The sequence below is a fragment of the Eptesicus fuscus genome, chromosome 2, assembly GCF_027574615.1.
Source record: "Eptesicus fuscus isolate TK198812 chromosome 2, DD_ASM_mEF_20220401, whole genome shotgun sequence".
Taxonomy (NCBI): Eukaryota; Metazoa; Chordata; class Mammalia; order Chiroptera; family Vespertilionidae; genus Eptesicus; species Eptesicus fuscus.
In genome coordinates this window covers 50,503,276-50,724,944 of record NC_072474.1, presented here as the reverse complement: position 1 = coordinate 50,724,944, position 221,669 = coordinate 50,503,276, and the positions used below count along the sequence as shown (strand labels likewise).

The 221,669-nt window shown below is 46.9% G+C and overlaps 1 protein-coding gene and 1 long non-coding RNA gene across 2 annotated transcripts; both read right to left on the bottom strand.

Annotated features, from left to right (window-relative positions):
• Positions 1-18,947: 18,947 nt before the first annotated feature.
• On the bottom strand, positions 18,948-184,624 carry TSPAN5 (tetraspanin 5). The gene is made up of 8 exons (XM_008143522.3): positions 184,173-184,624; positions 47,846-47,896; positions 31,293-31,439; positions 26,656-26,826; positions 24,239-24,364; positions 22,090-22,137; positions 21,877-21,993; positions 18,948-19,217 (listed from the first exon to the last, which is right to left on the bottom strand). The coding sequence occupies exons 1-8, from the start codon at positions 184,251-184,253 to the stop codon at positions 19,152-19,154; spliced, it is 807 nt and encodes a 268-aa protein (XP_008141744.1). The 5' UTR covers positions 184,254-184,624; the 3' UTR covers positions 18,948-19,151.
• On the bottom strand, positions 164,823-171,994 carry LOC129151646 (uncharacterized). The gene is made up of 3 exons (XR_008558302.1): positions 171,974-171,994; positions 167,204-167,351; positions 164,823-164,859 (listed from the first exon to the last, which is right to left on the bottom strand). It is a non-coding gene; the product is annotated as an uncharacterized LOC129151646 (long non-coding RNA).
• Positions 184,625-221,669: the final 37,045 nt, after the last annotated feature.

Here is a 221,669-nt window from a genome sequence, read left to right as displayed (position 1 = left end):
GCCTCCCAACTGCCCTCTCCTGCTGGCCATCTTGTGGTGGACATCCTGAGTCCACATGGGGGCAGGATCTTTGACCACATGGGGGCAGCTATATTGTGTGTTGCAGTGATGATCAATCTGCATAGTACTCTTTTATTAGATAGGATAGAGGCCTAGTGCACGAGTGGGGGCCAGCTGGTTTGCCCTGAAGGGTGTCCCGGATCAGGTGGGGGATCCCTTGGGGCATGGGGCGGCCTGAGCGAGGGGCCTATAGTGGTTTGCAGGCTGGCCATGCCCCCTGGAAACTCATGCGGAGGCCCTGGTATCTGGAATTTATTTTCCTTCTACAATTGAAACTTTGTAGCCTGGAGCGGAGCCAAGCCTGGGGCTCCCTCCGAGGCTGGCAGCCATTTCTGTTGGGGTTATAATTGAAACTTTGTTGCCTTAAGCGGGTGGGCCCGGCCAGGGTGTGCGGAAAGCTTTGCTTCCCCTGTTGCTGGTGGCAACCCTGGCCTGCTCTCTCAAGCTCCATTCTGCCGCCATTTGTTTGAATTTGTTTACCTTCTATAATTGAAACTTTGTAGCTTGAGTGGAGGCTTAGGCCTGGCAAGGGCAGGTGGAAAGCTTGGCTTCCTCTGTTACCTAGGAAACCTTGCTCTCTGTAGCTGTAGCCATCTTGGTTTGGGTTAATTTGCATGCTCGCTCTGATCAGATGGTGGGTGTGGCTTGTGGGCGTGGCTTGTGGGTGTGTCAGAGGTATGGTCAATTTGCATATTTATCTATTAGGTAGGATACCTTTTTATATACATACCTGTTCATGTATATGTCTTTTTCTTAAATATAAATGGCATGTGTTTTGCATGAAGGCAGATGGTAGTGAATCCACTTGTGACGGCCTACTTGTCATTATGGTTCTTGACTAGACAGGCGAGATCCCTTTGATGTTGGAGGTTCCCACGGGTAACTGCTCTTTATATGCCATGAATGGCCAGCTACAGTTATTTGAAGGGGGAAAAAATGAGTCTTGAATAGAATTTATGCTTTTTTCTAAATTTAACTAATTTTTTAAATTATTTCCTTCTTAGTTGACTTTTAAAAGTTTGTTATTTCCTTATCCACACTTTGTTTCTGCCTAGAAAACAAATAAAAACATTTTACCAAAACTTTTTAGCTATGGCTACAGAGATTCTAATCTAATGGCATGTCAAAAATGGACCTTATACTCCTATTTATAACACTAGATAGGATCTTAGTATAATGACAATTCACTCATTATAATTAGACCAGACTTGGACCATGTAAGGTATTGATACCCACAATTCTCCTGATGTCCCCTCAGTCCCTTGCTTTCCTGCTGCCTGGTGTCACATTTGTCCAGTAAAAAGTGTAGAGTCTCCCACTTCCCAAAGCATCCAGAGGATTCGAGTGATGCATGAGCAACCCTGTTCTCACAGCGACTTCCCTGGTTTCTCTGGTCCTCAGCCTCATCGATGCAGCCTTCAAGGAATCAAAATGGAGCAAGTTGGGGGGTTAAGGCACGGAAATAGGGACTCAGGTGAGAAGTGATTTATCCCAGACCTCAGAACACATTTTTAGAATTTGTCCATGCTCAGAGGTCCGTGGTTTTTCTGGTAGGCATGTGTGCAGTGTTAATCTGCTTAGCCATAGAGTTAAAGCCATGTTCAGTGGCGTGTAGCACTTCATAATATCCAATTGCTTTTGGTCACTTATATAGAGAATTTTCCATTTCAGGATTAGGTTGTAAGAAAATTAGCTAGATTTTTTTATCCTCAACAAAGTATAAAGCCTAACTTGGTCATACTTCGAAGTATCTTACTTTGGAGTTTGGGGTTTTTAAAAAAAATCTTTATTGTTGAAAGTATTACATATGTCTCCTTTTTCCCTCATTGATCTCTTCTAGCCCATCCTCCCCTCTCACCCCAGGCCGTCACCACACTGTTGTCTGTGTCCATGGGTTATGCATACATGCATTCAAATTCTTTGGTTTATCTCTTCCATCCACCCATCCTCCCCTGCCTTCCCTCTGAGGTTTGACAGTCTGTTCCATGCTTCTGTGTCTCTGAATCTATTTTGTTCATCAGCTTATTTTTTTCATTAGATTCCACATATGGTGATTTTTTTAATTAAATAACTTTAAAGATATTTATTATACTTCTGTTATCTTAAGATAAAAATTTTTAAAGCTTTAACCAGACTTCCAGTATATAAACTTTAAATGTAACAATAGATCTCTTAAATACATATATATATATAATCTATTTTCAAGTAAAATTGAGAGACAGCACTTACTCTTGTAGTAGTTACTTTGTCACTTCCTGACTCCCAGGAATCCTGAAGAATTCTGAGGGGGGGAAATTCTGGGTGTACCCTCAGATTACTGTAAAAAATATATCCTTCTATGAGTGCTCACTTTGAATTTTATAACCATACCTCCTTTAAAAATAGGCCTCCCTTCTAGTCAGATGGTGTTTTTGTTTATTGATTTGTTTTTAAGTACTGCCATTTACAGAACAGAGCCACGCCTGCTGCTATGTCCCTGCCCTCGTGGTGGCCACGCACTCAGATGCAAACCCCTTCTCCCAAGGCTAGCATTGCCCCGCTAGGACCAGAGCAGGTTGGCCACCGTCTTCTGACCTTGTCCTCCATCCTTCTCTGTTCGGCTCAGCCTCACCGTGCTCAGCCCTGCCATGTCCAGCACGGGCACATCAGACGAGTACCTATAATTAGAACTTGTGAAGGAGTGAAGGTTGAATTGTACTTTGAGATACATAAAGCCATGTAGATTGCAACTCAACCCAAGAATACCAAGAGCCGGCCTAATCAAGGTAAACAATGGGGAGGGAATATTAACCTGAGTAACTGATTTCAGACCCATCTCTGCAGGAATCCAAAATTATCCCTGATTTCAATGGAGCCAACTATCACTAGACGATTCCTTCACCTCGCACTCCCTTTTTTAAGGTTCTAGAATGCAACCTATTCCCCACCATGCTTCTCCTACAATGACTTTCTTCTTCGTGCAGGTAAGAAAAGTAGAGGAGGAGTTATTAATGACTCACATTCCACTCTTCTCATCCACCCTTTCCACCTCCTGGTGCCCAGCAGAAGTTAGGGGAAGTGACACAGCGGAGTGACCATTGAGCTTCAAAATATCACAGTCTAGTACCTGATAACCCCTGCTACCCTCGCCTACACCTTGCCCTCGCCTCCCCCACCAGGATAACCGAGGCAGTGCCTTCCCTGAGCCACAGGGGTCAGCAGGACATGCAGCAACCAGAAGCGCAGCTGCTGACAGGGCACAGTTACCTGAACAAATGGGTGCTCGTAACCCGATCTGACAGTCCCTTCCACTGTGAAGCGCAGGCCTGGTAAGCCTGGGGGTGACGTGTGATGCAGGGTTTCAGAATGCTGTCCTGGCGGGCTCCCCAAGGCTGCTGCCCTGTGTGTGCGTGTTTTAGGGGTTGAAGTATTATGCCACATGTAGCTACATCCTTCACACACACACACACACACACACACACACACACACACACTTAAAACAAGCATTTTTTCCACATTACCCAAAACTCTATTTCACAACCCCCCCTTTTATTAGTCACATATTCTTCAAGTATATGGATGTTCTATAATTTACTTGGCCATTTTCCCACATATGGACATTAAGACATGTTTCCAGTTTTGAAAAACAAGCCTCAAGTACTAAGTTGTGAGCATTTAGTGCCGATGCGAGGGTAGTTCCTAGACTGAAAACTGTCAGTGCCTCCACTTCCTGACCCTAACCCTAAATCAGCAGCCACATTCCTTTCTTTGTCAGGACCCCTCTTTGCACCTGCCAGATCCACTGGTCCCTTTGTCACCTCCTGGACACTCAGTGCTCCTGCCAAGCCCTCCCTAGTCTCCTAAGCCTTAAGTACTCACAAGCCGCGGTTTGCCGCTCTGTTGACTAATGAGTTTGCCGACCACTGCGAAGTATTACCCTTACCCAGAAGTTTTGGCTTCAGGTTAAAGACATTAATTAGTACATTATTAAAATGTTTGTTAAGTGTTTTTCCCTAAGGCAGTGGTTGGCAAACTTATTAGTCAACAGAGCGGCAAACCGCGGCAGATTGCCGACCACTGTCTTAAGGTAACGATTTTCAACCTTTGTCATATCTGGCACACATAAACCAATCACTAAAATTCTGCACCACACCCAAAAATATATTTTTTGCCGAGCTGGCAAAAAAAAAAAAAGGTGTAATTTTGATTCATTCACATGTTGACAATCCAATCTAAGGGAAAAGAGGTCAGAGCCCCTGACTAGGTAGTGAAGTGTTGCATGTTTTAAAAATTCTCGAGGCACACCGGCTAAGAATGGCTGTCCTAAGGGACCCACCACAAGGGAGGAGGGGCATAAGGGCAGAGTGGCAGCACTTTCCTGCTGGGCATCTAGGCATTGCACCCACTCACCGTTCACCACCCCCTTACAGTGTGTCAGAGTGGCCTCCTAAGAGGAGGAGGCACAGACCCCACCTCCAGGCACCCACTGGAGCTGGTGTTCAGCTCATTGGAGCCTAATTGCCTGCCAACACTGTCATCAACCACAGCCCGCACCCGTGCAGCTCTTACAAGCCCGCGGGCCACCGCTCTGATCTGTAACTGTCTCCCAGCACCACGAGCAGGGGGAGGGGAGGCACGGGGTGAGAGCCGCCTCTTCCAGGAGAATCCTCCTGTAGCACTCCCAGGATGCTAGGCCCAGCTAACCCATTTCTTCCTACAGACCCCAGACAGCGAACGGGCAGGGGCACATACATCTTTGGTATTGTGAAAAAAAGAAGTGGAGGAAAATGAACAGCTGTCAACATTTAAAATTTGGATGGCCCTGTCAGCTGTTACTCAGTTGGGTTGGAGCATCGTCCCATGCACCAAAAGGTGGAGGGTTTGAGTCCCAGTTAGGGCACATGCGTGCAGCAACGGATTGATACCTCTCTCTCTCTCTCCCCTCCCCCCCTTTCTCCCTCCCTTCTCTTTTTCTCCCCCTTCCTCTAAAACAAATTTTTAGAAATTTATATAAATAAAATAAATTAAAATTGGGATGATTTTGCATAAAACTCTATTTTTCTGACTTTTAAAATGGTGAGGCCTGGCAACCTGGGGTGCTATATTTCAGGAGAGCAGCCTGTGGCTGTGGCTGTGGCCGCCTTTGGACAGGGCCTATGCCTCTAGCCTGTTAGAATCCCCCCTGGCCCACCTTCCCCAGTCCCTTTAACTCTATGGCCACCAGAAGCCTGTGTCTGTGACCCTGTAGAGAGCTCCTGTGCAGGCAGCAGGCAGGGGCACGGGTCCTTAGGGGAGAGACGCAGCCCTACGGGAAAGCCCGTGGCTCACAGCGGTCCAAATATTTGACCCAAGAGCATTGTTATGACTTGTGCGAGCTTGCATGGCTTTACCCCTCCGAGGAAAGACGTCATGTTCCGAGGGCCGGTGACAGCTGCAGTCTGGCCAGTGTCAGGAGCACAGACAGCTGCAAGCCATGCCCAAGCCTGCACCCACCCCGTCCTGCTAGTAGGAGGGAGCTGGTGCTGACCTGCCTGTGCCCTCACAGGGCTGGCAGCCCCTGTGGTGACTGTGGGAATTTAGCAAGCCCTTGCTTAGCTGAGTCAGGCCTTCTCCTGAGGCCAGAAGTGTCCTCACATCCCCTGCATCCCATGAGTCAGGAGCACTTATGCAATAGGGGCCCTGCTAACTCGAGCTGATTACACTAGGCTCTTTGAGAAGGTGTCCCTTTGGAGAATTCCAACACCTGCCAATGTCCGAGGATATCCAACCCCCCACTTAAAAAGGCCCATACAAGTAGAAGTTTCCATCCACACTCCACCAAGACCCGTGGGGAGAGAAACAGCCTGCCCCTAAATGTTTCATTGGGAGTGTGGTACCCTTGTGGTAAGCCTCTGGGACAGCTGATGCTCCAGGCCTCGGGCCACAAGAATGGCACCGACCACAAGCTAAAATGTGGCAACAGCTCAGAAACAGCTGTCAAACCTTGTTTTCTCTAAATGTCCCTAACCAGGACCCCAGAAATGCCACAGCTCCCCACATCTTTGCCATATTTGAAGAGGAATATAGTATCAGCAAAAGACCTGAGCAAATAAACACACCAATTTCTGAGAAAATGAGGCAGAGCATGGAACAGGAAGGAGAACTCGGACACAGACATTTGGCACAAATGTCTACAAAGCCAGTGCACATGGGAACTGTGGGTCAATAAATAAAGAATAATAAAAAGATAAAAACATTTAAAAAGGCATTTGTGACAGATATACGAGTTAGTTGTCGATTACCCTGCTCCCACTTATTGATAGAAAACTTTTCTAATTAACAGAGCTTAAGATGCTCCAATTCCCGAGCTTTCTAGGCTGGCGTGACGGTTCTGTGGAAGTCCCTGCAAAGAGCATCCTTAGGGAATAAAAGGGCAAAGACCTACACAAAGGCCTTGGCCCCTTCACCTCTTCCTTGCCTTTCTTTTTCCTCCCCCAACTGTTGACATGGGCCCCAGAAGTACAGCAGCCCTCTTGCAACCATGAAGTGCAAACCTGAGGATAAGAGCCTACACCTTAGGGACGGGGGGGCAGAAAGGTGAGGAGAGCCTGTCCGTCAGTAGCATCCGTGAACTTGAGAACCAGCCTTGTATTGAGGACCCTCAGACTTGACACATAAGACACACACGTGCTGTTCAAAGCCCCAGAGCAAGGTTTCCTGTTATTTGGAGCAGAATAAAATCTTGATTCACAAAGCTAGTCATGACAGCACCAACATCTCCTAGGACAGTAGTCGGCAAATTCATTAGTCAACAGAGCCAAATATCAACAGTACAACGACTGAAATTTCTTTTGAGAGCCAAATTTTTTAAACTTAAACTTCTTCTAACGCCACTTCTTCAAAATAGACTCACCCAGGCCGTGGTATTTTGTGGAAGAGCCACACCCAAGAGGCCAAAGAGCCACATGTGGCTCGCGAGCCGCAGTTTACTGACCACGGTCCTAGGACAACTTGTTCTGCTTATGAGCCTGGGAAACAGAACGCATGAAAACAAAGCCCAAAGGACTAAAACAATTGGGGCCACCAGCTTTCATCCTCAAACTTAAGAAAAACCCCAAACAGCCCAACTCGCTGGCCCAGCAGACTTCCTCACCACAGAGAGATGAACTGAGCACTTACTGTGTACATCGCACACCATGGATAGAAGAGAGGGTAGACATGGTCCCTTGAGGGAGGGGATGAGAAACACATTCATCTTACTAGTATATTAAGCAAACAAGTTAACAGAGGTATAAACAGAGCTAAAGGGGTTCTGTAGAGAGAGGACTCAGCTCTCCAGGGGGCAGAGGGCACATACAAGAGAGGGTGGAAGCAAGAAGGTGGGAAATATAAAGCAGACCAGATGGAGGGTAGGCCTTAGACATTTCAACTTTTTATTATGCAATGGAAAACAAAAGTTTGCAAGCCGAGGGTTGGAATGTTTGCTTTATGTTTTGTTCTGGAACCAGAACTACTGCTAACAGAAGAGAGAAAGACAGGGAGAGACGGACAGCAGAGAGATTAAAAGCTCAGTGCGATGAGTTCCTATTGTTGGGAGACAATTCTCCATGAGTGTCGTGTTGTTACATTTCTGTGAAGAGACCCCTTTTGTCTCACACCATCTCTCCCGGGACGTTTATATAACAAATGCCCTTGTGGGCAGAGGATAAAGCCAAGGTGGGCCAGGATTACATACACATCCCTTTATAAGATCGGAGTTTCCTAAGCTGAGTGACCCTCGTGGGGGTGCAAACCCGCTGTATGTGCAGCAGCTGCCCGAATTACTGTTCCTGTGGGGCCAGCGGACACGAGGAACTACTGCAAACATGGAACTCGTGCCCTGCAGGGTGTGAGTAATAAAGTCCTCTGAGTCTCATGCCTCCTCTCGGCACTGGTGAAACAGGCAGGGAATTCGTTAGCTTGGAGGAAGGGGAAGGCCTCGGAGCCCCAAGGCTCTTCATGCTTCAACTAGGCTTAGACACACAGGGAAAGGTGGAGACTGGAAGCCAAGATGAGCTGGAGTGCCCGGGTCAGTGACAGGGCAGAGGACAGCAGTGGGGTGAACTGAGAGGAGGAGCACAGGGGGTTCCTGTAAAAACAGTAGCTGGCTTGGGTGTGTTGGAGTTGCGGTGCTGAGGGGATCTGGAGGCGGAGACGTCCCACGGGCAGGTCCTCGTTCCAGTGGAGCCTTGACGACAGGAAGTGCTCCCTAAACAGCTGGAGCCCCGCCACCTGCAGTGCTCCCCGAATTCTGCTCATTGTGTCACCTCAGGGTCCTCAGGAGACACCAAAACAGATCCCTTAAAAAAAAAAAAAAAAAAGATAAAAGGTGTGCTTTACCCAAAACTTAGGGCATCAAATCTCTGGCGCTGGGGCCTGGGTATCTGAATTGAAGCTCCATCGGTGATTCGGATCTGCAGCCAGAGTGGGAAGTGTTGGCCTGTTGGGACCAAGGCAATCACACTTTCCTTAAGTCCCGAGTGCCTATTTGCACAAGAAGGTGGCCACTTCCTGCACCTGTCACCCAGGGTGTGATGATTCATCCTTTCTGAGGCCACTGATTTCCGACCCAGGGACCATCATCACTGCACTTGGATGGAGCAGGCAGACTCCTGAGCTGCTCAACCACCACGGTCTAAGGCAGACATCTCCCAGAGCCGTCGACCTTTCTGACTCCCTAAACTGCTTGGACTAATGACTCAGCTTGTCAGAACCTCCGCAGAAGTCATCTGGAGAGCCCCATGCTTGCCCGGTCCGACTGGGCACAGCCCCAGACACAGCCGCCCCTCTGCGCATCCTGTCCTCATCACCCTGGGCTCTGAGCTTCCGGAGACGGCAAAGGGAGTGGCTGTGCCCTCGTAAGCACAGAGCCTTCCTTCCTCTTCAGCTTTCCCTGTGTCCGTGTGTGCCTTACAGCCTTGCCATGGGGTGCCTCAGCACTTCCTCTGATTTGAGGAAGGTTCGTCTCCCTCTCCCCTTCAGGACAGCTGAAGGGAGGCCATCTAGTCCAGAAAGTATCCTCTTACTACTCTTTGAAACTAAACTCATGATATGAGAATTTCAATGTTATCTTGCAATCCCACAAGTTTTTCTCAGTTTAACTCTATCCTACCTCCTGCCAACAGCTATTTCAAAAAAATAACTGTCTCAGAAATCCTTCAAGCCTGGGAGAAACTCAGAATTTCTTAGCAAAATAATTTCTTCCAAGGCTTAATCCGCACCCCCATTTGCCCTCCCAGTTGGATGCTTAACCAGAACTGGGGGCCAGAGGGAGATGCCCTTGGGGGGTTAGGCACCTGCTGTCAAGACTCAGGCTGAGCCGAAACCGGTTTGGCTCAGTGGATAGAGCGTCGGCCTGCGGACTCAAGGGTCCCAGGTTCGATTCCGGTCAAGGGCATGTACCTTGGTTGCGGGCACATCCCCAGTAGGGGGTGTGCAAGAGGCAGCTGATCGATGTTTCTAGCTCTCTATCCCTCTCTCTTCCTCTCTGTAAAAAATCAATAAAATATATTAAAAAAAAAAAAAGACTCAGGCTGAGCTCACCCCTGGCTGGCAGACAGTTGCCAGGATCAGTTCATTAAAAAAAAAAAAAAAAATCTTACAAGAAAGTAGAGATAGATCCATTTTTCAGAATAAAAGTCCATCCTTTGGGTGAATGTATGCTCTCTACCCAGAAACAAAGTTCCCCTCATCCTCTGTGACAGTCTCAGAGCAGCGGCCTGGCAAACGTCTGGGCTCTACAGACATAGAGGTTGACAATACAGGCCAATTCCGTGGAGCAAAGATGCTGCTTAAGGTAGTTCAAGTACAAGTTCCTCCAAGGGAGTCCCAACGGGCCCTCCCTGGGAAAGCCGGCTTAGGTGAGGTCTGAGGCATGAGCAGGGTTTGGGGAAGGAGCACTTCGACCCTTTTCATCCATTACTGTCTCCATTTTGTAAGGGGACACTGAAGATGGGAGAGAGGGTGATGTGTGCAAGGCCACGCCGTGAGCAGTGGCCACGCTCTAAGCGGCACTTGGGTCTAATGGGCACAGTCACCATCCATGGCTTTCTTCCTTTACCACAAATGGGTGTCCTTTCTTCCAGAAGGAACCCGAAGAGCTTTTTCACAGTGTATAGATTGCTCAGTGTTAAAAACATGACAGCAGACCCACAATGGAGTCACTTACGCGAAGGCCCATATCACCAAACCAGCCAGGCAGGCGTCTCCTGCTCAGCACCAGGGAGCTGATCTGCCCCTAGACCCCTGCCACCCCCGAAAGGAAAGCGATCCTGACACTACAAATCCACTTTTTGCCCAGAATGACTTCCTTGTTTGTTCCCTCCTGCCTGTAAGATGGGGGCACGAGTCTCACGCCGTACAGCTACTCAGAGCTCCTGTCATCTGCCCGACGGGATGCTCTGCGATTCATGAATTGTTGAAACAAGCCAATAAGATCTTTAAAATGGACTCCGCTGAATTTTGTATTTTTAACAACAATATCCTTCAGGCTTAGCAAGTGACCCGCCTCCTAGAGTCTCCCTAGAGACCGAGTCATTGAGGCATGGGCTCCGCTGTCCAGTTTGATGCCACTTCTTTCCATGACTGTCCATCCTTGACCTCAAGACTCTCCTCTGCTCCTGGTGGACTAAGCCCGGCCTTCTCCTTTGTATCTGAAGGGCATAAGCGTTGGAGAGGGCAGGGTGAGAGGGCAGCCTTCATACTGCCCTCTCACCCTGTTCCTGAGTAGAATGTGTGAAATACACGAGACTTGAAAACCGTGTGTTGAGAGAGTCAGCACAGCACTTGTTGGAGGAAGCCGTGTAGTGACGGCATCAGGAGAAGTTAGGACTTGAGGCCAGAGTCCTGAGATGCTCCTTCCTAAAAGGGGCGGGGCATGCCCTTAAGCGCCAGTTTCTTACTCCTGCTCTCACCCTCAGTGATGGAGGGGAGGGCAGCTCCCTGTGGACTGCCCTTGCCTTTCACAGTGTGGTCTGCAGATGGCACAGTGTCACCTGGGAGCCTGCCAGCCCCACTCCGGACCTGCTAAGCCAGACCTCGGTGATTTATAGTGAGTGAAGGTGACCCAGGATTCATGAACATTTAAAGTCTGAAACCGTGGTGGCATTAGAATGATCTGGGCACTCTAAAAGGGGGTGAGGAAGGGCTGCGTGTGGGTGTTCTGCTTTGCTTTGATGCTCCTGGGTGGTTCTGATGTGCCTCTACTATTGCTGAGGATGCTGCTCTACTGTGGGGGCCTGTCTTCAACCGGAGGAAGAACAAGAGGGTCCCCTCTGACCTCCGCCTGCTTCAATGCGACGTCCCCTGCTGTGACATGTTGGGGCTCTCCCTGCCAGCTCCCCGGTGCCCTAGGGACTGTGGCACTGCGGGGAGGAAGCTGTGTCCAGAACAAGAAGAGAACAGTTGCCGCTGCCCTGCAGAGCTGTAAGGCCATGTGGTTTGCAAGTTTGTGAAGTTACAGTGACTTCTTGAGAGGAGGGAGCGTTGCAACTGTTCCTTTATTTGCCTTCCACAAAATGCTTTCTGAAATGACTTTCTAAAAAATATCCCCATCCAATGGCAGGGTTGTACCTGCAGATAGTGTCCTGCTTTACCCAAAATTCTACTTTGCATCAGTCACCTCTTCATTCCAGAATGAGGTGGCTCTCATTCACCTCCATTACTAGCCCTTATCACCCAGCAGGTTTTTGAGGGCCTGGCATAGGTCTAGGCACTGGGCGGCAATTCCAGGGCTTTCTGTCCTTGCCCTCCTCACTGCTGCTCAGCACTTTTCTGCACTCCCACAGCCTGGGAGTCCTGGGGCTCCCCCTCCCCAGAGCACTCACCCATTCACTCTCGCCCTGGAACGACTTCATCTGCATTCGGAAGGGAGGGAGGGACAGAGCGGAGGCCTTCTTCCAGTGCCCATGTCCCTCCATCTCCCTCAGCGCCACCTGGAGGATGTCAGTGTAGCTCTTGATGAAGTCAATTTCCCACTTGGGCTACTCCTTCAGTTTACATTTCCTCAAACGCTTATGCAGCGTGCTTACAGCCAGACTCTGGAACACAGCCAACTTTCAGTAAATGTGACCTGTTAGAATAGGGTTAGGGTTGGGGTTGGGGTTAGGGTTAGGGCTGGGTTAGGGTTGGGTTAGGGTTAGTTTAGGGTTAGGGTTGGGTTAGGGTTAGTGTTGGGTTAGGGTTGGGGTTAGGATTACAGTATAGGGTTAGGGTTAGGGTTAGGTTTAGTGGTTAACATTTGGGTTTAAGGTTAGGGTTTGGTTTAAGGTTAGGGTTTCGGGTTAAAGTTAGGGGTTGGGTTAGGCTTTAGGGTTAGAGTTAGGTTTTAGTGGTTCTGGTTAGGGTTAGTGTTAGGGTTAAGGGGTAGGGTTAGGATTACGGTTTATGGTTAGGGTTTGGTTTAGGTTTAGGGTCAGGGTTAGGGCTAGGGTTAGAGTTAGGGTTTATGTTTTGAGTTAGGGTTAGGATTTAGGGGTAGGGTTAGGTTATGGTTAGGGTTTAGGGTTAGAGTTAGTGTTTAGGGCTAGTGTTTAGGGTTAGTGTAGGGTTAGGGTTAAGGTTAGGGTTAGGGTTAGTGTTAGGATTACGATTAGGGTTTAGTGCCGGAATCCAATTCTAGCATGTCAGCAGGGTTAGGGTTAGGGTTAGGTTTTAGGGTTAGGGTTTAGGGCTAGGGTTAGGCTTATGGTTAGGGTTTAGGGTTAGAGTTTTGTTAGCATTAGGGTTATAGTTCGGGTTGGGGTTAAGGTTAGTGTTAGGCTTAGGGTTGCAGTTCGCGTTATGGTTATGGTTAGGTTTGCGTTAGGTTAGGTTTAGGGTTTAGGGTTAGGGTTAGTGTAAGGATTAGGGTTATAGTTATGGTTAGGGTTGGATTAGAGTTAGGGTTTTGTTAGCATTAGGGTCATGGTTCGGGTTGGGGTATGGTTATGTTCGGGTTAGGTTAGGGTTTGTTTGTGGTTAGCAGTTAGGATTCACCCCTGCTAGCTGGAGTACAGCAGGGCGTCAGGGAACTAGTGGGCTGATTGGGTCATGTAGTAACAAGGCTGAAGGAAGCACACATCCTGGGAAAATAGCTCTTTTATTTATTAGACTTTAATCACTCCAGCAACTTGCATTTAAGACCACTGAGTCCCAATAAACACAGTCTGCAGCACCACCATATTACACCAGATGGAACAAAGCACTGCTTATGTTTAAAATGTCCCACAAAAGGTGTTAAGACTGTTTCCAGGAGCTCAGGGCAGAAGCGGAGAGTGCGCCCCACGCCATGTTCCGCTGCACCCATTTGGGTAATAAGGAGCACAGGCACACTCAGCATCCTTCTAGTGAAAAAGTAGCTCTGAGCGGCCCTCCCATCTCCAGCCTGAAAATTTGCAACAGGGCACCAGACCCTGTCTCGGCTTCCTCGGATGCCATGGCAGTACCACAGAGCGGGAGGGAGGCTGAAACCTCAGGCATGGATTGTCTCACAGTCGGAGGGTGAAGGCCAAAGTCCAGGTGTCAGAGGGTTGGCTCCCGCAGGCAGAGGCAGAACAGGCTCCAAGGCTCGCTGGTGATCTTAGTGGTCCATGGCTTACGGACATATCCCTCGATCTCTGCCTGTGTGTTCACCTGGCGATCTCCCTGTGTGTGCCTCTGAGCCCACGTTTCCCTTTATACAGGAATGCTGGTTAGACAGGATATCACTTCATCTTACCTAATTTCATGTGCAACAACCCTATTTCCAAATACAGTCACATTCTGAGGTATCTGGGTTAGGACTTCAACACATAGATCTTTGGAAGATGCAATCCTAAACACAAGTTACGGTCAGTGATCCAGACCAGCCCAACACCCTCCCCGTCCTCACCACCGTCACAACCAAGATTGCAACTTCTCAGATAGAAGCAAACTCCAGGTGATCGGCACGGGTGCTTTGAGAGGAACTAGATGGAATGTTCTATGCATTGTTTCCAAAGGGTTATCTGCTTGGCAAATGAGCCGTTTTAGGTCATCCCTGCCTCTTCCATAAACGGTGCGTCTCAGCTGGAGGGCCGTGCCCTTTAAAGTCCTAGCGGCGAGATCAGGATGTAGATGTGAAGGGGGTTAAACGCCCAGCTCCCTAACTAAGGCAGACTAGGCCACTTAGCCTTCGAGTTCCTGCAAAGTGTGAGCACCTCTCTATGGACCGGTTTCAGCCCTGCAGCAACTCTTCCAGCTCGCCCGGTGTTCTACGGGATCACCACTAGAGGGCAGGCCATTAAAACGTTCCTGTTCAAACCAGTTCTGCAAAAGCAAAATAGAATACATGATAAACTCCCGATTTAAAGGGTTGTCTTTCTCCCACATATGACGCCACTCCACACTAAATACAGGGCAACAACCTGAGAAGCGCTGTCCTGTGTGCACACTGCTGTGTCCCGCTACGTGAACCAAGTGTAAAGCCCAGGAGCTCACCCTCTCTTCCCACAGGCGTTCCCCCGCCGGAGGGTTCCTGGCTGCGGAGTCATCAGCTGCACCAGCCCGTGCAGGTCCTGAGGCGTTTGCTTTGGGTTCATGGATCCCAGGGGTGGGCTAACCCAGGCATCCTCTCAGGGAGAACTCCTCAGCAGGAACAGGCCAAAGGAAGCGTCTTTAATCCCTCCAATTAAAGAAGTCCTCAAAAACTGCAATCTGGTAAACTTTACTTCATCACCAACTCTTCCAAAAAGAAAGGCTCAAGTCAGCCTGAAGATGGCTTTGTCCTTCTCCTCCGAGTTCGGCTTCTCTTCTCTGCCCTCTACCCCCACCCAGGTACCTCTGCCCTGTCTGCTGTCACATACAGATTCCTGTAGATTTTATGTCACCACGAAGGGGCCTAGCGGGGCCCTACTTCCAGGCAAACCCTACATCCTCCTTCTCACCCTCCTTCTCACTCCAAGACCAGGCTTCCCACCCTGAGAGGGCAGCACCTAGATGGTTAGCTCTCATGGAGAGCTTCCCCCTCTTCCCCGGAGTCGGAACAGGGGTTCCCCAGAGACGCGGGGCTTCGTGGAATCAAGGACCAAGAGAGCCGGGAGGGCCAGCCAGGTCCCGGCTCTAGCTCCTCATGGTCCAACCCAGGGGTCCTCAAACTTTTTAAACAGGGGGCCAGTTCACTGTCCCTCAGACCGTTGGAGGGCCGGACTATAGTTTAAAAAAAACTATGAACAAATTCCTATGCACACTGCACATATCTTATTTTGAAGTAAAAAAACAAAATGGCAAAAACACCCGCATGTGGCCCGCGGGCCGTAGTTTGAGGACGCCTGGTCCAGCCACTTCCCAGGGCTCCCGTCCCAGTGGTGGGAAGCAGACCTGAGAGGAGCTCCAGAAACTCTGCAGAGCCATGCATTTTGAAAGCACAATTTGAGAACCCCCGCACAGGGCACGGCGAGAATAAGAAAGAGCCCAGAGACACTTCTCAGAACCCCCGAGAGAAGGAGGGGCCTGCGGCGGGAAGAAAGCCGAAACACAAGTTAGAGGTTAATTCCTGGGCAGAGAGAAGAAAACACAGATTTTTTTTCCCCCAAGTGTTTCATGATGCAAAATTCTACTTTTTAATTCCTGTGTTCATTTTTTAAAACACTATTAGATATTTTTAAATCATGGAAGCAATGATGTTTGTGGTAGCTGGTCAAACAACAGAGATAGAAACTGAATAATCCTCCTCCAAGCCTGCCTACGCAGAGGAAACTTCCTATAAGTTCTGAGCTTCGGAGACAAAGCATCCCTTTACTTCTTTTTGCTCAAAATATATTTCTATTGATTTCAGAGAGGAAGAGAGAGGCAGAAACATCAATGAGGAGAGAACCACTGATCGGCTGCCTCCTGCACGCCCCACACTGGGGATCGAGCCTGCAACTGGGGCATATGCCCTGACAGGGAATCGAACCATGACCTCCTGGTTCATAGGTCGACGCTCAACCACAGAGCCACACCAGCCGGGCTGATTCCCTTTACTTCTGAGCTGTAATATTTCTCCTTTCTGGGCCTAGGGTTTGCCGAGAGCAAGGAGGACAAACAGCCTCCCGTACATAAGAGATCTCTCCTGCACAGCTAAGAAAACTCAAGAAATCGGGATTGGTGACCTCCCATTACCACGGATACACTCCCCTAAAGTCAAAATAACATGTGTGCTCTCAAGTATCCAGGGGTATGAAGCAAAACGTTTCCCAAACCAGTCTTGGCACAGTGTCAGGGTCTGAAAATACTGTGCGAACCTTAAAATTTTGTTTTCATTTAATCTTTGAAGAAAATACCTGACTGTTCTAAAGACAGGAGTCTCCTTCTGCAGTAATAATTCAAAATAAAAGATGTCAGCATTTCTCCAATGGGCTAAGATTCCTGCTCTAAGAGACTACTAGAAATTATTTTCTTAGAAAAAGGTTGTGGATATTATCAAGATTTACCTAGGCCCACGTGAGTCCTAATTCTCACTGTGCATTACACTTTCAATGGGACTTTCTTAAAAATATAGGCTCTATGAAAAGAAAGAAAGAAAGAAAGAAAAATAAACTATATATAGGCTCTGGCTCCCCCACCACAGGAGTGCTGGGGGCAAGGCCTGATGATCTGCATACCACGTGGTCTCTGGGAGACTGACCAGCAATGGCCTTAGGAACAGAGATTTCCTACACCCCGCTCGGCCCGTCTCCCATCAGACGGCAGCCGGTAGCACCTAGACCTTTCCCTCCCCATCACAACATGTTCCCTGTCCCTTCCCCTGAAAGAACCTGACCCGGGCGGGGGTTCTCACCTTGTGCTTTCAAAATACATGGCAACAGCGTCACCAGCAAACCATCACCCGAGAACCAGTCAGAACAGCACCTTCTCAAACCCGCACCTCCCCACCCCCACCTCCCCAGGATGACTGAGTCAGGAATTCTGGGAACGGGGCAGGCACAGTCATCTGTGTTTCAACAAGCCATCCGGGGATCCTGACCCTGGCTGCTGAAGTTTGGGAATCGCTGCGTTCGAGACTGGTGCCATTTCAAGAGCGAAGCAACGAAGACAGACATAACTCCACGTAAGGTAGAACCAAGTTTATTAATGACAGCCTTTATTACAACCACTCTCAAGTGTAAAAAATAAAGGGCGATTCGTTAAAATTTAAAACTCACTTGGACTTCCGTTTGGCCTTTCACTGGATGTGCCGAAGGGTGGGACTCTTGCCCGGTTCGGAGTCAACTGGTCAGAGGGAGTTCACTGGAGGATGAGGTAATGAACAGAAAAGACAAGCGCGCCAGCCGGGGAGCCGAGCCTCCGGGTGGGAATGACGTCAGGAGGACAACCGTGGTGGGGCCGAGGCGGGATAAAATCATCTCACAGCTGGAGCATGGGATGGACATCGCTAACGACAGACACACACACACATGCAGATCAGACACACCCAAACCCCAGAGACCAGATTTTTTCAGAGAACTGCTGTCCTTTCTCGGGGCAGACCGACACATCCGTCGGCCGCAGTGATGCACCGGGGGCGGAGGCGGAAAGCCTTGCTCAAGTTTCACCAATTATGCTCGCCAGCGGCCCAGCGATGCGTTGGCAAATGTGTCATCACCGTGAAACACGCCTGTGGTTTCCCCAGCGTTCCACAGACTAACCCCTGCTCCCCCAGGAGAGTAATATCCCGGCAGATGAGGCTGGATTAAAATCTGGGGGCAAAATGGGTCCCTCCCACCTGGAGGCAGGCCAGAGGTGGGTGGCAGCACCTGGAGGTGGTTTTCCACCTCAGACTCGGAACACCTGCCCGTCAATGGCCCCCCTCGGAGTATTTGTGCTTTGTCGCCATCCTGATGGTTAATCTGCACTATGAGAACAGAAAGAGCTCTGCCCATGCACTCTTCTCTTTAAAAAAAAAAAAAAATTAAAAAAACAGATGAGGGGAAAACCCCACCAGAAGCTTTTTGATTGTGTCAACGTTGTTTTGGAAAGGGCTTTACTTCCATTCCAGGAGAGAGAGGGGCAGGCTGCAGCAGAGACCATGACGACCCATATGGCTGAGGGATTGTTGAGTCCATGGCCGCATCTGCGCGGGCCCAGCGGGTCCCTTCCTGGCCAGGCGCCCTCGCCACACCTCTCCCGCCATCCGGTGCTGACCACACCACACCACACCTATCAGCGTTGTCGGAAAGAGGGCGGGAAGAGAAACTGGTGGGTTCAGATTCATAGGTCATGCGGGGAGATTACACACACAAAATTAATATTCAAGTTTGTAAGAAAACACTTTAAAACTTAACAGAAACGGAAGCTTTTGGGGAGACTAAAACCAAAATGGCAACAACAACAAAAAAAAAAGCCAAAGCCCCAGAGTTTCTGAAGAATCCGACACCGACTTGAGTGGCTGGGGTGAGGGTGTCTTCAACTAATACCTCGTCACGAGCCTCATTTCCTCCTTGGATGTCACTGGTAAATAAAGCGCAGGCCCGCTGAGAAAAAAGGTCTGTCCTGCTGAAATCCAGCATCACGGAGTGCTCCCATGGGCTTGCTCAGTGCACGCGAAATACACAACTTCTCCTGTCAGGAGGCCCAATGGGCCGGGCGCATCACTTGCTGAATGCCATCTGAAAATCTGACCCCCAGGACACGCTGTTTTCTCCGTGGGACGCGAGCTGTCGCAGCTCCTTGGAGTGTCCAGTGAAGGGACGCCAATGGCCCAGCCCTCACAGGGAAGGGGCTGGGTTTTAGGGAAGATGCACGTCTTCAGGCCATGGCGTGAGGAAGGGCAAGGCTTCCTCCCCCAGCCCTCCGATCACTCCCGGGGACAACAAGGCTTTTCCCACACCTTCAAGCACCTACGGGTTCCCCGCCCTCCCTTTCTTTCTTTTTTTGGTTAAGTATCCAACCATCCATAAATTCATGGCTACAGTAGAGATTCACGGCGCAACGACTTTCATACTGGGTATTTTTTCTTTAATTCTGTCGGTAAGCAGCATTTCTCAGTTTTCCCCCTCGAAACAAGTTCTTGGCAGCTCCGTCAGGTGGGATTGCAGGAGGCCCCGGTGACGGTCCGCGCGGCGTGGACGCGGTCGGGCCGCTGGAGGGTGCGGAAGGCTGGGTGTCCAGTGTTCTGCAGCGGTGGCAGGCGCCCTGCTCTACCAGCTAGCCCTGACAGCTTCGATGTCGCTAACCAAGTTCTGGGCCAGGCATATCCCAAAAATCTGAGGAAGGAAGAAAAAGAGTCAAACAGCGAAACTCTGAACATCATTAGGCTTTTCCTTGGCCAATGAATCCTATTTTTCTTTTTTAAATATATTTTTATGGATTTCAGAGAGAGGAAGGGAGAGGAGAGGGAAATAGAAACATCAATGATGAGAGAGAATCATTGATCAGCTGCCTCCTGCACGCCCCCTACTGGAGATCGAGCCCACAACCCGGGCATGTGCCCTGACTGGGAATCAAACCTCACCCTTCTGGTTCATGGGTCAATGCTCAACCACTGAGCCACGCTGGCCGGGCTGAATGCAATTTTTCTTATCTTTGATCTTTTAAATTGAGATGTAACTCATATACTGTAAAATCCATTCCTTTAAAGTGCATAATTCAGTGGTTTTTAGTGTATTCACAGGGATATGCATCTATGACCACTATCTGTTTCCAACACATTTCATCACCCCAAAAAGAAACTGTACCCATTAGCAGTCATTCCCATGCCCCCCACCTCCACAGTCCTGCCAACCACTAATCTACTTTCTTTGAAATTGCTCATTCTGGACATTTCATATAAATGGAATCATATAACATCTGGCCTTTTGTGTCAGTCCGCTTTCACACAGCAAAGTGTATTCAAGGTCCACCCATGTTGTAGCATGTACCAGTAGTTAATCCTTTTGATGGTTTGGATAATATTCCATTATATGAATAAACCATATTTTGATTTTCCATTCATCAGGGGATGGGCATCTGCAGTGTTTCCTTTTTTGGGCTCTTATGAATAATTTCACTATGAACATCTGTATATACGTTTTAGGGTGAATGCATGTTTTTAATTTTCTTGGGTACATACCTCAGAATAGAATTGCGGGGTCATATGGTAACTGTAATTTTCTGAGGAATTGCCAATTGTTTCCCATAGAGGCGGCATCATTTTCATTCCCTTCAGTGATGTGTGAGGGTTCCAATTTCTTCACATCCTCGACAACTCGTTATTATCTTCCTTTATCATTACAGTTCACCCCTGAGCAACATGGGGGTTACGGGTGCAGTTGAAAATCCGCACATAACTAGTCAGTTTTCCTCATACTCAGATTCCCAACCTACATCAGTTGAACTACATAGATCAACTGAACTGTGGTCAGTTGAAAAAAAAAAAAGTGCTTATGAGTGGACCCACACAGCTGAAACCCATGTTGCTCCAGGGTCAACTGTATGTCCATCCTACTGTGTGTGAAGTGGTGGGTATCTCACTGTGGTTTTTATTCGCGTTTCCCTAACAATAACGGTGACGGGCATCTCTTCACGAGCTTACTAGCTATTTGTGTCTTCTCTGGAGACATGGCTATTCAAATTCTTTGCCCATCTTTAAATTGGGTTTGTCTTTTTAACTGTTGAGTTGTTCTTTGTATAGTCCTTATCAGATATAATGCTCTGCAAATATTTTCTTCCATTTTGTGGATTGTAATTCCATTTTCTTAGTTTTTAATTTTGGCAAAGTCCAATTGATCTACTATTTCTTTGGTTGCTTGTGCTTGCTGTGTCGCATCTAAGAAAACCGCCTACTCCTGGGTCGCAAAGAGCTACACCTGTACTTTCTCCTAAGAGTGTTATAGTTTTAGCTCTTTATTTTGGTCTTTGGTCTAGTTTGAGTGAATTTTCATGTATGGTGTGAGATAGGAGTTCAAATTTATTCTTTTGCATATGGATAGTCAGTTGGTCTGGCACCATTTATTGAAGAGACTACTTTTGCCCCAGTGAACGGTCTTGGTTCCCTTGTCAAAAATCTGCTGACCATCGATGCATGGGTTTACTTCTGGACTTCCTATTCTGTTCCACCGACCTATATGCCGACCTTATGCCAGGAGGCACCATCTTGATGACTGCACCTTTGAAGTAAGTCTGGAATTGGGAAGTGTGAATTCTCCAAATTCGTTCTTTTTCAAGTTTGTTTTGCTATTCTGGGTCCCTTGCATTTCCATATGAATTTTAGGATCAACGTGTCCATTTTTGGAAAAAATAAAATAAAAAATGCAGTTTGAATTCAGAGATTGCACTGAATCTGTAGATGGATTTGAGGAGTACTGCCACATTAGCGATAGTAAGCCTTTCAACCCATGAGTATGGGAAGGCTTTCCGTTATTTAGGTCTTCTTTCGACCACCGCGCCGCATTTGGGCTCCAAGAAAAGTATCACATCTCCATCTCCACAGGATGCAAAAAGCTACACTCGGGACTGCCCAGGAGGAAAAGTGGGCACTCCTATCCCTCACTAGCACTTTGGGAAGGCGGGCCGGAGACAGAAAGGGACACAGCATGTTTGTAAAAATCCAAAAAAAACCTTAACCTCACCACTTGGATCTGCGTTTGACCATGCCTATCTGCCCAGCTGGCACACACGGAATTAGTGAGCCCATGGAAATGCACGGACCCAACCAACGTCTCCATCTTCAGAAGGAAAAAAACAGTTTCCTAGTGTATTTTAGGATAGAGTTGCATCTAAAACCAGAGCTTTAATAAAAATCACATAATTTGGGTCTGTTTCCCAGCCCCTCCACTTGTGTCTTAAATACTGGGCCGTTCAAGTGATCGGGCAAAGTGCCCGGCCCGGTGAGGATTCTCCCGGGCATCGCTTCCCTGTGCCGTCCAGGAAGGAGCCCGGCCTTACCTGTAGCAATGCAATGCCTATGAACACACCGGCCACGATGGTTAAATTGTCCTGCAGCCACTTCTCAAACTGGGGCACGCAGCCTTTCGTGTAGATTACGATCTGCTGGTCGACCTCCTTCACAAGGGAAGAGGAGAACACAGCGTCACCACGGAGGTTCATAAGCTCCTCCAGCACCCTGGGCGCTAAGCGACAAGATGAGGTTCCACTTACTGGTTTCTGCCTGGCATCGTAGCCACACTGAGTGTTGATGACATCCTCCTGGGGGAAGAAGAGAGGAGAGCGACAGTCACGCCGGGTGGAAAGCCCCGGAGGAATCAGCAGAAGAGGCCCCCTCAGAGGGATAAATGTGCACCGGGGCACGCAGGTGGACCGGCGCCTCGGTGAGCCCTTTGATATGTTATCCCATGTAATCATTGTAACAATCCTCAGAAGCAGGCATTAAAATATGCCCTTTTCCAATGAGGAAAACAGAGGCTCAGGAAATACCAGGAAGGAGAGCAAGCCCATTATGTGGGAAGTACAGGATTCAGAGCTGGCAGCCTCAATAAGTTTAAGGTGTTTAGGGAACTGGAGACAGATAAAAACCATGCTTGCCCTAACCCCAGGGGTCGGCAAACTCATTAGTCAACAGAGCCAAATATCAACAGTACAACGACTGAAATTTCTTTTGAGAGCCAAATTTTTTAAACTTAAACTTCTTCTAACGCCACTTCTTCAAAATAGACTCGCCCAGGCCGTGGTATTTTGTGGAAGAGCCACACTCAAGGGGCCAAAGAGCCGCATGGGGCTCGCGAGCCGCAGTTTGCCAACCACGGCCCTAACCGGTTTGGCTCAGTGGATAGAGCGTCGGCCTGCAGACTGAAGGGTCCCAGGTTCGATTCCGGTCAAGAGCATGTACCTTGGTTGCAGGCACATCCCCAGTAGGGGGCTGTGCAGGAGGCAGCTGATCAATGTTTCTAACTCTCTATCCCTCTCCCTTCCTCTCTGTAAAAAATCAATAAAATATATATTTTTTAAAAAACCAAAAACATGCTGAATGGGCACAATGACTAGCTTCATATTTGCTCTCTTTGGTGGGGGGGGGGGGACTTCTGCTTTTGAATGTGTATATTTCTGTATTATTTAAATGAGTTTTCCATGAGAACACGTGACTTCATTAAAAACAAAACAACACCCTAGTCACATATCACATGTTCTGACATATGACAGTCCTGATCGGAAATGCGGGTTCCCCTCTTTTAGGCCTGTTTCTTTTTTCCCCTCTGCAGGGGGTGGGCGGAATTTGTTAGCTTGGCGTTTATGGAATGAGATACCTCTACCCAGAGGATCTGTCGCCGAAAGGGGAGACATAATGCCTTCTGAGAACCTCGAGTTCGTCTGATGGGGTGTTACCACAGGGCAGAACTGGAGACAGAGCAGCTGGCATCTGCCGGCCAGCGCGAGGCTGCCTGCGCGCGCACCCTGGGCTCTGCCGGGCACGCTTGCCTTTGGGCCTCCTCAGAGGAAAGGGAGAAACAAAGCAGTGGGGAAGGTCAGCTGTCCTGGCGAGACCCCAGAGCAGCGAGCTCAGGCCTTCCTGATTCTCAGTCTCTTCAGACCAAGAGTAACTGCCCAGGCTGACCCCCACCATGGGCGATGGGCGATGGGCGATGGGCGATGGGCGATGGGCAGGCTGCAGGGAACTTCTGCTTCCCCACCCCAGGGCCACGCCCCTTGTGAAGAGCTGCACACCCCCTACCTTCCAGGGGGAAATGGCCATGAACTCGTCGGTGCCCACTCGGAGCTGCTTGATGGGGGCAAGGGCAGCCCTGGGGGTGCACACTTGGGGACTGGCAGGCTACGGACGAGTCTGGGCAGCTATGGTCTTCCCGCAGAGCATTCTTGTCTCAGACTCTTCTACTCCGGTGTGTCCCCCACAACTACGTCGGGAAGGAAAGGGGGACTGACCGCAGCCCAATGAGAGCGCTCCCAGGTGAGCCCTGAGAGAAGCAGCAGCAGGCTGCCTGGGTCTGACGCTCAGCGCCAACACTTGCTGGCGATGTGAGCTTGGGCAGGGACTTAAAATCCAGGGGCCTCGGTTTCACCCAAAAAGGGAAGACAATGTTGGCATCTGCTGGCAGGAACGTTCCGGACTTAAAGGAGCCAAGGCACACCAAGGCTCAGGACAGGAGCCGGCGTGCACTGGTGAATTAGCGGCCGCGACGACCCCTCCTACTGGGAAGAACTGGCCCTACAGCCCGTGCGGGACAATCAGGACTCAGCAGGAGGAGGGTCCGAGAAGAACACCACTCTGCCCGTCCCACACACCGTCCGTCCGGGCGATGCGGGCGCAGGCGGGCGAGTGGCGGCCTCCACTTACCGCGGGGTCTTTAGTACAGCAGGAGAATGGCACGCCGCACCTCTCCCGACTTGCATTGGAATCTGTGCAATTGAAGTAAATATTTAGGTTCCAATCATCAGCTCCAAAAGCCCCACAGCACTGCCACTAGAGCAAACAGGAGAGAATTAGAACACCTCGACCTGGAGGCCACCGGGCGCTGCCCCCACACCCGCCCCCACGGCCACCCCCAGTCCTGCCGGCTCCAACCCTCCCTTCCGTCTCAGAACTTATTTTTATACCAGACTGAACCTAACAGCCCCCGCAAAGCCTCCCAAATAACGCAGGCGGAAGGTCTGTAAGGATGCGTGGGCATGTGATTGGGCAGGTCGATGAGACCCATGGTGTTAGGTGGGGAAGGGGGGGGGGGCAGGAGGTTATAGCAGGGCTCCCTTAGAACAGGATGGGTTTAGTTTGGTGCATGTGGGAACATTCTAGAAGGATAAACAAGACACTGAACAGCAGTGTCTGAAGGAGGAGACTGGGGCCGTGGGTGGGATATCTAGAGATTTCCTTTTTTTATAATCTTGATCTCTACACCTTAATGGTTTTTTAAAAATCTGTTTTATTGCTGTCTCACTAACATGCAATCAACTGCACATAAAGTGTACAATTTGGTCATTTTTGACATATGTAAACATCATGAAACCATCACCACAATCAAAATCGTGAGCACACCCATTACCCCCCGAAGTTTTAGAGGCTGACTTTTCATTACATATCTGTTAGTGCTCGGAATCTGTTTAAACAAGAGCAGGTATTTACATTTTCAGAAAATTACTTAAGAATGCGGTCGTCTAATTAAAATATAATCATGTTAAATTCTGTGGGTCTTCCGAGGGGCCTGACTCAGAGGCTGGGCCCCTTGGCTCCCCCCACTTTCCCCCTTCCCCCCTCCTCCCCTTCTCTCCCCCCCCCCTCCCCCGGACTAGCTCCACTTCTCCCAGTTAAATGAACATCCAGCCGTGACCACTGGACGGCTTTCCAGACCAGCAGCTCCTTCAGAACATTCAGCTCCACGACAGAAAAAGAAAAATCACATGAAACGACAGCATTTCCCCGTAAAGCAGACAGCATTTCAAGAGAACGTGTATACGCATGTCCGTCTGCCTCATCGGGTTCTCTGAGGGCTTGAGCTGCGCATCCCAAAGTTTGCTGCAAAGCTCCATCAGATTTGTCATGCAAACGAGGCAGCAATGATACTTGGCAAGGCGTGAGCTTGCATCCATTATGACCTAACAAAACAGTGAAGTCTGCTGAGGAGATGAAAGGGGGCTTAATTTCACACCCCAGTGCAGCTCACTCCAGGGCAGTCCTTGCTGCCTCCGAACAAAATCAACACAGCTTGCTCCGTTCTGAGGGCCTGATGTGTGTGTGTTGGGGGGGGGGGGGGGGGGTGGCAGGGGCGACCTACACCCCCAGGACGAGTGCTGAGCAGCCCTCTCCTCCCTCTCTCAGAGGGACCCCAGCTCCTCCTGCCATATACATTAGCATCATGGACACCACTGTCCAGGTCTGCGCGGCTTATCCGGTTGTTTGAGTGTCTGCAAACAAGCACCTTCCAGCGTGCAGGACCACAGCACCGGAAGCCTGCCGTGAAACCGCCAAGCACATCTCACTCGAGTGTCACCAAACCCCCATGAGCTAAACTGTAGCTTTTATTATTCCCACGTCACTGCTGGGGAAACAGGCCAAGGTCCCAGGACCCAAAGTCGCTGAGCTGACCAGGTGTGGGCACCAGATCTGTATGTTCTGAGCCCTGTTCATACGCCATTTTGCATTCTGAGTGGAACGGGGGTTCCGCTGCTTCGTTTGCCTTGCAGGGGCCGCCACAGAGAAATGTTCGGAAACGGGGTGGCAGGGGCTCTCCGCACCCGTCCTCCACTCGGTAGAGGCCACGAGGGGGTAAAACTTGCTCCGCTTTCGGTTTACCCCGCGCGTGCTGTCATAATACGGAATGGGTGTACGCCAGGGAGTTTTGAACAAATGCCCTCCTGATGAGGATATTATTCTGAGCCGTGAAGCGTGGGCAAGGAACAAGACAGAATCCACATTTCACGCCAAATAAAACGTTAAACCTATAGCAAAGCCACCTTCTTCCAATGTCGGCAGCAAAGGGCAACTGTGGTTAGAACCTTCTTGCTCAAGCGTTTTCTTCTTTGTTGCTCTGGGCAGCAATGAAGATTAAGTAAAAACAGGGCATTTCCACGTAGAGCACAGATCGTGTAGGTCCCAGAACAAGTCAGAAAAGAATGAACAGACAAGCAAACAAACCAAAAGCCGTGCAGACCAGTCAGAGGGGCCGCCCCAGCTGGCAGATGCGGAGCCAGGAGGATGCTCTCTGGGGCCATCCTTCCCAGACGGCTTTCAACTTGAAAAGAAACCAAATTTACACTTACATATTCCTGGGTGAAGTCTATGAGGTTTTGCAAATCAATGTCATCCCTGTACGCTCTGATGTTGTTGTTTATAAAGAAATACAGCTGGTCTTTGATCCAGTCTTTGAAAACAAATGCCAGAACCCCGGCCGTGAGCTCCAGGAAGAAAATGATGCCCAGGAACACAGAAAACTAAGGCAAAAGACACAGACATGGAGAACGGTTACACGGGCTGTTTCGATCAGATGCAGTTCGATGGTTCCTTCTAAAAAAGGTTTGTCATTACACTGGGCTGTGACACATGTCCAAAGCAGAGAACCTTCCGTGTCTTAAGATTCATTAATAAAATATTACACTCCAAGAAAGGACTTCCAAAAAAATCATTTCGTAATCACATTTTGGGGCTCTGGTGGCTCCATTTGGCAATTGACCAACAAAGCTCATAAGCAAACACAGATAATAGGAATGTCTCATTAGCGTCACATTAAGGCCTAACGAATTTCTCCTGATTAATGTGCTGCCTGCCAGGCGCTGAACAATGGCCCGGCCCTACCTCTAGTAAGCGTTTGCAACACTGAGAAATAAATCACCCCAATATTTTAAGATCACCTGTCATTTGTTACTGTGGCCTGGATCCTGTAGGCAATATATTCCTTTTATGGATTCAGACACTGCCCTAATTCCCCTTTGCACCTGCTCCACGGGGTAAGACAGCACACATGTGTATCTTAGATGAAGAGAACAGAGGGGAAGTGGGGGGTGACTGTGACATGAAAATAATTTCCCACCAAGAAAATAAAACGAAACCACTTTTGTTTGTGAAGCACCAGCCTCAGAATGTTTTAAATAACATCAACGTGCCGCCGCTGCGAGACCCCTGGCTCATGCAGACGACAGGAGTTGAAGAAGGCAGGTGAGAGGCCACGGGTAACGTGGGGATGGCCCATGCACTGGAGAAAATTCCCTTCCGTCTAGAACACTCAGCAGAGCCTCGCCTTAGTCATATCACGTACCTTCACACCTCCAGCTCTTTCCACTTCCTCCAACCTCCACATTCTTACCCTTTTCCATTTTAATTTGTTCAAAGAGTTTCTGAGAAATGAGGCTGCGAAGGAGCGGCGTATGAACTGCAAGCAAACTTCTGGTGACGGGGACAGAAAGGCGACACCCCCGTCAGCCGAGCTCCGGAGGCCGCGGGGCAGGGGAGGCCGAGGGAGGAGGCAGAGGGGCCAAAGCAGCTGCTGTGTCTCCATCCCGCAGGCAGCCCTCCAGCGGCCAACCAGGAGCGCACGCGTGGGGGCGGGCACGGAGGAAACGGCACGGTTACTTAAAATTGAACGAGACTAAAAACGGCCCTGGCCTGGGTGGCTCAGTGCTTGGAGCGTCGGCCCGAGCCCCGAAGGGTCTTGGGTTCCATTCCCAGTCAAGGGCATGTACCAGGGTTTCGGGTTCGATCCCAGGCCCCAGTGATCGGGGCTTGTGCGGGAGGCAACCAACAGATGTATCTGTCTCACAGAGATGGTTCTCTCACCACCCCCCTCCTTTTTACTCTCTCTAAAAAGAAAAAATCAATGGAAAAAATATCCTCTGGTGAAAATTAACAAAAACCAAAGAAACAAAAAGACTAAAAATGTGTATTCATTCAAGAAACATCTGAATGACCTGGAAGAGGTCAGGCCCTGAGCTGGGTGGGCTTTGCAGAAGCAAAGATGAGTGGGCCCATACCCTGTCTCCAAAGAGCCTCTTACAGTAAGGGCCGGTGGGGGAGAGGGGGAGGAGCTGTGAGGGGGGCCATATCACAGTATGTGTCGGACAGTGTTTGCCCAGGGTGCCAGGTGCTGCTCTGAGAGGGTGGGCATAAGGGGAGGGGGGGAGGAAGAAATAAGCGCCTGGCAAAGTCTAGGATCCCAAGGTTCAGGCCCCTATTCTAGGCCCGCCAGCTCAGCCCTCAGGGTCAGAGCTCCTGCTTATCTGCCCTTGAGCTCACTAGCAATAGAATCTGAAGAGTTCATTATCATCACTGGTACCGGTAATTTCAAAGGGAGCTTTCCTCCATCTAGACAAAGGACAAGAAGATGGTCACTTTTGCTCTTGCATCTCAGGCACCGGCTGCCATCATGACTGAGGAAGACCCGGAAGCTTCAGGGCCACGGCCGCATCGGCAAGCACAGGAAGCTCGGAGGGAGTGGGGGGGGGGGGGGGAAGGGGGCGGGCTCGAGTGATGGTGGCCTGCATCATCACAGGATCAGCTTCAACAACTATGGCCCAGGGCCCTCAGGGAAAGGTGGTATGAGGGTTACCACTTAAAGGGGAACCAGAGCCCGGCCCAACTGCTGACCATGATGAACTGTGGACTTGGGTCAGCGGACAGTCCTATCTCTGACGTGGTGCGATCGGGCCGCTACAAAGTTCTAGGGCAGGGAAAGCTCCCCAGACAGCCTATCATCATGAAGGCCAAGTTCATCAGCAGAAGAGCTGAGGAGAAGATGAAGGGTGTTGGGGGAGAGAGGGGTCTGTGTCCTGGTGGCTTGAAGCCACACAGAGGAAGTTCATTAAATGCTCACACGTGCGGGGGGGGGGGGCGGGAATCCTATCACTTTTACGCAATGGCCACCCTATAGCTTAGCACAGTGGTCGGCAAACCGCGGCCCTCAAGCCACATGCGGCTCTTTGGCCCCTTGAGTGTGGCTCTTCCACAAAATACCACGTGCGGGCGCGGACGTACAGTGTGATTGAAACTTCGTGGCCCATGCACAGAAGTTGGTTTTCGGCCTGGGAGAGTCTATTTTGAAGAAGTGGCATTAAAACACTCAAGGGGCCAAAGAGCCGCATGTGGCTCATGAGCCGCGGTTTGCCGACCACTGGCTTAGCATAAAACAACTCCCCTCCCTTTATTGGTACCTCTCTACATGACAGTCATAACACTACAGAAATGAGAACATCATAGCTACCTCATGTGTGTGCACACGCAAACAATAAGACGTAAGTCATGCAAACGTTATAATTAGATTTTCGTCTTCACCTTTACAAAGGCTAGGCCAGTTCATTTTCTTGTTACCCTGGTAAATTTTCACATAATAACATACAATATGCATACCAAAAATTGAGTCCAAATTAAATTCTTATCAAATATTTGGCAGAAACATGCATGCCCGGGGCCCTGTGAGCAAATTTCCCCATTTCCTAAGGGGAAGAGACGGACTCACAGGCTTCGTTCTAGGGCCTCAGTCCACGAGAAAGCTCCATTTCTATGTCACGGTAACTCAGCTCTTGGAACTCAGCAATTCTCCTGGCCTTACAGCATCAGATGGTTGAGGCTGTTTGGAATGATGATGCCATTGACTTCCTACTTATTTCAAAGACTATTCTAGGCCAGTTTTTACTGCATGTACTAAATGGAGAAAGGGACCATTTAAAATATTCCCCAAAACTTAAGAAAGCCAGGAAACAACACAATTCTCTTTATTTGCAACATGGAACTTTATAAGTTAAGGTGATAACTTAGAGAAATGTGTAATTCTCTGCCTATTCAAGTTAACTCTAGTATCTTCATCTATAAAAGTGATAAAGGGACTACCCTTCTAAACTGATATGGTTAAAATGAATCATTTGGGGGCATGGAGGCTAAAAATGATAAAATAGTGGCAATCAGTAAGTATGATGAGGCCCAAAACAGGTTACAGAAAAGCTGAGGGAGGTGAGCTCAAGCTTTAGAAATACCCCACGCCAAGCGGACTGGCAGGTTGCTATCAGGGACAAAATTTTCCTGGGGCCTCTGTAGGTCTTTGACTAGGTGAGGAATGGTGTGTGGGTGGGTGGATGTAAGTATTTTTGGAAAGGCGAGTGGAGTGGATACTGCCGTGTGGAGGGCTGTGATTCGGCCGCCACCAAATGCCCACATCCAGACAACAGGCACGTTCAGGGAGCTTTGGCTACACTCACCGACCCTATCTCTCTCTCTCTCTCTCTCTCTCACACACACACACACACACACACACACACACACACACACACACGTGTGCACATAAGCCATCCTGTTCTCCTCGGGGAGGCATCTCCAAAGGAAGGCGTCCGCTGTGCACGCTCTCCTTTTAATACCTACCTGCCCCTGGGGAGAAACTCCTCTCCCAAGTGCACTCAGGCTAACAGCGATCACAACACCGTGCACGGGACCTGAAAAGTGTGCTGCGCAAAAAAGGGAAGACGTTGCCTTTCGCTGTTTCTCCATATTCACCAAAACCTACTGCTTAGCAGATTTCATCTGCACAGGCCACAGCCACCGGGCTTATGTCTGATTTCTCTAAACCAACCCGCTGAACAGCTTCCCTCTGACTATGTGCTTAAAAGAGAAAGCACGAATCACTTAAAAGAAGAAAACTGTGTCTACAGAACCACCTCAGTCCCAAAGGTAATTTAGGGATTGGAATGCAGTCGTGACTACGTGTGCAAACCCCCCGGGGATGCCCTTGGGTGGGGGTGGTATATATATAATTAAGGAGGCCCGGGCAGGGGCAGAACGGAGGGCTCTCCTAAAGAGAAGCATGGCCCAGGCCGTATTTCTGCCAGGGCTTTGGGGACGGCGCCCTCTCGCCTACAGACAGCGCCCTCCTGATGGGGGCGGGCGTGGCTTTCCCCCGCGAGCAGAGTGGGATACTTACAAACTTGAGGAGGAAAGTGTTTTCCCGAAGAGCTCCAATGCACCCTGCAAATCCCAAAATGAACATCACTCCTCCCACCACCAGGAAGAGCCAGACAGGGTCGAAGCCGCCGAGGTCGGTGATGGAAGAGATGTTGGACAGGACTCCCTGGGGGCAGAGAAGAACACACAACAGGGCCCCGGGTGCGGGGTTAGTTCTCCACCGTGAAAAGGTTACCGCAACTGCCTTTTCCCCCCTCCGAAGAAAAACGGCCGCGGCCACACAGAAAACTACTTTCTTTCCAAGTCTAGACGGGTTCATATTGTAAGTAAAACTATAGGAAGCGAAGAAATGACCCCAAGATACCACTGTTAGACCGTGCGTGGAGATGTGGAAATTACCTCTGCTTTCGCTGGCCCCACACATCAGTGGTCTGTGGTAAAAAACAGGTGTGTGAGAAAAACACGCCCCCTGCACACCTGAAACTAATACAAAATAATACTGAATGTAAACTATGATTTAAAGATAACACTTTTTAAAGGGGGAGGAAAAAGAAAAACACCTCCTAATACCCAGGAAGCGGAGCCGTCCTTAAGTCCCAGGACATGCGGATCGGACAAGTGCCTGCTTTGAGCCCTTGGCATTTCTCAGGAAACAGGGACTCTTCACGCTCACACCGTGGCCAGGCCCAGACACGAGCCCCTAGAAGTTTCCCAGGGAAACTCTGCACCTCAGGATCCGCCCTGGAGCTTCACAGGAGACCCCGTCAGGCTCAGACCCTCAGAGCTGAGAATTGGGATTTAAACGATTTACAAATCAACAGCCACTCCCTGGGTTTCAACCCTTTCATTCTCCGATCACAGGAACCCCGAGTGATTTCATTTCTCCCCAAACAATGCCACTTCCTTCCTGAAAAGCCTTTCTCCCTTAATGGGACCACGTCACATGTCACCCAAACCTGTGTTAGGAATTAGGAGATTATTTTTCCTCTAAAATACAAGGTACAAATGTACTATTCCTCCTTATAGACACCATCTACTGTTATTTTGAAACTGGATGTATGTGAGTGCTAAATACCCAGTATCATCATCCATATTTTCTTTTAAGTTATTTTTGAACTCTCAAAATCCCCACAGTATGTCATGGTATAGTTTGCTATACAGTCTTAATATTAAATAACTTGTTTTCACAGCGTTCGCAATAACCCGGAAGAATACAAAGTATTCATCTGATTTTATAACTTTGAGGAAAATGGAACCTAGAGAGGTTTGGCGACCATACAGCTAAGGTCATACAGCTATTGTTTTGGACCCGGAAAAGACTGTCTACTTCACTGCTCTTATTCTATCAAGTGGGAGCCAGGTACTTGCATCCAAGCACGTCCCAGTCAGCACTGACCAATGCCCGACTCTGGGAGCCGTGTTAGCCCCTCTTAAGGTAGTAGGAACATTTGGACAAGGGTATGGTGTGTGTTAGGGGTAAGGGGAGCAACACCTTAAGAACAATAATAGGCTATTAATCTAGAGCAGATGAGGAATTAAGAAGTCTTAGAATGTACAACTTAAACCTTATGACAAAGGCCAACGCTTTAAATAAATCACAGATGAAGGGTTGAGAGATTATGAAAGCACACAGGAATGTAGGGCGGATTCACTAACTTCTGGGATGACATCACAAAAGACAACCACACCCTTCACCAGGATGCAGAGACCAGTGTTTTAATACAATCTTGTGTTCTTAGAATTTCCTAGTTTTGAGCTCTGAATACTGGTGGTGGGGGTGGTAAGATACAAAAATACAGTGACCGATTCTTCACCACACAAATGATGCTAAGACAGTGGTCGGCAAACCGCGGCTCCCGAGCCACACGCGGCTCTTTGGCCCCTTGAGTGTGGCTCTTCCACAAAATACCATGTGTGGGCGCACACGTACAGTGCGATTGAAACTTTGTGGCTCATGCGCAGAAGTCGGTTTTCGGCCTGGGCGAGTCTATTTTGAAGAAGTGGCGTTAGAACACTCAAGGGGCCAAAGAGCCGCATGAGGCTCGAGAGCCACGGTTTGCCGACCACTGTGCTAAGAAAAGTCACACAAAATTTAAGCGACCGTGGTGAGGACCCAATGCTGGAAATAAATCAACCTCGCCTGTCAGAATGCCTTTCTTTAAACACAGGCATTGGGTTTTAGACCTCCCTAGCCAGGGCACAGAGGCCTTTGCGGGTACAAGATAACCGTCTTAAATTTTAAAAAGTCAACTTCATCATGGGAAAAGTAGGTTCAATTTCCTTGGCACCAAAACGAAGAGGCAGCAGAGGTGGAGAGACAGGGAGAAGTTCCACCACCAGAGGCTAGAAATGCCAGCACGTCCCAGCCACGGTGAGGGAGGCCGCCTGCGAGCCACGGCTTCCCCTCGGGACCGAGCTGGGAACCTCTGTCGGAGGGGCTCCAGGACCGGTTCCCACCCTGGATCGGAAGCTGGGACTTACTGACTCCTAGGTTCCTTCCAACTTTAAGACTATTCTATGATTTCATCCATTTTTAATAGGCTTTTAAGTTGGGATTCACACTCAAGTGTGCACAAAGATCAGATTGTTCACCCGGACAGCGTGGCAAGGGGGTTGAGCGTCGACCTATGAACCAGGAGGTCACGGTTCAATTCCCGATCAGGGCACATGCCTGGGTTGCGGGCTCAAACCCTAGTGCGGGACATGCAGGAGGCAGCAATCAATGATTCTCTCTCATTGTTGATGTTTCTATCTCTCTCTCCCTTTCTCTCTAAAATCAATAAAAAAATTTAAAATAAAATAAAAAAAGATCAGATTGTCCCCACTCCTCCGTGACCCACAGCTGCACACACAGAGCTCTCTGAATCACAAGGACAGTTATCCGGGCACCTCTGGCAAACCAAGCAAGCTGGCAAACACACCTGTGCCCAAAACGCCAAGACACGCCCGCCCCACAGGCAAGACGGTCGGATCCCAGCGGGCAGCGGACTCCGGGGTCACCTGTCCTCTCCGGGTTTCATCTGGAGGATGAGAATTTGGCTTCTCACATGAACTCATTTTCGTACTTCAACTCTCCCCAGCCTGCACGTTCAGTTTTAATTGCCAGGCCTTCCGCTGTTTCCATGGAAATGACAATCCTTGGGGGGCCTGTCTGGACTGCAGATTCTCCTCACTTAATCCTAAATTCTGGCAAAAGGCAGGGCTGGAGACGGATACGGAGCGGGTGTGGGCAATGACACTGTGCAAAGCACAGGACGGCCAAGAACTTTGTTTTTACTGGATCAGCTGAAAACTAACTCAAATCTTAAAACACCAAGTATGGAAGTCAACGCCCAATGCCCAAATGTGCTCGTGGTTAGGACCACTTGCCCAGATGGAGATGAGAAAGCTGGACTCTCTCACCTGTGCAGTGTTTCCCAACTATTTACTGAAGGGCAGGCAGTCTCACTGTTTCTGACAACACAGGTGGATGAAGGGGGAGCTGGACAGAATCCTGGCCACAGAGACTGGATTACCAAAATGACAGCTGAGCCTTCTGTGGCCTTCAAGATGGGCTCTCCCTAGACTTTGTAATTGTGTTAAGCTCAATTTGACAAATGAATCAGAAGTGCTAGAACATGCCTACCGAAGAGTAATTATAATTAAAGCTTGTAGTTGACAAGAAGCCGGAAGGAAAAAAAAAATCTAAGATTACAGGTAAGTCTGCCAAGTGATTTAACATAGACACGCATTCGAGGTAAGTCCTCAGGAATGTGTAAGACCACCACCAGCAGACAGACACCTTGTCTGCTGGGAACCTGTGGGCACCACCCGCTCCTTTGGGGAACCACATTCCCCCTTCTTGTAAGAATTCCTTCTCCCCCACATCCACTCCATGAGCCCTTAAGCGCCCGCTCTCACATGACCCCGTGCCTCTGTGAGAGCAGGCAGCCTGCATGCCCTTCCTTGGAAAACAGGGTTAGAACAGACATCCCTCTCCCGTGGCCGAGATTGTGAAATGTCAAATTCTGGAGCCACCTCCAGTATGCACTTCATCACGTGGAAAAAGTCAGTCTGTAGTGAGATATAGAAAGCCAGGACTTACAAAGAAACAAAAAATTGGGAGGAAGGGAAAATTCTAACCGTATTATAACCCCTGGACTGACCACAAGTGAAAACCCCTTGACTGGATGAGCTGGTTCCCTTTGGGTCTGTCTTTGCACCCGGGGAGCCCTGCACAATACAAGCGCCACTTTGGATAAACTACATGTGAGTGCTGCATGGGTGCACCTACACAGGTACGCGTACACACACACACACACACACACACACACACACACACACACTTGTGACCAAAACTGGAGCTCACACTTCATGCTGGAAATAAAGTATGGGGGGAGGGGGTGCTCCCTTTACTCGGCTGGCTGATATTTCCAGTCAACATAACCAGTAAGCCGGTGTAAACAGCTTTCCTGCACGTTGACTCACTAGCAATTCAGCATCAATAAGGACATGAGTTCCGGATGGAACTTTGAGGTGCTTTGTCTATGTCACTGACAAATAATGCATGATCTAAGCTCCAACTCTCCATCTAAACTTGAATGTTCAGTCCTTGGGTTTAAATGCCAACTTACCAGAACTCAAATTTGCTGGGAGATAAAGAAATGCAAAATGTTCCTTGGCTACTCCCTGCTGTTCCCAGACCTGCTGCGTGAGGGAGCAGGGCGCACAGGGAGCCGGCATCTGTATCGCAGCGGGAGGCTCTTCTCGGCGTGCACCCTGCAGCTAAGCCCTGGGAGACGGGGAGGGCGAGGACGCGGGACTTTGTGGGAAGTCTGCACATATCCCATGAAGTGGAATCGAATTGGAATGAGGATAAATGGAGGAGAAGCAGAGCAATTAGCTGTGGGTACTGATTCCTTTCTCCTTTTCCTTTGGCTGACGTGAAAGCAGAATTCTGAACAGCACTCGCGGAGACAGAAAGGGGAAGACTGAGAGAGAGCGCCAGAGACCAAGACTGCAGGTCACAAGAAAAATTCATTCAAATACTACAGACTCAAGAACACCGGAGGACTTCCTGCACATAGATTCTTCATTGCTACATTAAGATTATAGTCATGTATCCACTCCGTATGTTCCCCTATCCATATTCTTCTGCCCCACAGTCATCTAAGGCTACACCTGTGGCTGCACCAGGCAGCGGAGGCAAAAACAAATCAAAAGAACAGAGAGTGCTGCTATACAGATGAAATGACTACTAGCCCATTTTAAAAGTTGACAGAAACACATATATTCAGCAAATTAGCCATTCCACAAATGGGCTTTTGTGGAATGGCTAACTTGCTTTGAAGAGTGATCCTCTGGTGAAAATAGGTGGTTTCCATTATCCATTCAGAACTAGACAGATCTCAGAACTTAGCATGTGTCTAAAGAGGAACACAGTAAGGGAACATGCCTAAGGCCATCCTATATAATAAAAGCCTAATATGCTAAGTGTCCAGTCATCCAGTAGTCCATTCAACCAATCAAAGTATAATATGCTAATGATATGCTAAGGCCACTCAACCGCTCGCTATGACGTGCACTGACCACCAGGGGGCAAGACAGCTGACTAGTCGACCAGTCGCTATGACATGCACTGACCATGAGGGGGCAGACACTCCAACTGGTAGGTTAGCTTGCTGCTGGGGTCCAGCCAATCAGGACTGAGCGAGATGGGCCAGACAAGCCCTGGAGTCTTTTTGCGGGCCCTCCCTGGCTGGCCAACCTTCCGTGTCCCTCCCCGGCCCCAATTGTACACCAGTAGGGTCCCTCAGCCTGGCCCTCTTGCAATCTGGGACCCCTCGGGGATGTCCCAGAGCCAGTTTTGGCCCGATCCTGCAGGCCAGGCTGAGGGACCCCACTGGTGCACGAATGCGTGCACCGGGCCTCTAGTATCATTATAACAGAGTTTAGGGAGCCAACAAACATGTGGATGTGTGTCCATCACAGTAGAAGGGGGACTAATACTGCAGCCCCTTCGACAAGCTGGCTCTGGGTGTGGCTGAGAGCACTGCGTCCTGCAATAACCACCCTGTACAGCACTCAAGCCCGCCTGGCTCCTACCACTTCCCCTGTCTCCTGAAACACATCACAGGGCCGCCTGGTCAGGGCTGGATGTGGGGCAGAGACAGACAGGGCACTATAATACAGACACCTTGTGCCAAATCCCAGTTCCGCTACTTACAACCTGTGTGATCTTGGGCAAGTTACCAAACCTGCCTACGCCTCAATTTCCACGTGGGTGAAACGGCACCCCATGTCATAAGCTTATTCTGAGGATGGAGGAAATATGCAAGTAAATACAAATACTATGCTAAGTGCTTGGCACACGGTAAGAATTCAATCCAAGTTCATCCCCATTGCATTGTTCTACTAGACCAGTGGTCGGCAAACTCATTAGTCAACAGAGCCAAATATCAACAGTACAACGACTGAAATTTCTTTTGAGAGCCAAATTTTTTAAACTTAAACTTCTTCTAATACCACTTCTTCAAAATAAGACTCGCCCAGGCTGTGGTATTTTGTGGAAGAGTCACACTCAAAGGGCCAAAGAGCCGCATGTGGCTCATGAGCCGCAGTTTGCAGACCACGGTACTAGACCAAGAGGAAGACATAAGCTGCTATAGAAACACACGGCAGGTGCTCACCCAACTTGCCCTGGCCACACCCAATGTCATGCCTAACGGAGATGGAGGAACTGACTTAGTCACTCAGACGCTCAGAGTCAAGGCAGAAGGGAGAACCCACAAGTGAGCAAAAGCCCAGAGAAGAAGACAGCCCTGAGGGGTGGAAGCCAGGAGCACACAGGGGGGCGGGAAGAGCAGCGAGAAGTCAGCCAGCCGTGGTGAGCACACTGAGCAGCCACATCACCGGGTCGGTGGCACCCTGACCCAAGAGCCGACCCTCCGCTGCGGAGGACCCGACTGGGCACACGGGTCCCCGAAGAGTCACTGCTGCCGAGTCGCTGAGCCGTGTCCCGGTCCCTGGGAGACCTCCCCGTCCAATGGTTTCATGAACATTGTATATTTCAGGAAGAATGAAAAATCATCCCCTCTTCCCGCCAACCTGCGTCTCCCCCACAGCCCTCAGACAGTCAGTGACCTCGGGGATGCAAGCAGCCTCTTCCCCAGGCTCCACACGAAAGGACCATGTGCTGAGCATAACTCTTCTCCTTGGGAGAGCTTCTGTGCACGTGCAGCAACGAGAAGGCAAGCGAAGCTGCAGATCGTCGCACCGATAAACCTCGGGAGTGTCTGCGGTTTGTTCCACCCAGCACAGCGCCGCCTCCGTGTGCCACCTGGCAAGCTTCAGTTCCTTCTCTCCACACACACACACACACACACACACACACACGGAAAAGAAATGCAAAAATAGCCCTAATTAGCCCCCCAGGTCTGGGGCTCCTCTGCTTTGGCCTCGACAAGCACATTCCTTCCAGCTGCTGGATGAGAAGCAGACACAGGCCTGCGGAATGCGCGCCCCACGCCAGGCCAGATGCGCCCCCTGAGATGGATGAGACCGCGGCCTGGCTCTCCCACCCTCCTCGCCCAGATCCCCCTGGCTAAAGGCAACAGCTTTCCTAGAGGCAGAGAAGTATCGCCCTACTTGACAACGGATGACAAATAGGACATTTTGAAGAAAATGAGCTCCTCAGAGAGGAGTGGTCCTGGAGCTGGAGGTGAGGTTTGTGACCGTGTCCACAGGAAGACCAACCTGAGACAGACCGCAGGAAAACCTGCCCTAAACCTTCATCGAAGACCTCCCGAGAGGGCAAACCACCCTGTACACCCACAACCCCCACCTGGCTGAGGAATGGCTGCCGAGCCCAGAGGGAGGGCTTGGGACATGAACCAAAGGGAGCTCGCTAGACCCTGGCCATCTGGGGGGCGGGGGGAGGGGGGGCCGGAGGGGGGAAGAGGTGGGGGTGCAAGGGCGTGGGGGCAGCATCACTCAGGGCTGGCCCAGACGCGAGGTGAGAGGAAGACCAGTCTCTCTGAAGACACGTGGTCTCCCGTTTTCTCTCCTCATAAAAGGTCACCAGTGAGACTAACAGTCATCCTTTCCTGCCACAAGTGGTTGCAGCCTGCCTTGGGGGAGGGCGGCCATCCCACAGGCCTCCACGAGAGCCGGCAACCCAGCAGCTGCAGGGAGGCCCGGGCGCCAGGTCCCGTCGCTGGTCCTGCTCACGGAGCTCACAGAGCCCTGGCGGGGAGGCCAGATCTGAGCGGGGCAGCAGGCGGCCGCGAGAACAGTGGCACGCACCGAGCTCCCGGGAACCACTGGGCAGAGGACCTGCAGGAGCTCCACGAAGACCAGACATCACCCCTTTACCATCTGCCAGGCCAGATGGCAGAGCCCCGCCCCCACCCTGCCCTGGAAGGAAGTGGGCAGAGGAGCATCTGGTGTGGGGGGCGGGGCGGCAGGAGGAAGCAGGGAAAGAGGCCTCGCCCTGCTCCCCTCGTCAGGGGCCCAAGGGAGAACGTTTTAACCCAAAGTTAGGTTTGGGGGTTTTTCTCCAGCCCTGTGTAATAACTGGGCCTGGACCTGTGCCTTCACACGAGAGTAGGACTGGGGTACCTGAGAACGAACCACAAAGTCGCTGAACTTTTGACCCCACCTGATTTTCATTCCTAAAAAAAAAACCCTGAGGGACATACAAAAAGAGAACATGTAAATTCTCACTGTCCAACCGGGACAGCATGCCAGGTCATCCACTAGCTTTCCAGGTACTGAGCAAGGCTGTTTGGTTTTTAGATTTTTGGCTACAACAGGGAACTTGAGGGGATGACTTGGATAACTGAGGAAGAGAGAGATGCAGACCAACTTACACCATTTCAGTCACTAAAATAAAAGCTTCAAAGAAGTATTTTCAGCATCTCAGGAATGTCTCCGTAAAGCAGCCTCAGAGCCAGGCATGTATCTCTCTGTTCCAGTGACCGAGTAGGCACTACCACCCACCGCCTCCTGCAGGCTGTGGGAACGGGACCCCTCCTTCGAGGAACTGCCTGGGTCACTGAGCCTCATTTCTCTAATGGGCCTTCTTGGAAAAACAGGGAGCTTTTCCAAAGTGAGCCTGCTGTACGATGGTGACAGGAAGCAACTAGAAGGTTCCAAAGTGAGACCTACAATTACAGGCAGTGGGGACGGGTGGGGGTGGGTGGGGGGGTGGATCCTGGAGGGTAGTAGCCCCAGGAAAGCCATGGAGAAGAGCAAGATGGGGCTGCAGCTCTTCCGACTCCCACCCCCCACCCCCCATTGGAGTTAGGAAAACGCCAGCCCTTTCCTTCCAGCCACTGGCTCCCTGTTCCCTACGGAGCCCAGCTGGGTGAATGCGAGGGAGGCTGATGGGGACAGGAGAGGGGACTGGGGAAGAGGGTCAGACTCCCAGGGTGCTTCTCTGGGCTCGATCTCCTCGCCTCCGAAACAGCCGGCATCCTTCTCTACAAGTTTAATCCTACGTGCAGAGATCCCAGAAGTGAAAATGAAACCCCTGTGTGAAGAGCTATTGATCGTGTGTGGCCTTCTACAACGTGAGGTTTTTCTGCATATTCTCTCATTTAGTCACACACCCTCTGGGCATCCACGGTGTGGGAGGCATGGCGCCGGAACTGAGCACAGAAGGGCAAGGAACACAGGCTCCTGCCCTCAAGGAGTTTTCAGGCCAGTTTATACCCTCCATCCGCCTGGTGGGCCTGTGCTGTGTGTGTGGGGGCGGCGGGGGGGGGGGGGCGCGGAGGGGGGCCAGAGGGCGGCCAGGAGGAGCAGTAGAACCCCGAACTCACACTGAAGGCCAGTGAAGGGCACTCTTCCTGCTCTGAAAAGCGGAGTGTCCCCTGGCCCGCAGCCCCTCTGCAGGCAGCACCTCCCTTGCGAGGCTGTCAGTGATCCATCCCTCCGCCTCGCGTCTCCACCGAAAAATTAAGTCATACGCAAAAACGTTGGGCAAAAGGGGAAAGGAGAGGTGCCTCTAATTTCTCCACAAATTGCGACAACCAAGTACAGATTCTCATTTTAATGCCAGAAACGCATGGTTCTTTTCTTTCCTGACACCCAGAATTAGTGGATTCGTTGTTCCTACCACTGTACCACTATCAGAGCCCACATCAGAAACCACATGTCATTTTACTTCCCTTCATGCTGTTAATATAATGTGCTGACGAGAGATCTGAGGCAAATACTGACTTCTGTACATGAACCAGACAGGCCACAAAATAGCCAGGGTTGGAAAGAATGCTTTCATCATCCTTTTGCTCAATCTTTCTTTCGCAATCAATATTTTTTGTGCCAGTTAATGTTCTAGGTACTGGAATATAGACATAAACAAAGCCTCCACCCTCACAGAGCTGACTTCTTAGTGGAAAAAGGGGAGAAACACCAGGAAGAAGGAAGGCCCAGGGTGGGTGAGAGTGGCTGCTTTAAATAAGCCAGGAAGGCCTATGGACAAAGGTGACATCTGGGCAGACAGGAGGTAAAGGAAAGTGGATCTCTGGGGGAGAGCATACCGGAGAGTAAAGAGCACGTGCAAAGGCCCTGGGGTGGTGAGTTATGTTTGAGATTTTGGAGGAACAGCAAGATGATGGGTGGGGCTAGAGGGCAGCAGGGGAGGGCACAGTGTGGGAAATAAGAGCCCAGAAGTAATGGGGCACCACATACTGCTTTGAGTGAGATGATAAGTTCACTGGAGGGTTTGGAGGGGAGAAGTGATAGAACCTGCCTTATATTTTAAAAGGACCACTCTGGCTGCTGCATAGAGATGGGCCTGAGCCATGCAAGCAAGATGTGGTGGCAGCTTAGATCCAGGGGTAACAGTAGATAGAGATGGTGAGAAGAAATCAGATTATCTACATACTTCCAAAGTAGAGCTGACAGTATTTGCTAACAGATTGGACGTGACATAAGAGAAGAGAAAGAAAAGTGTCTAAACATCTGAGCAAGTGGAAGAACACTTGCGATTGAGAAGAGCAGGGGTGGGGGTGGAGGCGAGGACTTCAGGAGTGCTGCTTTGGGTTGCTAAGTTTCAGAAGCCCATTGGGCATTTAAGTGGAGATGATAGGCAGGCTACGGACTATCCAAGTCCAAGTCCAGAGGTCGGGACCAAAAATCTCAATTTAAAAGTCATCAGTGTTAGATGGCATTTAAAGCCCCAAGCCTGGATGCGACCTCCTAGAGCAGAAGTCCCAGGACCGAGCCTGGGGCTCTGCAAAATGTAGAGGTCAAAGAGGTGAGCTGGAATTAGCAAAGGAGCGTGAGGAGGCACTGCCCATGAGGAGTGTGGGAGATCTTGGAGGCCAAGTGAGGAGAGTGTTTCAGGAAGGGAGGACTGATAAACCATGCCTTGGTCCTTGCTTTCCTGTAAGGGTTGCTGAGTACCGGGATGACAAAATGATATGCTCCGTGACCCAGATGGGTTCAATAAGGAAGTGGCAGGTTCAACTAAGTCCCGAGGCTGGTTAATCAGAGATCAAGTGAAGGCTATGGTCTATCTATATAAAGACAAGATGCAGAAATACAATCTGATGTAATGACAAGTAGATGGATTAGAAACTGCTTGACTGATGACACCCAGGGGCACATGTAAGCGAATGAGTGTCAACCCCAAAGGAAATGTCTAGTGACATGTCATCGGGCTCTGTCCTTGGCCTGCTCAACACAACCGCAGCTTTGATCAGTGATAACTAAGCTTGACTGCAATCAGAATAATCTAGGAGGCTTGGGACACAGGGCATCCATGTGCACGCAGACCTGCAGGACGTCCCCAGCGGGGACGGGGAGGAAGCGCTAGAGGAAGGCCTGCACAGAGGAAGGCATTGAGGGAGCAGGTTGATCAAAACATACAGCTAACACCACGCTAAGTGGCATGGGGAATGTGCTGGATGGCAGCTGGGTGAATGTGGAACCCTGCACTGACTCTGGAGAGCGTAAACCTAGCTGAATCTGAGACCCACTTGAACTCTCTGGGGTCAACAGCGCGACCCCCGGGGACATAACCCAGCATGTGCTCCATGTCCCCTAAAGCTCTCTCTCCATGGTTCACAGGACACATGAGACGGAGGTCAGAGGAGCATAACCAAGATGTTGAAGGGACTCCACCCAAAGAGGAGCAGGTGTTTAGCCAAGAAACTCAGAAGAAACTAGGACTCCACCCTGAACACCTCAAGGGCCAACCCGGAGAAGGACCGATTCTGTGGGATCCAACAACCCCTGAGTGCAAACTACGAGAACATGGGTCTACTTTGGTGCCAGGAAGGTCTTTGCAACAGTAAGGGTAACCCAAAGAGGCAGAAGTGGTGAGTACTCTGCCGTAGGAACTGTTAAACTTACACTTCAAGTGAGCACTTGTTACAACATTTTATGCGTACATGGATACATTTTACACATCGATGTGCGCCCTTCCTGGACTGGAAATTCCCAGAGGAATTGCATCCCGGAGTCCAGCGCGAGCCCGTCCCCATGCTACGTGCTCAACAAACGTTACTTCGATGAAAGAACTGATCCTGGCTGGATGCCACCGGGCCTGCTGTGCAACAGCAACTCATGCGACATAATTGCTAATGTTCCTTCTGACACAGCAGCTCCTGTTATTTCTGAAAAGCTGCACCAGTTCTCTGGAGACGCAGTCAACCTCTGCATCGTCACAGGCGATTTGGAGTTTAGAAATGAATTATTTAATTATTACGTGTAACAGTCAATAGTAATATTAGCCCCCTTGTTTAAAACTTGGCCTGGAATTAAGTAAGTATGAGGCATGATAATGTGTGCCTCCAATGTTTCTGCAGTCCACATAGAAATGTGTATGAAATCTGACCCTTCCAGCTGTGACCCAGTTCAGAGACTTGCCCCCAGGCCTCCTTTCAAGTAAATGTCCCTGCTCTCTCCACGGTGCGGGGGGTTACTTACTGACTCACAGGCTGGAGTTACCGCCCGCAGGTGCAGGCCGCCCACCACCCGTGGCTGGCTGTGTTTCACCTCCAACCTCATCCTGTCAGAGGCCTGGTCCAGCTGAGACGTTAACCCAACGGGCTTTGACAGAGCATCCTTTGCAGTTACCAAGGTGATGGATGCACATCACATCCTCCTTAGGAGCCCCCCCAAACCAAACCAATTCTCTGGGGTCCATGAATCAGAACCTGGAACTCTCCTAAAATTGGAGGCAGCTTCCAAAGCCCCCATCCCGCCCCAGTCCCCGGGTAGGAGTGGACACGCTACAGTCATGCGTCCAGGGGAGGGAGCCATGTCGCCGAGAAGCATTTACTGTACAGCGGGCGCTGTCTTGGGGGCCATCTCCTTTAACCCGCACAGCGATCCTATGAGGTGATGCTAGCATCCCCATTGCACAAACAAGGAAAGGGGATCTCAGAGAAGCTCACACAGCTGCCCGGAGTCACCCGGGTGGTAAATGGAGAAGCCAGTGTTGAACTCGGGTCTGTTCAGCCCCAAAGCTGTGCTATTTTCCCACACAGCAAGCAGAGCCATCTTACATCAAAGCCAGTTCTAGACACTCCCTTGTCAATATGCCCTGGTGACTTCCTCTCACCCAAACTTCTGCAGGACCCTGCCTGCTGGGCTTCTGCCTGCCTCTCTTGCCACACCCCCTATTCTTCTTGCCCTTGTTCCCTCCTTCCAGGCCTCCTGGCCTTCCTCCTATTCTTAGGAATCACCAAGTGTCTGACTCAGGGCCGCCCTCTACCCAGAATGCTATTCCCCCAGACCTCTGCAGACCCCCCCTCCTTCCTCCAGGTCTCTGCTCCAATGCCACCTCCTCAGGAGGCCATTCCCAGCGACTCTGTCAAAAAGAGGCCTCTTCCGTCACCACTCTCTAAGCAGCCCTTACCCTGCAGCTCACATTTCTCCGCAGCACTTACCAGCGCCTGAACACATCCTCGGCTAGTTGACGGCTTCCTGACAGCGCCCCCACTGGAATGCAAGCTGGGGGGGGGAGAGGGGGGGGCTCTGCGTCACTCACTGCCGCGCCCCAGGGCCAGGGCCAGGGCCCGCGTGCAGCAGGGCCCACCAAATTGGGTTGCTGTCTGTCCTCGCCCTCTGCCGCCTCCATCTGGTCCCAGCACACAGAGGCCTGCTACACAGCAGCTGGTGACCTTGGCCAAGTAACGTCAGCTCTCCAGAGAAACTTTCCATTTACTGCCCGTGGCCCTGACAAAGAAGGGACTGATACTGCACCCCGCCGCCCCCAAAGACCGCATCACCCCCTTGCTCTGATATTTGCTAGTTTTAGAATTTTGTGATTTTTATCAGAGAAGAGACATTTGGTGCAACGGATGAAACAAAAAGATAATTATACTTCACAAAGAGAGAAAAAAGCCTTCGAAACAACCAATTGTCTGTTTATTGCTAGACTAGACAATTCATTCATTTAATGCCTCCCAGCATCTTTTCAAAGCAGATGGAATTGGACTCTCATTAAAGCAGAGTTATAAAAAGCTGTGTGATCCAGCACGGAGCCAACCAGAGGGCTTCGAAAAGCAGAATTCCTGAGCTTCCACCAACACAAATCTCCCAGCTAATCCGGGGATGGAGGCAGAAGCTAGTCCTAAGCCAAGAGAAGGCCCGTGTTCAACATAAAGGTTTCTAGAGATAAAATCATCTCTGTTTGGGGAACTTAACTCGTCTCCCTTCATCAGTAATCCCCGCCCTGGAAGGTGGCTCACTTTCCGTAAACCTCCTGACATTTCGCAGGAGTATTTTGTAAATAAACAGAAGGTCTTTCATTTCAAAACCCCTTGATGCTGTCTATCTGAACATTGTTTTAGTGGTGGAAATCCCTACTGGCATCGGAGGGGCTTTTGTTTACCGGACTTGCTGAGTTTTCCTCTCCCTCCTTAACACATAGAACACTTCAACGGAACTCTTGGCTTCGGGCTCTGGTCTAGCTCAAAGGGTGACATACCACAGAGATAAGGGAACAATCTTCTGGGGAAATTTAAGCCAACCTCTTCGTTTACAACTTTTAACCAACCCATCCACCCCTCCTTCTTCCAAGGTGGGAGATGACGAAGCTGTGCGGTGTGGCCAAGCAGCAGGACGGATACATGCTGCCAAGGATTCCTCTACCAAACAAGGGAGAAGGAGAGTCCCAGTGCTTGGCCTCCGTAGGGAAGGTCACGCAGGAAAATTACCGGGTGCGGATGGGAGGGGAGGCACGTGGAGGGGTGACCTGGGACGTGGTGCCACGAGGGTGCTGCTTAGCACACACTGCCCGGTGCTGTGTCCTCACTGCAGCCTAGAACATGCCACTCCCTACTTCCAGATTCTTCCCTTTACTCTCCTGTATTTGATCATAAGTCTCGAATATTCCTAAATGCTTTCAATCAGCAGACAGTATTCTCATTCTTTAGCACTAATGATAAGTGTTCACATTCTTTAGCATTAATGATAAGTTTATCTGCTATTCAAACACAAATGATATCCAGCTTCCTTCACAGGACATGCTAACAGCTGATCACATAACACTCACACTAAAAATAATAATAATAATAATCTTTATGGCTTGAGTAAGCTTTCAAAAGGTTAAAAAATAAATAAAAGAGAAAGAAGGCTGCAGGTAGTTTAGTGATATTAATGAGCATAATTGAAATTCCTGTGCCAGGAGGAAACCTTCCATGGAGCACGTACCTCTGGCTCACTGATACGATTCCAATGTGCAGTCTCTGTTGTGCGAGTGTACTGTTACTTCTGTAATTATTTTGATACTAGAGGCCCGGTGCATGAAATTGTGCACGGGGGGGGGGGGGGGGGGTCCCTCAGCCTGCACCCTCTCCAATCTGGGACCCCTCGAGGGATGTCCCACTCCAGTGGGATCGGGCCTAAACGGGCAGTCAGACATCCCTCTCACAATCCAGGACTGCTGGCTCCTAACCACTCCCCTGCCAGCCTGATTGATACCTAACTGCTCCCCTGCCGGCCCGATTGCCCCTAACTGCCCTCCCCTGCAGGCCTGGTCACCACTAACTGCCCTCCCCTGCAGGCCACCTTGTGGTGGCCATCTTTGACCACATGGGGGAGGCCATCTTGTGTGTTGGAGTGATGGTCAATTTGCATATTACCTCTTTATTATATAGGATTCTGGTCAGTTTAGGCTCCATTCCTAAAATATGCCATTATCTTGCAAAAACGTGTTCCTTAAAGAACCATATTTGTTTGTTTTGTTGTGTGTGTGTTTTTTTATTGAATGTATTGGGGTGACACTGGTTAATAAACTTATATACGTTTCGGGTGTACAATTCTATGATATATCATCTGTATATTGCACTGTCTTCACCACCCAAAGTCAAGTTTCCTTCCATCACCATTTATCCCCCCTTTACCCTCTGCTACCTTCCCCTACACCTCTTTCCCTCTGGTAATCACCATACTGGTGTTTGTGTCTAGGGGTTGTTTCTTTGTTTGTTTTACTTAATCCCTTCACCTTTTCACCCAGCCCCCCAAACCATGTTTGTTTATACTCTGTGGTTTCAAAGAGGAAAAAGAGAACATAAAGTATTATGTGCAGCCTCTAACAACCCAGATGTGTGATTTTTATGATATTCAACTTACTTTTTCATTCCACGCCCACAGTCCAATTCCAAGAAATGCTATTCCCAGAAACTGAAAAAGAGAGAAAGCAGTGTAAATATAAGAGTAAACACCATGTTTTTACTAATATAAATTAGAAAGTTTTCAATCAATTCTTTTGCCACTTTACCTGGCTGAAAACCGATTTATTCTAAAAATCTGAGTAACAGTCTTTAACAGAAAAAAGAAAAGAAAAAACAAAAACTAAAACAGAATCCCCCTTGATTAAAGTTATTACAGCATTAAAAAGGGTTGGGTAAAAAAAAAAAAGTGGGTGTATATATGCAATGACATATTATTCAGTCTTCAAAAAGGAGGAAAGCCTGCCACGTGGGAGCACATGAATACACCTGAAGGACATGATGCTACATGAAACAAGCCAGGAGGACAAAGACCACATGGCATCACTTACATGTGGAATCTAAAAACGAGCAAGTCAAACTCATAGAGACGGGAGGAGAAAAGTGGTTTCCAGGGGTGGGGGAAATAGGAGAGATGGGTAAAAGGGTACAAACTTTCAGTCAAAAGATGAATATGATCTGATAATCTGATGTCTGACGTGGTGACTACAGTTCATAACACTGTATTGTATAACTGAAATTTGCTAAGAATAGAACGTAAATGTTCACACACACACACACACACACACACACACACACACACACAAAAGGTAACCATGTGAGGTGAAATTGGGATGTGTCTTAAAACCGATGGTACCTCTGCCAGGCTGGGGTGGCTCAGTGGACTGAGTGTCATCCCATTCATCAAAAGGTTACTAGTTCAATCCCCAGTCAGGGCACATGCCTGGGTTGTGGGCTCCATCCCCAACAGGGGGCATGCAGGAGGCAACCAATCGATGTTTCTCTCTCATCAATGTTTCCATCTGTCTCTCCCGCTCCTTCCCCTCTCTCTAAAGCAATAATAATAATAATAATAATAAATATTTTTAAATGATACATCCACATATATAAAAAATGTATGTACAAAGATTTTTTTTTAGTCGATGGTACCTCATAGTATTTTTGCCTTAACTATACCAAAAACAATAATGTCGCTTACATGTTAACAGGTGTGACATATAATAATGTTGCTTATATGTTAACAGGGTGTTAACAGGTGTGATGACACACTATACAGTGCTGTCCACCCACTAAGTGCTCAGTGATCAGACTGGGTGCAACTGGCCACGAGGAAAGACTCATTCCTCACCTTCATTAGCAACTCAGAATTTCCTGTCCAAACACTGACGGGGAAAGAATGGGCGGCTGAGCGGAGGCAGGCTGATGGCGGCAGCCACTGTTTATTTTACTGACATCTGGATTAAGCTAAACGTCAGGAGAGCTGTCCGCCGAGCGGAGTGCGCGCGGAAAAGGACAGTGAGGGTGGCCATTCCTCCCGGGTCCAGGGAAACCCGAGAGCTGTCCACCTGGGAGGCCTGCACCACTGGCTGCGGCGGTGACACACGCAGGCTTCAGCTAACAAGCCGACAGGGGCTGGGCGAGCAGCGGGGGCAGAGGGAAGGGAACCCAAAACACACAAACCATGGACCGCCCTGAAAACGGGGCGGTGTTTTTAAAAGCAGGACTTCCCCAGTCTCCCTGCAATGACCCCGCTTCACCACGAGGCTACGCGACACGTTCTGAGCTCCTGCACGGAAAGCTCCGGCGTGGCCTTGGCGTGGCCAAAACTGAGGACCCCCTGCCTCCTTCTTTTGCTCTCAGACATGTGAGAAGTGTTTGCTCAAGATTTCTTGTTTTCAACATTCCAACAGGAAAACGATGGTCAACCTGTCTACTGCCCGGGTCAGATTGCTACTTCACTTCACGTTTCTGACCCCAAACCACAAAGATGCCATCCCCCAAGGTACTTGGGGCTCTGTGGTACAAAAATAAAGTCACTCAGCATGTTTCTCTCTCTCTCTCTCTCTCTCTCTCTCTCTCTCTCTCATTTCTAGGTCCTGGAACAACTGGGTAACAGGGGACAGGAGTACACACAGGATCCCATCACACCTAGAAGGCACCGAGCGCTTGGCTCCACACATAGGACATCAAATGCCTCCCACGAGATGCCTGACTCTCTAACGCTAAAGCCCTTCGCGGACAAATGTTCCCGTCTCCCCCGAGGCAGCGTTTAATCACAGCATCACCACGAGGTGGGCGGATGTGGCAGAGGACACTGCCGTCAGCTGTGCTTCTTGCTGCCGACGAGGTGGGACATGTCACCTCTCTGAGGGCCCTGCCAAATCGCTAACATTTATTTCCCTCGCTGCCTCACCAGCCGCTGTGCTTTGTGGGCGGTCTCTCTCTCTAGCAGCACAACACGTTTATTTTGAAGTGCAGGCACAGGTTAGTGAGGCTCCCAGGGGCACACAGCTGGAAACGCCGAGATCGGAGCCCAGGGAAGTCTAACATCGAAGTGCACGTCCTCTCCAGCCCTGATGAATCCCCATTCCCCCACGGCACAGAAAGCTGCGACATTCAGGTGAGAATCCTATGGAATCAGAACGGGGCATGACACATTCCCTCTCCAGGGAGCAGAGGGAAGTTGGGGTAGAAAGAGACGAAAACCTCACCTTCGCCTGAGAACTGGCGGAAGAACAGAAATGCCCCACCCTGGGGCCCGCCATGGAGGGAAACAGAAAACCGAGAAATTCCACAGGGGGTCAGCGTTCTCCTCTTTGTATAAAGTTCTCCTTTCTCTTCCTGCCACTTGGAAACCCCTTGTGCTCTCACAGACCATATACATGGATTGGAAACCAATAGTTTCCCACAAAAAAAAAAGAGGAAAAAAAACCTCAGGATTTAAAAGAAGACTCACAGACTGTTCCTTTATAATCTTGCGCCAATATGTTCTGCTTTAACCGTGACTTTCCAAACGAAGGTTTAAGAACTTGGAGAACAAACCCTGGATTTAAAGACAAGGATCGCACTCAATACCTAAGCAAGAGAGCGGTGCGGGCCGGGGCCTCCTCACGCACATACCTTCGCAGCTACATCACTCGCAAATGTCCTCCGCTTACTCTCAGCCCATGTGTTTTGTTTTAGAATCAAGCTGTTCCAGCTCCATGTAATTAAACAGAGAGGAGCCAGGAAACAGAGACAGGCACGCAGCACCGAGGCGCTCAGAGTCCCCCTTCCCACCTCTCGCAGAAAAGAGGACCGTAAACCTCCCAGCTGACCTCATTAGGAGGCCCGGAGGCCCGCGCACAGGGAGGGAACAGCTGAGAACACTTCCAGGCAGCTCCTCCTTCGGCGGAACAGCAAGACAGATCCGACGCGTCTTCCCACACGGCCATGTATGCAAACACGAGCACAAATGTTTGTCCACCCGAGTTTTGATGTTTTAAAAGGAATAACAATAATTTTGCCAGCACTTGTTGAATGCGAGTAGGAACTAGGCGCTGTGTTTCTTATGAATGAGCTGCAACAGCTCTGCCTAATGTAGTAGCCACCGGCTACGGAGCCTCTGACATGTGGCTCGTTCCAACTGAGATGAGCTAGGGTCTTAATGTGAATAGAATAACGTAAAATATCTCACCAATACTTGTTTTATTATTGACTACCCTGTTGAAATGATAAAGCTTTTGATGTATCGGCTGAAACAAAATATATTATTAAAATTAATTTCACTTGTTTCATTTCCCTTTTTTTAAAAAAATATATTTTATTGATTTTTTACAGAGAGGAAGAGAGAGGGATAGAGAGTTAGAAACATCGATGAGAGAGAAACATCGATCAGCTGCCTCTTGCACACCCCCTACTGGGGATGTGGCCGCAACCAAGGTACATGCCCTTGACCGGAATCGAACTCGGGACCCTTGAGTCCGCAGGCCGACGCTCTATCCACTAGCCAAACCGGTTTCGGCTCATTTCCCTTTTTTAAATACAGTTACTGCAGCCCTTAAGTTATCTATGTGGCTTGCACTCTATTACTCTTGAACAATGCTGATCTGAAGGGTCCCTCAACAACCCCATGTGGCAGGTGCTGCTATGATCACCATTTTATAGATGAGGAAACTGAGACACTGTAGGCCAGGGGTCCTCAAACTTTTTAAACAGGGGGCCAGTTCACCATCCCTCAGACCGTTGGAGGGCCGGACTATAGTTTAAAAAAAAAACTATGAACAAATTCCTATGCACACTGCACATATCTTATTTTGAAGTAAACACCCGCATGTGGCCCGTGGGCCGCGGTTTGAGGACGCCTGCTGTAGGCAATGCTCCCAACATCGCACAGGTGCCTGCGCTGGGATGCTCAGGAAATGACTCGTCAGCCCACGCGCGAAACTATTATAGTACTTATAAAACGTTTGTCCCGACAAATGACGGATGGACAATTATACTGAAACTCTTGTCCTGACACTCCAAATTGCTCCTTTAATTTCTAGGTGTTCGGGGCACCGGGTGCACTGAGAGTGGCACACGGCCGCAGCCTGCTGGGCTTGGCGGAACAGAGCCGGCAGAGCGGGTGCTCAGTTAAAGCTGGAGAGGACAATGGACCTAGGATGGAGACCTGGGTGATGGCGTATCTATGCCAGGAGGGACGCATCTGCCCCCTTTTCTCTGAGGAGTGGAAGATCTCCTCCTCCATCTGTTGTTTTGGTCCTTGCTGAGCCTCCAACATCTTGGAAATGAACCTGCGCTCCGTTGTAACTGGCACAAAAATGGGTACTTGGAGAAGCTGTCCATCCATCCATCCATCCATCCATCCATCCATCCATCCATCTATCCATCTACAATCCTCAACAAATATTCCTGAGCTCCTCCTTGGTGCTGCACACTACTTTTCTCTTGCGATACATGAGATAAGATACAGTCTCTGCCCCCTGTCCACCTGCAGTCCAGTAAGATTGTAACCAAATCATCAAAGCATGGAAGGCAAAATTGTCCTTGATGGTGCCATAAAGGAAAAGAAAGTAAGGCCAATAGAGACTGTAAGAGGGGATCTGACCAGAGAGCATCCCAGGAAGGCTTTTCTGAGTGGGATGGAGGAACTGGGGTCTGCAGGATGAGAAGACATTAAATGGCAAAAATAAAAAAAGAAGAAAATTTCAAGCAGAGGGAAGGGCATGTACACACTAAATGTACGCTGTGATGGCAGTAGCATGGCAAGTCAAAGGGTCTAAAGCAGGGGTGGGGAACCTTTTTTCTGCCAAGGGCCATTTGGATATTTATAACATCATTTGTGGGCCATACAAAATGATCACCTTAAAAATTAGCCTGCTGTATTTGATCAAACATTTCATTAACTCACCCCTAACGCCTGCCTTGGCAGGGCCAGACCAAATGATTTCTCGGGCCTTCTACGACCCGCGGGCCAGATGTTCCCTACTCCTAGTCTAAACGGTGACTGGTGTGGCTGGTGCACAGAGAATGGGGAAGTGAAGAGGGTAGGGCAGATCTGCAGTTAGAGTGCAAGCAGGAACCAGCCCATGCAGGGCCCTGCAAGCCACATTGAGGAATCTCGGCATTGCCCTAAGGGTGACAGAAAGCCATTTAAGGGCCGCCTGTGTGTAGTGAGCTGCGGTGGGGTGAGGAGTCTGGTCATTATCAGATTTGAGCTTTGGAGAAATAATGACCTGGGCTGCAAAACAGATTAGATTCACTGGGACTGTAAGGAGACAAGACGGATGCAGACAAGACTGATCATGTCCTGGACTGAAATGTAGTGGGGAAATAAAAGGAAGCAAAACTATATTGAAGTACAGCTGACATTTTCAGTGATGACTGGATATGGTGAAGGGGGGCAAGGGTGAAGGAGAGGGAGGTGTTAGGGATAATGCCTGTGATTTCAGCATCTTCCACATCGATGGCTCTTCAAATTCCATCGTATGTCCTCTCTGCCAGAAATGACTCTCCGGGGCTAATTTTGTAACTAGCTTGAGATCCAGTGGCATTTCTGAAAGACAGTTTTCTTTCATGGGTATTTTGGCTGCTATCTGAATTTCCTTTGAAGCAAATTTCAGCTTGCATACTTTAAAAAATAAACTATTTAAAATCGATATACATGTCCACCACCACCCACTGCCTTTATTCATAAAAGGAAGCAGTTACTGGCCGGTGTGGCTCCGTTGGTTGGAGCGTCGTCCTGTGCACTGAAGGGTCTTGGGTTTGATTCCCAGTCAGGGCAGGTGCCTGGGTGCGGACTCGATCCCCAGTTGAGGTGCATATAAAAGGCAACCGATGGATCTTTCTCTCTCCCTCTCCCTTCCTCTCTCTCTAAAGTGAAAAAAACAAAACAAAACCGGGGAGGGGGGCAGTTATGTATAGGTTAAAATTAATCTATGTATACATTAAAATTCACAGACAACTCTTAAATACTTAAAAAAAAAATAACAATTACGTCAATGGCATCTGCCCAGAATTCCATGAACAAACTCAAAATAATAATGCAGCAATGTAATCACGATGGAGAAAAACAAAAGTCAGATTAATCTTCTCACCTCAACTGGAGCCTCAAAAATATTATCTTAAATAACAATGGGTGGAATTGTTATCCCTTCATCATTGTGATGAAGGGTTTGTTAGTTTTTTTTTTGAAATTTTAAGCTCTGCCTGAATAAACAGGAGAGATGCATTGAAAACATTTGGCACAGAAGAGAGGAACGAGAGAGGGCCATTAGGAAAGATGCATTTTTCTGAAACTGCAACACGTGTTCTTTTTATTAGATCTTTTCTGACGCTTTAGTGCGAACAACACTCCTACCCAGGCAGGGGTGGGTGAGGTGTGGCAGTCCACCCATATGTTAACATAAACACCCCTTGTCTTTATAGAGCAGAGGCTGATTTCAGGAATAAAAGGCCTCTGCGCAGAATTCTTGCCAGGTCTAAGGAGGAAGCTTGGGCTGGTGGAAAAGTCAATGCTCAGAAAGTCGATCCCAATTTTGCCACTGGGTCCCTGTGTCCCAGTTTGCACATGCAAACTGTCCAGAATCCACAGAAGATGGGATAACAGATAAAGCTCAAACCTGTAAACAGGACATTCCGCATCTGAGCTGGGCCAGCCTCCCTCCCTTCACTTCTCCCGGACCCTCCTCCCTCTGCTCTGAACACACGCAGCCTGCTGGTGCACCGGCCCCAGCTCAGCCTGGTGCTGTGATCTCGGGGAAGGCTCTCCATTCATTCAGCACAGACTTCCTGATCCTCTACTAGGAGCCGGGCAGCCCTCGAGACGCTTGGATAAATCAGGAGCCAGAACAGAGGACAGTGCCTGCGCTATGGCTGACAGACACTCCAGCTGCGGAGTGTGGGGAGGCAAAGGCAAGGAAAAGAAACATAAAGGAGTGGATTACATGAACTTTTAGAAGCCCAGAAGCAACTGTGGGGAAGGAGAGCAGCAGAAGGGACCGGAATGGAGGGGGGTGCTGCAATGTTAAAATAGAACGGGCATGGCAAGTCTCCATTAAGAAAGCGCTGGATGAGCAAATGTGACAGATGAAGGAGCTGACCGACGGGTATCAGGGAACGGGGCTCCAGGCAAAGGAACAGCCTGGCTGGAGGAGGGGGTGCGCGGGCAGGCTGGAGGAACAGTCGCCGCGGGAGGGCCGGCGTGCACAGCACAAGGGTAACAGGAGCCAGGCTGGGTTGGTCTTTGAAGGCTGGGGTGACAACTGTGGTTTCTACCGGAAGGGAAGAATCACAGGAGGGTTTCCCGACTTCCTAGAGCCCATGGCCGTCACCTGTCAATTGCAGATAGCAAGGGCACTCCAGGGAATGCACCAAGCCACGGCAGGGGCCCGGTGATCATGATGGGCCTGGCTGAGAGTCACAGAGCCCAGCATGTGCCTGGTGCAGCCAGTGCTGCATGCATGCCGGCTCCCTCCCCTTCCTCAGGCACTTCTCGGCCTGCCTCCCCCAACGTTTGGACCTGTTCCTCCAAACGAGGGCACATCCTCGCTCTCAGAGATCAGCGGCCCTCTCTGAACTTCTGAGCCACTCTCCCCATGGACCCTAATTTGCCCTTCACACACACACACACACACACGCACGATTTTAAGGAGGGACATGACCTGGGTTCACACCACAGGAGTGACGGGGACCGTTAATCAGGGAGCATGTGCCCATTTAAGGGACAGCAGCACCTGCCCTCCGGTCAGTCCTCTCCCTCCCCAACAGCAGCTGGAGGCGCCTCCCGGCACAGTGGACACAAGTATCCCCGTGCACTGAAAATTAACGATGAAGAGAGAGTCCAGTCAGAACACCGAGGTCGTGTTTAACTTCACATCTTTTCTATTTCTTATTTTAGCTGCCTGGTTCAGGAATTCTCAGCATATTGGCCCCAGAATCTAAAAACCTACAAATGTGGAAGCCCCACGTTAAAATAAATTTCTCCCCATCAGGGCTTCCTGATGCATCCTCTCTTTCCCTAACATTATCACTCCTTTTATATGACATCCTTGGTAAAGAAGTTCTGGTTTCACTGTACCTATTTTTTAATATGTTTTTATTGATTTTACAGAGAGAGGAAGAGAGAGAGAGAGACAGAAACATCGATGAGAGAGAGACATTGATTGGCTGCCACCTGCATGCCCCATCTGGGGATCAAGCCAGCAACTCGGGGATGTGCCCTGACTGGGAATCAAGCGGTGAATTCTTGGTTCATAGGACCACGTTCAACCTCTGAGCCACATCAGCTGGGCGTCATTATACCTAATTTAAAAAAATAAAATCCTTCTGGAGGAATGTGGGATATAAACTATAACCAATACTGGTTGGGCTAGCTTCTGAAACTACACCACCGCTTTTTTAAAAAACTTCTCCTCCCGATTAGGGAACCCTGCAGCCAGGCTTGCAAAGGGGGCTGCCCCACTCTACCCTCTCTAGGCTGCTGACGCGGACACGTGACTCAAACGCCAGGCGGAGGCAGAGTCTCTCCGCCCCAGGAAACGGGGTTTGGACGCAGTGGCTTTTGCCAGCCTCAGTCTCCCTTGAGCTAGAACAGGCTGGGGGTGCTGGGGAGACACCATGCGGATGTAGAAAGCAGAAGAAAGACCACAAGTAACTTCTACTCCTGACCCGCCCCCTGCTCCTTATCCGCAAGGCCCCGGGCCACCCGTCCTTGACCCTGGGTCCCGCACAACGCCCCTGGGTCTCTATTATACGTCTCTCCCTGCTCCTATCTTCGCTCAAGTACTTCGCGGGCTTTTTGTCACTTGCAACCAAGAGGCTCCTAAGACGTAACTAAGAGAGCAGATGAATTTCCCTCGTGCTCGGGCCTGTGACAAGCTCACAGCTAATGATGAAGCGTGCAAATGGGCACAGGCACGCTGCTGCTCCGGGGGTCAGAAGGATCTGGCAGCGGCTGTCATCCTTTCCCAACACCTGGGTACAGGCACTGGGGTTCTGAACTACCCCAGACACTGCCGGCACCAGGTGTGAGAGGAACACACGTCAGCCACGCTCCCCTGAAGGAAAGGGCTGCCGTCTGGGCGCTTGTGGAGTTCTGGGAGAAGAATGATGCAGCTGGAAATGGTTCCCAAAGCAACACCACCCAGCAGGGCCTGGGAAAGGGCGAGGGGGCGGGGGAGCGCTCGGTGTTCCCAAGCTCTGCGCACCCGGTTCTGCCCTCCTGCTTTCCCCGCGACGCGGAGGGGCTCTCTGCCTTTGAACTTGCTCCGCACCAGATGAAGGCCAGGGCACGCCTGAGGATGTGTCTACAATCCAAGGACAACCTTGTTCAGAAACTCCTTTGTTAGAGTCTGGAGCTGTGTCACGCTCTGGCAAGAATCTGAGATGGGAAGAGAGAAAACAGGGAGGCCTCTGCAGGCAGTAAAACCTAGTTTCTTCTTGGAAATTACGTAGATGGTGCAGGCTCACCGAAGGGAACAGGAGGGTTTCAGCAATGCATCTCCAGACGGAAACCCGGGGGCTGCATGTTTACAGCCCACTTATCTTTGTGTCCAAAAAAGCAAGGCTTACCCTGCCCGGGCTATTCCGTAAGTAACCCCGGTTAGATAAAACCGAGGCTCAGAACAGACCGGAGAAATGTTCTGGAGGCTGAGGAGGGCTAAGGGATAACTCAAGTATTTTGAACCACAGGCAGAAGTGAGTTATCTGTGGACAAACACCAGCCTCCATGGGAATAAGCTCCCGCTGTTTGTGCTAAACAGCCAAGTAGTCAACTCCGGATCACGGCAGCTCGCAGCCTAATACTCTCAGGTGTATACTGTTTTAGTGCTGGAATATCTTACCATTTTTTAAAAAAACATCTTGGGCAAGACTTAAAGGGTAATGCAAATAAAAATTAAAATAGGATTACAATTTCTTAAAGCACAAGTAGGGTTCTATCATTCAAGTCATTTAATATGTATCTTCAGTGGACACTGGGCACGGTGCGAGGCGCCCAGGACAGAAGGGTGGAACATACAACAGATGATCTCTTTTCTTAAGGAGCTACATGTGGAGGGGCAGTGGGTGGGAAACAAATAAGTAAAACCACAACTTACCCACAGGGGATGGAGCCTTCCCAGAGACTCGTTGCCATAGAAACAGAGAGCTGAGGCTATGGGATCACTGTGGGGCTAGAGGAAGCTTCCTAGGAAGTGACACTTGAACTGTGCTTTAAAGGGAAGGAGACCGGAAGATCACTCCTGCAGAGGAAGCGGCTTGTGCAAAAGGATCAAAGACCGAACCAGCAAGTCCCTCAGGAATCTGCAAGGGCTTCCAGGCGGGAGCAGAGATAGGCACACCAGGCCTCCAGCAGCAGGCCTCCTCCCAGTGTGGGGCCACCCCAGCCACAGCACCAGGAACTGGTTAGAAATACAATTCTCCCACGCCCCTGGGGTGGGGCCCAGCAAACCCTGTATTAACAAGCCCTCCAGGTAACTGCTGAGAACCTCTAGGCTAGCGGCCGCTTAGCAGGGACCTGGTCACAGCAGGCTCGGTCCTGGGGAGCGAGGCACCGCCAAGCTACAGGAAGCCAACCAAGGCTTTTTAGCACAACAATGACAGGACCAGACTGCACTTTAGAACAATCGTTCCAGTTCAGCTCAGAGAATGAGTTGAAGGGAGGTGAGATGGCAGGCAGCGAGACAGGTTGGGAGGCTACCACAGTAATCCTGGTGACAGGGACACCAGCCCCAAAAGGCAGTGGCATGAGGATGAAGACAGGAGAGAAGACTGAGGAGGAGACTCTAGACGACTCTAGGAAGCACACAGTGTAAGGTTAAGACCATGGTTCCTGAACCAGGATGCCTGGGTTTGAATCCTAAATATGTTTCCTTGGGCAAGTCATTTAATCGCCCTATTTCTCAGTTTCCCAATCTATAAGATGGGGATATTAATTTCTACAAAAGCACGCTCATTGGGAGCAGGGATTTTTGTTCATTTCGTTAATTCTGAATCCTCCAAACTATCTGTTGAGTGGACGAGTGACTTATGTGTGGGAGACGAGGAAGACAGAAGAACCTATGGACTCTCATTCCCAGGCTTTTAACTTAGCAACTTGGTAGGCTGTGATGTCATTTAAGAAACTGGGAAGAACATTTTAGGAGAAAGATCTATTTTAGAGTTCAGTTTCAGACATGTTGCCACTGAGATGAATGCCGGGCATACACGAGAAGGTGTCCTGGCACATACCCGTGAGGGCCCAGAGGCTGGTCAGCAAGGTGGCTCCAGAGTCAAACTCTGGTAAGAAATCGGGCTCCACCGCTTACTGATTGTGTGACCTTGAGCAAGTAATCTAACCCCTCAGGTCTCTATCTCTTCCTCTATAAAATACAGAGAACAACAAAATCCATCTCATAGGGTCATTGGGAAGACTGAATGCGATAATGCATGGAAGGTGCTTCTTCCGGTGCTCGCACATAGAACATACTCAACAAACAACTGTTCCTGTGGTTACTGTTATGGCCATCTAGAAAGTCTGTAGAGAAGAGGACCAAGGCAATGTCCCAGAGGACACGCAGACGTATGGTGAAGGGCACAGAGCGAATGTGGAGGGGAGACGGCCAAGGAGTAGATAAAGCGGCAGCAGGAGACCAGGAAAGAGGTGTGCCCGAAGTCCACAGAGGGAGAGACCGTCACCTGCCATGATACATTAACACAGGGAGAAAGGGGCTGAAACAGTGAGACTGCTTGTGTTCAGTGAAACTGAAAATAAAACATAGAACAACAAAGAAAGTAACTTCCCTTATTTCAAACTAGTCCCTGACTCTGGACACCGTGGGCAGCACCGCCACCAGACAATCCCCCCAGGTGTGGCTGGGCAAGACTCAACATTAATTGAGAGGGCTGGCAACCACCAACAAGGAACTCGGGACTGGACCAGGGTCACCTCTACAGTGGCCAGTGATGTCCTTTGCCTTGTGTAGGAGGCAGAAGGGAAACAGAGTTATGCAATGTGCTCTAAAGACCAACCGATTGGGTGCAGGGAACCCCAGGTTTAGTGCCAATCGGAACGTTATTAACTAGTGGGGTGAATTCGATCAAGTCACTGAAGGACCAGTGTAAATGGAGATTACCACCACCTGGCCAGCCACACAGGACTCGGTGGTCCAACACAAATGAAGGGGAGACCTTTTGAAAAGGATATGCTCTATATGTAGTTGATGTAACTAAAATGTCACTTTTTATCCATCTGTTAAAATGACAGAGTACAATCACACTGTAGCTACTGGCTATGTCATCTGGCACATATGTAGCCCCTAAAAATCAGTGCACATTTGTTAGAATCTTATTTGGTGCCTCTTTCCAGAGAATTTTGTGTTGGAAGATAATTTTCTCAAGTTTCTGAACTTCTTATGAGGGAGGAACTGATTGGAATTATGATTGTGTCATTTGTTGTGGACAATCTTTTCAAGGAAATTTGGAAGATAGAAGTAGTGTTTCTCTACAGACATCCTGGAAAGGATCAGACAGGTTTACTGCCCACTATAAAAGTTTCGGGTTCCCTGAACCCAGGGTTCCCCTCCTATAACACAACTCACTATGTACACAAGTGTCAACTGACCCTCCCTGCATCACTGTACGGAAATTGGAGCTCAGAGAAAGAGTGTGAAAAATACTGATCCAGTGGGTACTAGTATTGCTGTGATTAACAAAGTCCTATGTCCCTGACCCAGGAGTCTGGAGTCACTGTGGCATCCATGACACCGTGGCAGGGTAACTTGTTAGCTGGCAGGTAGGCAAAATCTCAGACCCTTCACAATTCTTGTTTCTGTTTTACAGAAGAGGGGTTGGTGTTTCCCTCCCACCCAACACGTTGTTCCCCAGCACCCATTGCTGCTCTGGTCTGCCCTGCTGGAAGTCAGCTGTTACAGCTGGGAAGGCAGAAGAGATTTCAGTCAGCTATTTCTGGTACTTTCCCCCCCAATTGAATGCAAGCACTCTCTGTGCCTATGTGTTTGTGTGTGTTTTTTAAAGTTTTGCTATTTAAAAAAATTTTTTTTAAATTTGTTTCACCAATAACATCTACTTTCTTTTCTAAGAAACATAATAACACACATTTTCGGGGGGGGGAGGGGGGTCTTATTAATACATGTCTTTGCTATAGTTAATGTATAATTATGTTATTTTAAAATGTTCTCATTTAACTGTAAATATTAAAAATACTAAGAAATAACTGCATTCCGCCGAAACCGGTTTGGCTCAGTGGATAGAGTGTCGGCCTGCGGACTCAAGGGTCCCAGGTTCGATTCCGGTCAAGGGCATGTACCTTGGTTGCGGGCACATCCCCAGTAGGGGGTGTGCAAGAGGCAGCTGATCGATGTTTCTCTCTTATCGATGTTTCTAACTCTCTATCCCTCTCTCTTCCTCTCCGTGAAAAATCAATAAAATATATTTTTTTTAAAAAAAGAAATAACTGCATTTATTTCAGGAAAAGTTTAGTAAACACGGGCCTTAGTTAGAAATAATTATTTAAAACACCAGGAGAATGTAACTTCAATTCTTCAGACATTAATGTTATCTAATCTATCTGCCCCTATAGTGTGCACGCATACACACACACACACACACACACACACACACACACACACAACCATCTAGGCAAAACCACTATAGAAAACTATAATCAGAGTGTGCTACATTGACTTGTTAGAATTCAGAATGTTTCTTTAAAATGAAATCTTATTGACAACATCAGTAACAAAGGCATCCAAGAAATCATCTTTGAGAACCTCAAGTTCATGTTAAAACAAGAACTGAATTTCCTCCCAGTGGGCCTTTTGAAATGCTAAATTCTAAGAGAAGCATGCTACATCCCAGAAATGCCACATAGCCTCCTTCATAGCTATCACACAAATTATCATTCTGATCAAATCAAGCAAACACCAGAAAATGATGGCAGGTACCTTCACTTCAAGCTCTTGTTTACATTTCCTTACTCATGTTTAAAATCCCTTTAATATCCTTACTGGAGTGACATCAACTTTCTGATGCTTTATATGCAACCCAGACCTAAAGCGTCCTGAGAGATGCATGCAGAATGCAGGAGCTCCCCAGGAGATCCGAACCCATTGACTGCCATGTGAAAGGAGGCCTGCAGGCAATTAGTCCTTTGTGTGGATGACAAATAAACCTCCACATAAAATGCTCTATACACTGAGGTGTCTTTGATGGGTCTCACTGGCTCAATGACTCACAAAGGATGGGGAGGGGAGCGTCAGAAAACAAAGGGGCAGACTGACGGCACCATTTAGTTATTTATTCTGTATGTTCAGCTCAATTTTTCCTCTTTCCAACTTCTCATGACACTATAAAAAGAAATGGAAGGGGTTCTTTTCAACCCAAAACATCAGCGCTGCATACTAAGGAGAAAAGTATTGGCTTAGCACAGAACCCGTATAAACCACTGAAGATCAAACTGCCCTCTCTAGTTAGGTATTTTTAATAAGGGAAATGGGTTTTGACAAATCACTCTTTTACATAAGAGTTTATTACAGACTCTTGGAAATTAATTTATATGTAAGACAGGCTGTAGCCGAATGATTCACAGCGTCGGGATGTAAGGCTGGGTTCTGAACAGGCGCTGCCTTGGAAACTACCCGTGTGTGCGCGGCCTGGAATTTTCCTTTCCTATCAGAATTGTTTGGAAGCTTCTCAAGATGAACAACAGTGTGAATGATGTGTGAATAGGCTGCACCTATGTCCTCTGGTTTAAAGAGGCTCACAACTTTCTCCCCACGGCTTGATGTTGAAATGATTGGAAAACATAACGTGTTAGAGATCCAGGTGCTTCTGAAATGATGTATTAACTCAGATGAATGTGAAAGGATCAATGTGGAAACAGGAATTATTCCTCTGGTATTTATCACTGAGATTTGTGATAAATACCACTGATATTTTCCTCCAGTGAAAAGGGATGATATAAAGGGACCATGTGAATGATGAATAGTAGTAACACAGAGCCTGGCCTTTGGTGATAAACCTTGGCCCAAATCTGGGCCCCAGCATGTACTAGCTGTGACCCTGGACAAGCTGACAGACCCCGTTTGCTCACCTGTAAATGGAGATGGTAATAGCATCCACACAGAACCGAGGAGACCATTAATGAGGTAAGAGATGTGATTGCTGTATAGTATGCATTCAATAAACACACTATTATTACAATTGAAAGTCATGGAAAAAGTATCATGGCTCACTTTCCCGATAACAAAAGGCAATTATCTTGTCATCTGTGCATTATTCAATTAGTCTAGCAGATTTTGACCGGAACAGAAATAGTTTCCTCACATACCACGGGAATAAAGATTACAAAGAGAATATTAAATCTTTTTTTTTCCTTTGCAAGAAACTTCTTTTTGCTCTCAGTATAAGATTTCATTTAAAGCTGTTTAACCAGAGAGGGTCGCCATGGGAAAGTAAGCCGCTGACAGCATACATTCGGCTCACACTAATTTATAGAGGTAGCATAATGCTTATGAAAAATAAGTTGGCTGAGAGCCCACGGTTTGCCCTTGAGCCTCTGCCAGCAGGGTTTCATGCAATGTGATTAGTGAAATGAGGAGACCCTGGGTGATTAATTAGTGCTCTCTGTCAATCCTATCAGGCGGGCTTTCGGCCAGGAATGTAAAATAAGCCACCTGATTTTAACTTCCTCATCTCAAAACCGACGTCCCTGCGAACATGACTTTGTCAAGCACTTTAAATGTTGAAGGAAAATTTCCTCCATATCTCTTTTAAGACCAGCCCTGCTTCCTTTTGACGCACAGTTTAGCTCTGGTAAATGGCAGACTGCATGGGAAATGCTCTAAATCCAGAAGCTTGTCTGCAAATTCTCTGAGCACCGAATCAAACTAAACTCATTTCAGAAGTCCCTACAAGCGTTCGACACCCAAAAGAGAAAAACTCCCCTGTGGGTGAACAGATTTACTATCAACACCCAAAGGCCCATCAGTCTCTTTAAAAAGAAAGGCATTATAAAAACTGTACGTCAGTAACTCTTACTAGATTTTACCATGCAGCTATCAGTGTGGTTTTTTAAAAATCTTTTCACTGTCTGCTTCATTAGACATTCAGTATATTTTATTGATTTTTTACAGGGAGGAAGGGAGAGGGATAGAGAGTCAGAAACATCGATGAGAGAGAAACATCAATCAGCTGCCTCCCGCACATACCCTACTGGGGATGTGCCCGCAACCAAGGTACATGCCCTTGACCGGAATCGAACCTGGGACCCTTGAGTCTGAAGGCCGACGCTCTATCCACTGAGCAAAACCGATTAGGGACATTCAGTAACTTTTTAATCTGTAAACTCCTAGAGACTTTTTGTTGTTTTGTTAATCCTCGCCCGAGGATATTTTTCCATTGATTTTTAGAGAGTGGAAGGGAAGGGGGGGGGGGGGGGAGAGAGAGAGAGAGAGAGAGAGAGAGAGAGAGAGAGAGAGAGAGAGAGAGAGAGAGAGAAACACCAATGTAAGAGAGAGACATCGATCAGTTGCCTCCCACATGAGCCCCGATCAGGCCCAGGGATCAAGCATGCAACTGAGGTACGTGCCCTTGACCAGAATCGAACCTAGGACCCTTCAGTCCTCAGGCTGACACTCTATCCACTGAGCCAAACTGGCTAGGGCAATTATTTACTAGATAGACATGTGTTTTATCCAAGTATGGTCCCAAGGTAGATGCCGCTATGTCTAGATGCATTAGTTTATATTGCTACACAGGCAGTTCTCTGCTATCTATTAGTATTTCAGTCAAGTTTCTTAAATTAGATTTAAAAGAGAAAGAAATAACTTCTCTAAATTAAATCAGTTCCTTTAACTAAGGCTGACCTCTGGGTAGATAATTTGTGTAAACATATAATGGGTCCTGCCCTTCTCTAAAGCTCATCGTTAGGCGGGATCTCAAAACCAAGCTCTGCCATGTGAGATGGTGGATATAGATATAAATATTCTGTGCGGGTCTATACAATATCGTTTCATTGTAGACAAAGGCTGTCCATGAATGAAATCCTGTGTACACACAACAGTGCACACGCACAAAAACATCCTATGCTAAACAGCGGAGGTCCCATCGGGTAAGATCATCTGTCTCATGATGCAAAGGCCCAGGTTTAGATACCAGGCTGCGCTGAATCAGGGAGGAGGCTGTTCTGACCTTGGCGCACACGCTGCTGGAGCTGAAAGGAGCCTCTGAGATCCAGCAAAGTCGGGTCAGGAGACAGGAAATTGAGAATCTCCGTTTAGAAGCTGGAATCCCAACCCCAACCTAACTGCATTCTCTCCTACACACACAAGGAATCCAAGGCAGCCCAACAGATGAGAACGTCCAGTCTAGGCAAGTAGCTCCCCGCTCCCGAGAGTCCACACACAAACTGGAACTTTCAAAGGTCAGCACAAAGGCAGCGAAGCATCCCAGACACCATGCAATTTCTCAACAATCCCCGCAGAGGGCTGGACACCGGCTCTACCTGCCCAGGTTGATAAATGGCCACAGGGACCAAGCCCGGGAGGCACTCACCATCTAGTCAAGAGATAATACATCAATAATTAACATAAACCCATTTGCAGTAAATGTCATACATGAAATAGAGAAAAAATTTTAAGTTCAGAGAAGGCTACCAGAGGCTCAAAAGGAGGGAAGGTTTCATGAAAGGGCATGAGGCTTGTGGGATGGGTAGAATTTCAAGAAATGGAGATGGAGGGCCTTCTAAGACAGTGTTCCTCCCAGTTCAATGGGTCAGGACCAGCATTTTTTTCCTCAGTGAAACAGAACAGAATGTATTCCATGTGGCAACATGGAGTACTGCTTCATGGAACTTTTGGTTCATGCATAAAATGTATTTCATACTGAGGGTCTTGGTCAAAGAGTTTGAAAGCCACTGCCTTGTTTTATTGGAAATAAAGAGTGAAATTGTCTATCTGGCTGGAAAATAACAACTAAGTTATGAGGTCATCCCAGGCCAGATTGCGGACATTTAGAACACAACATCAAAGAAACTGGGTTTTATGGTATGGGACAGAGAGGTCATTGCAGGTTTTTAGCTTTTCATCTTTTTTTTTTTAATTTTAAACTTGAGACCTACTGTGCTTAGTATCTCACACCCATTGTCTCACTAATTGTAACACGCATCCTTTGAAGTGGGTATTATTCCTTTATAGAGGGGAAAGTGAGAATCAGACATACTAAAAAGCCAGATATTTTTACTTCAATGCTCATAATTTTTTTTAAAAAAACAACAGAACAAAAGTAACAAAAGTATAGTTTTCAGAGCTGGGCTCTAGGAATATTAATCTTGCACCTTCAAATAGTGAAACTTAATAGACTTTAGACAACTATATTATGAGGGGTTTCTTTTGATCATTCAATTTGAGAATTTAAGATCAATTTAAATACACTCCAAATCCTAGGCAAAAATCACACCAAAACCAATACTTAAAGCTGTTCTTTCCTAATGACCCTAAAAAGATTTAAGTGAAGGTTCTTACTTCTCAATAGCTACACTTTTAGCCCTTTTATTTCATTCTGCAGCAATGAAGTTAATGACTGTTATCACCTGAAAAATGCTTTGAAGGAAAAAACGAAAATGGGTGCAAATGCAGAAGTCTGCCTAAAGCAGAAGTGCAAACATAAAAGAGGCAACCCACGGCTTTCCTCAGACTCACTCACTCACCCAGCCTTCTGATCCTACCTACCCCCGGGAACAGCTGTGAGGACTAATGGTGTGATCCGTGACGAGCACAGGGCTCCGAGGGAAAGAAGGCTGGAGCAAGCCCGGATATTATCACTGGGTCGGGGGACCTGAGAACACACCAACATGTTCCTAATATAAAAATGTGAAAAGGAAATAACAGTAGATAGAATCATGTTGTGTGTCTACCTTAAAGGGGGAAAAGGAAGAACTTGGAAGTGGCTATCTCTGACAAACAGAACATGGAAGACAGGAGTACTGAACAGTGAAAGAGAGAAATATTCTTCCCCCTTTCCACTAAAAGCACCCCTTCGAAGAAGCTCCTCCACCTGGTCAGCATGACCCCACAGCCCAAGGCTCAGAGAATCCAGGAGGCAAAGTGCTCCTCTGTCCCATGTGTGAGCTGGACAGAGAAATATACTGAGTATCCAGCAAGTCAGAAATCCCAGTTGTGCACAGGACTCTAGTCCTCACACTCTGCATGATCTAGCTGGTGTTTCTTGACTGATGCACGGACCTTCTTTAAAAGAGAAACTCATTGACTCTCAATGTTAATGTAACTTATTTTTATTAAAATATCCCTCAAGCCCTGGCCAGTGTGGCTCATTTGGTTAAGCATCGTCCCCATGCACCAAAAGGTTGCTGGTTCGATTCCCAGTCAAAGCACATGCCTAGATTACAGGCTTGATCCCTGGCAGGGGGTGTGCAGGAGGCAGCAGATTGATGTTTCATTCTCACATTGATGTTTCTCTCTCTTCTCTCTCTCTCTCTCTCTCTCTCTCTCTCTCTCTCTCTCTCTCTCCCCCCCCCCCGCCCCATCCCTTCCTCTCTCTAAAAGTCAATAAACTATTCTTTAAAAAAATAATAAAATCAAGTATCCCTCAAATGTGCAGAAACAGAAAACTGGTATAAAATCCCAAATACATTCATAACTCAACTACAAACACTATTAAACCTACATAATCAAAATAGCCACAATTATTAAATGCAACAGATGATGTATTGTGCAGCCACTAAAACACAGATGTAGCAACCATCCTGGTTCTATATTTCACCTGTTTTGGTATTTTGACTTTCCTAAATGTTTACATAGAGAACACCATTTATGTAAGTAGGCTGAACAAAAGAGCAAAAAATGTAGAGACCAGATTGGAGTGGCCAGACCTCATACTTAACCCAAAGTCAGCCATTATGATGCGGTGTCATGTGGTAATGTTCCAAGGCTATCTCACTCACTTCAGAGGCAGCACTGCAGTTCCACTGAAATTTGCATTTTTCCAGCTTTACTAAGGTATAGTTGATGAATAAAAATTGTATTTAAAATGCACAACATGATGTTTTGCTATACTGTACATGGTGAAATGATTGCCACAATCAAGCCAATTAACATATCCATCCCCTCACAGGAATATGATTATTTTGTGTGTGTTGAGAATACTAAAAATCTACTCTCTTAGCAAATTGCAAATATACTATAGAGTATTATTAACCAAAGCCGCCATGCTATCCGTTAGATCTCCGGACATACCCATCCTGCCTCGCTGAAACTTTGTACCCTTTTGACCACCATCGCCCCATTTCCCCCACCCCCTTAGCCCCTGGCAACCACCACTCTTTGCTTTTGTGAGTTCAACGTTTTTAGATTCCACATGTAACTGAGACCACGCACTAAATGGGTATCTAATCCAATCACCGCTAAAGTGAGAAACAGGTTTCTTTCTCATTGTGTCTTCGTCAGTTATGCTTACCACCAATGAACGAGAACGCAAGGTGCACGCATGAGCACTGGACCTGCCCACACCCCCCGGGAACGACCTCACTGCAGACTGCTTCTCATCGATCTCACTCCGTCTTCACAGTTACCCTGGGGGAAATGGTCTGCATCCACAGGTAACAGATGAGGAAATAGTTGGTTAAGTGACGCACCCACGGTCACACAGACTGATGGTGGTGGAGACAGGAAGCAAACCAGGAAGCTGGTCTGACTCCAGACCCCAAGCTCTCACCCACAAATGCCTCTTGACCACTGTAATCACCACGTGGCCCACATCCGGGCACTGAGAACACACACAGCTTAGATGCAGGCACTACCCTTACTCCCAAGCATTCACTGACAATGCAGCCAACCACATGCTCCGGAAGATGCTGTTTTTCTCTCCCTTGCGTTCTTCTGCATTCAGCTAAGACAGGTGCCTTCTTAGACATCACAGGCTTTTCCTGCAAACCGGTAGGATCTCATTTAGAATCTGAAAACGATTACAACTGCTTCTAAAGAATAAAAAAACTGCCAGATGCAGGCACTGAGTTTAAAATACGCCGGTTATAAATAAAAACCAGCTAACATTCATTTGAGTTCTTAAAATGGACCTGGTGCAGGTAAACACTTTGCTTCTGTTATCTCACCGAAGTTTCACAACAACCCTCTAAGGTGTCCACCCACGATGAACACCTTCACTTTGCAAGTGTAGATATTAAACTTAAGAGACTTAAGTGACCTGGCTTAGGGTGGGCACCCAGGCATCTGGCCCCAGCATCTCGGCCCACTCTGCACCACGGCGGGGAGAAGGCCTGCCAGCTGCCTCACTGCCCTCAGCACCTGGCACTTCCACAACCAGTTTAGTAACAAACCCTTTCCATCCGGCCGGCCAAGAGATATTCTGCCACAAAATAACACAGACCTGTAGGAATGCAGAGCCTTTTGGCTTTGAGACCAGAAAGCACTGTGATCCTAAGAAGAACCGCGGGTGAGAGGCCTACTAAGATTTTGGGTCTGTTCAAGCAGAGAGATCCGCACTGCCCTGGCAGCACCAAACCCAGCTTTGGTCAGAGAGCGAGTCCACCCTTTCTGCAGCCTCCACCCTGAACTGCGAGCTGCTCCTCAGTGCGGGCATCGCATGTTGCACGTGGTGCCGGCAGGGAAAGGATTCCTGAAACACCACTGCCAGCCTCAGGCACGCCTGCTCCCCTGTTGACCACCCAGCCATCGCCTCACTAATTAGGCAGGTGCAGGTGATGGGTGCACGCTGCCAGGAGCTGCCAGGGCCACTGGGTCCGGGTGAAGAGCAGTCCGAGGCAGGCCGGGCTCATGGGCACATCCTGTGTAACGGCCCGAGGTGCCCAGGATGGAAGTTCGCTTGATGCTGAGAGACAAGCGGTCAGCAGCCTGTGCCAGGAACCGCAGTAATCATTCTCACGGCCCGTGAAGTAGACTATGTGATCCCCATCACACAAAAGAGGAAACTGAGGCTCAGAGGCAGCACAGCTGCAGGAAGCAGCTTGAGGCCAGAGCCCCCGATACCCACAGCTGTTTCCCCTTTCCAGATGTGTCTCCACTCCATCTGTGCTCCAGCTGCAGAAGAGGAAGCAAGGGGAAGAAATGGGTGCTCTTCTGAGGAGGATTTTAGAGATCTAATTTTGTCGTTTACAGATTATGAGACTCACCAGGATTACTGAGCTTTTATCTTTTTAACTAGAGTTACTGAACCCTTACTAAGGACCAGATAGGGTCCTGGTAGCTTTAAATACATTATCTAGTTTAATCCTCGCCACAACCCCACGAGGCAGGTATCCCATTTTACAGAGGAGGAAGCTAAGGCCTTAATAGAACCGATGAAAGATCTTTTGCTGCCAAACCCTGTGCTTCTCACAAACCACTCCGCCCTCACAGTGAGCTACTGAACTAGCGACGCCCAGGCCTCCGGTCTGCTTTTCCCTGTGAGATGGGGCAGGGACTCCCCACGGAAGTCTCCAGAGCCACATCCCTCTGCACTGTCAGCCTGGCTTGGCTCCGTCTTCGCTGTGGCACTGCTCTCTGAGGCGCTGGTCCCCAGGCAGAGATGTCGCACTCTGAGCTGGGTCGGCTGGATTCCAGCTGCCGGCAGGACACAGGGGGCTGTGTGGCCTCCTGGGAGGGGCTCAGCTGATGTCCCCAGGTGGGGGCCTGGGGGTCCCTGGATCATGTCACTGCCTGGCACAGCTTTTTTTAGGCATGCGCAGCAACAGGGAAAAACACACTCCCAGGAAGGCTCCACATCTGCAGCCAGCAGAGGAAACAGCCTGTCCGAGGCCACAGGGCTTCCCGGCTGAAACAGAAGATGCGGCAAGGGCTCCAGGGTCCACTGGCGCTTATGGAGCTGCTCCATTGTTGCAATGACTGGGAGCACTGGACCTCTAGGTCCAGCCAAGGACTGGCAGGGTTACTGCATGGCTGTCCTGCCTGCTGCCCACGGACCAGCGACAGGTCTGGCCTGGGGGGGAGAAATCCACGGGCCTCCTCTGGCTGAGGGAGCAGGGCGGGAGGTCATGCAGTTAGTTCACTGCATTAGCTCCTCAGTCTGGCCGGGGGGGGGGGGGGGGGCCCAGACGGGCAGGGAGGGGGCCAAGGACCACTCAGCTGACCGGAGGCGGGATTTGGGCTAGTCCCCTGACCTCTAAGGTTCACATGTGTGTGACCGAGACTCAAAGCCAGCGGACACACGGTCATTAAACATTAGGTCCAAGCCCTTAGGGAAAACAGGCTCCATTCCTGCCCGTTACTTGGTACACACACACCACCATCCAGTGAAATATCAGATTTTATTGAAGGCACGACAGAGGGATTTCTTCAAAATTAATATTTTATGTTATACTTTGTATCAGTTTATGTTGAAATATTTATCAATATGTCCTGTGACTGCCTGTGCACGAATTTATTCAAATTTATTCCATTTTGCTGTTTGTTCTGTGTTGATTTTTACTGACAAGTTTCCTTTGACTGTATGTACCATGAAAGAATCCATTCATATTTATTTGATCTTACAGTTTGCTTCTGCATTACCATTCTTCACCAAAATGCTATACAGGTATAGGCTTTTTTTTTTTTTTTAAAGCTCTGCATGCGTGATATAAAAATGTCACCTATCCATAAAAATATTGTATTACTACACACCCTTGAGTTTCTTTCATTATTTGTATGACTTAATAGTTGGGAGGGGCTATAGAACATTAATGTTTACCCAGATGTTATATTTCCTACCAAATCTCACAAGACTGTTTTGGCATAAACAAAATTCTTTCCCCCCAAAAAAACACACTTCAAGTCACTTTCAATACACTTAAGATTGAAGTACATCATTTTCTTCCAATAGTAATTTGTGAAAATTGGAATTTCTTACAAATCTCTGCTTCTGAGCCATGAGCCTCTCCCAAGTTTCAGCCTGGCCGGAATCCTAAGCTCCTTCTCCTGTCTCAGAGGCAGTGGGGCCTCAGGTTCCCCAAAACACAAATGACCTCAGGACCAAGGCGCATCCAGATCCTTCCATCAACTCTATGACCATTTCTGGCACAAAGACCAGGGGCCTCAGATTCGGCAAGACTAAGTTCACACCCAGCTTCCATTTCCTTCTGGCTGCGCGATTTTGGACAAATCGCTTTACCTCTCTGAAGTTCAGGGTCCATACCTGTAAAATAGTGACATTATCATCTACCCTGTAGGTGCACAGCTGGTCTCACTCCTTCCTTCTCCAGACAGGATGGATAAAACCACATCACTGGACCCTTTCCAGCCCCAAGGTTCTTTGGTCCAAGCTTTACACTGGCTTGAGATAAATAGATGTAGATTCATTAACACTACGGAATTCATGTCTACCAACTTTCCTTCTCTCTTGGCAAACTCTGAGAGTCTCACTTCCTGATTATTTCTCTCAGGAAGAGTATATGCTGGTATGCATCACTTTCTTCTGGAAGAAAACGTGGAGTAAGCCAGGACACTAAATCTCATGAGGAACATGAAAACTAGTTGGGTGCTTATAAAGCAAATGATCTCACCCCCGCCCCCATGCCTCATTTATCCTGTTGGGCTATGTGAGCGGGGGGTTAAATGATTATATAGGTCATTTATACCTTTCCAAGCTAGATTCTAATTTTAGGGCACTATGGAGAATGTTTCGGAAGTCTTTATGTTATGATGGGGTTTTGGTTTAAAGAATAGATGTCGTATACAGTCTCTCTCTCTCTCTCTCTCTCTCTCTCTCTCTCTCTCTCTCTCTCTCCTTTTCTCTCCCTCTCTCCCTCCCTCCCCCTCCCTGCTCTTATTTAACTTCCTGTAGAATGCTCTCATTCCCTTTGGAAAACATACTGATTAAGCCCAAGGCAGCTTGAGTGCTGGCAGCTAGCAGGCAGAGTCCTGAGGCAAATCTCCTAACCTCACTGTGCTTCATTTTCCTCATCTGTGAAAAAGAAAATCTTACCAGATTGGGGTGCTGTGAAGATTAGATGAGTCAATGTATGTAAAGAGCTTCCAACACATAGCAAGTCCCATATAAGTGTCGGCTACTCGTGGTCATGGTGCCAACACACTTGCTCACATCTGTTCCCACCAGGTGAGCCGTGTTTCCTTTTCAGACCTCTCTGTGCCATAGTATTTGCTTGGCAATTATACTATCCAAGCGCCATGTAAAAGCAATTAAATATGAATGTCAAAAAGTCAGTTCTGTAAACATTAAGTTAAACTGCCTTGTAAAGGCTCAGTGAAGATAAACCACGGAACATCTCTGTTGAATTAGGTGTGGGAGAGATAACTGTAAACAACTGGAAAATTCTGGAAGGATCCTGAACACAGATTACGTTGCACATAGTATGGCTAAATTCTAGACCACTTAACTAAATGGAAATGGAAATTGTAGCCCATAAATTATATCTGAAGTTAATATATATAAAAAAAAGATACTCTAGTCCAACGATCTTCCTTAACGAAAGGTGTGGGGCCAGCATTGGACTCATTCCTGGTTCTCGGAGTTTTACAGCGAGTGACAGGTCCCTGGGAGGAAAAGAGCGGGGTCTCCACGTGTGCAGGGCTGGCTTGGAAAAAAACAAAATGCTCATCAACGTGTGGCTTTAAAATTATGTTTTCATTTAAAAAATGTTTAAAGTGTCTGTCATTTTTCATGTAGCCTCATCATTTTAACTATCTCTTCAGGTTGCCAAGAGGGCTTCAACTCTGTGTGTGCAAGTGTTTTCACACAAGTGGATATGTTTGATGGGCTCCAAAGCTCTCAGCAGAGAATAAATCACATCTGTTCCTGGCCTAGAATTTAATAAACTTACAGAACACACATACACATACACACATATATACACTTACAAGTAAAAAGTTTGAGACTTTAAATGTCTTTAGGGAATGTCCTAATTTTCCCCTCAAAATAATACATACTTTGGGAATAACTAAATTCATAACGTTGTCTATACATGGACCTCATGACATTTGGCTTATCAATCCTATACAGTTATCAAATATTAGAGAATAATATTGGTCTTAAAAATAAAGGAGTGTAAATAATGGGCAAAGAACTTGAATAAACATTTCTCCAAAGACGATATAGGAATGCCCAATGATCACATGAAAAGATGCTCAATGTCACTAATCATTAAGGAAGTGCAAATCAAAAGTACAATGAGATACTACTTCATACCCATTAGAATGGCTACTATAAAAAACACAGAAAACAAGTATCAGCAAGGATGTAGAGAAACTGTGCACTGTGGGTGGCAACAGAATGTGTTACAGCTTCTGTGGAAAACAATATGGCAGTTCCTCTAAAAATTACAAATAGAATTCTCATACGACCCAGCAATTCCACTTCTGAATATATGCCCCAAAGAATTGAAAGTAGGGTCTTGAAGAGATATTTGTACACGTATGTTCATTGCAGCATTATTCACAATAGCTAAAAGATGGAAGCAATCTAAGTGCTCATCAATGAATAAAACAGATAAGCAAAGTGTGGTATACACATACAATGGAATATTATTCAACCTTAAAAAGGAAGAAAATTCTGCAACATGCCACAACATGGATGAACCTTGAGGACATGATGCTAAGTGAAATAAGCCAGTCACAAAAGACAAAGACTGTATGATTCCACTTGTATGAGGTACTTAGAGTAGCCAAAGTCATAAAGCCAGAACGGTGGTTTCCAGGGCCTAAGGGAAGGGGAGAATGGGGAGTTATCGTTTAACAGGTATAGAGTTTCAGATTTACAAAATGAAAAGAGTTGGAGAGCAGTGATGATCACACAACAATGTAAGTATATACCACTGAACTGTACACACAAAATGATTAAGATAGTAAATTTTATGTGTATATTATCACAATAAAAAAGGAAGTGCTTACTTTGTTTCTCATTTAATTAGTGGGCCGACCATATCTTGCACGTGGCAGATGAAAGGCTCTGTGATGTGCCCTCAACTTGGCTGGCTGGAGACCCACAATTCCCTTAAATAACCTGGCAGACACAATTCACCATCTGGAGCCCCCACCCAAGTGCCCATTGTCTACCACCCATCTGTGTCTCTGTGGGTGAATACGTGTGTGTGTGTGTGTGTGTGTGTGTGTGTGTGTGTGTGTGTGTGCGCGCGCGAGGGGAAGCCAGGCGCTGTCCAACAACTCAAGAGACCCAGCCCCGTGGATCCGGTACATCAGCGAGCTCCGTTCACAGCCAGAGGATGAAAAGGTGCTGCATGACACGGCTCTGACCTCAGAGTGGCCAGACCACAAAAAGAAAGGAAACAGCCACTGAGGAGGTGGGGTCTCGCTTCTTGGTCTGTATTTTGTTATTTGTAATGAGACGCACAAGTGCCAAACGCTTGGGAAAGCAGTTTAGGCCTGGGAGAGGCATACAATAAGATAGAAGGAAATGACTGTTAAGGCAACCAAAAGATGGGGTGACTGAAAAAAGAAAACACCTTTGTTTAGCAGTGATCGGAAAATCACTTAGTATTTGTCATGGCAGACCTCCGAACACAGCTGTGCTAGAAGAGTGAAAACAGAAGGCAATTTAGAATCAGAACATCTTAGTGTTAACACTGCTCTCAGTGGATAATTCAAACACAACATCTCATGTAGGAAGTCCTGTAGTTGGAGAGGGAGCGGTGAGCACGCTCAGTGGACATCAGCTGGTTTTCTGCATGTGCCCTCCCCCCACTGCTGTGCTCATGCGTTGGGTGAGGCTGAGCCCACAGGGTAGGTACATGGCCCCGGTGGGCACCTGCCTCCTCTGGCTCAGCCACTGAGGTCAGAGGGTCAGGAGGATGACCCGCGTCTATCGGAGCCAATGCCCCTCAATGTGGCACTAAGTTGAAGTGGGAGGTAGAACTAGAGCAGCCGGTGGCGGTGTCTGCCACTGCTGGGGGCCATCCCGCCTGAACGTGAAGCCAACGGGGAAAGGCAGAGCAAGAAACGCCGAGAAAGAGGTTTCTGATGTGGGGAGAGCGGCCGGAGATGGCCAATGCCTGAAGCAGTACCACCAGACTTTCCCGTGAGGTGAGTCAATAATTTCCTGGTTTTGATTAAGCCAGTTTGATTGGGGTTTCTGTCACTTGTAACTGAAAATGTCCTGACTAATTCAAGGTGTAAATGTCTGTTTGCAATCGACTGTTTCCGTTTAACCACAATCCATGCTCTGGAAATACAGGATTTATCCCTACACATAAGCCACATACTCTTACTGGGCTGAGCATAAATTATGTCAAAGGGCAGAAGGGAAATGTAATCCATTTGGGGGTCCCTGTAAATAATAAGATGCAATATTAATAACATTAATAGCAAACATCTGTTAAATGTTACTAAGTGCTTGTACTAAAGGCTGTTCATATAACTCAAGCCTGATAACGTTCCAAGGTAAGTATTCTCATTATCTCTATTGTAAATACGGAAAGATGGACTCAGCACCAGAGACCAACAGAGATATCCCACAGTCAAGGGTGAACAAGCACTTTCACTAGCACATCACTGTGAATCGCTGGGCCCTATTCCTGGGGAGGATCCCACGGCACACACCTTGGCTCTGCTCTGCCCCATAAGGACTCAGCCACTCTCTGGTGCCCTGGGTCACCCCCCACCACAGGGACACGAGTGACAACACGCCACGGAGCCGGCTTTCCTTCTGCCGGTTACAAACCTTCAGGGGGTCATGAAACTGGTTTAATGAGTGGGGACCAGAAGTATTTCCCCCGACGGAACAGGTTCCAGCGTATGTTATCAGGGTAAATATTGCTTTGTGAAGCCTTTTTAGTTATATCCAGATACACATTTGTACACATAGGTACTGGGTCATGATGTAAAATACAGCTTACTGTATATCACCGTCCAAAGAGGTTTGAAGGCCAGGAATGTAGCGCCAGCGGCTCTGTGCGTGTTGGCTGTACACTCGCCTAAGCCAGGACGCACACAGGCAGGGGTGGGAGGGACGGAGACCTAGAACCCAGCGGCCTCGGGAGGAGAAGGAAATGAAAACTGACCCGCACTGCAGTACATTTTCATGAGGAAATCCTTTCAGGCAATCCATTGGGCTCCCCAGGAGCCCTTGTTCCTTTACTAAATATTACAGACGATGAATCTTGTCACAAACCCTCCATATCTGATGGTTATGTAGTCCTTCAAAACTGAAGAGGGACGCCAGCGATAGGAAACCACAATGTGCTGTGCGTGAACTCATGAGGCTCACGCAGGGACAGCGAGGGCCAAAGCCCCAGGCACCCCCGCCGGCACAAGGCTGACGTTAACCCCCCTTCCGGCCCCCTGTGAACACTGGCGTTTGGGGGAGAAATAAAAATGGACAGGCACAACAGCAGCCCCGACAGATCAGGCTCCCCGACCCCCCTCTGGAGTTCCCAGGTAAACCAGCACAGAGAGACGCCAGGGGCTGAGCGACACTACACACTCTCCCTCCCCACAGCGAGGCTTCCTGGCTCCCCCCTCTTGCCCGGGGAAAAGATACTTCTTCAACTTTTATTCAACTGTTGTCATAAATTGCTTACGAGAGCAAAGTAAATTATTTCATCCGTTTCCTTGTACTTCCCAAAGGCGAGAGGCAGGCCCGCGTCTGCTCCAAAGCACTGAGCCCAGACCAGCGGGCAGCACGTCCCCAGTCGCTCACATCTAACGGGCAGCACGGAAGGAGCCCTCGCATCACAGGCTCGTCCATAAGAGATTTTGTTTGAACTCTGTTCAGACTGCACGTGTTAACATAAGTTAACAATTAATCCCTAAAGCTTGAATGCCTTTGAGTTTCTCCAAAGTTCTCCCTCTTTTAGCTTCTCCCCCAACACAAATGGTTTAACTTCCTAGTCAGGAACTACTTCTTGTCAGTATAAGATATTTTTCATCCGTGGCCCTGAACCTTTTGTGGTTTAGGGAAGCCCCTATGAGCATCTAATGAAAACGCTGGACCCTCTCTCAAGGGAAATGCACGCAGGTGTATAGGGGTATGTGCAGACGCACGCACGCACACTTCCGCTCGATTTTAGGGGTTTTCAAGACACCCAGAAAGCCCTGCACGGTCTCCTAGAAAGAGTATGAATCCCAGGTTAATATTCTCAGTTCTAATCCCTATCACCTTTTATAACATTAAACATATTTGTAGCAAAAAAAAAATCTGTCCACTTCTAGAGTTAGGTGTTTTATCTTTAACACATATCAAACAAAACAAAACAAAACCCAAAACAAAACAAAACAAAAAAAAAAAAAAAACCACAAAAAACATTTCCTACTTAACTCTATTATACTTCAAAGATGGCCAATCAGTTAAGCATTTTGGGCTGTTATTCAGGACCATGCTGCGTGCTAAATGGGATATGAAAAATGTGGAGATACAATGGTTGAAAAAAGAAGAAAGAAGTCCATACACAGCTGTATGCTAAGTCATATGGCACCAACTATAGGTATAATGGCAATTAGACTTTATTCTTCTTGGATCTTCACAGTGGACATCCAGGGCCTTTTCTGCCTGCGTAGAGTCGGTTTCTCTTCTTCTGGTTACATCACCTTGATTTGTGCTGGGGCAACACGCTGGAGCTTTAGGTGAGACGAGAGGGCAATCACCCAACCCTGGTAAGCACAGCGTTCCACCTACCCTGCCACAGTGCTTTCTTTGGGAATAGCAAGTGCTCAAAGCTAATCCAATGAGACTCAATACTTGGACTTCTACCCACGTGTTTATAGCGAGAAACTCTCATTTGCTAGAGCTATTGAACTGAGAGGGCAGGTGCCAGTGGCGGCAGGTGGCCATCCTGAAACCATATGGGATACCCTGAGAGAGAATGAGGTCAACCCAGAGGAAGCAGAGCCAAGAAACGGACAGGGTTTGATCCCTGAACACAGCTGTGGCTGCAGCTCTTTCCAAGTGTGTGAGCTACTAATCCCCAGCCTCGCAGAGTGCCTCGATCGCCACAGCGAGCTCAGCTGCTGCACGTCTCCATCCCCATAAGGTGCTCACCTCTCAAGGGGCGTCTGGAACTTACTAAGTTGCCATATAACATTAAATATTTAAAATAATGAATGACCGGTTTACTGTTACTTTACTTGATGCCATTACAATGCTAGTCAACAAAAAACAATGATCTTTATCTGATTAAAGGCACATATTTTCGATTTTATTTAATATGTATGTATGTGAAAAACTTTTTTTGTGAGCTAACATCTTAATATACAACAATACGCAAAACACATTGCTAGGAAACACCACTAGTATAAGATGATCTAATATTATAAACACCACTAATATAAGATGATCTACTACTTTGTTGTCTAAAGTAGTAGAGGAGCCGGCTGGTGTGGTTCAGTGGGTGAGCGCCGACCTATGAACCAGGAGGTCACGGTTTGATTCCCGGTCACACCAAACAAAATTTCAGACTTCAGTGAGTTTTCCAGAAGTCTTCCCAAGAAAATGTTGAAGGCATTTTGGGTGAAGTGTTAAATGCTAACAAGGTCTTGCAATCAATAAGTTTTTCTCAAAGTGTCTAACTTCAATTCCATTTTATACTTGATCTCTGCAAAAGTAAAATTATCCTTGCATTATAAAAAGAAACATCTTGTCCCAGCTCCCAAAAAGGATATAAAATATCTGGTTATGTAACTGCCTTTCAACTTTTTAGCTGTGTTTTTAAAAATTTGAAACTCATCTTGATTTGAAACATGAGCCCACTGATTCCAAAAGCCATGCTGAGATTGAGTGAAGTTCATGCCTCGTACTGTGTGTGTTCACGGCATGACCCATTGTGGAGAAAGCTTAATAAAACATTCTCATTTTATATTAAAAACCCATAATCTGAATTACTAATTATATTCATTCCGTTACTGCACATCCATAAATGCCAGTGTACACAATAATCATTAAAATTCATTGTGGAATAATAACTTTAAAATCTCATCTTGAACACAAAGCTACTAAAAATTACTATATTATCTTTATTTCTATCTTAAATTTGGTTAAAATGTCCCTGCAGGCTTTTTATATAAAAATCTAAATATGAGAAGGCAACAAACTCTAAAACATTCCATTACCACAGAAAATATAAACTGTTAACGTGCATAAATTCTTAATAAAAACAAAAGTTTCAGCTTGGACCGAAAGGACAGATCTATAAGTATTACAAGAAAGAATCCTCTGAAAAGACAATTGTTATTTTCTAAGGAAAAGACTTTTGAAAACAATGTGTGTCCTATTCACCAAATATAAATAATTCCATGGATGTGTTCATGGTGAGGGTTGGGTAAAGACATGGCATCATTATGAAACCCCATAGCAAATACCCTATGTGCTATTGGAAGCATTAGGCTTTGGGTGGTTAAAAACAAACAGAGAACTACAACAAACAGCCTGAGAAAGCCAGAAGTTTCCCCAAAGCAAGTCTCTGAAATCCAACCGGACCATTCACACAGGGGAGTAACAGTGGAGTGAACCATCGTTTCCAGCAGCCCCTAAGCAATGCTTCCCAGTGGTAGAGAGGCTCAGATTTTTAAAATCTATATGCTGGTGACACAGGTATGTCCAATTCACCAAAACCCATCCACATGAGCACTTTTCTGTAGGCAAATCACATGACATCATTCATGACTCATGAGGGTCTCCGTGTTCTCCTTCCTCACTCCTCCAAAGTCTCGTCACACCATCCCCTCCCGTCACATGGGCCTACTCCTTGACCAAACCAAACAGTTTCCCACTGAATTTCCTCCTCCCCCTTCATAAGGATGGATCGTCACCCCTCGGCGGCTCATTTCAGAAGACACCTCTTGTTTGCCCACCCTTGCTAATTTCACTACATTCACCTGTTCATTTCTCCGTCCCCTCACCACCTCCTGAAATTATCTCTCTTAGTTATATTTGTACTTGTTTTCAGCTGTCTCCCCTACTAGAATGCATGCTTCACGAGAACGGAGACCATAGTCATCGTATCCACTTATGTGTCCCCAGCACAGCGCCTTACACATAGTAGGTGTTCAAAAACAAACTGGCTGAATAAATGAAACCTCACATCAAAAAGAATTTTCCAGGTATTATCTTAAAGGCAGACATAAAAAATAATAAGTAGTTTTAAATTCAGACAGACAATAGAGCAGTGAAGGCCTGGGGGACAGGGGACAGGAGCCGGGTGGAGGGGGGCGGTCCTTGGGGAGGAAAGGGGGACAATCTGTAATAATTTGAACAATAAAGATATATATTTTTAAAAGAATTCATTTGAAATGAGCTAGAATAAAAACTAGATTTCCAGACTGCTTCCATGCACCTTGCTTTACTCACCACGGCCATCAGCAGCATCACAATGCAATTGACAAAGCAGTAAAGTAACAGCCACACGGTAACCTAACCCAGCTTTTAAATAAAAGGATCTAGCACACTATAAGGGGAAAAAGCAATCATGATTTTTTTTTTCTTCCTGTAAAAAAGTAGAAAATCACTTCAGGCATTTGCCATCACATGTACACACACACACACACAACACACACACACAAACACTCACTCACAATCACACACACTCACACTCACACCCATACACTTCTGGCAGGAACAGCGCTCTGAAACCAGACTGGTATCTCCACCTACAACCCAGCCCACTGAGACTTCATAATCCTTGCACTTAATCCTTGGCCTGAAATGCAGAGAAATTTTATGCCAAGTTTGTGGGCGGGAAAGCCAGTTCTATCCTTCCTGCAGGAGGAGATACAGACAATTATTACACCACTTCAGGATGACCCGGGCCTTCCTGTCTCAGGAAGCTCCCAGAGCTCCCTAATTGTCTCCTACTCATCAGTGCAGTGGGTTTCAAACAGGCTCAGATGACGAAGCACCTGAAGTCCTGCGGCCACTGAGGAAATACGTGTAAGGCTGAAATGCTTCGTTTCTTCCTATGAACCAGGAACAGTTTTTCTGGCAGAAAAGGCAGTATATGAATGCCACGTAAAACCACAGCCTAAATTCGTGTGTTCTCAACAAAATAATATAGAGACAGGCACTGGACTAATTGTCTGTATGAGTTGTTCTGTTAATAGTCTTTTGCTACTTATTGGTCTATTCATGGCTACTAATACTCCCCAATGGGCATGTGACAGACAGTGCCAAGGCTTAAGAAGAGTTGACAGAAGAGAAACTTGAAAATGAAAAATGCGTCCCCATTAACCCATTTTTTCCCCTCCATGAATGAGGATAGGACATTATTCATTTTTAACAATAGAATATATTTATTTTTATTTAATATATATTAATATATATATTAATATATATAAATTCCCCTCGGAAAACCCCCACAGTGTTCCCTAGGACTGCCAGTTCCACAGAGCCATGACAGAGGAGAGATGAGAGTGTCAGACAAGTTCAGTTGCACAGTCTCAAAGCAAGCGTAGCAATGTCAAGGTAAAGTAAGTTCCTCTACAGGTGAACTTCATAGGGTCTTTCATTCAAATGGCACAGTGAAGGGGATGATATTTTGCATAATTTCCAAACTTCTATGGCCAGGACACTTTTGGGGGGAGGGGAGGATTAATCTCCAGGGACTAGGTTTCATGGTACAATTTTGTGAAACTCAGCTCTGAACAGTGATCAAGCATCCAGAGGTTGGGGTGGGGGGATGGTGAATGTGCCTCAAAGACATTCTCTGGCAAGGCACCCCTTCCCCACAACACCCAGGACCCTCAGCTTCCCTGACACGGTGACTCTTATCAATCCCGCAACGTTCACCACTCTGTATTATTTTGTTATTGAAGCAGATGGGTTTCTCTCTTTTTCACTTTTCTAAGCTTAAATTTAAAAGTGGGGAGAGGTGGGGAGAGTTATAACATGTGCTTTCATCTGGGAGGAAGAGCAGTTTACAAAGAGTGTACTTTCTCATTGCTATGCACCCCCTGCCGATGTGATTACTGACTTTAATTTGGACTGAAGCGCTAGAGTACTTTGGGGATATTTCTTCAGAAATTGTGGATTAGTCACTTCAGATAAGAACAGGATCTTTCTCGGCAGGCAGTCAGGACCTCAAGTTCCCTCCTACGCTGATCCTCTGACGACTTAATAAGAACAGCTAAGGAGGTGTGAACTGTGATACATGGTGGAAACTGAAACTTTTCTACTAAATTTATTTATTCTTAATTTCTTCACTAAACAGAATGATTTTATTTTTTAAAATCAAATATGTAGCCCGGCGGGTGTGGCTTAGTGCTTGAGCATCCACTTATGAACCAGGAGGTCACGGTTCAATTCCCCGTCAGGGCACATGCTTGGGTTGCAGGCTCGATCCCTGTAGTGGGTGTACAGGAGGCAGCTGATCAGTGATACTCTCTCTTCATTGATATTTCTATCTCTCCCTTTTCCTCTCTCTGATGTCAATGAAAAAAAAAAACATATTAAAAAATCAAGTGTGTATGTAATGTGAGGTTTGTATGGCATTCAAAATATTAGGTTTTACTTTATGTCAAAAGGAATCATCTTCCTTCATAGCAGCTATATCCATAGTTACAACATAGTAATTAGACTAAAATGCATCAATCATCAGACATTGCTGAAGAAGCAAGGATTATATTTACCAAACACGCTGTCCCTGAGGACATGGGAACCTACCTTAGGATCCTCTGTGAGGTTGGGCCTATTTTACTGATAGTAACAGAAAGCATGTTTATTTTCTTAGTTACTATATGTGACAACTAGAAAACACTGGTTGCTCATGTTAAACTGGTTCTTAACTGATGAGGGGAAAAAGCGTATGTTTGTCTCAGAGAACTGAGCATAATGAATCAAAAGAAAAATTTTCCCTAAAATCCCATGCTAGAATATTATCATCTTTAAAGGCCAGTGAGAAATTAAGAGCATCTCCAAATTTACTGGAATGTAAGACCAAAAAACGGGGAAGCTCAAAAGAAAAGGCCTGAAAAAGTACTTTTTCACAAAACTAGCAATTAAAATCCAGGTTTTACGTTGCTCCTGGATCTCAGTCTCCTGGCTGGCAAGTCCAGACGGAGCCCAGAAATTAGACTGTCACGCGGAAAGTCTTACAAGTCGCAGGGGGGTGAGGGCAGGTGGTTGGTTCTTGCCCACACCAGGGATTCAGCGTTGCAGCTCCAGAGACCTGCTCTGCCAGCTGGGCTTCGGAGGCGCGTGGTTAACATTACATGGAGCATTTCAAAAGTGCCTTTTAAGGTGTTTGTTTGTATCATCTGAACACTCCAGAAGGCAGTTTCTGAATTCTGATATTCAGTTTCAGCTTTTCCTCGCTTCTACCTGAGCCTTCCATGTGTAGGGTCACCTGTCCACACTCCGCCGGCCTCAGAGCAGAGGGGCAGGAAGTCACGCGGGCAAGCCGATCTGATCGCGCGTGGGCCAGCGTCTGAGAGAGAGCTCCGTCTTTCAGACCGGCACTTAGACAGCGCATTGGAAACTTTCATTCCTTTTCCTTGGCAGCAGGAACAAGACTCCTTGCCCACCCTGTGCTGGGCCTCAGGATCGTGCCTCATTTAATCTCCCCACATCCTAGGGGGTGTGGTCTTCCGAATGTTCCCACTGTGATCATGATCAATAACGAGGCAGAACTCCCTCTGGCAGTGGCAGAGCAGAAGTCACCCATGCCTCCTTCTTTGTCCCAAACCTGCAGTCTTTCTGACTTCCACTTTCCCTTCCCTGAATTCGATGCACAGATGGAAACAAGCCTTTCAAGAATTACAGCGGCATCAGGGAAGACAGCAAGACAATGTCCCTCCGATGTTCTCTACAGCAAATGGCATCGCTGTTTGGGAAAGTGTCTAACAGGCCAGCATCTCCCTTCCCAATCTCTCAAAATTGGAAATGATATAAAGAATAACTTTAAATGTAACACAGGTGACAAAACATGACCAGCTACTCAAAACGGATGTTTGCGTGAACAACCCAATGGGGTGGTGTTATAATGAAGGGGAAATGTTTTATCTCTATCCTTATTTATCCCTGGCCTTCCCCAGAATTTATGAATCTGAGTAAAAACAGGATAAAGAAACTGACGAGCAGGAGTTCACAAGAGAGTTTAAGCCTTGAAATACACTAAATTATTACACACATACTATTCTCTTGAACAGTTTTCAGCTTTTTAAAAATTATCGTTAGATACTGATTTTGATTGAATTACTTTAACAACCACTAGTTGGAAATACTTCAAAACGTAAGTAGGCTCCAAAAGCTTTTCTTTATTTGCAAAAATTGTAACAACAGACAAGCCACAGCTACAGCATTCAGCCCCTGTCTCTGCAGACAGAACTTGGGCACTCAGGTGCTCTTGGAATTAAAGTTAAATTTTCACAGTTGGTAGAAAGCAGAAATTGGAACCAACCAACTGTGACGGCCTTCAGAAAACCAACAAGCTGTTGCAGCCATTTTCCCTCGACGCAGAGTGAGTTGACTTACTGAGCCGTTTCTGTGTTTCTCCCTCCCGAGACCTCACTTCGTGAAGAATTTCTACCAACACACAACCAAACCCCAAGACGAGCATTCCCCCTTAAAATGAACTTTAATCCTTTTCTAATCTAAAACATCTTAAGGTGGAAAAAGCAATTTTCCTAAGCAGAAACATATTTCTCTTTGTCCCCAAGTAGACTCTAAGTTCTAATCAGATTTAGTCCAAATGCCACTTAACGACTAGTGTTCCAACCCAGATAACAAGACATGCTGCTAAGTTACCATTTGGTGACCAGCACCTCTTTATTCAAGGGCCACCCCCCCTCCCCCCACTGGCAGTATTATTAGCAATGAAGAGAGCGACCGAGAGGCAGATTTTTACAAAGGCTAAGGCAGAGCGGGAGAGATTGTCATTCAAGTTTTCCCCATGGCCTGCAAAGCATTTCACTTAGATGACCATTTCCTAGATCTGAATAACATGTTTACTACAGAGATTTTTCTAAGTATGCAGCTAATGAATTTTCTCCTTCCACAAACATATTTAAACGCCTTTAAATGCTAGGCACAAAAGAAAGTGGAAAGAGATACTGAATAACCTATACACTCCAGGAGGACAGGGGCCTAACGACCTTGACCTTGTGCGGCGTGGGTCTCTGAGGCCCGCCTAGCACAAGGCCCACACAGCAAATATTTGCTGAACATGAATGACAAAACCTTCCTTTCAAGGGGATCACAGTCCTTGAAGTGCCAGGCACTATCCTAGGCTCTGCAGCTAGGGCACCAAGCAAAGCCAAGCCTGTGCCCTGGGGGCACCTCTGTTTTACTGAGGGTGGGATGGGGAGGGGAGGGAGACCATAACTGAAACTCGATACAGCACAGATAACCTAATGTGAATGACGGGGCTCTAAAGAAAACAACAGCGTGAAATTAAAGGGGGAGGGCGCTTTTCCAGATTGGTGGCCTTATACTTGGAAGTTCTTTCAGGTAAGATTGAGATTTAAATGGAGAGAGGGAGCAGGTCTTGCAAACATTTTGGGTGGCAGTGTTCTAAATAAAGAGAACTAACTAATACGTGGGCAACTGATGATAACACAACTTGCAACCAGTATAATGAGAAACGTGACTGGGTCAGCTAGCGGTCTCCCTATCGAACTCCATTTCTTCGTCCTGGGCACTAGAGAGGCCACGTGTCATGACCCTTGCAGCTTGGAGTGGCCTCCGGACGTGTCCTTGCCCACGGAATGTGAGAGCAGCGATACGGGTCACTTCTGAGAGCAGCCTTCCAGAAGCAGTGTGCTCTCTTCCTCCCTCCGTAACCTAGAGGACGATGGGATCGGCAGAGCCCTGTGGATGGGGCCTGGGTCCCTGCAGCCTTGCATCGCTGACCAGGCATGCAACACGGCAGGAACAAAATGCTCTTGTGCCACAAGACTGAGGCCCTTGAGGACAAGAAGCAGGTCTTTTCACCTTCATATCCCTAGAACCTGGCACAACTCTTAGCAAATGGCAGGTATGCAGAAATAAAGGAACAAATGCCACTGGAACAGTGAAAAGGGCAATTAGTTCTGTTAAAAGGTAACTGAGGAAAGGAATTAGCAAGTGTTCACCGTAAGGACTTTTTAAGAACAAAGTGGATGGCATATAAGGGATGGTGGGGTGTAGGGGTAGATTCTTGGCAGAGGAAAGACCATGAGCGAAGAGAGGAAGAACAGACAGAATGCATTTGGGGGAGGGAAGGCAGGAGACACCTCTAACAAATGTGCTCGCCTATACACAGCAGTTCTCCTCTGGCCTTCAAGAATCATGAGACCAGACTAAAAATCACTTCAGGGCATTTTCAAATGGCTTTTCCAAAACCAGAAATAAACAGAAGAAATGGAACACCTGTAATGGCACGGAACTGCTGAGTTTTCTATCAAGATGCAAAACGGGAATTCTGAAATAAGGGTGACTTTTGCTTTTCCCCCTAATGACGTTGGACGATATCGATATCTGGAGACATTTTTGGGTGTCACAACAGGGGGATAGGGGTTGGGAATTCTATGTTCATCTAGCGGGTAGAGGCCAGGGATGCTGATAAACATCCTACAATGCACGGGACAGCCCTCACCACCAAGAACTGGCTGGCCCAAATGTCACTGGTGTCAAGGTTGAAAAAAATATGTTAAACTATAAGCTTCTTGAAGCCTGGGGCCGAAAAGTATTTCTTGTATTTTGAGCATCAAAACAGACAAAATTAAATGGAACACAATTATCACACTATATTGAAGAAATGAGCAACAAGTTCACTTATTTTTTTTTCTCCTGTTTCCTTCTAGGCTCCCAATTCAAATTACAAAAAAAAAACAACAACAAAAAACAACCAATGGATAATATTAGAAACCTAAATGATAAATTCAGCTTAAGGGCTTTCTTCATAAAGCAAAGACTATACTTCCTATCAAATTCTTGTAGAATATATTAAATTTCTGCCCAAAACAAAGTCTCTGAAAAGACTATCCCTTCCTATGCAAAACTGCATTACTATTCCCCAAGAGTCACATAAATCCTATATAATAAAGAGGGAATATGCAAATTGACTGTCACTCCACCACAAAGATGGCGGTGCCCACAGCGGAGGCGGGGTTTCTATAACACAAGATGGCTGCACCCACAGCAGAGGCTGAGTTCCTGTAACGAGCCTTAATAAACAATCAGCAGGAACCTGAGGCTGCACCCTCCCCACCCCCGTGGGGCTTGACAGGGGACCTCAGGCCACGCCCCCCGCCTTGGCGCCAGACCAGAGGACCTGAGGCTGCACCCCCCACCCAGCGGGGCTTGACAAGGGTGAGACCAGCTGGGTCTGGGTCTGGGTCTCGTGTGATTTTGAGGCACACGTGGGTGGGCGGGGACTTGACTCTGGGTCCCGTGGTGCGCCCCAGTCTCTGACAGGAGGAAGATTTTCACATACATTTTAGTAATTTTTTTTTACATCTCTGACACTTCTATTATAGAGAAAGGCAAAATAGCAATATTAAAATATTTCCTCTAATTAATCCCCTTTTAATGTGCATGAATTTTGTGCACCGGGCCACTAGTAATAAAATTATGGTCCACTATAAAATACAAATGATCTTGATCATTGCTCTACATATTGAGAAATGCAATTCTGGCAGTTAATTTAGATTATTGGAAAAGCAAACAGAATGAAATAAAACGTAAGCTAAATACAGGTGATCTACGTTAATCTCACTCTGAGTCCTTTTATCCTATTACTAATTACTGCTTCCCACGCCTGACCTCAATAGCCATTCATTTCTTTTCTCAAAATTTAAATGAGAGTCAATAACTCTCACACATTCTGGGATGAGGCACCTGATTTAACCTCCGACATTTGCTTAGGTCCTGACATTAAAATTGATTATGCTCCTAGTTTTTAAGGGCCTACTTTAGTTTCCACTGTCACTAAGTGAGAAAGAACAAAAGCTTGTTCTTTCAAGACCCCTAGACAATTGTGTTTCTGCTCTTACTGGAAAGGGAGACAGGATATCTATCCCAAATCAGCACCTTCAGTCACTGAAGCCTTTTGTCCCCCAGTGTGAAGACAAGGGCCCCTTAAGTGTCACATGCCCAGCAGTGCTACCCCCGCTGAATGGATTTTCATGGCACATAAATCACTTTCCCGCTACCTGCCACTTCAAACCTGCTTCTCGTGAACTTGGACCCAGCACAATATGACGCGCCATGTCCCTTGTGACAGCTAGGAACAAGGGGGCTGTTTGCATGAGTAGATAAAGGGCATTTTTCCCTTGGACACGTAGGGTGTTTTGTTCCCCTCTTGGGAAGTAAAATGTTTTATTAAAATTGCAGGAACATCCAATTTCCGTGTGCCAGTTACATTTTAAAATACTTACACACTTGCCCTGGCTGGTGTGGCTCAGCTGACTGGGTGTCCTCCGATGCATCTGGTTTGATTCCCAGAGAACATGCCTGGGTTGTAGGCTTGATCCCCAGTTGAGAGCGTGCAGGGGGCAGCTGATTGATGTTTCTCTCTCTCTCTCTCTCTCTCTCTCTCTCTCTCTCTCTCTTTCTCTCTCTCTCTCCCTTCCTATCTCTCTCAAAATCAATAAAAATTTATTTTAAAAAATAAAAATAAAATATTTATACACTTGCATGTTTCATATAGCTGTTGAGCATTTTAATAGGGTTTTAGAAACATATTTATTTATTTCCTAATGTATTTCCCATGTGTGTCAGAACTCCTGCTCTTCTGAGTTTGCATGAGAACATTAAAGCAACTTTTCATCCCGTTCGGGGGATCTTAAAGAACTGGGGATACAGACCCAGAACAGACCCCACATTTACCGGCAGAGAAAATTCTCCCCATATAATGGATTTCCTGAATTCACGTAACCCTCTTGAAATGGAATTGCTGAAAAGAACAGCGATTAAAGATGCTGTCGTCGATGTGACTTCATTCGTCTCCCTCTAATTCCATTGCTCCGCATTCAGTCCAGCCTGCTTTAAAGCAGGAGAGTTACTTTTCCAGGGGTGGCAGTTGCCTCCTTTGCTGTGGCCCTGATCACGCGCAGCGGAGGCCCCCCCAGGGCTGTTTGGAAGTCATACCCACAACATCTCTGCTGAGTGAATCACACCTTCCCACGGTCAGCCTGGCCGTGTTCCCTCCCTTCCCCTGGCCCAGGCCCCCGCCTCACCTGCGTGCCAACTCGGACGTAAACAGATGCCGCGGCAGTGAAGCGGTCCAATCACAAAAGCAACACTTCCCTGCATGCCAAAGGCTCTCCGGGCACGAAATCGTGAGGCAATTGAACACGAACTGGATAAAAAGCCAAGCGAGCCGTTCAGGAAGGAAAGAGGAGGGAGAGTGCCTTGGCTCGGGTGAGAAGGAAACGGGCAGAGCGCTGTTGGACGCCTGTGGATGGGAAAGGAGAGGAGAGGCGAGGCCGCCGCTGGCTGCCAGGTCTGCCTCAGGGAAACGGTGGGAAGCAGTTTCCCTCCCTCTGGCTCCCGAGGTGACGCGTGCTTATCGTCTGGGCAGACAATCCTAAAGGCGTTCTAGGGTAGGGAGAAGCACGTGGCATGTGCCACGACTGGGACAGGACCAGAGTTATAGGTGCTGATGGCACTAACAACAAAGAGAAGGCCCAGCATTTTCCTGAAGGTGGCTGGAAGCCAGTCTTGGACTTGGCATGTAAAACGCGTGCGGGAGGGGAAAATATTAAATGAACCGCACAGGAAGAAACACAGCGACGCGTGCAAAGGCCTTCCCATCAGCAACGATGGCGGCGGGAATGCGTGCTGACCCCGAGAACACCGCCAAAGGCGAGAGCCAAGCCATGGGATTCGGGTGTGAGCCCAGGCCCCACGGGAGCCGCCCTGGGAAGGGAAGCTGCCACGCAGAGGAAGCCGAGGGCCAGGCCCCAGCGAAGTGGCTGACAGATCGGTGCCGCGGCACCACAAGCGCCAGGCTTGGGATGTGAGCTGTGAGAGGCTCTCGCTCTGGAAGCCGGGACGCCGGGAGGCAGGCAGGCAGGCGGCACACACACGGCTGAGCGCACGCCGAGGCGGTGGAGGCCGGCCCCGCCAGCACAGCTGGGAACACAGGGTGCAAACAGAGACACCGGCCTCCGGACAGGTGGGTGCGTGGCCCTGAGCAGAGGCACAGCACGCAGAACAAGAGAGTCAAGACCCGACACCGCACATCCCCCCCGGGGCCCCCAGACGTGCCTTGGCCTGGAGAGGAGGAATCCAACACTGCGGTCGATTGTCACAGACACAGCTGTGCCGCAGCCTCCGCGCCAAGTGCAGGGCGCCGGCACCACGTCTGCAGGAGGGCGCAGGCTCCCGAGCGGAGCAGAAACAAAGCTGCCCTGGGGTCTCGCTGGCCAGTCCTCGAGAAGGGGCACTCAGTAAAGGACTCTGTAATTGGCATGGAAACCCATCCACCGGAACGGACTGAGCCTCTTGTAACCCGTTAGGCCTATGGGGACCCAGAAGGATGAAATCCTCTCTCGGACCTCACAGGGCTTATTGTCATCTAGGCCAGATGGCTGTCTCCAAACTGTGGGTAGTCTTCCATCGTGGGTACTTAAGAATCAATTAAATGGGTCAAAATAAGCATTGTTTCTCTCTCTCTCTCTCTTTCTCTCTCTCTCTCTCACACACACACACACACACACACACACACACGAGAAGAGGAAGGAGAAAGTTCTCGTGGAACGCTTGATTCAAATATGTGTGTTTACAGCCACCAGGCCATGATGTTAAAATATATTCCTCACTGTAGGCCCAAGAAAAAATAAATTTGAAAGTAGCTGATCTATTGAGGGGACACAAGAACAGCCACTGACAAAAACTTGCACACACGATTTTATGAAATCATCCAGAAACTGAACGAGGCAACTGCCATCGTTAGGTCCATGTTTTTAAGCGACGCAGAGAGGTTAACTGACTTGTCCAAAGCAGCACAGCAGAGCCTGGATATAATCCCAGGTGGCTCTGACTCCGGGACATCCTCACGTACCACAGGGGCTCAGCGATGATGCTGGGCTAAGAGGGCTGGAGAGGGAAGGACAGGCGTGAGAAAGCGGGTACAAGCTGGAGGGGGCGTGGAGAGGTGGGTAGCGCTTGGCCGGAATGGAGGGGCGGCAATGCAGGAATGAGTTTGGGGTGAGTTCAGAATCCAGACTGATGGAGCAGAGGCACTGGAAGTTCAGAGCGAATTAAAGGTGTCCAACAGACCCGGGCAGCCCTCCTCCATCATGAGGCTTTGGGCACAAAAACGAGCCCCTTTGAGCTTTACTTTTTTCCTCTGTAAAATGGGGATAAAAGTAGTACCTGCTTCAAAGAAGACTAAGGGGAATAATTATGCAAAGTGCCATGTTCAACATACGAAAGCTTAAAAAAAGAAGTCGCTTCACCCGTGTAAGATGCATAAATGAGCAGGTATCACTTTATTTGGCCCCGACAGTATACCTATGGGATAGACCAGGCAGACTGTAAGAGCTCAGGACACCCCAGCAGAGGCCCGATGACTGCAGCCGGGGCTCCTGCTCCGGGCCGCTTATCAGCAGGGGGAGAGCACATTACAAGGCTGGATACCAGGCTCAGGGAGGCTGGCAGAGCACCTCGGGGCCAGGCCGGGAAACAGACTTCCAACAAGGCAGGAAGGCTCCGGAATTAGGCAAATACGACTGCTCTCAGGGCTACACTTTAAACGTCAAGATATGCCAAGCCATCGTCGATAAACAGTTCCAAAGCCTACAAAATAGAAGGCATTAAATCCAGGGGCAAGAATGTCAAGCACGCGGGCCTGGGCAGACCTGAAAGTGGAGAGAAGTAGAGACTTAGAGAGAGCCCACCACGGCCTGCCACTCAGAGCCACGGACAGCGAGAGAGCTGCAGGCACCGTCCCGTCCTCAGTCCTGGGAGGGTCCAGGACCCACCGGCGCAGGCAGCCCCACCGTGGGGCAGGTGCAGGCAGTGAAGCCGACGGCCTGTGGGTATTCCCAGTGGCCAGCCTGACCGTGAAATGGATGCCTCGGACTTAACCTGATGTCGTTGGACACTTCACTTCTCCGTGTTTTTACCCCAGGCTGGCCAGCGGAGCCTCTGACTGTGGTCTGGCTCCCCACGCAGGCCTGGCTACAGGAAGAGAATGAATGTGCATGGGTCGTTCCCACATCAGCATCCCGGGCCACGAAATGGAACACAGCATCAGTTCTAATCTCAGTCAGTCAGTAAGCTGGCAATATACCTACTTCCTGAACCGGCTGACACAATGAACGCCTGTTACACTCATCAACCCCTGTCTGAGCCTACAGAGCTGAGGGTCATCAAGCGACCAAGGATGGCCACTGGATTATGCTGCTCTGCAAAACTTCCAGAGAAAATCCACTCTGGCCATCCATAAGGGCAACCTCGTGGAGGCATGCTGGAGCAGCCCAGGCTGGGTGCAGCAGGGTGCGGTGTGGCTGGGGGGTCAGGGGGTCTCGTGTCAGCAAGGCCAGATTACAAGTGACCAAAAGGGTAAACTAGAATAAAGACAATACGAGTGGAAGGGTTTGGGGAGGAAAACATAAAAGAAATGTAAGGGGGCAAAAGAGATGCAAAGATGACTCTAAGATTTTGAATTCCAGGAACTCAGAGTGGGGCTTTCAGCTCTAAAACCAGGGATGTTTGTTGAACTGGTATGTGGCTTGAGCTGTTCATTTGAGATGACACTATAGTAGCTGTGTCCAACCCAATGACTGGTTGTGGCCATGAAAGTATTCATTAAGTTGTGGGTCTTGCTCCTCATTCATGAAGATTTACTGAGTGTCTACAATATGTCAGATATTACTCCACCAGTCACCAGGGATCCCTGCCTTCAAAGAGCTGACCATCTAATGGTGTTGACAGGTTAATTTACTATTTTAGCAAATGTAGGTGCTATGGGGGAGAGAATGTAGGTGCTATGGAGGGCAGGGTGGGGGGGGGGGGGGCACTGCACAGAATATAATGGGAAAATCTAAAATAATGAACACCATGGGAGGAGAGAATCAAACTTTTTTTTTGCCGAAAGAGAGAAAATCATTTTTAAAGAGAAGAATCAATATTATTTTTTTATGTTGTTGAATTTCTGACTCTACAGAAATGTTGATTTTAAATCAGACATCAAATTGTATCTAATTTTACTTCCTTTCACTCCATAAGTGGTGAAAAAGAAATAGCAAGGGGACTGGAAAATATGATTTTATTAGCTGAGAGACTGCATCAACATGTGTGGAAAACTCCCAATAATAAAATAAAGGTAGATTCCAGATCTGTGACAGCCATGGGAAAGCAAACGTCCAATATTCAGGCCAAAAACCACACCCGTAAGGCACTGCCTAAGACCACACCCTCATCTCGTGTCATCATCTCGTATAAATTCCCAACTGCAATTCATATTAACAGTTTAATTTCCCATTCACTGAGAATTTAAGAAATCACAAAATCTCAGAGTTGATAAGGGCAAAATTAGAAAGCAAGACAATTACAGGATATTTTTATCTTGCAACCCAACAGACTTTTCCAAAAGAATAATAATGTCAAGTGTATAAACCAAAGAAAATATTCTAGAGCCAACAAAGTTTGAAATTTTGGAAAGACCTAGGGTCTTCCTCAATCACCATGACAGGGTCAACAGAGGCACACAGGAAAACAGAGCTAAGAGCATGGAATGAAAGGCATAAAAAAATGCAGAGACCGATATCAACAGGCAAAAATAAAGATAGTCTTAGTTACAGCTCATATCTCCTGCCCACATTTCTTCTCCCCAATCCACCCCAGCCTCATTAAAATGTGCTAGCTCTGTTTACAGAAGAGTAGAACTGGAAGACTTGGGAACACATATTTCCATTCCACATTCTATAGAATACGCCTTTCAAATTGCTTTGTCTCTGGTAGGTTGCTATTACCGAGATACACTTTTCTGGTTGTTCCACTGGCCAACGTTGAAGAACATTAGAGGAAGCTACCCTAAAAATTCCTTACTGCAGGGACGTTCCTAGAGCTGCTCCCTACTTGTTCACATAGTACCAATTTTACCAGGCAGTATGACTTCTCTAAGCAGTATCATGTATTATGTAACGTGCGGCTGACTAGGTTTCCCTTTTTGCACTGGCTAATCGGAAGCTCAGAAGAACATTTGCACTCACTTTTAGCAAGTTCACCCACCCACCGGTACGTACTTGATCCCTTAGTTTCCCTTCACACGGTCTCCTAATTTACTTACAAACAATAAACTAAATTAAAAAATGTGTAATAGTTAATAGCAAATACTTGAGTGCTTATTATTAGATATTCTAATGCCATCGCGTATCCCCTACTTTATATTTTGCCACCTTAAACCATATAAGTATTTTAATACATACTAAGTGTTAGATATTTAAATTTCATACATTTAAACATGTTAAGTTTTATTTTTGGAAACGGTAAAGTATGAAGAGATGTACAGGTGGGTGAGCGAACTGCTAGATGAGTGGAGAACTAGATCAACATCTCTTATTTCCGTGGTGGCTTTTGAACGAAATCATGGAGAAAAAGCACTAACGATGGCAAATGCCTGGAGATATGCAAGGTGGGACCTGGCCCCCTGGGCTGCAGTCCAGAGCCCCTACACTAACAGCAGCTTCAGTTATGATCCGGGATGAAGAACAAGACAAAACAAAAACTACCAGTCCCTACCGTAAAAAGGCTACAAGTCACTGGAGCATCTTATTTGCACCCTAACTCTGCCTTGTTTATAGGGCACATATAAACCCTGACGCGCATTTCAGCCCTTGGATGGGTCAGAGGAAAGAAGCGTGAAAAGACAGTGTCTGAACCAGCTCCGAGCCGGGGTAGCTGGGGCAGAGGGAGAAGGGCTCGAAGAAGCACAGCATGAAGCCAACTCACTCACCCCTGACAAGGTCAACGCGCTTTCATCTCACCACTCACTTCTTTCGCTCCACTCTGTCTACCCCACCTCACCGCCGCACCCCGCTTAAGTCCACAACCCACCTCCCCCAGAACCGAGCAAACCAGCCAGTGTGCAATGACTGCCCAGCTGACACCTGACAGCGGGTGCTCTGAGAAGGCCCAAGGATTGTGGACACAATGGTGAACCTCCCAAACGGCTGCTGTCCAGTGAGGGAGACAGACGAGAAAAGGCATGAACAGTACAGTGAGCTGAACGCTAGGACTGTACGCAGGGGAGCAGCGCACAGGGGGCCGTCTGACCGGCAAACAGGGAGGACGCAGCCTACCCTGCGGCACAGCTGTGATGATTAAATGAGCTTTAATTAATCAATTAGCTGTGTCTGCAAATATTTCTTTTTTTTAAATGTTTTTATTGATTTCAGAAAGGAAGGAAGAGGGAGGGAGGAAGGGAGGGAGAGAGAGAGAGAGAGAGAGAGAGAGAGAGAGAGAGAGAGAGAGAGAGAAACATCAATGATGAGAGAGAATCACTGATCGGCTGCCTCCTGCACGCCTCACACTGGGGATCGAGCCCACAACCCGGGCATGTGCCCTGACTGGGAATCGAACCTGTGACCTCTTGGTTCATAGGTCAACGCTCAACCACTGAGCCATGACAGCTGGGCCATATATCCACAAATATTTCAATGTCGCTGTGTGCTGGCACTGTTCCAGCGACCGACGGACGTCCCAGCAGAGGACAGTCCAAGACCCCTGCCCTCATGAAGCCTGCGCTTGGGAAAAGAGCGGTAAAATTATTATTGAAGTAAAAACAGATGTCAGATGATTGAAAAGTGTGACGAAGGAAACTAAAGCCAGGAGGGGCTGCACCCCTGCGCAGGTGAGAGGGGTGAGACGGGCCCAGGAGCCGTCTGTCTGCAGCACGCACGCGCCCAGCGGGAGGGAAAGCCAGTGCGGTGTGGGGGGCGGGGGGGGAGGCAGGAGGGAAAAGGGGGGGCTCAGAGGGGGGAGTCACAGGCCCGTCCCTCTCACAGGCTCACGCACACGCCCCACGTGATGTTTTCAGAGGGCAGCAGCGACTTCCCAAAGAGCTCCGTTCAAAGGGATTAAAAGAGGAGTGTCAGCGTTTAAGGGAGAAAACCCTCAGCTCTCCACAAAGCTGGCTGTCCGAAACAAGGCCGCATGGCGCACCGCGATTTCACTGTCCTGCCTCCTTTACCGTCTTTTCTTCTTCGTTTCCCGTAGCCACTCAAATGAAGACGGAGATGAAAAGCACTTGTATATAGGCTTCCCTCAGGAGCCCCTTCTCCCCGGTCACCTGGAACAAGTTCACCTCCTGTGACAACCAACAGCCCAGACTGCCTACCGCCTAACAAAGAGCCGTGCCCCAATCACGGCGACCGGTTTAGAGAACTCTGCCCACTGCCAACCGGCCTGCCCGTCACCATCTGTCTCTGAGTCCTCATAAAACCAACCATATGTTGCTTCATCACTGGCTGAGCCGGAGCACCATCCGCTCCTCCCCACCAGAAAAATGCCACCAACCTCTTTTTCCTCTGGGGGAGGGGCCGCTGGGGGTGCACGTACCTCTCCGTTACCGCCAAACATTTCCGTTTGAAACATTTTTATTTTGTTCTGCTTATGCTTTACCCATGACTTCCAACCCAAACAACCCTAACAATTTCTATAAATTTTCGAGAAGGCTCTCCCAGGAGACCCTGGGGCGGACAGACAGACAGGTTTGGGGTCCTGGCTCTCCCCTGAGGTTTCGCCTGGTGATAGGACACACACACAAAGACATCTGACAACAACTCTCCCACCTGCTGTCCACTGCACTGGCACCACACGTATCTAACACCACCTTTTCAATCAGAGTAACTCCACTCCAATGTGCGTCACAGCTACAGATGGACGGAAACCATCCTTTGCAACAGTACAAAACTGTCACCGAATGCTCTCTTGATGGATGAGGACAAGGATTCTCCCTGTTCTCTCACCACCAATGACTGAACATTCTTTGTAAGAAGCAGCAGTACACAATGTGCTGGATTTTAGTGTGATGTAGTGTACTTTTTAAACAAAACAGGAATAAAAAGTACCCCCAAAACTGCCTACGGTTTAAAATTACACTAACACATTTAGATAACTCAAGAAGGCTAGACTCTCGGGGCAGAAGTGGGTCGTTAACACCTGTCAGACCCAGAAAAACCAGGCCTCCGTCAGCCGGCTTCCCTTGGTCTACACAGAGTCGAGCATAAATCATATTTACAAAACTGGCCACAATTTCATCATTTTTAAAAAGGCCAAGCGTCTTCTGCAAGGCTAATGATTCCATTTGGCCTGGGAGAGCACTTGAAGGGAATTTAATGGTGCAAAGAAGAGAGATTTCAACCTTGTAGATCCCTTGACTCATTCATCCTTAAGTGAGCCCCTGTCACCAAAATAACCAACCTCTCAAACCTGTAGGGGTTTTAGCCCATCATGTTTCACCTCCTTATTAAACATGAGCTGCACTGGCTTTTCCTAAATCTACCAACTGTGAACCGTGGGCAGGACCCTCCTCACAGATGAGATACTTTGTTGAAGGCATGTTCCCTTCTGCACCAAGATCGTTCACCTGACTCCTAGGCAGACAACGTGCGACTAACTCTTGCTCTATTTTTAACAGTTACCCTCAGAGATCTTGGGCGTTCTCCAGGGACCTCTTTAACTTAAGGCATTTCAGGACTGGGTCTGATCATGACTATTTCCAGTCTAACAGGGCCTTGTTCATCGTGAGCACAGGCTGTGGTGTCTCATCAAGCGCCCCAGCAAGATTTCTCCCCTCGTCCGTGGCAGAGCCCTCGTGAGCCACAGTGGGAAGAGACGGTCGCGTGGGCTAAGGACAGGAGACAGAAGCGCTTCCACCTCACAGCTCCCCTTCAGCCCCGATGTCATCTTTTCTAAACTGAGAACGCCACCTCCCCGCCAGGGTGACGATAAATCTGATGTGAACACACGAAGGGTGCTCAGCCAGAATCCTGAACGCCCCGGGGACCCGCGATAATGATGACATCACTGAAGAGGGTGGAGACCACTCTGCTCAACAAAGCCGAGACCCGTAATCCAGCGAAAACGATCGCTGCCCACTTTCCAATACATTAAAATCCATCTTAAAAAATGAGCGTGCCGTAAAGATGAAGAGTTCGCTGGGTGAACAGGATGGAAGCCAGAATGTTCTAGAACAAAGGGAAAGCACGGGGCAGGCAGGGGCTGAGAGCGGGAGCAGCGGAGACCTGGAGCGCTGAGCGCCCAGCCAGAGTTCCCCAGGGAAACGCTCGCTGTGCAGCAGGCAACGGAGAGCACACCGTGCAACCCACCATGAGGTGTGGGCACGTAGATACCGACATTGGGAAGATAACAACATGGGAGCTGATTTTTAAATGTGTAAGTCAGCAGGGATCATCAGCACACAGAGACGCACTCACTCATACTTATATTCAGGTTTTCTACACGTAGGGACTGCAGGGAGCACACTATCTGTAATGGGGGTGCAGTGAGTTTGCTTTTCAAAGGAAGAGCCCATACTCTCAGCCTCCTTCCCAGCGAGATGACAGAAGTGTTCATCTTTCAGATCTCAGCTCTTCAGCACACAGGCTCCCTGCGGGTCTGCAGACCCCCAGGCCCTCTGCTCCCCAGCTCTTCCTGCTGACTGGGTGTCAGACCCGACTTGCTGGGGGATGGTGCCGGCCAGAGCCATATGGGTTTCTTCAGACTGAAAAGGAGGGTCAGGAATAAAACTCTTTTATATCTCTATTAATGAAAAATTCTCCTAATGCTTTAATTTTTTTTTCCTAAATAATCAGCACCCGACACAATATTCACAGACTATTCTGGGAACTTTTTCTCTTCCATTAGAAATTACAATATCCTGAATATTGTACCCAATGCCATCCCCATCCATCTGCCTTGAAAGAAAAAGAAAGGTTACTTTATTTCCTCCCTCTGTCTCTGAAGGCTTAGTGTATTCTCTCACCTTCTACATAGTCACATTATGTACAAGAGCATTTTTTAAAAACCAAACAGTATTAATTTTTTTCTTTCTCCCTCCACCTGCATGCACACATCCACTTTTCCAATGTTTTTAAAACTTCAAACTATACCGTCAACTCAAAGCTCAGTCTGTAATGCTACGCAAATTACTTAAGGTTGTACTGCCAGGTCTATAATTAACGCAAATTCTGCCTTTTTGTAAAAAGGAGAATATTAACAGTTGTACATCAACCAAATTAGATTATCTGAATACATTGATCATCGCTGATTATCTAGACACTCTGACTCAAAAACTGTCATGACTAATAATGATTTCTTTTCTAGCATAAACATAGCTATTGCTTTTTATTAAGTCTCCTATCCTGGTAGTCATGGAGATGGGAGGAAAAAAAACAACTGTTTTATATTCTGCTTTAAAATAAAAACCAAAATCTAAAACTCAATTTTAAAAAAATTCTTCATCCTCTGTCTTTTTCATATTGCTGTTAATACAGAGGAGGCCGAGGCTCATTCCCACTTCTGAGCCCCGTGCGCACACATTTTATTTACGTATTATGAGGTACCTGGATGCCTCATCCAAAAGTTACTGATGCAGTGAATTTAAAATGTTTACTGCCCTAAAAAATTTCCAAGAGCCTTGCCAGCCAGAATCCTTAATCACAACCCCCCCGCCCCCCGAAACTCCAAGTCCACTCATCACGCGACTTCTCCCAGCCCCAGGGTCTCTGCTGGTGTAACATACAAACCGTCCCCTCTAAAACGTAGTATTGCTCTAAAACGGGCCCCCGGTGCATGACGTGGTCACAACCTACCATTATGCAAGTGATGTGATTTGCCAAACCTCTCTCAACCTGTGTCATGGCGTTGTGGGCTACTCATCTGTACCGTCCCACTCGATGCTGTTTATCACATCTGACAAGGGCGCTAGCATGACAGAGCGCAGAAATGCGGCCACTCCAGGGAACACGGGACCGCCTGGAAGAAAAGAAGCAACGCTGGCTGGCCTTCCGGGGCCTGCTTCAACTCAAAGCCAGCTCTATCGTTATTTCCTGTCAACCTGGAGGGACTTCGCTACGTAAAAATCGGTTCTCGGAGAGAGACATGAAGATATAGTGCAGTTCATGGGGTGCTTGTGATGATAAAATAATCAAAGGAGGGAATAAGGTGACGTCTTCAGTACAATGCCTGGCCCGTGGTGAACCATAAATAAATATTAGCTCATTTCAGAGACCTGTTTACCAATTCCGGAACTAAGAATGCCCTGAGAGACGCAAGATCGTTAATTAGACCTTTCCAAGGAGCTGGCCACATCACTTCAGATCACAAGATTGAATACACATCCCGGGTTTTGGCACTTATTAATTCTGGAGAGTTAATTAGAAAATGAAATTTATTTTAGGAAAGAAATGCAAACAGCTATGCAGAGTTCATCAATTATGCAAAGCTGTGTGTGCAGTCCCACGTCTCCCTGAACCTGCCCCTGGGACACGTACTTGGAACATGAGCTGGAAACGCCATAATCTTTATTCCTGCAGAGCCAACCCACCTGCAAAGGAAGTTCATTCCGTCTCCCCAAGCGCTTATACTTAAAGAGAAAATAATCCTGGAATTATATTCGGTTTATCTACTCAAAAATGAATTCCCCTCTTAGCTCTTACCCCCCAAAATAACCCCAGGAGTTTGTGTTGTTTTTTCCTTTCTTCTACCAGTATTTATTAGCATTTATTAATCGCCAAACCCTGTGCTAAGCTTGGGGGATCAGATGCAAGTAAAAGCCACAGTCCCTTCCCTGTGAAAGCTCAGAAGAGCCTCCTTTATTTAGAAAATCCACACTCACTGGATTTGAGGGTGTTTTTATTAAAAAAAAAAAAAAAACACTTTTATATATTTTTATTGATCTTAGAGAGAGAGGAAGGGAGAGAGAGAGAAACATCAATGTGAGAGAGATACAATGATCAGCTGCCTACCAACCGGGGATGGAACCCGTAACCTAGGTATGTGCCCTGACCGGGAATCGAACCAGTGACCTTTCAGTGCCTGGGACAATGCTCAACCAACTGAGCCACACCAGCCAGGGCATGGATTTGAGTTTTTAAAAATTGACCGCAGAATACCGTGAAGTTATGTGGAATAGACAGGACTGCTGGGCATTGGAAAGAAACACGCATTCCCACAAGGGTCCTCACCGCATACTGCACCCAGGGGCGGCAACAGAACTATACATCCCCCACTACTCCAACCTTCTTCTCGATTCTCCCCAGGGAGTGAGGGAATGTCCCCTTTGTTATGCAACCATTCCTCTACAACAGCAAACTGTTTCGGACACATTTTCTCAGAGGGACAGTGCCAGTCCCTCCTTCCAGTTCTGAAGCAAGCTCACCCCTCCGCCCCCAGCCCTCCTCCGACCATCTCGGGAATCCTCTCCTCTAACCTGAATAAGAGCCTTCTTTAAGTCAATCCTCTCCCCACGGAGGGGAACTGAATTCTGCCACCCCAAAAGTGCCTTTTGGGGTATTGATTTGAAGCTGGTGACTAGGAAACAAAAGACTCTCAAGGAACCTCGGACCCTCCTCCTTTCCTGCCTTAAGGGTTCAGGCAGGAAAACCTGCTTGGGGAAGGGGACCCCAGCACACCCACTCCTGTGCAGCCGCCTCAGCGGGTGTGAGGTAAGTGGCCGACAGGGAGGGACCAAGAAAGAGCTGTTCCCTGGACCCCCCTGTGCGCCGCTGTGCTGGGCCGCCCAGCAGGGATCTGTTCACCACCTGCTGCTTACCTGCGAATGGTGTGCCTTCCCGTTGAAATCCCAGGCCCCTGCTCCCCTGCTCCTTTGTCCAAGATGACATATGAACCTCACCTGCCCAATGTGTCTTTGGGTCTCGTATCTTATGACACCCCCGAATGTACATCCGTAAAAACTTGGACATCTCCTCCTGTGGATCTGTCTCATGTTCATTGGATTATTAGTCCAGCAAGAGGAACTCAGAAGGTGGAAGGGAAAGTTACATTTTTGTGCCCCCACTCCACAGGCACCAGCTAAAGGTGTCTAGAGGGTAAGGATAGTCTATTTTTCACCTGTGTGTGCCCCAAAATTCTGACCACACTATCCTGTGTTCTTTAACACATAAACACATTTCCTTGATGTAGTTACGAACATCAAGAAGACAAGGAGACAAGCTGGGTGACGTCGGGGGAGTGGCGGTAGCTTTCCTCTACACAAAGCTGCCCCCTCAGGTCCCCAGAAAGGGCACTGTCAATTGCCATCTCCAGGACCACCTACAATGGAGCTGCATGCCCAGGGAGCCCAGGCCAGCCCTGGCATTCTTCCACATCCCCACACTTTCCTCCTCCTGGGTCAAAACCTCAATCAAAGGCAGAAAATAAATGTTTACCCTCCACAACCCTGTGCCCAAGGCCAGCATTTCACACAAGAAGTGAGAGAGGGAGGAGAAGGGAAAAGAAAGGAGAGGGGAGGGGAGAGGAAGGGAAGGGAGAGAGGAGCTTGCGAGTGTACTAGCTGAGTAAATCAATGTTTAACCAAAGGCCAGAGATCCGTTTTCTGTTAAATGTGATTATTTTTAACCACTTCTTTCAAATAACATTGTTATTAGTTTTCTCACTAAAATTGTAAGAAAATAAGAAGGACAAGAAAATTGCATTATAAGAACTTACTTCAACATTAAGGCTTTCATCCCATTACCAATCTTGCTGTTCAAGGGTTTTCTCTAATCCTGGCTAGTGTGCGGCATCAGGATGGCATTTAGGCTTACCTACGGCAGGCAAACGCTCCCAGGTTATGTTTACTCAAGTCAGATCTTCATTAACAATGTACATGAAAAAAAGCACGTAATTTAGTTGCAATTATTCCATGAAATTTTATGTGAGAATTTATGTGAACTTTTTTCACACATTTATATTTAGACTAGAGGCCAGGTGCACGAATTTGTGCACGGTAGGGTGTGGCTGGCCAGCCCCAATGGGGCCCATCGGGCGGAGCCGGCCGTGGGATCTAATGCTGGAAGCTATAGCTTTTCTCCAGCTGGATCTAATTATACGTTAAGGATGGCCAAAAGAAAACCCACAACAGAACTGTTTTGCATTTCATGTGCCATGAGATGAAGTTGATTATGTGTTGTTTGCAAATGTATGTCAAGATGGATGATGGCCCTTTAATGATTTTTGCCTTGTTCCCGGGGCTCTGCCCTCAGTTTCCCAATATGATCTTCATGTCTGTTTGTTTAAAAGTTTTTCTGGTTTTGAATGTGCCTACCCTTCGCTGTTGCTCCTGGCAGCCTGCGGGTCCTCTTCGTCACCCCTTTTAAAGAGAGATTGAAAGCTCACCTAATCTGCAAGGCCCTGCAGTTTCACAAAACCCTCACCCAGCCTCTGTACATTCCTCAGCAAAGGGCCGCCATCCTGTTAATGCATAGGTTGCCTTTTGGGCTAACTTGGAAGGTCTCCTGGGGCTGCGGGCCGTGGAGGGAGAATTCCACACCTTGGCTGCAGTATCAGCAGAGCCCTCTGGAGACTCTGGTCGGGGACAGAAGGGACTGATAATTATCTTCTTGTGCTGTCACTAAATGTACATGCACCAGAGAGCCAGGCAGTGATTTAGGGGTGTTGGGGGCTGATTGAGGGTGGGCCGGCCAGGGGGGTGGGGAGGCCCGATCGGGGCCCAGATCAGGCTGGTTGGCTGCCACAATGTGCATCATAGCCATCAGTTGTTCTGGTTGTTTGCCCTAACAGTCACTGGGCTTTTATATATACTAGAGGCCCAGTGCACGAAATTCGTGCACGGGGGGGGGGGTGTCCCTCAGCCCAGCCTGAACCCTCTCCAATCTGGGACCCCTCGAGGGATGTCCGACTGCCCGTTTAGGCCCGATCCCAGTGGGACTGCTGGCTCCCAACTGCTCGCCTGCCTGCCTTCCTGATTGACCCTAACCGCTTCTGCCTGCCAGCCTGATCACCCCCTAACCACTCCGCTGCCAGCCTGGTTGATGCCTAACTGCTCCCCTGCCAGCCTGTTTGCCCCCAACTTCCCTCCTCTGCTGGCCCAGTCACCCCTAACTGCCCTCCCCTGCAGGGTTGATCACCTCCAACTGCCTTCCCTTGCAGGCCTGGGTGCCTCCCAACTGCCCTCCCCTGCTGGCCATCTTGTGGTGGCGATCTTGTGTCCACATGGGGGCAGGATCTTTGACCACATGGGGCAGCCATATTGTGTGTTGGAGTGATGGTCAATCTGCATAGTACTCTTTTATTAGATAGGATAGAGACCTGGTGCAGGAGTGGGGGCCAGCTAGTTTGCCCTGAAAGGTGTCCCGGATCAGGGTGGGGGTTCCCTTGGGGCATGGGGCGGCCTGAGCAAGGGGCCTGTGGTGGTTTGCAAGCCGGCCACACCCCCTGGTGACCCAAGTGGAGGTCCTGGTATCTGGAATTTATTTACCTTCTACAATTGAAACTTTGTAGCCTGGAGCAGAGCTAAGCCTCCTGCATGCTCCACGGCCGGCAGCCATTTCTGTTTGGGTTAATTCACCTTCTATAATTGAAACTTTGTAGCCTTAAGCAGAGGCCTGGGCCCGGCCAGGGTGTGTGGAAAGCTTTGCTTTCTCCGTTGCCACGGGCAACCCTGGCCTGGTCTCTCCAGCTCCGTGGCTGCCGCCATTCTGTTTGAATTTGTTTACCTTCTATAATTGAAACTTTGTAGCTTGAGTGGAGGCTTAGGCCTGGCAAGGGCATGTGGAAAGCTTGGCTTCCTCTGTTGCCTGGGAAACCTTGCTCTCTGTGGCTGTAGCCATCTTGGCTGGGTTTATTTGCATACTCACCCTGATTGGCTGGTGGGCGTGGCTTGGGCTGGTGGGCAAGGCTTAGGTGTAGCGAAGGTGCGGTCAATTTTCATATTACCCTTTTATTAGGTAGGATAGATGTCAGGTAAAGATTAAAATAAAAAACAACTATTGACCTAAAAGGATGGTTAAACCATCCTTTAAAAGACTTTATATGCATATATGGTGACTGGCTAGGATATCTGCTTTGTGAATTTTTAACAGTACACAACAGCATTTTTTTCCATTAGTGATTCTCTCGAGGTTTTTGTCTAGGAAAAAACTTGCATTCCTATTTGCCTACAGAAAATACAAATACTAGTTACAAAAATTTCCATCATCCTCTTTAAGAAAAATAAGCTTTTGCCCATTAAAATAGTAAACATACATGTTTACATGTAGGTTGTACACACAGATGTCTCCAAGAAACTATCGTAGGTTATGACCCCTGACTACGATCAGGCCCAAGCAGGTGGGGGCTGAGGATGCCAGCTGCACAGACAAGCCCATCGGACCCAGTGAAACAGTCCGTGGAAATATGACCTGACCCAGACTGCTTGGTTCCAGTCGGGCTGAGCTGTCCCACTGACTTCTCTTACTCTGATGCCAACTGTGGAAAGATCCTGAGGATAAAATAGCCCTGAGCTCAGATGGCCACGGCAGGCTGGAGGCCCCACCTACACTTGCTTCTGCCGTCCTGCACGGAGCAGGGGAGGCCAGCAGGGCAGCTCCACCTGGGGAAGGCTGCAGGCCGCCGACGAGAGCAGAGCAGATCCCAGGACACCAAGACCATGGCCATAAGGCCAAGACGAGTAACACTAAACGACAAATGATGTTTTTTTGTTTTGTTTGTTTTTTAAATACATTTTTGTTGATTTCACCGAGGAAGGAAGAGGGCGGGAGAGATAGAAACAATCAATGATGAGAGAGAATCATTGATTGACTACCTCCTGCATGCCTCCCACTGGGGATAGAGCCTGCAACCTGGGAATCAAACCGTGACCTCCTGGTTCATAGGTTGATGCTCAACCACTGAGCAACACTGGCCGAGCAACAAATGATGTTTTTTACTAGTAAACAGAAATTATTCATGAAATTGAGGTCTTTGATTTTAAAGACAAACCACAGAATATTTTAAAACCTATATAATAAAAAAATAAATAAAATAAATTAAAATAATAAAAAATAAAATCTATATAATAAAAGCCTAAGTGACCGTTACGGCAGAACGACCAGAATGATTGGTCACTATGATGCACACTGACCACCAGGAGGAAGATGCTCAACACAGGAGCTGCCCCCTGGTGGTCAGTGCGCTCCCACAGGGGGAGCGCTGCTCAGACAGAAGCTGGGCTCACGGCTGGTGAGCGCAGCGGCGGTGGTGGGAGCCTCTCCCTCCTCTGCGGCAGCGCTAAGGAGCAGCAAGCAGGTGGGTGGTAAGGAGCAGCAAGCAGGTGGGTGGTAAGGAGCAAGGGGTCCCAGACTGCGAGAGGGCCCAGGCTGGGGTGAGGCCCCCCACCCACCCACCGCCCCGTGCACGAATTTCGTGCACCGGGCATCTAGTTTAATATAAAAGCCTACTTCTCCATTCCAAAATGAGAAACCTGCCACTTCAGAATACTGACAGTGTCAGCCAGGTGTAGAGAGGTAGAAAGACAGCGTCCTCTCTGATTCCTGGGCGGGGCTGTGGTGAAGGGCAGGGCCACCCTCATCTGCTTCCCAGCGTTTCTTCCAACTGTAATTTCTATGGAAAACGGGAATTCCGGCTGGGTCTTCACGTTCTCCTCCTCTTCTCAATTCCCTCCTATTTGGGTCAAAGTGAATGATTTCAATGTGGAAACATGGGCTGAGCCTGAAAAAGCCCAGAGCCCATAAAAGGAGTCAGAAAAATTAATTAACTAGACAATTGGTTGGCCCCGAGAGGCCGGCCATGCTCTGATACAAAACCAAATACTTGTTTGGCTTTCAACTTCTAAATCATGACCAAAAAGATAGTTTAATAACCAAATTACAAAGACAAGAAAGCCTTTCTGAGAACATAGCAAAGCCCCAACTGAGGGCTGGTTGCTTGGATGGAACATCACTCTTACTGATCCATCCTGGAACGCCATCACTTCTCATGCATTTTACCTGTATGACCCAATTGATTATCACTGGCAGATGTGAAAATATATAATAAGAGGCAGGAAAGCAAAAAACCACCCTCAGGAAATCCATGCCTCAGCACTTTCTAAAACCACCCTTGTCTTCAGGCAACTCGGCTCTTTCCCCTCGTTCTTTTCTCCCAGTCATTACTGCTAATCCCTCTGTAGGGTGTTAATTGCTCTGTCACAATTACATTACTCCACAAACAAGGACAACACAAAGTCCAAAGTGGATTAACTTTGCAGTTATTGTATTAACTACTTAATATACTGTAATTGCATCATTAGTGCATCTTTTGGTGCACATTAAAAAGAAAAATGTAATTCTTCCCCTTCCTCTTCAGCTCCACTGACTTTCATGTTTTTCAAAAAAGAGCACTAGAAATTATTTTGAAGTAACCTGTAGCGCCAGTAATCTGCCTGTAAATGTGATTTTTGTCTAAAGGACCCACACTGTACAAAACCAAATTGTATTATTTTTCACAAGACTGACTAGAAATTGAGGTCATGTAGGGGCCCAGTAAGGAAAAAAACGCGGGTGCTGACCTGGAAGTCTAGCCAAAAGTGATTACCCCTAGTAATGGGGTTCAGATTGCGATGCTCTCTAGGATCAAATCCACGCAAACAGGCAAGAAAAGAAACGCACACAGCGCGCCCTGGTAAAGACGACAAGACGGAGACACATGCGGAAGAGATCTGCCTCCAGCTTCGACAGCAAGTGCAGGAAGGCATTCCCCACGCAGATGCAGATCCGAGCAGAAGCCTCACCGCCAAGAATCTCACTGGATGTCAACGCCACGCTTAACATCGCAAGTCTTGTGGCAAACAATTCTGCAGAACAATTATTTGAGGAGTTCCTCAAGATCTTTGTAAAACGCCATCCAACATGTCTCTCCTCGCTCGTTTTTCCACATCGCTAAGGTTTAACTACGAAGTCACACTGTGCTCTTTACCCGTGCCTCCCACTGCGTGGTACCACACGCCCCCTTGATCAACGGCCAGCCCTCCGAAGACAGGGCTTATGTTGGCTTTAATGTGTCAAAGGACTAGTCCCTAGAATGAAGGAGAGGGCTCAGGGTGCCCACAAAAGATGACAAATAACTACCACCAGCTGTGAATTCCCTATGTGAGACGAAAGCAAAACGTACTCCTTGGTACCGTTCAAAAAGAGGGGGCAGGCCTACTTTTACCTGGAACATGGAATATTATGTTTATTCAGAAATCACCACCTCCTATTCCCACCATCCTCACCGCACCCACATCCAGTTTGTCTCCCGAAATAACGAAGGAAAGTGAGTTGGAAGTCAAAGCCAAGTATGTGGTTCGCTTCTACTTCGCTTTACCAGTTTGGTCCGAGATTCTTCCTGTCACTCTTGACCCTCCGCCATAATTGTCTTCATTTCATTTCCCCTTTAGGGCCCACAGAGATCCCATTTTAATGATTAAAAGTAGGAAGAGCCGAAACCGGTTTGGCTCAGTGGATAGAGCGTCGGTCTGCGGACTGGAGGGTCCCAGGTTCGATTCCGGTCAAGGGCATGTACATTGGTTGCGGGCACATCCCCCGGTGGGGGGAGTGCAGGAGGCAGCTGGTCGATGTCTCTCTCTCATCGATGTTTCTAGCTCTCTATCCCTCTCCCTTCCTCTCTGTGAAAAATAATAAATAAATAAAAAGTAGGAGGAAATGAGCCCCATGGTCTTGGCAAATTTTCAACTTGTTCCGAGAGGAAGGAGTGTGGTGTGAAGGCCAGAGCTGGTGGGCTGGACAGCAGACACGCCTGCCTGCTCCACCCACCACGTGGCCCCAGGACCCTGCCCATTGCTGATCCTCTCACCACTGGTGCCCTCACTGGTGACATGGGAATGCATAACTAGCCCACCCTCAGGGGGCGGGTAAGGGGAATAAGTGAGACAACACAGGGTGGGACAAAAGCAGGTTTACAGTTGTTCGTATGGAAAATACAATAATCAAGAATGATATAAGAATAAACACTGTGTTTCTCGTACTCACACCTGTAAACCTACTTTTGCCCCACCCTGTATATAAAGCACCGCGTAGGGAGCCTGGACCAGGGCAGGTGCTACAGTAAACTGCACCTGCTATTGCTGTTATTCCTTGCTTCACCACGCTCCCTTCTCATCCAACCACCAATGCACAGTCAAAAGGTCACTGAGGTGGCGATGACACACACATTCAGGCTCTGGAGCTCTGCCACACTCGGGCCATCCCTGGCCCATCCTTCCCATCGCAATAACCCCGAGCCAAAGGCCGTGGGGCCACTAAGCCCTCGGGCACTGGAGCTTGTGTGGAGGAAAATGAGAGGTGAGACCTTACAGAGACCTTATGAATTATTCTTAGGATAATAAGGACACTTGGACTACTGCCATCTTATGAAAAAGATATTCAATCCTTCACCTTAAATGTATGCAGTCAAAATGCTCATCTCCTTTTGTTGAAAATGTTCCAGTTACTGAATAAACATCTATGTCCAAGTATTACTGAGGCCAGAGATTGTGTTTAATACTCAACTTGGCTTCCCAAGCACCCCCTAGGTAACTGCTGAATGAACGAACAAATAACCAGCAAGTAAGAACACATATTTACAAATGAGGAGCAAATACACAGAAGATATACCCGGTGCCTACTTTTACCTGCAGACCTTCCAGTTCAGAGCCACGACCAGAATCCTATGCTCTATTAAAAAACTACTTCCTCAAAAAAAAAAAAAGAAAACCCTCCTACTTTCTCACTAAAAGTCTCTTTAAAGATTCTGTGATCGCCTCAGGCTAACTTTGCCCTGTCCCAGGTTCTCAAGAAGAAAAGCCTACAGGGCATCCTGTTCCCTCCTACTACAGGCCAGTCACCACTGCCCAGCACGGTCGATGGGAGGTCAGAGAGGATGGCATGACCAAGAGAACCGAAAGTGCTGAAACGGCAAGGCCCCTGTTTGACAATTTATCCCTGAGCACCCAAGGCTCCAGACTGGATCAAAGTCCTTTCACGATCAACAGATACCAATAAGAGGAGATTTAAAATGTGAGGACAGCCCTGGCTGGTGTCTTCAGTGGTTAGAGCGTCGGTCCAGGCACTGAAGGGTCACAGTTTTCGTTCCTGGTCAGGGGCACCTACCTACCTACCTAGCTGGGTTGCGGTTAACTCCCCTCCCTGGACCCCCTCAGGGTGAGTGCAGGAGGCAACCAGTCCATGTCTCTCTCTCCCATTGGTGCTCCCCTTCCCCCTCCTCCCCCTCCCACTTCCTTCCCTTCCTCCCTCTGCAAAGCAATGGAAAAAAGATCCTTAGGTGAGGATTAACAAGAAAATAAAGTCAGACGTGAGGACACACTGCCCCCTCCTTCCACCATTTCCCAGGCCAGCTGACTGGTGGTTAGCTTCCAGAGAATAGCATTGTTCTCACACTTGCTTCACTCGACTTCACCTCTGACAGGACTCGGAGCAGTGACTCATGTAGGTCAGGGCTGATGTGGAAAGGCCACTAGACTTGGAGTCAAAAATCTGATTTCAGTCCAGACTCTGCCCAAAACCAGACGTGTGCCTTGGGCAATCTATTTCCTTTCTCTGGGTGCCGATCTCCTCAGCCGTGAGCCGAGCCATTGTCGAAGGTCGTAAGGGTTCCTGGCTGCTCCGAGAGACGTAGGCTACTACGTATTCAGCTTGGAAGATGGGCCAGTTTTGCCCTCTGGCTGCTGACTAAGCCCTATTTTTATTTATTGCTTCTGCATCTCCTGGGAAAGTTGGCCTGAGAAACTAAAACACCACAAACGATCTGGAAGACCCAGTGCTATTGAACAGAGCAGCGAGCGCCGAGACTCCCTCAGGGTAGGTGTGGAACCCAGTGTCAACTGGTGGATGATCCTTCCTACGTCAGCACGGCCAAATGCACCAGGGAAGTCCTTCTTCAACAGCAGTCTGAAGGCAAACAGGCCACACTACCACTTTTCTTTAATCTCCAAAAGTAGTGTTCTGGAAATATTCCCCCTTCCTACTAACCACTGAACACATCCTGGAAAAATCCAACCTTTCCCCAAGAACGGCCTTCTCGGTGTGAAGCAACCGGCTGCAGATTTGCAGCCGGCCTCATGCAATCTCTGAGCGAGGGCATCGTTTCCAAGGTAACAAGAGGGGTTGGGGGAGCACAGATAGGTCTAGCACATTTAATATGTAGATGAACTAGGGCACCCAGTAGAATTTCACTAATAGGCAAGAAGGGTAGATTAAAGCCTTCTATTCTTTCTTCTCCATCTATACCGGGAGGAATTGATTTGGGGCCTTTACAAAAGACATGTTTCTTCTCTGGCAGCATGGTTTCCAAAATACAAAACTCCAAAGCGAGTTTGTTCCAGTTAATCAAGCGAAAAGCAGCTTCTGTGGAGAAAGTCTAAGCGGGGAAAGGAAGGGGGTCCCGGCACACTGAACCGAACTCTAGACGCTTGTCTCTGCAGCTCCCTCACGGATCACAAAGGCACAGCACAGGCAGGCTGCCAACTCCCCACACACCAGCGGCTGGATTCCCCTTCGGACCTTCCCACCGGGCCGGGGCCTGCACAAGAACCTCCCAGTTGCCCAGCTGGACCAGTGACTCTGGCTTCCAAACGGGAAAGGGGAGCCAAGGAGGTGGTGCTCTGTCCTGCCCTGGACAAAGGCGCCGGCAGTCGGGAGGCAGAGGGGCCAGAAGCCAGGGCGAGGGGCTTTTCTGGCCGCCGTCCTCCAATGGCCAGCCCGCAGCGCTGCCACCACCCGTGCCGGAGGCTGCTTCCAGCCTCCCTCCAAGAAAAGTGAAAGAAGCCAAAGAAAGTGGGCAAAGGGGGGAGGGGCGTGGGGGATGGGTTGACCCAGAACACGGCAGTAACAAAAACAGAGAGATGCTCTGGAGGGCCACGGGCAGGGGTGGTGTGGAAACATGCGTGTGGACCAGTGGTCTAATCAGATGCAGAGCTCGGCTTGGCACAGGCGGGGCGAGGCTCCCTTAGCTACAGAACCGAGGAGCCTGGGTCGCTGTGATTTCTAGTGTTCTTAGTTGCAAACAAAGACTCATTGTGCTTTCTCAGTAGCCACGCTGCCAATTTGTCTCACACCTTCCAAGAAGGCCTAATTATTAGTCTTCCTGGGCTGTCTGCCTTGTCCTCAGCCCCGTGAAGAGTCCAGGCATATTTCCCTACTCTAAGGAGGTGGGCAGGGGCAGGGGAGACGCAAGCAAGTCCGGGAGCAGGAACTCCCCAGGGAAGCCAGGCACACGCGGCATCTCCATGAGGACCTGGGCGCCTGGACCCAGGTCCAGGAGGCCCAGCCATTTCCAAGTTTCTAATAATACCTGGCCCCTCTGGTATTTCCCTGAGGGCGTTCCCTGCACTTCCCACCCTGTCCTTTCACTTTGAGTTCCTGAGTGAAACCCATGGCCACTTCCTCCCCCAGCACAGGCCTGCACGGTCTGTACTGCAAACTGGATATTCCGCGTCCCACTTTTAAGAGTGCTTTCATTTTCCCGTTTTGTCAAAGTGATTGTAGCTCAGAAATTAACTGTGTGATGGCCTGCAAGATGAAAAAAATAAAGAGGCATTAGGCTTCCAAGATATCGCTGAGTCTTTTGAATGAGGCATTGGTGCCAATGTTGCATGAATGGGGTGACTGGTAACGGAGACCACAGAGGATCCCAGAAATCTATTTCTGCCATGTGCCTCCCTAAGCAAAGAAAGGGCAAGCCTGGCTGTTAACTTTTTTTTTTTTTAAGTTAACAACCCTTTTCTGTTCCTGAGTCTGTCACTTCTGAAAAAGGAATTTTAAAGTTACTTTTTTTTTTTATTGATTGATTGATTTGAGAGAGAGAAGAAAAGGGGGGGAGAGAGAAGCACTGATTTGTGCACTCATTGGATGAACCTTGTATGTGCCCTCACTAGGGATCGAACCCACAACCTTGGTGTATAAAGAGGCCACTCTAACCAACTGAGCTACACAGCCAGTCCACCATAGCCTATTTTTAAAGAATCTCATCTCTCTGCCCATAGGTCTTTCAACTTATTTTTACTCGCTATTTGTAAAAATCTTCCAATTTTCCTATTATTCCCAATGCTTGACAATAAAGGGCAAAGATAGTAAGATTAAACAATGGAAAAAGGAAGTCCAGTTCCGATATTCACAGAGATAAGCCTGCCCTGCGGCATATTTGTCCTCCAAGCCCTTCACCAAAGGGAGAGGTAAGCTCCACACTCCCCTGTGTGCTCCCGGGAGACTTCAAACGTCGTTTCTCTAATGTGAGCACTGAAATAATCTCGGTGAGTTTACATTTAAGAACATCTTACATTTGCAGAGTGCTTTGTTTTTGAAGGTGTCTTCATTTATAATGTGCCACTATAAACGTCACATTTAATTTTTTTACAAAACCCTGAGAAAGTTGGCTGGAAAGTAAGCGACCACCGTCGCAGATGAGAACACTGCTAACTACTACTATTTCACAGGCGAGAACGGTGAGGCCCAGAAGAGGTGAGAGGCCTGGAAAGTGACACACAGCAAGCTGGCAATTCTGTGCCTAGACTCCACGTCCGGACCCCTCGTCCTGTGCTCATTCTGAAGCACCTTCCCCTCCACACTCTCCTCCTGGGAGGAAAGTTCCCCTGAACTGGTAAAGGAGACTTGCCGTGACACCAGACACCTGTAGGCCATCACATGTGAATTCCTGCACAACAAACACTGATCTGAAAATTGCAGCGAGCATAGCTTTGCACTATAGTATTTCTTATGGGTCAGCTAATCCCCTGGAACGAAGGCCAATCCTGGGAGGACAACTACAGCGCCTGCAGTGTGGGTGTTTGACAGCAGGATCACTGGCCTCACTCAGCAGCCAGCAATACTCCCAGGCCTCTGATGATGGCTCTACCAGACCAAGGAAGGGGAGAGTGGGCAATTACCGGGGAATTTAATTCCCTATAAACACCAATTCAGAGTAATTGACAGAGGGTGGGGGTGCCTTCCTCTCCCCCTTAGCAGGATTTCTTTACATTAGCTGGGTAATTGCTTCCGTTCTCCAACTGCCTAGACCCGCAGCTGGGAACGGGCATGCCATCCACATCCAGACAACCAGAATTAGGCTCAGAACGGAAGCACCCACAATGGAATCAGGCCTTTTACAAACACTTTACCGTGGCACAAACACGTTCATGACCTTGTGTGAAGTGTTTTCTCTGGTGGGAGTGTACAAGGTTGGAGCAACAGACACCGACTGTTCTACCTGGTGCTGCAGTGGCGGGAGCATATCGAGGAAATACTACCCGGGGAGGTGGCTGGGGGTTTTTCCCTCCTTTTCTTTTCCTTTTAAGAATCTGCTGAGTTATTTCAGTAGCACGTCAAGCTCCATTTACACAACCACACCTTCTCCCCGCTGCACTGCAATCGCAGGTAACGAGCCTCCGATGATCATTTTTCTCAGCACCCAGCCCGCCGTATGCGACCCCAGTCATGTCGCCGCACACTGTGAAGGCAGAGCTCACGGCACACACCAGGAGAGGAAAGCATGCCACCTCCGTTTCAAAACTGCCACGGGTTAACAAAAACTCAGTGCATGGTCTCCAACGCTTCTCACCTCATTCTCATCCACCGGGCATTTTGTAAAATGAACATGGTGCTACTCGACATACAGTTATATGTAATCCAGACCAGAGGCAGGAAGCTGCCTGACAAAGAAAGAAACAAACTCAGTTTTACCAAGTGTATTATGCGCCAGGCACAGGCCAGGGCAAACTCAAGTGGATATCCCCATTTTACAGATGAATTAACTGAGGCTCAAAAGATGAATTAACTTGCCCAAGGTCAGAGTACTGGCCAGGAAAGTGTCACGATTTGAACATGGGTCAAAAGCCAAGTCTAGTGCAATTTCTACCCATTACCTAAACCAGGCCCCTCAAGAGTGAAGTGGTTCCTTTAGCCTAGGTACCAGCATTACGAAAGATCAAAGTTGATCTTGAAGAAAACTTAGAATTGTCTGTGATCTAACTTTCTATCAAGATAGGACAACTCTAGTCTGGTGAAACAATTGGACATGGGCTTGGACTCCAACATTCTAGCTAGATAAATAGACCCCGCCCCCCAAAAAAAGTGCAACAATCCATCCTAAACTACTTTAACGCATGTTCTACATGCCAAATGTACAAGATTCTGAGTTTCTTCAGATATCTAATTCCCTTTCATTTTGGTTCCATCAAATTCAGGTTTACCCTGACAAGATCATTGCTATGAAATGTTCACATCTTAAACTATGAGTTCTTCAAATAGCGGACTCTCCAAATACCCACCCATTGATGCAGGAGTCTGAGAAGGCAAGAAGGAACACGCATTTTGGGTAACTCCGTAAACCTCAATTATCCGTGTGTACATCAATTAGGAAATCAACTTCCCTAGTTTTTTGCTTCCATCATGGCCCACTGGAAACCAGGAACTTTGCCCTGCCAGGCTCCTCCCATGCTTAATGTGTTTGCCCTTCACTTTAAGTCCATGACAGAGAGTCTGTTTTTCTAAGTTCAAAGGCAGGAGCAACAGGAACTAAAGAGTTACTTAGTATAAAAGAAGCTGGACGAGAGGAAAATGTGCCAGAAAATAATTCTGCTCTGTTCTTATTTATACTCCTCAAACAATAAAGTGCAAAGTTTGCCAAAAATCTACAGGAAAATCCTGTGAAAACATACACTTCAAAAAGTCTCCAAAATCTTTCTGAAAATAGCACATCATCCAGAAGGCTGTTTAGGAAGAATCAAAATGGGCCAATAATACAAAAGTGCAAATAATCCCCAATATTGTACAGATTATAGTCTGAAAAGTCATTTTTAAATTATTTTTTAACCTTGGAAAGGAATATCTTTCTACAGAAACATGGTCATAATAATTAGTAATATTTACAAGGAGTGCCACAAATGTCTTTACTTTTTAACAAAAACTTAAACTATCAAGTGAGGTACAATGACTGAAAATATACTCATTCTGAATTTACAGTTAAGTGAGTTTGACAAGTATATACACCATGCAATGATCCCACAATCAAGATTTAAAACATTCCTACCAACCTCAAAAAATCCCCCCAAGCCACGCCCCAGACAACCGCTGATCTACTTCCTGTAATAGACTGGCTCTGCCTGTTCCAGAACTTCAGATGAGCGGGGTCACAGAGCGTGTACTCTTTTGTGTCTCACCGCTTGGCTCGGCACGGTATTTCCGCAATCCGTGCATGCTGTTGTATATATGCACAGTTCGACCCCTTTTTGTTGCTGAGTTGTATTCCATTGTATAGATATACCAGTTTGTTTCACCATTCACTGGGTGATGGATACTGGATTGTTTCCATTTTGGGGCTGTTGTGAATAATGCTGCTATGAACATCCACATACAAGTCATTTTGTGGACATGTTTTCATTATCTCAGAAAACTGCTAAATGGTTTTCCAACGTGATTGGACCTTTTACACTGCAATTAATGGTAAAGTTTAAAAGCAACCCACACATGTCTTTTCGGTCTGCTCTGTGTCTGATACGATCATCTCTGGGCTGGTAAAAAGGAGGTCTGTGGTGTAAGTACATCGTTGAGAAGAATTTCCTTTCCATCTTGCTATTGGCACAACCAGAAACACTACCTATTTCAAAATTTCTTCTTGACAAAGGTCCATTTATGTACTTCTCTTCCCCTCCCCTTCTCCACAGATGCCTCGGTGCTCACAGGCCTCACACTAACCCCTCTAAATCCCCGATGAAGCTACAGAACGAGCCCACTTCTCTTTCAATGTGTCCCATTTTCCAAAGCTACATAGTTCCTCTTTCTTTCCTTCCTCCCTCTTTACAGATCAAAACTTCTGCCTCTCAGTTGAACTGGTCATGTTTAGGGATTGGGAGGCAATCTGATTAAGTGGACTTCTGCATGAAGGACTGGTAACCTCTTTAAATAAAGATGTTCAAACAAAGGCCAAAGAGATGGCTGTCTCCATTTCTGCAAAACTGCTCTTGTTCCAGACGAGTCCCTAATATGGTGACATACAATAATGCAATAAAGTGAAGTGATACAAGATGGTGCATGAGTTAAGATCGGGGAAGATTTATTTTTCACTTCAGGGTAGGAGTTCACTGTGTTGATAGGCTAGGCCTGCCTAGTCATATTTTCTGTCCCACAAAGTTATTTCTGCTTTTCACAGTGTCTCTCCTCTTCTATGCCTCTGAATTCACAAATTCTCAAAAAGTCTCAGGTTCTTTTTACACTGGAATCCATAGTAATGGCAGCCCGGTGGTGGCAAGGAGATGTCACTTGTGAGTAGGATGTTGCCATCTACACTAGCATGAGATCTTTAATAATCACTGTACCTACTAGTTCCTGTAGGCTTCACCCTCCCAGGCACTCTGCTATACAGCAAGCAAGTCAAACTCACAGCCCGCGGGCCGCATGCCTCGTTTATTTGGCCCGTGTTAGCCTTTGAGTTTGACGTGCTTGCTATACAGCATTCTCCACCCTTGGAACAAATACACACAGACACCGCTGAGGAATCCTCCAGCTCTGCATTTACATCACACATTTTCACGATGTTGACAAAGGACATCTGCCATGGGCCTCGCATAAAAGATCAGATTTCAGAAACTCAAGCATAAAAGCAATCAAATAAGTCTGTTGTTCAATAGATGCCGAGCCTACCACCATTATTAGTTAGCCAGCTTGCACAGTGGAAGGAAGAAAAAACAAAATCCGTGCCTTTGACTCATCAATGCTATGGTGGGTTTTGTCTTTCACTCTCATGAATAAAGTTACCCAGAGAGCTCAGATATCTGCCAGCAAATGGACGAAACACTTCAACTAGTGCAGGGTTCTAGTGAATGAAGCAGTTTCAAGCGGATCCGGACTGTTTCAATAAAAGAATAGAAAGTTAATGTATCGCAAGAGTCCAGCTGAATTTGGTGGGCTGGTCCTGTGGCAGGTTAGACGCAGCTCTCCTGCACGATGGAAGGGATGCTCACGCTGGCTCCCCAGGACTTCTTACCTTAACTCCTCTGCTACTTAACTCTGAAGCTTGGAGCCGGCTCCAGCCATCAGACTGGAAAAGCCAGGAAACCCCTCCAATCGCTTCAGAGTCGTGCAGACCCTAACGCAGCCCAATCCTAACTGGTGCTTGAGAAACAATTACTTTCTTGAATTTCTGGAATTACTTGGTCATTCTGAACTACTGCTCTGCTGGCTGCCATTTCCCATTCTCTGCCGGATGCTTCCTTAGCCTTTGGAGTTACGTGAACATGGGGTAAGCCAGGATGAAAAAGAGAATATGAGTCCAGGTGTACCTTAAAGACAGTGTGGGCTTGACCCCAGACCACCACAATAAAGTGCACAGCCCTGTTTTGGCTGGTGGAGAGTCTTGCCTTCGATCTGTAAAAAAAAAACACAGCATCTGCGAGGCGCAACACGCTCAACATGCTGAACACGGTGTGGCTGGACTTGGGCGCGGCGGGCGGCGCGGCGAGGTCCTGCCGCTCTGACTCGGGTGCTGCCGCACCGTCACCATCCCTCTCGGAACTGAGGCCACAACTCAGTCCACAGAATAACTCTCCCTCCCTCTCCCCCCGCGCCCCCAGTCACCCGAGCTTCAAAATGTTCTATTCTTGATACCAAACAAACAAAAATAAGAAAGGTTATTTGAGTCAATTCCTGGGCTTCGGGAAGATTTCTTCCCACAGAATGCGTGCTTTGTAATGCTAAGCAGATTCTTATGCTAAGCAGATTCTCCTCGTCAAAATGACAGTCACTGCGTCTCTGACACCATGCGGGTCTGGAACTGAAGAGCTAAGATGAGTCAGCAGTGAAAAGTCTTATGAAACAGCGAGCATGACACGCGATAATTATCAGGAATAAGTCGCACAGGGCTCTAAGTAATCTCTCCACCGTGATGTAGGCAGCGGCGGGATTCGTTCTCGAATACCTGTGTAGTGGGAGGTTCCACGTTTCAAGGTCTGTGAGCAAACGGGGCAAGCCCAGGAGGCTCACCTGCAGAGAGGATGTGTTCAGAAAAGCATAAAAAAATGTAAAACCACCCTCAAATCCCAAAAGAAGGGAAATAAAAAAGACAATATATATCCAGCACATATCGTGTTCTTCGTACTCCTAATAGGACTCTTTATTTAGTCTCTAACACAACCAAAAAGCCAGGTTTCATGCCTTTTGTGCAATTATGGAAACCAAGTCTCAAAGACACTCAGCAGCTCGCTCGCCCAGGGAAACCTCGCGAGGATTCTCAGCCCTCCCTCCCCCTCGGACCTCGCTTACAGTATCCGACCCCTACCAGCAGACCCAAAGCTGAGTTCCTTTCCCATTTGCTCTGTATTTTAAATGTAACATATATATTACAAAATAACTACTGTAAATAAATATTTCTAAATATTTATCTTCTTTACTTCTAAGGAAGAGAGTTCGCGATGATTTAACAATCAATAACAGTAAGTAATTACTCAGGCTTCTTTTCCTCTCTCCGGGTTTTTGTTTTGTTTTGTTAAAAACAAAGAACTATTTCAGAAAGTCTGGTGGTCTACTGACATCATCATAAACCTTAATTAAGGTTTGAAAGAGTCCAACAAACCTGGAAGCAATGTAACCTTGACGCAATCACTGGATTATCGGCATGTCAGGGAAAACACATGCCCATCATCCAGCAGGGACTTGGCTAAAGGGCGGTGTGGGGGCGCCCATTAATTCACTGAGAGGCACGTTGCATCACCCTCCCAAGTGGGTGCCAGGACCGACCTGTGGGCAACGCCACCCACTTACAACTGCAGCCGATGAGCCTGAAGGTGGAAGCCGACCTCTGCCCTCTTCCTTCCTCCCTGGCAGCTGCTCCGCTCCGTGCTCTCCTGCGTGAATCTCCTGCGCCTTTGACCCAAAGGAAGCCCGGAAGACAAGTACGCACATTTGTAAGCAAAATATTCTGCAGATTATTGCGATCCGTTTGGAAGGCGAATTTAAAATGCCTGCTGTTTACAAAGCCCTGTACTGTCAACCCCTCTGAGTACTTCCTGTGAATGGACAGGAGAGGAGGCAACTTTTAGTGATTTCTCAACGGTCTAAAAACGGAGATGGACACGTGGGCTGTTCACTCTTCACCCATTTTGAGTCCGTGCTTTTGGGCACTATATCTTAGCTGCCCATCCAGGACTGCCTGCTCAGGGAAATCATGGGCCACAGCTCCTCTCTGCTGTGTGGGCGTCAGAGTCGCCCTGATAAGCAGCAGCTCAATTGCAACGCTACCCTTGGAGCACAGGTGCATCCCGGTCACCTGATGGGGGGCTCACGCTGACATCGCCGTTGGTTGTCCTGTTTGTGGTATTTTTATGCTTGCGGCACATTTCTCCCAGCAGGGAGTTGAACACATGGCTCTGCACAGCCGGCCCAGCTGCTCTGGGTAATCAGGACCATCTGAAATTAGGCGCGTCGCTCCTCCTGTAAGTGGCCTGAGGTGACCTTGAAAGTAGTTCACTTGACCCAGAACATCCCACGGAGCCATGCAAATCAAGAGGTTCAAATCCTCGTGCTCATTTTAAGAACACTCGTGAAACTGCCCAGGCCACCAGGGGATGTAAATCATCCGTAAAGCCACCAAGTTTCTGAAGGATGTCACTTTACAGAAGCAACGTGTGCCATTCCGTCCTCAAAATGGTGGAGTCCATTGTAAGTCAACTGCCGAAGCAGAGACAACAGGCGCTACTTCATTAAAAGGATACGGTTTCTGATGTCTCGGACGCCAAGCCTCAGAACCGTAATAAAATGAGGTCTATCGCTAAAGAAAAGGAAAAGAAGGTGGAGTTGGGAGGTGTGCCCAGGCCAAAGAGCAGGGCTGGACACGGGGTCTGCGGCCCAGAAAGAGTGCTGGATTTCTGCCGCGTGTGCTTAAAGGTGCAGAGCGTCACGCTGAACTTGGGGGTTAGAGGTAGACTCTCTGGTCGTTGAGCGCATCCAGGTGAAGAGAGCTGCCGAGATGCCGCACAGAACTTACAGAGCTCACAGCGGACTAACCCACATGGGTCTCCTGCCACACTGAGGGGACCCTTCCTGAGAAAGAGCAGGTTGTTCCTAAGCCAGAAGAGGGGGTTGCACAGAAGGAAATGATATCCCAGGAGAAACTAAAGAAACAAAAACATAGGGCCTGGGAGTAATTCAACATAAAAAAAAAAAAAAATGCTAATAAAAGTAAAAAAAATAGCCCTGACAGGTTTGGCTCAGTAGATAGAGCGTCAGCCTGTGGACTGAAGGGTCCCAGGTTCGATTCCGGTCAAGGGCATGTACCTTGGTTGCGGGCACATCCCCAGTAGGGGGGTGTGCAGGAGGCAGCTGATCGATGTTTCTCTCTCATCGATGTTTCTACCTCTCTATCCCTCTCCCTTCCTCTCTGTAAAAATCAATAAATTTTTTAAAAAGTAAATAAAATAAAATAAACTTGTGAACATCACCCTACACCTATAACAACTATCACAACACCCTACACCTACTCTCCAAATCAAGTGAAAATCTACCAAGCCATTCTCGTGTGATGCAGGAACAGAGCAAACAAAGGACACTTGATTTGATCTCTGCAGCTTACCTGCACCCTCACAAGGGTCTTTGCTGCATAAGGCAAGTCATCAGGTTCAAGTCTGGCTCTCCCCGCACTCGGGAAGGTTCACACTCACTTGTGCCCTCTTTAAATGAGAGCAGGACACACACAACACACAGCAAAACCTTCCAAAGCAATACGAGGTCCTCCTCACGAGCTACCCCAAGGAAAGGACACCTCTGTCTGCAGCGCACGCAATTTCAGATAAAACTAATGGAGAGCTAGGTAAAAGTAGGCAAGTGTTGAACTATTTTCCACGCCGCCCCCAATCGCCACCTCTCACCCAGAGCAAACACTATTAGCAAGGAAATAGATTACGAAGTATTTATGGATTGAGATACTTGGTTTTAGGTTTCTAAAACAACTTAAAAGCTGTTATGAGCAATGGCTCAAGTGAGAAAGTTTACACAACGATTGAACACATATGGAAGGAAATGAGAACTTAAGTCTTTTAGATTTAACATATATTTTTTATTTTGAGAGAGAGGAAGGGGAGAGAGTGGGGGTGGAGGGGTGGGGAAGGGACATCAATTCGTAGTTCCACTTATTTATGCATTCATCGGTTTCTTCTTATATGTGCCCTGACCGGGGGTCAAACCTGCAACCTTGGCGTATCGTGACAACACTCCAATCAACTGAACTACTTGACCAGGGCCAAACATCTTTTTTATTCTTGAATTTTTATGACTACTTTTTTAAGGAAGGAAAGGAGTAGGAAGAGAAAGCCTTGCAGTTTGGCAAAGAAATGTAATTTGATTCTAAAGAAACCTTATTGTGATTCTCATTCCAAATTAAAAAATAATTTTCATCTTTATGAGGCATTTATGACACAAAGTGAACGTGCTTCGCCAGAAGATGAGAGCAAGAGTTCTTCTTAAGTGGCCAGGTGCGAACTGACCACAGCCAGGCCTTCCAGCCACTCAGCGCTCGGCAGATGTTCTGGTCAGATCCCGAAGTTCCACAGCAGGCAACCATCGCCGACCCGGTAGGTGCTGGGAAAGCACACTCTCCCTGCTTCTAGCAGCTCCAGAGAGGAATCTTGCATTGCTGGCCTCTACAATTCCTGGCAGTTGAGACAAGTGGGTTCTCAGAAGGACGGTGGAGAAAGCTCAAAGAACCACATGCTGGGCTCCCATTAGCTAGGTATCCCACACAAAGATTACCCTCCAAAACAACAACAACAATAAAACAACCAAAAAACTGCTAAAGTGGAAAACAATCACAAGAAAAGCACTTCCATGGGTTTGGTAAAAACGCAGAGAATGACACATACTGGGAGACATGCTATTGAATCTTAGATTTTATACATTAGCCCCAGAGTATCTCACCTACAAAAGAATTTGCTTTTTTTAATTAAAAAAGAATACTCCCGGCCGGTGTGGCTCAATTAGTTGGGCTTCCTCTTGTGTGCCGAAAGGTTGTCGGTTCAATGCCCCCGTTTCCGGCTTGATCCCTGGTAGAGGGCATGTCCCTCTCCCTCCCCTTCACTCCTCTTCCCCTTCACATACGTGTATATATAAAATGGCAGAGAAGATGGTAAGTCCACTGCCAACAGACACACGGAGTCCTTCCTGCTCCCAACATGCCCATCCGTGCAGCGACACCTGGAGGTCCCTAACCACCTCCCCCTCCCCCGTCCCTGTCCCCCGTGGATTGCCACCTAGAAGACCAGTCTTCTGTGACCACCCAACGTCTCGACACTGGCGAGCAGTGGTGGGAAAACAAAGCCCAGGTCTCTGACCTCAACAGGAACACTGGTGATTTTCACCCGTTGTGTTATTAAGTGGTATAGGCTTCTTTCCAGGAAAAAAAAAAAAATCTAAAAAATCTGTAACACGACCACTCCTATAGAGGAAACATTATAGACTCTTATAGAGGAAACATTATGTAAGTGCAGCGCCTAATTTTTAACCACAAAATGCATAGCCCTTCCTCCTTTAGGCTCTCCGCCCAATATTTGTCTCTGATTTGGATTTCTGAGGACCGCTTCCACTAAATCCAATACCGTTGAGAGTAAATGCTCACCATCAAAGTTAAGCCCCTTTAAATTCTTTTCTATTGCTCCCCCAATAACACTGTAGTTACCTAGGGGCACTTATTTCTGTTTACTGAGCAAGGTATCTCTTATCATAAACCAAGGCTTATATCACTCCCTTGTGTAAGACTTCAATTTAGATGGTTTTATGTCGCAAATTAGGATTAGGCTAGGAAACCACAATGGTCTAGACTAGAGGGTAGTAAAAAATAAATAAATAAATGCCAAAAAAAAAAAAAACAAAGAGAGAGAGAGAGAGAAAGAAAAAAAAAAAGAAAGACACCAAACACTAAATAGTCCACCTAGACTGTGATTTTTTTTCAATCCCAGTCATAACATTAAATTTAAAAAAACTAGGAAGGAAGGAAGGAAGGAAGGAAGGAAGGAAGGAAGGAAGGAAGGAAGGAAGGAAGGAAGGAAGGAGGGAGGGAGGGAGGGAGGGAGGGAGGGAGGGAGGAAGGAAGGAAAGAAAGGAGGGAGGGAGGGAGGGAGGGAGGGAGGGAGGGAGGGAGGGAGGGAGGGAGGGAGGGAGGGTGGGAGGGAGGGAGGGAGGGAGGGAAGGAACTGCTACCCAAGCCCCATCCATACTAATTAACTCAGAATTGTGGGGGTGGGATCTGGACACTGGATTTTTCATGTCAGTCCTCTGTGGGGCTTAAGCTCATTCCCTGAGGAAGTGGGGGCAGCAGGAAGGGTCAGGGCAAAGGCTGAGGGGATGGTTGGAAACCCGGAGGGAACACCAGGTGCGTCTCTGTGCAGCCCTCCTTGCTGGTCCTCTCAAGGAGACACAACACCCCACTAGGTGTTTCCCGTAACCTGTTCTCTGAGCAACCAGCCGCCCGTGTGGCGCAGGGACAGCAGCTGGGGGTGAAAGCTGGGCGGGGACACAGCGTCTCCATTGACTCTGGTCGGGGGCAGGTCTACTCTGCAGTTTCTTTTGACTCTGGGCAGCTTTTCACCGTGGCCGCCCCCACTCTCAGTTCAGAGGTCTCCGAAGGCCCCCAACGCCCTACACGGTCGGGCAGAGTGTGTCCCCTACCTTAGCAGGACAGGAAGGCCACCGTTTCCGGGAGGGACCGGGGAGCAGATCCAAGCCCAAGGGAAATGAGCGTGACAACCAGCCGCAGCTGAAGGGCCCTGAGCAGAAGGTGAGAGGCTGGCGGCTGTGGTATCACCAGCGCCGAGCCCCCATGGAACACGCAGGAGGGCCCCTCATCCAACACAAAGACCATCAGAATTGGCAGCAACACTGGCCCAGCTGCTCCACAGGAAACGCCCCAGGCCTGCACGGCCCTCCCTCCTCCCCTGCTTCACTCAGTTGCCATCAGTAGCAAAAATCTTTCTTTCAACACTTGATGACAGGTAAACCAACTTCCTCCTTGTTCGGGGTTCAAAATCAGCTGCAAAATCAACTGGCCCAGGCTACCTCACAGGCACCGTCACTGGCTGGACCGCACAGCGCTCAGGCAGGGAGCGAATGAGCGGGACCCAAGGGGCATGGCCAAGCATCTGTACGAAGAGCAATCTGATCAGTTTAGAGCTCCAGGAGAATCATCCAAAAATGTTCTGATGTAGCCACTCATTACCCGCCCTTATGAGCCACCACTCACCTGGTGTCCCTCGCACTGCCTAACGCCGCATTAAGAAGGGATGAGAACTAATGTGTGGACAGTCCCCTGGCACCCTCCTTCCTATGTATAACCAAGCCCCTGCCCCTGGGAGGGAACTTCCCAGGTTCCCTTGATGCTAGGTAAGCTCCAAGGACTGCAAGTGATACAATATGACTTAAAGTGATGTAGCAAATTGGGGGTTGCCTTCTTAATGACAAAGTCACTTGCACCACTGACTGAGACATGGCGGTAGAGTCGCCCGGGCCAGGGGTGGAAAAGATGCGAGTCCACCTTCCCAGCCCTCGCTGCTCACCGCTGGACTACGATGCAAGGGCTGTACTCAGGTATCCATGTCACACCCTGACTAATTCCGGAAGGAAGAAAGAATCCATTTTCTAGCCGTGCCTCCAACCTTTAATTTGTTTGGGGCAAGCCACTTAATCTCTCCCGCCACAGTTTCCTCCTTTATAAACTGGGTTCCTGCTCTATCTTATTAGTAAGGAGAACTGAATGTGATACTGAAGCATCAATGCTTTGGAACATTAGGTGAGGTGGCCTCTGTGAAAGAATAGGATGTAACGATAATCGGTCCCCACACAGGAAACGAGGCTGGAGTGATACTGTGTTTTTGTTTGTCTTGTTTTGTTTTTAAATATGGTTTTATTTATTTTAGAGAGGAAGGGAGAGGGAGAGAGATAGAAACATCAATAATGAATAGAGGAACATTGATCAGCTGCCTCCTATACACGCCCTACTGGGGATCAAGCTCACAATCCAGGCATGTGCCCTGACATGGAACTGAACTGTGACCTCTTGGTTCATGGGTTGACACTCAACCACTGAGCCACACCAGCCAGATGAGAACTACTGTTTCTGACCAGCTAAAATGTGGCTTCAGCATGGTGACGAAAATATTCTAAAAATATATCAAATGCTTCTAAGTATTTGTATGCACTGACTGCAATAATATGTCCATAAAACTAATAACACACCAGGAGAAAAAAGTGAGGTGGCCGGCCCTGCGCGGTGTAAAGAGGAACAAACACGCTGTGGTCACGCCTCACCAGGTGGGAGCCGGCGCTGCTGGGCAGGACGGCCCACCCAGGGCTCACGGGGGCTTCGCTCAGGCAGGGCCGCACCAGCCTTTACGGCACCTCCGGGGGATCTCAGAAATGGGCTGGGCTCGCTAAGTAGCTCTCATGAGAGACAGAAAGACACCCCTTCCTCCAGCCCGACCCACCTCGGCCTTGGAGAGCGGGCTGCGCACGTCCCAGTGGGTTCTGCCCTCGTTTGCCCCTCAGCCAGGGCGCTTGTGCCGAAAATCCCCTATGACTGCACTCGGGGCCCTGTCCCAAATTTAAAGTGCATGGGGCATTATTAATAATGTAATTGTACTTAATATTTCCTGAGGATCTTGATTCTGGGGGGGGGAAAACACACAACCCAAAACACTACCTTCAATAAATCCACCAGAATTCCTTCCCTGGAAACTGAGGTGACTATTTCATTCCAAACAAGCGCCACTAAGTGAACTCTCTTTCCCATCTCACTTCCATACACTCCAAAAGGGAAAAAAAGAAAAAGAAAAGAAAGCTAAGCTGCCAGCATTACAAACAGACAGGTGGTAGGAGGTGAAGGGTGAAGGCTCACAGCCCAGTACTCCAAGCAGATGACGTGAAGAGGGAATGAAAAGGCCAGAAGACAATGGCCAAGCATCAAGGGATTTGCCAGAACAATGATGCATTCTTTAATTTAATTCTTTTACTTAAACTAATCTTTCAGTTCTTGTAATGTTCTCAAGTGAAATCCATTTACAACTCTCCAAACAAAGCCAACACACACCCTAGAATCTGCTTGGCAGACCCAACAGTGACAACCACCACGACTGGCAAGGAGTCCTTTTGCTTTAAAGGGACCTTTAGGCACGTCGGCTCGTAACCACAGCAGTAAGGGAGCGGAGAACAGACACCGCCGCCTTTCCTGGAAACAGGCCCTTCTCTGCTGCCTCACTCTCCGCCCTCCAAGCCCTTCCCACTTCAGGGCCTTCCCTCACTGTCCGAGCTCCCACCCCACCCCGCTCTCCTCACACGGCTAATCCTCTCCATCCCTCAGTTCTCAGCTGCACTAGCATTTCCTCAGAGAGGCCTTCCCTCCCACCTACACTGTGTTCTTCCTGTTGTTCTCTTTCATCATCCCCTGTGTCCCCTCTCTCCCTCCTCGGCACTCATTGCAATTTATAATTTTTGTTCCTGCCGCGTTTACGTATTTATTCCCTGGGTCCCTCACAGATGCAAATGCCAAGAAGTCAAGAATCATTGCTGTTTTGCTCATCATTGTATGCCCACTTCCGTGACAGTCCCAGAGCTCAGCATGTATTTACTGCAACAATGAGGGATGGTGAGAGAGGCGGAAGAATCAAAAGGGTGTGAGGGGCCCAGACCTGGAGATGAAGTATTTTCCTTTTTTAGTTCCACTGGTGATGGAGGTGCACCGTGCCCTATGGAGAGGAGCACTAACTTGACATTTTCCTGGCAAAATAATATACTGAAATACCAGGTCAATCGCTCTGTAATGAAGAGAAAAGTCTGCAGAGGAATTTACAACTCTGATAAACACAGCCTGTCCACGAAGCAGCAGGCTTCCTCATGCTGCATATGCTCTTCTCTCGGATGGCTTTTCAGATACCCTGATTGCACCACCGATGACTGTCATAAAACCTACCCAGGATATTAGAGTTTCCACAAGCACACAGAAAAGGTATTTTGTGAATGAACCACCATTTTACCCATAAGCCTGTGTTCTCTAATGACACAAATGGGGCATTTGCAAAACACAAAGGCCCCAAATCCCTTCCGTCATTAGGCAACAGGGTCCCAGATCACTTACTTCAATGACTGTTAAGATGCCAACCTTTTCCACATAAAATGTTCTAGTCCCCATTGTAGACATCAAAGCTTTGGTCAAACAACAGAAAGGGTGACTCATGCGATCCAGTCCTGCCTAAGGCATCTCCTGACCGTGGTTGCCGCATAGATTATTCCAGTTTGATAAAAATAAACAGGGGCATGAACCTAAAATGCATGGTCACTGTCCCTACTAAACGCCAGCTTTCATTTCAAAGTTTTCCCCCGCCCCGCAATGACTTGAGCTGCATTTCACACCACTTTCCAACGTTATCCCTCCCTACGCACAACCAGTTATCTCTTCGCCTTCCTCTAGCTGCCTAAGTGGCCCCTTGCAACTCTTTATAGCCTCTCCTCAGTGCTGGAGCTGTTTTTCTCATAGAGCCGTTCACTCTGATTTTACCAAAAGGACTGCCAACTGCCGAAACAATTATATCATTTTTTAAAAGTATTTTAGCAGTGGCTGGATGTCTCCAAGCATAATGAGTTTTACAGTCTTCACAGTTTTCGAAAGCCATTTGGTGTCATTTGCCTGTAATTTACAAGAGTGCGGTAGATGCAGAGAACTGAGCTGAGCTGAGCTGCCTGGAACGCTGGTGATCCCCTGGCTAACTCAGAGCTCTGCGGAGGGCCTTCCTGGTAAGTGAGGCTCCCAGGTTCCCCCCTTTCAGTTCAGTCACAGGCCTGCCACACGCACAGCGCTTTCTGAGGGAAAAGGTGCCAGGTGCCGGGCTGTTCCGTGCACCGAGGGGGCAAGGTTTTCTAAGCACGTGGCCCAGGACGGCCAATGCAGAGACGGTTCCGCAGGGCCTGTCAGAGGCGCAGAGGCTGAGCCACTCTCGATTTTAACACTTCCAGCTACGTTAAGAATAAGGAAGTGACGGGATAGTTTAATGTCTACATTAAACAAATTAACACTTCTAACACCCAAACACTAAGGGCTAATTACGCTCGTCACAAGACAGTTCAAGATGTATAAAACATATTAATTCACAGTGCTCTACAGGCAAAATGTCTGTTAATGAGAAACAAATCTAAATGTGGATGAAAAAAATCATCTAAGTTTGGATGATCAATGCCATCTTCTTTCAATCCTGCCAGTTCGACCCTGTGACTGAATGTATAAGTTCCTGTGGAGATAACACTAACGGAATACATGTGAGACCCTTCATGAACGTGAGGCCCAAAGCTCCATGGCTTGTTGTCAACCACCTCCACCGTCCTGACAACACACACAGGACAGAATATTTAATTATGAGTTCTACATAAACAGGGATGATGGCAATTAGCTAGAACCATGATGAGTCCGATCGTAGCAGGTTACCACAAGGAACAGTGGTCACAAACTCCTGCTGCTGACATCTTCAATGCACCCTTGGATCTAGAACACTCACTGCAGGATGTGTGAGGCCTGGCCATGACACAGTTTGTATCCTTAGATATTCTTGGGAGTGCCCCCTCCCTTGCCACAGGTAACCTGAGTGGTAACCCCTGCTACAGCGTCGGTGTGGCCTTGGGTCCAGGACAGTGGAACGCCACAACTTTCCCGAAATTTGAAAGACTGCTCCTGTGCAAGCCTTACACAAGCCTGAAAATCTCAGGGGGAGCAGGACGCAGTGCTTTCCGCCTCACTTAGCAAACTGTCCCACACCTTTAGGATTTTTGTTGCCCTTTCTAATCATTTTGCTCTCAATCCCTCACTTCTCTCTTCATTAAGAAAGCCCACTGTTTTAACTCTTGTTATTTCCAGGTTCTCAGATACAGAGGTTTCCTAACAGTGCTTGTAGGGAAAAGAAAAACACTACCTTAAATATACACATTGATTCCTACACTCGCTGGAATTTCAGGCACGTTTTAAAAATTAATGTCTCAGAATGAAGAAAATAAGGGGTGTGTGTGTCTATTTCAATTAGGGAAAAGTGATGGAATTAGGAAGACATGGCCAAATCTGGCTGGCAGCAGAGTCCCAAGAATGTCATAGGGGGCACTCGGTGGCTATAGCAATGTAAGCAAAGAACAATGAGGATCAAAGCAAGGAAGCTAAAGATGCTATAACTCGTGACAACGCACACGCACTCTCTAGAGCTCCCAGCTTTCCAGAGCTCTGAAGAAGAACCTCTTCCAAACACTAGGTAGATTTGCAAGGCCTTCCGGGTTGCACTTTTCCCCCCACAATGTTTTCTTAGTTCGAATCTTAACCCAGCCCACCCAGCTCTTGCTTCTCTTGCATTCCACAGAATCTGCCTCATTCCGGAGAACTGTACCTCGTTTTCCCTCTTATAAATTAAAATGCTCAGAGAAAAAGGAATTGTGGGGACGGAGGTAAAAAGTAACCTCGTGCCTGGCCGGTGTGGCTCAGTGGTTGAGCATTGACCTATGAACCAGGAAGTCATGGTTCGATTCCCGGTTGGGGCACATGCCTGGACTGTGGGCTCAATCCCCAATGGGGGGTGCGCAAGAGGCGGCCAATCCATGATTCTCTCTCACAAATAATGTTTCTATTTCTCTCTCCCTCTCCCTTCCTTCCTGAAATCAATAGAAATATATTAAAAACACAAAAACAAAAGAAGTGACCTCTCATAAGGAACCCTTCCAGGGCCCGCACCCAGCTCCTGAGAAACAGGGTGTGTTTGCACAGACCATACTGAAGAGGAAACCCAAAGCCCATGACGTTGGTTCTGTCTTGAAATAATTCTTCAGAACAGGGGTGACTTGGCATTTCAGAACCTAGTGGGTCAGAGGGGGGTTACTGTAAAGGGGCTTTGCCTAAGGTTGCTGACAAGCACTGATAATGAAGCCAGCTGGGTCTGATGCCCAAGAGGCACTGGGGCATCATGATTTACAAAGCACAGCCTCAGCCATCACAGGGTCTAGCTGTGGTGAAACCTTTCTGGGCCTCAGGGTCCTCTCAACATGGAGGGGTTGACCAGATCGCTTCTACCGCCATTGCAATACTACGCTGCTGTAAGTCTATGTCATGTATAGAATTCCATACTTTACCTTGCCAACAGCAACTGCAATCAATATTTTCCCAACAACAAATGGGACAAGATCATTCCAGCCTGCAGAAGGAGATAAAACCTGGGTCCCTCTCACTGTAAAATAATGGTACAGACTCTAATTTCCAAACTCTTGAATATTAGATATGGGAAAGCACCACTTGAACCTTTAAGAATTTAAGAGCAAAAGGAAGGTTTTATGTTTCACTTTGTATAGAAATAAATTTGTAGATCCCACTATTCAAAGAAGCAAATACCAAAATATATAAAGATATATAAAATGTTTTAGAGTTGGACATTAAAGTCACTTCATAACTATGACATCATCTAGTCTGGCCTCTTCATTTTACAGATAAGGAAAGTGAGACACAGAGAGATTTAAGAAATTTACCCAAGGACACCCAGCTAGTGAGATGCAGGCCAAATACTAGAATCCAGCAAAGGATAATTTAATTATTTTAAAATATTTTTATTTTAATTACTTTATTTATTTATTTATTATTAATCTTCATCTGAGGATATTTTTTCATTGAATTTTTTAGAGAGAGTGGAAGGGCGGGGGGGTTAGAGACAGAGAGAGAGAGAAACATCAGTGTGAGAGAGATATATGGATCGGCTGCCCACTACTAGGGATCAAGCCTGCAACCTGAGCATGTCCCCTGAGTGGAAATCGAACCAGTAACCTTTCAGTACACGGGACGACACGCAACCAACTGAGCCACACCGGCCAGGGGGATGTAACTATTTTTAAAAAGGTGTCACGGGATGCTAATAAAGTCTGGGATAAGCTCCTAGTCTTCAAAGAATAACGTCAATGAGAACAGCCAAGCCCTCCCACAAAGCATCGCTTACTGCTCTACACAAGCCGGAACACCAGGCTGACCAATGGAAGATGCACATATCTTTGGCTCCCACATTCACACACTTCCATCCATGCCAAAGGTGGCACAAATCCCACAGGGCACAGTAGCTGACATCCCTTCTAAAACAGGCCGGCAGCGCCAAAGCGGCTATGACCGCCTCAGATTCCAGGCCGGGTTTCCTACCTCATTGTTGTTATTGAACCACACTACAATCGCCTCGGCAAACCTCGGAAAGCCCAGGCTGCTGGTGCCAGCCCACCAGCCGAGCAGCAGCAGCTGCTCCAAAGACATCGCCTAGGACCTCACTTCCTGCTCTGGCACGCAAGCCCACATCCGCGCCAGATCAGGGCCTAGCCCATCGTTTTCAAAGCTTAGAGCTGGACAGGCCCCAGATACCCAAGAAACCATCTGTGACAAAACCCTCCCTCCTCCAACCTCACTTCACAATAGACCACGGCATCTGCCACCGTCCGTGGCTGCATAAGCAGAAGCAAACAAGAGCCTTCTAAACCGAAGACGTGGAGCACTTACTGGCGACCTTGGAGAGGCCCCTGCCCTGCCCCTGCCCCTGCCCATTCTGGCCCTGCCCCTGCCCTGCCCCTGCCCATTCTGGCCCTGCCCCTGCCCCTGCCCCTGCCCCTGCCCATTCTGGCCCGGTCCAGAAACACGGGAGCCACCAGGTTTAAATCAGACATCCTGAAACAAACACCTCTGCACGCAGTCTGGCGACATTAGCTATGGTAGATTTTAGAAAAAATACATCTAATGTTCTAAAGTCCTAGCATTTTGAACCATTTCTCCATTTCAATGTATACTCATTCTTTAATAGACACTTTATAAAACAACAGTCACTTTTAACAACAGCATTAAAGACAAGATAGAAACAATCATACGAGTAACATACTAATATTCCAGCCCTAAAACAGCATAAATTTAACTTCCCAAATAAGAGCAAAACCAGAATTAGAGCAAGCATTCTTTGAAAGCGGTTCCAACATTTCCATGTTTAAATTCCAAGTAAAACCCAAACAGTTACGTTTGTATAATAATAGTCATAATAACTAGCGCTGATTGAGCATTCACCATGTGCCAAACTGCACTAGGATCTTTGAAAGCAAAATCTCACTAAATTCTTTTTTTTTTTTTTTTTAATATATTTTATTGATTTTTTACAGAGAGGAAGGGAGAGGGATAGAGAGTTAGAAACATCGATCAGCTGCTTCCTGCACACTCCCCACTGGGGATGTGCCCGCAACCAAGGTACATGCCCTAGACCTGAATCTAACCTGGGACCCTTCAGTCCACAGGCCGACGCTCTATCCACTGAGCCAAACTGGCTAGGGCATCACTAAATTCTTATAACAGCTCTATGATTATCTCACCCACCCACCCCTTTTTTTTTTTTACATGAAGGAGGCATAAGAACAATAACTTGCCTAAAGTCACATCGATGAAAAGTGTCAGGCCGAAACCGGTTTGGCTCAGTGGATAGAGTGTCGGCCTGCGGACTCAAGGGTCCCAGGTTCGATTCCGTTCAAGGGCATGTACCTTGGTTGCGGGCACATCCCCAGTAGGGGGTGTGCAAGAGGCAGCTGATCGATGTTTCTCTCTCATCGATGTTTCTAACTCTCTATCCCTCTCTCTTCCTCTCTGTAAAAAATCAATAAAATATATTTTTAAAAAAAGTGTCAGGATCAAGGTGCAAACCTAGGTCCCTGTGACTCCAAAACCGGTGTTACCCCACACTGCCATGGGGTCTTTGGTGAGGAGAAGCAAAAACTACAACTGCATTTTAACTTATTGAACTGCATCCCTCCGCATTTTAAGAGGTTCTGGGTCAATGACTGCCCTGACAATCTTACAGGCGAGGGAAGAAAATGGGCACTCATCGATCAAGCCTGCAGCGCAGATGTCAAGCAGCTGTGCGGGAGCCGGGGGACAAGTGAGCCGTGGGCCTGGCAAGGTTAGATGTGTGTCTGCCTCAGACTTGTGTTCCTTTTTTTAATCCTCACCTGAGGATTATGTTTAATGATATGAGAGAGAGGAAAGAAGGGGTGGGGGGAGCTTCAATATGAACGAGAAACATCGATGGGTTGCCTCCTGCAGGTGCCCTGACCAGGGATGGAGCCTGCAACCTAGGTATGTGCCCTGACCAAGAATGGAACCGGCAACCTTTTGGTGTACGGGATCACTCTCCAGCCAGCTGAGCCCCTCCTCCCCCTGCCCTGGGCTCAGACTTGAACATTTTAAAAGACATGAGGAGCTGAGGAGATGGAAGGGAGCGTGTCATTCTAAATTCTGCAGCGTGTTAAATAAACATGATCAGGCCCATCCAGCTCCGATGGCGTCTGCTAAAAATAAAACGTAAAACACAGCATCCTTTACTGCCTTCCCTTCTTCAGCTAACAAACACGGAAATCCACGAGCACACACACACACACCCTGTTAGGATTAGGCTATTTAAACCTTCAATTTTTAATTCTATGCATTCTCTTTTGGGGAATTCGCTCAGCAAACACTTGGCTTCACTTATACTTCTGTTGCTGTGTTTAAATTGCAGGCACCCGTATGACTTCCTCTTGGTGGCAGCTCTCAGACATCTCTCGCAATATCAATAGACACAGGCAGCCCCAGATTTGCTGCCGAACTGCTGAGATCTCGAGGATGAAGCCATCAGGCCATGGACCACTGGGCCTATTTACCAGCGGTCGTGCCTGGATCAGCTGCACGCGCTTGTGATGTCTACAATATCAGCGAATGTCTTTCCTTGTTCTACCTTTTATGACTTTTTTACAGTCAACTTCCATTTCGGAGTCTTAACTAGGGCCAGCCACTGCGTTAGGTGCCGGGAATAATATGATGAGTAAAATAAGCTTATCGTGTAGTTGGAAAGGCAGAACTTAATCCAATAATGCCATAAAGGAATGAGTGACTTACAGAGGAGCTCTGTGGGGCAACACAGGTTGATGAGCATTGCGGCAGTTTTTAAACACGGCCCCAGAGTCTGCTACTGCTCCCATTGGGAGGGGAAGTCTGTGTCCCCTCCTTGTGACTCTGGGTGGGCCAGGCAGCTTCAACCACCAGGTACGGGCCGGGGGGGGGGGGGGGGGAGGGATGATGCTATGTGGCTTCCAGAGCCTGGTCATAGGAGCCATACAGCTTCTTGCTTCCTTTTATTTGCTGGGATGCTCTCTCCTGGAGCTCTGAACTGCCCCGTAAGAAGTCTGACTGTCAGCCTGAGGCTGCCGTGCTGTGAGCCTCATTAAGGAACCATGGGTAGGAACTCTGGTCAGCGGTTCCAGCTGCACTTGTTCTTCCCATCAGCCCAGTTCAGGCAGCAGACACCTGAGTAGAGATGCTCCCAGCTGTTCAAACCTCCCCAACGGAGGCTCTAGACATCACAGAGGAGACACAAGCCGTCTGCAGTGCGTCTGAATCCAAGAGCATAATAGAATGGGTGTTGTTTGACACCAGGAAGGCTTGGAGGGCTTTGTCACACAGCAGTAGATACCCAAATCAAAGGTGGTGTGTAGCATGAAAGAGGCTGTCTTACCCTGGGAAGTCACTCAAGCACTTGCCCTGAAAGTCATGTAGGAGTGGAGACCTGAAGGGTGAAAGACTTCCAACAAACCGAACGGGAGGAGATGGGAGGGAAAGGGAATAAAAGTAGGCTGTAGGCACAGGTGCTGAGGTTGGTGAGAGCATGGCTGACACAGGAAGTGAGCCGGCTGGCCAGGGCACACGGAGAGAAGAGCAGGAAGGCTGACGGGAGGCCATGTGCAGGCCTTGGGTCTCTTGCTTGGGAACAGTGAGAAGGTCCTGGAGGGTTGTTTTTTGGCTTGGATTTGTTTTATTTTTTATTTTTTCAATTTGGGGAAAATTCACATCACATAAAAGTCACTGTTGCCCTGGCTGGTTTGGCTCTGTGACTGGAGCGTCGGCCTGCGGATTGAAGGGTCCTGGGTTTGGTTCCGGCCAAGGGCACATGCCTGGGTTGTGGGCTCGATCCCTGGTGGGGGGCGTGCAAGAGGCAGCCGATCAATGATTCCCTCTCATCACTGAAGTTTCTATCTCTCTCTTCCCTCTCCCTTACTCTCTGAAATGAATAAAAACATGTTTTTTAAAAAAGTCACTGTTATGGGTTGAATTATGTCCTTCAAAAATTCATATGGAGTCAAAAACCAGCACCTGGAAATGTGACCTTATTTGGTAATGACATAAAGGATTGTTGCAGATGTAATTAGTTAAGATGAAGTATTTAAGGGAGTCCCTAATCAAGGACTGTGTCCTTATAAAAAGGGGACATCTACACACAGACATGCACACAGGAAGAATGTCATGAGAAGATGAAGGCAGTGATTGCGGGGATGGGCACAGGAGCCCAGGGAGGTCAGGGATTGCCAGCAAACCAGCAGGTGCCAGAGGCAGGCACAGCCCTCCCTCGCAGCCCTCAGAGGAAACCAGCTCCGCCCACACCCTGCTCCAGGCTGTGGCCTCCAGAGCTGTGAGACAAAACAGGCCTGCTTTTCACGCACCCAGCTGTGGTACTTTGTTACAGCAGCCCTGGGGAACTCATCTAGTCACCACTTTAAGGTGTACAATTCAGCAATTTTTAGCATCTTCAAACTATAGTGCAGTGATCACCACTATCTAACTCTAGAACATTTTCACATCCCAAAAGGAAATGCTGTTCCCTTCTCCCCCAGCCCTGGCAACCGCTGATCTGCTTTCAGTTGCTCTGGGTTTGCCTGTTCTGGACATTTTGTATACATAGAATCATACAAGACGTGTCCTTTTGTGTCTTGTTTCTTTAACTTTGCAGAATCCTTTCAAGGCTCATCCGTGTGGCAGCATGACTCAGTACTTCATTCCTCTACAAAGCTGAATTATATTCCATTGTGTGTATATGTCTATACCTATATATATAAAAGCCTAAGCGACCGAACAACCAAATGACGGAATGACCGGTCAACCGGTAGCTATGATGTGCACTGACCACCAGGGGGCAGACGCTCAATGCAGGAGCTGCCTTCTGGTGGTCAGTGCGCTCCCACAGCCAACCTCCTGCAGCCCCTCTCCCCCCCAACCCCCCCAGCCAACCTTCCATGGCTCCAATTGGCCCTGGCCAGGCCAAGGGACCCTACCTGTGCACAAATTCGTGCACCGGGCCTCATACACACACACACACACACACACACACACATATATATATATATATAACTCATTTACATATCCATTCATCAACTGGATAAAAAGTCAAGTAGTTTATCCATCTAAGTTGATTCTACTTTTTGGCTATTATGAATACTATTGCTGTTGAACATTCCTGTACACATTTTATATGAACACCTGTTTCCATTTCTCTTGGACATATACCCAGGGATGGAGCTGCTGGGTCATATGGTAACTCTAAGTTTAACTTTTTGAGGAACCACCAGTGTCTCTTCCACAGCGGCTGCACCATTTTCATTCTTGCCGGCAGTGTCTGAAGAGTTCCCTAGCAAGATTCAAGCAAATGGGGTAAGAATCAGAACTGCGCTTTGAAAAAAGATTAAGAACCAGCTTTTGTGAAATAGCATGAGTTGGTTTTGGACCATTGGGTTTGACATGGCTTTTAAAGCATTCAAGTGAAGATGACAGGTGGAAGAGGCTTGAGAGGAGGTCAGGAGGCTCTGGGGTTAAAACCTGAGACTCCGCAGCCACGGGCATGGACCAGATTCCACCAGAGGAAATACAGAGAACAGGAACAGAGGCTTGGCCAGAACTCGGAGGCACTCCGGGTGAACGGCAGAGTAGAGGAAAGGCAGTCTGTGAAAAGGAGCGCGGTCAATAGAATGCACAGAATTATAAAACTGGTGGAATAAAAGAGAGGAAGGTGCCTGAGCAAACAAAAGAGATTCCCCAGACTGAAAAGGAAACAGAAGACCTGAAAAAGGTCTAAACTCTGACACTTGAATAAAAGATATGCATCATTTTATTTTCTACATCTTCCTTTTCCTTTTTTTTTTTTTTTTAAGGGGTTGTTGCTTGGTGGTGGCTAGGAATGGTTTTAGTTCCCTCTGTCTTATGTGTAAGATGTTAAACTACTTGCCTTTTTATCAGAACTGGTGAAAAAAATGCTTGTAGGTCTAGACATCAAACCTCTCCGACTTAAAATAGACCTCCCATAAGGGGCTGCGGGGAGGAATCTGGTTCTGTCCTGAACAAGTTCCCATTGTGGCATCAAAGCGCCTGAGAGCCCGGGAGGACGGTGGGGCACCACTTCAAAGTATCTAAGAAATCAACAGCGACGGGAGTGGGAGAAGAATCGTTCCTCCACACAGCCTCCCCGCCGACAAGTAGGTATTTAATTACAGAGGCAAATCAAAGATGAGACTCCTAAGAATAAACCTATAACAACACCCTTTGTCCCATCTCAAATGATAGCTTAGATTTTTGTGTTCCTCCGAAGCCACAGTTCCAGAGATTACAACACTCTTTACATATCAATCAAGAGCGGAGCTAATCCTTTCAGGCCTACATGGCAAGGAATTGAGTTTTAACTTTGTAATTATGTGAACAAAGGACGCTTGTGGTTAAATCGGCTTTGCCTTTAGAGAGCACAGGGGCCTGGCCTGCTTGGATACAAAGCCCTACCCCTGCCCTGGTGAGGCAACCTGAACACAAAACCAGGAAACGTAAAACTGCATCACACTCAGTTACTTTATTGGGATAAAATAGAGGCACAGTCCCATACTGACTCTAAATCCACATCCTTTTAAAAATGTAATATTATCTATTGACAGAAGAGGGGTCCCCCCAGAGTAAATTTGGAAATTAGATATTTAAGGGAAGTCTATGTCAGGCAGAATTCCAATTGACATGAGGACCTGAAAAGATAGGTTTTCTGCTTTATCGGAATGCTATAAAATTGTTCCAGTGCTATTATTAAACTGAATCACATTGGGGGAAAAAGTAATAAAATAATCAGCCACGTATGCCAGCCCTGGTGCCTGGTATTTGCCGTCTATGTTATTTCAAAGGTATTATTCTCCGTGTTTTATAGACAAAGGTCCTGAGGTGCAGAAGCTCCGAGTCCTGCCTCTGGTGACACAGAACTGAAATACAAACCTTTACTCAGTACAGATGTAACTGTTGCATAAGGATGAGAAAATAAAGTCCAAAATGAAAGATGGTGATTACTTAATACTTATTAAGTAACATTTTATCACTAAGGGCTCTATAAGAAGTTGTTATTTAATTTCGTTTTTATTGTTGTTGTTGGAGAAGTATAACAATTTTAGAGATGGGGAATAAGAGTCACGTGGTTTCTGCTATGGGGAGTAATGAAACGGCGGATGTGTTATCAAGCACCATCCCCCACGGTGCATAAGAAAGTCCTCTCGATGCCCTGGTTCAGAGGATCAGTTGGATAATGGCACTTAGAGAGACTGTAAGAGCAGTAACTAGTGCTAATTAGAACTTAATGGTTAAGGGAAAAATAAAATAAAATCTATGTTAACTATAAAAAAAAAAACCTTAATAGGATAGAACCACAAACATGGACCTGCTCATTAATTCTCACTGTGCAGCCCTAAGGCAAGTATGAGCACCCCTCTTTTACGGAAGGAGATAAAAATGTCACATCAGTGACAGCAACCAACTTCCAGAAAGTGTTGGTCCTACGTACAAAGGACAAACACTACCCTGCAGACTTTAAATTCCTCACATGTATGAGGTATAAATGAGCATATTTTTAGACACAACCAATAACTACACTCATCCCAAAACAGCAATCATTTGAAGTTTGTATTCCAGAAGGCAAAATAGGATTTGAAAGCACTGAAATATAATAGCAACAATAATAATAGGAGGGGGAGGAGGAGAAAAAGCTAATAACTGTTGAACGTTTACAACATGCCAGACCCCATTCTAAGCACCTATGGGTGTTAACTCAATCCTCACAGTGAGCTTGTGAGGTAAGTGCTATTACTTCCCTCCTATGTGGAAACTGAGGCATGAGGGTTGCACTGAGAGTTCAGGGGAGGATTTGGAGCCAGGCTGGCTCCAAAGTCCATGCTCTTGACCATGACATTATACAGTTAAACAAGGCACAACTTGTTTTCATGTCCAACCCAAGATTACCCATGCAAGACTGAACTTCGCCAAGAAGAAGAAACAAAAGTCCCTCAATGCTTTGCACTTAACCCTGTTTCCAGGGCTCCACGGACACATGCCCCGTGGACCTCTGGTGCAATAAAATGCCAAGCCAGATCTAGTCCCCTCTGGCTCTTCAAATAGCCATTTGTACCTAAATATTCATGTGTAACTAAAATACTCATTTGTATCTCTAATGGCTTCATCCAACCTACTCCCTGAATCCAATTTCCTCTAGAATATATTTAATAGCTTCTTTGTGAATGAATACTATTAGAAGCATTTGTTCAGTCCTTCTGAAATCATGTGTTTAGAGGCAGGAAAATTGCATGTCAGAATATTATGTTTCTTTCATAAAATACACATCTCTTTAAAAAATAACCTTGCCTAGTTAGATCGTGATGTCCTAGATCAGTGGTCGGCAAACTCATTAGTCAACAGAGCGGCAAACCACGGCTCAGTTTGCCGACCACTGTCCTAGGTAAGTTGTAAGAGGAAATTTATACTACCAGATATATTTTTTAAGTTGAGAAATATGTTTGTAAGAAATAAAGCAATAAGAGGGTAAACACTTCATATCTTAGTATCTCTAAAGGATTTTCCATAAGCCAATTACTCATTCCAAAAATCACTGGTTATTACTGTATTCATCAACCTATGGTTCAAGGACCATCCACAGGAGAATCACCGGGGGGAGGCTGTAAACAATACAGGTGAGACCTAATGAATTCTAGTTTCTAGTAAAGAAATCCGCATCACTCACACACAGCCCATGGAAGACTTATGTCAAGTGTGAGAACTACCGAATCCCTTCTATATGCCATATAGGACAAACAACTGCAAAATACCTACCACAGCCCCTTGATCCGTCTCCCTGTCCCCACACACCTGCCGTCCTCTATACAACACGGGGTTCCTTTTTCAACCATAAATCAGGTCGTGTCCCTTGTCTGCTCAAAACTCTCCAAGGGCTTCTCATGTCCCTTCATGGCCACAAGCCCTGAATGATTTCACACTTGACCTTTCCTACCACGCTCCCCTCCCTTCTGCTCCCATCCCACGCGGCCTTCTCCCACAAACACTACCCTCGGCCAGCCTGAAGCAGAGCCTTCGCTCCCGACAGGCTCCCTCTGCCCCTACGGGGCTCCTGCCGATACCTGCGTGGCCTGGACCACACTTCCCTGGAGTCTTGCCCCAGAATCACCTTCCTGGGAGCCTTCCCTGGCCACCCTGTCAAGAACCATCGCTTCTCCCCTTTCCTGCCCCATTGCATCCTCTTTAGCACCTATCTGACATCCTTGCTAGGTTACTTACTTATTAGTGGTTTGTTACCCTCACTAAAATATATGCTTCATAAAAGCAGGGATTTCCCCCCTCCCACACTGTTTTGTTCTTAAATGTATTCCACTAGGCACACAGAAATCCAAAAGTATTTACTGAATGAATGAATGAATAAGTGAGTGAGTGAATGAACACGGATACAGGTACTAATGGAGTGCTACAGGAATCTAGAGGAGAGAGCAACCAATTCCTCAGGAGAGCGGCCCCACTCTCCTCACAGAAGGTAACACGAACTGGGTTTTGAGGGAGGAACAGAGAACACCCTCTGAGAAAAGAAAGGATATTCTACAAAACCACCTTCAAAAACGTCAGCATCAGGAAAGACAAGGGGGAAAGAGGAACTCTCCCACATGGAAGGAGCCTAGAAAGAGGTGCATGGGTCCGATGTGCTCCCACACTGGCCCTTCTGCACTCCTGGGATAACGGGAGAAACTCGGCGTCTTTCAGTAAAGGGATAGAGGAGCCTATAAAAATAGTCTTCCAACTTTCCTATAAGTTTGAAATTGTTTCAAAAGAAGAAGAAAAAGGGGGGGGGGAGGGCTAGGAAAACACAAAAGGTACCGGAATTATATGAGTAAATGTAATGCATTAAATAATCTGTAAATGAAATTCCTAATGAATAATATCGGGAGGAAAAGGGCTATTTTCCACCTCCTTACTCCCCCATTCCTCCAAGAACATTGGGCCTAAACCATCTTGGCTTGGAGTCAGCCCAAATATGGTCATTTTTCTTTAAGTGTAACACAAATAAGCCCCCTGGATTACTGTGGAAACACACCATGGGGCAGGACATCTATCTGTATAAACTCCCAAGTAAGTGACATCTCTCTTCTCCCTACAGAGTGGAAGCTTGATCCCCATGAATTGCTGTAACTCAAAACATACCTTTTACATAAAAATAATGATGGGGCTGGAAATAAAAAATAAAAAAAAAACAAACCTTTGGACTGGATTGCTGTTGTGAGCCAAAGAGAATGACTGACTATAAAACAAGGGCAGGGGAACAGAGCAATAGCACTGGGTTATAAAGAAATAGATTGACATAGATTTTCTTGAAACTGGAAGTTGCAGGCAACATGCCTGGAATTTAGATACAAGTGTTATTAAGGACTGAAAGCCCTTCCAAGCGTCTACAGCTCCCCTGGCAGGCCCAATTTCATTACAGCAAACACCACAGCCATAGGAAACTCTGAGTAACCCAGCGAGCGACCTCCTCCGCTCCAGCAGGACATGGCATCTAACAGTGGTCTCCATTTTAAACACAGAAGTACAAACACCGCCTGGCCAGCAGGTCTCAGTGGTTGAGCATCTATCTATGAACCAGGAGGTCACAGTTCGATTCCCAGCCAGGGCACATGCCCAGGTTGTGGGCTCGATCCCCGGTGTGCGGCATGCAGGAAGCAGCCAATCAGTGAGTCTCTCCATCATTGATGTTTCTATCTCTCTCTCTCCCTCCATATATATATGGAGGGAGAGAGAGAGATACACACATACAAAATAAATACACTGGCTGGCTGATCACTCACTGTACCAAGGACTCATCAGAAGTCCTCTGATTTTCTATGATAAGGAACAAGGCTAGTTTTAAAATATAGGGGGGAAAAATGTAGCCTGCTTACAACTTTCCAGGGATATCGTTAGGGCAGGCAAATGCAAGCCGGAGTCCATGCCACACAGGGAGTCTGTGGATAGACACAAAACTCCTTCTAAATCCCCTCCTCTCCGCCACACTCTCCGCTATTGGTTTGTTTAAATTGGAATCTTCTTCCCAAGCACTGAGCTGGGAATTTTCCCATTTAAAAAATATGGAGCCCTAGCCGTTTTGCTCAGTGAATAGAGCCTCGGCCTTCGGACCAAAGAGACCCGGGTTCAATTCCGGTCAAGGGCACGTACTTGGTTGCAGACTCCTCCCCGACCCTGGCTCCGGTCGGGGCTCGTGCGGGAGGCAACCAATGGATGTGTTTCTCTCACATTGATGCTTCTCTCTGTCTTTCCCTTCCTCTTCCACTCTTCCTAAAAATCAGTGGGAAAATATCCTTGGGTGAGGATTAAAAAAGATATAGATAGATAGATAGATAGATAGATAGATAGATAGACAGATAGATAGATGATAGGTAGGTAGATAGATGATAGATAGATAGATAGATAGATAGATAGATAGATAGATAGATAGATGATAGGTAGGTAGATAGATGATAGATAGATAGGTAGATAGATAGATAGATAGATGATAGGTAGGTAGATAGATGATAGATAGATAGATAGATAGATAGATAGATAGATGATAGGTAGGTAGATAGATGATAGATAGATAGATAGATAGATAGATAGATAGATAGATAGATAGATGATAGATAGGTAGATAGATGATAGATAGATAGATAGATAGATAGATAGATAGATAGATAGATAATAGGTAGGTAGATAGATAGATAGATAGATAGATAGATAGATAGATAGATAGATAGATAATAGTTCCAACTTCTGGAAAATGGTTAGATCTGGCAACAGAAGTGCATAGTCCCTGGTCAGCCATCAGCGGGAGGAGAGCAGCTCCCGTACACAAGCAGGAGCACCCCTGTTCTGACCACAATCCCTGTCGCTCCGATCACCTCCCACCTCTGACCCACTGACTCGGTTTTCTGTCTGGTGCCTCTAAGCATAGGAATCTGCAACCCCCGTTTTAAAGAACAACAAAACACCCAACTTGCTAGGGTACCGAAACGGAGCTGTATCTCACACATTCTGCTGTAAAAAGACTTCAGAGAGAACGCGTTGGTTCACATGATCATGGGCAAACCACATTCACATTCTTCCAAAGGCACCCTCTCAAGCATCAATGGCAAGGAGGGAAAGTTTGTTATTTTTAACTGAAACCACTTTGCTCTGAAAGTCTCTTAGCTTATCAAAACATGAAGTTATTTGTCTTAGAAGGCCTCTAAATGAGTTCAAAACTAACATCCTAGTTATGTATATTTCACCACAATTTTAAAAAGAAAAACTATCATAAACACACACACATACTGTAATGGAAACAATTAATAAACATAATTACCATAAACTGCCAAAAGAATGACTATGAAAGCTTCTTTCTGAACATTCCCCAGTCTTCCAGTTGTGCGCTGTATTGTGTACAATCAGAATATCTTCAGTCGCAGAGGGGTTGTTTGTGGGCCAGGCACACCTCCCTGTGTTTCAGTATCTTCACAGGTACAAGGGTTAGGGTTAGGGTTAGGGTTAAGGTTAGGGTTAGGGTTAGGGTTAGGGTTAGAATAGTGCAGGTCTTTCATGTGGGCACTGGGAGGACTGAACGTTAATATACACAAGCAGCACCAAGAACAGTCCCCGCCACGTCCTAATTGCCACCTACAATTAGAGAGAAACAATTTCTATTGTCCAACCTCGTATTCCTTGGTACACCTACCAAAATTGCGGATAAGTTATGTTTTTCTGTAACATCCTCGTCTCTACCCTGGTCTGCGGAGTGAAACGCAGTCTTACAGTTTTCTATGAAAGCAAGTTGCATTAGGATCAATTTTAGTTGCTGCCAAATCTCAGAAGTCATTAATAAAAGTGGTGATTTCTCAAATGGTTTATGGTCAACCACTCTAAGAACTATTTAATAGAAAAGAATTAGCTCTATGGCAGTATCCAAGAGATACAGGTTTATCAATACAATGATCAAGTTTAAAGAATGAAATCCCCAGTGCAGTAATAATGCAACACGTGAAAGAACTCAATGCAGGAAAAGACAAGTATGATTCCAGTGCATAGAGGCTGTCTGTGAATGAATGGATGAACATCAAATCGGTGATATGCTGCTGACCAGACTTGTGCTTTCCTTCAAATAAAAAAAGCAGACACTCTGTTTATACTTAAGAGTGTCACTGCTGAATTGTCCTGTCACACTTACAGAGCCAGATAAGTATGACCGAAAAATTGCTCAACTCGGCTTCGGGAGACATTTGCTGTATGCACTGGCTGTGTTTGTGCTTGATGTGGGCGGGTGGTCCTGCTCCCACTGAGCTTAAAATCTAATTGGGTGGAGCTTCCTGTGGCAGGTCTGGGGAGGGGCGGACGGCAGGCACCAGGTCCCCTTAGAAGGGGTGCTTGGGACCCCCTTCTAAGGGAGTTCATTACACTCCATTACCTCGGTCTTCTTTAAAATTGTGCTTTACTTTATTGAGCTTTACAGATATTTCTTGTATGTCTTGACATTCTTACTGAATTTACTGGGGTGGCATTAGTTAACAAAATTATGTAAGTTGCAAGTGAACACGTCTATAATACATCATCTGTATATTGTATTGTGCGTTTACCACCCAAAGTCAAGTCTCCTTCTGGCTCCCTGTATTCCTCTTTACCCTTTTCTACCTCCCCCTAACCCTCTGGTAATCACCATTAGTTGCTGCCAAATCTCAGAAGTCATTAATAAAAATGGTGATTTCTCAAATGGTTTATGGTCAACTACTCTAAGAAGTGATTGTCTATGTCTATGAGGTTTTTTTGCTTCACCTTTTTCACCCAAGCCCCCAACCCCTCTGCCCTCTGACAGCTGTCAGTCTGTTGTCTGTACCTATGAATCTGTTTCTGTTTTGTTTATTTTGTTCATTAGATTCCAAATATAAGTCAAATCATATGGTATTTGTCTTTCTTTGACTGGCCTATTTCACTTAGCATAATACTCTCCAGGTCCATCCATGCTGTCCCAAAGGGTAAGATTTCCTTTTTTATGGCCGAGTAATATTCCATTGTATAAATGCACCACAGCTTCTTTTTATCCACTCATCTACTGATGAGCACTTGGGCTGCTTCCAAATCTTGGCTATTGTAAATAATGCTGCAATGAACACAGGGGTGCATATATTCCTTCGAATCGGTGTTTTGGGTTTCGTCAGATATAATCCCATATTCGGATATATATTGCTGGGTCACAAGACAGTTCCATTTTTTAATTTTTTGAGGAAACTCCATACTGTTTCCACAGTGGCTGCACCAATCTATATTCCCACCAACAGAGTACAAGGGCTCCCTTTCTCCATATCCTTGCCAACACTTGTGGTTTGATTTATTGATGATAGCTATTCTGACATGTATGAGGTGATGTCTCCTTGTGGTTTTAGTTTGCATCTCTTTGATGATTAATGACATTGAGCATCATTTCATATGTCTATTGGTCATCTGTATGTCCTCTTTGGAGAAGTATCTATTCAGATCCTTTGCCCATTTTTTAATTGGATCTTTTTTGGGGGGGTTGAGTTTTATAAGTTCTTTATAAATTTTAAATATTAACCTTTTATCATATATACCATTGGAGAATATGTCCTCCCATTCAATGACTTGTCTTTTCATTTTATTGATGGTTTCCTTTGCTGTGCAAAAATTTTTAGTTTGATGTATTCCAATTTATTTTTTCTTTTGTTTCTCTTGCCTGAGCAGATATATCAGAAAAAAAATATTGCTACAAGAAATATACAATGTTTTCTTCTAGGATTTTTATGGTTTTGTCTTACATTTAAGTCTTTAATCCATCTTGAATTTATTATTATGCATGGTGTAAGAAGGTGGTCTAGTGTTATTTTTTTGCATGTATCTGTCCAATTTTCCCAACAGCATTTATTGAATAGACTGTCTTTATTCCATTGTTTGTTCTTGCCTCCTTTGTCAAATATTAATTAATCATAAAGGTGTGGGTTTATTTCTGGACTCTCTATTCCACTCTATTGATCTACATGTCTGTTTTTATGCCAGTACCATGCTGTTTTGATTGTTATGACCTTGTAGTATAGTTTGATATAATGTAGCATGATTCCTCCAACTTTGTTCTTCTTTCTCAAGATTGCTAAGGCTATTCAGAGTCTTTTGTGGTTCCATATAAATCTTTGAAATATTTGTTCTAGTTCTGTGAAATACACCATTGGTATCTTGATAGGAATTGTGTTGAATCTATAGATTGCTTTGGGTAATATGGGCATTTCAATGATGCCGACTCTCCCTATCTATGAATACGGTATATGCTTTCACTTATTTGTATCTTCTTCAGTTTCTTTCTTCCGTGTCTTATAATTTTCCGAGTACAGGCCTTTTACATCCTTGGTTAAATTTATGCCTAAATATTTTTTAATGCAACTATAAACGGTATTGTTTTCTTGGTTTCCCTTTCTGATAGTTCATTGTTGGTGTATAAAAATGCAACCAATTTCTGGATATTTAGTTTGTATCCCACTACTTGATTGAATTCATTTATCAGTTCTAGTATTTTTTTGTTGGATTCTTTAGGGTTCGTGTCATGTCAACTCAGTCTTGACATAGCACTTGCCTTAACTGTCTTGGCCGACAATGACTCCATATTGGATGGCCACCGTTGTCCAAAACGTCTACTCTGCTCTTGCTCTATATACATCTGGTAAAAAGTGAGCTATTATTTGTGCCTGGGGCAATGGTGATCCTTAATTCCATTCCTGTTTTAACATCTAGACTCCCTGTCGTAACGTCTGTTGCCACTAGGATGAAGTGTTGTCTTGGAGCTTGGTATACATTTAAGAATAAGCTTTTGTTTAAAAATAGTAATAATCATGCAGTGGCTCATCTCTTCAGTTCTTCTCCTCAGTCATTTCAACGTTAGCTGTGAGGTCAGAGTAAACCCAGCCCAGAATCCTGCCACGTGTGTTGTCCGGTCTTATTCTATCCTGAATCCTGTACTGCCTGGGATTAAACAAATTCATATGAGTGGGGGGGAATCTAGTTGGGTAACAAAACTAACAGAGATAAACTAATGAGTATCAACTATAAAGGTTCAAAGAAAGCCACACCCAGGGTAGGTTGCAAGCGCCCTCCCAGTGAATGGAAACAGGATAAAGACAAAGGGCTCATAAAAACAGCACTGTGGCCATCACAGTCTACCAGCCTGCGTACAGCAGAATGCATAACATCTACTCTGCATCCCAGCAGGTTGGGTGGGGGTCCTTTGCTGCTGGGAAACAACAGGGGTCGTGCTATTCAGCAAATCCCTGACCCTCCTCAAAACGCACAGCAACATCGCCTGCTTGGAAGCTTCTTCCCCTGTTCGCTCCACCCTCGGGCTTACACACGGCATCCCTTTTATGTGCATGTGTGTATGCACATGTCTTTCCTTCACAGGACTGAGAGCTCCTGAAATCCAAGAACCATCTGAAGAAACCATCTTGTCCTGTGGTCCCAGGCCTGCTCGTTCAGCAAACATCCCCGAATTGAATGAGTCACAGGGAGGGTCCCCGAGTCAAGGAAAGGGTTCCATAATCACAGCTGGGGAACTGAGGCTGTGCACACCTCTTAGAAAAGGAGGAACCCTCGGAATCCAATGCCGGGCGTCCCTGCGCACCCGAGTTCCTAGCGGGAGGGAGCGCTTCCATCCTCGAGGAATTCAGAGTCCACTTAGAATACCAAAGTGTTCTGAGAAAGCATTTTAAGTGCTCCATTGAGACAGTCACTTGTTACTGGAAATGTGAAGACATCCTCCCTAGAAAGTGGGGTGTCGTGGTTTTCCAGGGCTAAGGACTGCAGGATGACGTGCCACGGGAGCTCAGCACAGACAGCGAACAAGAGTTCACAGAGGAGAAACCAAGATGGCGGCATAGGTTAAACACCTAACCTGCAGCCGGGCACAACAATTTCAAAAATACAACTAGAGGTCAGAACGGACATCGTCCAGAACCACAGGAAAGTTGGTGGACTGAAATGCCCACAGCTGGGGAGAAGGAGAAGGCCACGGGGACAGTCGGGGAAGCCGTAAAAGCCTGAGGTATGGAGAAACGGGCGGAGACACGAGCACATGCGCCTGCGGGGAGGATGGAACCGGAGAGGAGGGGGCGGCTGATGACCTGGCCGGAGTTCACTGGCAGGAAGGAGATAAAGGCTCCGGAGAGCGCTGAGCACCGGCTCCGATTGCACTGAACCCCATTCCGGGCGAAACCCTGGGAAACTCACTAACTTCCGCAACTCCGCCGCCCCCGCAGGCCGCCCGGCCCGGGACGCTGGGGACGCCGCCACAGCGGCGGCGCCCGGAGCCCGGCAGCCTCCCAGCACCCGTCCCCGCCGCGCAGCCCCCGCTCGCCTGGTGCCGCGGGCCGCGCGCCCCGCACACCGGACGGAGGCCCGGGCGCCCTCTCCGTGCACCTCCCGGCGGCGCTAGACTTCAGTAGAGTTGACTGAATTCAAGGGATTAAGAAGTATAAATTGGGGGGGACGCCGCGGCGGCGACGTCCGGAACACAGAGATGGCGGTGCCTGGAGCTCGGCGGCCGCCCAGCGCCCGTCCCAGCCGCGCGGCCCTCGTACGCCTGGTTCCGCGGGACGCGCGCACCGCGCACCGGACGGAGGCCCGGGCGCCCTTTCCGTGCACCTCCCGGCGGCGCTAGACTTCAGTAGAGTTGACTGAAATGAAGGGATTAAGAAGTACAAATCGGGAAGTTTGAAAAAGATGGCGGCGGAGGTTAAAGGCTGTTCTGTTGCCTCGCACCCAGCGAAATCGGAGGGGATGAGGTGTGGAGGTGCGTGGGTCTGGCTGGTGGCGGGGGAAAGGGGCTTTTGTTCCAAACCTAAGGGAGATTAGCTCTCCATCACCCTGAAACCCATCTTCTGGCGAACCCCGGGAGACCCAGATGCCTGCAGGGAGAGGCGGGACTCTTGCAGAGGTGCGCCCAGCAATCAGTGTTTGCTGCGCTGGAGTGCGGAACAAAGGGACTTAGATACGTGGAAGGCAGAAGGACCAGACTCACAGCCATCGAGGCTCGCCGCACCATGGCCTGTTGGCGCCCTGAGACCCCGCCCCGCCCTGGGACCCGCCCCGCACGTTTTGAAGACCTGCCCCGCAAGTCTTGCAGGCACACCTGCGCCCCAAGCAACGGCTTATGCATGTGGGTGGACTGCCCTCTGGCAGCGGACCAGATGATCTGCTGTTCTAGTCGGACTGCTCCAGGGCCACTCAGACAGGAGGAAGAAACTACAGTTTTTGCTGTAATCCTTGCTGAGTGCCTAAGGCAGTAGCTGATCTACACCCCATTGGAGACCCAGAAACGAGGGCATCTAGTGGTCTGTGGGAGATGACACCAGATTTCAACCACGTGCATAAGGGACACATTCAACGGGAATATTCAGTGAGCGCCAAAGCTTTGCTGCACCAAGACCCGGCCCATAAACGTGTCTCCTGCACAGCAACTCTTCCTTTATAGACAAAGAGAGCCCCCCCAGTGACACCAACAACAATCAAGACTTAACTATACAAAGGAGGACCAAGATGGAGGCATAGGGCGGAAGCCTGATTGTTGCCTACCACAACAACTTTGAGACTACGACAAGAGAGCAGAGCAGACACCATCCAAGACCACCATAGGGCTGGCTGAGTAGATGCTCTACAACTAGAATAAAAGAGGGGTATGTGGGATGATGCTGATGCCGGTGACCCAAAGACCACACTTTAAGAACTACAGCTCAGGCGACACAAAAGAACTATGGCTCAGGCGATACAACAGCGGCCTGGAACGTGCTCGGCGCAGTTCCCCCGGCGGTCTCCGGCTGAGGGGACGGCTCCACTGGCAGCCAAGCACGGACAGACGAGCCCCTATGAGACATGGGGTGGGAGACTCCGCGCTTGCTGACCTCTGAGTCCGTCAAGAATCTCAACGCCCCGGAAGCGGCCAGGTGCGCATGCTCGGCGACCGGCCACCGATGCAGACCCAAGGGCCGACGCAGCGACGCCAGACTGGCCCACCGCCATGCACCGGGTGCACCGGAGCTTCGCCGAGCCGCCGCCCGACGAGTTCTGCAGCAGCCATTCTGGAGCTCTGGAAGGATGGCCAGGGGAATTGCTGAGGGGGGATTGACCGGCAGGAATTGGGATCGGGAAGACGGGGCCCCGCTGAGACCCGGGTGCGGGCGGGGTTGCGCGCCTCTGGGCTCGGGTGTGGTCACACGCCTCTGGGTATGAGTGAGGCCTCACGTCCCTGGGTCTAGGTGAGGCCACATGCCCCTGGGTCCAGGTGAGGCCGGACTCCGGGTCCGGGTGAGGCCAAGTGCCCCTGGACCCGGATGACGCTGGATCCCGTGCCCGGGCGAGGCCAAGCGCCCCTGGGTCTGGGAGAGCCCACACACCCCTGGGTCCAGGCGAGACCATGTGTCCCTGGATCCGGGTGAGGCCGCGTGCACCTAGGCCCGGGTGAGCCCAAGTGGCCCTGGGTCTGGGAGAGGCCAAGCGTCCCTGGGTCCGGGTGAGACCATGTGTCCCTGGATCCGGGTGAGGCCTCGTGCACCTAGGCCCGGGTGAGGCCACGTGCCCCTGGGTCTGGGAGAGGCCAAGCGTCCCTGGGTCCGGGCGAGACCATGCGTCCCTGGATCCGGATGAGGCCTCGTGCACCTAGGCCCGGGTGAGCCCAAGTGGCCCTGGGTCTGGGAGTGGCCAAGCGTCCCTGGGTCCGGGTGAGACCATGTGTCCCTGGATCCGGGTGAGGTCTCGTGCACCTAGGCCCGGGTGAGCCCAAGTGGCCCTGGGTCTGGGAGAGGCCAAGTGTCCCTGGGTCCGGGTGAGACCATGCATCCCTGGATCCGGATGAGGCCTCGTGCACCTAGGCCCGGGTGAGCCCAAGTGGCCCTGGTTCTGGGAGAGACCAAGCGTCCCTGGGTCCGGGTGAGACCATGCGTCCCTGGATCCAGATGAGGCCTCGTGCACCTAGGCCCGGGTGAGCCCAAGTGGCCCTGGGTCTGGGAGAGGCCAAGCGTCCCTGGGTCCGGGTGAGACCATGCGTCCCAGGATCTGGGTGAGGCCTCGTGCACCTAGGCCCGGGTGAGCCCAAATGGCCCTGGGTCGGGGAGAGGCCAAGCGTCCCTGGGTCCGGGTGAGACCATGTGTCCCTGGATCCGGGTAAGGCCTCGTGCACCTAGGCCCGGGTGAGCCCTGGTGGCCCTGGGTCTGGGAGAGGCCAAGCGTCCCTGGGTCCGGGTGAGACCATGTGTCCCTGGATCCGGGTGAGGCCTCGTGCACCTAGGCCCGGGTGAGCCCAAGTGGCCCTGGGTCTGGGAGAGGCCAAGCGTCCCTGGGTCCGGGTGAGACCATGTGTCCCTGGATCCGGGTGAGGCCTCGTGCACCTAGGCCCGGGTGAGCCCAAGTGGCCCTGGGTCGGGGAGAGGCCAAGCGTCCCTGGGTCCGGGTGAGACCATGTGTCCCTGGATCCGGGTGTGGCCTCGTGCACCTAGGCCCGGGTGAGGCCACGTGCCCCTGGGTCTGGGAGAGGCCAAGCGTCCCTGGGTCCGGGCGAGACCATGCGTCCCTGGATCCGGATGAGGCCTCGTGCACCTAGGCCCGGGTGAGCCCAAGTGGCCCTGGGTCTGGGAGAGACCAAGCGTCCCTGGGTCCGGGTGAGACCATGCGTCCCTGGATCCAGATGAGGCCTCGTGCACCTAGGCCCGGGTGAGCCCAAGTGGCCCTGGATCTGGGAGAGGCCAAGCGTCCCTGGGTCCGGGTGAGACCATGCGTCCCAGGATCTGGGTGAGGCCTCGTGCACCTAGGCCCGGGTGAGCCCAAGTGGCCCTGGGTCGGGGAGAGGCCAAGCGTCCCTGGGTCCGGGTGAGACCATGTGTCCCTGGATCCGGGTAAGGCCTCGTGCACCTAGGCCCGGGTGAGCCCTGGTGGCCCTGGGTCTGGGAGAGGCCAAGCGTCCCTGGGTCCGGGTGAGACCATGTGTCCCTGGATCCGGGTGAGGCCTCGTGCACCTAGGCCCGGGTGAGCCCAAGTGGCCCTGGGTCTGGGAGAGGCCAAGCGTCCCTGGGTCCGGGTGAGACCATGTGTCCCTGGATCCGGGTGAGGCCTCGTGCACCTAGGCCCGGGTGAGCCCAAGTGGCCCTGGGTCGGGGAGAGGCCAAGCGTCCCTGGGTCCGGGTGAGACCATGTGTCCCTGGATCCGGGTGAGGCCTCGTGCACCTAGGCCCGGGTGAGGCCACGTGCCCCTGGGTCTGGGAGAGGCCAAGCGTCCCTGGGTCCGGGCGAGACCATGCGTCCCTGGATCCGGATGAGGCCTCGTGTACCTAGGCCCGGGTGAGCCCAAGTCGCCCTGGGTCTGGGAGAGGCCAAACGTTCCTGGGTCTGGGTGAGACCATGTGTCCCTGGATCCGGGTGAGGCCTCGTGAACCTAGGCCCGGGTGAGGCCACGTGCCCCTGGGTCTGGGAGAGGCCAAGCGTCCCTGGGTCCGGGAGAGACCTTGTGTCCCTGGATCCAGGTGAGGCCTTGTGAAACTAAGCCCAGGTGAGGCCACGTGCCCCTGGGTCTGGGAGAGGCCAAGCGTCCCTGGGTACGGGTGACGCCAGATCCTGGGTCCGGGTGAGGCCGTGCGCCCCTGGATCCATCCAGGTGAGGCTGGGTCCCAGGCCCGGGTGGGACCACGCGCCCCTTGGGTATGGGTGAGGCCACGTGCCCCTTAGTCCAGGTGACGCCGTGCCCCTGGGTTCGGCCGAGACCAAACCAGAGGGAGTCGGACCTCCATTACCACCATTTGTCCACCATCCAGAGCTGAGGGGTCAGTGCTGACATGTACACATAAGGAACTACTGGTCATCGAAATTGGGTCTCAAAAGAACTGTTGGTCCAGGGGGAAGCTCGCTACAGATTGATTCATTTGCCTGTCAGCATAAATATTATTGCTCGTCTCACATTCAGTTCTTATTAGTATATATCTAGTGACATTTGATCTCATTCATCTAGAGGAAATGATGAACAACATAGACTGAGGAACAAGAACAGAACCAGAAGTAAGGAGGCATCAATCGGACTATCGGGCCTCAGAGGGAGGATAGGGGAGGGTAGGGGGAGGGTGGGGGGAGGGGGAGAGTTCAACCAAAGGACCTGCATGCATGCATATGAGCCTATCCAACGGTTAAGTTCAACAGGGGATTGGGGCCTGCGTGGGGAGAGGGATGGGATGGGAATGGGGGGATGAGGACAAATGTGTGACGCCTTGTTCAATAAAGAAATTTAAAAAAAAAAAAAAAAAAAGAAAAAAAAAAAAAAAAAAAAAAAAAAGAGTTCACAGGGTCACCCCCAGGGAGGGAACCATAAAACCTCAAGTGCTGCCTCACTTGCTCACGGAAGGCCCAGCAGATGAAAGGCACTGCCACGGTTCTGCGGGAATGCTGCTGGGAGGCAGAGAACACAAGATGCCAGAACGGGGGGGGGGGGGTATCATATAATTCTGATGACCTCATTTCACCTTTCTTTTCAGCCAGGCCAAATTCAGCCTGCTGTAGATGTTTAACTATTAAATAGAGAAGCCTTGCACATGCTTTGCTGAGCCATTCCACTGGCACACTGGCCACGAGGCCTGGGCCAGCTGGCAGAGAGCAGCCCTCGCGCACAACCTGCAAAGTGAAAGACGCAGAAAGGCAAGGAGGCCGGTTCACATTTCACCGAGCCCATCCCCAGACTCTCCGTAAGTCCCCTCCACTATCTCAGAAGCGTGTGGCCTTCGCAGGCCTGCGTCTCTGCAATGGACACACCTGCAGCCAGGCGATCTCAGCGGGAGCTCTTGCTTTTGCTGTGTTGTGTTCTGGCATCTCTCAGGATGGCCCCACCTGCAGGGCCAAGAAGGAATCCACGGCTGCCAGGCTCTGCCCCAGGGCTGCTGCACAGAAGCGGGACCTGAGAGGGGCTTTCTGCTGTTGTTAGTTTTGAAACCTCAGGCTATGGAATCTGATAAAAATTATCTGCAGACTAATGTCACCAGAAGCCCTTTTCCCCTGGAGGGGCCCAGCCATTGGAAAGGGTCTCACCAGCATGTTCTCGCTCCATTCTTCAGAGCCTGCCCTGAGGCAGGTGCCTGCTGGCTGCAAGTCAGAGAGGTGGAAACTGAGGCCCGGGGGACCTGGCCCAGCACAGGCCTTAGAAGCCAGGGCCACGTGCTGCTTTTTAGATGTTGGTTGTTTTTTTTTTCTTTACTCAACAAGATCACCTGATACTGTCCCCATCGGGCAGGGAAACTGAAGCACGAATGATCCATGTGCTCACACAAGACCCCTCCACACACACCCCCGCAAAAATAAAACAACCAGACTACCCACTGGAGACCTGCTCACCCCAGAATGAGGAGGACAGCAGAGGCCATGTTGGTCAAGCAAAATGTAACAGCATCTTCAATCCTTCCAATCAAAAGTGGGTCAGCTTCTGGCTGGAAGAAGTACCCACCCACTGCCTCCCCGCGTGTATTTTCCATTTCTGCAACAGCCTGGATGCCTCCCACTCTCATATTCTGAAATCCCAGGTGCACAGGAGATGTTCTTACCTCTTCAAAATGTTAAAAACATGCACGTCTGCATATGCTGACAGAGTTGCAAGCACATAAATTCTCTTCAGCCAGAAGGAGAATTTCACAACAGCCCCTTGCCACCCTGGCCCTGCACTGGGCTCCCTGCTCTAGGAGCCTGACAATGGAACCCTTTACGTGACTGACTTAGCATCCTGGCGGCCCTTTAAATAAGATCCCCATATACACCATCATCCAAAATGAATAATTTTGGACACAGGGAGACACTATTAATCATTACATGGGGACTACAGGCCTCAACCAAAACTGTCACAGAAACGAAGATCTATTGAACACTTCCAAGGTCCCACTCTGGGTGCTAATGTGACCATCCATGTCACGTTAAATGGGTAGCCCCAACCTCTTGAAGCTAAATAATTAGTGTACAATACAGACAATCACATAATCACCCAAATCCTATCTAATAAAGAGGGAATATGCAAATTGGCCATCACATCATCACAAAGCTGGTGGCGCCCATAGCCACAAGATGGCGGTGCCCAGTCCCCTCAACCCTGCCGGAGTCCCCCAGTCCTTTCAGCCCCACTGGGGGGCGGGGGGTGGCAGGCATGCGGTGCGGCCAGACCCTCCCTCAGCCCCCCAGCCACCCAGGGCCGCCCAAGGCTCAGGTAACCAGGGCCAGTCGAGGCTTGCGCTACCGGCAGTGGCAGCAGCAGAGGTGTGATGGGGGCATCACCTTCCCCTGATTTCCAGGTCACTTCCCACCCCTGAGGGTTCCTGGACTGTGAGAGAGGGGGCAGGCTGGGCTGAGGGACACCCCCCGCTCCAGTGCATGAATTTTCATGCACCAGGCCTCTAGTAAGTAATAATTATCTAGCCTAATTATGATGGATGCTCAAAGGAAGTCTTGGATGGTATGACAGAATATTCCACAGCTTAATCTAATTTGGGGGGATCCCACGTGCTCTGGGAATAGCATGTGTAAAGGCTCTCAATAGGAAGGATTCTAGGAAGAAAGGGAAGGCTGGAGTGGGAGAGGAAGAAGAAAACAAAGGGTTGAGGACACAAGGTGGGCACTGGAAAAAGCGATGGGAGGATTTCAGGCTCCACCAAGGACCATGGGAAGGTCATGATCAGTCAGGGGTGGGACAGAGAACCCTGGAGAGTGAAGACTGGACCACAGGGAGGAAAGCAGGAGGCAGAGCAAAAGCAGGAGGCCAGTGCGGGGAGGGGGAGGGAGGATGGAGGCCAGATCAGGGCAATGGCTGTCCAGATGGACTAATGAGGGCAGGTGCAAAAGAGATTAAGAGGTGACACCCAAAGACCCAGGTGATGGCTGAGAAGGCTGTCGAGATTCTGGCTCAGCCAGAAAAAAAGGAGCCTGAACATAAGTCAGCAAAGCCAGTTGCCTTATAATCTTGTTCACACAGCCTCAAAAGTCCCTTGCATAATGTTAAAATGAAATGCAAGTGCTAAAACTGCCCAACCACAGTTTTTCCTCACCCACAAATCAGTGCATCTTTCAACAATCTAAACAAAGACCGATTCACCTAAACAACTCCACGTTTTCAGTGTTTCCTGTGACCTCTTTAGTAACGTCACCCAGTGATACCATTGCAGAAGTAATTAAATGAGTGACACAGGAAGTTTGCCTTTCATATTTACATGATGGTATTCAGATCTCAAATCCTTTCTAGGATTGCAAAATCACGTGTGGTCTCCATGTATTTCTTCAGTTCAATGAACAACTTCTGTTTTTAAAAAATGATTGGCAGTCACCCTTTGAGACAATCTGATCAATGGAAAGGAATCGTTGAGGTGACAATGGCTATACTACCCTGTACCACCACTTCCAAAGACTGAATTTTTATTAAGTATATCACAAACAGAAAACAGAATAGAACCCAGCCTCTTCCATGTGTCAAGCCAAGAATTCCCACACACTTACATAAAAATGACCACTCACAATGAAAATGACTAACAATTTATAGTCGAATCTTACCCTTCAGTGTGTAAAGCTTTGGCTTTTTCAGTGACCTTGACAGCACAAGCAGGCAAATATGCACTCAGATAGCAAGATCTACCACAGGCTCAAGTGGTAGGGAGTGAGCGCTCCTCCGTGTGCCATCTCTGGGACCGATGGGGACAAGGGGCTTTTCACCTTGCCCTACATACGCCAACAAAGGAAAACTGTCTGGGACCAAAGTCCGGATCACAGTATACAGTTTTCCGACCCAAGAGAGTCACGTCCCAGATTTCCTAGAGAAGTTTTCATTTCAAATATTCAAACACTGTCAACTGACACGCAAATGCATGCACTTTTTCTTCTATACCCACTTTTTTTTCTTTTTTGAGTAATTATTTGCAATAAAATAAATTCATTAAATGGATAAAATATTTAATATAAAAGAAGTCCATAAACAGGGGGGCGGGGATCCTGTGTTAGATGCTTTGTCTCAGTAGCAATATTTTAAAATATATAGCCGCCACCACTTTATCTTACCAGACACACCCTAACTCAAAAGGGGGGCCCAGAAAGTATCTAGGAAACACAAAGGAGGGGTTTGTGGCTCTGGGAGGAAAAATGGTGTCTGAGATAAATTTCTCCAAATGAAGACCAGAATAGAGGTGGTGAGATTTAGGTGGAGAGGATTAAAGGGAATAGAAATCCAACTGGAGGTGGTGAAAAAGAGTTTGCAAAACATGCCTATTCTTTGGAAATCCCTCCATGTTTGAACTAAAGTGGGTCACAGCCAGGCGTGCTGACCTTTCAGGGAGGGAGGTGGAGAGGACAGAAACACAAGCAGAGAGGAAGCCACGCAGACCGGGCATCTTCCATCCCCCCAAATCTCCACGGTCAGCACCACTCCGGCACCAGCACATCTTCCCGCATCGGAGAAGGGGGGAAAGTTAGTTCACAGTTGGCTAATGTTTTATAGTTTACTAAGCACTCACACGCCTTCTTATTCGGTCATTCATGCATTCAGAACAATTTAGGGAATGCCCTCTAGGAGCCGGGCCTTGCCGCGACCTAGAATGAAACCCCACGCAAGTCCGATGCCCCAGGACCTCAAGGACCAGGGGGAAATGGGTGCCGTAACCGAATAAACACCAAAAAGGCCGCCGTGGCAAGCAAACAATGTAATTCCTACATGAGGGAGGGATTTGTTGACTATGTCTTTTTATTTTCACCACTGTTTAAAATGGTTCCAATGGTGGACTTAGCCAGACAGAACACAATCCACGATTTGACAGCTTGTGAAACAACTTAATAGCCAGCTTGTCTATTAACCATCTATACCCACCTTTGATTTATCCTTTAGAAACAATTTGTTGTACATCAAAGACCTTCAGGTAGAAAATAGGGAGTTCAAAGGAGGGGGGCGGGGCGGGGAGAGAGAGACTGCAAAACAAAACAAAACTTAGAGCCACTCAATCAAACTAAAAAAGGCGCTATGCCTGGTTGGCACTCTTTATAAGAGAATTCCACAGACCCCTTCTATCGATGCCATTCAATGGGTCAGAAGGAAAACAGATAAACTCCTTTTCAGTATTATAATAGATTCTGGTGTGTTTCTGATGATTTGAAAACTATGTCTGAAAGAGCTCTGAAGAAAATATGCTAAAGGACTAAGTGGCTAAAGGAGAGGTACCTGAATGGCGGGGTGTGGTGGGGGTGGAGGGAGCGCGACAAAGAGTTCCCAAAGGTTGCAAAACTGTAAGGAACTCTTGTAAGAACAACTGCAGCAGCGAACCAGGCCCTGAGGTAAGTGCTCTGCACTCGTGACCTCTTCATTCTTTCCCATCTTTATGGCAGATACCATTCTTTTGGTAGAAGGTAGACAGAAATGAGGAAATGTTATTGGAAGCAGAGGTAAGCGCCGAATTACAGTCAGGAAACATACGTTCACGATTCACCGTTCCTAAGCCCCAATTCCCACAGGGTGACGGGAAGAGGACCGGGTGACCTTGACAAACACAGCAGACTGCATCACAGCAGAGGACCCCTGACCTTCGGGAACCTGAATATTTTATAATGGACATTAAATACGCCCACCTCTTTGCTTCACACAGGCACAGCTGGGAAAGAACATATGAACATGGGACGTCAGAAACAGGTAAGATCCCTATAACAGATTGGTTTTAATTCTGTCCAAATTAAGAAGCATTTAAGTTTTTAAGGCAGGGAAGTGTGACACCATCAAATTTCCCCTAGGGAAATCGCCCTGCAGGAGCGTGGAGAGAAAGGAATGCTGGGGGAGGAAGGGAGCACTACAATAACGCAAGTGAGAAAAGGTCACATCCTGAGCCAAGGCAGAGACAGGTGGTGGAAAGGGAACACAAGATGGCAAGTAGTATTGCTTGCAGTGCTGTTCAGGGCCAGAGATTTTAACCTCCTTGCTAGTACAAGCTAACACCTTAGCCCACCAGTTTCACAGACACCGGCAGGAGACACGAAACTCCTGGGTCCATGACAAACAGGGGTTTTCGGCAAATCAAGAGCCCTAGCCACAGTGCCAGCATTTGCGCCAGTTCCTCTGAGTAACAGCTCCCGCGGGACATTGCAAAGAGGGCTCCCAGGGTGAACTCCGCTACAACAGAGGACCCCTGAGCTTGTGGAAGCCACGTTGTTTTCTCTGGGGCATGTACCTTCCAGGGCTTTTTACTATACAAACATCTCTGAAAAGACAGCCCAGAACAAAGGCAGTCAGTACCTCAGCTTGCAGGATGCACAGAAACACGAGCGCTCCGTGGAGAACTGTTTCCCAGCACACGCACTTCACTTCCGAGGAGACCTAGCTTAAAATGAGCCGGGGTAAGATGGCTAGACAGTAACAGAAGTGAGGTTCAAACCCAGACCTTAGGATGCCGAGGCTCTCTTCTACAAGTTAAACCCCCTCTCTTCTACAAGTCAAAACCCTCTGTCCGATGTAGCCGCTTGTGCGCGGGGAAGGGGGGACGGGAGTGATACGTGTGTCTGTCCTCCAGGCTTCCCGGGAGGTTGTCAGCTCACCCCGGGAACAGACTGGGGGCTGGTAACTCTGCCTAGCTCTAAGGATGGAAGTTCTCCTGGTCCTACAGGTATCAAAATGCAAATAGAACAAACGAGGCTGTAGTAGAAGGCAACACGGGTGTGTCTCCATGGGGTGGGGCTGAGGCCCATTCCCAAACCCTTTGTACCCACCCAAATCCTAAATCCAGCCTGCAGAATTTTAAGTGTTATGGGGAGGTGGCCTTCAGAAGGGTGAATGAAAGTTTGTGTGTTAATACTTGGCCTTTCTGTCCTAAAATTACTTGCAGAGGTATGCATTAAAATAACTTCCCATCTAAAAATGATCTCTATTATCTGTACATTGAACTAGCTTAACATTTCACAGTATAAAAGAAAGCGAAGTAACTGTATCAAGAAACTGAAAATATTTGGTTGGCAGCATTTCTTTTTGATAACAAATATACTGGTTTCAAGAGTCAATGATAATTGCAGACAATTACTTACAAGTGAGGGTTAATTATTTTGAACATGAGTGAGCAAGCTCCTTCATCCATTAGCATAAGCCAGTGGTGGGCAAACTGCGGCTCACGAGCCACATGCGACTCGCGAGCCGCGGTTTGCCGCTCTGTTGACTAATGAGTTTGCCGACCACTGCTAGACTAAACGTTACCGTGTAGTTGGAAGCTGTGAGGATTAGGCAATTGTGGCATATTGTGTGCAAAGAGGTAAAGGGTGGCTGCGAGCCGCAGTTTGCGGACCCCTGGCATAAGCGAACAAATGGTTGACTTGTTCAAGGGTGCAGTAACAGAGGCTAGGCAGCCACAAGTCTTTTGGGCTCCTTGAGTCCAGTGAAGAGCGAACCCTGCCCTGGTCAGGCAGCTCAGTTGGTTAGAGTATCGTCACATACACCAAAAGTTACGGGTTCGATTCCCTAGGTCAGGGCACAAACCTAGGTTGCAGGTTCAATCCCAGATCGAGGCATACAGGATGTTTCTCACATCATTGTTTCTCTGTCTCTGTCTCTCTCTCTGCTCCCCTCCTTTCTAAAAAATCAATAAACATATCCTCGAGTGAGGATAAAAAAATAAAAATATAAAAAGAGTGGACCCTGGACTGATTCCTTGGCCCAGTCTGCATAGTCCTCAGGCACCCGAGCAGTCCCGGTCAGACTGAGAAACCATCGCCCTTGGCAAGGAGCTCCCAGCCCCAAACCTCACCACCCTCACCACCGCCAGGCTCCTTTCAAGAGGTGTAAGGCACAGGTGGTACTAACCACAGGTCTGAACCCATTCAACTTAAAAGATCGCCTATCTTGCCCTAACTGGTTTGGCTCAGTGGATAGAGCATCGGCCTATGGACTCAAGGGTCCCAGGTTCGATTCCGGTCAAGGGCATGTACCTTGGTTGCGGGCACATCCCCAGTGGGGGGTGTGCAGGAGGCAGCTGATCGATTTTCTCTCTCATCGATGTTTCTAACACTCTATCCCTCTCCCTTCCTCTCTGTAAAAATCAATAAAATATATTTTTTTAAAAAAAAAAAAGATGACCCATCTTATATGCCACTATTTAACCTTTGGATGACTGCCCAGCGCATAGCAAGTAGCCACACTGGACTACTCCCGGGAGCATCGCGCTCGCCCCGGGGGCTGTGCAGTTCACAGCCTGCATAGCTATCAGCGGTGGCGCCCCTGGGGAGAGGGGGTCACTCCCTCAGGTATCGCCCCATTAAAATCCACTTCCTGATCAATTTCTTACTTAAGCCACGAAGCACTCGATTCCAGACGCCATCATGATCTAAGCTGGTGGCTGCAGGCAGTTAATCACTTTCACATATTATCAAACAGATGAAAAACATAATTTAGAATTTGGTTCTGACTGAATGCCAGTAAGATTCGTGTTGGAAACCATGGGAGCGGGGTTTCAACATCTCATCTCCCATGTTGGAGCTCGGAGAGCCGTAGCTCCAGACTCTTCATGTCAGGCTTCATGACCACAGAGACTTGGTTCTTTTGATGGGGAAGGAGCGAGCACCTAGTGCAGGTAACAGGTAAACACCCGTTCACGGGTATGTTACAGAGGAAAAAACAGAAACAAAAAATACTGTTCTGAGCAAACGCTCTTCCTTGGCTTTCGTCGGTGCCGCGGGGGTTAATGATGAATGCTTCTCTAAATGCCCAAACCAGCGTGCAGGTGATCTCAGTGTCATTTTCCAATGGGTTGGTTAACTGATTGCTTGAAAACAAATTCATTCTGCAAATACCAAATGCAAACAATTGCTCTGCCCTGGTCCAGCTGCAGCAGAGCCAAGTTGTTTCTGAGGCGGCTCCTCCCGCCTCTCTCGGCCCTGGCCCGCTGCCCTGGCCCGGGCTGCCCCACCTCTGTCTATTCTTTCGGGCCAGATGTCTGGCAAGCTCTGCATCTTGTCCCTCAGTGCCCGCCAGGACTGCCTAGGCTCCAAGCCTGCTGGGCGGTCCTCCCCCGGCCACCCGGAACCCTGGAGGCTGTGGTTCCGCACTCTCCAAATCAGCCAGCCACTCACAGGTGTCTGTTTCACACCGTCCCTCTAACTCAGGACCCACAATTCCTGCTGCCACCACGCCTTAGCTCCCTGGAGACATACTGGCCAGGGCCACAGAGACCATGTGCCTGAGAAGCCCTCTCAGGCCTTCGAGACCTGAGGAGCTCTGAGGAGCCACTCACCACCACCTTCTTAACCCGGTGATTTGCAGGTTAGGCCCACGTGATTATGTTCCAAACAGGACACGTCTGAACACATTGAACTGGCTGTGTATTCCTTCAGCCTTTACACGGTACACCTGCATCTGGCTTTGATTTGCTTTTACCCTACCTACAAGGCACAGGCATACCTCGATGTATTGTGCTTCTCTTTACTGTGCATCACAGATGTTGCGTGTTTTAAAATGGAAGGCAAGGCGCTCCACCAGCAAAACGTTACGACTCCTTTTATAGCGAGACTCGCTTTATTGTGGTGGTCTGGAACAAAACCCGTAATATCTCTGAGGTATGTCTGCATCCATGGAAGCTGGCAGAAGACACACGACTCCTGGTGCAGAGACAAAGGACTTTATTATTCACGGCACAGCAGGCAACACAAGCATCATGTTTGTGTCAGTCCTCCTGGCCCCCAGATTCTAATGGGGGTGGCGCGGAGGGGCCCGGATGGGAGCTGCACGGGCTGTTTCAAGTCCACATCACCGCTGAGGAGCCTGTGCTCGGGGAACCTGCTGCTTTTTACTAAGCAGTGAGGTTGTTCTTTGCTCCCAAGAGAGACATCACCTCATGCTTCAAGGCTGCTCGCTGCAAACATAACCCTAAGAAATGGCCCAGCAAAGAGCATTCTTGGCACACCCAGCAGGACATTAAAAAACACAAGAGACCTGTGCAGGAGTGTCTCCCAACAACCTGTGTGTATTCCTAAATGGAGACGACCACCCTTAGGGGGTTCACAGACCCAGCAACTGCTCCACAAGAATTCCCACTACAGCCTTCATGTCATGAATTGTAAAATCAGCAGCAAACGCCCCTCACTGGAGGGGTACTTTGAAACACCCATAATGTAATCGTTCAGTCCAATGGCATAGTCTGGGATCCCCCAAGCACATCTCCCCTCAATGCAGCCTTTGTATCTCCCCCTCCTTTGTTTCACCCCCTCTTCCTTTGAAACTTATCTTTGCTTAAAAATGTACTTTAAAAAACTAATAAATGAATCATGGACAGGATAGAAGCTGATCTCAATCTGGGCAAAACTTTAGTCCCCGAAATCTTCGTCGATGCAGTTAAAGGAAGAGAAACCACTTGTGACAGGTCAGAAAACAAAAAACAAGGAGGCGAGGTTCCACGTGGCACATGCTCACACTCTGAAAGGTACTAACTTCAGAGAAGGAGGCAGCTTCCTTTCATTATCATGTCAGTGACTTTTCAGACTTACATTTCTTACTTCCCATATACTGAAAAACCAGGTAAGATACCTGGTTGCTTAAAGTTCAATAGCCCACAAACACCATTTGTAACAAAAACCTGTAAGCATGTAAATATGAATTAAATTAGAAAATCTGTAATTATCGCAAAATAAATTACTTATTAATAAATTAACCAGCATACTTGTGCATAACACATTTTTGCAGAGGGGCCCAAATGGATATTAATTTTGTTCCTAAGTGAAGCAAATTACTTTAGATTCAACTAACTTATTTCAATAATTATTGGATATCTACTATATTTTAGGTTTTTTCCAGCCATATTCATATTATTTTTGTTGGAACTGTAATGCTCTACCTATACTACCATTTAAAAAAAAACAAAACCCAGAAATGACCCTCAAGGCAAGACATGAGACATGGGGACATTTGTGATATGGAAACAGAGGGCTGGGCAGGTCAGCCAGGGGTGGGCCTGGTGGACAGCTGCAGCTACACAGGAGAGGAAGTGAAGGTCCAAAAGAGAGGGGAATAGAGCAGCTGCCCCGGCTAGAAATGGCTCAGGGATCCAGTTGCCAAAGGAAAGCGTGGAGATACGATCTCCGCCAGTGAGTGAAGGAGAACAGGAAAGCAACAGAGCCTTGCCTGAGTGGCAAGTTCTATCACACAGACTGCACTTCCCTGACATGGGAAGTTGAGGTTCCCAGACACGGGCAACACCTTTCCTGGGTGATAATGAACCAAAGCCTGCGTCTGTGCTGTGGTCACCTACTCCGCCCTGGATCACAGTGTCAGCATTCACGGAGCACGCACCCTCTCGGAGTTGTGCCTGTGTCGTCTCATTGAGTCTCTACAATTTTCCCAGAGGTAGGCTCTACTGGTACCCATGTTTTGCCCAAAAGGAACAGTTCAGCGTGATGAAGTCATTGTTCATGGTTACACAGCTCAGAAAATATCAAGGCCAATATCGGACCCTAGTAGTCTCTTAATCACCATCTTTTATGTTGCAAGAGTCAACGCCTAGCTTTGGGGGTGGGGGCAGGAAAGGTTAGAAATAAAGAACAACCTCCCCCCACCCTTTTTAAAATATTACCTCGTACTATCTGGAGCTCATCAGTGCATAACAAACAACAAAATTAATTCCATGAGTGTATGCATTCAGTAATAAAAGAAACCAAATAGGACATATGTGAATTCATAGATTAAGTTCATCACCACAGAATCTTCAAACATCTAATAGCTCGGTTAAGTGAAATATGAACAATATTCGAGATGACAAAGAATTTCAAATAATACCTATGCCATCAAGTTTAATCTATTCAATATGCAAGACTTTATGTGCAAATTAATTGGAAGCCTTTGCGTTTCTGCTAACTTAAAAGCCACATGTGGAATCCATATGAAGCAGTTTTTGAGCCTGCTCATTCCAAAGCACAAGAGTAATACATAATAAATAACCTGAATACTTACTCAACATAAGCAAGGTTGATGTTAATCAAAATGACTGCGCCAAAACGGCTTCGTAGAACTGCATGGCGTCCAAGTGCTGGGACCTGGAAATTTGGGCAACTGGCGTGCACACAGCCTTCAGACACACAGGCCAAACGCCGACTTCATCCTAGTTCAATGTATAAATGGTGAACAGATGCCTTCTCTCCCGTTGTCCCCTCTACACACTCTCCCTGAGCAGCGAGCCTGAGAATGGCTGAGCCCACTGAGACGCTAAGCTCCCAGAATAGCAGCTGTTCCCTGCTTTATAAATTGGGGGCTTTGCTTAGAATTTTGCTTGGGAGGTGGAGGGGGGGAAAGATTGGAGAGGGAGGAAGATTAGGGAAAAGAGGTAAAAAAACTAGAGGGCTAAGTGATTTTTAAGGTCCCTTTCAACACATAAATTCTAAGATTATATAGTCAGGACCGCAGAAGACCAATTAAAAGATAATTCCAATATGTGGGCACTAAAATGACCCACAAGAACACTGAATTAAGTATTTGCATTTCTGCTCAAAGTAATCATATATCATATATCCTTCATCAGCAGGTTAACCTTTTAAAGAGGAGATTTAGCTTTTCTAAAAGCAAAAAAACAACAACACCCTGTCTTCTAAATTTGGAATTGAAATCACAGAAAGAAGGGAGAAGAAAAGGGGGAAATTAAATAGAAAGAACACTTAAAATTTTAAAACTGCACTTGGAAGGTTCTTAACAATAATTAATGATCTGTTAGTGCCTCCAGCTAAAATGTAGTAATTTCACAGTGCAAAGACTTTATTTCCTCATCTTCATCTAGGAACAAAAAAATACAATAATAGTCTTTCTTCCTGCTATGTCTTCTTCTTTTTTTTAATATATTTTATTGATTTTTTACAGAGAGGAAGAGAGAGGGATAGAGAGTTAGAAACATCGATGATAGAGAAACATCGATCAGCTGCCTCCTGCACACCTCCTACTGGGGATGTGTCCGCAACCAAGGTACATGCCCTTGACCGGAATCGAACCTGAGACCTTTCAGTCCGCAGGCCGACGCTCTATCCACTGAGCCAAACTGGTTTCGGCCTACTATGTCTTCTTAAATACTAAAAGTAATCTCTGTTTTTATTTTTAACTTAAAAGAAAATTTCATTTAGTTTGCATATTTATAGTATGTACTGTGATAATGAAATTTCAGTCTTCTATGCAAATGAAGTTGTTCTGAGATGATATGGTAGCTTTCCTTTTCCCAAAGAGAACACATATGTTCTTAACAACAACAACAAAATGCTAAGATATAGATCAATACATAATATACATGAAGGATATATGATATTGATATATACCCTTGGATTTTAAAGTATATATTATCTAAATGAAACATATATGTGTTTCACAAAATAGAAAAGATATTTCAATCTTTTAGTGACCCCAATCCTTTCATTTCTAAAATATTCTGCATTTTTTAAAATGGTAAGTAAAACACTATTTTGGCAGCTTACATACAATAATGTTAAATCCTCACTGGAGAGCAACTTTAAAACTCTCAAAGCACATAGTAAAAATATTAGGCATTATTAAATCTTGCAGACTCAGGAAAAAATGAAAATGCCACATATAACTCTATCATCTAGCCATCTCTTCATTCAATTTATTCTTTCAAAAACCAATAGATGAAGATGAAAGAAGTGGTATCAAAGAAACACTATTTTCCCTAGGATTCCAGTTATAAGATTAAAAAATATATATACTAGAATGGGGCATGGGGGCAGACAGAGATTAAACAAAAAAATTATATGCATATATGCATAACCCATGGACACAGACAATAGTGCAGTGAAGGCCTAGGGAGGGTGGAAGGAGTCAGTGGGGGAAAAGAGGGGACATCTGTAATACTTTCAACAATAAAGATAAATTTTAAAAAATAAATAAAAGTATAATATAAAAGAAGTAAATAAATAAATAAATGTCTTAGGTAGCATTTCTCCCATGAGTTGCCATGTGGACACCAACAATAAACCAGGAGCTCAGAAAGTTCCCAACTACATTTTTCTGTGTACCTTAAGGTCATGTTGAGAAACATTTAGAGCTAGGAGTCAGGTTTTTTTTGAGTTTTTGTTTTTCATTTCCTTAAAACACTATAACTCCTTTTCAAGTACAGGGTTTCTCTCAAATGCCTAAAGCAGATTTATCGATTTTTTGTTTTGTTTTTGGTTGTGTGAAATTGATGTTTATTCACAAGGTATTTGTTCTGTCTGTTGAAAACACTCTACTAGTAAATGTTATCTGGAGGGGGAAATGCCAGTGAAGTCAGAAAAAAAATGCTTAAAAGGTAGTGATGGAAAAGCACATTTTTCCTTTACAAACGTAAGTAACTGAGGTTTGCTAAATTCCAATCCTTGTAAGTGAACTGAATCTTTAAAATGTTTTTCTTTTTTATTGTTTTTTTCTGGGGTATTTGTTCACGGCTCTTAGAGCATTTGACTAAGAGTCTCCACTTTTACTACAACTGAACCAAAAGAAAGTATTATTGGGATTGTGGTAAAATTTTTCCCCTTAAAGAAAGGTGTATTGATGTTGCTGAATTGTTTTTACAATAGAAAAGCATAAAGTGTCCTATTCTAAAAAATGCATCAAATGGACTTATTCAAAAATTGAACATAATCAATACTAACTTGAAGATGAAAGGAAGGAGCAGAGAATAAAAGCCACTGAGGTAGATTTCCTAAGTATTTATTTATTTATATTAATTTTAGAGAAGGAGGAAGGGAGAGGGAGGGAGGGATGGGGTGAGAGAGGGGAGAAAGAAAGGGAGGGAGGGAGGGAGGGAGAGGGAGAGGGAGAGGGAGAGAGAAGAGGGAGAGGGAGAGAGAGAAAGAAACATCAATGTGTTACAGAAAACCAAAGAACCAAGCAACACTTAGAGAGATGGAGTTACATTTATTACGCGCGGGTCCAAAGGAAAATGTCTCTCAAATTCTGGGCCCCAACATGGAGGAATTTTCCCTATTTATATGTTTTTTACCTTCTTTGTCTCCCAAATATGGGGTGTTTCCGGCCCCTTTTGCAAGTTCTTAAAGAACCCCATGTGCTGGGGCCTTGAGACCTCAACCAGAGGCCTGATAATTTCGTCCGTCCGGGGAAGGTTTAATGGCCTCTCTGAAGTGGGAGTCGTCTTATTTTCCTTATTATTTAAGCGAGCAAGCATTTACAGAAGCCAAATAGCAGGGTTAAAATTTCAAACAGCAGTTTTTATATAAGATGGATGCTTCAAATGTGAGAAAGACTCACTGAATCCACAAACTAGGCATGTACCCTGACCGGGAATCAAACCCGAGGCCATTCAGTGCACAGACACTCCAATCAAGTGAGCTACATGGGCCAGGGCGATTTCCTACGTATTTAAGGTTGACTCCCTGTTAGCCTGAGATATAATTTTCCGAAGTATTTTCCTTTTTATACCTAAGATGCAGCTAACTACTTACCGGGCCTGGGATTAGCAATGGGGGATGCCCTTCTTTTTTCCTGACAGGAAACAACCTGGAGTAGGCAAAAATTTCAACAGGTCCCCCAACCACTTTACCGCTAGAGATTCATCCATCTCACTAATAGGTTTCAGCTTATAAATGCATGCCTCCCTGCGAACTACTTAAAAGCTGTGTTTCCCAACGTGTGATTCCCAGGTGACCTGGGGAGCTGGAGGAGACAATTTTAGAATATAGCATTAAATAACTTTGAATAAGAAAGTCATTTCCGGTTCTCTCTTTTAATCCTCTCTTCTAGTCAGGGACGAAGTCTCCATTAACCAACGCTGCGCCCTTGTTAATCTCCACTGTAACAAAGGAAAATCTGCCTGGCACCGATAGCTACCTAGAAGGTTATAAGCCACATTATTGTTATTGTATGCATTTGGAACAGTAATAGTTTTCAAGTTTTCTTTTAAAAGAAATGTATTTAAGCTTTAAAAACGAAGTCAATTTAAAATAAAATAATTTTGAAGTGATCTAGATCCTTGCAACTCAAAATGAGATCAGTGGACCAGCAGTTGCTGCCTCCGCTGGGGGCTTATTCAAGGTGCCTGGTCTTTGGCCTCTCTCACACCTACTGAATCAGAATCTATGTCTTCAACAAGATCCCGGTGTCAACTGTATGCACATTAAAGTCTGAGGAACTCTGGGGTGGCACAAGTTTGTCCCAAACCATGCGGGCAGTTGGCAAATGACTGAGCTCTGAGATGCATCACTGCTTCAGATCATCGGGTGGCTATCCTCCAGACACTACCCAGAATCAGGTTGAGGAGGTCGGCACACAAAGGAAACTTGAGAGCTTTCTCAATGGGCAGTTGCAAATCATCAATAGATTGTGAGATCAATGAGTGAATCTAAACCAGCGTGTTGTGGGTGGTGTGATGGATAAGCTAAAATTACTTTAGATAAACCCCTAAAATATCCTGTCATGACACATATATCATTCATTTTACCAACAAATACTATAGTGAAATTCTACTCAGCCCTCCCCTTCATCTTTCCACCTTCTAGGGCTGGGGTTTCTTGCACACTTTCTGCATGAGAATGAGTGACAAGGCTCTTTGCACCGACTCAGTTAACATGCCCTGGCTTTTTCTCCAGAGCTGAGCGCAGTGAGAGATCTTATGCTCAGAAATAGGACAACCTGGGTCTTCTGCGTCAGGTGACAGTAGTGGAGGCAAAAGAGCACAGTTCTCAGTGCATCCCATCAATGCCCCAGGGAAAATCCAGGCAGCCACTCATTTACCAAGATGGGTGACTCATTCAGTCCATGGTCCAGGTAGGTCAGCCAAAATCCTGGCTGTGCGTCAATGAAAAGGACACACAATTACTGACTTGATGAAACCCGTGGAAACCTAAGGAATTTCAAATACACAGAGTAAAGCAATGACCAAAATATATAGGACTTATATGATATCATAGAAGCTAAAAATATATAGTTACAACCATCTAGATATTTCCAGAATAAGCAGGTTTAACAAATGTTAATAAAATGCTTACCAGTACAAAACACTAATATGAGACAGTTGGGTTTTGCAAAGAAAGTGAAGAAGAGTGAATCAAACTGGGTAAAGAAAAATGGGAAAATTAACAACAAACAATAGACGGAAACTCAGAGATTGGTATCCATGATAAGAATCAGATGCCATTCATTTCAATGAAAAGATCATTGTGAACATTTGCTACATCTTCTTCCCTTTAGTTATCTGGAGAATGTACTTATGTAAGCAGAACATTACAGAGAACAAATAATATGTTACAATGTAAGATTATTTTAAATGGTTCTGCAAAAAATTAAAAAGAAAAGAAATTATGGGTGTTGAGGAAAATCTATACTAATAAAATCCTAGGTGGCCCTCGCGTACGACATCGTCACAAGATGGCCACCACAAGATGGCCATGCACACAGTGGAGGCGGGGCCTGGCAGCCACTCTGCTCGGTGAGGCCTTGGGGTCCCACAGCTCTGCCCAGTGCAGAGGAGGCCGGTCCTGACCGCCTTGTGCCCAGGAGGCAGATCCCAGCGGAGAAGGTGGGTTGTGGCAGGGGAGGGCAGTTGTGGGCGATTGGGCCGGCAGGGGAGCGGTTAGGGGGCAATCAGGCTGGCAGGCAGGTGAGCGGTTAGGAGCCAGTGGTCCCGGATTGTGAGAGGGATGTCCTAGATTGGAGAGGGTGCAGGCAGGGCTGAGGGACACCCCCCCCCCATGCACAAATTTTGTGCACTGGGCCTCTAGTAGAACAATAATTGCTAACACCTCTTGCATAATCCAAGCACTTTACACATATTAACTCCTCTAATCCTCATGACTCCGAGACAGTTGTTAGGTATTAATACTACTATTAATAACATTAATTAACCCTATAGCTAGGAATGCCACTTTGCAGATGAGGAAGAGACCGATGGCAGGGTGAGTAACCTTGTCCAAGGTCACAAGCCTGGAGCTGGGTAAAAATCCAGACATACTCAAAGTCCAAACTCCTTCCCACCAGACTCTTCTGCCTGCCTACATGTCCCAGGAGCACTAGGAAGCCCACTTCAGGATGAACCTTTCTCCCTCTCTAATACTATACTTTATAAAGCATTTCCCCACCCTAGCCAATTTGGCTTAGTGGATAGAGCATCGGTCTTCGGACCAAAGGGTCCCAAGTTCGGGGCGTGTGCAGGAGGCAACCAATAGGATGTGTTTCTCTCTGTCTTTCACTCTCTCTAAAAGATCAATGGAAACATATCTTCAGGTGAGGATTAACAACAACAACAACAACAAAAGAACTTTCCCAAAAGCCCAATGACTGTGGAGTCTTCAACAGTTAAGAGGCTGGGCCCTACTGATCCAACTATATCTTAAAACAGGAAAACGAAGTTTTGGTATTAAATACTTCAACAGTGATCAGAACTATAGTACTGACTTGGCAGAATCAAGTTTTAAGGCTGCTTCAGGGGAAATATTAACAGTTGGAGGAAATTTTTGTTGGAAGCAAAACCTTATATTTTGAGAAATGCTTAAGTTAGGTAGTCCTTTTATTGGGACTACTTAATTAAGTAAAAAGCATTAAAATAGCTGTCCTGAATATTTATTAGAGCACCAGCTGTTCCCTCCAGATTTTCAGAAATTTGAGCCTTTGTGCCAAGTATAAGTTAGAAAAAATTTTCAACAAGTAAGAAGAGCCCTGTGCCTTGTAATACTTATCCAAATTGTAAATAGTAGCTGGAAGGCTCTGGAATACCACTGTGTGTTTTCAGTGATGTTTTGTCATCCATTTCCAAATACTATTTTGTTACTGTGGTTGGTAAGTACATTACTGAAAAAATTATACATTGCATTTCACAATTAATGATCCTTTATGTACATTCAGATAATATCGGAGTGCTAACCACAGGTTTTGCATGCCATTTGGAGTTTATTTGTGTGTGTGTTTCATAGTGATGATGACTCTATGCCCAGTAAAACATCTCAGAGAGATAATTTCAATTTTTATTCAAAATTGTATTTCTTTTAGGAGCCCAGCCATAATCAAATACCTAATTTATTTTTTAAGGGGGGTAAGTGAAGACATCAAGAAAACAGTAGGAAAATTCACTGTTCATATTCTACATTGAAACGTTTCTTGCTAAAGAAAACTGACAAATATCAGGGCTGGGTCTCCTGTATTTGCTTTACTGTCCGCTCTCAGGGTTAGTTCTGCAAAATTATACATGAGGAGCCCTAGACAATTTACCTCAGTGGAGAGAGCATCGGCCTGCAGACTAAAGGGTCCCGGCGTGCAGGAGGCAACCAATTGATGTGTCTCTCTCACATCGATGTTTCTCTCTCTGTGTCTCTCCCTCTCCCTTCCACTCTCTCTAAAAATCAATGAAAAAAATATCCTCAGGTGAGAATTTAAAAATAAAGTATATATGAGGGAAGGAACATCCCTCCTGCGGCATTAGAGCACAGTGAACTCAATGAAATTGCAGTGGAGAGGTAGCAAGTAATTCCCATCCCCCCAGCCCCAAAACGAGGGTACTGGAGGCCCCGGGGGAAAAGCAGGCTACAAAGCCGAGCACCTTGGACACGGAGGCTGGTTTGGGAAGGAAGAGCAGTTGGCTGTGTGGCGCTGAGACCCAGCCCAGCGCGCTGAAGTGTGCAGGATGGGCAAGTCCAAGAGAACCAAGTTCTGTGTCTTCCTCGCTCCTGTGGACTCAGCGCCGATCCCTATATGATGCTAATTTTTAGGATACTAAACGCAGCTCAGGTGGTTCTCTTTCGAAGCGATGTTCTCATTTTGTTTCTAGGTTTGCTTTCAGATTTAAAAATAAACTGGCATTTGGGGCTTAATAAAAAATTCCATGAGGGATATAGTGGGCCACGTTATTATTATTATTATTTTTTCTCATAAGCAAAGAACACGAGCTTCCCAAGCTGGGGAAATCAGCCGCCCTCCGGTCAGAACTCTACACGCCCACTCCCAGCTCCCCCACGTGAAGGGTCCCCTCCGGAGAGCAATGGGGACAGATGCCACAGCTAGCCAGCAACAAGCCAGGGCTTCTCCACCTCAGGTAAGCATCAGAATCGCCTGCAGGGATTTAAAAAACAAAAAACAGGCATACCAGGGCCCTATCCCCACCTACTGAATCAGATCCCCTGCTAGGAAGACTGAAGTTTCCCGACTTACTTCATATGCTGCTATATCTCTAAAGGGGTGAAATATCAACTAATCCTACGGAAGTCACCCTTAGTCAGTGGGAGGGACTTGCTATGCATAAAGGGATGCATGCAGAGGAGAAAATCCCATACCAGAAATAATTTTTTTAAACATGCCTTGACCATCAAGATTCAAAAACAACTGAAGGTTAGAAGGGTGGTTTTCAGTTGTGTGTTTAAGCAGTAGACCCCTTTTTTCCCCCAAGCAAAATCCTTCGTAGTTTCCCAAAGTATCAAACCTAATGGCTGGCCTTTTCTGGGGAAAGAGAGGTCAGAGACACTCCCACTCAGGCCCCTGCACACCTCACGGAAGCCTGAGGCTGCTCGTACCACAATTCGAAAACCAATGGCCCAGAATAAGACATTTAGATGTTTAAATATATACTCCTAAATTCAATTAACTAGAAGGATTAGGGTTCTGATTAGCACTGAGCCTAGGGAGATGGGTTTAACAGAAGTTCACCTGAAAAAGAGGGAAGGCCCTGGCTGAGTAGCTCCGTTGGTTAGACCAGTGGTCGGCAAACTCATTAGTCAACAGAGCCAAATATCAACAGTACAACGACTGAAATTTCTTTTGAGAGCCAAATTTTTTAAACTTAAACTATATAGGTAGGTACATTGTTATTAACTTAATTAGGGTACGTGGTATTTTGTGGAAGAGCCACACTCAAGGGGCCGCGGTTTGCTGACCACTGGGTTAGATTATCGTCCCATACACCAAGGTTGTGGGTTCAATCCCCGGTTAGGGCACATGCAGGAGTCAACCAATGAATGCATGAGTGGGTGAAACAACATATCAATGTTTGTTTCTCTCTCTCTCTCTCTCAAATAAAAATAAATAAATAAATAAATAAATAGGGGAAGGTTTCATTGCACTAGAAAGTCAACTTGAGCCAACCACGTCCTCTGACTGCCAGGGAAAGCAGGGGAGCATGTGCAGTGTCACCTGGGTTAATAACTACATACTCTCTGTATTAAGAAGTTGACCTCTTACAAAGCACCTTCACATGCATCCTCTCACTGGATAACAACTCTAAGAGCTATTGGAATTATTTTCCCCCTCCTGCAGGTGAGCAACCGGGGCACTAACTTGTGAGAGTACCTTACTCAAAGATACACCAGGCAGTAGCAGAGGCTTCTGCCTCCAGGTCAAGCAAGGGGGTGGGGGTGAGGGGAGGGTAACAGCCCACAGCTCTCTGGATGATTGGAACAGCAGGTGAAGACTGTGTTCCACTGTCATTGCTACATTAATGGAGGTGTATCCAAATGGGACCACAAGCAGAGTCCCATGACCTGGGCAAAGAACAACTCTGGAAATAATAAGTGAAAAGCACATGGAAAACTAAGAGCTTTCGAAGATATAAAACAGGTTTAACAATGACATAATGGCTATTTTTAAATAAGGAAGGGCTATGGAAAAGGGAGATTTGTCTTATTTTGTATTACACATGTATAACCTCTGCCATTCCCCTTCTCCTTCCTGAAAAACTCAGTCCTGAAGCCATTATTGGGGACCAAGCACAGTGGGCCTTTGCTCAGGGACTGGCAAGGGAAGGAATGTGGAAGTCCAGAGCAGGCGATCAGAGCCTGGTCAGAGTGAGAAGGGTGTTCACACTGGGGTGTGGGGCTGTGGCACAGCATGTTGGAGCACCAGCAGGTAAGGAGGGCAGCCATGTGAGGGGCGGGGCAGCAAAGGAAGACTGGCTACATACAAGAGCGTTATCAACTTAGTGAATTGCTAAGAGTATTAGGAGCCAGGAATCTCACTGTCAAAGAAGGTAGTTATACATATGGAAAAGGAAAAACCTAAAATAAACCTTGTGGTATCAGACAGGGATTTGAGTTGTCACTGTGAACTTGTGGTTTCTAAAATGTATAACTAAATATAGAAATGAAGGTGTAAATGTGTGCATGTGTGAAGATGTGTATACGCATACACACAGTCCATTGTTCTGTCCACTGAGAGAGCCCAGGGCGGTGATACCCTCCTAGCAATGAGCACACTTAACAACCAGATGTTGGCTTCTAAATACCATTCTCCACTCAAAGGAACCAGGGCTCCTTGGAGAAATGGCTGATACAAAACAGATGATAACAGTGAATTATAAGATGAACTTGGAACATCCTGTTCTGCCAGAAAACAAAGACGTACTCAAAGAACGATGGGAGTTCAAGGGCACAGGAGGCATTATTATGTGTAATAATGTAGTATTTGCCTGAAAAGATTGCCAACTGATGCCAAACCTGGACCAAATGGAACATCAAAGTAAGTGCCAAGAGTAACAGTGTACTTAAAACACACTGGGGAAAAAAGACAAAAGAATAAGTTCTTGCTGATGCAAATAAGTTAATAGATCCAACATTTGATGAAGAATGGGCTATTTAGAGTTGCACAGTAACTTGCCACAAAATTACCAAAAAAGGGTAACGAGTAAGTAACATTTTGGTGGAGAAGCTTGGCATGTGTGTTCTGAACTGGATTCCTTTGCTTCATAAGACCTGATTGGAACAACTGGGAAACATGAATGAGGCCTGAGGACTAGACGATGGTGCTGTGTCAATGGCCGTGTACAGTTTACAGAAAATACACACTAAAATGTTGGTGTGATTAGCCATCGTGCTAGCAACTTTTTCTCAAGTGATTCTGGATAAAAACAAATTGTACAACTTGCAGTTTTTCTGTAGGTGTGAGAGTATTTCCAAATAAAAATTAAAAATCAACAACAGTAAATTAGGAGGATAGAAATTACAGAGAAACAGATTACACCTGGTTTGAGGATAGGTGAAACTCCCTAACGATTAAAGTGGTCCAAAAACAGATCCACCCTTAGAAGGTTTAGCAGGATGTTAAAGAGGAAGTACTTCACTGAATAGGAATTTAGAGGAGATGACACCTATGTACTTTGCAATGATTTCATAATTCCTTCATTCAACAAACACTTATTAAACACCTACTGTGTCTCGGACAATGTACTAGACACTGGGCTTATGAAAATGACTGAGACACAGTCCCTACAACTGAGGCCCTAATAATGCAGTGAAGTACGATGATTTGGAAGTTAGAAATTTTACGACAGTCATCAGTGTTGATACAGAAAGAGGCATGTGAATCAAGAACACTGTCTTCCATACTCCAATTTCCTTTTATGAATTTTTAATAGATGACACAAGAGTTTATTTTTCTATCATATTCATTAACTACATTTCATCCGAGCATTATTGTGCTTGTGGGTGGTGTTAATTGAGGCATATGCAAAAACTTTATCACTTTTCCATCATGAACAGATGTAAGTAACTTGATGTTTTACTTTAAAATAGCAAGCATCTTCCAAAATAAGTTTCACAGGAGAAGCTAGGGCTATAGTCACTGGAAGAGACTTAACACTCCAAAAGTGAACGCTGACATGTTCTTCAACGCCTCAGAAGTCACTTCACATCTCTGTACTCCAATTTCTTCATCTGTCACAATATGCTTGTTAGATGCCTTGAGATGCTTAGAAGGAAGACAGTGTAATTATAAAGCTCTGTTCAAATACAGGTGGCTTTCTCCTTCTGCCAGGGACCAACTACTACTGTGGCCATACGAAGACAGAGTGACCCACCTCAATGAGCTCCCGTTGGCAATTTTATGGTGGGTGGAACATTATTTGGCTTTCCAACATTTCCCCCTTGGCTTCATTTCAATCTTCCAGGCATGTCATCAAGTGAGAATGCTTCAGTGCCTTCTCACTGACCCAAGAGTGAGCCGCCAGACCAGGCAAGTCCGTCTGTCTTCAACTGCTTCCCCCACTGAGGTCCGTACGCCCCTCTTTCACTTTTCCCATATGACACTTTCATAACCATATTTAGCTTTCTCCCTACCATCTCCCTGTAATTCAAAAGGCAATTTAGACTCCCATATGGTTGCCATCGAAGCTAACAGATGTCTAGCAAATTAAAGCAAAAATTATGACTTATAAACTGCTGATGTATCATCATTCCAGAACATCTTACAATTTATAGTGAATCATAAGGCCAGGCTTCCTACTTGATGCCCCCCCAAGGTTCCTTAAATCTCTCTCCTCTCTGCATTTAAGCCCTGTGGAAACAAATTAGGTACAACATTCTGCCATCAACCCAGGATAAACCTCCACTTAAAGACATAATGTAGTATTTGCAAGCACATCGAAGAGAATTTGGCCTCACGTACCCAAGGCTGTTCCAATCCTTGTACAGCAAAGACAAAAGTGACTCGGTTCGCCCAAGTCTTTCAAGGCGTCCACTGATCCATGAGACTTTTTTTCTAATAAGTGACAATCAAATCTACAGAACCCATTCCCCTCATCTCCTTTATATCCAAAGGGTTATCGTCATCACCTGGTAGTATTGATGTCAACGTACCACCAGGCTAAGGCAGTGGTCAGCAAACTCATTAGTCAACAGAGCCAAATATCAACAGTACAACGATTGAAATTTCTTTTGAGAGCCCATTTTTTAAACTTAAACTTCTTCTAACGCCACTTCTTCAAAATAGACTCCCCCAGGCCGTGGTATTTTGTGGAAGAGCCACACTCAAGGGGCCAAAGAGCCGCATGTGGCTCGCGAGCCGCAGTTTGCCGACCACGGGTAAGGTATTCTAGAAATTGTAAAGCCCAGAATGGGACTAGTATGAAATCTGGAGATAATAACACGAATGATATTCACCATTTTTTAAATATTGAGACATTGTGCTTGGTAATACATTTTCACATTGACTCCTTCCATTTATAGCTCCATCAGATAATGTTACCATCCCTTTATAAACAAGAAGTTAAGGTTCAGTACAGCAGGCTGCATTTTCCAAAGATGGCCACAACCCACTCAACCTAAACACCTGTCCATCAAAAGATGGAATCCCTTTCTTCACCCTCTTGAAATTGAGCAGGCTCCATGCATGGTTTAACCGGTGAAACAGATGAAAGTGACAGCGGGCCAGTTCCAGGTATATAGTTATCAGGTATAGTTAACAGGCTGGAAGCTTCTTCCATTCTCAGCCAACAACCTGGCTGAGCGCTCAGCAAGGCACCCCCTCCCCCCAACTGAGTCTTCAGGTAACTCCAGCCCCGGCTACATCTCACTACAACCGCAAGAGAGATTGAAAATGCCAATTGCCCAGATGAGGCTGGTCAAATCACAGAACTGTCAGGTATTTACAATAAAGTTCTGATTTAAACCACTAATTTGGGGGGCTTTGTGTTACGTAGCAATAGATAGTGAGAATGTGGAGATAATTTACTTGTCTCGGAACCGTTCAGAATTACAGCCAGAATCCAAAAGGGTCCAGAGCAAAGTATCTATTAATGCTGGGCAATGGGCTGTTGGGGGTTCAGTACCCAAAAGCAGCAACTGTAAAACAAAGCTCCCTTTTTCTTCCCTCCCCCACCCCTAAGTGGCCTCAGGGTTTTCTGAGAAATGTACGGTGACACCCTCAATAACATCAATTCCCTTCAGGCTTGAGTTGTTGCGATATAAAATAGGGAAAATGAGATTCCCCCCACCACCCTGTGATACCTAATGAGAAAGGAATCTGTACAAGATGTTGACTTTGTTACTCAGAACAGCATTACAACTGTCATATAAAAGGATTCAGATTTTATACGTGAAACTCTAACTCTAATAATGAAAATATATTTAACGACTCAGGGAACTACATTTGAGATTCACAGTGACTATGGGGGGAAATGCATTCTATACCAATAAGTGAATAAGACGAGAGGAAATTTTAAAAAGATTTTTCAATGAAAGAAACTTTGAGGAAGAAATGAAGTAATACAATTGATCTTCAGACAAGTCTCAGTAGGAGAAAAGGTCTATAATTTAACAAACATCCAATATATGCTACTTTCGGCAGATATTAATACCCGCCTCTAGGATTCTTCTTCCCCAGCATACTGGAACTCAATGGACTCATTCTTTTTTCAGAACTAGAAAGAACCTTAAACCTTGTCCAATGCCTTCATTTTAACTGCTGAGATACAGACTCAGGGCAGTTAACTGAGCAGCAAGGAGTCAAACTACTCCTCAGTAAGAGAACCAAACTCAGTGCTGGCGCTACTACATTTTCAATTTTTGTTTCACGAGAATTTTGCCTCCAAATGTCTTCAATGTACTTCAAATTTATTCTAGCATTTCACAGCGTGAACATGAAAGATGAGGATAGCATGCTCTCTGTTGTCGATCTCTTCTTCCTAACTGCGTGAGTCGCGTGAGTCTGCTCTTCTGGCGGTCACGGGGAGGAGGATGACTCCGTGGAGAGCACAGGTGTGAACTCTACAAAAGCAGGCTGCCAGGTGACTGATCCAATTCTTCAGTCACTAACATCCTAGTCTGAATTACTTCCATCAAATACCAGGGCTGCCTTCCTGCTGATCACCACTAGAGACCAGGGTACTGACAAACTGGGAGACTTAAATATGGGGTAGTTCTGAAGCAGAAAGCAGGATTGGAAAGGTATGGGGGTGGGGGGGGGGGACGGTATCTGAGTGGAAAAGCTTTAGGCAGAGAAAGGAGGAAGAGCGAGAACAGAAAGCAGAGGTGAGGGAAGGGCCATTATAACAAAGGCATCTATGTAACCGTTCTGCCTCGGGCAGCTCTGTCAGTTCCAAAGCCTACATCTGCTCTCAGGCTTCCCATAAAACTCCCCCCAGAGATGAAGACCTTCAAAATCAGATAAGATGTGGCTCTATTCTAGAACTGTCAATGCAAACACGCTGCAACTCTTTGAAGATCTCCACAATTCCACAGGTTTTGCTACAGCCCAATCCACAGAAAATACTGAATTTGCCTCTGTGCACTGTACAAAATTATACCAAGCTGTCAGGGAAACAGGCCCAAATCCCTTTATTTCTTTTCTTCCTCCTGCTATGAAACTGCAGCGAGAGTCCCTGGGTGCTTTTTGTTGCCTGGCAGCCAAAACGTGCAACTTTTGGAAGTGTTCGAGTAGAAGCAAGAGGCCTGGGCTCACCGCCCCAATATGGTCCAGTCCCAGTTTCGTAGTCCCTGGCTCTCCAAGTCAAGAAGTTTCGAGTTCAGATAAAAATCAAAACACGTCACTCAGAAATGTCACTACCCATCACTTTTAAACACTCCCAGCTGCGAGGGGAGGGTGGGGAATAGAAAGCAAAGAAAGAAAATAATTTCGCCTTTATATATCTGTAGCAGTGTTTGTAGGGAGAGGGTGACTGCTAACAGAAACAGTGTACAATCGCTGGCAAAGAAAAATAATAATAGTAAGTTCTGTGAATGACTGCCTAGGATATGTATTCACACGTCCCTCATTATCTTCATCAGTCCTGAGGACAGATGACATGCTGACACAGAGTGGTCTCCAACCCCTTCCATTTCCTTTTGCAAAACATGTATGACCAATGCAAGATACTCCTATAGAAAATAAAAAAACAGCCTGGTAATTGTGTGGTAGCAAAAAATATATATATATACAAAGAGCTGTACTGATAACTATTCTCACAGATTTATATGTTTACAGCAAATGGGCAAAATTAAAGGGAATCAAAATAAATACCCCCTGTGTTCAGACTGCTGTGGATTATTATTGATCCTGCCTTTGCATGATTGTTTTTTCCACACTGAACCTACAAAGAACAGCAACTTGGGGACCCCCCCCCACCCCCAGACAGCCACCATCTTTACTTTCCATAGGGCAGGGGGAGTGCCCAGTGAGGATGGGATGGGATGGGATGGGATGGTGAGGCAAAATAACACGGTCCTCGAGCCGTTCCACCCTGGTCCTGGTGAACTCTTTGTCTGGCTGCTGAACACGTTCGTGAGATTAAGGCAAAGAATCCAAACAAAACAAAACAGCAGGCGTCCCAGCCTAATTACAATAGGTGTCCGGCACGAGGCAGTGCCAGCAGAGAAGGGTTTGGCTCTTGCGTTCCAATCATTTGCTCTGCCCGTATCCCCAATAAAACATGTCTCGCACCCCTTCTCCTCTGCATTTCCCCCAAAAAACGGCCGGCTCGGATGTCACCCCTTTAAAAAAAAAAAAAAAAAAGGAGGACGAGGATGCGAGGCGCGAACACACGGAAACAAATGTTGACGGGGTCCTATTATCCTGACAGCCAGACGGAGGGAAATCAATCCGTCCACCTCCACGCGCCCACTGGCCAGTCCATTCTGCGCCAGGAGCGCTTTCCAGCCGAAGGGGAAGAGCTGGCAGGAAGCGTTATTCCCGGGCGCATTACCGAACCGTACACCGCGGCATCTGCATCCCACACAAAGCCCGAGATGGTGCAGGAAGATACACGCCGAGCTCGGCACCCGACCGGCCGCGGCCACGCCGAGCCGAGCCCTCGTCCAATCAGAGCCCGGTTAGAGGATGGACCTCGGGGTCGGCCGTGCCCGGGCAGCCTTCCCGGTTCTGACACCTCGCTCTGCCCAGCATCCGCGCCCCGCCGGGAGCAAATGTAATCCGTGTTGGCTGCTCATGTCTCAAACCGCCGAGCCCTTTCTTTCGTCTGCATCCCCGAGTCGTCCCCCCGAAAGCCACCCCAAGGCCTGAGCGCTCCCTCTCCGGCTCGGTGTTTCTTTTCACCTCTTCCCATTCCTAGAAAGGATGAAATGTTTCTCCGACGCGCCAGCTGGAGGGGCGGAAGGCGAATGCCTCTCCCCGGGCGTCAGCACGCGCCCGAGGGGCTGCGAAAAGTCAAGGCAGCGAGCCACGCGGGGGGAATCGTCGCGAATCGATCGGCCCCAAATAGTGGAAACCCCGGAGCGCTCCAACTTACCCAAAATATGACATTGAAGCCAAATATGAAATATTTGATGCAACAACTGACTTCGGGACCCTTGTAGTGCTTCCCGGACATCCTCTGGGTTCATGAAGACACTTGCCCCCGGCAGCCCTGAGTTTGGAGCCCGGGAGCACCGGTGCCCGGCGCAGCCGGCGGCGAGTGGGGCTCGGGGCCGCCGCTGGGGGCCGCGGCGCGGCGGCCCGAGCTGATCTGCGCGGGGACCGACCGGCGAGAGCGGCTCCTGCACCTCCAGCCCCCGGCACGCCGAGGCCGCCGGAACCGGGTGGCAGCGAGTGGGCAGCGAAGCCGCCGCGCGCTTCGAGCCCGGAGCCTCGCCGAAGCTGACCCGGCACCGGACGAGCGCCCGCGTCCGTCCGCCAGGCGATCGACCCGCCGATCTGTCTACGGGGCTTCAGGCAAACGCAGCCGCGGCTGATGCTGGTGGGGAAGCTGTTCGCCCGCCCGCCCGCCCGCCCGCCGGCTCGCGCGCGCCCTCCCACTCCTCGCTCCGCCCGCCGCTCGCTCCGCCCGCCGGGCCGGCGGCTCCTCCGCCCGAGCCGCCCGCAGCTCCGCCCGCCGCCCGAGCCTCCGCCAGGCGCGCGCGCGCACGAGCTCGGGCGCTCCCGGGGGCGGTGGCACCGCGTTGCCGCACCGCCTCCTCCGCCGCTCTCCGCTCCGCCCGCTCCCTCTCCCCGCCCCTTCGCCGGCGGACCGAGCACCCCCGACCCCCAGAGGGCTGCCGCCGGGAGGTGGGGAGGGCGGCGGGCTTGGAGGAAGGAGGGAGGGCGCCCGGGAGCACGCCGATTGGGAGCAACCTGGCGGAGTGGCCGCGATCGATGAGACTGACGGACGGTGGTCCCCCTCCGCCACTCGCACCGGCAGCGGCTTCTGCAGGCTCGTGGGGGAGAGGGTCACTCCGGGGCGAGAGGGCTGGGTGAGGAGGGATCCCGTGAGCCCCCTGCCCCAGGACGAGCCCCGCCTCCGGGTGTAACTACACTCACACCCCCTCCTGCAGCACCAGGTTATGGTGCGAGAGAAGTCACCGGCCACTTCGCTGCGGGGGGGGGGGGGGGGAAAGGTAGGGGTCTGGGGAAGGGGGAGAAAAGAGCGATGGGAAGTGGGGGTGGGGCGGGGGGACGACGAATCGGAAGGGTTGCATAGGAAAGTCTACCGAATCCCACTGTAGCTCCATCCCAACCTCTCCACCTGCCAGAGAATGAGCTTTAACCTACTAGTGAGGACAGGAAGGAGACAGGACCCAAAGGAGTCCTGATCCGGACGGGACCCTTGCCCTGGGATATGTTGCAGCAACACAAACGCAGATAGCAAATGCTCCCGCGAGACGGAATAGTGCCCCAGGAACTTGCCTGGTTCCTAACTCTTAAGAAGAAGTCCAGGAGTTTCAGGGCGGCCATCTGAGGATTCCGAATAGCGGTTACAGATCGTGAGCCTTTCAGCTTTTGGCCCCTGGGGAAGGGTTAGAAGGCGTCTCTGGAAGTGGTTTTAGAGCCCTACCTGGGAAGGTGTTGCCTCTCTGCCCTGGAGCACTCTCACAGGTGTTAGCAAGCCGGTACCAGCAAGCCCTTCAAGAATAAAGGACCACTCAGACTGTGTATAAACATCAACGGGTATTTTTTTTTTTTTAAGGCTTCAAAAAGCTAGAAAGGAAGATGGGATGAGGAAATGTTTCCAGCACCACGCCCGGTAACCTGGTACTGGGAACAGAACTCTGCACGTTTCCTAGGCTCCCCAGGTGACACTTAAGAGCACTTAAGTTTGAGAAGCTTTGGCAAAGGCTTTCCCTACTTAACTACCGCTCTCTTTTCTCAGCAGCTGGCTAGCTTGTTGACAACCTGCAGTCCAGCTTTGGAGAGGCAAGGCGCTATGTTTTCGTGCAATAAACCACCCTTTGAGATAGGCTTGGCCTTGGTAGAGGTTGATGCTTCTACATTGAGGTCAGAGGTGGGAGCCAGCGTACTCACAAAGGTGGGAGAGCCAGGAGATCCTACCCATTCAATACCACAGAACTATGACACTGGCTACCTTTGGATGATATACCTTTTGGATGAAATAACTCTCCCTCAAAAGTGCCTCCCACCCACTCAAGACGCACAGCATACTAGCACCAATCTGATAGGCTTGAAAGGTAAGGTCTGCTTTCAGCAGCAGAGTCCCTATGAACAGGAAAGCACTAACAAGCTTTACCTAAGCCTATTTGTGCTACATTGTCATTCTTCCTATATAAATAGAACAGTTACTGCAGATTCTTGCATAAGTCAGAAGAAAGGTCTGTCTTAAGTTGATGTGACACAATTTAGAAAAGGACCAGAAATTAGGTCCAATCGATGACTGAGTTGATCCCTAAGCAGGATTTATTTTGGAAATAAAAACAACAGAGAAGGGAAAGTTCAGATAACTCGTTGGTAATCTGGAGAGGAGTAGGAGAGGAACTAGTTGAATCCTCATTTCATACATCAAGAGTAAGTCCTATGAGGATTAATGAGTTAAATATATTTTCTAAAGCAAACCAGAAGAAAATAGAATATTTGTTAAACTTCTGGCTAGAAGTATTTCTCGTGGGAGAAAAAAAAATAAAAATAAAAAAGGAAATGATCAATAGATATGACTGGACAATAAAACGTCTATGTGTCAAACGTTTTTTAAAAGGCGACCTAAACCAGAGAAAAAATATTGACAGCAAACATTTTTAAAAGCCTGAATATCTACCTATCTTATAAGTAGGGCTCATACAACTGAAGTAAAATATAGAGTCCCAACGATTGAATATAAACAGAAAACAAGCCACATACAAAGAAATCAAATAGTGAACAATATATGGTAAAAAAATTAAACTTTCTGGTAACCAGAGAAATAAACATTAGAACAAATTAAAGCTAGAGATCTAGAGATTATGAGTACTGGTTTGCTCATACACTACCGGTGTTAGGAAATGATACCGTCCATTTGAAAAGCATTGGGGCTGTAAGTTGCAGGTTAGAAGGCTCCTACATTTTGACTCAGCAGTCCCACTTCTGGGAATCTAGCCAAAGAAATACTCCCAAACAGGGAAAAGTCATATACTGCAAGTTGTACATCATAGCATTATTTATATTGAAGACTTAGTCACAACTTAAAGATCCTAGAGCAGGGGCTCTCCCCAACTCCTTGTAGCCACCTGGGCCACAGTGCTACTTCCTGTTTCTATGCCTCCGTGCATGTGATTCCTGGTCTCTGCCTGAAACACTCTCCCTGCCTTTTTTTCTCTGAGCTGCCTCCTCTTCCTTCTACACTTTAATCAGTGTTTTCAAGACTACCTCATTTGTTCCCTCCGCGTTTCCTACATTCTTCCATTTTGGCACTGGGAGACGACCTGTAATTACTTTGTTTACCGGCCCTTCTTCTCTACTCTGTTGTGACTCCTTCAAAGGTGTGGTCCACCTCCTTTTAATCTTAGAATCACTAGCACCCTACTTACGTGGCAGGTGCTTGGTAGATATTTACTAAAGGAATGGGAGGATCATTTACTCAGACCTCTTATAGACATTAAGGATACTGATTATAAAGATATGTGGCAATGTGTGAACACATTCTAAAGATACATTTTAAAGATAATATGTGTGGAATTATCTCAAAGTAATATTGTTAAGTGAAAAAAATCATGATGCAAAACAGTATATACAGTAGGCTACCATTTTGTAAAACAAGTGTGCTGGCGAAAGAGATTGGAAAATTTATTTACACACTAGAGGCCTGGTGCACGAATTTGAGCATGGATGGGGTCCCTCGGCCTGGCCAGTGATCGGGGCGGTCAGGGCCGTCTAGCCCAGTCCTGATCAGGGCCGATAAGGGCCGGCGGGCTTGGGGAGGGACCATGGGAGGTTGGCCGGCCACGGGATGTTGGCTGTGGGAGCGCACTGACCACCAGGGGGCAGCTCCTGCATTGAGCATCTGCCCCCTGGTAGTCATTGTGCGTCAACCGGTTGTAATGGTCACTTAGGCTTTTATATATATATAGATTATTTCCTGGTAATGGGTAGCCTACCTAGAGATATAGATATATATTTTTTAATATACCCTTTTGGTTGTTTTCAAATTTTGTACCATGTACATGATATACATGTTTTGAAAAATAAATCACTCTATAAAATCATAAGCAATTATATGGAGTTCATTCTTGACAAATAATAACAGTTATTAGATTGTGTGATTGTGGGTGATTTTAGTTTCATGTTTCTGGTTTCCAGGTTTTTTTAATGTAGTTATGTTGCTTTTACAATTATGAAGATTAAAATGATAAACAAAGACAATCATTCTATTTATTTCATCACAACCCCTTCATGACTCCATAAATTCTGATCTATTTTAAGGAGAAAGGAGTGAGTAATTTTCTCCCTGGAGACTGTTTCGGCCATTTCCTTTATAATTCCGAGATTGAAAAATGGTTAATAAGTTTACTCAAAAGCTCATCAGCCTGGCAACTGGCAGTAAGAACAGGTAAAGCATGTTCTTCTAATAGTTACCTAGCTGAACAGCAAGATATGACAACAGCATTTTAATCTAAGACACCAAGTTTAATGAGCTTGTCTGTCTGCCTCCCTCCTTTCTCTGTCTCTCTCTGTCTCTCTTGCTCCTCTAGTGCTATATTCTTCTTTTCCTTCTCTGTAACCAGCACTACATGTTGCCTATGCGCTTCCTTCCTCTCAGAACCCGGGTGCTGTTCCAGTGTCCCCCACTCTTTTAACAGCCATATGCTTTGGGGAAACCAGCCCAGGGCCGGCTCCAGGAGGTGAATGGCTCTTGCCAAAGTTTGATTCCGAAATGGGCATGTGACCCAATTCTGGCCAGTGAGCCACGAGGAGATTCAGCTGGGGGTTCTGCACATCTGAGAGAAGGTCTCGTTTTGGCCTTGGATTGAATTGTGTTTAGATGTGACGCCTGAATCCTCTACAACCTCACAATAAAGACCAGTCCAAGAATGGCCGAGTGAGAAAATGAACAGAAAACCCAGGCCTTCGTGACATCGCTGTGAGGCAGACCTAAGCCGACCTCAGGACTTCCTGTCAGGAGAGACCTGGCCTGGTGCAGGCACCGTGAGAAGGTTTTCAGTTTCTTGCAGCTGAAAGTATCATGACTCCAACACTTTCCTTCTGATGTTCTCCCCCAACCCTTTGGTTTTCTCTTGAAAAACCACCAGTGTTTCCACGTTTCTCTCAGCATCACCTCTTTTTCTCCTTTCCCCTCCCCTCTCTCTCCCAACTCTTCCTGTCTCTCTAAACAATACGGGGGGGCGGGGGGGGGAGCTTTAGCACTGTCTGGCCAGGACTTCTCACCCACAAAGTGCTCCCCCACTCCCAGCCCCTTAGTACTCATGGTTGGCAGGCCAGGAGAGATCCAGGTGAGCAGGCCTGACAGAGTCTCCCTGCAGCTGAGATTCAGCAACAAAGCAATCCCTGCGTGTGGCTGAAACGGAGGTGATGTTTTCAGGGAAGCCAGGGCCTGCGTTTCCAGGAGGAAGCCAACGCGCTCACTCTGCAGAAAGAGGAAGGAAGCACAGGCGCTGAGAGAGAGAGCAGCAGCCTGTGCGGGTGTGGGCCCTGCAAATGGTGTGGACTTTGTGCCCTGAAAGGCTTCCGGCCCGGCCAAGCCCTGCTGTCTACTTGTGGATTTCTCCCAGGACCCTGTGCCGGAGATTTTTAGACGGAGTTCTTCCATCACACCCCCGTTTGGCTTTGGCTACTTTGAAGTGGGCAAATCAAAGAACCTTGAGTAAAACAAGAGGGCACCCCACCTCAAATCCATTACGAAATGACTTTTTTTAAAAAAATTGGTCATAATTTAAAAGTGCATTTTTGTTCTATTTAATGCTTTAAATATTGTGCCTACCGTTCCTTAATTGAAAAGTGAGCAAATTAAAATGTTATATTTCTCTAAAAATACTGCTCCCCCAAATCAGTACCACCCTCATGCCCCTTGCCCTATGCCCACACATACCCAGTGAAAGAGACCAGGTTTCAGGGCCCCAGGAAGAACATAAAAAGGAAGTGCGTCTATCTCATAAATTGGATTAAACAAGCATATGTCGAACACAGTTTCACTTTAAAAATCAATTATAATTGCTTATGTAATAAATGAATTCTATCTTTTCCAAAATATTGCAAAGCAGGCATTGGGTTTTCTTTTTCTTTTTCCTTTTCCTATTTTGGAAATAGCTAGGCCTGCGAATCAGGTGCCACGTCCTACCCTCACCTTACCAGGGCCAAGTGCATAATGGGAATTTGGCCAGTCAGAAGCTCCCTGGACGTTACTGTGAAGATGGAGTAAAAGACGAAGAAAACCACCTGAAGTTCATTGATTGCAGCCCCTAGACAAGCCTGACGCTGCCCTTGAGACCTTTGGGATCTCCTGGGTCTTCTGCCTTCCCTCTAGTCCCATAGCTAGCTTATTTCTTCCCAGTGGATTTCCTTTCTGATTAGACAATGCCTGTTCCTATAGCTTAGACCAAAAAAATTCCTACTTAAAAACTGTATTTTCGCCCTGACCGGTTTGGCTCAGTGGATAGAGCGTCATGCTCCCTTACATTCCTAACTCCCTATCATCGCCAAACAGTCTCAGAATGCCATTCCCACCCCACAAACTCCACCCTTCCATCACCAAATCAAATTCTTTTTCAGTTAAACATAAATCAACTCCTTATGAAATCTACCCCATTTAACATGAGGCATGCTAGTCATATCCATAACTCCCTCTTTTACCATAGAGTTTCCTTTAATAAACCTTCTTAAAACTTTGCTTCTGTGTTATATTTCTTTGCAATGGAGCTGTAATTGGTGGAATTTAATTTCCAGAAACAGGGACTAGTCTTAGCTGATTCATCAGTTATCTTTTTAAGCTTTGTTTGCAGAATCAATTGAGTCAACAACAAATATTTATTGAGCACATCTCCCATTCAAGTTCCTGCATTCACACTTCTTGCCCTAAGACTGCAACTGGAACAAATAGAGGGGATACAAGTGAGAATGGATTAAGTGCTACAGTTCCAACAAAGTGCAATGTGTGTACCAGCACAAAAAAATGAACAGAATGGAATCATGAATAAACCCCTCTTCCAATTCTGTTTTTCCTTTTCCTTTTCCTTTTCCGTAGTAGTAACATTAAGGTACAATTACTGGGAACAAAAACTAATTATTACTCAAGACTGAATGTCTTCTATCGAAATCATTTATTTGAATGAGGTTAAGACTCTGAAAGAATAAGTTTTAAAGTTTATACTAAACCACATGGTGCAGCTGCCATGTAAAACAGTTGGCAGTTCCTCAAAACATTAAACAGGATTACTACATGATTCAGCAATTCCACTCTTAGCTACATACCCCAAAGAATTGAAAGCAGAGACCTAAACAGATAATTGTCTACCAATGCTCATAGCAGCACCATAGCTAAAAGGTGGAAACAACACAAGTGACCGTCAGCAAATAAATGGACAAGCAAAATGTGGCGCATATGTATATGCATAATATTATTTACTAAATACGTGAACGAATGAATATATATAATGGGATATTATTCAGCCTTAAAAAGGAGGAAATCCTGATACATGCTACAATATAAAATTGAAACTTGAAAACATTATGCAAAGTGAAATAAGCCAGACACAAAAGGACAAATACTGTATGATTCCACTTATGTGAAGTACCGAGAACAGGCCAATTCACAGAGACAGGAAGTAGAAGTTACCAGGGACTGAGGGGCAGGGGGATAAGAGGTTTTGCTTAATAGGTAAACAGTTTCTGTTTGGGAGGGGAAAGTTCTAGAAATGGATGGTGGTGATGTTTGCACAATGTTTTGAATACTTAATGTCACTGAACACTTAAAAATAGTTAAAATGGTAAATTTAATGTCTATTTTACCATAAAAAGTCTATACTTATAACAAATAACAAACTGAGGAATAGTTCAAAATATTGAAATAAGTTGCTTTCACAAGTCTAAAGGCCATATCAAAATTAAATGACCAACATATGCATTCTAAGGCTATGGGTTGTGTGTGTTCTCATTTTAGGAAATCTAATAGAATTATTAAAATAAAGAGTGATTATGTTTGCAGAGGGATTTATCCAAGCATTCCTTTAAACCAGGAGCTTCCCTAGAAAACTTATTGTTCGCTAATTGATCAGGAACAACCCAACAAAGACAGAAACACTCTCTGGAAAGAGGCATCAGGAGGTTGGGGTCCCTCTCTAGCATATAATCTCATGCAGGAGACCAGACACCTGTGTTTCTGCCTTCTCAGAGGAGCTCTGGCCCCTCTCGAACCTTCTACAAGAATCCAACACAACTTAGGTGAGTTGGAGATGTGGGGGTGAGTGCATAGCTGCTAAGCTGATAACCTGAGGTTTCATTTCAATAGTTCAGCTACTTTCTATTAGACTGTAAGCTCCTTGAGGGCAGGGATCAGGTTTTCTTTTCTTTCTTTTTTTTTAATGTATTTTTATTGATTTCAGAGAGGAAGGGAGATGGGGAGAGAGAAACATCAATGATGAGAGAGAATCATTGATCAGCTGCCTCCTGCACGCCCCCTATTGGGGATGGAGCCCACAACCTGGGCATGTGCCCTTGACCAGAATCGAACCTAGGACCCTTCAGTCCGCAGGCCAACACTCTATCCACTGAGCCAAACCAGCTAGGGCAGGGATCAGGTTTTCTTTGTACTATGTTGTCTTGCAAGTATTCTACATATACTAGGTGCATAATATTACTTACTGAATAAGTGAATTAGTAAATGAATGAATTAATTAACAACTTTAATTAAAAATGGCAATGGATGGTCAAACAAAAATTATTATAAAGTAGCTCTGAAATTCTAATATACAGAAAATCTACTTGTCTTAAAAGTTCAAATAACGCAGTGGGTTGAGCAAAAAAAAAAAAAAAAAAAGGAACTCATGGACAACAGTGTGGTAGGTAGGGTAGTGGGTAGATTGTGGGTATAGGGGAGCAGGTGGAGGCAGAGGAGGGTATGGGGCAATAAATGGTGATGGAAAAAAATTTTACGTTCAAATAACACAATCCTAGAAAAGCAATCCTTAAAACATAAAGTGAGAAAAATCTGTGTTCAAGTTCATCAATCCTAACTGCGCCTACAAAAGGGGTGTATTTTGTACTGTGTTTGTAACCCTGCTGTGCACCCAAATGCACCACATCCACTGGGTTCTCAATAAACACTGCTGACAGAATAAATGACAAGACAAAAAATAGCTTGCAGAACTTTTCATTTTTTACAAGTGTGGAAAGCATATTAAACCATCTGCTGATTAAAAATATGCATGTTTTGACTTGCATATGAATCAAATTAACATATATAAATCTTCACATCACTAGATTCACAGCCATAGCCAATGTGATTTTCCATGTTTCTTCAAATCATCAATTCCAGAGTGACATAATTAAGTTATTAGGCATAAAATATACAGTAATAATTTATGACTAAAAGCTCACTTTTGTTTTATTTAAATTTGGTGATCATTTCCCCTCTAAAAATATAAAGGCTGCCTGGCAGTGTGACTCAGTGGTTGAGTGTCGACCTATGAACCTGGAGGTCACGGTTCAATTTCTGGTCAGGGCACAGTGTGGGGCGTGCAGGAGGCAGGTGATCAATGATTCTCATCATTGATGTTTTTCTCTTGCTCTCTCCCTCTCCCTTCCTCTCTGAAATCAATAAAAATATTTTAAATAAATAAATAAAAAATGTAAAAGGCATAAGGTCCTTGAAAATCTAAAATGTTATGTTCAAATTTGCTTTATAATAGTTAATATTGCTGGTGGCAAAATGGTACCGGGTGTTAGACTGATGGAGTCAGTCTGGACCTTACTTCAGCAATCTCAGTACTCAAGTTCTGGCTGAGAAAGAATGCAGAGCCAAGACTCAAACTATAAGAGAAAGTTTATTTAGAAAGCCACAGAAGAAGAAGTGAGCTATAGAAGAAATGGGTTCAAGAAACAAGTTACAGAGGCAAAAGGAGGGCCCTTGAAGCTTAGGAGAAAGAGAGAGGCAAGAAAAATGCACTGGGGGTGGGCATGGGCATGGGCATGGGGCGGGGGAGGGGGGGAGAGCGGGAGACAGGCCAGGAAGTACTCCACAGCCTGCTGGGTTCTCTGGAGGGTTTATCTGGAGGCCGCAGGGGAGTATCCGAATAGAACATTCATCAGTTTTCCAGCTGGGTCCTTTCAGGGTTGTGGTCTCTACTGATTGGTCAGCACGAGGGTAGGGGGTCATCAGTCAATGCAGCTGGTCCTGAGGTCAGCCCTGGCTTGTCTGGTGTTGCTGCTTTTCTGGGCCTCGAGCTAAAACACAACTGAAGCCTAGATGTTATCTCTAGGGCTTAATGCTTAAGAGAGTGGTCATGCAAGGGCTATTCTCTAGCCCCCTTGTTCCTTTTTCTAAGGGGTCTACCACAAGACTAGCAACATGCCAGGGGAGGAGAGGTCAAGGGGGTTAAACCACATGACCAGCCATATCCTACAGGACAAAAGGTTTCCCTGGGGTGAGGTCCTTGTTTTCCCAGTTTTGCCCATTGCTAGGCACCTGGGGCTTGCCACCCTGGTAACCTTCTGTACCTGACCCACAGTCCTTGCTCTGCTCATGTCTGTCTATCTGCCCACCACAACATCACCACAGAAAATCAAAATTTGAGGTGCAGAACAGGAACTATTATCCCCCGGTATGATGAATTGGGATTGACCAAAGTAATATATGTTGATCACTAGTACCTTGCTGCTTGATATAACCCCAGAAACATGCAGTTTTCCAAGTTCCAGCTTCTATAATTTCAGCTTCTACCTGCTCCTCTGCTCCTGCTGCTCCATCACCACCTTTTTCTCTCCAGGACCCTGTCTAGAGCTGGGAGATTCTCTGTGAAATAGAGGAACAGCTCTGTGCACTGTTACCCCCATCCCAGGAGGAAAAACGCATCCAAACTGCAAACCTAGATCAGATGCAACCCAGGTCTGGGCCAAGACTATTCAGAGGGCTCAAATTGCCGTTACTAAGAGACATCCTGTCCCTCCCTCTTCACTCTTCAGTCCTGAAGGATTCACCACCAGCCAGCACCTCTCCAGAACCAAGAATGTAGCCTGGTGTATCCCCTCGCACCCTGCTATGGATGTACCTCTGCCCCATATGAATGCCCAGCACTTTGGTCATTAGGTCCTCCCAGGATTGCTGGCATTACAGCCGTGTTTTCTAGCCTTGTCTGGTAATGAGAACCAACTAGGGCTATGGATATAATCACAGAGTCCTAGGACCTTCCCCTAAGTGTTTGTATTTAGTAGGTCTATTTGGGATTATGGGGTCTATTTGGGAAAACGAGCCCCCCCAAGATGTGACTTAATAATATACACATTACTTTGAACTAAAAGCAATTTTAGCTTCAGGCTCAAGAGAAATTTCTGCCCCTCCCTTTAAATTACCTAGAAGAATTTGAATTAGAGGCCTTGCCCATTAGAGGTCAACATAGACTAGTGTCCTGGTGCATGGATTCGTGCACATTAAAAGGACATTAATTAGAAGAAATATTTTAATATCGCCATTCGCGTCTTGCTAATGAAAAGAAAATAGGATTCTACCTAGTCTCCTACCTACCTACTCCAGGACTTCTGTGAGGATCAAATGAGATGAGGCATGGGGAAACGCTTCACAGACATTTGGTTAAACTGTAAAATGTTTGCACCTAGCTATAAAGCAAGTCAGGTTCCTGGGCTGAAGAAACTCCAAGGAGGCTAGTTGCTAGGGAGAGGAAGCTGGTGTTGCTATGTGACATCATTACCCAGCGCCCACAGCCATGTTTCTGGGCTGGACTGGGCTGAGCTGTGGGTCACATTTTGCACCAGGGGGTCTTGGCAGCATTGGCTGCTCCAGGGTGGTGGCGGGGCCTCTGTCTCACTTGGGGGAAGCTGAGTGTTGGTTTGTTGGTGCCAGGTCCGTGGTGCCGTTTCTTTTTAAATGGCCAGTGTGCATCATGGCAGCTCATGTGTTGAGCGTCTGTCCCCTGGTGGTCAGTGCATGTCATAGCTACTGGTCGGACGGACTGACACTTAGCCTTTTATATATAGATAGATAATTTCTTTTGACCTACCCATAGGGCATAGCAAACTACTAATTACTGAACTTCTGAAGTCCCCGAGCACCTTATCTCATCCCTAGCTTGGGCTGTCTTACAGACCTCAATCCCCATTTCTATCTATGAACCTCTTACGTATGCAGGGTCTCTGACTCTCATGTATGTGAGATTCCCATGCGCACGATATTAAATTTAATTTTCTCTTTTCAATCTGCCTCCTGTTGACTTTATTATTCAGACAGCCAACAGAACCAGAGGAGGGAAAGAGCACTTTCTCTCTTCCCCACATGGTCCAGAGTCTGAATTTTTAAAACTGCCCGGGTGATGCTTTCCAGCAAGGAATTTTGGGAAACACTGAGCTCAAGCACTCTTCCGAGTGTTCCTGGAGTCTCCCAGGAGGGGAACTTGCCCCGCATGGATTCAGGCCTTGCAATCTACGGGGATCACAAAGGTGAATGTGCTTTGTACACTGGGCAGTCTTTCTACATCCAAGTCATGTTATTGTTATCATGATTACACACCTTTAGCCACAGCCACCAGGACACTATGCAGAGGCCAAGATGTGCTTCTCCGCCCACAGGGCTAAGTGACCAGCCAGGTCCCTGACGTCCTGGGAGATGCAGGAGGACGAGGAATGGCCAAAGTAGAGGAGAGGGAGAAGGCAGAGCAAAGGCTGGAATATGGAGATTAATACGTACGCATTTCAATCTACAGCTGCTTTGGCTGCTGATGTAAATCAAAGGAAAAAATGGGGGAAGCGTAAACAGTATGCATTTTCAGAGATTAAAGGCTAAATATGTTAGCTTGATGGTTCATTTATTGAACTTCCGATTTTATTTTTTAGTATTACTATGTGAATAAATGTGAGTTGGGCTCTGAGACACAACTAGGTGCTAAGATAAGCACCTGTCTGATGGGCTGCCACACAAAGCCGGGAGCTTCAGTCATCTCCATGAGGTTGCCATGGCTGGGGAAAAGTTCCTATCCTGGCAGGTTGGCTGTTGACCTGACATAAATGAAAGATGGACCAAAGACCAAGCCCTCCCATTCAATATTGATGAAGAGAATTTGCAGTGATGCCGGAGATTAAAGCAATACATATTCTTGCAGAGTGCTGGGACATAATTTAGAGATAATGGCCACTCTCTCTCTGAGACTTGAATATGAAGTTGTGAGTTGCACAGCAGCCTGCAGAACCACAGGGCGTTACGAAAAGGAAACTTGTGTTCTAAGTCTCCTTACAGAGATGAACTCAGTCTTCTGTGACTGAGTATGTTCCTGCACAGTGACAGGGCAATGGACTGGCTTTTTATGATCCCATCTAAAACCATGATTATACAAATAGACATCAGCAACTCAAGTCAGCCAAGGCACGTTGTACAAATACGTAGCATGAATGAGAAGAGCAGTTAAGGCTACTGGACGCAATATTTGGGGATGTAGGGGCGGGACAAACTTTCCACTACCCTCAAGGTTCTTTCAGGCTGGTCTAATAAGCAAGTAGACATGAGACAGGTGAGCAAGAGAAAACAACCAAATTTATTACATACACATGTGTGGGAACCCTGCATACATGAGAGAGTCAGAGACACCCCACCCCCCTACACCCCCACCCCCATGCAGGAGAGGTTCAGAGATAGAAAGGGTACATGGGTGAATAAGACATCCTGAGCGAGGGATAACGTTGGGTGCCTTGGGGCTTCAAACGTTCATTGCCTCTAGTTCTAATTGTTCAAACTGTTCTAGGCAGAAGTTTCTCTTCAGCCTACTGCTAAAGTCGCCTTGAGCTCCAAAGAACCTGCATAAATTTTATCTGAATAAAGTTTAAATGACAAAGCAATTCAAAATTAACTCAGGTGTGTATTTTAGCCTCTTCAGAGGCCGTGGCGCCTTCCATTGTGACAAACATTCCCAACCAGTTGAGTTGCAGCCAGGAGATGGCTCTGGGATCATTAGGAAGCATATTAGATGCCAAAATATATTAAATACCAAGCGTGCCTCAAATTAGCTTCCTTTGACAGTCATACAAATTCTTCACAATTCTCATTTTCAATTATAATTCCTTAGGTCTCATCACTTTTCCCTCAGATATCTATAAGGAGAAAAGTTTTTCCACACTCACCCGGCTGATAAAATTTCAATCACTGAAACTTTCCCTTTAAAACTAACAAGGCTTTTTATCTCTGGGAATTGGCCCGATAAGGAATTTACAGGCCACTCAGAGTTACCAGAGGAGCGGAAACTGGAGCAGCGCAGATGAATGAGATCCCTGTAGATAAACCACATCATTCAGGGCAGTCTGCAGCAGCAGCCTCTCCCCTCACTTAACCTTGTGCCGAAGCCGCTGTGGGTAATTGGACTCCCCGTGCACCTCTCTCTGTCAGAATGGAAAGTAGATTTTTAGGGAGATGTCGGACTGGTCGTGGGGGAGGCAACAGCCCGTGCAGGAAGGAAAACTGTGTGGACTGAGGAGATCTGCCCTAACTAATCGGCCACCTCAGATCAGTTACTCCATGACTCACAAACCTTGGTTTCCTTGGGTAAAAGGCGGAGCCTGAACCTGTGAGACAGAGATCTGGACAAGCTCTCCCAAGTGCCGCATGGGGGCAAGTGGGAGAGTGACGGGGCTGTAGGCTCTGGCTCTCTTCGGACAGTCTACTTTGATCTGTTTACACACGGGTTTCAGAGATGGTTTCATTGCCTGAAAGGTGTCCCAGGCTAGAGAAAGTTTGCAAAACCTGGACTCAACAAAACAACTGTTTCCTTTCAGCTTTCATACCCTCTGATTCTTTTTTTAACATTCAGTGATAAGAGAGAGGGATGAAGGCCTGCTGAAACAACGAGGAGATTCTCTGTTAAAGTACTAACGAGGCATTGATGGAATCTGCAAAATAAAGACGTGCTTGAAGGGTGTGAAGGAGGAAACTGAGAGAGAAACCCAGAGGGTGCATCTCCCTTCCAGGTTAGGAGAGAGCTGTACCTCTCTCCCTTCCCTTCTCCAGCAGACTTCTCCCCTTGCCCAGGGGTTCTGAGCCCTGGCCTTCCAACAGAGTCACCTGGGAACTATCCCATATCCAGGGGTTTGTGCTCCACTCTGGGGATTCTGAGTCAACAGTGTGTGCGTGTGTGTGTGTGTGTGTGTGTGTGTGTGTGTGTGTGTGTCCTACGACCCTTAGGTGATATTGATGTTAAGTTAACTAGGATTGAGAATCTCTGCTTGGCTTCAGCTCTTCAACTTTTACTAACTCTGTTTTCTCAAAAGACATTAATGACCTCCCACGATGTCAGTTATCATTTTTAGGCAGATGACTACAAATCTGACTCTCTAGAAACAGCCACCTTCCAGCTGGGTGTCTCAGCAGCCAGCCTTGCCTTCCTGTCATTCTGCACAGCCTTTCTCCCATGTCCCGGGCTCCCAGCGGCCTGAGGGCATCTCTGATTCTGTCACTCCCTGTGCTGCCAGCATCCTATCTGCACAAGCTCCACAAATCTACCCCCGTGTCTGGTCCTAAATCAGGCCCCAGCTTTGCATTCCTACTGCCCCTCTTCAAACCAGGCTCCCTTTGTGTCTTGTCTATATTATTTACAGCCGCGTACAGAGGTCTCATTCTCCCACCATTATCCTCTTTGATCCATACTAATCTGAGTTTGTTAGCCCCTTGTTTAAATAACTGCAGTGGTTCCCACTGTCTACCCTTTCATTTAAAAAATATATGTTTTTATTGATTTCAAAGAGAAGAAAAGAGAGGGAGAGAGAGAGACAGAAACATCAATGATGAGAGAGATTCATTGATTGGCTGCCTCCTGCACACCCCCTACCAGGGATCAAGCCCACAACCCTGGCATGTGCCCTGACCAGGAATTAAACCATGACCTCCTGGTTCATGGGTCAATGCTCAACCACTGAGCTACACTGGCCGGGCCCATTGCCTACCCTTTTAAAATAAACCCCTTTGTCCATCTTTCGGATTCTACAATAGGAACCCAATCTACGTTTCCAGCCTCATCTTTGATTACACAGCAGCATGAACACCATCCATCAACAAAGAGTACTGCTCTTTTGTGAACAAGTCCTAGGCTTTCCTGATGAGGTGCCCTCACCCTTCCCCTCCCTCAGCCCAGAAGACCCTCCTACCCATTCTAAGCCACCTCCTTCCTAAAGGCTCTCCAGAGCTTTCCAAGTGAATCTGTAACTGCACAGAGACCTTACTTTCTTTAATTTGCCCCTTTATTTGGATTTTTTTCCCTTTGACTCAAACTGGCCTCTCCTAGCACCCTGACTCACCCACCTCCCTCTCCCATGCTTAGTCATTAAGGCCTCAGGACAATCTGGTCAGCACCCAGTGGTCTTAGAAACAAAGCATCCAGTCTGTGGCGCACAGGGAAAGAGTTTTAGTCAAACTAGAGATGACATCTAGGCCTCCGTGTGTTTCAGCTCCAGACCGACCCCCATCTTTGTGAAACCAGACGAAGCAATGCTATGGCTGATGTCAGGACCAGATGCAATGATCAACTACCCCGACCCTAGTGCTGACCAATCAATAGAGATCATGACCCTAATTCCCTTAGTCACCATGTTCAATCATTTTTCCCCTATATAACCCATCCACCAGACGCCATCGGGGAGCCAGGTCTTTCAGCATGAGCGACCTGTGCCTTCCAGGCATGGTTCCATCTCCTTAATAAATCTTTACTTTCTTGGCTACAGGCTCCTATTTCTGTCGTACTGGGCTTCGATGCGTGCAGGCAAACAGATCCCTTCAGTCCAGAAACAAGTCTGAAGCACAATGAAACCCACTGTGCTTGTCCCTCTTTCGTGGCAGTCATGATACCCCGTCTTGTAGCATGGTTATCTAGGGCTCTATCTTGTCCCCTCTACTGAGCCGCTGCTTCTTCAGAGCACGGCCCAGGAGCCTGTAGCTGTGTGGAAAGAGTGTGGACTTTGGAACTATAGAGCCCTATATTCAAATTCCAGCTCTGCCACCTAACAGCTGTTTGATCTGTCAAATTATTTAACCTCTTACTGCTTTTGTTTCCTCATCTGTAAAATGGGAATAGTTATATCCAGTTCCTAGGACTAGTGTGAAGTCTGAATGAGATAATACACAGGTAAGGTGTCAGACAAAAAACAGGCTCTCAGCCCTGGCCAGTGTGGCTCAGTTGATTGGATGTCGTCTGGTGCACTGAAGGGTTGTCAGTTCGATTACTGGTCAGGGCCCATGCTTGGGTTGCGGCCTGATCCCTGGTGCGGGGAGGGGTGCAGTAGGCTGCTGATCTATGTTTTGCTCTCACATCAATGTCTCTCTCTTTCCCTCTCCCTTCCCCTCTCTCTAAAAATAAATAAAATGACCTTTTAAAAAAAGCTCTCAACAAATTGTAGTCCCCACTACCAAATGTTGAATGGAGGCATGACAGGCTGTTATCTATGATGGAGGTGACAGTCCTGCTGACCCAGCTTGATGGGAACCTTTCTCTATAGATATTCACCACCTGGTCCTCTTTACTCAAGAAGAAGACAGGGCTATTTTTATTTTTGAGATAAGGCTCTGAAACAGAAGTAATGCCTTCTTCTCTCTTATCTACTGGCTAATAATAATAAGGTTTGGTAGTATTAGTGAAATAGCAGATACATAGAAAAGGGAAGAAAGAACAGCAAGAAAACTCTTTTATGTATCTTGATATGTATTACTGGATAAAATATTAATAAATATTCTAATTAATAAAATATCCAGTAATACATATCAAGAGACATAAAATGAACACGACTTTGCAAAACACATATTACCGAGTTACATTATGAAGTATATAAAGGAACTAGTGGCCCGGTGCACAAAATTCTTGCACGGAGCGGGGTTCCCTCAGCCCAGCCTTCACCCTCTCCAATCGGGGACCCCTTGGGGGATGTCCAACTGCTGGTTTAGGCCCGATCCCTGTGGGCCTAAACCGGCAGTCAGACATCCCTCTTGCAATCTGGGATCCCTGGCTCCTAACTGCTCACCTGCCTGCCTGCCTGATCACCCCTAACTACCTCTGCCTGCCTGCCTGATTGCCCCTAACTTCTCTGCCTGCATGCCTGATTGCCCCTAACTGCCTCTGCCTGCCTGCCTGATCGCTCCTAACTGCCCTCCCCTGCTGGCCTGATCTCGCCCCCAACTGCCCTCCCCTGCCGGCCTGATCTTGCCCCAACTGCTCTCCCCTGCCGGCCTGATCGCCCTTAATTGCCCTCCCCTGCCGACCTGATCTCGCCCCCAACTGCCCTCCCCTGCTGGCCTGGTTGCCCCCAACTCCCTCCCCTGCTGGCCTGATCTCGCCCCCAATGGCCCTCCCCTGCCAGCCTGATCTTGCCCACAACTGCGCTCCCCTGCCGGCCTGATCTCACCCACAACTACTCTCCCCTGCTGGTCTGATCACCCCTAACTGCCTCTGCCTGCCTGATCGTCCCTAACTGCCTGCCCCTGCCAGCCTTATCTCGCCCCCAACTGCCCTCTCTGCCTCTGCCCCACCACCATGGTTTTGTCCAGAAGGGAGTCGGACATCTGGAAGATGGCCGGTTGACCCGGTCTAATTACCATATTACCCTTTTATTAGTATAGATAGATTATATAGGATAGGATTGCTTAAATAGGCGGGAGCCTTTTTCAGCAGGAGGAGATGCTCTTGGCAGACAAAAACACATAATCCCTATATCTGGACTGATAGCCAGCCATTTGCACTATACTGCCAAACCGGTCATTAAAAAATTGAACCACTTTCTTACACCTTATACCAAACAGCTGTTGCCCTTAAAACCCCTCCTCAGCCCCCACATTAGGTTCTGCCTTCGCAGTTCGCCAAGATTAGGTTCTGATTGGTCAGTTTCTATGCCAGTCAGGGTCAAAAGCTCCACCTCCTAGACAGCCATTGGCTCCTTGCACTTCACCCAGGTTTTGTTCTGATTGGTCGGTTTCTATGCCAGTCAGCATCTCCGGGCCTATCTCGGGCCTGATCAGAAAGGTGGGGCTGATCAGCAGCCCCCGTGGAGGCCCAGAGAGAAACAGAAGCGGGGCTGCTGGCGAAGCCTAGAGAGAAAGAGAGAGGCAACGGCTGATCAACAGCTGCCACGGAGGCTGCAGATCAGACTCTGCCTCTCTCTTCGGGCCTCTCTCTGGGCCTGATGCACAGCCCCTCAGCAGTCAGTGCTGGGTCGCCAGAGCAACCCAACACTGACTGAAGGACTGACTTCTGGTCAGTCGAGCCTTCAGTCATTATGGACCCTGTGTTTTTATATATTAGGATAAGCCACCCGAGTCAGAGAGGTAGAAACCATTAAATAATAAAAGACCTATTACTATCACACATCAAATATCTATATCTATATAAAAGGCTAATATGCTAAGTGTCCAACCATCTGACCAGTCGCTATGATGCACCCTGACCACCAGGGGGCAGACACTCATCGCAGGAGCTGCCGAGTTGCAGTGACTTGGCAGCAGTGGTTCTTGGGTGATGCACCCCAAAACCAGAGAGGTGGGAGTCTGATTCCTCGTGGGGCCACATGATTCCACCTTTGGCCATGGGTTATGTTGTTGCTGGGGCACTGTCAGCCCCAAATCTGGTTTCATGCACACTTGCATTTGTGTTCCACACCTTATACGACAGCAAATTTGCAGAGTGCCCTCTCACACTCTGGGACCCCTCAGGGGATGTCAGAGAGCCAGTTTCAGCCAATCCCCACAAGCCAGGCCGAGGAAACCCACCTGCCGGAGGGACCCCACTCACTATGCAGACTCCCTTTGAGCCATGGCACTATCGCAGGTGCAGTCAGCCGGGTAGGGACCGCAGGAGGTTGGCTCCAGGGCATGTACAGCCCACTTTGCCCAGTCCCGCCCCACTGGCCACCTTCTAATTAATTTCCTTTCTTTTTTTTTTAAATATATTTTATTGATTTTTTACAGAGAGGGATAGAGCGTTAGAAACATTGATGAGAGAGAAACATCGATCAGCTGCCTCCTGCACATCCCCTACTGGGGATGTGCCCGCAACCAAGGTACATGCCCTTGACCAGAATCGAACCTGGGACCCTTCAGTCCGCAGGCCAATGCTCTATCCACTGAGCCAAACCGGTTTCGACTAATTAATTTCCTTTCAATGTGCACAAATCCGTGCACTGGGTCACTAGTTATATATATATATATATATATATATATATATATATTTCTTCTATAGATGCTTAAAATGTATTGGATAAGATTCAACACCAACCCCTAATAACATTTTTTAAGGGTAGAAGTAGAAAAAATATTTTTTTTAATATAGGAAAAATTATCAGAGTAAAACCAATAGTCAGCATTATATTTATTAGTGATATTAGTGATATACCCATTAAAAGTATGTACAAAAGAAGAAATATTATTTAATACTAGTAGCCCAGTGCATGGATTCATGCACATTGAAAGGAAGTTAATTAGAAGAAATATTTGTGCGGTAAATACATTACTGTAAAAAATTACATGTCAAAATAGTATATATAATATAGTATTATAAAATTGAAACACTTGTGTAATTGGTACCAGTGAGAGCTTTATTTGTATCACGCATGTGGAGTCAACATTTATTTTTAAATTGCCAGTGTGTGTCATATGTACTGGCCAGACAGTTGGTCGGACAGTCAGACAGATGGATGGTCGGTCACTTAGCCTTTTATATATATACTAGAGACCCGGTGTATGAAATTCGTGCATGGGGGGGGGTCCCTCAGCCCAGCCTGCACCCTCTCCAATTGCCCTCCCCTGCTGGCCTGATCACCCTCAACTGCCCTCTCTTACAGGCCTGGTCCCTCCCAACTGCCCTCTCCTGCTGGCTATCTTGTGGTGGCCATCTTGTGTCCACATAGGGGCAGCCATTTTTGACCACATGAGGGCAGCCATCTTGTGTGTTGGAGTGATGGTCAATCTGTATATTACTCTTTTATTAGATAGGATTTATATAGGTTTATAAAAAGGATGAGTTGTTTATGAAAAAAAATGAGCACAGAGAGCCCATACACAGTAACAACAAAATATATAAAACATCTTAGAAGTAGCCTTAATGCACAATGTCTTTCATCTAGTCAAAGAAAAGACCAACTTTTACTGAGATATTTATTAAAGCTTGAGAAAGTAGAGAAATATACTATGTTTCTGAGGAAGACATTGTTAGAAATATTTGACTATTTTCAAAATAAAAAGGTTTAAACAAGACATTTACAAGTACTTATTGAGCTCATTCTATATACCTAGCAAAATCCTAGGTACTGGGGATAATCACATGGACAGTGAATAAAACAAAGACTCTGCTCACATGGTGTTTAGATTCTTATGAAGCTGACCACCAAACAAACAGAGCCTACTAAAGTACAATGTCGGGCAATAACAGATACATTGAATAGAAATGTGTCAGGGTTAAGAGATAGAGAATGAAATGAGTGAGATGTGTTTAGAATAGCGTGGTCAGGAAAGGCCCCTGAGGAAGCAAATTTGAACAGGGAGCTGAATAAACTGTAGTCGAGAGCCATGTGGCTGTCTGGGGGAATAGTGTTTCTTGCAGAGGGAACAGCAAATGCAAAGACCCAGACATGGAACTATGTTTGGTGTCTTCCAGGAACAATAAGTAATCCAGTGTTGCTGAAGCAGAGCAAGTCATATGGAGACTGAATGAGATACGCAGGTCAGAGGTAATGGGGGACAGATCATATAGGGCAAGCATGTCAAACTCAAAGGCTAACACAGGCCAAATAAACAAGGTTTAAGTTTATGTGGGCCGCAAAAACACAAAAGCTTCAATTTTCATAGAAACGTAGGTTTATTTCGATAGAGACATGCTGAATACAAGGGGCTGAAATAAATGAGTAATCATTAACATGAAATGATAGAACATTTTAATAAAAATTAATTTTTTTCTTGAACATTAACTTACCAGACACTGAATAACTGCACAAATTAATAAGCATAATGCAAATAAACGTATTTTTCTTGTTCTCTGAAAGTGAAATATTTCCTGTTGTGCACACCAAACAAGTCAGTATAAGACTAATGATGTGAAAATTGGCTGCTAAACTATTCACTGCTAGTATTAGTGGAGAGAAATGGCACGCCTGCATGTAAGGGAAATGAATGCAACACAATTATAGTAATCAGTCATTAGTGAACATTGTAGTTCGTTATTAATAATTATGTATAACTGGATATTGTAAAAATTAAGTTATGAAACTTTTATTAAAACATTTCTTACATACCGTTATATTGGCTGGCTGCAAAAATATTCATTGTGAGCTGCATACGGCCCATGGGCCACAAGTTTGACATGCTTGATTATAAACCATGTAAGGACTTGTGGTTTTGTCCTAAGTTGATAGGAACCATTTGAAGATTTTGATCAGGTAAGGATGTGATCTAGTCACATTTTTAAAAAAGATTTGTCTGGTCTCCGTGCTGAGATTACGGGGAAATAGTGAGAGCCATTAGGAGGCTATTTCAGTAATTCAGGTTGGAGAAAATGTGCTTGCACTAAGGTAGAAGGGGTAGAGAAATCAGAAGTAGATTCTGGATATATTTTGGAGGGAAACATAAAAGATTTGCTGGTGGGTTGGATAAAAGTGGTGAGAGAAAGAGAGGAATCAAAGTTGGACTCTAGGTTTCTGTATGGAAGCAACTGATTAGATCCTAGTGTTAATTACCGAGATGAGGAAGATTGGGAAAGGAGCAGAAGTTGGGGGATTGAAATCAAGAGCTGTGTTTTGAGCATGGTAAGTTTGAAAAGTCTATCAGACCCCACGGAGAGATGTTGAGCAGGCAGTTGGTATGAATCTGCACCTCAGGGGAATTTCTCAGGCCATCAGCAGATAGCTGGAATGTAAACCCAATAGTGGGTGAGGTAATCTATGGAGAGAACACACACAGGGAGATGCTGAGGGCTCAGCAGCATTTACAGCTTGTGACAAGGGAGAAGATCCAGCAGAGAAGACTGAAAGGAGGCAGCTAGTAAAATAGGACAGAACCTGGGAGAATTCGGAGTCTCAGAAGCCAAAGAAGTAGTTTAATATAACTCCTATCAAGTATCAGTGATTTCTTTTTATTTAATGACAATCATTCTAAAACATACCAGAAAAGCTTAATGCACATCTAGGATCATGGAGCATCCTGCCACATCCTTCTTTTTTCACAACTGATAGGGTCATAATAGTTTTATGACCTTGTAAAATGAAACCTTTCTTGAAAATAAAGTGTTTGCTTATGTAAGCATTCTGTCTCCCACTACACGAGCCCTTCAGTTTTATATTGGCACATTTGTTTCACTTTCCTTGCTGATGATTCTTATAGCAACTTAATAAAATGTAGCACATGCTTGAGAAAATTTTATCTAAAAAATTTTGCTTTTGATACTCACAAATTGATCTATTTTATATAAGAATCTATTATGCTATAAAGAAGCATATTAAATCATTGGGCAGGGATGAATTATTCAATAAATGGTGCTGGGACAAATGTCTAGAAATATAAATACTAAATTGATTTCTCGCTGCATTCCACATACCCAAGTAAATTCTAGATTGATTTAAAAGGTAAATACTTAAAATTCTAACAATAGAAACATTTAAAGAAAATATGGAAATCTATTTATAGAAATTGTACAAGGGGGAGGATATCCTAAGCTTAGAAATAACAGAAGAAATTATAGTGTAAAAGGCCAGCAGATTTGCACCTATAAAAATGAAAAATTCTGTGCACATAAGATTCTGGGTAAATATTAAAATGGGAAAATGTTTTCAATAAGATGTCAGAGTTAATATATTTTCTATATAAAGAGCTCACACAAGCAAACTGATAAGAAAAGCAGTAGGGCCTGATTGATAACTGGTTAATAGAATATTCATAAAAGAGATTATTATCCCAAAGAGAGAATTCAGCTGGTCAAGTCACAAGCAAGCATGTTGATTCTTGATAATAATCAAATAAATTGTTGAAATTTCTTCACCAACCCTGTTACTACAGACTAGTTTTAAAAAATCATAATAATGTGGTCTTGGAAGAGTTCAGTGAGGAGAGCCTTCTTTTGTTCTGATATACTTTTAGATAAGTAATATGAATTTGTATTAGGATCCTTTAAAAAAGTCCATATTCAATTGATGACCCAGCAATCTCCACTTATAGACTATCTTAAAGAAATAATCTTTATACGAAGAAAGCTTTTTATTTAAAATTTTTTCAAAATATGATTATTTATAATAGCTTCCAAATGGAAATAATATAAAAGTTATGCAGATACAATTGACCTGAAATGGTTAAATTAGAAAACCACTTTCCCAGCTATAGCCAGAAATAATTTGTAATGTTATAAGGGAAGTTTTACCATGTGCATATCTCTGCCCAGTGGGGATGTCTTTGTAGCCTTGACCCCAATCAGTAAGTTACTCTGTCCACCAAAAGAAGAATTTTGCTTCCATCTGCACAGTGTGGGCAGAACATGAGGCCATGGATCAGGGAACACAGAGAACTCAGATGAAAAGAACTAGAAAGCTTCAGGGTCATGCAAATAGAAAGGGAGGTCCCTCTGATAATAAATAAGCAGCTGTAGGCATCTTTGCAGAGCTTGTTGAAGGAAAACAAAGTCTCCCTTGCAATAAAATTGATAAAGACTATTATTTTGAGCAAACTCAAAGCAAAGACAGACTTTCTGTAGAGAAATAAGAGTCACAAGAAAATGACAATCCTGCAAATACTGCATCGGAAAAGAAGATGATCATCAGCAGAACTCAAAAGCCTTAGGGACAGGAATAAAGACCTAACTAGAGATGGCTCGCTTTGTCACAAAGCAACGCACATTCATTTATTTACTCATTCACTCTTTCATTAACTTATTATTTGATTCATTCAATATTTATTGAGAAGACAATATCTACCAAATATTAAGCAATTACTGGGATTACATTAGTGAAAAAGCCAAAGATCTATTTTCATGGAACATAAATGAGTAGCAAAGCTAGTTATTATTATGGAAATAATAACGAATTATTATGTAAGTTCAAATGTGATAAGTACTGACAAAAAAGAAGTTTTGAAATCGGCGAGAGTAAGTAACAGGAGAACCTAACCTAACTCAGAGGTTCAAAGAATCCTTCTTTGAGTTTCTATGAGACTTGAAGTTTTAAATGAAAGTGGGGAGGTGGAAAAAAAATTAGCTAGGGTAGGGAGAACCAAGATGGCAGCATAGGTAATCACCTCTACTGGCTGCCTCTTACAACCACATCAAAACCACAACTAAACAGCAGAACAACTGCCACCCAGAACCGAGGGAAAGCTGGCTGAGTGGAAGTTCCACAACTAGAGAGGTGAAGAAAGTGCATTGAGACTGGAAAGAGGTGAGACTCGGAAAGTGCTGGCACCTGGATGTGCTGCTTTTTTAACCGGGAGGGAGACACAAGCTCCTGACTGCTCTGAACTCCAGTTCTGGGCAAGACTCTGGGGGACCCAGACACATATGGGGAGAAACTGGACTGTCTGGCTTCGGGACAAAAACGCGAGGGCGGCTTTCTCTTAGAGGTGCTTGCAGCGATTATTGTTCCTGCACGGGGACATGGGATGTGGAGAACAGGGGACTTCTCCAGTTCAGGGCTGACTGGCAGCCATTGCTGTTTGCTCCGCCCTGGTGATTCCCAGAGACCCTGCCCCACCCAATTTACAATCCCACCCAAGCTGTGTGCATCAGCTTTTGCATATGAATGGCCTGTTCTTTTGCCTAAAACAAACTGCAGCTGGGTCAGAGAGCCCCAGAGCTTCCAAAAAAAGGCCCAAGGCCTGGCAGCAGCAGCGGCCTTGCTTCACAGCTGGGCCTCATCTGGGCACTTCCAAACCCCATACAAAGAGGAGGAATCTGTAGATGTCTCTGTAGCTCCTGTTGGGTGGCCCCAGACAGTGGCTGACCTTGCACCTCCTTGGAGATCCAAGAGCCACTGTACCCCGTGGTCAGAGTGAAACCATACCAGATTACAACTCTTCACATCCATAAGAGACACACTCAAGGGGCAGACTCAGTGAGCACCAAAGCCCCACTGAAGCAAGTCCTGCCCCATAAGGGTGTCTCCTGCACAACATCTTCCAGTGTAGACATAGCTGGTCATCACAGCCAATTGGCCTGGAGGTCAATTACTCCCAGTGATACCAACAGCAATCAAGGGTTAACTACAAGACTGTGCAAATAGTCCACAAAGGGGTGCTCCAAGAGCATCCACCTCAGGTGACTGGGGAGGCTGAGCCACTGGACCCTATAGAACACCAACCACACAAGGCCACTCTATCAACTCAAGGAGACTTAGCAGCTACCCAGTACATAGAAACAAACACAGGGAAGCAGCCAAAATGCAGAGATAAAGAAATAAGTCACAAATGAAAGAAATGGATGAAAACAAAATACTGGATATAGAGTTCAAAACCACGGTTAGAAGGTTACTCAAGAATCTTCTAGAAACCTCCGAGAAATTTAGTGAGACCCTCAAGGATATGAAAAAAGACCAATCAGAAATTAAGCATACACTGATTGAAATAAAGAATAATATGCAGTGATCCAACAGCAGACTAGAGGATCCCAAGAATCAAGTCAAAGATTTGAAATACAAAGAAGCAAAAAACAAACAAACAAACAAACAAACAAAACAAAACAAAAAAAACCCAACTGGAAAAGCAAAAAGAAAAAAGAATAAAAAAATATGAATATAGTGTAAGGAGCCTCTGGGACAACTTCAAGCGTACCAACATCTGAATTATGGGGCTGCCAGAAGAAGAGAGAGAGCAAGATATTGAAAACCTATTTGAAGAAATAATGACAGAAAACTTCCCCTACCTGGTGAAAGAAATAGACTTACAAGTCCAGGAAGCACAGAAAACCCGAAACAAGAGGAATCTAAAGAGGACCACACCAAGACACATCATAATTAAAATGCCAAGAGCAAAAGACAAAGAGAGAATCTTAAAAGCAGCAAGAGAGAAACAGTTACCTACAAGGGAGTATCCATACAACTGTCAGCTGATTTCTCAACAGAAACTATGCAGGCCAGAAAGAAGTGGCAAGAAATATACAAAGTGATGAATAGCAAGAACCTACAATCAATATTACTCTACCCAGCAAAGCTATCATTTAGAATTGAAGGCCAGATAAAGAGCTTCACAAACATGAAAAAGCTAAAGGAGTTCATCACCACCAAACCAGTATTATATGAAATGCTGAAGGGTATTCTCTAAGAAGAGGAAGAAAAAGGTAAAGATAAAAATGATGAACAACAAAGTGACAACAAATACATATCTATCAACAAGTGAATCTAAAAATCAAGTGAATAAAAAATCTGATGAACAGAATAAACTGGTGAATATAATAGAATCGGGGCATAGAGAGGGAGTGGACTGACAATTCTCGGGAGGGGGGGTGTAGGAAGAGATTGGACAAAAATCTTACACCTATGGACGAGGACAGTGGGGGTGGGTGAGGGCAAGGAGTGGAGTGGGAACCCGGTGGAGGAGAGCTATGTGGAGAAAAAAGAGGAACAACTGTAATAATCTGAACAATAAAGATTTATTTTAAAAAATAAAATAGATTTAAATATTTTAAAAAATTAGCTAGGGTAGGGATTCCTTAGTGGAAAAGGAACTGGAAACCTGTTTGTGGTTTACTGAATATAGAAAACTGAACATATGTTTTCTATAGAGTTAAATTAAGTATAATTATAGTTTTTGTTCCATTGTATGGATTTCATCACATTCAACAGATTCTGTGATTTTTATAAAGATCTAAACTATTCTTTTGGATAAATTTTCAGTGGGCCCTTTTCATCTATTCAGTCAAGATTCTGGTGTTTATCGACACTTCTGTCTGGGTATTCTAACCATTACCAAACCATGACCATTCAGTACAGGCATTTCAAGGTCATACCTTCATTTAAAACAAGTAAGTGTTGAGTGCCTGTTGTGTGCTAAGCTCTATTTTTGCTGGAAAGGAAGACAGACAAGGTCCCTGACCTTATGGAGTTTACATCCTAGTATAACTCTAATTCTGTTTCGAATATTCTAATGGGTTCCCAACAGCAATATGGACTGTGACCTTATTTCGAAATAGCGTTTCTGTGGATGTAATTAGTTAAGATGAAGTCATTATGGTGGCCCTAACCCAGTACGACTGGTGCCCTTATAAAGAGGGAAACTCGGACACAGACACACACACAGGGAGGAGGCCATGTGCAGATGAAGACAGAGACAGAGACGGTGCAACAGGTCAAGGATCACCGACGTTTGCCAAAACCACCAGAAAGTAGGAGGGGGCATGGAACAGAGTCCTCCTCACAGCACTCAGAAGGAACCAACCCTGGGACACAATGATCTCAGACTTCTAGCCTCCACCACTATGAGACAATGGATGTCCGTGGTTTAAGCCACCCAGTCTGTAATTTTTGTTACGGCAGGAGTCAGAGAACTTGATGTTGTCCAATCCAGAAAGGTTTGTGAACAAACTACTACAGGCATATGTCTTACTTTGGGTTCCCCTGAGGCAGAGATTGAGAAAAGAACTTGCTGCTAATTAATGTTTGACACTTGTGCTCAGGATGTAAACCTTGCTCTCAGAAGTTACACAATGTTTTCTCTTATTTTCCCGGTGGATTTAGACATAAAAAAAAAATAACCAGGCAAACCAAAGGCCTTCAGTGAACAATAAAGTCTCCACCACAGCTTCAGTTTTACTCACGGCACGGTAACCCTGCCTTTCACGGTGCTAAATGAATGAGCTGAACCAGGGATGGGGAACATCCGGCCCGCAGGCCGTATAAGGCCTATGAAATCATTTGGTCTGGCCCTGCCAAGGCATTAGGGGTGAGTTAATTAAATGTTTGACCAAATATATATAGCAGGCTAATTTTTTTTAAAATATATTTTTATTGATTTTTTTACAGAGAGGGAGAGGGATAGAGAGTTAGAAACATCGATGAGAGAGAAACATCGATCAGCTGCCTCCTGCACATCCCCTACGGGGGATGTGCCCGCAACCAAGGCACATGCCCTTGACCGGAATTGAACCTGTGACCCTTCAGTCCGCAGGCCGATGCTCTATCCACTGAGCCAAACCAGTTAGGGCCGTGGTCGGCAAACTGTGGCTCGCGAGCCACATGCGGCTCTTTGGCCCCTTGAGTGTGGCTCTTCCACAAAATACCACAGCCTGGACGAGTCTATTTTGAAGAAGTGGCGTTAGAAGAAGTTTAAGTTTAAAAAATTGGGCTCTCAAAAGAAATTTCAATCATTGTACTGTTGATATTTGGCTCTGTTGACTAAATGAGTTTGCTGACCACTGGGTTAGGGCTAGCAGGCTAATTTTTAAGTTGATAATTTTGTATGGCCCGAGAATGATGTTATAAATGTCCAAATGGCCCTTGGCAGAAGAAAGGTTCCCCACCCCTGATCTAAAGCTTCGTCACAGGTCTATCTGTCCTTTATGCATTTAATTTTTGATCTTTTGTACTTCGGTAGCAGGAAATAAAGTTTAGACAATCCCTCTGGGCACACTGTAGGCTGTGATGAAATGAAAGAGTAGGTCAATGAGAGAAAAAGTGTTAGAAGAACTGATGGAGTAGATGGAGATAATAAACTACAATTTCAAAATAAGCTTTTATGTCCGACATAAAGATGATATTCAAAGACAATAAAATATCAATAGGATTTATTAACCAAAGGAGTCAGAGAACTTGGTTTTGTTCAATCCAGAAAGATTTGTGTTAAAGGACCTACCCACTGAAAGTTCACTGGAGCTATTATTTTGTGCCTTGTTTTCATGTGGGCCTCAGACCACATGATTTTCTTAGCATGTTTATAAATGGAAAGTTTGTTTTAGCATTGGTGATAATAAATTGGAAAATGCCTACGTCTGTATAGTGATAACAATGATATTATCATAGTGATATTGTCATAATGATAATATTAGTTTGTGGGCTCATTGAATTCTGTTTGGTTTTGTATTTTTTCATTCAACTGAAGCCATCACTGTTTAAGATAAGAACAGCCCTTGGCTATTTGGTAGATTTCTTTATATTAAATGAATTCTCCTTGCGATTAATAATTAAATTGCCACTATAGATCTTCAGGTAGAGGAGGGCAAAGAAATGCATTTTCAAAGGAATTAACATACAACCTATTTTTTTTAGTGAGTATAACAACAATCTGCTAGATCAGTACAAGTAATGAAGACTTTAACAGGTGCTGACTTTGGTCCAAGAAGCTAGAGATTACCGAGGTGTTCTTCCTCACAAGAAGTATCCTACTCCTGGTTTAACTGTAGAGCTGTAAGGTGGGTGAATATGCTGACACAAGAGTCAGATTCTCTAACTGCTATTTAACAAACCACCGCTAACTTGGCGGCTTTAAACAGCACAGATGTGTTACCTTACAGTTCTATAGGTCAGAAGTCCACGTGGGTTTCACTGGGCTAAAATCAAGGGGTGGGCGGGGCTACATTCCTTTCTGCAGGCTCTAGGGAAGAATGCATTTCCTTGCCTTCTCCAGATTCTAGGGACTGCCCGCATTCCTTGATTTGTGGCCCCTTTATCTTCAAGGCCAGCGATGTAGCATTTCTTCCATCGGCTCATGCCTTTCTGACAATAGCCGGGGTAGGTTCTGCATATTGCAGGTCTCATGTGATTAGATTGGGGCTGCCTGGATAACCTCCCCATCCTAAGATCCTTAACTTAATCACATCTGCAAAGTCCCTTTTGCCATGTAAGGTAACATATTTACAGGTTCTGAGTATTAAACATAGGCTTTTGGGGGCCATTTTCTGCCTGCCACATCTCCCTAGCCGAGAACATAAAATGTAGGGTCAGCAGCCTTCCCACTCTACTGCAAGGAACATTCTATGGAATATCCTCATTCTTAGTGCTCCAAAGGGAGAGGTTCTCCCACATGGTGGTGTAAGAGTGAGGTAGATGGGAATGCATTTTCTATTTTAAAATTAATAATAATAATAATAATAAAGATCATTGGTGATACCTCTCCTCTGAGGGTTGTATTTTGTTTGAGTTGAATGCCTATCTAACCTGCACACGACACCAAGAGATAAAATACTACTTTGGTTATTATTTGTCTTGGCTTGATTTAAACTGCTGATTGTACAATAAAACCAAAGGGCATAAAAGTGCATTTCCAGACTCCAGGGCGGTCCATTTCCTTTTATTGCTACTTGGTCATTTTGTGCTTTCATGATTTTGCCCAAATATTTGTGATTTGGGTGGAGACCACAGCTTCCAGTCAACCAGAATTATTTTCACCTACCTGCTATTATTCAACTTGTAAGTAACAAACTTTCTTTGAACTTTACATATCAAAGAAAAATCACTTTTTTTAGACAAACACTGAAAGCAGTTCAGCATGCATGGAGAGAGAGATGCCACAGCTGCAACTCGGACACCCAACTGAGCTCTTAGGCAGACTGTCACCTATTGACCAGAGATCTGTGATTTTGGAAAATGATTGCTTTCATATAGATGTTGGCGTCTGTTAAGTAACCCTTTCTTTGTATGCTTTGCCATTAAGACTATTTACTCTGAAGACACTAACCTCTAAGTAATTTTTCCTTTGAGTTGTTTTGTTAATTGTTACACACAGATACTCTTCCACAATCAAGGCTGTTCTTTGTACGCTACAATAATGATGGAATAAATCAACAAGTGAGACAATGTTATGTGCTAGATAAGCCCAGGTGTATCAAGTCTTGGCTCCATCGATAACATCTCCATGGCCTTGGGTGGGTTAGCTTCTCTGGACCTCAGTTTCCTCACCTAGAAAATGTGGATAACAATACCTACATTGTGAGTTTATTGTAAGAATTTGAGATAATATATGTAAAATCCCTGAAACACAGAAACTGGTGGCAAACCTCTCCGTAGGAATCATTACCCAGTGTTTTGCTCCTTGGGGATTACATAGCTAACCTTCAATAATCCACATGTGGGTTATTCTCTTTGCAAATTAGCTCCAGCAAAATTTTGAAAATAAGTAGGTTTTCCCATGAACTCTTCGTTTACTCTTGGCTGACTTCCCACCACCACACTGATCCTGTGTGTTTGTAGAATGCAAACAATTTAATACTAAGCTACGTGTTACATTAGCAGAAAGGTAAATCTGCGGCCACAAATGGAATACATTAAAAAACCAAACATTTATGACACTTGGGTTCTCTAACTTGCTGTTACTTGCCAAGTGTGCTGAACAAGCCAGCTGTAACAATTTTAATTTTATTGTATTAAATGGGGGAGCAGGATAGCCTGGCCAAATAATTGTGAGGTTTTGTAATTTATTTATTTTTTACTTAAAACTCTTAGATCATATCTGTGTATAAACACTTATATTAATTTTCACCAAATAGCTTTTCTGACATCTAACATAATTGCTGCCAGGAGATCATCGGATCAGTGACGTCTGACTTCAATCTCTTCTCTGGGCCCCTGGCGAGGAAAGTCATGTAATCGTGACTGGAGCTATGACTCCATTCCGTGGAGTTGAATCCCATGGGGAAGTACCAAAGTTAAAGCCATGGGGAAAAGGCTGAAATGTAAATACATGGGAATGATTAATAGCAGTGGTAAAATTTTGAAAATGAAAGTCTTGCCTTAGAGTCTAGAAGGTAAAGCATCACGATTTCAAACCAGATTAGAGATGTTGCCCTTTTAATACGTTATCAGAGATAAAGATATAAAAAGAATAAAAAATGACACTGAAGTACTCTTGGTGTTTATTAAAGGAGAAAAAAAATGAATAAAAGGAAAAAAAGGCCAAGGCCAAGGGACCTGTAGTGGGAAGAGCATGGATGTGCCTCAGCATCATGAGCAAACCCCACATCATCCATGTATGCTGGCTGGTCCAACACCCAGCGAGGAAGGGCGGGTGCCTGTCGTGTGCTCACTTTTCTTGTTTAACAACTTTATTGAGATAAAGCTCACATACCATGGAAGTCACCCATCTACAGTACACAATTCAGTGGTTTTCAGTATATTCACAGATACGTGTAACCATCACCACAGTCACTTTTAGAATATGTTCATCACCTCAGAAGGAAACTTCGTGGCCTTTAGCTATGACTGCCTATTTTCCTGTTCTTCCCCCAGTCCTAAGTGAACGCTAATCTACTTTTGGTCTCTGCAGATGAGCTTATTTTACATAATTCATATAAATGGAATCGTACAATGAGGTGTTTCATCTCTGGCTTTTTTTTTTTTCACTTAGCGTAATGTTTTGAAGGGTTATCCATATTATAGCATGTATTAGCACTTCATTCCTTTTTATGGCCAACTAATATTCCGCTGCATAGATATACCACATTTATTGATCCATTCGTTAATTGATGGGCAATGGGGTTGTTTCTAACTTTTGGCTATTATGAACAAACATTCATGTGTAAGTCTTTGTGTGGATGTATGTTTTCACTTCTCTTGTATACATACCTACAATGGAATGGCTGGTCCATGTGATAATTGTATGTGTAACCATGCGAGGAGCTGCCAGGTTGTTTTCCAAAGTACTGCACCATCTTACATCCCACAAGCAGTTTCACCAGGTTTCTACCCAACCTCACCTGTCATCTACTCTCACCATTCGGTTTTAAATAGTTTCTTCTATGTGACAATAAAGTGAAATGAAAACACAGAGTTTGCATTCCTGGGCAAAGGAGTCCGTTATTCTTAGTATTCTAAGAAATGCTTGCTTTCTACACCGTGGTTCTACCACAGCTGTGAGTTGACTATTCTTATGCATGTACGATAATGGTTTGGATGGTCCAAGGAAAATCCAGTGCTGGATATGAAGAATGTGAAAAAAGAGATTCTGTATTACCACTTAAACAATAAACAGTCCAAAAGCTCCTCCACCTTGAACTGGCAAACACTCATCTTCTTGTCCTCTGGGCGCTTTCCCCAAGTCAAAGGCTTGAGTGAGGTCACCATGGGGTGAACCTCCCATAGCACCTCTACTTCCTCCAACAATACACGCACCAGAGTTTATTTTCATTATTGGATTAATATTTGTCTTTCCCTCTCATCTGTAAGGCGCTGGGGCACAGTGACCTTGGCCGCCTTTCCCACAGATGGACAGTGTCCGGCATATGTGTGTGTTCCATAAGCATTTGTTGAGTGAAAGAACAAGGAAGGTTTCCCGCTTACTAAGCCTCTCAGTGAGTGTATATAAATTAGGCTTTACTAAAGTGTTTGCTTTTCTTAAATACAAAAAGCCCAAACTGCATTTTAGCTTCTTGACATGCTCCAAGAGCAGGCTTATTTTACCAGCAAATTTCTCCCTTCGTCAGCTAACGCTAAGGTGCGTTCAATACTTGTCTAAAAACTCTCCTAATCTCCCCTCACAGAGGCCAGAGTGTAGCTGAAACAGCTCCGCTGACATTTGGGAAGCTCTGATTCTGTCAGTCATTTTCTGTTCTTTATCGTGTTTTTTTGCAAAGGAAAAAGCTGTTTTCCTGTGTGTGAGAACATTCTCTCCTATCTAATAATGCTCAATTGTCTTTCTCTTCCACCAGTGTGTGGGGAAAACTGTCCAATTGAGATCAGAGCGGTGGGTGTCAAAGTGTCTCATTTGAGATAGATATGCAGCTGTCAGATCAGGGGCAAGGCTTGCCTTAATGAAAACAAGTCATTTTTCCACCAACACGACTGTAGCATTTACATGAGCACAGTGATCTGAACCAAATGATTTGGCATTCGTGCTTCTCCAGCTCCCTCCATTTCAACAACGACTTGCAATGCAAGGCTCCCTGGAGCTCAGCCGTGCTCTCCCCGCATGCCACACTCCGTGGTGTTTCCCGCGTCCAGCACGGTGCCTGGCACAGAGAAGGCACTCAATTCACAACATTGTTTCTTTTCTTTTTTTAAATGCTAATCTGTTGTGTGTGTGCGGGTGGGGGTTATTTTATTTTTATTTATTGATTTTAGAGAGAGAGGAGAGAGAGGAAGGAAGAGAGAGTCATTGTTCCACTTATTCATGCATTCATTGCTTGATTCTTGTATGTGCCCTGACCGGGGATCTAATCCACAACCTTGGCGTATCCGGGCAAAGCTCTAACCAACAGAGCTACCAGGCCAGGCCACAACACTGTTTCTGTAAAACAGCAGTAACCAAAATGACTCCATCGTTCCCCCTCAGTGCCACCACTGACCGTCCTGCCACCTGGAACAGTACCCGCTGCTCTCTCTGTTCTACTCGTCCTCGGGTCACATCCTAAACGCCACCCCTCAGACCACCCGCAGCCCCTTAGGCTGCCCTCACAGTGCTTTTGGCAAAGACCTAACACTGTTGTAAACACTTACGTAGCGTTGGCCACATGCCTCACACTATTCTAAGTGGTTTGTATGTATATGTGTTTATTTAATTCTTGTAACTGGGTTAGCCCCAGTTTACAGAGGAGGAAATGGAGGCATTTGAACCCATGCAGTCTGGTTCGGGTCTATATGCCTAACCTACTCCTTTAATGTCTTTTTATCAAACTGCGTCCCTCCTCCCCCAGCAATGCACATACACAAACCATTAGATAGCAGGCTCTAACTGGACAGGGTCAGGCCTACCCTCTCCCAAGCCCAGCACCTGGCACATAGTAGGTGTACTCATGGATGGACTCTAACTTCCAGGAAACAGATAGACAATGGAACTTTAGGAAAAAACAGAATCTGTGCCTGGGCCCTGGACTGCCTGGGTTTTATACTTGACCCCCTGCATCAAGAGATGCACCTGTGAGGAGCCCACCTCAGAGAGCCAGAGTTTGCCATGTTCACGACAAAGCCCCATATCGAAGGGTTCCAGAGCCAGCTGTGACCTCCTTGGGGAAGCAGGAGACATGACCACTCCTTACCTGGTACACGTGTCCTGTGTCTGCTCAGATACTGGCCACTGAGTGGGATCCAGGAATGATGCTCAAGAAGGTATCAATTTATGTGCCTGTCAGGTGTGGCTCAGTGATTGAACATCGACCTATGACCCAGGAGGTCATGGTTCAATTCCCGGTCAAGGGCACGTGCCGGGGTTGCAGGCTCAATCCCCCAGTGTGGGGCATGCAGGAGTTGGGCACTGATTCTCTCTCATCATTGATGTTTCTATATCTCTCTCCCTTTCCCTTCCTCTCTGAAATCAATAAAAATATATTTTTAAGAAAATAAGGTATCAATCAACCAAAGGACTTGTATGCATGCATATAAGCTTAACCAATAGACACAGACAACAGGGGGGTGAGGGCATGAGTGGGGGAGTGGGGGGTCAATGGGGTGATAAGGACACATATGTAATACCTTAATCAATAAAGAAAAAAATTAAAAATAAAAATAAATAAATAAATAAAATAAACCACCTGGATTAAATAATGAATTTTTTATCATCTTAATGGATAACAATTCATTTCCAAAATAAATATAAGATCCATAATTTACTAAAAAAATAAAATAAAAATAAGGTGTCAACTTATACTAAACTAGAGGCCCGGTGCATGAAATTTGTGCATGGGGGTCCCTCAGCCCAACCTGCACCCTCTAAAATCCAGGAGCTCTCAGAGGATATCCTACTGATGGCTTAGGCCTACTTCCCATGGTTCTCTGCTCTCTGCAGGGCCTGGAGGTTTCCTTGCAGCCATGGAGATGAAGCCCCCATGCCCTGCTGTCGCTCTCTGCCTGCTGCCGCCATGTGCCATGTGAAGGAAGCCCCAACGCCCTGCAGTGTGCTCTGTCTGCCGGGCCTGGGGGCTTCCCAGACATGGACACACTAAGGAAGTCCCCATGCCCTGTTGTCCAGGCTCTGTCTGCAGGGCCTGGGGGTGTTCCCACCGCCACTGCCCACTAAGGAAGCCCCCAAGCCCTGCTGTCTGGGCTCTGTCTGCCATGTCTGGGGACTTCCCTGCCACTGCCCCACTAAGGAAGCCACCATGCCTGGCTTTGCAGGGCCTGGCGGCTTCCTGGCTGACGAGATCAGGAAGCCGCCATGCCCTGCTCTGCTGACACTGGAGTCTTCCTGATCTCCTCGGGAACATCGGGAAGACTCCATGTCCTGCTCCTCCGCTGGCTCCGTGTGCGCAGGGCCTGGCGTCTTCCCGATCGCCCTGGCGACAGGCCCTGCTCCTCCGCCGGCTCTGTGTGCACAGGGCCTGGCGGCTTCCCGCTGCCGCAGCACTAAGGAAGCAACCATGCCCTGCTCTCAGTGCTCTGTTTGCTGGTGGGACAGGCCAGACACTCCAGCAGCAGGGCTGAGGGGACTGGGCGTCGCCATCTTGTGGGTATGGGGGCCGCCATTTTGTCGCGGAGTGATGCCTAATTTACATATTACTCTATTATTTATATAATAAAAGAGCCCTCC

Bases quoted from the DNA above. Each gene is read 5' to 3' on its own strand.
- TSPAN5 (XM_008143522.3), bottom strand. From the start codon at position 184,253: ATGTCCGGGAAGCACTACAAGGGTCCCGAAGTCAGTTGTTGCATCAAA. The intron at 22,138-24,238 runs GTAAGTGGAGGC...TTCTTCCCCCAG, and splicing joins GCTGTACTAAAGACCCCGCG to GAGGATGTCATCAACACTCA. The intron at 21,994-22,089 runs GTAAGTGGAACC...TCCCTTGTGAAG, and splicing joins ACGATGCCAGGCAGAAACCA to GAGGTCGACCAGCAGATCGT.